Below are 288358 nucleotides of genomic sequence, written 5' to 3' on the forward strand. Positions count from 1 at the left end.
CTGGAAGACCGCCCCAAAGGGCTTCCTGCAGGGTCCTGGATTCACTGAGGTGTGAATCTTACCTGGGGTGGGGGAGGTGTGCCCTAACTCTTGGTCTAGGGATAAGTTGTGACTCGGTCTAACCATTGATAATGTAAGGAGTGGTGGAGGGGAAGAGGGTTCCTTAGGAAGGTTGTGGAGGAGAACGCTGCTGCTTCCCTTTGAACACAGTTGTGTGATGAGCAAGAGCCCGAGGAGGGGTTCAGGCCCACCTCCTCTGACATCACTGAGCTCCTGGGGCAACGCCAGCACTTGCTCACCTCCACACCTTAAGTTGTGTGAGAAGAATGAACTGTACCACAGTGAGTGGGTGTGCTGTTCCCTGCAGAGGAAATCACTGGATCCCACCCAGGTCAGGAAGCGCAGGGCAAGCCCCCAGGCATGCCGGCCTGCGAGAGAGTGCCTAGGTTATCAGCTGGGAAGGACCCTTGCGGCTGAGATAAGGATGCTGAAGAGTGGGTCTCTGGCATCCGAAGGCCTTGGTTGAGCCCTGACTATAAGCTTGACTTACAATGGGGATTGACAAAAAATCATATTTATTTAAGGTGTACAATTGGTGTTTTGATGTAAACACACCTGGTAACCAGTGCCACAAATTAACTTGTCCATCGCCTCATAGACCTACCGTGTGTGTTAAAACCAACTCAGATTAGGGGCGCCTGGGTGGCGCAGTCGGTTAAGCGTCCGACTTCAGCCAGGTCACGATCTCGCGGTCCGTGAGTTCGAGCCCCGCGTCAGGCTCTGGGCTGATGGCTCGGAGCCTGGAGCCTGTTTCCGATTCTGTGTCTCCCTCTCTCTCTGCCCCTCCCCCGTTCATGCTCTGTCTCTCTCTGTCCCAAAAAAAAAAAAAAAAAAAAAAAAAACGTTGAAAAAAAAACCAACTCAGATTTAATCTTACAGCAAATTTCAGGTATATGATACATTATCAACTGTAGTCGCCACATGTACAGTTGATTTCTATAACTTATTTTATAACTGAAAGTTAACTGAAGTTTGAAGAAAGTGAACCCTATGACCAATATTTCCCCCATTTCCCACATGTCCCAACCCCTGACAACCACCATTCTGTACTCTATTTCTCTAAGTTTCAACTTTTTAAAATTCCACAGACAAGTGATACCCTGCAGTATTTGTCTCCCCGCATCTAGCTTATTGGATTTAGCATCAGGTCCTCCCAAGTTCATCTGCATTGTCATACATGGCAGGATTTCCTTCTTTCGCATGCCTAAATAATAGTCTATTGCACATATATGCCACATTTTAATCTGTCAACGGGCATAGATGGTTTCAATACCTTGGCTATTGTGAATATTGCTGCAATGAACATGGAAGAGATATCTCTTCAAGATACTGATTTCATTGCCTTTGGATAGATACCCAGAAGTGGGATTACTGGATCATATGGTAGTTTTAATTTCAAGTCTTCGAGGGACTCCCCATGCTGTTTTTCTTGGTGGCTGCACCATTATGTATTCCCACCACCAGTGCACAGGGTTCTCTTTTCTCCACATCCTTGCCAACACTTGTTATCTATTGCCATTTTGATAATGGCTATCCTAACAGGTGTAAGATGATATTTCATTGTGGTTTTCATTTGCATTTCACTGATAATTAGTGATGTTGAGCACTCTTTAATGTAGTTGTTTGCCATTTGTATGTCTTCTTTGGAGAATGTCTGTTGAAGTCCTATGTCCATTTTCTTAAGAATTTTAATCCCAATATAATTAATGTACAGTATTAGTTTCAGGTGTACAATATAGTGATTCAACAATTCTATACATTAATCAGTGCTCATCAAGAAAAGTGTACTCTTGATCCCCTTCATCTAGTTTATCCCCCAACCCCCCCTACCCCCACCCAATCTACCTCCCTGTCAGTTCTCTATAGTTAGGAGTCTGGTTTTTTTGGTTTATCCACTCTTTCTCTATTCATCTATTTTATTTCTTAAATTCCACATATGAGTGAAATCAGACAGTATTTGTCTTTGTCTGATTTATTTCAGTTAGCATTATACCCTTTAGATCCATCTGGCAAGATTTTCATTATTTTATGGCTGAGTAACATTACATTGTGTGTGTGTGTATCACATCTTTTATCTATCAATGGACACTTGAGTTGCTTCCATATCTTACCTATTATAAATAATATTGCAATAAACAGGGGTGCATGTATCTTCAAATTAGTGTTTTTGTATTCTTTGTGTAGATACTCAGTAGTGGAATTACTGGATCATATGATAATTCTGTTTTTAACATTTTTTTAAAAAGATTTATTTTGGGAGAGCACAAGGTGGGGCAGGGGCAGAGAGAGGAAGACAGAGGATCCAAAGTGCGCTCTGCATTGAGAGGCTGACAGTGGAGAGCCTGACGTGGGGCTCAAACTCACGAGCTGCAAAATCATGACCTGAGCCAAAGTCAGATGTTCAACTAAGTCACCAGGTGTTATTTCTTGTGTTTTTTATTTTAGCCATTCTGACGGGTGTGAGGTGGTATCTCAGTGTGGTTTTGATTTGTATTTCCCTGATGATGAGTGATGTTGAGCATCTTTTCATGTGTCTGTTGGCCTTCTGTATGTACTCTGCACATTTTAAAATTAGATTATTTGTGGGGTTTGTTTGTTTGTTTTGGTGTTGAGTTGTATGAATTCTTTATATATTTTGGATAATAACCCCTTTTGGATCTATCATTTGCAAATATCTTCTCCCATTTAACAGATTATCTTTTTGATTTGTTGATGGTTTCCTTTTCTGTGCAGAAGTGTTTTATTTTGGTGTAGTCCCAATAGTTTATTATTGCTTTTGTTTTCCTTGCCTAGGAGACATATCCATAAATATATTGCTAAGGCTGTTGTTCAAGAGATTACTGTCTATGTTTTCTTTTAGGAGTTTTCACATCTCATGCCTATGTCTTTAATCCATTTTGAGTTTGTTTTTGTGTATGCTGTCAGAAAGTGGCCCAGTTTCATTATTTTGCATGTCGCCCTCCAGTTTTCCCAGCACTTTTTATTAAAAAGACTGTCTTTTCTCCATTGTATATTGTTGCCTCCTTTGTCTAGATTAATTGACCTTAAAAGTGTAGTTTTATTTCTGGGTTTTCTAGTCTGTTCCATTGGTTTGATTGTCCATTTTTGTACCAGTATCATACTGTTTTGATTACTGTTAGGCTAATGGTTTTTAATGTAAACAATATGAGAATTTATTGATTGGTATTCAGATTCTACATTGCATTCCCTTAAAAAAAAACTACCAGTTACTGTGTTTCAGTGTAGTATTAAAGTAGAATACCCAGGGGTGCCTGGGTGGCTCAGTCGGTTAAGTGTCCGACTTCAGCTCAGGTCACGATCTCATGGTTCGTGAGTTCGAGCCTGGCGTTGGGCTCTGTGCTGACAGCTCAGAGCCTGAAACCTGCTTTGGATTCTGTGTCTCCCTCTCTCTCTGCCCCACTCCCACCCATGTTCTGTCTGTCTCTCTCAAAAATAAACATTAAAAAAATTTTTTTTAATTAGAATATCCGTAATTATCTAAAAAACAAAACAAAATGGGCACCTAGGTGGCTCAGTTAGTTAAACCTCTGACTTTGGCTCAGGTTATGATCTCACAGTTCGTGGGTTTGAGCCCTGCATCTGGCTCTGCGCTGATGGTGTGGAGCCTGCTTGGGTTTCTCTCTCTCTGCCTTGTTCTCTGCCCCTCCCCAACTTGTGTTCTCTCTCTTTCTCTCTCTCTCTCTCTCTGTCTCTCGGGATAAACAAACTTGAAAAAAAAAGCCATTAAAAAACACTATTAAGAAAATCCCCTCATTCCAACTGCATACTGGTATGAGGCTAGATTTTTATCAACAAAAATAGTATTCTCACCACAGACTGGAGAAGTAGATATGAGAATGCACTTGTCTTCTACTAAGTCAGACATTGAAGAGTGTTTTGCAAATGTAAAGCAATGCCACTCTTTCCCTATTTTTTTTTTGTTTTGAAAAATATATTTTTTAAATATTTAAACATTTTCTCAGTCTTAACTTTTAATGTGTAAATATTGATAGGCTTAACCAATAAATGAAATTCTTTGGCATCTTCAATAATTTTAAGTATCTAAAGGAGTCCTGAAACCGAAAAATTTAGGGGCCACTGCTCTGGAGATTTCAATATACTCATGCAACTTATCACTGTCTGCCTTTAAAATAGGCTATGTTGCTTCATGGGCAATATAAGAACTTTATACAGTATATTTCCAGTTGTAACCTCCGTGCCTTTGTTGTCACATATGTTACTTCTCTATAGGGTAAAACCCCCGTGTTATACTATCTTCACTTTATACAGTTTAGGAATCCATAGACTAGGTGTGCCTCTCAGAGCTGTCTTTAAGAAAAAACTCATGGTTCCTGTGAGAAGTGCAGTTATATGAGAGCCTCTGGTTACAGAACATCCAGGACTTGCCTCAGCTTTAGAACTGAGGCCATGGTTCCTTAGGCAACCTGCAGCCAATGAACGAGCATGGTGGGCTGGCCAGGACTTGTCCATTCCAGCACAGTGTCTCGCTCCTATGGTGGGTTTTCTTTGCTGTGGAGCTCCCTGTTAGATTGACTACAATTTCAGCAGATCTTCCTGCCAAATCCTGCTCCTTCTCCCATTCCTTTCTCAGATGTTCAATTTACATTGTGGTCTGAAGGCTTCCCCTGCCAAATTCTGACCCCTCTTATCTTTCACGGACAACACCTTCAATAAACCTCTTGCATTCCTAATTCTATCTTGTCATTTGCTTTCTGGAATATCCAGCTGATACAATGGTATGTCGTTCAAAAAGATTTTACTGTCAGGTGTTCTATTTCTCCCTGCAGAATTGAGTTTCTCCCTGTATCATTTCTTTTTTACCCTGAAGGACTTCTTTTCACATTTTGTGTAGGTCTGATATACTAGAGACAAAATATTCCAGCCTTTGTTTGTCTAATAGTATCCTTATTTTGAAGAGTATTTTCACTGTATATGGAATTGTAAGCTGACAGTCTGTCTTTCATCTCTTTAAAGATGTAGTTCCATTGTCTTCTGGCTGTCATTGTTTCTGATGAGATGTCAGTCATTTTTCTTCTCATTCCTCTACATGCATTGTCTTTTTTTTTTTTTTTCCTGACTGCTTTCACGATTTTGTTATTTTTGGTTTTTAGCAGTTTGGCTAAAATATGACTGTGTGTGGATTTCTTTGCATTTATTTACTTGTGGCTCACAGATCATGCTGGATTTATGGGTGGATATATTTCACGAATTTTGTTACATTTTGGCCATCATATCTTCAAATATTTCATCTGTCCAGTTCTTTTTCTTGTACTGCAATAACACATAGGTTAGACTGATATTGTGTCAATTACTTCAGAGGCTTTACTCCATTTTTAAAGAAAACCTGTAGTGAAGAATAATTGACATGTAATGACATATTTAAAATGTACATAAAATTTGATAAAAGTATACATTAAAATTGGACATAAAATTCTAAATTTAGTAAGTTTTGACCTATTTATGCATACATAAAACTATCACTTCATCATCTCCACTTGTAAACTTGAATGGCTTCAAGTTTAGCCATTCTAGTAGGTGTGTGGTGGTATTTTATTGTGGTTTTCATTCCCTAATGACTAATGATGTTGAGCTTCTCTTCATGTGCCTATTTGCCATCCATACATCTTCTTTGGTAAAATTTCTGTTAAAACTTTCCCCCTTTTTAACAAGTGAGTCACTTGAGTCCTTATTATTGAGTTTTGAGTGTCCTTTCTATATTTGGATATGAGTTATTTTTCAGATACTTGGTTTACAAATATTGTTTTCTTTTTTTTATGTTTATTTTTATTTATTTTGAGTGAGACTGAGACAGTGTGAGTAGGGGAGGGACAGAGAGAAAGGGAGAGCAAGAATCCCAAGCAGGCTCAGCACTGCCAGTGTGGAGCCCAACATGGTGCTCAAACCCACAATACCATGATATCATGACGTGAACCCAAACCAAGAGTCAGATGCTTAACTGACTGAGCCACCCAGGTGCCCCAACAATACTTTTTTCCAGCCAGTGATTTCTTTTCCATTCTTCTTAACAGTGTCCTAGGGTGTCCACTATCATATCCAGGAAATTGACATTGGTACAACCCACCAACCTTTCCTAGATTTCACATTTTCCATGCCCTCATTTGCATTTGTGTGTGTGTGTGTTGTTTTATGTAATTTTCATCACATATGTAGATTCATGTGATTAGCACCACAGTCAAGAAACAAAACTGTTCCATCACAAGGATCACTGATGCTAATGTTTTATAGCCACAGCTACCTTCTTTCCTCCCCCTTCCTCATCCCTGGTAACCACTAATGAGATCTCTATTTCTATAATTTTAGCATTTCAAGAATGTTATGAAGTGGAATTATTTGTATGTAACCATTTGAGGTTGGCTTTTTTTCACAGCATAATTCCCTTGGACCCATCCAAGCTGTTGTACTCCTATTGATAAGTAACATTCACTCATTGAAGGACAGTGGGTTGTTCCTATTTTTTGGTCATTAGGACTAAACCTGCTGTGAACACTTGTACACATGTTTTTGTGTGAGTGTAAGTTTTTGTTTCTCTGTGATAAATGCCACAGAGCAATGTATGAGCAGTCCAGTTTTTCCACATCCTCACCAGCATTTGGTTTATCACTGCTTTTATTTTGCCCATTTTGATAAGTGTGTAGTGATATCTCATTGTTGTTTTAATTTGTATTTCCCTAATAGCTAGTGATATTGACCAACTTTTCATGTGTTTATTTGCCATCCATATATCTTTTTTAGTGAAATGTCTTTGCATATTTTTTGGACCTTTTTAAAAATTGGGTTGTTTGAGTTTTAAGATATTCTAGATGTAAATCTTTTGTTGGATTTGTGGTTTGAAGTTATTTTCTCCCAGTGGGTAGCTTGCCGTTTTATTCTCTTTTACAGAGTGGAAGTATTTTGATTGGGTTCAATTTATGAGTTTTTCTTTTTATGAATCATGCTTTTTGTGTCAATGCTAAGAATTGTAGGCCTAGACTTGCTAGTCTTAGGTCTCAAGGCCTTTCTCTCTCTCTGTTTTTGTTTTTGTTTTTGTTTTCGTTTTCGTTTTCGTTTTTTGGTAAAAGTTTTATGCATTACATTTAAGTCTGTGATTCATTTTTTTAAGCTGTTTGTTTATTTAATGTTTATTTTTGAGAGAGAGAATGTGAGCAGGGGAGGGTCAGAGAGACAGGGAGACACAGGATCTGAAGCAAGCTCCAGGCTCTGAATTGTCAGCACAGAGCCCGACACGTGGCTTGAACTCATGAACAGCGAGATCGTGACCTGAGCTGAAGTCAGACACTTTACTGACTGAGTCACCCAGGCACCCCTTAAATGTTTGTTTGTTTTTTTAGAGAGAGAGTGGGAGCAAGGGGAGGCTCAGAGAGACAGGGGGACAGAGGATCCAAAGCAGGAGCCATGCTGACATCAGAGAGCCCGATGTGGGGCTCAAACCCATGAACCACGAGATCATGAACTGAGCCAACGTCGGAAACTCAATGGCTGGGCCAGCTGGGCACCCCAAATCTGTGATCCATTTTGAGTTAGTTTTTGTATAAAGTGTGAGGGTTGCTCCAGCACCATTAGCCCAAAAGACTATTCTTCTTGCAATGCTTTTGCAACTTTGTCAGAAATCAGTTGAGCATTTTTGGGGTCTATTTTGGGATCTCTCTTGTGTTAATCTATGTATCTAACCTGCTGCCAGCATCACACTGTCTTGATGACTGTAACTACATAGTAAGCTCCCACTTCTGCTTAGCTATTGTTTTAGCTATTCTAGGCCCTATGCCTTTCCATTAAACTTTAGAATAAATTCACAGAACCTTGCTGGAGTTTTGATAGGAATTGCATTGAACCTAACAATCAATTTAGGTAAAATTAACATCTTTACTGTGTTCAGTTTTCCAATTTATTTAGGTGTTTTTTTAATTCTTTTTTTCTATCAGCATTTTCCAATTTTCATCGTACAGATCCTGTACATGTTATTTATTTACTCATTGAATTTAAACTCAAGTTAGTTAACTTATTGTGTAGTATTGGTTTCAGAAGTAGAATTTAGTGATTCATCACTTCCATATAACACCCAGTGCTCATCCCAACAAGTGCCTTCCTTAATGCCCATCACCCACTTAGCCCATCTTCCCCCTCACCTCACCTCCAGCAACCCTCAGTTTGTTCTCTGTAGTTAAGATTCTCTAATGGTTTGTTTTTATCTTATTTTTCCTTCCCTTCCCCTATGTGCATCTGTTTTGTTTCTTAAATTCCATATATGAGTGAAATCATTTGATATTTGTCTTTCTCTGACTTATTTCGCTTCGCATAATACACTCTAGTTCCATCTACATTGTTGGAAATGGCAAGATTTTATTCTTTTTGAATGATACATACCACAAATTCTTTATCCATTTGTCAGTCAGTGAACATTTGGGCTCTTTCCATAGTTTGGCTCTTGTTGATAGCGCTGCTGTAAACCGTGGGGTGCATGTGCCCCTTTGAATCAGCATTTTTGTATCCTTTGGATAAATACCTGGTAGTGTAGTTGCTGGGTCATAGGGTAATTATATTTTTAACTTTTTGAGGAACCTCAATACTGTTCTTCAGAGTGACTGCACCAGTTTGCATTCCCACCAACAGTGCAAAAGGGTTCCCCGTTCTCTGCATCCTTGCCAACATCTGTTGTTTCCTGAGTTGTTAATTTTAGCCATTCTGACAGGTGTGAGGTGGTATCTTATTGTGGTTTTGATTTGCATTTCCCTGATGATGAGGGACGTTGAGAATCTTTTCATATGTCTGTTAGCCATCTGGATGTTTTCTTTGGAAAAATGTCTATTCATGTCTTTTGCCCATTTCTTCACTGGATTATGTGGTTTTGGGGTGTTGAGTTTGATAAGTTCTTTAGAGATATTAGATACTAGCCCTTTATCTGATATGTCATTTGCAAATATCTTCTCCCATTCTGTTGGTTGCCTTTTAGTTTTGCTACTTGTTTCATTTGCTATGCAGAAGCTTTTTATCATCCCAATAGTCCATTTTTGGTTTTGTTTCCCTTGCCTCCAGGGACATGTCTAGTAAAAAAATGCTGCAGCTGAGGTTAAAGAGGTTTCTGCCTTCTCCTCTACTATTTTGATGGTTTCCTGTCTTACATTTAGGTCTTTCATCCATTTTAAATATATTTTTGTGCATGGTACTGGACAGTGGTCCAGTTTCATTATTCTGCATGTCGCTGTCCAGTTTTCCCAGTACGATTTGCTTAAGAGACAGTCTTTTTCTCCATTGGATATTCTTTTCTGTTTCATTGAAGATAAGTTGACCATACATTTGTGAGTCAACTTCTGGGTTCTCTGTTCTGCTCCATTGATCTGCATGTCTGCTTTTGTGCCAGTACCATATTGTCTTGATGACTAAAGCTTTGTAATACAGCTTGAAGTCTGGAATTGTGATGCCTCAGGTTTGGTTTTCTTTTTCAAATTACTTTGGCTATTCGGGGTCTTTTCTGGTTCCATACAAATTTGTTTTAGCTCTGTGAAGAATGCTGGTGTTATTTTGATAGGGATTGCATTGAATGTGTAGATTGCTTTGAGCATTACAAACATTTTAACAATATTTGTTCTTCCAATCCATAAGCATAGAATACTTTTCCATTTCTGTATTGTCTTCAATTTCTTTTGTAAGTTTTCCATAGTTTTCAGCATACAGATCTTTTACCTCTTTGGTTAGGTTTATTCCTAGGAATTTTATGATTTTTGGTGCAATTGTAAATGGAATTGATTTCTTGATTTCCTCTTTTTGCTGCTTCCTTATTGGTGCACAGAAATACAATAGATTTCTGTGTGTTTATTTTCTATCCTGCAACTTTGCCAAATTAATGTGTCAGTTCTAGCAGTTTTTTTGTTTGTTTTGTTTTGTTTTGTTTTGGTGGAGACTTTCGGGTTTTCCATGTAGAGTATCAGGTCATATGAGAAGAGTGATAGTTTGACTTCTTCTTTGCCAATTTGTGTGCCTTTATTTTTCTTGTGTCACTGCTGAGACTAGGACTTCCATTACTATGTTGAACAACAGTGGTGAGAGTGGACATCCTTGTCATGTTCCTGGCCTTAGGGGGAAAGCTTTTAGTTTTTCCCCATTGAGGATGATATTAACTGTGGGTCTTTCGTATATGGCCTCTATAATGTTGAGGTATGTTCCTTCTATACCTCCTTTCTTGAGGGTTTTTATCAAGAAAGGATGCTATATTTTGTCAAATGATTTTTCTGCCTCTATTGAGAGGATCGTGTGGTTCTTATACTTTCTTTTATTAATGTGATGTATAATGTTGATTGATTTGTGGATATTGAAGCACTCCTGCAACCCAGGAGTAAATTCCATACCTGGTCATGGTGAATAATTCTTTAATGTATTGTTGACTTTGATTTGTTAGTATCTTGTTGAGAATTTTTGCACCCATGTTCATCAGGGAAATCCATCTGTAATTCTCCTTTTTAGTGGGGTCTTTGGTTTTGGAATCAAGGTAATGCTGACCTCATAGAATGAGTTTGGAAGTTTTCCTTCCATGTCTGTTTTTCTGAGACAGTTTCAAAAGAATAGGTATTAATTCTTGTTTAAGCATCTGGTAGAATTTCTCTGGGAAGCCATCTAGCCCTGTACTGTCATTTGTTGGGAGATTTTTGTTTACCCATTCAACTTCTTTGCTGGTTATAGGTCTGTTCAAATTTTCCATTTCTTCCTGTTTCATTTTTGGTATTTTTTATGTTTTTAGAATTCATCCATTTCTTCCAGTTTGCCCAATTTGTTGGCATATAATTGCTCATAATATTCTCTTGTAATTCTTTGTATTTCTGTGGTGTTGTTTGTGATCTCTCCTCTTTCATTCGTGATTTGTTTTATTTGGGTCCTTCCTTTTTTCTTTTTGATAAGTCTGGCTAGGGGGTTATCAGTTTTGTTAATTCTTTTAGTGAACCAGCTCCTAGTTTCATTGATCTGTTCTGTTTCCTTGATTTTGATATCATTGCTTTCTGCTCCAATCTTTATTATTTCCCTTCTTCTGCTGGCTTTGGGCATTATTTGCTGTTTTTTTCCAGCTCCTTTAAGTGTAAGGTGAGGTTGTGTTTTTGAGACATTTCTTCCTTTTTAAATAGTTTATTTATTTGGGAAGAGAGAAAGGGAGAAAGAATCCCAAGCAGGCCCTGCCCTGCCAGTGCAGAGCCCAACGTGGGGCTTGAACCCATGAACCGCAAGATCATGACCTGAGCTGGAATCAAGTCCGATGCTTAACCAACTGAGCCACCCAGGCTCCCCACATTTCTTCTTCTTTAGGAAGGCCTGGATTGCCCAATCATTCCCTCTTATGATTGCCTTTGCTGCATCCCAGTGGTTTTGGACTGTCATGTTTTCATTTTCATTGGTTTCCATGTACTTTTTAATTTCCTCTTTAATTTCCCAGTCAACCTGTTCATTTTTTAGTAGGATGTTCTTTAACCTCCAAGTACTTATGGTCTTTACAAATTTTTTCTTGTGGTTGGTTTCAGGTTACATAGCATTGTGGTCTGAAAATATGCATGGTATGATCTCAATCTTTTTGTATTTTTTGAGGCCTGATATATGACCCAGTATGTGATCTATTCTGGAGAATGCCACATGTGCACTTGAAAAGAATGTGTATTCTGCTGCTTTAGCATGAAATATTCTGAATATATTTGTTAAGTCCATCCGGTCCAGTGTGTCCTTTAAAGCCATTGTTTCCTTGTTGATTTTCTGCTTACGTGATCTGTCCATCTCTGTAAGTGGGGTGTTAGAGTCCCCTACTATTATTTTATTATTATCAATGAGTTTATGTTTGTTATTAGTTGATTTATATATTTGAGGCATACATATTTATAATTGTTAGCTCTTCTTGATGGATAGACCCCTTAATTATGATACAGTGCCCTTCTTTCATCCCTTGTGACAGTCTTTGTTTTAAAATTTAGTTTGTCTGATACAAGTATGGCTACTCCAGCTTTCTTTTAATGTCCATTAGCATGATAGACGTTTCTCTCTCCCCTCCATGCACTTTCAACATGCAGCATGTCTTTAGGTCTAAAGTGAGTTTCCTGTAGACAGCACATGGTTGGATCTTAGTTTTTTTGTTTGTTTTTTAAATCCATTCTGGTACCCTCTGTTTTTGATTGGAACATTTAGTCCATTTACATTCAGAGTGATTTTTGAAAGATATGTATTTAGTGCCATTGTCTTCCCTGCAGAGTTGGTGTTTCTGGTGATGTTCTCTGATCCTTTCTAGTCTTTCTTGTGTTTGGTCTTTGTTTTGTTTTTTCTCCACTCAAAGAGTCCCCTTAAAATTTCTTACAGGGCTGGTTTGGTGGTCATGAGCTCCATTAGTTTTTGTTTGTCTGGGAAAGTCTTTATCTCTCCTTCTATTCTGAATGGCAGCCTTGCTGGATAAATAATTCTTGGCTGCATATTTTTCCCATTCAGCCCATTGAATATGTCCTGCCCCTCCCTCTGGCCTGCCAAGTTTCTCTGGGCAGATCTGCTGCAAACCTGATCTGTCTTCCCTTGTTGGTTAAGGACTTTTTCCCTTGCTTCTTTCATGATTCTTTCCTTGTCTGTGTATTTTGTGAATTTGATTATGATATACCTTGGTGATGGTCAGCTTTTGGTGAATTCAGTGGGAATTCTGTGCATCTTTGATTTTGATGTCTGAATCCTTCTCCAGATTAGGGAAGGTTTCACCTGTAATTTGCTCATATAGACCTTCTACCCCTTTTTGTCTCTCCTCATCTTCTGGAATGCCTATGATATGAATGTTATGCCTCTTTAATAGGTTTCTAGGTTCTCTAAGTCTTGTATCACGATCTTTTGCCTTTGTTTCCCTCTTTTTTTTTCTGCTTCATTATTTAACATGACTTTATCTTCTATATCACTGATTTGCTGCTCTGCTTTATCCATCCTCCCCATCATGGCATCTATTCCTCATTGTTTCTGGGTTATACCATTTTAAATTTTGGCCTGACTAGATTTTAGTTCTTTCATCTCTGCAGAAAGGGATTTTCTGGTGTCTTCTATGCTCTTTTCAACCCCAACTAGTATTCTTATAATTGTGGTTTTAAATTCTAGTTCAGATATCTTACTTGTATCTGTGTTGATTAAATCCTTGGCCATCATTTCTTCCTGTTCTTTCTTTTGGGGTGAATTCTTTCACCATGTCATTTTGGAGTAAGAAAAAAAATTAGTAAAATAAAATTAAAAATTAAAAAAATAAAAACAAAACCAAATAATCAAATAAAGAAGTAGATCCTAGGTGTGTTTTTGTCTGCTTGTTAAGAGAAGTGTGACAGAAAAGAGAAAAAAAATAAAAAAAATTTTTAAAGAAAAAAAGATTAAAACAAAAAAATTTTAAACAATAAAATAGAATAAAATAAAGAAAGAAAATACAACAAAAATTTGCTCTTTCTGTATCCAAGAAAGAAAAAGAAAGAAAAAACCTCAACATAAACAAAAACAGAAGCAAAGAAGATGAACAAACAAACAAAAAGAAACCGAAATGAAGCTAGACCCAGTTTCCCATAGATCTGAAACTTGGCAGCACACTGTGATCTGTAGACTAAGCCTGGGGGAAGGGATTTGTGCTGATCCTCTGGGGGAGGAGCCTGCTGCTCTGATTCTCAGGCTTACTTGCCCTACTGGAAATGTGCCTGGAGGGCGCAGGTTGGGTGGGGAGGGGGGGTGGTGGTGCTTGGTGTAATGACTCCATTCTCCACTTAGTGGTACTGCTTAGCTCTCTGGGGTTGATCAGTGCAGGTGTGCTAGTAGTGAAAATGGCTTTACCCTGCTCTCTAGTCTCTGGAGCAGGAATTTCATGCCCTCACAGACACACGATCAATCACCCCTCCTTTGTCTCAGGCTTCCGTCAACTCCCTGCCTCTATCCGGTCTGTGTCCAAGCTGCCCACCTGCTAGGCAGTGCCTCTCTCCAGGGTTTTATCTCAGATGGGGCTGTGTTTCAAAACCCCATACTTCAGAGAACCCTGCCGCTTGGACCTGCACTGAACTTCTGTGGGAGGGTCTCACTGAGCAATGGCTGGGTACTGACTTGTCCCAGAAAACATCCACACGACTGTGTAGGGGCAGAGGTTCAGAATTTAGGGCAAATCACAACACACAGCCAGCACCAGGGTTTGCTGTCTTCAGCTGACATCTTTGTTCCTGTATCAGTAAACATAGCAGCTCTCCAGCATCTTCCAGGACTTTACCCATGGAGAGGCCATAGGGCCTCTACCAATTGCACTCTAAGCAGGGAAACTGCTTCTCTCCAAGTGGCATAGGGGTGCCTCAGACCGTGCTGGCCACTGTTGGGGATTCACCCTACTTCCTCACCGGAGCAGCGCCTGGCACTGAGCTCCAAAACTGCAGATGCTGCGCTCTGCTGTTTAAAAAAAAAACTGATAGTATTGAAATCCTCTCCTTTTTCACTTACAATGGTTTTGGGGAATAGATTTATTGTCCAGTCTTCTGTGAGTGTTTTCACTCTTTCTCTCTCTCCTTCTTTCCAGCTACTTTCAGGGGGAGTGCTTTTCTTGCATGATCCCAACGCGCTTCATTATCTCCCCTTTTCTCTTTCTCTCTCTGAAATCAGCTTCCTACCCTTTACTGCTCTGTGGCTTTTTTCTCCCCTAATTCACCTCTCCACACTGCGTGCCTGCCAAGATCTCTCACTCAAATTATGCAGATTATTGCATTAATCCTCAGATCAATTTCCTAGGTGTTCAAAAGTGGTTCAATGTTGATGTAGCTGAGTTTCAGGGACAAGACAAGCTCAGGGTCCCCATACTATGCTGCCATCTTAACTGCCCCCCCCCCCCCGATCCTGTGAATGTTTAATTAGACTTATATCTAATTCAGTTTCTTTGGAAAAATTATAAATGGTATTGTGGTTTTAGTTTTGGTTTCCAAATGTTTGTTGTCAGTGTACAGAAATGCATTTCGGGGCACCTGGGTGGTTAAGCATCCAACTTCGGCTCAGGTCATGATCTTGTGGTTCTTGGGTTTGAGCCCCACGTTGGGCTCTGTACTGACAGCTCAGAGCCTGGAGCCTGCTTTAGATTCTGTGTCTCCCTCTGTCTCTACCCCTCCTCTTCTCATGTTCTGTCTCTCTCTCCCTCTCTAAAAAACAAACATTTTTAAAAATGCAGTTCATTTTGTATTTGATTTTGTATCCTATAACTGTGCTGAATTTCTGCTATAAGTTTTATAGTTTTGGGTTTTCTGATTAGGTCTATAATCTATTTTGAATTAATTTTTAATATGGTAGAAGGTATGGATTGAAGTTCCTTTTTTTGTTTTGCATATGGATATATAATTATTCCAGCTCTATTTGTTGAAAAGACTATCCTTTATCCACTGAATTGCCTTTGTATCTTTATCAAAATTCAGTTTTCTGTATATGTGTGGATCTATTTCTGGACTCTCAATTCTGCTCCATTTACTATCTGCCCATCTTGATGTCAATACCACACTGTCTTGATTACTGTGGCTTTTTGGTAAGTGTTGAAATTAGATTTTCTTAGTCTTGAGATTACCACTTTGTTCTGTGTTTTAAAAGTTGTTTAGACTCTTATAGGTTTTTGCATTTCCATATGAATTTTAGAATCAGCTTGTCAGTTCCTACAAAAATATCTTCTGGTATTTTGATTGGAGTTTTATTGAATCAGTAGGTCAATTTAGGGAGAATTAACATCTTTAAAAAAAATTTTTTTTAATGTTTATTTATTTTTGAGACAGAGAAAGACAGAGCGTGAACAGGGGAGGGTCAGAGAGAGGGAGACACAGAATCTGAAGCAGGCTGCAGGCTCCGAGCTGTCAGCACAGAGCCTGACGCGGGGCTGGAACTCACGGAGTGTGAGATCATGACCTGAGCTGAAGTCAGATGCTTAACTGACTGAGCCACCCAGGCGCCCTGAGAATTAACATCTTAATAACATTATGTCTTCCTATGCATGAACAGGGTATCTTTAAAATGTCTTTTAAAAGCAATGTTTTGTAGTTTTATATCTTACAAATATTTTGTCATATTTATCTGTCAGAATTTTATACTTTTGATGATATTGTAATTATTATAATAAAATCTTTAATTTCTGATCATTCTTCATAAAAAGGGTTCATTAGAAAACACACTTTTAAAAATATTTTTTGCAAGTTGCTAAACTTAGTAGTTTCATTGAAACTAATCATTGGATTTTCTACATAGATGGTCATGCCATTTGTGAACAAAGACATTTTTACTTTTTCCTTTCCATTTTGGATGCCTTTTATTTATTGTTTTACAGTTATTCCACTGGCCTCCAATTCAGTGTTGAATAGAAGTGGTGAGAGTGGACATTGTTTTCTTCTTTTTGTTATTAGAGCAAAAACCTTTCATTCAGTATGATATCAAGTATGGGTTCACAGGTTGAGACAGTTTCCTTCTGCTCATAGTTTGCTGAGAGCTTTTAAAATTACATATGGATTGGATTTTGTCAATTACTTTTTCTGTGTCTGTTTAAAATTTTTTCCTCTTTCAGCTTATTAATATGGGGTGTTACACAGACTTTCAAATGTTAAGTGAACTTTGCATTTCTAGGATAAACCCACTTGACTATGATGTATTATTATTCAATTAAAAAATCTCCTTAACTATTTTTTTTTCATTGTTTACTTTTTTATGTTTCAATTTGAATATTTTCTCTTGACTTGTCTTGAATTTATTGATTCTTTCCTCTGCTGTGTTGTGCTGGTAAGTCCATTGAAAGATTTTTTTCTTCTCTGATGTATCTCTTCTAGCATTTCCTTTTGGCTCTTTTTGAAGGGAAAAAAAGTAGTTTTCATCTGTGTGCTAGAATTTCCCATTGTTCATGTTGTCCTCTCTTTCCACTGGATTCCTTGAAATAGTTGTCATAGGTATTGTAGTTTCTGTCTTTCTGCCCCACTTCTGGAGCCTCCCTGGATCCAGAATCTTTCCCGTCTTGAAGCTGACCGCTGTAGACGCCACTGTCTCAGAGTCCCCTCCGCCCTCCTCCTGTCCCCCAGACTTCAGCAGACACTGCCTGCCCCCTCAGCCAGTTCTCTCGGCCCCCTGGCCCGTCCCCACTCTGCGGACCACCATAGCCCCATACCAGTGGAACACCCAGAGGTTCTGTGGAGTTCCTCTGTTTTGCTTTTTGTCCCCATTTTTTTTCCCAGCAGTCTATGAGTGTCTGTGCCTCAAGGGGGTCTCTTTCAGCTCTGTTGCTCTGCCCCCATCTTTCTGGAGAGTGTTCAGTGAAAGCCTGTGTGGTGGCTGTAGGCTCCCTTTATGTCTGGGGCTCCTGAAGATTCCAAACTGTCAAACCAGCCCCAGTTGGGCCTTCAGAAAGTCTTCCTACTCATGTCTGTGGCACCCTCCTCTTCTTCCTGCTGCTCTTGCAATGCTAAAATAACTGGGGTGCCTTTTCTTTCAAGAGGAGTCTGTCACTTTTCGTATTTTAGCTTAGCAGATTTCTTGGTGACCTCAGTTTTCTTATGGGCTAAACCATCATTTCAAAGAAAAAAATCCTATGATTTTAGGGGCACCTGGGTGGCTCAGTCAGTTAAGTGTCTGACTTCACCTCAGGTCATGATCTTGTGGTTTGTGAGTTCGAGCCCCACATCAGGCTCTGTGCTGACAGCTCAGAGCCTGGAGCCTGCTCCAGATTCTGTGTCTCCCTCTCTCTCTCTGTCCTTCACCTATTTGTGCTCTGTCACTCTCTCTCTCTAAAATAAACATTAAAAATTGTTTAAAAACGCATGATTTTGTAGGGTATCTGGCTTTTGTTGATCTTAAGGGTAGGAGAGATATTTCCCCGTGACTTGCTGTGTCCTAAGCAGGAGTGGAAGCTCCTAGTGTCTCCTGAGTCCCAGTCCCAGTTTATGAGGGGGCACTTCCACCCCATCATCCTGCCATCCTCCCCTTTTGCTGAGGTTGAGGCGGCCCCCGAGCCCTAACAGCAGCGGGCACCGTGGAATACTGTGCAGCTGCCTCTACCAGAAATGCCTCTGCTTGTCTTCTTGTAAAGCAGCGATGAAATTCCCTGCTCTGTCTGCTCATGAATCTGTTGGGAGATTCTTCTGGAATAATAGACGTGAATGAGCTCGATAAAATGTACAGTCTGCATACATGTCTTTGCTAATGATGAAGTGCTTTTTTTCTGCAGCTTCAGTATCTGTGGAGCCTAGGGCTTCTCTCCATCAGTACATCCACGCTTTGGTTCAGGGCTGCATTTCTCACTTGAAGCTTAGTATATGATAGGTGCCCTGATGTCACTTAGGCATCTGGGCTATTCTTTTTTTTTTTTTTTTATGGTTATTTATTTTGAGAAAGAGAGCATATGCATGCATGTGAGCAGGGGAGGGGCAGAGAGAAAAGAAGGGAGAGAATCCCAAGCACTGTCTGTGCACTATCAGCACAGAGCCCCACACAGGGCTTGAACTCACAAACTGTGAGATCACGACCTGAGCTGAAATCAGGAGTTGGACATTTAAATGACTGCTATTCTTATTACAGATGTGGCCTATGGATTCCTGCAACTAACTCTTAGCAGATATGTGGTGTTAGATAGTACAACACCCAAAAGCCTTGGTTTCTTTATTTTAAACCGGGGATAAAAATGGCATATAATCCCACAGAGTAATTGTAAGAATTAAGCATTATGTTTGTGATGTTTGCCTGTCACACTGGAAGTGACCTGCCCAGGGCCATGTGGATGGTTTGCATCAGGACTAGGCTGCAGCCCACGTCTGGGATGCCCAAGGCATCATTTGGAATCACTGAGTTCTGTGGTCTCTGAATAGCTTCCTGGGCTCTCTGCCTCACCTTTGTTACATATTCCAAAAAAGAATGCTCTTAAGGTCCCTCACCTGCACCCAAACCTTTGCTTGTTCTTCATCGCCAGGAGCTCTCTCAAGTTTAATTACTTCAGCATTCAAGTCTCCTGGCAGTCCCACACAAACTTACCTGTCAGGCATGCCTCATTGCTATGTTTAGCCCATGCACGCTCTGGCTGTGCCTTGAATGGTGGGCGAGCTGAGGACAGGCCGAGGGCTGCTACAAGTCGTGTGGCAGAGAACATCTCTAGGAGGAAAGTAATGGGAGCAGAGGCCAGGGGACAGGTAAGCAAGATGACGTGTATGGAAATCGGGAAGCAGGCTGCCTGGGGTGCACAGAAGATGTGTGCTGTGAGAGCGTCATCCACAGCTGGACCGTTTGGACCGTGTGTGCAGGTCTAGGATGCCTGGCTCTTGTTCGGCAGGTGAAGAGGAGTCCACCCATGTGGTTTGGGGGGAAAAGACATGGCCATCTGCGTCCCCTGCAGGGCATCTTTCTCCTGGTTTTGCTGCAACCGTCGCAGAGGTCACTCAGAGTAGATTCTAGATGCTCCCCTCCCTCTTTGTTCCCCTCATGGGCTCTGGGAGGCCGAGCCTCACCTGCCATCAGAAAGGTAATGTCTGCATACTCCCTGCTGAGACACCACAGCCTGAAGACCTGAGAAAGGCACAGATTGTGACCACAAGGTCTCAGCTTATCCTGCTTGTCCACACAGATCTCTGTATGCCTCAGTTTCCTCAACTGTGAATTGGGCTTACAGCACCTACTTTGGAAGGGTCCTATGTGGATTGAGTGAGATAATGTAAGAGAAGTGCACACATAGCACAGGGTACGGCATGAAGCCAGCCTCCAGTAAGGCCTTCTGCTCAGGCCTGGTCTCAGCCAGTCTTTCCTCCAGCATGTCCCACCCACAGACAGTGCGGTCTGAGGACACAAACCAGCTATTCTCCCCGCGTTCACTATGTGGGCATCACCTGAGAGGTAAGCCACGCTGTTTCTGCCACCAGGATCTCCCAGGCAACCCGGGAGCAGAGCAGAGCTGAGATGACTGGCGGCCCAGGTTTCTAGCTCACTCATGTCTGAGGAAGGTTCCTTCCCTGCTTGCAGCCTTGGTGGCCTTGGTGGGTTTGCTAGGAGCGATGTGATGCAGGGGAAGACACAGTCTGCATCTGATGACATCTTGTGACAGCTCTGCAAGTCACTGCTGGGGAACTTGGGCAGATCTCTCCACTTCTCTGATCCTATTTCTACCCTGAACTTGGGCTGATGAGAGAGGCCAGGGAGAGAATCCAGGAAAAGTGCTGCATATGGCTGGCCCTGCCAGCGCCTAGTGGGGCGGCCTTCTCCTGCACGGGCTCCCCATGAGACCAGACTGAGAGCAGGAGCCGGCAAGATGGTCAGAGTCCCCTTGTTGCTCCAGGGCCTTGCTGTGACCTGGAGCTCTGGGATGGGGAAGGAGTTCTGTGACATCCACGTGCCATGCAGCAGTCCGTCTTTGGTTCCGTGCAGATCCTGTTGGGCGGTCCTATAGAGGGTCTAGCACAGCACCGTCCGGTAGAAATGGAATGTGAATCACATATGTAAGTTCATATTTTCTGGTAGTCACATTAAAAAGAGTAAAAAGAAAAAAAGATGTAAATTTTAATGTATTTTATTTAAACTCATATCTAAAATATTATTTCAATATGTAACAAATGTAAAAAATATTAATGAAGTACTTTATGTTATTTTTTCATATTAAGTCTTCAAAAGCCCATGAGTATTTTACATGTAAAACAATCTTAATTAGGACTTGCTTGCCACATTTCAAGCACTCAATAACCATTACATGGCTAGTGGCTACCATATTGGATAGATTCAGCAGCTGAGACCTGGCCTCCTGAAACAGAGCCATGCTGCCATCTGGTGGTGACGCCATCACATAGCAGCCCAAGTACCCACCCTTGGCCAGGTTTTGTGCTGGCACCAAAGAAGAGAAAGTTACCTGCTTTCTGCTCTGGGGTGCCCTTAAACTAGTGTGAGAGAAAAGGGCAGAAAGAGCCAACGTGCAGAGGTACCCTGGGATTTTGAAAGACCCAGGATGATACTCAGCCAGAGATGTGCGAGGGCTCTAGAAACAAGGAGTCCTTTCACAGTTGTGGAGATGAAGGGGAATGGCCTGCTTGGAGCCACATGATAAATAAACAGCTGCCCTGAGGGAAGGAGACCTTTGACCAGGACACTAGCACCTCTCTCCTGGACCATGGAAATTGCTTAAAAAAAAAAAAAAAAAGAATACTGTTTCTTTTTAAACTAAGTAATGAATACATTCAGTGATTTAAAATCCAAAAAATACAAAAGCAAAGAAAGAGTTTCCCTCCCATCTGCTCCCCTAACTACCCTGTTTCCCCTTCAGTAGGCATCACAAACAATGGTGTGATAACCCCGTGTTCAAATTATTCCACATGTGCAAGTGTATCTGTAGAATGTTTCTGGAAATGGAATTACTGGGCCCAAGGATATGTGCATTTGTAATTTTAATACCTAAGGAGTAGCTTTTTTTATGTTTATTTTTGGGAGAGAGAAAGACAAAGAATACAAAGCAAGCCAGCAGCTGAGCTGTCAGCACAGAGCCCGATGCGGGGCTTGAACTCATGGACCATGAGATCATGACCTTGAACCCAAGTCGGACGCTTAACCAACTGAGCCACCCAGGTGCCCCAGGAATAGCTTTTTAAAAAGAAATAATCAATTTTATTTAGACATAATCTACATCCAATAAATTCATGATTTGGATTGTACAATTCGATGAGTTTTGAAGAATGTATACGGTTGTATAATCACAACTATAATCAGGGCACAAAACATTTCCATCTCCCCATAGAGTCCCTCATGGCCCTTTGCAGTAAATCCCCTCGCCACCACCTCCAGCCTCTGATCTATTACTGATCTATTTTCTGCCCTTATGATGTGGCCTTTTCCAGAATATCACACGAATGGAATGGTATAAAGTGTAACCTTTTCTGGCCGGATTCTTTCACTTAGCCTATGGATTGTATGATTCATCCATGTTCTTATGAATCATGTATCAAAACAGAACTCTTTCTTATTGTTCAGTTGTGTTCTATTCTGTGGGTACACGAAACTTTATCCACTGGATGCACATTTGGTTCATTTCTGGTTTGGGGCTAGTATGAACATTCAAGTATATGTCTTTAATCTTTCAGTTCTCCCAGGTAAATGCATAGGAGTGGAATTGCTGGGTCATGCGTTAAGTGAATATTTAACTTTGTATGAGGAACTGGCATACTTTTTTCTAATGTAACTGCAGCATTTTGCATCGCCACCAGCAAGCAGAGTTCCAGTTGCACCACACCCTTGCCAACACTTGGTACAGATAGTCTTTTTAATTTTAGCGATTCTAGTAGATATGTAGTGGTATCTCACCAAGGTTTAAATTAACATCTGACTGATGCTGCATGCTGCCCGTGTGTTGCTTTGCTATTTGTATACATTCTTAGCTGAAGTGCCTTTCAAATCTTCTGTCCATTTTTCAATGGAGCTGCTTATCTCATTGAGTACTAAGATATCATTGTATGTTCTTAGATACAGATCCTTTGTCAGAAACATGCTTTGCAAACATCTGTGGTCTGTGGTCTATTCATAATCTTATCAGTGTCTTTTGATGAACAAACTTTTTAAAAAATGTTTATTTTTGAGAGAGAGAGGGGCAGAGAGAGGACCTGAAGGAGGCTCTGTGTTGAGAGTGGAGAGCCTGATGCAGGGCTTGAACTCACAAACCGTGAGATCATGACTTGAGCCGAAGTCAGATGCTTACCCGACTGAACCACCCAGGTGTCCCGATGAACAAATGTTCTTAACTTTGATGAAATATGTCTCCAGTTTTCCTATCTGTTGTCCTTAGGCTGCTCCTGTTCTTGGCTTCTTCACTATGTGGCAAGAAAACCATTGTTCTGTTCTCACTGTCTAGGGTGGAATTCTCCAGCATTGCTTCTGGGCTGCAGCTGTTGTATGAGACCATGTCTTCCATTAACTGCTTCTTGTTCTAGTCCTCTGCTTTCAAAGAGTTGTCATCTTTTTTGGTCAAGGGATAGTATTATTTTTGTTTTCAGGTTTAGTATTAAAATTTTTAAAAATTGATAAAGTCATTGCCCAAAGACCATCAGGAACACACCTGGTAGTCAAAGTCACATTTGTTACTATGCAGAACGGGGAGAACAAAGACCATACGGAACTGTGTGGGGCATCTCAGAATGGGGCGGGGGGGGGGCTGCTAGAGTAAGTCTGGGGGCTGGAGTTGGCCATAAGATGACATTGGCAGGGATTAGTCCAAATTTATAAATTAGGGACTTTAATAAATAGTGGTCTATTTTTTAGAATGCACAAGTTTCTTCAGGTTCCTCTTGGGCTTCATCTGTGGTTCTATCCCAGAACGCATTTGGGTCTGTCAGAACAAACTGTTGTTACAAGAGTTGTACAGAGTTGCCAACAGACATCGTAGTTTTGGTTCAGTAGTTTCTTTTGTGAGTCATGGGACAGTTTATAAACTGTGCTTTTTTTCTTGATTTTTATCTATTATGTCACCCCTGTGGAGTTTTGATTACTGAAGTGCAGGGATCAGGAATATCAAATTAAGACAGCCTACCAAATAAGTGGTTAAGACCCAGAACTTGGCAGAGGCTATCAGGCTAAGTGGATGGCTATTTTGGAAACTATTCACACCTCTACTACCTGGATGATTCATACCATATACAATGCATTATAAGTAGATTAAGTGTCTAAATGAATTAGAAGAAAATATGGGAGAATATTTTTATAATATCAATAATATATTTTATAACATCAGTGTGAGGAAGGCATATCTAATAAAGACACTAAAGCTAGGACACAAAAGAAAACACTTATACAACAGAAGATTCGAAATCATAATATATAAATAAATTCAGCAACCCACTAAGAAAAAGGCAGCTTCTAGGGTGTGGTTAGCAAATGGCCTCAGCTTCTGACTCCTTCAGATTCACTTAAACTCTGGAGCTGAGGCCACACTTTTCTTGGGGTGGTCCCATCACTGACTCAGCAATGCCGTGGTCTGTGGGCCGGCCATCTCCACCCAGCCCGTGTTGTCCTGACAGCCCCTTGCCTGGTCCTGCTATTTTTCTTTCCTTTTCACAGGAAAAGTACTCCCTAATCAGCCCTTTTCTACCCATAATTCTATCTCAGTATCTGTTTCCTGGAGGACCTAATGGCACACAAGTTCAAAGAAAAATATGACAGGGGCACCTGGGTGGCTCAGTTGGTTAAGCATCCAACTTCGGCTCAGGCCATGATCTCGCAGTTCGTGAGTTCGAGCCCTGTGTTAGGCTCTGTGTTGACAGCTCAGAGCCTGGAGCCTGCTTCGGATTCTGTGTCTCCTTCTCTCTCTGCCCCAACCCCACTTGTGCTCTGTCTCTCAAATAAATGTTTAAAAAATTAAAGAAAAAAAACAGAAATAGGACAATTTATAAACAGGCAATTCACAGAAGTATAAACATGAGGAGATGTGATCAATACCATCATTGTATCTCAGTGATGAAATATAATTAAGGAAATGAAAACTTAGGGAGAATAAAGATAGAAAAAAAGTTTAAAGAAGTTGAATACTGTCTGTCTTGGCCAATGTGTATTGGAAATGTAAATGGTAAAATGTGTGGTAATATAAATTCCTGTAGCCATGTTGGAAAGCTGGTGTCCAAAATATTTAAAAATTACATAAAAACCATAGGACTCGAAAAACTTCACTTCTTGAAATGCATTTTACAGAACAGTTTTTACTGTGCAAAATGAGGCATATTCAAGAATATTCATTGTGACATGGTTTGTAATTGTTAAACAGTTCTGGAAAGAAACAAATGAAACTAACAATAGTATATACCTCTGAGGTAGTTTTGTAGAACCAATTGAAATTAGAGATCCTAGGGATGCCTGGGTGGCTCAGTTGGTTAAGCATCTGACTTCAGCTCAGGTCATGATCTCACAGTCCATGAGTTCGAGCCCTGTGTCGGGCTCTGTGCTGACAGCTCAGAGCTTAGAGCCTGCTTCAGATTCTGTGTCTTCCTCTCTCTCTGCCCCTTTCCTGCTTGTGCTCTCTTTTTCTTTCTCAAAAATAAATAAACATAAAAAAATTTTTTTAATAAAATAAAATTAGAGATCCTGTCATTGTTTGGCCAGCAATATACAGGTGAACTTTCAACAACATGGTTTTGGGCTGTGCAGGTCCACTTATACATGGAATATTTTCAATAAATATAGTACTTTAAATGTATTTTATCCTCCTTATTTTTCTTTCATATATATATATATGTAATTTTAGAGATGGAAAAAGGCAGAGAGAGAGAGAATCTGAGAGACTCTTAAGAAGGCTCCATGCTCAGTGTGGAGCCCAATGTAGAACTCAATGCCACGATTCTGGGATCATGACCTGAGCCTAAATCAAGAGTCAAGACACTCAACTAAGACACCCAGGCATTCCACTTCCTTATGATTTTCTTTTTTTTTTTTTAACGTTTATTTATTTTTGAGACAGAGAGAGACAGAGCATGAATGGGGGGAGGGTCAGAGAGAGAGGGAGACACAGAATCGGAAGCAGGCTCCAGACTCCGAGCTGTCAGCACAAGCCTGATGCGGGGCTCGAACTCGTGAACCACGAGATCATGACCTGAGCCGAAGTCGGACACTTAACCGACTGAGCCACCCAGGTGCCCCCCTTATGATTTTCTTAATAATATTTTCTTTTCTCTAACTTACTTTATTGTAAGAATATGGCATATGATCTTAGGGTCGTGGGATTGAGCCCCATGTTGGAGCCCAGCATGGAGCCTGCTTAAGATTCTCTCTCTTTCTGCCCTTCTCCTCGGCTTGTGTGTGCATGCTCTCTCCCTCTAAAATAAAAAATAAAAAATAAATTAAAAACATTTAAGAATACAGCATATGATACATATAACATACAAAATATGTGTTAACTATTTATGTTATTGGTAAGGCTTCTGGCCAACAGGCTATTAGTGGGTAAGTTTTTGGGGAGTAAAGTTATATGTGGAATTGTGAGTGTGTGAGGGGTCAGTGACTCTAGCGCTGGTATGGTTCAAGCACTGTACTGATTAAAAAAAAAAACAAGTTTTTTATTGTGGTAAAGATACATAACATAATACTTATCATTTTAACCATTTGTAAGTGTACAATTCGGTGGCACTAAATATATTCACCATGTTTTCAAGGTCCATCTATGTTGCAACACATATAAAAATTTCATTTCTTTTTATGGTTGAATATTCCATTGTGTGTATATAGCACATTTTGTTCATTCATTGAACTGTTGATGGACACTTGGCTATTGTGCATAATGCTTCTATGAACACCAGTGTACAGATAACTGTTCAAGTCCCTGGTCTCAACTCTCTGGATATATACCTAAGAATGGAATTGTTGTAGCATATGGTGGTTCTGTTTACTTTTTTGAGAAATAAAACTGTTTATCAAACTGTTTTTCACAGCAGCTGCACTATGTTACATTCCCACCAGCAATGCACAGGGGTACAAATGCACATATTTGCCAATGCTTGTTTTTAATTTTCTTGATTATAGCTTAGAAGGTGTGAAGTGGTATCTCATTGTGGTTTTGATTCGTATTTCCCTAATAGCTAATGACGTTGAGCATCTTTTCATGTGGTCATTAGCCATTTGTGTGTCTTCTTTGGAGATATGTCTATTCAAGTCCTTGCCTATTTTTGAACGGGGTTGTTTTCTTGTCACTAAGTTGTAGGAGTTCTTTATATTGTAGATCTAATCTCGTATCAGTTATATGATTTGCAAAAATTTTCTCCCATTCTGTGGATTGCCTTTTCACTCTTTTGATTTTCACAAAAATTTTTAATTATGATGAAGTCCAATTTTGTTATTGTTGTTGCTGGTGCTTTTGGGATCATACCCATGAAATTGTTGCTAAATCCAATGTCACATAGACTTTCCCCAACATTTTCTTCTAAAAGTTATATCGTTTTAGTTGTTATGTTTAGATCTTTGATCTATTTTTGAGGTAATATTTGTATGTGGTATAAGGTCAGGATCCAATTTTATTCTTTTGCATGTGGATATTTAATTTTGTCAGCACCATTTGGAAAAAATATCATTCTTTCTCCGTTGAAAAATGTTGGCACCCTTGGCAAAATCACCGCTGTCAAAAATCTTGTTTTCTTGCCTTTGTGTCCATGTTTTCTTTTAGCTCTTTGAGTATCTTCAAAACAATTTTTAAAAAGTATTTGGTAGTGAGTTTGATGTCTGTGTTTCTTCAGGGCCACTGGCTGTGGATTAATTTTTTCTCTCAAATGGGCATGTTTTTTTTTTTTTCATGTGCCTTGTAGTTTTTCATTGTTGTTGTTAAAAACTGGACATTTGAATCTTATAATGTGGCAACTCTGGAATCAGTCTCTCTTTCTTCCCTAGGGTTTGCTGCAAGAAAATCCTTTTCTTCTAGCCAAAGGACTGAGAAAAATATGGCTTGGGAAGATAGCAAAAAAAACTTTGACAGTATATACCTTACCGCAGCCAAACACCATTAGAACTACCACTATCCCCATGGAGTTAGTGGGCTGAGCATGAAGTTAATCTTACACCCACATTCCACTCTATGTAGCAAGAGGTGGCACTCGTATTTCCTTATCTCTCCTTTATTTTTGAAGGATAATTTTACAAGGTACAGAATTTTAGGTTGGTATTTTATTTCTATCAACACTCAATTCACTCTCTTCTTGCTTGCATGGTTTCTGAAGTCAGATGTAATTCTTGTCTTTGTTTCTATGTATACATGGTGCTTTCTTCCTCTGGCCTCTTTAAGGATTTTTTCTTCATCTTTGATTTTCTGTAACTTGAATTATAGTACCTCCTGATTCCACGAGGCAAAGGATAAAATATTAGCTCCTTACTTGGTCACACTGACACCACTGATAAGAATTTCAAAGCAGCAATCATAAAAATGCTTCACTAAGTAATTATAAATTCTCAAGACAGATGAAAAAATTTAGAAAATCTCAGTAGAAAAATACATAATCTTAAAAAAACAAAAAGAGTGGTGCCAAAGTGACTCAGTGGGTTAAGTGACTGACTCTTGATAATCAGCTCAGGTCATGATCTCATGGTTTGTGGGTTAGAACCCCATGTTGGGCTCTGCGCTGACAGCACAGAGAATGCTTGGGATTCTCTCTTCCTCTTTCTACCTCTCTCCTGCTTGTGCTTGATCACGTTCTCTCAAAATAAATAAATAAGCATTAAAAATTATTGGGGGCACCTGTGTGGCTCAGTCAGTTACGTGTCAGACTTCAGTTCAGGTCACGATCTCATGGTTTGTGAGTTTGAGACCTGTGTTGGGCTCTGTGCCGACAGCTCGGAGCCTGGAGCCTGCTTCATATTCTGTGTCTCCCTCTCTCTCTGCCCCTCTCCGGCTCTTGCTCTGTCTCTCTCTCTCTCTGTCTCTCTCAAAAACTAAAGAATAAACATTAAACTTTTTTTTTTAATTTTATTGAACTGAAATATAATAAATCAACAACCCATCGATGGGCAAAACAATAGATTGGATGTTAGAAGGAAGGATTAATGAAGTCAATGAGATAAATAGAAATTACACAATCTGAAAAACATAGAGAAAATAGAAATGAAGTGAGAATAGAAATGATAAAGAATGAATAGGACCTCAGTTCTGTGGGACAGTAACACAAAACCTTGGTGGTAAGCAATGAAAGCAACAAGCTAATTGTAGACCAGCTAGTTTACTAGAGAGAACCAGGGAAAGACAGCTAGGAAGAAACTTCCAGGGGTTAAAACAAACCTCAACTACTGGTCTCAAAAAATAACTCTTCCTGGGGCGCCTGGGTGGCTCAGTTGGTTAAGTGTCTGACTTTGACTCGGGTCACGATCTCACGGTTCACAGGCTCAAGCTCTGAGCTGTCAGCTCAGAGCCTGGAGCCTGCTTCAGATTCTGTCTCCCTCTCTCTCTGCCCCTCCCCCGCTCACACTCTGTCTCTCTCAAAAATAAATAATCATGAAAAAAACTCTTCCTGAATTTATTCTATCTGACTGTGGGGCAATTTTTGCCCCAGGAATTTGTTGTAAACAATAGAGTGATAAACCAGCAATTAGTGGAGCTTAACAGATGGGTGTAATATAAGGCAAGGGAAAGAATGTAACACGGAGATCAGGAAAGCCTTTCCTTTTCAGCAGTTACCTTGCTAAAACTTTTGTCACTCCAGGGTACCTGTGTGATTACCCCGTGCTGTACTGTCTGAGGAGTTACATCAGGGTCTTCAAACTTCAGAGGAAATAGAATCATCTATTCATTAAATTTGTCTAGCCCAAGCCACTAAACAAGTAAACAAGCAAATGATAACAAGCCATAGAGGGGGTAGGATAATCAACATTCAATTATTACACTATATTACCTAAAATGTTCAATTTTCAACAAAAAATTATAAAACTTGCAAAAAAATGTAGCTGTGATCCATACACAGAAAAAATAACAAGCAAAAGAAAGTGCCTGTGACAGAACCCAGATGTCAGATTTAGCAAAGACTTCAAAGCAGCTGTTTTAAATATGTTCAAAGAACTAAAGAAAAAACTATGCTTAGAGGAAACTATGATAACAATGCCCAGATAGGAAATACCAATAAAAAAGAAATTGTTAAAAATAACCGTATAGAAATTCTGGAGTTGAAAAGTGCAACAGGAAGAATGAAAATTATCACAAGAAATTATTCTAAAAAATTATAAAAATTATTACAAGAATGAAAATTATTACAGTAGATTTTAAATAACAAGACTAAGAAAACTTAGAAATATATTTATAGAGGTTATGCAATCTGAATAGTATAGAGAAAAAAGGATGAGGAAAAATTAACAAAACCTCAGAGAAATATTGAATGCCATTAAGTGCACCAACATATGCATAATAGGAGTACCAAAGAGGTGAAGGAGGAAGGAGCAGAAAATAATTAGAAGAAATAATGGCTGCAAAATTTTCCAAATTTGATGAAAACCATGTATTCACATATCCAAGAGGCTTAATGAACTCCTAGTAGGAGATCCATACCCAAGTATGTAATAGCAAAAATCTCGAATGACAAAGAGAAAAATTTGAAAGCATCAACCCTCCCAACTCATGACATGTAAGGGAACGTCAACAAGACTTAACTAGGTGACTTATCAGAAATATTGGAGGCCAGAACATATTGACACATTCAAAGTGATAACATTAAAGTGCTGAGACTTTGGAAGCCAGAACAAATTAACACATTCAAAGTGTCAATAGAAAAAAACTATGAAACAAGAATTCTATAACCAGAAAAATCATCTTTCAAATGAAGGGGAAATAAACACATTCCCAGAAGCGAATACATCCACAAGAAGAAACACATTCACAAGAACTGAATTCAGAACAGAGAGAATTCATTGCTAATATACCCAACTTACAAGAAATATTAAAGGAAGACTTTTAGGCTGATCACAGATGGTAATGTGAATCCACATGAAAAAGACAAAGAGCAACAGTAAAAGTAATTATGTAATTATAAAAGAGTATAAATTCACATTTCTTCTCCTATTAACTGATTATAAAAAAATATATTGTTGAATATATAACATATAGAAATGTAATATATTCAACAGCACAAAGGTAGTAGCTCAGAGCAAAGCTGTATTGGAGTAAGGAAATCATCCAATGGTAAGTTGAACCAAATTAAGAAAGCCAAAAATGGTGAATAGAAAGGCTAATACAACAATATTAACAATATTAACAATATTAATGTTATATACAATTTTAATATTAAAAACTCTAGAAATTTATATTTCCTTTCTTTTCTCAGCTTATATAATAGGCATAAAATTAGATGTAGTATGTTGGTTTTTAAACATATATAAAAGCAATATGGATAAGACTGATAGCATAAAAAACAGAATAGAGCTACATGGAAGTAACATTTCTGTATCTAATTGGAATTAAGTTAGTATAAATCTGAAGTAGATTCTAATAAGATGTATGTGGTAAGTCCTAGGGATACCACTAAGAAAGGAATTTTTAAAACATAGTAAGTCATTAAATATTATACTAGAAAATATTTAATGCAAAAGAAAATAGTAAAGGAGGAAAGAGGAATAAAAACCACATGAGTTATGTAGAAAATAAAATAGATGCATATGGAACAAAATAACTATGTTAAATGTGAATTGATTAAACATTCCAATCAAAAGGCATTGTCAGGCTGGATACAAAAGTAAGATCCAAAAATATGCTGTCTACAGAATACAGACCTCAGATTAAAAATACAAATATTTGGAAGCAAAAGAGTGGAAAAAGATATATCCTATTGAACAGCAACCATAGACACCTGGAGTGGCTACACTAATCTCAGACAAAATAGATTTTAAACATAAACTTTTAATAGATAAAAAGAGATATATGTTATAATGTCAGGAGGACCAATCCATCAGGAATTTATAATGATTATAAATATAGATGCATCTAGTATCAAAACTCAGGACACATGAAGCAAAAACTCACAGAACTGAAGTGAGAAATAGACAATTCAACAATACTAGTTAAAGAATTTAATATGCCACTTTTAATAATGGATATAACAACTAGTCAGAATATTGATAAGTAAATAGATGACTGAAACAAGATTATAAACCACATAGTCCTAACAGACATCTATAGAACACTCCAGACCCAACAATAGAATACACATTCTTCTCAAGAACTAGGATAAATGCACAAAGTCTTCAAACAAGCCCTAATAAATTTAAAGGATTAAATAATACAAAATATGTCTCTGATCACAATGGAGTAAAATTAGATATTAATAACAGACTGAGAGTTTGGAAATTCACAAATATGTAGAAATTAAACAGACTTTTAAATAACCAATAAGTCGGGGGGCGCCTGAGTGGCTCAGTTGATTAAATAACCAATAAGTCAGAAAAACCACAATGGGAGTTAGAAAGCACTGTACTTTGAGATGAATTAAAATAAGGCCGCAATACACCAAAACTTAAAAGATGCAGCTAAAGCAGTACTTAGATGAACATTGATAACTGTACACACCCATATTAAAACTGAAGAAAGAGGGGTGCCTGGGTGGCTCAGTCAGTTAAGCATCCCACTTGGGCTTAGGTCATGATCTCATGGTTTGTGAGTTCCAGCCCCGCGTGGGGCTCTGTGCTGATAGCTCAGAGCCTGGAGCCTGCTTCGGATTCTGTGTCGCTGTCTCTTTCTGCCCCTCCCCCACTCACATTCTGTCTCTATCAAAAATAAACATTAAAAAAAAACTGAAGAAAGATATTAAATTAATAAGCTTCCATTTTAAGACACTGGAAAAATAAGAGCAAATTAAATTCAAAACAAGCAGAAAGGAAATAATGAAAGGAGAGTGAAACTCAGTGAAATGGTAAATATTAATAATACAGCCGACAAGTTGGATGAAACCAAAAGTTGGATTAGCAGCTTAAACATTTCTTTCTCAGTTCTGGAGGGTGGGAAATCTAAGATCAAGGTGCAGGAAAATGTGGTGTCTGGTGAGGACCCACTTTCTCATTCATAGATAGCTGTCTTCTCACTGTGTCCTCACTGGGTAGAAGGGGTGAAGGAGTTCTCTGGAGTCTCTTTTACAAGGACACTATATCCAGTTCATGAGGGCTCCACTATCATGACCTAATGACTTCTTAATACAATCATATTGGTGATTAGATGTCAACATGTGACTTTGGGGGGATGGGAAAGAAAATAAAAACAAAACCCAAAAGTTGGATCTTTGAAAAGATTAACAAAATTGACAAATGGTTAGCTACATTGATCAAGGAAAAAATAGAGAATATTGAAATAACTAACATGAAGAGAGAGGGGATATTGCTACTGACCTTATGGAAATGAAAAATGATCATAAGGAACTACTATGAACAACTGTTTGCCAATAAATCATACAACTTAGATGAAGTCAACAAATTCTTAGAATGATACAAACTACTGAATCTGATTCAAGAAGAAAGAGAAAATGTGAATAAGCCTATAATAAGAAAGTATGTTGAATCTGTAATCAAAATACTGACCACAAAGGAAAAGTTGAGGCCCGGATGCCTTTGCTGATGATTTCTACCAATTTAAGGATGAATGCATAGCAATTCTTCATCAGCTCTTCCCCAAAATAAGAGGAGAAAACATTCTCAACTCATTCTACACCAACATTACCCTGATATGAAACCAAAGCCATCACAAGAAAAGAAAACTATGGGGGCGCCTGGATGGTTCAGAAGGTTAAGCATCCAACTCTTGGTTTTGGCTCAGGTCATGATCTCATGGTTTCATGGGTTCAAGCCCTGAATCGGGCTCTGTGCTTACAACATGGAGCCTGCTTGGGATTCTCTGTCTCCCTCTCTTTCAGCCCCTCCCTGATTTGTGCTCTCTCTCTCTCAAAATAAATAAATCTTAAAAAAAGAAAAGAAAACTATGGACCAATACCTCTTAGGAATATAGATGCAAATTCCTCAATAAAAACCCATCAAACTGAATCCAACAACACATAAAAAGTATTATGTACCTCATCCAGGTGGGATTTATTCTCAGAAAGGCATCAAAACTTTGATTTAATGTCTGAAAATTAATGAACATTGTATATCATATTAATAGAACAAAGGACAAAATTTACATGATCATTTTAATAGCCTTAGAAAAAGTATTTGACAGCACTTAACACACTTTCAATATAAAAACATTGAACAAATTTGAGGAGAAGGTAAATTTATCAACCTAGTAAAGGGCATATATGAAAAATCAACATCTAGTATCATACTAAATGTTCAGACACTGAATGTTTTTTCTTCCTATGATCAAGAACAGAACAAGGATGCTCTCTCTTGCCACTTTTATTCACATTTCCCTAATGATTTTAGCTAGGGGAATTAGGTTAAGAAAATGAAATGGAGAGCCTGGCCAACTCTTGATTTCGGCTGAGGTCATGATCCCAGGGTTGTGGGATTGAGCTCTGCGTTGGGCTCTGTGCTGACAGCATGGAGCCTGCTTGGGATTCTCTCTCTCTCCCTCTCTCTCTGCCCCTCCCCAACTCACATATGCATTCTCTCTCTCTCTCTCAAAAATAAATAAATAAACATAAAAAAGAATGAAATAAAAGAGGCCCATATAAGAAAGGAAAAAATAACACTTTCTCTATTTGTAGATGACCTTTGTATATAGAAAATTTTAAGGTATCTGTTAAAAAGTTAACTGATAAGTGAGTTCAGTAAGGTTAAGATAAAAGATCAAGATATAAAAATCAGTTTTATTTCCATAAATTTATAATTAGCAATCCAAAAATAAAACCAAGAAACAATTTCATTTTATAAGAGCATCAGAAGAATAAAATTCTTAGGAATAATTTAATGGAAGAAATGTAAACCTTATATGCTTAAAACAACAAAAATTGTTGAAATAAATTAGGGAAGATCTAAAGAGTTGGGACAACAATCCATATTCATGGATTGGAAGATTTATAGTAAGATGGCAGTCCTACTCAAATTTATCTACAGATTCAAAGCAACCTCTATTAAAATCCCAGCTGGCTCCTTTGCAGAGATTGATAAGCTGATCCTAAAATGCATATAGAAATTCAAGAAGCCTAGATTTCAAAAAAATCTTAAGAAGAACAAACTTGCAAGATTCACACTTCTCTATTTTAAAACTGACCGGAAAGCTACTGTATCAAGACAAGGTGTTACTGACATAAAGTAGACAGTAGATCAATGGGATAAAATTGGAAGTCCACAGATAAACCTGAATGTATGTGATTCACTGATTTCTGACAAACATCCAAGATAATTCAGTGGGGGTAACAATTCTTTTCAATAAATGGTGCCAAGAGAATTGGATGGCTACATGGAATAGAAAAAAATTGAACTTCCTCTTACACCATACCCAAAAATTAACTCACAATGGATTGAAGATGTACATATAGGAGTTAAAATTACAATACTCTTAGGATAAACATAGGCATAAATTTCTGTGACCTTAGATTAAGCAATGGTTTCTTATATATGACACCAAAGCATAAGCAACCAACAATAAAATAGATACATTGAACCTCACTCATTAAAATATTTTTGCTTTAAAGTACATCATCAGAAAGTGAAAAGACAATCCACAGGCTAAGAGAAAATTTCTGTATATCACATGTCTGGTAAAGGACTTTAAAGTATGTAAAGAATTCTTACAACTCAATAATAAAAAGATTGTCCAGTTAAAAAATGGGCAAGGATTTGAATAGATATTTCTCTAAAGAAGATATACAAATGTACAATAAGCACACAGATGCTCAGCATCATAAACTAGTAGTCAAATGTAAATCAAAACCACAATGAGATACCACTTCACACCCACTAGGATGTGATAATAAAAAAGACAATAATATTTATAGGTGATGATATGGAGACCTGCATATACTGCTGGTGGAAATGTGAAATGTGAAATGTGAAATGTTGCAGCCACTTTGGAAATGGGATTGATTTCCATCAGGTGTGAGGTGATATCTCATAATAGTTTTGATTTGCATTTCTCTGATGATGAGTGATGTTGAACATCTTTTCATGTGTCTGTTGGCCATCTGATGTCTTCTTTGGAGTAATGTCTGCTCATGTCTTCTGCCCATTTTTAAATTGGATTCTTTGTTTTTGGGGTTATTTGTATAAGTTCTTTCTATGTTTTGGATACTAATCCTTTGTCCGATATGTCACTTGCAAATGTCTTCTCCCATTCCATAGGTTGCCTTTTAGTTTTGTTGATTTTTTCCTTTGCTGTGCAGCTTTTTATTTTGATGTAGTCCCAATAGTTTATTTTTGCTTTTATTTCCCTTGCTTCAGGAGACATATCTAGAAAAATGTTGCTGCAGCTCACGTCAGAGACCTTACTGCCTGTGCTCTCTTCTAAGATTTTTATGGTTTCAGGTCTCACATTTAAGTGTTTAATCCATTTTGAAATTATCTTTGTGTATAATATAAGAAAGTGGCCCAGTTTCATTTTTTTGCACGTTACTATTCAGTTTCCCCAACACCATTTGTTGAAGAGACTGTCTTTTTACCATTGGATATTCTTTCCTGCTTTATCAGAGATTAATTGACCATATAGTTGTGGGTTTGTTTATGGGTTTTCTTTTCATTTCCATTTTATTTTACTTTATTTTATTTTTTATTTTAGGGAGGGAGAGTGAGAGCGTGAGTGGTGGAGAGGGGCAAAAGGAAAGAGAGAGAGAGAGAGAGAGAGAGAGAGAGAGAGAGAGAAAGAGAGAGAGAGAGAGAATCATAAGCAGGTTCCACACTCAGGAAGGAGCCTAACGCAGGGCTTGATCTCACGACCCTGGTATCATGACCTAAGCCGAACTCAAGAGTCAGATGCTCAATCGACTGAGTCACCCAGGCACCCCCATTTCTGGGTTTTCTATCCTGTTCCACTGATCTATGTGTCTATTTTTGTGCCAGTGCCATACTGTTTTGATTACTACACCTTGGCAATATAACTTGAAGTCTGGAATTGTGATACCTCTAGCTTTGTTTTTCTTTTTCAAATTTTCTGTAGCTATTTGGAGCCTTTTGTGGTTCCATATAAATTTTAGGGTTGTTTGTTCTAGTTCTGTGAAAAATGCTGCTGGTATTGTCAGTTTTGTTGATCCTTTCAAAGAATGATATATTGGTTTCATTGATGATCTCTATTTTTTTTTCTATTCTCTATTTCATTTATCTCTGCATTATTATTTCCTCCCTTCTGCTAGCTTGGGGTTTGGTTTGTTCTTTTCCAATTCCTTAAGTTGTAAGGTTAGATTGTTGATTTAAGATCTTTCTTGTTTTTTGATGGAAGCATTTATAGCTATAAATTTCTCCTTTAACAGGCTTTTGCTGTGTCCCATAAATTTTGGTATGTTGTATTTTTGTTTTTACTCATCTCTATTTTCTAATTTCCTTTGTGATATCTCTTTGATCCATTGGTTGTTTCAAAGTGTGTGGTTTTGTCTCTACAATTTTGTGAAGTTTTCTTTATGTTATTGATTTCTAATTTATCCTCTTGTGGTCAGAAAAGATACTTTGTGTGATATGTATCTTTTGAAATCTTTTGAGACTAAATTGTGGCCTAATATATGGCCTATCCTGAATGTTCCATGTGCATTTGAGAAGAATGTGTATACTATTGTTGGGTTGAGTATTCTGTATGTGTCTATTTGGTATACTGTGTTTTTTAAGTCCTCTATTTTCTTCTGTCTAGTTTTTGTGTCCATTATTATAAGTGGAGTATTGACAATTCTAATTATTATTGAAGAACTGTCCATATCTCCCTTCAATTCTGTCAGTTTTTGCTTCATATATTTTAATGGTCTATCAGTGGGTGTGTAAATGTTTATAATTATTATATCTTCTTATTGCATTGAAACTTTTATTAATATATAGTGTCCTTCTTTGTCTCTTGTAAACTTTTTAATTCAAAGTCTGTTTTGTCTGATATTAATATAGCCACTCCTTATTTCTTTTGGTTATTTTTTACATGAAATATCTTTTCCCAGCCTTTCACTTTCAACTTGTTTGTTGATCTCAGGTTAGTCTCTTATAGACAGCATATGTGGTTTTATCCATTTTGCCAATCTCTGGCTTTTGATATGAGAGTTTAATTTGTTTTATTCTGTCATTGTATTGTTTTCTATATGCCATATAGGTTTTTTTTTTGTTGTTGTTGTTGTTTCTCATTTCCTACATCCATGTCTTCTTTTGTGTTTAGTTGATTTATTTGTTGTGAACCATTTAAATTCCTTCTTAATTTCCTTTTGTGTATATTTTGCTATTCTATTTGTGGTTACCATGGGGATTACATTCAACATTCTTAAGTTATAACATTCTAATTTGAATATATGGCAATTTAACTTCAATAACACAGAAACTATGTTCCTTTACAACTCTGACCCCACCCCTTTCAGTTGTTGATGTCACAGAGTTACATCTTATACATCGTGTGTCTGAAAACCTAAACTACTAATTCCTTTAAGTGAATTAGTCTCCCAAATTATGTAGAAAACAAGATTTGGAGTTACAAACTAAAGTTATAATGGCAGCTTACATTAATAATCATTGTTTCTTTAATTGTATTAGTATCAAATCATGAAGAAAACAAAAAGTATAGTTATAAACCATTGTTACAATAATACTAGCTTATATAATTGTACATGTATTTACCTTTATGGAGACCTTTATTTCTCTATATAGCTTTGAGTTAGTCTAGTATCCTTTTGTTTCACCTTTCAGGACTCCCTTGAGTACTACTTGCAGGGCAGGTCTAATGTCATAAACTCCCTTAGCTTTTTTTATCCGGGAATGTCTTGATTTCTCCCTCAGGATGTAGAATTCTTGGTTGATAGGTTTTTTTTTTTCTTTTAGCACTCTGGATATATTGATCTACTATCTCCTGGCCTCCAAAGCTTCTGATGAGAAGTCTGCATATTTTCTTACTGAATATCCCTTGTATGTAATGATTCACTTCCCTTTTGCTGTTTTCAAGATTTATTCTTTGTCTTTTGAAAGTTTGATTATAATGTGTCACAGTGTAGGTCTCTTTGGGTTCATCTTATGTCGAGTCTGTGAAGCTTTTTAGATGTTCATATTCATGTCTTTATTCAAATTTGGGCAATTTTCAGCTTTTATTTTTTCAGATATTCTTTCTGTCCCTTTCTCTCTCTCCTCTTTCTTTCCTCTCCCACAATGCGAATGTTGGTACTTTTGGTGGTCTCCTATAGATCTCTTAGGTTTTGTTAAACTTTTTTCTTTATGCCCCTCAACCTTGATAATTTCCAATGTTCTGTCTTTAAGTTCACTGATTCTTTCTCCTTCCTGCTCAAATCTGTATTTGAATCCTTACAATAAAATTTTCATATCAGTTACTGTATTTTTAGCTCTAGAATTTCTTTCTTTAAATTTAGGTTTTCTATTTCTTTATTTCTATTTCTTTTTTATATTTCTTTATAATTCCATTTAGTTAACACCTTGTTTTCATGATTTTCTCCACAGCTTCTTTTAGTTCTTTGAGCATCTTTAAGGCCACTGTTTCAAATTCTTTGTCTACTATATCTTCCAGTAAGTCTTTTTCAGGGGCAGATTCTGTTATTTCTTTCTCCCTTTGAATGGGCCATACTTTCCTGTTTCTTTGTGTGTCTGTGATTTTCTGTTGAACACTAGACATTTGAATTTAATAATGTGGTAAATCTGGAAATTGAATCCCTCCCCTTCCCTAGGGTTTGCTGCTCTGTTATTGTTATTGGGTTTTTAAAATTTTTATAGCCTCTCCGTGCCAAAAGTCTACCTGAGGTATAAACCTAATGTCTTCTTATGTCTTTTCTGAGCTTTTCCTTGGGCATACACTGTCACTTTGCAATGTTCTCCATATATGCAGTTGTTTTTGAATGTCCTAGTCATTAATATCTCATTCCCAAGGGAGAAAAGCAAAAAATGAAGGAAAAATAATGAATTCTAGACTTTTAAATCTTCTGGAAGTCACTTGAGCCAGAGTGGGGAGGGGCTTGCAACAACAGGGGGTAGTGCAGCAACAATGGCTGCCCACCTCTTTGCACCTCTGAACTCAGAAGCAGCAATCAGAGCACAGAACTCCAATACTTGAGGGACAGAGTTCTTTTTGCCTACCTCAACTTTCACAAGCTCTGTGCAAGCTGCTACAAGAACACGAGTACAGCTTCCTGGTATGTGGGATATTTGTTACTGTGCTAAGAGCTGGAGTTGAATGAACGTGGCCACAATTTACTGTCCAATCTTCCCCTGGAACTTGTGATCCTTCAACAGACTCCAGAGTTCCAAATAATTACATTAGATAGATTCTTCCAGTGTAATTGTTTGGATGAGGAGACAGATTCCTGGTGCTTCCTACTTCACCATCTTCCCAGAATCGTCTAGGAATAGAATCTTAAGGATGAAATTTCTGAATTGCTTCTAGGGTTTCTAAAATTGGCTCTCTAACCTGATAAGACTTAAAGACACTAATTATTCTATTTCTGTTAATAAAGAGAGCCATGATGTGATTTGGCAATAGAGATATATAAAATATCATCATTGGATACTTCTTATTTTATTTTTTAAAATTCCAGTATAGTTGGGGCACCCATATCTCTTAACCAGTTGAGTATCTGACTCTTGATCTCAGCTCAGGTCTTGATCTCAGAGCTGTGAGTTCAAGTCCTGTGTTGGGCTCTGTGCTGTGTGTGAAGCCAACTTAAAAAAATAATAAATAAAAATAAAATTCCAGTATAGTTAACATACATTGTTATAGTAGTTTCAGGTCCACATTATGGTGATTCAACAATTGTATACATTACTCAGTGCTCTTCATGATACACGTACTCTTAGTCCCCTTCACTTAGTTCTCTTAATCCTCTTCACCCACCCCCTACCCACTTCTCCAGTAACCATTGGTTTGTTCTCTATAGTTAAGAGTCTGTTTTTTGGTTTCTTTCTTTCTTCATTTTGTTTCTTAAATTCCACATATGAATGAAACCACATCATTGTGTACTTCAAATAAAACACTTATAAGAACTAAGAATCTAAGTGGCAATGTATATATTTTCAAACACTTTTGTCAAACTAATGAGTATAATGAACTTTGCTGGTTGCTCCTAATATCACTGAACAAAGTGGAGAAAGAAACAGATGAGTTCAGGGATTTAAATTTCTGGCTCAAGTGCCAGATAAATGACCTGAAAGTGTCTATGTCTTTCCTGAAAGAGGCTCTTATCTCCTATCGCCACAGGATTAAGATTGCTGAAAACCAAACCCAGAATTGCATTTTGCAAGTGGATGACTTACAGCGCATTTTGAATTCCCAGCTTTGCAGGATGTCTCTTGATTAGGAAGAAATGAGATTCTGAAAGTTGGCACGGGGATGTGTGGAAAGACCTGGATGAATCTGGGGACATCGAGCACCTAAATTCTGATAAGCCTTGTTTGCCAGTAGTAGCAACCTCTTCACCCAGTCTGAGGAGACTAACTGTGTTGTCTCAGGAAACTGTTGATGGCCTCCCTTGAGGCAGTTGCCTTGCAAGACAATGCTGATTCCACCCCTTCAGAATCCACCCCTACCACCCTTCTCTGCTTCCAGACCTATGACTTTGGCTAGTTGATTGTGGTGTCCTTAGAAGTGAAGTAGATTGGAAGCCTACTACATTTTTACTTGGTCTGTATAAGGAGAAAAGTTCTAGGTCAAGAGAACAAAAGTTGTACCTGAATAATAAAGATAGGGAGTCACAGCCCCTGAGTAGATTACCAGACTTGAGTTAGATCCAGAAATTGTTGAATGAAGAATGGGTTCCCTTGAGGAAGGACACTGGTATACTGGTATACTGCTAAAATTTATTTTAGTTGTTTTCCCAGCTTTTCCCAAAGGAACCTATAGCCTCTACCAGGCTAACTCTGTACTGGGGAAAAGGGAATAATAATAATAGACTTTTTGGGGCTCTGAACTGACACCAATTCCAGGAGACTCAAATGTCACTGGTGTCCACCAGTTAAAATCAGGGATTTTGCATGTTACATGATAAATGGAGTTTTGGCTCATATTCCTCTCACACTGGGCCAAGTGGGTCCCCAAACCATCCTGTGGTTATTTCTCCAGTTCTAGAATGCATCATTAAAATAGACTCAGTAACTGAGGAATTCTCACATGGATTCCCTGACCTGTGGATTAAGAGCTACCATGGTGGGAAAGGCCAAGTGGAAGCCACTAGAACTGTCTCTACTTAGAAAAATAGTAAAGTAAAAGTAGAACTGAATTCCTGGAGGGATTTCTGAGATTAGTGCTACCATCAAGGACTGGGAAGATGCAGGGGTGGTGATTCACACCACATTTCCGGTCAGGTGGCAATACATTGTAGGAATGAGACAAGATTCTTTAGAAGGCTAAATATACTCTGAATCACCACTCAATATATGGTGCTGTTACTCCCGTAGCCAGGATTCACAGGTCCAGGAATCTAGGGATGGAATTGGGAGTGGCGTCACTCACAACTACCCCTAATAACCTGCTAACAATATTTTTGCCTCCTATACCCACAGTCTTATACTCTGCTGGCCTAGAAGTCTTAGTTCCAAAGGCAGGAATACTTCCACCAGGAGATACAACAATGATCTTATCAAACTGGGAATTAAGACTGCCATCTGGCCATTTTGGACTCCTCATGCCTCTGAATCAACAGGGAGAGAAAGGAGTTGCTATGCTGGCTGGGCTGATTGATTTGGACTACCCAGAGAAGCTAAACAACTCCACAGTAGAGGTAAGGAAGAGTATATATGGAACAGAGGAGATTCCTTAGGGTATCTTAGTATTGCCATTATCTGTGGTTAAAGTCAATGGAAAAGTACAACAATGCAATCTAGGCAGGTTGGCTACTGGCCCCAAAACTTCAGGAATGAAGGTTTGGGTCACCCCACCAGGTAAATAACCATGAGCAGCTGAGATATTAGCTGAGGGCTAAGAGAATATGGAATGGGCAGTGATAAAGGTAGTTATCAATATCAGCGGCAACCATGTGCTCAGTTACAGAAATGAGAACTGTAATTGGCATGAATGTTTCTTCCTTATTTTGTTATGAACATGTTTGTGGTTGTGGTTGTGTGTGTGTGTGTGTGTGTGTATGTGTACATAATACAGTATCTTTGTTTTTGTTGTTCTCTTATCCCCTTATCATGTAATGTAAGCTGCATTGACTTTATATTATAGTCTTTAAATATTGTTAATTTTACATTATAGTATTTAAGTTATGTGATATCAAAGGAGAACAGTAAACATCATTTAAGGTCTTTGCATTGTCTTTTGGAAAAAGGGTTAGTGTCTTCATTTGTATGCAGGATAATTACATGTTAGGGGGAAGTATGACCATATCATTCCATATTTATGCATGTCTGTGATATAAGTTTTCTAAATATTGTTATTTTGAAAGCTCAAAGCTGTTTTATTACTTCTCGGATCAGTGGCTACAGTGAAGCCCATGGAAAATAGGAAGAAAGTCAGTACTGGGTTCTTCCTGCACAACCTTCACTTCTTCCACTCCTTCCTATACCATAGTTGCCTTCACAATATGCTCTCCCTGTGTTCCTGCTGCCACCAAAATGTCCATTCTTCACTAGACCATAGTCATAAGGTTGCTAGTTGTAATATCCAAAGTCACTGTATTTTCCACTTCCATAATTTCTTCTACATAGTTGTCAAAACCACCTATGTAGCCCCCACCCCGGTTCCCACATCCAGGTCCTCCATCACTATATCTTCATTTTTGTCCCGCATAACCAGTACTGCCTCCAAAACTGCCACCGAAATCCTCTTCTATACCCATTATAGCTATCCCTAAAGCCATGTCTTCTTCCTTATCCGCAAGAACCTCCTCTAAACTTGCCTCCTGATCCATTGCCCCTGCATTAACCCTTCAAAGCAAAATACCTTTCTCTGCCATTCCTAGAACTTTTTACCTCCTGTGTTTCTTGTCTGCACAAAGCCCACTGATAGTATGGTATTTCTGCAGTACAATTTTATCCACAGGATCATGGTCATCAAAAGTAATAAAACCAATGCCTCTTTTCTTTCCAGTCTGCCTATCAGTAATGATCTCAAATGGTATAAAGCTTTCTATATTCCTTGCATAATCTCTAGGTTGATATTCTTTAGTATTGTCTTTAATTCCATCACAAGCAGCTTCTTCATAGTTACATGAGCTCCAGGTTTTCTGGATTTCTCTTGCTACAGCACATTTGGACTTAACCGCTGTCCCATCCTTTGAATGAGATCTTGCAGCCATGATAGCACCAATCTCTGCCATGTATGAAGAACTTACAAAACCCAATACTCTTGAGCTCTTGCTTGCAGGATTCCTTGTTACCTCACAGTCTGTAAATTTTCCCCATGGTTTGTAGTGGTTCCTCAAACTTTCTTCTGTGGTTTCAAAACTTAAGCCACCAGTAACGAAGTTCCAGAAATGTACCTTCTCTTTCTCCATAGCAGACTCAGTCACTTCCACTGAACTTCAGTCCAGTGAGATGAGAGAGATCTCTGTGTACGAGCATGAGCACATTTGTCCTGGTGCTGCTGTCTTGAGGCTTTCTCTTCGTGTCTCTGCTTTGTTATAATTCATGCAAAGCCCTTCCGTACCACCAGATGGAACAGAGTCGTTTGCAAAATCATTTATATTTCATCATGTTATGTCTCTGATTTCTCTTTTTACATTTCTTTTGTGAACCAACTTAACTTCCCGCAAATAACTATTTTCTCAACCACTTCAAACTGAATTGAAACTGTCTCACTTTTCCTCTCTCTTTCTCCATCTCCTTCCTAGTTCCCTTTAGTTCCATTCAGCTGACTCAGACCATCATCACACTGATTATTATAGTTTTGTATTAAAATGCTAATGATACAGAAAATTAAGCTCTATTGTTTGTCACCATTGTATTGAAAATATAGTCATCCAGATAATTGCTTTGTGGTGTTGAAAAGTATGCAAATGCTATTTGATTGGATCATATTAAGTGTACAGCTCACTTTATGGAGACCATGAATTCAGTCTTCTTTAAAATTTTATTTATAGGGGCGCCTGGGTGGCGCAGTCGGTTGAGCGTCCGACTTCAGCCAGGTCACGATCTCGCGGTCCGTGAGTTCGAGCCCCGCGTCAGGCTCTGGGCTGATGGCTCGGAGCCTGGAGCCTGTTTCCGATTCTGTGTCTCCCTCTCTCTCTGCCCCTCCCCCGTTCATGCTCTGTCTCTCTCTGTCCCAAAAATAAATAAATAAAAAAAAACGTTGAAAAAAAAATTAAAAAAAAAACTTTATTTATATAAGAATATGTGTGATTCTGAATACATAATTCATGTAAAAATGAAAGTGACTTCTAAGATTCCTAAGACATATGTTTTCTCCCCCAAATTTAATATAAGAATTATCTATCAAGCATTCAGGTCTAATTTTTGCCCCACTATTGAGACAAAACCTTTTGAGTACTTTATTCCAGGCCATGTGAATTATGAAGATTTTTCATTCTATCTGGTGGGAACAGGGGCGGTTTCTGGCCTATGTGAGCTCACAGTATTTCTTTCTAATCCCATCCAGTGGTTCCTTGCTCGGGGTTGCACACACATGTGTTGGTCAGCACTCAGCTGACACTTGAGAAGCATCCCCACTTGGGTTTCCCTTCTCTGGACTGTGACCTGAACTTTCTCTCCATCCAGAAAGTTCAAGGGCTCACCTGGTTTATTACTGACCTCCCAAGGTTCTCTGCTCTTCATTGTCTTATATCCAATGTCTTCAAACCTACTTTCCGGTATATTTTGTCCTTTAAAAGTTATTTTAGGCAGGAGGTTAAATCTGGTTCCTGTTACTTCATTTTGAGCAGAAGCTAATAGAAGTAACTTGAAAACACTTGTTAAATTCCTAGAAAAAGAGGTGTGTCTCTTTATAAAGACCTTGATGTTTCTGAGCTCTCTGTTCTATTACATCAAATCAGTGATTTTTTTATATTAGTCAAATAATTTTAGTTTTAATTACTATAGATTTAAGTGTTTTCACATTTACTTTGTAAAAATTAATAAAAGGAAATCTGGTTTAGCATTGAGTCAGGAGGACAGCAGGGAGAACTGTCACACCCTCCCGAATTACCACTCATGGTCAACTGCAGACCCAACAGGAAGAGGTGCACTTTGCAAGTAGACACTACTGTAGCTACTAATTTACTAACCCAGCAGGAGAAAGTAAGGTTTCTTCCTCCCTAGCAACTCCCCAGCCAATGAGAGACTGTCACAGTTCAGCCAATGAGAAGCCACTGCACTTTCAGCTCCATGTTTACACCAATGGACTTGTAGTTTACAACATCTCCTCCCAAATCCCCCTTTCCTCTATAAAAGAACTTTTCATTCTTTTAATTTCTGGGCTCGCCTACCATTTGCTGGAGCTTGCTTGTCCCAGATTGCAATCCTATGCTGTTCCCAAATAAACCCAGCTTTCGCTGGTTAAATAACTGGCTGTCTTATTCCTAAGGTTAACATTACTTGCTAATCAGAAGTGAGATCCAGCAAAGACCCTAAACCACTCCAAGACTAGGAAGCAAATGGGTGCTGGTCTCCTCAGAGCAAACCAGGCTCATTGGGTCCTGCTGGCTCTTTAGTTTGAGGGTAGATTTTCTCCTGGATTTTGAGCTCTTCTCTCTTTGTGTTCCAGCTCTCTAGGCTTTATTCAGGATCTGTTTTAAGGCTTTATTTTTTCTGAGAGTACTTATTTAGCCTTCAATCCAACTTCTTTTTGGAATTGCCTGTTCCTACTGGAACCATGCTAGCTTTGGTCTGATTCCTTCTGGACCCAGACTATTCCTGCTGAAATTGTGTTTTTTTCAGGATTTTTCTCTTTGCTGTAGAGAAAAATCTCTAAGAAATGGGATCCCCATCATCAAAATACTTTGAGAATACTCCCCCCAACACACACTGGTACTCCAGCTAGTTTTATGTTTAAAAAGACTATGGTCAGGGGTGCCTGGGTGGCTCAGTTGGTTGAGTGTGAACTCTTGATTTTGGCTCAGGTCATGATCCCAGGGTTGTGAGATCAAGCCCTGTGGTGGGCTTCATGCTGAGTGTGGAGCCTGTTTAAGATTCTCTGTCTCCCTCTCCCATTGTCCCTCCCCTGCTCATGTGCACACACACACTCTCTCTCTCTGTCTCTCTCTGTCTCTCTCTGTCTCTCTCTCACACACACACACACGACTATGGTCCTTCCTCATGTGCACTGATTTAACCAAAAGTAATTTATTTTATTTATTTCAGTGTAATCGACACACTCTATTATAATAGTTTCAGGTGTACAGCATAGTGATTTGAAAAGTTTATACATTATGCTATATTCCCCGTAAGTGTGGCTACTATCTGTCACCATACATCACTATCATATTATTGACTGTATTCCTTATGCTGGACCTTTTATTCCCATGATTTATTCATTCCCTAACTGGTAGCCTGTATGTCCCACTCCCCTTCACCCATTTTTCCTATGCCCTCACTCTCCTCTTCTCTGGCAACCATCCATTTCTTCTCTGTATTTAAAGTTCTGATTCTGCTTATTTGTTTATTCATTTTTTTTTAAGATCCACACAGTGAAATCATGTTATTTGTCTTTCTCAGTCTGACTTATTTCACTTAGCATGATACTCTTTAGGTTCATCCATGTTTTTATGAATGGCGTGATTTCATCTTTTTTAATGGTTGCATAATATTCCATTGTGTGTGTGTGTGTGTGTGTGTGTGTGTGTATACATACCACATCTTCCTCATCAATTTGTCTATTGATGGACACTTAGGTTGCTTCCATAACTTGGCTCTTATAAATAAATGCTGCCATAAACATAGGAGTGCATGTATCTTTTCACGTTAGTATTTTAGTTTTTGTTGGGTACTCAGTAGTAGAATTATCGGATCATATAGTATTTCTATTTTTAACTTTTACAGAACCTCTACTGTTTTCCACAGTGGCTATAAAAGTTTACATTCCCATCAACAGTGTATGAAGTTTCCTTTTTCTCCATATTCTTGTCAACACTTGTTTCTTATCTCTTTGATTTTAGACATTCTGACAGATGTGAGGTGATATCTCATTGCGGTGTTGATTGGCATTTTACTAATGATCAGTGATGTTGAGCATCTTTTCATGTGTCTCTTGGCCATACATATGTCTTCTTTGGAAAAATGTCTATTCAGAATTTCTGCTCATTTATTAAATTGGATTTTTTTTTTTTTGGTGTTCGGTTATATAAGCTCTCTGTATTTTGGATATTAACCCATTAGATGTATCATTTGCAAATACTTCTCTAATTCAATAGGTTGCCTTTTTGTTTTGTTGGTGGTTTACTTTGCTATGCAAACCCTTTTTATTTTGGTATAGTCCCAATAATTTATTTTGGTTTTTGTTTTCCTTCTCTCGGAATGCATAACTAGAAAAATGTCCCCTATGTTAGAGAAATTGCTGCCTCTGTTTTTTTCAGGATTTTTAGTGGTTTCAGGTCTCACATTTATGCCTTTAATTCATTTTGAGTTTATTTTTTGGCATGGTGGTCCAGTTTCATTCTTTTACATGTGGCTGTCCAGTTTTCTCAGTATTATTTATTTTTTAAAATTAAAAAAAAATTTAATGTTTATTTTTGAGAAAGAGAGAGAGAGGGAGAGAGAAAGAGAGGGGGAGGAGCAGAGAGAGAGGGAGACACAGAATCGGAAGCAGGCTCCAGGCTAACAGCTGTTAGCACAGAGCTAGACGCGGGGCCCAAACCCACGAACTGCGAGACCATTACCTGAGCTGAAGTTGGGTGCCCAACCAACTGAGCCATGCAGTTGCCCCTCAGTATTATTTATTAAAGAGAATATCTTTCCCCCCACTGTATACTCTTGCCTCCTTTGTTGTAGATTAATTGACTGTATAATAGTGGGCTTATTTCTGGGTGCTTTATTATGATCCATTGATCAATGTGTCTGCTTTTGTGCCAGTACCATACCGATTTGATTACTACAGCTTTGTAGTATATTTTGAAACCTGGAATTGTGATACCTCTAGCTTTGTTTTTCTTTCTCAAGATTGCTTTGGCTATTCTGGGTCTTTTGTGGATCCACACAAATTTTGGTATTATTTCTTCTAGTTTTGTGACAAATGCTATTGGTATTTTGATAGGGATTGCATTAAATCTGTAGATTGCTTTGAGTATTATGGACATTTTAACAATGTTTATTCCTCCAATTCATTCTTCCAATTCATTCTTCCAATTCATGAGCATGGAATATCTTTTCATTTGTGTCATCTTCAATTTCTTTCATCAATGTTTTATAGTTTTCAGAGTACAGGTCTTTCACCTCTTTAAGTTTATTCCTAGGTATTTTATTCTTTTTTGGTACAATTGTAAATGGGACTGTTTTCTTTATTTCTCTTTCTGCTACTTCATTATTAGGGAATAGAAATGCTACCAATTTCTGGGAATTAATTTTGTATCCTGCAACTTTACTGACTTATTCTAGTTTTTTGGTGGATTCTTTTACGATTTTCTATGTATACTATTATGTCATCTGCAAATAGTGACAGTTTAACTTCTTCTTTGCCAATATGAATGCCTATTATTTTTCTGGTCTGATTGCTGTGTCCAGGACTTTTGGTACTATGTTGAATAAAAGTGGCAAGAGTGGCCATCCTTGTCTCGTTCCTGACCTTAGAGGAAGAGCTCTCAGCTTTTTACCATTGTATATGATGCTAGCTGCAGGTTTTTCATATGTGGCCTTTATTAAGTTGTGGTATCTTCCCTCTAAACCCACTTTGTCGAGAATTTTTATCATGAATGGATGTTGTACTTTGTCAAATGCTTTTTCTGCATATATAGAGATGATCATATGATTTTAATCCTTTCTCTTGATTAGCAAATCACATTGATTTGTGAATAGTAAATATTTGTGACTATTCCTTGCATTCCTGAAAAAAATCCCACTTGATTATGGTGAATAGGTATTAACTCTTCTTTAAATGTTTGGGAGAATTCACCTGTGAACCCCTTTTACCAGTCAGGTGGTTTGACAAATCTGTGCTGTTTGGCCAGTTTTACAACATTTTCATGGTGAATACCATCCTCATTCCTCAGGGCTAGTTGAGCTGGACACAGGGTGGGTGGGGGGCCTCAGTCTCATGATCCTGGGATCATGACTTGAGCCGAGGCCAAGAGCTGGAAGCTCAACCAACTGAGCCACCCATGCACCCCCATGTTTTTTTTTTTTTAAAACTTCATGACCTTCTTTAACAAAGAAAAATGCCAGTACCTTTGGCATTTTTTAAGAAGTTCGTTTATTTCATACTGTTATTCAAATTAAGATTCACAGGGGTGAATCTTCAGGATGGAGGACAAGCACACATCCAGGTAACTGACTTTATTATTATTATTAAACGAAAATTACAAGGCTCTATAAATTAAGACGACCTTCTGCTCACCTAAACCACCCTTCTCTTGCACCTGAAAGTCGGTTTGATTTTGCTCACCTGACTTTTCACAATCTCTTCAAGAGCCCAACGAACGGACGGTAACCCAATCCCTTCAGTTGAGGCATCCCATGGAGCTCAGGGGCAAGTACCAGATGAGGTCGCCCTAGACCCCGCCCTGTCCGGGAGGGGGCGGCGCAGCGCGCTGTGGTGTGAGGCATTGTGGGTATTGAAGACCCTCTCCCAGGGCACTGTGGGTAGCGCAGTCCCGCGTCCCGGGGCACTGTGGGTAGCGCACCCCGGGGCACTGTGGGTAGTGCTGTCCTGCGCCCGCCGGCGTCGCTGGTGGCTGGTGACCGTCCTTGCGCGCTTGTGGTGAGTGATTCCGCCGCTGCCGCCGTTCCGGGGCACTTCGGTGGGGAGAGTCGGGCGGGAGCGGACGGGGTCGGTTCGCTGTCGCCGCGGGTTGCTGGAGGTTTGGGTTTCCCGGCGGGGTTGGGGCGGCCCACCTGGGAGGGGCTGTGGGCGGGAGTCTGGGGGAAGCGCCGTCAGGCGGGGCTGGGGGCCCAGCGTCCCGTCCTGGAGGAGCCGGGCTGGCCTGGGCGACTTGGGGCACACGGGCGGTGGGGCGGCGCTGCTCGGCGAAGCCGGCTCTGGTGATGCGGGTGCCGCTTGGCCACCCGCCCCCAGGTTTTGGAGGAAGATTGGCCTGGGGCAGATACCCAACCTCGCCTCGATGGTGGGGGCAGCCGGGGCGGAGACTCGGGTCAGCTGCCTCGGGACCGTGGGCTCCTCGGGGCGTTGGAAGGGCCCGGCGGGGTCAGACATCCCCGGGCTGCGTGGGGAGCCCTTGGGTCCCCTTCGGCGCTTTCCGCTTGTGTCAGCCCCCTCCTGGGGCCCTTCCAGGAGCATGGGGTGGTGCCATTGGAGTGGACCCTACCGGGCAGAGCACTTTCCCTACATCCCCTAGTCACCGGAGGTGGGAGAGGGAATGAATGGTGAGAACTCCGGCCTTAAACTTTCCTTTGTGAAAATGAAACTCGAGCGTACCCAGGAGTAGCCGTGAAGTTCTATGGGTTCATCAGTCTGATCCACCAGTTATCAACGAGAACCCTAGCTTTTCTCCCCCAGCCTGCAACCCCCAAGTGTACGTCTCTTTGGGCACTGTGTCTGCCCACGGGCCTATGCCAGGCTTGCTGTCGGAGCCCCCGACCCCCCTTCCTTGTAGGGAGAGTTCAAATCCAGACCTGCCCCTTTCTCACTGCCTCATCCTGGGCAAGGTACCGAACCTCCTGGAGTGGAGTGTGGAAAGAGTTAAAACCTGTGTCTGACCCATGCTAAGTGCTCCCCCCCCCCCCCCCCCCCCCCCCGGCACATAGAGGATTAATCTCCTGGGCGTCAGCATGCGTTCAGAGCAGGTTTGCTCCAAAACCCACACCCTGACTGTTCCTGGGGTTGTCCTGACCTTCCCTGCCTGCTTCCAGTACTTCAGTGGAGTGGAACCCAGTTGCATACTTGGAGGTTTCCAGCCTGCTCTCTGGGCCAGGAGAGACTCCTAAGGGGGGAACTACTTCTGGTGTGCCCAGGTGGGCCCTGAAGCAGTCTCCCCTCCCTACTCCCCCTCAATCCAGAGGGAACTAACTGCCTGTTAGGGAGGGGAGGACTCCTAGGGGCCCGGTAGCCTGTTGCGGATGGGCACCACCTCCTCCTGTACTTGTGGTGTGGGCTTTAGTGTGTGTGTAGTATGCCCTGTGGGGTCAGAGCTGCAGGTGGATTCCCAGGAAGCCAGGCTTGTTCTTGAAAGGACACATTCCTGCACAGGGTGTCCTCCCTGGGCACATCCTCTGCCTTCATTCAGGAGCTTTTCAGCATCTCCATACGTTCACTCTGCTGTATTCTCAGGGCCTTGTGGTGTTGCCAAAACAAAGATGGTGAGAGGTGCTGTTTTGAGAACAGTAGTCTTGTGTTGGCCATATTTTTATTTCCTCAGCCATCTTGCACCTTATGTGGTAGAATATTCATTTTGTAGAAAGGTAAATGGTACAGTAGAAGATTAAATAACTTTTACTACGGAGCTAGCTGTTCTTTAACTTTCAAAGTTAATGAAAATTTAAAAAGAGGTGCTCTATTTTTAGACTGTCTCATACATCTAATGCTAATTAAATTCATTTTCACAAAATTTTTTAATGTTTATTTTTGAGAGAGAGCACGAGCAGGGGAGGGGCAGAGAGAGAGAGAGAGAGAGAGAGAGAGAGAGAGAGAGAATCTGAAACAGGCTCCAGACTCTGAGCTGTCAGCACAGAGGCAGATGTGGAGCTTGAACCCACAAACCGTGAGATCATGACCTGAACCAAAGTTGGACACTTAACCAACTGAGCCACCAGGCTCCCCACACCCCCAAATTTTCTCCTGATCCTTGGTCTCAGCCCCTAATGACATGAACTTCTGTTGGTGACATTAATGACACTACCTTTAAAGTTTCTTCTACTTTTCTTAGTTTTGAGGGTGTGGAGGGAAATGGGATTATTAAATTTAAAATTTATTATGAAAATTTTACAAATACAAAGATAGCGAGAATTTTCAAAGAGCATCTGTGCATCGGCTTCAGCAATTGTCAACATTCTGCTCTTCCTCTCTTCCTTTTTGGTTTTCTCTGCTGAAGTATTTTGCAGCAAATCCCAGATATCATTTTACCAGTGAATACTTCAGTATGCATCTGTTAGGAATTAAAAAAATTTTTTATTAAATTTTATTGAAATATAATTACCGTACATTATTATATCAGTTGGTGTACAACATATTGACTTAATTCTGTACATTATTCAGTGCTTACCACAACAAATGTCACCATCTGTCACCATACAATGTTATACTCCTTCTCATCTCCATAACTTACTTATTTTATAACTGGAAGTTTTTCTTAATCCCCTTTATCGATTTTGCCTATACCTCCACCACCTCCCCTCTGACAACCACCATTTTGTTCTCTGTGAGTCTGTTTTTTACTGGTTCATGTGTTTTTGTTCTTTATCCATTTATCTATCAATAGGCACACATTGTTTCCGTATCTGGGCTATTTGAGATAATGCTGTAATAAACATAGGGGTGCATGTATCTTTTCAGATTAGCATTTTCATTTTCTTTGGGTAAATAATAGTGAAATTACTAGATCATATGGTATTCTATTTTTAAATTTCTGAGGAAACTCCATACTGTTGAACACAGTGGTTGTACCAATTTACATTCCTACCAACAGTGTGTGTGTAAGGGTTCTTTTTTCATCATATCCTTACCAACACTTGTTATTTGTCTTCTTAATAGACAAAAGTGAGGTGATATTTCATTGTAGTTTTGATTTGCACTTCTCTGATGATAGGTGATGTTGAGCATCTTTTCATGTGTCTGTTGGCCATCTGTATGTCTTCTTTGGAAAAATGTCATTCAGGTCCTTTGACAATTAAGAAAATTATTTTTTGTGGTACTGTAGAAGTTCTTTATGTATTTTGGATATTAAACACTTATTGGATATATCGTTTGCAAATATCTCCTCCCATTCAGTAGGTTGCCTTTTTGTTTTGCTGATGGTTTCCTTTACTGTGAAAACCCTTTTTATTTTGATGTAGTCTGAATAGTTTATTCTTGCTTTTGTTTTTCTTGACTGAGGAGACATATTTAGGAAAATGCTGTGATGGCTGATGTCAAAGAAGTTACTGCCTCTGTTTTCTTTTAGGAATTTTATGGTTTCAGTTCTCACATTTAGGTGAGAAACCCATTTTGAGGGGTTTCTCTCTTAAAAATTCCAGTATAGTTAACATACACTGTTGTATTAGTTCCAGGTGTACAATACAGTGATTCAACAATTGTATACATTACTCAGTACTCATCGGGATAAGTGTATTCTTAATCCCTTTCACCTGTTTCACCCATCCCCCCACCTACCTGTTCTCTGGTAACTATCACTTTGTTCTCTATAGTTAAAAGTCTTTTTTGGTCTCTTTTTTTCCTTTGTTTTGTTTCTTAAATTCCACATATGAATGAAACCATATGGTATTTGTCTTTTGCTGACTGGTTTGTTTCACTTAGCATTGTACCTTCTAGATCCATTCTTGTTGTAAATGACAAGATTTCATTCTTTTTTTTATGGCTGATTAATTCCACTATGTGTGCGTGTGCGCGCGTGTGTGTATCACATCTTCTTTATCCATCCATCAATAGACAATTAGGTTGCTTCCATATCTTTGCTCTTGTAAATAATGCTACAGCAAACATAGGGGTACATATATCTGTTTGTGTTACTGTTTTCATATTCTTTGGGTAAATACCCAGTAGTGAAATGACTTCATCATATGGTAGTTCTATTTTTAATTTTTTGAGGGACCTCCATACTGTTCCCACAGTGGCTGCACTTGTTTGCATTCCCATCAATAAAGCACAAAGTTTTCTTCTCTCCACATCCTTGCCAACACTTGTTGTTTCCTGTATTTTTTATTTTAGCCATTCTGACAGGTGTAAGGTGGCTTTTGATTTGCATTTCCCTGATGAGTGATATTGAGGATCGTTTCATGTGTCTGTTGGCCATCTGTCTTCTCTGGAGAAATGTTTATTCTTGTCTCTGCCCATTTGTCATTGGACTAGTTTTTGTTTTGTTTTTTGGTGTTGAGTTGTATTAGTTCTTTATATATTTTGTATTCTTTATATATTTTGGATACTAACCCCTTTATTGCATACGTACCTTGCCAGTATATATATTCCCATACAGTAGGTCTTTTAGTTTTTTTGATTATTTCCTTTGCTGTGCAGAAGCTTTTTATTTTGATGTAATTCCAATGGTTTATTTTTACTTTTGTTTTCCTTGCTTCAGGAGACATATCTAGAAAAATGTTGCTATGGCCAGTGTCAGAGCCAAGGCACAGCGTCAGGTTCACAGGTTAAAAACAGGCTTGGCATACTTTCTCTGACACTGTGCCTTGGCTCTCTTATCACTACCACTTGCATGATAAATGCCTTTCCATCCCTTAACTTTTAATCTGTGTGTGTCTGGCTCTTTTGGGCAGCATATAGATGGATCTTGGTTTTTTTTTGTTTGTTTGTTTCTTTTTAATCCATTCTGCCACCCTGTGTCTTCTGATTGTAGCATTTAGTCCATTTACATTCAAGATGATTATTGTTAGCTATGTACTTACTACCATTTTGTTACTTGTTTTATGATTTTTTTTGTAGTTCTTTTCTGTTCCTTTTTTCTCTTGGTCTCTTCTCACAGTTTGCTGGCTTTTTTTAGTGGTATATTTGGATTACTTCCTTTTTTTTTGCATATCTATTATTGGCTTTTGATTTGTGATTACCATTAGGTTTATAGATGACATCTTATGCATACAGCAGTTTATAATGAGTTGATGGCTGTAGGAGTTTGAACCCGTTCTTTATTCCTCTCCCATGTTTTAGTTATATGGTGTCATACTTTATATCCTTTTATTTTGTGAATCCCTTGACTGATTTTTATAGGTGTACTTAATTTTACTGCTTTTATGCTTCCTACTTTTCTTACTCCTAGTTCTGTCCTTTTCTTTCCACTCATGAAGTTTCCTTTAACATTTCTTACAGGGTTGGTTTAGTGGTCATGAATTTCTTTAACCTTTTGTTTGTCTGGGAAGCTATTTATCCTTTCATTCTGAATGATAGCCTTGCCAGATTCTTAAAAAAAATTTTTTTTTTACATTTATTTATTTTTGATAGAGAGAGACAGAGCACAAGTGGGGGAGGGGCAGAGAGAGAAGGAGACAGAGAATCCAAAGCAGGCTCCAGGCTCCGAGCTGTCAGCACAGAGCCCGATGCGGGGCTCGAACCCACAAACTGCGAGATAGTGACCTGAGCCAAAGTCAGACGCTTAACCAACTTAGCCACCCAGGTGCCCCTAGCCTTGCCAGATTCTTAGTTGCAGGTTTTTTCCTTTTAGCACTTTGAATATATCATGCCACTTCCTCTGGCTTGCAAAGCTTCTTCTGAAAAATCAGCTGATAGCCTTATGGGGTTTTGTTGTGGGTAACTTTTTTCTCTTGATGCTTTTAAAATTCTCTTATCAGTATTTTCTGCCGTTTTAATAACTATGTGTCTTGAATTTATTTTGTGGGGGACTCTCTGTGTCTCTTGGATCTGGAATTCTGTTCCTTTCCCCAAATATGGGAAATTTTTAGCCATTATTTTTTCAAATAAATTTTCTGTTCCCTTTTCTCTCTTTTCTTCTTTTTGGATCCCTATAATGCATATATTATTACTCTCGATGGTGTTGCTGAGTTTTTTGTTTTCATTTATTATTATTTTTTCTCCTGTTCAGCTTGATTGCTTTCCATTACTTTTGTCCTCCAGGTCACTGATCCGTTCTTCTGCTTCCTCTAGTCTAGGGCTTATTCTCTCTAGTGTATTTTTAATTTCAGTTAAGTTCATCTCTGATTGGTTCTTTTATGTTTTCTATCTCTTTGTCGAGGGTCTCACTGAAGTTCTCCAATCTTTTCTCAAGTCCAGTGAGTATTTGAATTTTTATAAAACTTACTTTAGATTCTCTATCAGGCATATTACTTATCATTGTTTCATTTAGCTCTCTTGCTGTGATTTTGTCCTGTTCTTTCATTTGGGACATACTCCTCTCTTCATTTTGTCTAAGTCTCTGTGCATTTTCTCTGTGTTAGGAAAGTCAGCTACATACAACTCCTGGTCTTGAAAGTCATGGCCTTATGAAGAATAGGTTCTGTTGTACCCTGCTGTGCACATTTATTAGAGAGAGAGAGAGCATGCGTGTGCACAAGAGGGGAAGGGGGAGAGAGAGAGAGAGAGAGAGAGAGAGAGAGAGAGAGAGAGAGAGAGAGAATATCCCAAGAAGGCTCCATGCTGTCAGCACAGAGTCCGACTTGGGGCTTGATCCCATTACCATGAGATCATTACCTGAGCCAAAATCAAGAGTCAGATGCTTAACTGACTGATATCTCTCCATTTATTTAGATATTCTTTGATTTTTTTAAGAAGTTTTATAATTTTTCTCACACAGATTTTATGCAAATTTGTTTTAGATTTATACCTAAGTATTTCGTTTTTCTGGGTGTTAATATAAGTGTTGTGGTGTTTTTAATTTAAAATTCCATTTGTTCGTGGCTGGTATATAGGCAAATAGTTGATTTTTTCATATTACTAACCTTGTATCCTGCAGCCTCAATATAATCACTTCTTAGTGCCAGAAATTTCTTGACTTTTTGGTATTTTCTATATAGTCAATCAGGTCATCTGCAGACAAAGATAGTATTGTTTTTTCCTTTTCAATCTGTGTACCGTTATTTCTTTTTTTTGTCTTCTTAGGTTAGGTAGGACTTCCAATGTGATGTTCATAGGAGAGATGAGAGGGGACATCCTTGCCTTGTTCCTGTTCTTCAGGGACAGCATCTGTTTTCTCAGCACTAAGCAGTACTGTGATTGGTGGCTTTTCCACCCTTTCTTTAAGCACGACCACAGTTATTTGCAGAGGCTGTCAGCACAGCCTGTTTTTAACCTGTGAACCTGACAAAATTAATGTCACTCCTTTACTGTTCTCCGACATTCAGTGTTCATATTTCCTGGACTGCTCAAAACTGCCAAAACAGTGTCCATGTGTTGCATTTGGTTGCTGTGTATCTAAAGTCTTTTTTTTATTTCTACAAGAGCTCTCTTTCTTTTTATGCTGTTAACTTGTTGAAAGCTTCACATTTTAAAAAGATTAAACATATGTTAATTCACTCTTCAGTACTTCAGCACCACTTAATAACAATTTATTTTCCCCATGTGCAGAATATCATGATCACAGCTAACCATGTTCATGATAATTAACACCATCTGACACCCACTTCCTCTTGAAGTGTCCTTTGTAATCCCCAAAATGCTTTCCAGTTCATCTGTGCAAAATAGGACCTAGTCAAAGCATATAAGGACATCTGAAGAATGGTTATCCTGTAAATATCTTTGCCTAAGGAAAGGTTTCCCTCTCCTATTTCTTCATGATGTTGTCGTGCTGAAGACCTGGGCCATTTGCTGACTGCCTCTTAAATTTCAAGTCTCATTTCAAATCTTGGGAACTCAATCTTGGATATAGAAATGAGGGGGGCAACCAGATAATGGTGTCCACCCTGCTTCACATTCCCCTCAGATTCTGTGGAGACTTGTAACACTCTTTCTGTTTGGATTTCCTAGGACTTGTCCTTTAGCTTTAGGGCAGATATGGATGGAGAGTTTCTGTTTTCCCCATGGTAGGTCACTTTGGCTCTCAACGTGAGTGCTCTCCTGTGGGTATTCTGAGGCCCTTTCCTGCTTAATAGAAACCCCACAGTGATAAAAGTCTCACCTAGCTGTAGGAGGCTGGAGGCTTCCATTCCCAACTGGAGATTGGGGCTGAGCCTGCTGCTGGCCTAGTTCTGGGGGGCCTTTTTAACAGGACACTGGTTAAGAATAGGCTGTTCTGATGCCCTCTGCAACCTGCCTTATCTCCCCTGAACTGGGAGGCTAATAGAAGGGTACTCCTCCCAAGCGCCCCCTCACTTTCTTCTCTTTCCCCAGCTCTACCTCTGCAACTTGACTCTTCTCTAGAAAGAGCACTCAGCTGACCAGGAATATGGCCCCAGGGCCCCTGACAACCAGGGATGAGGTGAGTCCTGAAATTTCTTCCTAGCTCTTGCAGGATGGACTCCTTGCCTTTCCTTGTCCTTGGAGCTCCCCTGGTGGTGTTAGGTCATATTTAGCCCCGATTTTGGAGATGTGGCCCATCTTAACCTGGAGCCCTTTCTCAGACTCTGCTCCATTCATGACTCAGGCATTCACCAAGCAGTAAAGTGTGACTATAATTAGTACAATTAACATACAAATATAGGACATTCATGCTTATGTGCCCAGTGATTCCGAAGGCCTGAAAAATTGAAGGAAGGCTTTCAGGAGAAAGCTCTTTTCAGAGTTGCCTGAGCTGCCTCTGATGGACTTGGCAAGTTGAAGAACTGAGAGAAAGTCTTCCAGTGGGAGTGTGACAGCAAGTCTAGTACACGTCAGAGACTGGGTGACTGGGCAGGCCGTCCCTCACTGTTTGGAAAGCTTGGAGCAGCCAGTGGCCTTTGGTCATCAGTTTTCTGTGTGTAGAGGTGAGGATGCAGACCTGCTGTCTGCTTGGGACTCACGGATACATTTAGTTTGGCCAGCCCCATGCTTTATATTTAAATGAGTTTTCCACACCTAAAAATTGGAAGATTATATCTGAAGGTCTGGATTGCCAACCTCTTTGAGAAAAGATTGCTTACCACTCTCCAGAGTCCACCCTTTTGGTGGATGACAAGTAGCTGAAGCCAAACAGTGTCTCCACCCCCGCCCATGGCTGAAGAGTCTGCCTCACTCACTTTCCCTGCTCTGAGCCAGATTCAGCCAGAATCTACAAAGGTAGGCTGAGGAGTGGGGGCTTGAACCTGGAGCAAGCTGGATTTTGAAGGAGTTTGCCATGTTGAAATCAAGGATTTGGAAATAAGCGGTATAGTTGATCCCTGAACAACATGGACTTGAACTATGTGGGTCCACTTATATGTGGAATTTTTTCAGTAAATACACGACAGTGCTATAAACATTTATTCTTCCTTAAGAATTTCTTTTTTTAAACAAATTTCTTAATACTTTCTTTAGTTTATTGTGTGAATATAGTATATAGTATACATAACATATAAAATAGGTGTTCATTGACTGTTTATGTTGCCAGTAAGGCTTCTGGTTAATCATAGGCTATTGAGTTTTTGGGGAGTCAAAAGTTATACGCAGGTTTCTGACTGTATGGTGGGTTGGCACCCCTATCCCCCTGTGTTGTTCAACTGTTAACTGTAACCGAGTGAATATATGTCCTTTCGGACAGATTTTCTCATCCTTAAGACTAGGCAGCATGTGAACTTGACATAATTGGATAAAGTTAACATTTACTAACCACCTAAATAGATACCAGGTAAGACACTTTTGTGCTTATTATATCAATTACACAAAATAGTGTCATTCAGTTTTTCAGTGCCTGTCATATCAAGTGTAGAATTTCTTTGCAGAAAATCTCAACTTGATCTTAATACTGGGCTCATGTAGTGGACATTTGCCTGTTAATGTACAAATTAAAAATGACTGACATCATCAGAACCATTGAGAACTGTGTGTCTTTCCTTTGTCAAATCTTGTATACCTTTAAGAGAACATGTTTATGTAGTGCATGCAGTTCAGAGTGTTCCTTAAGGTAAGAGAGAAAACTTTTTTATATTTTACTTTACCATTTATGGTGTTAATAGAGAAGCATTCTTGGCCAAAATGGGACATGGCACTGGCTTGTTTCATAAAGGGACCATAATTTTAACTTACTTTGAAAGAATGAAAGAACAAAGGGGTTTAAGTTTGTTATTTGAGGCATAGAAATTACGTATTTTAGGATTCGTTAAATTACATTTCCAGATACTTAGGTATGTGGCTGATCTGAATTATACAGAATATTCTGATCTATGTTCTAATTGAATATATTGTTGACTACATACACACACGATATTTATGCATGTCTAAAGGGTTTGGCTTAATAGGAGAAATTGTAATATGCTTTAGGATTGTGGCATAGATTGGGGCTGGCCCTAAAGGCTCTTAGCTAGTATGAAATTAGCACTATTTTACTGAATCTTAAAATTTGTTTTGAATGTCTGCTGTGTGAAGGAGTCTTTGGTCAACAAATAGTGATACCTATAGCACAGCCTCCATTCTTTTTTTGTGTGTGTGTTTGTTTATTTTTGAGAGAGAGCACACGTGTGCACATGGAGCATGGGAAAGAGAGGGGGACAGAGGATCTGAAGTGGGCTTTGCGCTGACAAACTGTGAGGTCGTGACCTGAGCCAAAGTCAGATGCTTAACTGACTAAGCCACCAGGTGCCCCACAGCCTCCATTCTTATAAGACTCCCATCTAATTTAGGGGTTTACCTATCATTGGAATTAAACTTTTTTTTTTTTTTTGAAGACAAACTGCACTTTTATTCTTTCAGTGGTGAAAACCTAAATGAGAAAATTCCTCCTGACCATTAAATCTCTAATAAAACAATGCACAATAGACCTCTTCCCACAAGATAGCACATCACTATACAATGCAGAATGGCAGTGCTTTTCCTCATAATCCCTACTGTGCTACATATAAATTAGGATTTATATGATAAAAGCAAGGTATTAATTCTATACATAATATTTTTAAGAAATTATAAATTAGTCATCATTCTTCAAATGGAATTAAACATTTAAAAGTTTCTTTCTACTGAGGTATAATTCACATCTGATAAATTTTGCCATTTTAAAGTGTATAGTTCAGTAGTGCAACCCTTACTACTATCTAATTCCATAATATTTTCATAACCCCCAAAGAAATCGCACACCCATTAGGAGTCACTCTTCTCCCCTTCCCTGACCTCTGGCAAGTGCTAATCTATTTTCTATCTCTATAGATTTGATTATTCTGGTTATTTCATATAAATGGAATCATATAATATGTAGTCTTTGTATCTGTTCTCTTTCACTTAGCATATTTTCAGGGTTCATCCATGTCGTAGCCCGAGTCAGTAATATTTCATTCCTCTTCAGGGTCAGATAACATTCTATTGTATGGATATATGACATTTTGTTTTTTATTCATCAGTTGATAGACATGTCCTGTCACTGGAACTTAATATCTTTGGTCTGTGGACATTTTTGATAGATTTTAATGATAAAATTGTATTAAAACTAGTGACTACCCCAGTGTCAGATCTTTAAAGATGAAGAAACCACTTACATTCACATTCAAATCTATGACTCGTTACAGGTTAAAAACATTCAGATTTTCACCATCCCATCCCACTATTTCTCAGTCATTGCAAATTTAACTTGTTCTTAATGTCTGAGAACCTGTTTCTGTGGGTAATTTTGTTCATGAAATGAATTTTAGGATTACAGTCAGTTATTCTCAACGCAAATGACCAAGTAAGATGACACGAGTATTTTAAGTTTTATGAGCTACAACTCTGTAAAAGAGTGTCTGTGTTCTTTTTTTGTTGGCTTTCAAAACCATCTGCAGGATACTGGAACACCTCTGCTTTCTATTCTACCACTAGCTACCTTTTCCCCCTGCCAGGTGCTTCTCACCCACACCATGGGCGTTTTCCCTCTCTTCCTCTTCTCATGATATCTGTGTTCCTTACTTTCCTAGGAACATGCTTCATTTTAGATTCTCAGCCCTCTACTCTTTTCTTGATTATTCTGAATCTTACCCATCTTTCAAATTTTAATTTTTTAGAGATATAATTCACAGCCTAGAATTCATCCTGTGGATGAAATAATCAGATAGACTTCAAAGTCTCTATTTTAACTATGCTCAGTGTGGAAAAGGAAAATGTAGTAATATCAGTAAAATCCACTTCATGACAAAGGGAAAGAAGACCATTTCAGAATGATAATAAAAGAGTAGCTTCAGGAAGACATGACAATTATATATGTATGTGTCTAATAACAAAGCTTTAAAATACTTGACAATTAAAGGGAGAAAAAGGCAATTATACCTTTAAAAAGAGATTTAACCCCTCTGAGCAACTGATAGGACAACTAGGTGAAAAGTCAGTAAAGACAGGATTTAAAGAAAACTAGCAAATTCATCATCTTGATCAAAAATGATAGAACACCCTACCCTACAACTGCAGAATATACTTTTTCAAGTACATTTGGTATGCTCAGCAAGACAGACTTAGTGAATTTGAAGGGATTTAAAGAATACAGTGTATATTCTGTAACTCCAGTTGAATTATATTAGAGACTCGTAAGATATCTAAGTAAATCTCAAATATTTAGAAACTGAACGACACATTCTTCACTAATCCTTACATCAAAGGAGAAACTGCAAAATTAAGAGAATATTTCAAACAGAATGATAGAAATAGATCATTAAATCTGTGGGAGGCCAATCTGGGTGGCTCTGCCCCAGCAGCACTCTGGCAGTGCCCTCTACCACCCCTGGGATAGGATCTCTGTGCTAGCCTCAACCCTGGCATCCTGGATATCGCCAGAGGGATCAAGAGAGGACAGCCTATTGCTTTATTGGGCTTCCATGTTCTCCCTCCGTCTGACTTTCTGCTTCTTCATGTTGAAGCTTAGGGTCTGTGACTGATGGTGAGGTTATAAGGGTCAGCACCGAGGATGAAAGGGGGGTTAGCAGTTGGAAAGTGACTAGAGCCAACACCTGCTTGCTTTCTCAGACATGGACAGAGGTAACTGTGTGGCCACAGTGCTAGATTGCCAGTTTGGCTGATGAGCCCCTTTGGATCTGCGTTTCTTAGGTCTTAGACACTTTGGCCAGAAGGCAGGGCATCCTTTGCCTAATGCAAATGAGAACTTCAGGACAGAAACTTCACAGGCTCTGCCTTCAGTGGACTCATGTTCAAGTAGGAGAAGATTCATGTACACAACCTAAATCAAAACAGGCAGCTGTACAATAAAGACGGAGACACACAATCTTGTTTTGTGAAAGAAGAAATCTCAGATGATGGTTTCTTCTTGGCATTGAGGAACGGTCCTCAGGAACCTGGTGTGGAGACAGCTTGTGACACTGGCTCAGGTTAGATTTCTGCAAGTCTCTCCCCGAGGGACTCTTGTGTTCCTGGCAAGCACCTATATTCCACAAGAGAAATTCCACGTGAGCAAGAGCCCGGGGAGGTGATGAGCGTGTAAACAATGTCAGTCTAAATGCAGACCTTCCTACAGAGTGAGACTTCAGAAAGAAGAACTCACAGTGTCTCATTGTGGCAGAAGCTTCCTACTCAATTTTGAGCTTAGGCAGCATGAGGAAATCTATTCTGGAGAGAAACCTTTTGTGTGTGACAGTAAGTTCTTCATTCAAAGTTCAAAACTTAGGATCAGAGGATTCACACTGGAGAGAAATTTTACAAGTGTACCAAATGTTTAAAAAGCTTCAGTCAGAATTCGAATCTTCAGTGTTAGAAATTTCATACTGGAGAGGAACCCTATGGATGCGACAAATGTAGGAAAAGAAAGGATTCAAATCCATCTTAAATCTCTTTCCGAATCAGTGCACCCCCCTGAGAAACCCTGGAAATTCTGGAAGGGTGAGGAAGCCTTTAGTTAGAGCTCATGCCTTGTTCTCACAGACTCCTAGGGGGAAGCCTATGAGTGTATGGAGCGTGGAGGTACTTTATCTGTAGCTCACATCTGGCCCAACAACAAAGAATACTTCAGAGAGAAGCCCAACAGATGTGATAAATGTGGGAGGGGTTTCCACAATTTGGCCAGTGTCACAGAACTTGAAGCATGGGGAAAAAGCCGTAACAATGCAGCATCTGTGGGGAGCGCTTCAGCCTGAGTTTTCACTGTCTTCACGACAGAATCCACACGGGTGGGAAGCCCTGCGGATGTGATAAATGTGTCAAAGTGCAAACCTTATTCAGCATCAGAAAGTTTACACTGGAAAGAAACCCCACGCATTAGTCTGCTAGGGCTGCCATAAAAGAATACCACACAGTAGGTGGCTTAAGCAACAGAAATCTTATTTTCTCACAGTTCTGTAGGCTGTAAAGTCCAAGATCAAGGTGCTGGCCAGTTTAGTTCCTAGTGAGGACTTTTCCTCGTTTGTAGATGGCTGCTTTTTTCACTGTTTGCCCACATGGTAGAGACAGAGAGCTGGAGTATCTCTTCCTCTTATGAGGTACCATTCCTGTTTGATCAGGGCCCCACCCTTAACCTTTGTTACTTCCTTACAAACACTGATATTGGAGTCAGTGCTTCAGTATATGAAAATTCAGTATATAATTCAGGCTATAACATTCCACCCCTGGAGCCCCCCCCCCCCCCGAATTCAATGTCCTTCTCACATGAAAATGAATTATTTTTAAAATTTATCTGAAGGGGTGGGAGGGAGACGGGGGCGGGAGAGAATCTTAAGCAGGCTTCATGCTCAGTGTGGAGTCCAATGTGGGGCTTGATTGGGATCATGACCTGAGCTGAAATCAAGAGTTGGGCACTGAACCGACTGAGCCATCCAGGTGCCCCAGAAATACATTATTTCTTGCTAGCAGCCTCCAAAGCCTTAACTTACCCAGCATCAGATTTAAAGTCCAAAGTTTCATCTAAATGTCATCTAAGTCAGATATAGATCAGGCATGAATCTAGGTATCATTCATCCTACAGCAACATCTCTCTTCTTGTGAGCTTGTGAAACTAGATAAGTTATATACTTCCAAAATAAAATGGTAGACAGACATAGGATGCAAACTCCCATTCCAAAATGGAGAAATGTGATGGGTCCCACCAAGTCTAAAACCTACCAAGGGAGAATGTATTAAATCTTAATGTTGATGAATAATCCTCCGTGGTTTGATGTTCTACCCTCCAGACCCACTGGGTTGAGTGTCCCTTTAGGTCAGATGGGTGACCCCCACCTCTGTGGCTTTCTGAGAAGGCCCTGCCAAACTGAGGAGTGGTGGGCATCCTTGCCCCTGGGCCTGCTGTGGGATTGGCAGCTCTGACAACCTCTGAATTGCCTTCAGGGTCGTTCTTTCCCCTTTTTGAAAGATAACGTGTGTCTGCAGCCTTCCTCATTCTGTCTTGTTTCCTCTGTTTAATCCCAGCTGGCAGTGTTTCTGCTGGTATAATTCCATCTCAATTCCTGGCTTCTAGGTGGCTGATGAAATTCATGGTTTACATCGATACTAATCTCTGTATCAAATTATTTTTCAGACACACCTTCAGTGTTCTCTTCAGAACAAGTTTTCTCTCCCCTTCCCTCTCTCTCCTTTTTGCAATGTGGATAAATGGAATTTTCCACATCTTCAGCTTGGGTTCCTTTTTGCTTAACAATTTTTTTCTTCAGCTCATCTTATGTCTCTTACATTTTACTGTAAGCAGTCAGGAGAAACCAAGTCATTTCTTCAACACTTGGCTCTGAAATCTCTTCAGCTAAAATATCCAGTCTCATTAATCACAAGGTCTACCTTATACAAAACACTAGAACATAGTTCAGTGAAGTTCTTTATTGCCTTATAACAAAAATCATATTTCCTATGGTTTCCAGTAACCTGTACCTCATTTCCATCTGAGACATCAGAATGGCCTTTAATGTCTATATTTTTGCCAGTATTATTTTCATGATTATTTGTGTATTCTCTAAAACGGAAGTGTTCTCTCCAGCTCTTTTCTTTCTGAGCTCTCATCAGAATCACCTTTAACTCCTGTTATTTCTATTAGCAGTCCCTTCGTGTCAATCTTGTGTTCTTTTACTATGTGGCTCAACAGTCTTCCAGCCTCTATCACACTGTTCCAAAGCTGCTTCCACAGTTTTAGGTATGTGTTAACAGCGGCTCCTTGCTCTCAATACCAAAATCTGTATTGGTTTGAGAAGTGTGCCTTAACAAGTACTATAAACTGGGTGGCTTAAATAACAAATTTATTATCCACAGTTTTTGAGGCTGGGAAGTCTAAAATCAAGGTGCTGGCTGATTCGGTTCCTTGTGAGGTCTCTCTTCCTGGCTTGCAGACGGCTGTCTTCTTGCTGTGTGTTCACATGGAGACACAGAGAGACAGGGAGCTGCGGTCTCTTACGTGCCAGCCCGACTGTACCAGAGTCCTACCTTGATGACTTCACGTAACCTGACTTCCTTGGAGGCTCTTGTCTCCATTAGGGGTTAAGGCTTCAACATATCAATTTTACAAGGACATAGTTCACTCCATAGCACCCGATAAATGTCATGAATGTGGAAAAGCCTTTAGTAAAAATTTATGACTTAACAGTAGTCCATAAGTGAAAATACAGAGGGGTGAAGAGAACCCTGTAAATACAGTCAATGTGACTGTCTGGATTTGTTCAATGTCACAATTGATAGGGGGAGAAAGCCCACAGCTACAAGTGACGTGGAGGAAGCTTTTATGTGCTAAGCCCACACAGGGCTTAATTCCACGGGACAGTGTTGACGCCAGCAAGTGTAAGGGAGATTCTGAGGAAACTCAGTGATTGTATATAGGATGGTGAGAATCACGTAAGCAGTCTCTGTTCCAGTTTGTTGAAACTACTCTTCTGAGCCATCTACTAGGATATGGAAAGTGCCCTTCGAAACAGATCTCCTCCTTGAAAGTGACTTTAAAAAATTTTATTGATGTGCAATTCACAGAACATAAAATTAACAATTTAAAAATGTTCAGGGGTGCCTGGGTGGCTCGGTTGAGCATCTGACTGTTAATTTTGGTTTGGGTCATGATCCCGGGGTTGTGGGATCAAGCCCTATGTCAGGCTCCATACTGGGCATGGAGGCTGCTTGGGATTCTCCCCCCACCTCACCTTTTCTCTCTCCCTCTGCTTCTCTCCCCTATTTACATGTGCACTCTCTAGAAAATAATAAAAAAATTTCGTTAAATGTACAATTCAGTGGCATTTAGGACATTCACAGTGTTGTGCAACCAAGGAGTCATTAAGCAATTACTCTTCCTTTGCTCCTCCCCAGATACTGACAACCACTAACCTGCTTTGTGTTTCTATGGATTTAACTGTTGTGGATACTTTGTATAAATGGGATCATACAGTTAGAAACACTGTGACATCAACATGTCAGAGTAAGGAAAGTAGGAGGTTCTGTGCCTGCCCCAAAGCAACTAATGAGCTGCTAAAATCTGCCAGAATTAACTTTTGTCGAACTTTGGAACCTAGTCAAAAGTGGAAAATTTGGTGAAGCAGCTCTTAATTTATGGCAGGAGAGTGCTACAGCATTTTAAACTACCTGCACTGTTTAAATATACACAAAAAGCTAAAGGAAACCATGAACACTGAACTAAAAGAACTAGGTGAACAATGTTTGAACAGATAGAGAAATTATAAAAAGCCATACAGAACTTTTGGAGCTGCAAAGTACAAAAACTGAAGTGAAAAATTTGTTAGGGGGTTTAACAGCTTACTTAAATAGGCAAAATAGAGACCCTGACTTGCAAATAGTTCAACTGAGATTATGTCCAAGGAGCAGAAAGAAAATAATGAAAAATGCACAGAACTTGAGAGACCTGTGAGACACCAACAGATGTACTTGCATACGCTTGCAGAGGGAAAGGACAGGGAAAGTTTTCAGGAACCATGTCCAGAAATTCCCCAAATTTGATTAAAAAAAAAATCCATAAATATATACATCCAAGAAGCTTAGTAAACTCCAAGCACGATAAACTCCAAAAAATCCATACCCAGACACATTATAGTCAAATTCTCAAAACCCATACACACAGAATTTTGAAAGCAGCAAGAAGTTATTTGTTACCTACAAGGGATCCTCAATAAGATCTGATTTCTCATCAGAAACCATGGAGACCACCAGTAAGTGGGATGACATATTTAAGGTCTTGGAAGAAAGACTGTCAGCTAAGATTTTTAAAAAAATTTTTTTAACATTTATTCATTATTGAGAGACAGAGAGCGAATGGGGGAGGGTCAGAGAGGGAGGGAGACACAGAATCCGAAGCAGGCTCCAGGCTCCAAGCTGTCAGCACAGAGCCCGACGCGGGGCTCGAACCCATGAACCGTGAGATCGTGACCTGAGCTGAAGTTGGACGCTTAACTGACTGAGCCACCCAGGCGTCCCAGCTAAGATTTCTATATCCAGCAAAATATCCTTCAAGAATGAGGGAGAAATTAGGAGGTTTGCAGACTTAAAAAAACGAAAACAAAAAACAAAACCTGAGAGAGCTCATTAACAGTAGACCTGCTCTACAAAAAATGCTTCAGGGGGCACCTGGGTGGCTCAGCCAGTTGAGCGTCCAACTTTGGCTCAGGTCATGATCTCACAGCTTGTGGGTTCAAGCCCCGCATCAGGCTCTGCTGACAGCTCAGAACCTGGAGCCTGCTTCGGATTCTGTGCCTCTTCTCTCTCTGACCCTAACCCACTAGCCTTCTGTATTTGTCTCTCTCAAAAATAAACAAATATTAAAAAAAAATAAAAACAAAAAATGCTTCAGGCTGAAATGAAAGGACACGGCAGTAGTTCTAAACCATAAGAAAGAAAAGTGAACGCTAGAAAAGGTAACGTCATAGGCAAATGTAAAAGGCACTATTGCAGGCGCCTGGGTGGGTCAGTGAGTTAATAAGTATCCAACCTTTGGCTCAAGTCATGATCTCACAGTTCATGAATTTGAGCCCTGCATCAGGTTCTCTGCTGTCAGTGTGGAGCCTGCTTCAGATCCTTTGTCCCCCTCTTTCTGCCCCTCCCCGCTTGTGCACACACTCTCTCTAAAAAATAAACATTAAAAAAGCCAATATTGTACTTTTTATTGGTTTATAACTTCTGCTTTTCCTGTATGATTTAAGGCAAACAGACAAGAAAATTATAAATCTATGTCAATGGTTATAGTGTATAACAATGCAATCTGTGACAATTACAAAAGTAGGAGAGGGATTAAAAAGTATAGAAACAGACTATATACTACTGAAACTAAGTGGATTTTTACAAGTTTACTATGTTAATTTTAATCCACAAGGTAAACACTAAGAAAATACTAAAAGAAAAACTGAAAAGAGAAGAAAGAAATAAAAGTGTGACACTACAAAAAAAATCAGTAAATATAAAAAAAGGCAAGAATGGAGGAACAAAAGACACAGACAACAAACAACTAAATGGTATAAGTAAGTACTTTTCAGTATTCATATTAAACACAAATGGAATAAACTTCCCAATTAAAAGGTCCAGATTAGTAGACTGGATTAAGAAACCAAGATCTATGTATATGCTTCCTACAAGAGAGTTACTATAAAGAATGAGGTTGAAAGTAAAAGGATGGAAAAAAAATATTGCAAAAGATTTTGTATTCCATACAAAAAAAAAAAAAGGCTGTATTATGAGACAAACTAGATTTTAAATCAAAAGAAGGTTAATGAAAACAGACTCCTGGATCAATGGAATAGAGAGCCCAGAAATAAACCCATGCATATACAGTCAATCTGTGATAAAGGAGGCAAGATTATACAGTGTGAAAAAGTCTCTTCAGTAAATAGTGTTGAAAACACTGGGCAGCTACATGCGTAGAAATGAAACTGGACTGCTATCTTACACTATATACAAAAACCAAGTCAAAATGAATTAAGGACTTGAATGTAAGACCCAAAACCATAAAACATAAAAAAGGAAATGTGAGCAGTAAGCTTTTTGACATTGGTTTTCGCAATATTTTTTTGAACCATTCTCCTCAGGCAAGGGCAGCAACAGCTAAAATTAAAAGATGGGATTATGACAAACTGAAAAGCTTCTGCACAGCAAAGGAAACCATCAACAAAATGAAAAAGCAATCTACTGAATGGGAGAAGATATTTACAAATCCTACATCCTAGAAGTGGTTAATAACCAAAAAATATAAAGAGTGTACACACCTTAGTACTCAAAAAACAAACGGGTGCCTGGGTGGCTCAGTTGGTTGAGTGTCTGACTCTTGATTTTGGCTCAGGTCATGATTCCAGGATTGAGCCCTGCATCAGGCTCCATGCTAAGTGTGGAGCCTGCTTAAGATTCTCGGTCTCTCTCCTTCTGTCCCTCTCCCTTGCTTGCGTGCTCGCTCTCAAAACAAACAAAAAAACAAAACAAAACAAAACAACCCAGGAAACAAAAAACAAACAGCCTGATTCAAAATGGGCAGAGGACTTGAATAGACATTTTTTTAAAGAAGACATACCGATGGTCAATAGACATCTGGAAACATGTTCAGCATCTGTAATCATCATGGAAATGCAAATCAAAACCATAGGGAGATACTACCTCACACCAGTCTAACTGGCTTTTATCAAAAAGACAATAACAAATGTTGGTAAGGATGTGGAGAAAAGGGAACCCTCATGCACTGTTGGTGGGAATAAAGACTGCAGCCACTGTGGAAAACAGTATGGAAACTCCTCAGAAATGTAAAAATAGAACTACTGTATGATCCATGAATTCCACTTCTAGGTATTTATCCATATAAAACAAAAACACCCATTCAAAGGGATATATGCATTACCATTATTTATAAAAGCTAAGATACAGAAGCAACTTAAGTGCCCAGCAACAGATGAGTGGATAAAGAAGTTGTTTACGCACACATTCGGGAATATCACTTAGCCATAAAAGAAGAATGAGCTTGCTGTCTGTGGCAACATGAATGGACCTAGAGGTATTATGCCAAGTGAAATAAGTTAGAGAAAGACTAATACGGTACAATTTCACTTATATGTGGAGTCTAAAAAATACACCAGAATGGAAACAGGCTCACAGATAGACAAAACTATTGGTCACCAGAGTGGGGAGGGATTGAGAGTAGGCCAAAAAGGAGAAGGGGATTAAGAAGTTTCTAATTATAAATAATTCATGAGGATACAATGTATAGCAGAGGGAAACACTATGATATACACCAGAAACTAACGGGAAATTGTATGTCAATTATACTTCAATTTAAAAAGAAAGTTACAAAAGATTAAGAAGGATATCATATGTTGATAAAAGGTTCACTATGAAGAGAGGATATAACAATTATATAACTACCTAATAGTACAGTCCCAAAATATACGGAGTAAAAATGGGCAGAATTGAAGAGAAAACTAGTTCTACAATAATGGGTGTAGTTCAGTAACCAACTTTCTATAACAGAGCAGCCAGACAGGAGATCAAAGGCAATATACAACTTGAACTGCACTAATACACACACACACACACACACACACACACACACACACACACACACACCATCTATCCAACAACAGCAAAATGTATATTTAACTTAATTGTACCTGAAAGGATAGGTCATTAGGCCACAAGGTAAGTAAGTCTTAATGAATTTGAAATTACTGAAATCATGCAAAGTAACTTCTGATCACAGTGGAATGAAACTAGAAATGAACAGCAGAAAGAACTCTGGAAAATTCACAGATATGTGGAAATTGAATAGCACACTCAAACCTTTGTATCAAAGAAGAAAAATCACAAGAGAAAGTAGAAAATACACTGAGACAATGGAAGTGAAAACTTGACATACTAAAACTTAAGGAATGCAGAAAAAGCAATGCATAGAAGGAATTTTATAGCTGTAGATGCATCATGTAAACAGTAGATCTCAAATCTGCAACCTAATTATACAATTTAAGAAGAGCAGACTAAACCCAAACTAGAAGAAGGAAGCAAATAATAAAAGAGGAAAGATGAGATAAAATAGAGCACAGAAAAAATGATAGAGAAAGCAACAAAACTTAAAGCTGAAAAAGATAAAATTTTTATCCTGAAAAAGATAAAATTGACAAACCTTTATCTAGACTAACCAAACCCCCCAAGTTACTAAAATCAGAAATGAAATTGGAGACATTACTGTTAATTTTTTTAAGAAGTGTTACAAGTAAATACTTATACAAGGGAATAGCTGTATGCCAATAAATTGGCTACCCAAGGTGAAATGGATACCTTTCTAGAAATGCACCATCTATCCAAACCTCAGGAGAGAATAGAAATTCTGAAAAGACCTAGAAATAGTGAAGATATTAAATCAATAATAATAAAAAACCTCCCAACAGAGAAAAGCTCACAACCAAGTAAAGATGGCTTTACTCGTTAACTCTACCAAACATATAAAGAATTAACAAAATGTTTCTCCAATTATTCCAAAATATTGAAGAGGACACTTCCTAACTCATTCTATGAGGACAACATTACTCTGATACCAGAAGTCTTAGACAAAGACACTATGAGAAAAGAAAACTACAGGCTAATATCTCTTATGAGCAATTGCAAAAATCCTTGCCAAAATATGCACAAAACTAATTCAGCAGCGTATTAAAAGTATTGTACCTCTGGGGCGCCTGGGTGGCTCAGTCGGTTGGGTGTCTGACTTCGGCTGGTCTGTGAGTTCGAGCCCTGCATCGGGCTCTGTGCTGACAGCTCAGAGCCTGGAGCCTGTTTCAGACTCTGTGTCTCCCTCCCTCTGACCCTCCCCTGTTCATGCCTGTCTCTCCCTGTCTCAAAAATAAATAAAACGTTAAAAAAAATTTTAATAAAAAAAAAGTATTGTACCTCTTGAGCAAGTGAGGTTTACTCCCAGAATGCAAGAATGTTTCAACCTGTTAAAATCAACTCTGTAGGGGCGCCTGGGTGGCTCAGTCGGTTGAGCGTCCGACTTCAGCTTAGGTCATGATCTCACAGTCCGTGAGTTCGAGCCCCGCGTTGGGCTCTGTGCTGACAGCTCAGAGCCTGGAGCCTGCTTCGGATTCTGTGTCTCCTTCTCTCTCTGACCCTCCCTCGTTCGTGCTCTGTCTCTGTCTCGAAAATAAGTAAACATTAAAAAAATTAAAAAAAAATCAATTCTGTAATACATCACATTAAGAGAATGTATGATAAAAGCCACATGATCTCAACTGAGGCACAAAAAGCGAATGACAAAACTGAACATACTTTCACAAAAAAAAAACATTCAGTAAACTAGGAATAGAAGGGAGCTTCCTCAACATGATTAAGGCCACATATGAAAAATTCACACTGACATCATATTTAGTGACGAAAGACTGAATGCCTTTTTTTCTGAAGAACATGAATGAGATAAGGATGCCAGCTTTTGCCACTTCTGTTCAACACAGTACTGACAGTTCTAGCCTGAATGATTACACAGAAAAAAGAAAAGGAATTGTAAAAGAAGTAAAATGATACCTTCACTGGAGCCACCTCTCTCATATCCATAAAACATTAGAATCCATACACGTGAAAAAAATGTCAGAGCTAATAAATGAATTTAGCAAAGTTGCAGGATACAAAATCAACATGCAAAAAGTCAGTTTTATTTCCATATGCTTTCAATGAACTATCCGAACAGGAAGTATATATTTTTTAAGTTCCAATAAAATAAAATTCCAAAGAATACATTCTAATAAAATTCCAATTTATAGCAGAATCCAAAAGAATAAAGTACTCGGCAATAAATTTAACCAAGGAGGCAAAAGACTTGTTCACTGACACCCAAAGAATATGGCTGAAATTAAAGAAAACCAAAGTATATGAAAAGACTTCCCATACTTATGGACTGGGAGACTTAATATTGCTAAGATGACAGTACTACCCAAAGTGATCTATAGATTCAAAGCAATCTCCCTCAAAATTCCATTTGTGTGTGTGGTTATTTTTACAGAAATAGAAAAAACTATCCTAAAATTCATTTGGAACATCACAAGACCCTTGAGTCTTGCAAAACAAAAAGTATGGAGGAACCACACTGTCTGATTTCAGTACTCCGTACCAAGCTACAAACAGTGGCAAAATCGGTTTGCTACTGACATAAGGATAAACATATAGATCAATGGAACAGAACTAAGCCTGAGGAAAAACCCTCACATATATGGTCAATTGATTTTTGACAAGGGCACCAAGTCCATACAGTTGGAAAAGGACAGTCTGTACAAATGGTGCTTGGACAACTGGATACCTATGCTAAAAGAACACAAGATAAATGAAAAATTAGAAAGTCTCTGAAGAAGTAGATATAATGAATACATATGTGGAGATTTCAGAACTGAAAAATACATACCTGAAAGAAAATGGTTAGTAGATGGCTTACTAGCACATTAGAGGTAACAAATCACTGAACTGGAACACAGAACAATAGAAATTATACTGGGAAAAAAGTTATGAAGAGAGCCTCTAAAACTGTGGGAGTATAACAAAATACCATTTGTGTCACTGTAGTTCTGCAAGTAGTAAAGGTAGGCAGTATTAGAAGAGCTAATGGCTTAAAACTTCCCAAATTTGGCAAGAGATGGAAACCTAAAGATTCAAAGAGCTTGAATGTATGTCAAACATGATAAGCCCACTGAAATCCATGTCAAATCACATTACAGTTTATCTCCATAACCTAAAAATGAAGGAAACATCTTGAAAGTGGCCAATGAAAAACAACACATTTTCTTATAGGGAAAACTATTGGAATGGTAGTGGATGTCTTACCAGAAACCACAGAGGTTAGATGGAAGGGGTGTGATGTTCTTCAGGTGCTGAAAGAAACTGTCAACCCCAAATCCTGTACCAAATGACAATATCTTTCAGGAATTGAAGGGAAACGCAGGACATTCTCAAATGGAGGGAAACTGAGGATTTGTCCCTAGGAGAGTGGATAGAGGCAATTTTATAAGCAAAAAGGAAACAATAAAAGAGGGAACCTTGGAACATCTGTGTGCAGTAAGGAGTTAACATAATAGGCCTGAGACTGCTATTGTTAGGAAATCCTGCTTGCAAGATTATCCTTTGGCTGGCATTGGGATCTTGCATTTCTAGAGGGTTGGCACCATTCCCAGAACTGATAAGAATGGCTCACTGTGCCTAAAACTATGCAAACTGTAGGGTTATGTTGAATGTGCCTGTGTGACTAGCCCCCACTAAAAAAGCTGGGCACTGAGCCTTTAATGAGCTTCCTCATTAGATAACGTTTAACACATGTTGTCACAGCCATTGGTGGAGGATTTAAGTGGGTCGTGTGTGACTCCACTGGGAGAGGATTTTTGGAAGCTTGTTCCTGGTTTCCTTTGCACTTTGTCTCTTGTATGGTTTCCCTTTGCTGATTTTGCTTTGTATCCCTTTGTTATAATCATAGCCAAGTGTGCAACCATGTGAGTCTTGTGAGTCCTAGTGAACATCAAACCTGGGGGTGGTCTTGGGAACCCCTGACACAATCAGGAAGAAAGAAAACACAGGAAAAATATGGGTAAATATAGTAGGCACTCCTCTTACACATGAATTTTCTGAACTAATTTTGATGGTTGAAGCAAAAATTATTACACATTCTGCTATGATTCTAAATATATAGAGAGGAAACACTTAAAATTACAGTAAGGGCAAAAGGATGTAATGGGAGATAAAGCTTCTATACTTCATTCAAACTCGCAAAATGAAGATACCAGTAGACTGATTAGTTATGCATATGTAATGGAGCTCCCAGAGTAACCACTAAAAATGCTATATACAAAGAGATACACAGAAAGCGCTGGATATTTCAAAATAGAATTCTAAAAAGGAAAAAGAAAAAGGTCCAAATAACCCAAAAGAAGTCAGTAAAAAGAAAACCAAGCAAAAAGAACAAACAAAATGGTCTAAATACACCAACCAAAAGAGAGAAATTGGCATAACAGAGTAAGAAAAAAAGAAGCCACAGTAAACCCAATGTGCTGCCTAAATGAAACTTCAAATATTATAGCTTAGGCAAGTTAAAAGGATAAAAAGAAACATGCAAACATTAATCAAAGGAAAGGAGTGGCTATACTAAATCAATAAGGTAGGCTTCTGAGCAAGGAAAGTTACCAGACACAGAGGGTGATCAATTACAGGAAGACAGTGATCCTGAATATGTGTATCTCACATACAGTTTCACAACATGTGAAGAGGAAACCCAAAGAAATAGACAAATCAACAAGTGGAGACGTCAACACCTTTCTCTCAATGGTGGAAAATCTAAACCCCAAATCAGGAAGAGCTTGTCAACACCATCAACCAATAGAATCTAATCTTTACAGAACATTTCACCCCCAAATAGCAGAATACATATTCTTTTCAAATGCTCACAAAAACATATACCAAGATAAGCATATCCTGGGCCATAAAACATAAGAAATTTGTTTACCTTAACAAATGGAAAGAATTGATACCACACAAGGTATGTTCTCTGACCATAATGGAATCAAACATGAAGTCAGTAAGAGAAAGTTGACAGAAAAGTCTCTAAACACTTAGAAAATATTTAAACTACACACTTCTAAGTAATCCATGCATCAAAAATGAAGTTTTAAGGGGAAATAAAACATTCTCCATGAAAAGAGCATGGAGAGGAAGATACAATGTATCAAAGTATGTGGCGTACAACTAAAGCAGTCCTGAGAGGAAAACCTGTAGCAGTGGATGTGTATGTTACAAAAGAGGAAAAGTCTCTAATCAATAAGCTTCTATCTCAGGAACCTAGAAAAATAAAAGCTAAATAAACTCAAGAAACACATAGAAGGAAATAATAGTGATAAAGGCAGAAATCAGTGAAATTGAAAAAAACAGAGAAAGAGCTGTTCTTTTGAAAATAATAACATTGAAACAACCTCTAGCAAGACTAAGAAAAACAAGAGTAGACACAAATTACTACATCAAGAATGAAAAGAGGGTATCTCTACATACTCTGAAGCCATCAAAAGAATACCAGCCTACAAATTTCACAACTTACATGAAATGAACTACTTCCTTGAAAAACACAAACTACTGAAAATTTCCCAATATGGAATAATTTGAACAGCTCTATAACTATTACGGAAGTTCAATTTGCAATCTAAAAATTCCTACAAATGAAATGTATAGGCCCACATGTTTTCACTGTGGAATTCTGCCAAATCTTTAAAGACTTAGTGCCAGTGCTGCATGATTTCTTCCAGAAAATAGAAGAGGAAGAAACAAACCCTTCCCAATTCACTCTGTGAAGCAGGTATGTTAATACCAAAATAATTACACACTATTACCAAGTACAATTTACTTTAGGCATGCAAGACTAGTTCCATATTTGAAACTTAGTGTAATCCACCATTTTAACAGACTAAAAAAGAAAAACCACATGATTATATCAGTTGATGCAGTAAAATCAATTATTTGTCAGAATTCAATAACCACTGTGGGGAAAAAAAAATCTTAGAACAAAAGGAATGCAGGGGAACTCCTCTACTTGAGTAGGAACATCTACAAAAATATCTATATCTAACATTCTTTATTGCTTATATATATATATAAACATACATGTCTACTGCTGTATATATATTTATTTGTAATAATATATAACTATATATATAAAACAATTTACTGTTTTAACCATTTCACAAATTTATTTTAGAGACGGGGGCAGAGGGAGAAAGAAAGAGAGCATTAAGCAGGCTCCACGCTCAGTGTGGAGCCCAACATGGGCTTTTATCCCATGACCCTGGGATCATGACCTGAGCCGAAATCAAGAGTCAGACACTCAACCAAGCCATCCAGGTGCCTCTTAACCATTTTTAAATGCACGGTTCAGTGGTGTTAAGTACATGCACACTGTTGTGAAACCATTCCCATTCTCCATCTCCAGCACTGTTTCATCTTCCCAAGCTAAAACTGTGTCCATTAAACATGGACTCCTTCCTCATTCCCCACTCCTCCCAGCTCTTGGTAACCTCTGTTTTACTTTATGGACTTGCCCATTCTCGGTTACCTGCTGTAAGTGGAATCAAACACTTTTTGTCCTTCTTAGACTGGCATATTTCACTTAACGTTTTCAACGCTAATCCTTGGTGTTGAATGTATCAGAATTTCCTTTGTTTCTAAGGCTCAACATATGCCATTGTATGCATACACCACATTTTATGTTGATGGCCATTTGAGCTATTGTGAATAATGCCATTATGTTAGGGACTTTGCTGTACAAGTATATAGGGGTAGATAGCTAGGAGTGGAGTTGCTGAATCACAGAGTCAGTGGTATGTTTAACATTTTGAGGAACTGCTGGACTCTTCCACAAAAACCACACCATTTTACATTTCCCATCAGAAATGCATAAATGTCTCCACACTGCCAGAACTTGTTCTCTCCCTTTTCTTTGGTAGTAGCCATCATAGAGGGTATGGCGTGGCATCTTATCTTAACGCTGTGCGACATAATGCTTTTCTCCTCATGTTAAGAATAAGGCAAAGATGTCTGCTCTCACCACTCTCATTGTGCTACAAGTTCTGCAATAAAGCAAGAGGAAACAGATCATTGACTGCTCTCCAGGTAGCTGTTTCCTTCGAAAGCCAGGCTGGGCCCATAATGAAGCAACTATGTCTAAGGGACCTGCAGGTGGCATTGGTCTTGGCACCACCTACTCTTGTGTGGGTGCCTTCTAGCACAGGGAAGTGGAAATAATTGCCAATGATCAGGGAAACTGAGCCACCCCAAGTTATGTAGCCTTTACTGACACTGAACGATTGATCGGTGATGCTGCAAAGAATCAAGTTGCAACGAACCCCACCAACACAGTTTTTGATGCCAAACGCCTGATTGGGCGTGGATTCGACGATGCTGTTGTCCAATCTGATATGAAGCACTGGCCCCTCATGGTGGTGAATGATGCTGGCAGGCCCAAGGTCCAAGTAGAATACAAGGGAGAGACCAAAAGTTTCTATCCAGAGGAGGTGTCTTCTATGGTTTTGACAAAGATAAAGGAAATCACAGAGGCTTACCTTGGGAAGACTGTTACCAATGCTGTAGTCACAGTACCTGCCTATTTTAACAATGCTCAGCATCAGGCTACCAAAGATGCTGGAACTATTGCTGGTCTTAATGTACTTTGAATCATCAAAGTACAGCAGCCAACTGCTGCTGCTATTGCTTATGGCTTAGAGAAAAAGGTTGGAGCCGAAAGGAATGTGCTGATCTTTGACTTGGGAGGTGGCACTTTTGATGTGTCAATCCTCACTATTGAAGATGGGATCTTTGAGGTCAAATCTACTGCTGGAGACACCCACTTAGGTGGAGAAGACTTTGACAACCGAATGGTAAACCATTTTATTGCAGAGTTCAAGCGCAAATATAAGAAGGACATCAGTGAGAACAAGAAGGCAGTCCGTTGCCTCTGTACCTCTTGCAAGCATGCCAAGCATACACTTTCTTCCAGCACCTAGGCCAGTATTGAGATTGGTTCTCTATATGAAGGAATCAACTTCTATACCTCTATTACTCGTGCCTGGTTTGAAGAATTAAAATACTGACCTGTTCTGTGGCACCCTGGGCCCTGTAGAGAAAGCTCTTCAGGATGCCAAGCTAGACAAGTCTCAGATCCACGATATTGTCTTGGTGGGTGGTTCTACACGTATCCCCAAGATTCAGAAACTTCTACAAGACTTTTTCAATGGGAAGGAACTGAATAAGAGCATCAACCCTGATGAAGCTGTCGCTTATGGTGCAGCTGTCCAGGTAGCCATCCTTCCTGGAGACAAATCTGAAAATGTTCAAGATTTGCTGCTGTTGGAGGTCACTCCCCTTTCTCTTGGCATTGAAACTGCTGGTGGAGTCATGACTTTTCTCATCAAGCACAATTCTACCATTCCTACTAAACAGACCCAAACCTTCACTACCTACTCTGACAACCAGCCTGGTGTGCTCATTCGGGTTTATGAAGGTGAGCGTGCCATGACCAAGGATAACAACCTACTTGGCAAGTTTGAACTCACAGGCATACGTCCTGCCCCCCATGGCGTTCCTCAGATTGAGGTTACCTTTGATATTGATGCTAATGGCATTCTCAATGTCTCTGCTGTGGATAAGAGTACAGGAAAAGAGAATAAGATCACCATCACAAACAACAAAGGTCGCTTGAGCAAGGAAGACATTGAGCTCATGGTCCAGGAAGCTGAGAAGTACAAAGCAGAAGATGAGAAGCAGCGAGACAAAGTGTCCTCCAAGAATTCACTTGAATCGTACGCATTCAACATGAAAGCAACTGTTGAAGATGAAAAGAGTAAAATCAATAATGAGGACAAACAGAAGATTCTGGATAAGTGTAATGAAATCATCAACTGGCTGGATAAGAACCAGACTGCAGAAAAGGAAGAATTTGAACATCAGCAGAAAGAGCTGGAGAAGGTCTGCAATCCCATCATTACAAAGCTGTACCAGAGTGCAGGAGGCATGCCTGAAGGAATGCCTGGAGGCTTCCCTGGTGGTGGGGCTCCCCCCTCTGGTGGTGCCTCCTCTGGGCCCACCATTGAAGAGGTTGATTAAGCCAACCTGAGAATAGGTTTAGCATTGTTTCACACAAAATATTTGAAGGACCCAAATTTGTAGCAAATTCCATGGCAGTGAAGTTGAGCTGCCATAGTTAATAAACTGGGCATTCTTGATACTTGAATATGGAATATGTGCACAAGGAAAGGAAATACAACATTACACTTTATAAGCATTGTATTGTTAAGTAGAAAATACAATGTCTTAAAACTGTATTTAAAATTGGCACCAAAAAAATAGAGGAAATAAAATGCATATAGATTATAGATTATAAAGGAAGAAATAATTCTGTCCCTATATGCAGATGCCATGCTTGTCTATGTAGAAAATCTAAAGGAATCTAGGAGGAAAAAAAATCCTAGAACTAAGTGAGTTCAGCCAGGCTGTAGGATTTAAGATAAAGATAGAAACAATTGTATTTTTGTATCCTAGCAATGAACATAGTGTCACTGAAATTAAAAATACCATTAAAATCACTTAAAGAGATTCTAAGGTGTCAATCTAACAAAACATATGGATTTGTATGCTGAAAATCACAAAATGCTGATGGAAGAAATCAGAAGACAATAAATGGAGAGACATACCACATTTGTGGATTTGAACAGTCAACAGAGTAAAAAGAAGAATAAGGTGATCTACCTGATTTCAAGACCTACTATATAGCAGCTTCATAGACGTAAGATCAAGAGAAGAAAAGAGAGGACCCCCTAACTAGACCCATGAGCAATGTGAGAAGGGGATTAATAGTCTTGAACACACGGCACTAGATTTTGGGTTAAAAGCAGGGGCTTTGAATCTCACCTGGGGCCCCACACCAGCCTTTCTTCCTACCTTGGCCGTAGTTAGTGGCTTAGCTTAGGTTGACTAGTGCATGTGGTTTGCTTCTGGGTGAGCAGGAATGTGTTTGTGTTACAGGCATTAATGGCCTTCAGGGATGTGGCTGTGGCCTTCACCCAGAAGGAGTGGAGGCTACTGAGTCCTGCTCAGAGGACCCTGTATCGGGATGTAATGCTGGAGAACTACAGCCACTTGGTGTCGCTGGGTAAGGATGTCTTGTCTCAGGTCTCAGACTGCCTGTGAACATCTTAAGATTTTATGTAGTAGCCATGATACTTTTGGCTCAAAAAGAAAACCAATATTTTCCCTATATCCCTAGAGAGTGTTTGGATTCTGTAGAGCTGAAATAGTGAAGGTGTGTGTGTGGCGGGGTGGGGGTGAAGCTATGTGACACTGAATTGCCAGGACTCTTCCAAGGTTGGGCCCTTCCTCCAAAGTGATCTTGCCTCAAATTTGGGAATACTGGTATTCAGTTAACCACAGGGGAGACTTTAGATCCGGGACTCCCCCTCCCCTTAGTCATCCTTTCTCAGCACTCAGAGAGCCTTTGCGCACTGCCACTGCGCCCCCCCCCCCCCCCCCCCCCCCCCCGCTTTCTGGGTTATTGCATTCCCCTGCTGACTCTGAGTTCTGCCATAGCCTCTTAAACCACTAACCCAGGGTCACCTTGGTTTCTTTCCCTGTGAGTAGGAATTGCCTTTTCCAAACCCAAACTCATCACCCAGCTGGAGCAAGGGGATGAGCCCTGGAAAGAGGAGAGCGAATGTCTTCTGGACCTTTGTCCAGGTGAGTGGGAAGCAGTGGGCCGGAGAGGAGACCAGGCAGTGAGGTGCTTAGCAGATGAGGAAGGAGTGCTTATGAACTCCTGGGGAGGGCTCTTCTTTGGGCCCCCCTTCCATGATATCCTGCTTACCCAGAGAGGGCTTCCCTGGCCGTCCTCCCCTCCCCTACGCAGGCTCATTCTGTTCATGTGGTGTCTCTTTTCCAGCACCTTTTCCAGTTCTAGGATCTCCTTGTTCTTGGGCTTTTGTTGGTTGGCCTGATATTCTGCATAGCACTTGCCTTCTGAGACTAAGTCTGCTGTCTCTGGGAGACACTATCTAGTTTTTGTTCATAACATGTGAATTTCTTAGTGCATTGGTTTTACTCCATAAATTCCCATAAGCTTGCTTCTTTTATGATGGATTATTTAAGATTACAACAGGGTGTGTAGAATTATATGAGTGCCTGTGTGCCTTCCCTGCAGCCTAAGAAATAGATGTTAGAACACCAGTTAACAGCCCCCACACCTTCCCTGTTGTGTCCTGCTCTTCCACCCCAGCCAAGAATCCAGTTTGTGCATTAGCATTCTCATGTGCCCTTTTTTCTTTTTCCCCATTCATTGGGTCCTTCAAGCATATAGTGTTGTTTTGCATGTTTGTAAATTCAGCACATAGTATTGTGCTGTACCCATCCTTCTGGAACATGCTTTTTCACTGACTTTGTGTGAGTATCCTGTTAAAACACATTACCAGTTCCCTTCTTTTGGACACTTATTTCCAATTTTGGCTATTAAATAATGCTATCTACATATTCCTGTTACTTCCATAGAAACGGGCAAGAATTTTTCCAGCCTAGAGTTTCTTGTCCCACATCCTCACCAATACTGGGTATTGTCAGATTTCTTCCCTTTGCAGTGAATCTCAGAGGTTCTTGTCCCACACATCCTCACCAATACCAAGTATTGTCAGACTTCTTCCCTTTGCGGTGAATCTCAGAGGAGCTTTGCTTTTCAGGGAGCATGAGTATCTCTTCCTCTGTTGTTTGGTCATTTACGTCTTCTATGATTTGTCTGTTCATGGGGTTTCCCTCCTTTTCATTTGGGCTGTTTCTGTTATTGATTTGTAGAAATTCCATATAAATTCTGAGAACATGTAGGTCTTTAATCCAGTGGGAATTAATTTTATGTGAATGACTGGAGGTAAGAATAAATTTTTTCCTGATTTATTTTTTTTATTCTTTTGTTTTCAACATTCCTGGCATTTTGTTTCTAAATACAACCATATATCTGGACTTGTACTTTATAGCAAAATCAGTGCTTTTGTCTTTTTTTTTTTTTTAAGAGAAACTATTATATAAGCTATAATAATGGTATAATATAAAATGTATTATGGTATATTATGGTATAACAGTTTAGGGATAAATAATTTAATATAAAAAACTACACGTATTTAAAGTGTAAAATTTGGCTACCGCTATGGAATCACTGCTACAATCCAAATACCAAGCATAACTGTCACCTCAAAGTTTCCTTGTGCCTCATTATAGTCCCTATCTCCTATCCTTTCGTCTTTCCCTCCTCCGCAGACTCAGGTACCCACTGCTCTGCTTTCTATCATAGATTTGCTCACATTTTCCAGAATTAATGTAAGTTAAATATATAGAATGTATACCAGATTCTTTCACTCAACATTATTTTTAATTTCATCCATAATGCTGTTTGTATCATAGTTCATTTCTTTTTACTGCTGGATAGTATTCCATTACATAGATAGCACAATTCATTTAACCATTCACCTACTGAAAGACATTTGAGTAGTCTCCAGTTTTGATTAATACAAGTAAAATCAGCATGGATGTTCATGACAAGTCTTTTATTTCTCTTGGATAAATACCCGGAACTGGGAATGGCTGGGTTATAGGATATAGTGTATATTTAACTTTTTACAGAATTCAAAAGCTGTTTTCCAAAGTGGCTATGCTATTCACATTCCCACCAGCAAGGTATGAGGGTTCCAGATGCTCCACATCTTTGCCAAAACTTGGCAAAGAAATAAAAAGTTTCTTATTTTTGTGAGAAAGAGGGAGAGAGTGAGCACATGCGAAGGGGGGGAGAAGGGCAGAGGGAGAGAGAATCTTAAGCAGGCTCCATGCTCAGTGTGGATGCAGGGCTCGATCCCACCACCCTGGGATCATGATCTGAGCTGAAATCAAAAGTCGGACACTCAACCTACTGAGCCACCCAACCGACTGAGCCACTCAGACACCCTGGTATTGTTTTCATTTTAGACATTTGCATAGCTGTGTAGTGGCATCTGGTTTTGCCTGACAGTTTCCTAATGGCTGATGATGTTTTCATATGCTTATTTGCCATCCGTACACCTTTGGTAAAATGTCTCTGAATCTTTTGCCCATTAAAAAAAATTGTTTTCTTATATTTTTGTTACTGAGTTCTGAAAGTTCTTCATATATTCTGTATAGAAGGTCATTGTCAGATGTTTGATTTACAAATATTTTCCCTATGGCTTCCTTTTCTTTTCTTTATTTTGAGAGAGAGAGAGTGTGCAAGGGGAGGGGGAGAGAGAATCCCAAGCAGGTTCTATGCTGTCAGCACAGAGCTGGACATGGGGCTGAATCTCATGAACTGTGAGCTCATGACCTGAGCTGAAATCAAGAGTTGGACGCTTAACCGACTGAACCACCCAGGTGCCCCACCTTTTCAATCTTTTAATAGTCTTTCAAAGAGAAATTCCTAATTTTGATGAAGTCCAAGTTTTTGTCTCACGAATTTCACTTTTGGTAGTGTGTTTAAGAAATATTTGCCTGACTTAAGGTGAAAGAGATTTTCATATTTTTTTTCCTTTTAGAAGTGTTACAATTTTTATTTTATATTCAGCTCTATAATCTATTGTGAATAAATTTTTATACTTGGTACCACCTCTGGATTTAAGTACATTTGTTTTTGCATACAAATACCTAAATTTTCCAGCACCATTTATTGAAAAGGCAACCTGTTGTTTATTGAATTGCCTATTTACCTTTGTGGTAAATGAATTGACCAAATGTGTACAGGTCTATATTTGGATTCTATTTTTTTTTTTTTTTCACTCCTTTTTCTACCTTGATGCCAATACCACACGGTCTTGATTACTGTAGCCTTATAAGTTTGGAGTTCAGACAGTATAAATCTCCAACGTTTTTTCCTTTTTCAAGTTGTTTTAATTATTCTAGGTTCTTTGAATTTCCATATGGATTTAGAATAGCAATTTTCACACACACACACACACCCTACTTGGGATTCTGATTTGGAATGAATTAAATCTACCTCATTTTGGAGAGAATTTACATGGAAATAACACTGTATCACCCAATATGTGAACACGGTATATCCATTTTTATGGGAGTTCTTTTAATTTTTGTCAGCCTTGTTTTATAATTTTTAGTACAGAGGTCTTATGCATTTCTACTCAGATTTATCCCTCTATATTTCATATTTTTTATACTATTGAAGCTATTTTCACATTGTTTTCAATTGTTGAAGGTACAGAGAAACACAATTAACTTATGGATAATCATCTTGTATCTGGTAAACTTGCATACTTTTTAGTTCTAGTAGCTTTTGTCAAATTCTATAGGATTTTCTAATAGATGATTATGTTATTTGTGAATAAGTATAGTTTTACTTCTTTACATTCAGTATGTCTTTATTTTTCTTGCCACATTGCACAGGCGAGAACATCCAGTGCAATGATCAATTTAAATGGTGAGAGTGGACATCCTTTCCTTGTTCCTGATCTTATGGGGGAATGCTTTCTCCTAAGTTTAAGTTTTATAGCTGCCCTTTATGAGCACAACAAACTTCTGTTCCTTCTTTGCTAAAAGTTTTTATTGGGAATAGATGTTGGATTTTGTTAAATGTTTTCTGGGCATGTTTTGAGGTGATCATTTATGATCTATTTTTTTTTAGTCTTTTGTAAAGTTTTTATTTTAATTTTAGTTAACATACAGTGTTACATTAGTTTCAGGTGTACAATAGAGTGATTCAAAACAATTCCATGTGTCATTCTTGACAAGTGCAGTCCTTTTTTCTTTTTATGTTTCAAGTTTAAATTCTAGTTAGTTAACATATAGGGTAATATTGGTTTCAGGAGAATTTAGTGATACATCACTTATATCTAATACACAGTGCTCATTACAAGTGCCCTCAATATCCATCACCCATTTAGCCCATCTCCCACCTACCTCCCCTCTGGTAACTCTCAGTTTGTTTCCTAAAGTTAATAGTCTCTGATGGTTTGCCTTCCTCTTTTTTTTTTTTCTTCCTTCCCCTATGTTCATCTGTTTTGTGTATTAAATTCCACATATGAGGTGAATGGAGTTTTTTTTTTTTTTCCCCTTGTTAAATCAGGCTTGTATTTTTGTTAACATAATGCACTGACCTTATTCAGGTTTCACCAGTTTTACCTTCACTCTTTTGTATGTGTGGGTGTATGTTTGTTTAGATCTATGAAATTTTATCCCATGTACATTCCTGTAACTGCCAGTATATCCAAAGATACAGAATAGTTCCATCACAGGGATCCCTTGTGCTGCTCTTTCATAGCCACAGCCAACTCTCTCCCTCCTCGCCTGTCCTGTCTGGCAACTACTAATCTGTTCTCTTTCTCTATGAATTTTCATTTCAAGAGTGTTATATAAAAGAAATCATATAGTATGTTAACATTTTGGGATGGCCTTTTTTCATTCAGCATAATTCTCTTGTGATCCATCCAAACTGTAGCATGTACCAATACTTCATTCCTTTTATTGCTGACTAGTATTCCATAGTATGAATGTACCACAGTTTGTTAAACCATTCACCCACTGAAGGATATTCCAGTTGTTTACAGTTTGGGGCTTTTATAGATGAAGGTGCTTTCAGCATTTCGATACGGGTTTTTGTGGGAACCTAAGGCCTTATTTCTGGGATAAATGCTGAAGAGTGCAGGTGCTGAGTCATATAGTAAATAAATGTTTAGTTTTGTAAAAAAGAGCCATAGCCATGTCTAGAATGGTTACACCATTTTATCTTCCCACTAGCAACGTCTGCATGATTGTTTCTCCACATTCTTGCCAGTATCTGGTATTAGCCCTATTTTTTATTTTGGCCATTCTGACAGATTTCTAGCAATATCTCCTTGGTTAGTAAGAGTGAGGGGTTTAGTGCAAGCAGTTCCTCTCATGGAGAGCTGGGCATATCTGAGTCTGTGCACTGTATAAAGGATTTAGTTTCCTTGGAAAAGAGACTGGTGTTCTCCCTATGGGTAAAGAGCTTATGAAGCCTCTGGTTATGGATGGCTATTGCTGTCATTTTGCAAGGTCTTTGTGGCATGTCCTTGCATCTCTGTTCATTCTTCCCAGACGATCTCTATCCAAAAGTGGTTGGCAGGTGTGTGTGTGTGTAAGATCTGATCTGACCACTGAATGGACCTGGCAAAGATGGTCTAACAAGTGAGGGGAAAGAGACAATCTCTTCCTAGGTTGGCTCATGTGAGTAGTTGGCAGGCAGGGGCCCACGGACTTTAGGTCTAGGGTGTCCAGCTAAGCATCTTCAGACACTGCATTTTAAGAGGGTAATCCCTGGTAGTTCTTCTCAGCTAAGCAGAGTCATGTAAGGTGGTTGACCACAGGAGCAATGGGTAGATGTGTATCATTACCTAGTGTATTTCTTTTCAGGTAGAATTTACTTACAGGAAATGCAAATTCTTAAGTTTGCTAGAGTTCAAACAATGTGTCTATCTCTACAATCCAAACTTTATCAAAATACAGATTACTAGCATTCCAGATAGTTCCTTATGGCCCATTCCAGTAAACTCCCACCCTAACCCTCAGAGGTACCTCTGGTCTTGATTTTATTTCATCATGGATTAATTTTGCCCACTATACAATTTTGCATGAGTGGAATGATACGTATTCTTTTGTGTAGGCTTCTTCACCCAGTACAAAGTTTTTGAACTTCATCCATGTTGTTGCATACATTAGTAACCTGTTCCTTTTTAATGCTGCGTGACTTCCCATCATGTGAATATACAACTATTTATCCTTTCTCCTTGGCAGACACCTTGATGGTTTCTAGTCCTTAGTTATTGTGAAAAAGCTGTTATTAGTAATCTTATGCTAGGTTTTTTGTTTTGGTAAGCCTATGTTTTCATTTCCTTTGGATAAAGACCTAGAGTAACGCCAGGTGTATTAGTTTCCTAGGGTTGCTGTAACAATTTACCACAAACTGAAAGGCTAAAACAAAAGAAATCTATTCTCACAGTTCAGAAGTTAGAAGTCCAAAATCAACCTGCTGGCAGGGTTGGTTCTTTTTGGAGGTTTGGAGGGAGAATCTGTTCCTCACCTCTCCTGGCTTCTGGTGGTTGCTGGCAATCATTCCTTGGCTTGTTGCTTTGTCAGTCCAATCCATGCCTTGTGACCACACAGCCTTCCTTCTATGCATCTCTGTATCTAAGTCTCTCTCCTTGTAAGGACACCAGTCATTGGATTAAGGCTCACCCTAATTTGGTATGACCCATCTTAACTTGATCACATCTGCAAAAACCTGATTTCAAAAGAAGTCCTATAGGTAGAAATGAATTTTGGTGGGATACCATTCAGTTTGATACACTGAGTCACAGGGTACAGTATATGCAATATTATGAGAAATGACTATTTTCCAAACTGGCTGTACCATATTTCACTTCCATGAACACACAAGGAGAGAGTGACATTTGTCTCACAACTTCCCCCACAGTTTTCACCTTATCTGTGATGGATATGTAGTGGTTTCTCATGGGATCTTTAATTTCCATTTCCCTGATGGTTAAGTGTTGAGCACTTTCTTTGTGCTTTATTGTATATCTTACTTTGTGAAGTATTTATTAAATCTTCTTCCAGTTTATTGCATTTTAAAATTGTTGAGTTCTATGAATTATTAATCCTGGATACCAATTTGTCATATGTACATTTTGCAAACATTTTCTTAGTCTGAAACCTTTCTGTTCATTTTTTAAAGTTACTTTTGATAAGCAGATGTTTAATTTTGAGGAAGTCTAATTTTTCTCCTTTAAAATTTTTATTGTCATGAAGATAATTTATATTTTCTAAATGCTATATAGTTTTAGCTTTTAAGTCCATGATCCACCTTGAAGTAACTTTTGTATATGGTGTCAGGCAGGAATCAAGATTTTACTCTTTCATATGGATACCCAGTGGCTCTAGCATCAACTGCTGAAAAGACTTGCCTTCCCCTCACTGAATTGCTTTGTTGAAAATCCAATGGCTAAGTATGGGTCTGTTTTACACTTTCAGTTCTATTTCTTCAATAGAATAGCCCTATCCTTAAACAAACCACACTGTATTACTGTAGGACCATCAGAAGTCTTGAAGCCAGGTAGTGGAAGTACTCTCCCTCTCTCTGTAAGTCAGGTAGAAGTTTTTCTTTTATTTTAGAGAGAGTGAGATTCCAAGCAGGGTCCATGCTCAACCCCCTCCTCCCCCACCCCCCAACATGGGGCTTGATCCCATGACCCTGGGCCAAAATCCAAGCCAAAATCAAGAGTCAGATGCTCAACCAATGGAGCCACCCAGGTACCCCTAATTTTTCTTTTTAAAGACTGCTTTGGGCAGTGTAGGTCCTCTGCATTTCCACTTAAATTTTAAGATCAGTTTCTCATAAAATTTGGGGTCTTTTGTGGTTCCATATAAATTTTAGGATTGTTGCTGTTGGTATTTGATAGGTATTGCATTAAGTGTGTAGATTGCTTTGGGTAGTGTAGACATTTTGACAGTATTTGTTCTTCCAATCTGTGAGCATGGAATGTTTTTTTCATTTCCTTATGTTGTCTTTAATTTCTTATATTAGTTTTATAGTTTATAAATAGTTTTTTATAGTTTTTTATATTTATAGTTTTTTATAGTGTTTTATAAATATAGTTTATAGAATTTTATAATATAAAATTCTTATATTAGCTTTATAGTTTTCAGGCACCTCTCAAGTTTATTCCTAGGTATTTTACTCCTTTTGGTGCAATTGTAAATAGGATGGTTTTCTTAATTTCTCTTTCTGCTGTTTCATTATTGGTGTATAGAAATGCAACAGATTTCTGCACATTGCTTTTGTATCCTGCAACTTCACTGAATTCCTTTATCAGTTCTAGTAGCTTTTTGGTGGAGTCCTTAGGGTTTTCTATGTATACTCTCCTGTCACCTATGTTATTAGACAACATACAGAAAAGGAATTCAAATTGGTAAGTAGTAAAAGCTTTATTTCTTCCTTACCAATTTGAATTCCTTTTCTGTATGTTGTCTAATTACTGTGGCTAGTACTTCCAATGTTTTGTTGAATAAAAGTGGTGAGAGTGGACACCCTTGTCTTGTTCCTGACCTTAGGGGGAAAACAGTTTTTACCCCATTAAGGATGATGTTTACTGTTGGTTTTTTATATATGGCCTTTATTATGTTATATTCCCTCTAAACCTACTTTGTTGAGGGTTTTTATTATGGATGGATGCTTTACTTTTACAGATGATTTTTCTGTGTCTACTGAAATATGATTTTTATACTTTCTCTTATTGATGTGATGTATCAAATTGATTGATTTGCAAATATTGAATCACCTGTGAATCCTGGGAATAAATCACTTGATCTTGGTGAATGATTTTTTTAATGTATTGTTGGATTCTCTTTGCTAGTACTTTGTGAAGGATTTTTGCATCTATGTTCATCAGAGATATTGGCCTGTAGTTCTTTGGTGGTGTCTTTATCTGGTTTTGCTATCGGGTATACTGGCCTCCCAAAATGAATTCGAGAATAGGTTAACTCTTTAAGTGTTTGGTAGAATTTGCCTGTGAAGCCATCTGGTCCTGGACTTCTGTTTGTTGGAAGTTTTTGATTATTGATTTCAGTCTCCTTCCTGATAATTGGTCTCTTCAGATTTTCTATTTCTTCCTGCTTCAGTTTTGGTAGGTTATATGTTTCTAGGAATTTATCTGTTTCTTCTAGGTTGTCTAACTTGTTGGCATGTAGTTTTTCATAACATTCTCTTAGTTTGTATTATTGTTGGTTACTATTTCTCCAACTTGTGATTTTGGTTTTTTTTTTTTTTTTTTTTTTTTTGATGAGTTTGACTAGAACCTTTTCAGTTTTCTTGATGTTTTCAAAGAACCAGCTCCTGGTTTCACTGTTCTATTTTTTTAGTTTCTTTATCATTTATTTCTGCTCTAATTTTTATTCTTTCCTTCCCTCTGCTGGTTTTGGGTTTTTGTTGTTCTTTTTTTAGCTCCTTCAGGTGTAAGATTAGGTTGTTTGAGATTTTTCTTGCTTCTTGATGTATTATAAACTTCCCTCTTAGAACAACTCTTGCTGCATTCCTAAAGTTTTTGGACCATTGTGTTTTCACTTTCATTTGTTTCCATGTACTCTTTCTTTGATTTATTCTTTGATTTCTTGGTTGACCCACTTATTGTTTAGTAGCATAGTATTTAACCCTCATGTATTTGTGGTCTTTCCAGATTTTTTCTTATGGTTGATTTTTAGTTTCATAGGGTTGTGGTTGAGAAAAATGCATGGTATGACATCAATCTTTTTAAATTTGTTGATACTTGTTTTGTGGCATAATATGTGATCTATTTTGGAGAACATTCTATGTGCACTTGAAAAGAATGTGTATTCTATCTTGTTTTAGGGTAGAATGTTCTAAACATATGTTAAATCCATCTGTTCCCATGTGTCATTCAAAGCCACTGTTTTCCTTGTTGCTTTTCTTTGTTTGATCTGTCCATTGATGTAAGTGGGATGTTAAAGTCCCCTACTGTTATTGTATTACTATAACATAGTTCCTTTATGTTTGTTATTAACTGTTTTACATAGTTGGGTGTTGCCATATTGGGTGCATAACTATTTACAATTGCTAGATCTTGTTGGATTGTCCCTTTTATTATTATATAGTGTACTTGTCTCTTTTTACAGACTTTGTTTTATAGTCTATTTTGTCTGATATAAGTATTGCTACCCCAAGCTTTCTTTTGACATCCATTTGCATGATATTCTCTATCCCTTCACTTTGAATCTTCATGTGTCTCCAGGTCTGAAATGAGCCTTTTGTAGGCAGCATATAGATGGGTTTTTTTTTTGTTTTTTTTTTAATGTATCCTGTCACCCTTCTGTCATTCTTTTGATTGGAGCATTTATTCCATTTACATTGAAAGTAATTATTGATAGTTATGTATTGCCATTTTGTTACTTGTTTTGCGGTTATATTTGTAGTTTTCTGATTCTTTTGTGGTTTGTTGGTTTTCTTTAGTGATATATTTAGATTTTTTATGTTTTGCTTATCTATTACTTTTTTTTTTTGTGGTTACCATTCAGTTTATATCTAACATTTTCTGCATCTGTAGCAGTCTATGTTAAGCTGAGGGCTGCTCAATGTTAAACTCATTCTTTACTCCTTCCCTCCATGTTTTAGATATATGGTGTCCCATTTTATATCCTTTTATGAATGTCTTGACTGATTTTTTACAGAAATACTTATTCTTACTATTTTTGTGTTTACTTTTCACACTCTCACTTATCAACTTTCCACTGAAAGAATTCCCTTTAACATTTCTTGCAGGTCTGGTTTAGTGGTCACAAACTCCTATAGTTTTTGTCTGGGAAATTCTTGTTCCTCTTCTTCTATTCTGAATGATGGCCTTGGTGGATAGAGTATTCTTGGCTGCAGATACTTCCCTTTTAGCATTTTGAGTACATCATGCCAACCCCTTCTGGCCAACAAGTTTCTGCTAAAAAATCTAACAGCCTTATGGAGTTTCCCCATGTACCTGTCCTCTTTTGTCTTGCAATATCTAAATTCTTTACCACTGTTTCTTGCCGTTTTTTTTTTTTTTTTTTTTTAATTTTTTTTTAATGTTTATTTATTTTTAAGACAGAGAGAGGGGCGCCTGGGTGGCTCGGTCGGTTAAGCGTCCGACTTCAGCTCAGGTCATGATCTCACGGTCCGAGGGTTCGAGCCCCGCGTCGGGCTCTGTGCTGACAGCTCAGAGCCTGGAGCCTGTTTCGGATTCTGTGTCTCCCTCTCTCTGTGACCCTTCCCTGTTCATGCTCTCTCTCTGTCTCAAAAATAAATAAAAACGTTAAAAAAAAAAAAAATTAAAAAAAAAAAAAAAAAAAAGACAGAGAGAGACAGAGCATGAATGGGGGAGGGGCAGAGAGAGAGGGAGACACAGAATCGGAAGCAGGCTCCAGGCTCTGAGCCATCAGCCCAGAGCCTGACGCGGGGCTCGAACTCACGAACCGTGAGATCGTGACCTGAGCTGAAGTTGGACGCTCAACCGACTGAGCCACCCAGGCGTCCCTGTTTCTTGCCGTTTTAATTGCTATGTGTCTTGGTGCAGACCTCCTTGGGTTGATTTTGTTGAGGGATCTCTGTGCCTCCTGAATCTGGATTTGTTTCCCTCCCGAATTAGGAAATTTTCATCTATTATTTCTTCATATACATTTTCTATCCCCCCCCCCCTTCTTCTGGGATCCCTATAATGTGAATGTTACTATGCTTGATGGTGTCACTGACTTCCCTAACTCTATCCTCATTATGGAGTATTTGTCTCTCTTTTGCTCAGCTTGATTGCTTTTCATTACTCTATCCTCCAGGTCGCTGATACATTCCTTTCCTTCCTGTTGCCTATTCCATCTGTTGTATTTCTGGTTTCATTTATGGAGTTCTTCATCTCTGTTATTTTTTATCTCTGTGTTAAGAATCTCACTGATGTCCTCCATTCTTTGCTCAAGTCCAGTGAGTATCATTATGGTCATTAATTTAAATTCTCTTAGCTCTCCTACTGTGTTTTTATCATGGTCTTTCATTTGGGACATATTCCTCTGTCTCATCTTGTCTGTTTCTATGTGTTAGGAAAGTCTGCAATGTCTCTTGCTCTTGAAAGCAGTGGTTCTATGAAGAAGAGGTCCTGTAGTGTCCCCTGTTCACCAGGACCTGGCGCTTCAGGGGTGTCTCCTATGTGTGTTGCTTGCATCCTACTATTGTGTCTGAGTAGCTTTTCTTTTCAGTCCAGACTTCACTCATTCTGCCTGTTATGGGCTGTGCCTGCTCTGTGGTGTTAGGGAGACTGAATCAGGCTGGCTCTGAAAGTGGAGTGACCATACGAGGGCTAAAGAGTGGGATGGCAGTATTAGCAAAATTTGCATTGAGCCACTAGTCCTAGGCTATAGATGCCATAAAGCACGGTGGTGGCTAGGAGCGTGGTGCACATTGGCAGTGGCGAGGGGTAACGCAAGCAGCTGAGGTGGCAACAACGGGCACGTGGCAGTTGACGTGTGATAGACGGTCATGGCATGTATGATGTTAACAAAATTTGCATTGAGCCATGTGTCCTAGGCTGATCCCCCAAAGCAAGGCAACAGCCAGGGGTGCAGAGCACAGGAGTGGCTGTGACCTGGGGTTCTGCAGGAACTGGGCAGGGCATGTACACTACATTAGCAAAATTTGCACTGAGCTGCTAATCCTAAACCAGATCCCCCAAAGAAATGCAGGCCAGAGGGGCATGGCACACAGGGTATTAAAAGAATTTGTGATAAGCCCAGGGCCAAGGCCAGCAGGATGAGCAAGTCCTCAGGAGAATACATGGACATGGCACACTGCTAGCAAGTGTCCGTGCAGCCCCACTTCCCACAGGTGGCCCTGTGTTTATGCTGGGGGAGTGGGGGAACGAAAATGTCACCTGCCAGTTCCTTTGTTCCCAGAGAAGTCTCCTCAGCACACTCCAAAATCAGCATAAACAGATCTCCCTCCTGTTGTGCAAGCTGTCGTTTCTGTGTTGACTCTCCTTGGGCTGCACTTTAGGGGCAGGCCCTGGTTATCACTCACCCAGTGCTGAAGTGGTTGACTTTTAAAGCTCTAGCTCCAAATCCCACTGGGTATACAAACTCACAGAATTCAGCTCCTCTGGTTTTCAGGGCAGGATGCTATGGGGATTTCCTTTTTCTGTGTGGGCTTCCCATCCCCGTGACCACAGCTCCTCACTGCTCCTTCTTTCCTCCTTTTGGGCAGCTCCTGACGACCGTTTCTGTCCTTCATAATCTCTCAGATGTGGCTGCTCTCTGTTTAGTTGTGGAGTCTGTTCTGCCAGATCACTCTCCAGTTTACTGATGTGGATGTGAGTGACACCTAGTTGTAAACATGGGATGGGGTGAGCTGAGGTCCTCCTACTCCGCCATCTTGCGCTCCCTGCCCCCATGAGTCACATTGTTTCTTAGTGGAAGCATATATACATTTGTGGATTAACGTTTGCATTAGCATTGATTATGTCTTGCAAGTGAACTGTATTGGTGGAAATGTGTAACTCTAATGGCAGCAGTTTATAGGGCTGGGCTGGTGTTTAGAGCTGCTTCATCATGTGTATCTTCTGTGTTGTAGTAAGATATGCAATAATGTGTCAGCAAAGGATGGAAAGTAGGTCTGTAAAGGAAGTCTTGGTTGTGAGAACATCAGAGCAATGACTGCTGGGCAGGTACGACCAACCTTTCACAAGGTGCCTGTAGTGATTCTGACCAACATTTTCTCTCCGGCAGAACCAGGAACAGAATTCCAGCCATGTGTCCATTCCTGCCCGGTGGCCTTTTCCAGTCCACAGTTCCTTCAACAGTACGTGCTGTGCGGTCACCTTCCTCAGATCTTCCCAAGCTCATATGCAGGAAGCCCCATCTCAACGGAAGCTCCAAGCTGCTCAAGTGAACAAGGAGAGGAGGAAGAGATAGAAAGGAGACTTGAGCTGAGTGGGGTTTCCCGGGTGCTCTTCAGATCCTCTCAGGGTCGGCCAGCAGACCGGGTAGAAGGCAAAAGAGCTGGGGGAGTGGACCAGGGGATGTGTCCTGAAGAAGCAGACCTTTCAGCATCTGGAGCAGCCATGTGTGGGAAATACAGACTGGGACTTGGTCCCAAATCCAGTCTCTTAAGCCTCCAGAAACATCACGTATGTCCTGAATGTGGCAGAGGCTTCTGCCAGAGGTCAGACCTCACCAAGCACCAAAGGACACACTCGGGAGAAAAGCCTTACAGCTGTAGGGAGTGCGGGCGAGGCTTTGGCCGCAAGTCCTCCCTCACCATCCACCAGAGGAAACACTCAGGGGAGAAGCCTTATGTGTGTCGGGAGTGTGGCCGCCACTTCAGGTACACGTCCTCACTTACCAACCACAAGAGGATACACTCTGGGGAGAGGCCCTTCGAATGTCAGGAATGTGGGCGGGGCTTTCGCCAAAAGATCGCCCTGATCCTGCACCAGAGGACACACTTGGAGGAGAAGCCCTTTGTGTGTCCCGAGTGTGGGAGAGGCTTCTGCCAGAAGGCATCGCTCCTCCAACACCGAAGCTCACATTCCAGTGAAAGACCCTTCTTGTGCCTTGAGTGTGGGCGTGGTTTCAGGCAGCAGGCACTGCTCCTCAGTCACCAAGTCACACACTCAGGGGAGAAGCCTTATATCTGTGCTGAATGTGGGCATGGCTTTCGCCAGAAGGTCACCCTTGTCAGACACCAGAGGACACACACGGGGGAGAAGCCTTACCTGTGCCCTGAGTGTGGCCGCGGCTTTAGCCAGAAGGTCTCCCTCATGGGACACCAGAGGACACATACAGGGGAGAGGCCTTACCTGTGCCCTGAGTGTGGGCGTGGCTTTGGCCAGAAGGTCACCCTCATCAGACACCAGAGGACACATACAGGGGAGAAGCCTTACCTGTGCCCGGAGTGTGGACGTACCTTTGGCTTCAAGTCGCTGCTCACCAGACACCAGAGGACACACTCAGGGGAGGCGACTGATGTGTACAGAGTGTGTGAGCAAGGACTGGGCCAGAAGTCTCACTTCACCTCTGACCAGAGGACACACTCAGGGGAGAAGCCGTGCGTGTGCAGTGAGTGTGGGCGTGGCTTCGGCTTCAGGTCGGCCCTCATCAGACACCAGCGCACCCACTCAGGAGAGAAGCCGTATGTGTGCAGGGAGTGTGGCCGAGGCTTCAGCCAGAAGTCTCACCTCCACAGACATAGGAGGACCAAGTCTGGCCATCGCCTCCCACCTCAAGAGCTGCTCTCCTGACCTTTCCTTTCCTCACGGTTGTGAAGATAGCAGAAAGCACTAGGAAATGTTCCACTTTCTTCAAATGCAGTGGAGGGAAAAAAAATGTGTTTTCAATGATTGTAAGATCATTAATTTATGGTTTATTTTCTGTACTAGCAATGGTTTTGATTTGCTAAAGCTGCCATTAAAAAAACGCCACAAACTTGATGGCTGAAGAACAGTTTTCACACAGTTCTTGGGACTGAAGTCCAGGATCGATGTGTGTACTTGGGTTTCTACTGAAGCCTCTCTCCTCAGCTGGCAGATGCCTGCATTCTTACTGTGTCCTCACATGGCCTTTGTGCATGCTCTTTCCTGGTGTCTGCCCCTCTTCTAAGGATACCAGACTTACTAGGTTAGAGCCCATCTATGACCAAATAAGGTTGCATTGGGGGGTTCTGGCTTCAATGTATGAATTTGGAGTAATTCAGTCCATAATACTCAGTCCTCCAAACCCCCAAAATTCATGTTCTCACATCCATAGAATAATTTTTTTTTTAACGTTTATTCATTTTTGAGACAGAGAGAGACAGAGCATGAATGGGGGAAGGTCAGAGAGAGAGGGAGACACAGAATCTGAAACAGGCTGCAGGCTCTGAGCTGTCAGCACAGAGCCCTATGCGGGGCTCAAACTCACAGACCGCGAGATCATGACCTGAGCCGACGTCAGACGCCCAACCCACTGAGCCACCCAGGCGCCCCTCACATCCATATTCTTAAAAGCTCCCAAAGTGCTGACCCATTCCAGCACTGACTCTATCCAAAATCTCATGTAAATCAAGTGTGGGTGAGGTTAGGGGTATATTTCATTTTGAGGCAAAGTTCCTCTCCAGCTGTGAATCTGTGAACCAGACAAGTTACCACAGATGTAGAATTTGCATTCCTTTCCACAGGGGGAAAGAAGAAAAAATTGGTGGGTCCCAAGCACATCTTACGACCTAGCAAGCAAATTCTGTTACGTTTTATGGCTTGAGAAAAATCTCTGGTTGGATGCTCTGCCCTCTGGTCCTGCTGTTGTAGCAGCATGCAGCCCCTGTGAGACCATGGAGGCATTCACCCTCTGAGCCCACTGTGGGGATGGCAGACCTGATATGTTTCACCATGAGGGTCACTGTTTCCTCCTCTTGGTGGATAACACCACAGAGGTCCGACACCTGACCTTCACTGTGTCCCATCTACATATGCTTAGTTGAGCCACACAGTTTCCACTGAGGGTTGACTGGTTCCAAACTAATCTCCATCAAATGACTGTCCAGCAACACCACTGGTATTTTCTCCAGAACATGCTTTCTCATTTTGCAATATGGACAGGCTGAGAATTCTCTAAATCTTCGAGTTCTGGCTTCTTTTTGCCGAACACTTCCTTCGATTCACCTCCCTTGTCACATTTTTCTATGAGAAGAAACAGGTTACACCTTCCATCACTTTGCTAGGAATTTGTCACTTCTGTTACTTAAGATTTCTACCCTGCACCAAACACTGGGACACAACTTGGCCATATTCTTTGCTGCCATATATATGTAAATAACAAGGAATGCCTTTCCTTCAGTTTCCAGTAATGTTCCACATTTATGTCTGAGGCTGGGGCAGAATCACTTCTAATGCCCCTATTCCTACCATAGTCTCTTTCAGGCAACCCCAGCTTTCTCTACCAAGCACCTCAAAGCTCTTCTACCCCCTACCCATCACCCAGCTCTAAAAACACCTCCATAGTTTTTCACATATACTAGGATAGCACACCACTCTCAGTACCAAAACTGTATTCTTTTGTCAGGGCTACCGTAACAAAACCAGAGACAGGAAGTCCAAGATCACCCTGACCTACTGAAGCCTCACCTCCTGGCTGGCAGATGGTGTGTTCTCCTCACATGGTATTTCCCTTCCCTGTACGTGTGCCAGAAAGCAAGTAAGCTCTGGTATTTCTTACTCTTATAAGGATGCCAGGCCTAGCAGATGAGGACTTCATCCTTACATCATTTAACTTTCATTACTTCCTTAGGTCCTGTACCCAAACACTGTCACATTCAGTTCATAGCACTCTGCTCTCTGGACTCCCCCAAATTCCTACCTGGCCCTCAACCCCTGCCATTAATGGTCATGACCTTCCCTTTCCCATGAGTGTGAAGCCAGCAGGAAGCAATGGGCAGTGCTGCACTTTCCTCAAGTGGAATGCAAGAAGCATACTGGTCCTTTCAATGGCTGAGGAGAGAGGGGAGCTGGACATGGCTGCTTTCTAAGCCTTCCTCCACACCTGGAGACCCATCTCCCTTACCGACAGACACCATGGGGATCCTGACATATTAGCAGCTCAACCTGTGAAGCTTTTTCTTCTTTGGGGCCAGAGCATCCCTTCTATCTGGACACCAAGTAGCCTGTTTTAGGGAAACTCCTTCCACACTCTAATACCAGCAGTGAAAAGTGGGAGGAATAGTGATATCAAATATGTCAAGTAGACCTAAATAGCATTGCAAGAACTCTGAAAGCGACACTGTCATTGGATCAAACAGAGCCCACAAAAGTAGGCTGCAATTGGGGAGGTACCCTTTAAAGCAGGGTGACTGCCTGCCTGGTCACCCTGTTTAAATGAAAGGTTTAGAGAGGACCCGGAGTTTCTTAACAGCTAAATGTACAGAGTGCAATAAAGTTACTCATAATTCTAAGAACCAGGAAAACACAACTTAAATGAGAAAAGACAATCAAATGACACCAACACTGAGATAAGCATGACAATGGAACTGTCTGACAGGGAGATCAAAGCAGCCATCATAGAAATGCTTCAAGCAATCACAAGTTCTCTTGAAACAAATGAAAAAAGTACAGTATCTCAGCAACAACAAAAAATAGAAGTTACACCAAAGTTGAAGGGGAAATTGTTAAATTAAAAACTAGACAACGGGCGCCTGGGTGGCTCAGTCGGTTAAGCGTCCGACTTCAGCTCAGGTCATGATCTTGCGGTCCGTGAGTTCGAGCCCCGCGTCGGGCTCTGTGCTGACCGCTCAGAGTCTGGAGCCTGTTTCAGATTCTGTGTCTCCCTCTCTCTCTGACCCTCCCCCATTCACGCTCTGTCTCTCTCTGTTTCAAAAATAAATAAACGTTAAAAAAAATTTAAAAAAAAACTAGACAACAAATGTAAAAACTATTTGGACGGGCTTAAGGGTAGAGTTATGGCAGAAAATGGAATTGGGGAGAATTTGAGGGCAGATCAATTGAATTCAGCACATCTGAACAATGGAGAAAAAAGACTGAGAAAAAGAGCCAGAATCTTTGGGAGAAAAACAAAAAAAGCTAACGTGTCATCAATGTCCTAGAAAGTAAGAAAAGAAGTGGAATTGAGAAAATATTTGAAGAAATATTTTTAAGAAATGCCCAGAAATATTCCATATTTGGCAAGAAACATAAATATACAGTCAAGAAGCCAAATGAATACTAAATAAAACAAATCCTAAGAAATCTACACTAAGACATCATAATTAAAATTTTGAAATCTAAAGGAAAAAAAAAATCTTGAAAGCAACCCCAGAGAAATGACTTACTACCCATAGGGGGACAAAATGAGAGCAGATTTCTCAGGAAATCACGGAGGTCACAGGAAGGTGGCACAACATTTTTCTTCGAAGTCCTAAAAGAAGACTGTTGACTGCAGAGTGAATATCTACCAAAACTATCCTTCAAAAATGAAGGTAGAATTAAGCACATTCCCAGGGAAAGAAAACTAAGAATTTGCTGCTAGCGGACCTGACCTTGAAAAATGGCTAAAAGGAAATTCTTCAAATAGAGAAAATGATAAAAGAAACACTGGCACATCAGGAAGGAAGAAAAAATCATGGAAAGAGCACAAATAGAACTATATAAATTGGCATCCTTCCACCCACAGGTTTTTAAAATCAAATGTGATAAGTTGTAATATCACTTGATACTCTAGACAATGACTTAAAAGTGGGGACAGTAATAAAGGGGCCTAAACAAAAGTAACATTTTCACACTTCACTCCAAGTGATAATATACTGATAGACTGTGATAAGGCACATATGTGTATTGTAATACCCACAGGAACCACTTAGAAAATTATACAAAGAGATACACTAAAAAACATGAGGAATGGATCTAAATGGAATCTTAAACAAATAACCCACAGAAAAGCAATAAAAGAGATACAGAAAAATGAGATCTAGAGAAAACAAATTTTAATTCAGTAATAAAATGGCCAACTTAAGCCCTAACATAGCAGCAATTACTTTATTATCTAAACATTGGTTCTAATTACGCTAATCAAAAGACAAAGATTGTGAAGGCGGATTCAAAAGAAAAAACAAAACAAAACCACGCAACCATGAATTTTAAAAGGCATTAAGTTCCCATATTAATATCAAATATAATAGACTTCATAGGAAAGAAACTGACTAGAGACAAAGAGGGATGTTATATAGTAATAAAGGAATCAATCCACCAGGAAGATATAACAATCCTAAATGTGAATGAACCAAATAACAAAATGCATGAAGCAAAAACTGATAGAGCTGAAACAGAAACTGAGAAAATTCATCATTATCATTGAGGACTTCAACACTGCTCTCTCAGGAGCTGAGGACTACAGAACAAATATCAGCAAGGATGCAGTAAACCTGAACACCATAATCAAGAACTAGGATCTGACATATAGATCATTCCATCCAAAAACAACAGAATGTTTTTCAAACACCATTCACCAAGACAGTCCATACATATCCTGACTCATAAAACACACCTAAACAAATTTAAAATAATTGAAATCATAAGGAGTATATTTTTCTTTTGTTTTTAGTTTTTTTTTAAATTTATTATTTATTTTGAGAGAGACACAGTGTGAGTGGGAGAGGGGCAGAGAAAGAGGGAGACAGAGATCCCGAGCAGGCTCCATATTGTCAGCATGGAGCCCAATGTAGGGCTCAAACTCACAAAACCATGAGATCATGACCTGAGCCGAAACCAAAAGTCAGATGCTTAAATGACTGACTGACCTGCCCAGGCTCCCCATAAGGAGTATATTCTTTAGCTACAATGGAGTCAAACTAGACATCAATAACAGAGACAAAAGGAAAACTTACAAAGACTCTGAAATTTAACAACATAGTACTAAACCATGGTCAAACAGGAAGATGTTTCATAGGAAATAATTAACAAATATACTGCACTGAATGAAAATGAAATACAACAAAGCAAATTGTGGGATGCAGCTAACACCGTGAGAAGAAAAATGATAGCACTAAATGTTCACATTATACATACAAAAATGATTCAAATCAGTGACAGAACTTTATACTAAAGAGCTTAAAAAGTGGAGCAAAGTAAACCCAAAGAAAGCAGATGGACAGAAATAATAAAAACAAAAATCAGTGTAGTTCACATAGAAGAATGGAGGGAACAAAATGCTGGTTCTCCAAAAAGTAAAATAAACTTGACTAACCTTTTGTACGAATGACAAAAATTAGAGCATAAATACAAATCATCGAAGTTAGGAATAAAGTAGGATATCTGTTACTACAGATCCTATAGCCATCAAAAGGGTAACAAGGGAGTGCTATGAACAATTTTTACTACGGTCATGAACTATGTATCTTTGAAGTGGACAAATTCCTCAAAAAACACATCTGAAAACTCTAAATCAAATAGATAGAATCTAAGTATTTACATAACCACTAAGAAAACTAGATTCATAGTATCATTCTTTTTATACGTGGTTGGGTTCTATTTGCTAATGTTTTTGAGGATTTTTGCATTCATCTTCATGAGATATTGGTCTGTCGTTTTATCTTTATTTTTTTTTTTAATTTTTTTTTTAATGTTTATTTATTTTTGAGACAGAGAGAGACAGAGCATGAATGGGGGAGGGCCAGAGAGAGGGAGACACAGAGCTGCCAGCACAAAGCCTGACGCGGGGCTCGAACTCACGGACCGCGAGATCATGACCTGAGCCGAAGTCGGACGCTTAACCGACTGAGTCACCCAGGGGCCCCGGTCTATCGTTTTATACTTTAACATTGTCTGCGTTGGGTATCAGGGTAGAACTGGCCTCATGAAATTAAGTTAGGAAATATTCCTTCCTCTTTTCTGGAAGAGATTGCACAGCATTGGTATTCATCCATCCATCCAATCCAAATGCTGGGTAAAATACTCCAATGAAACCATCTAGGCCTGGTTTCTTTTTCAGGAACTTTTAAGATCTACAACTGCTCTTGTGCTGAGTAACTTTTCAGACCAATAAGCACTTCAGTAATTGTAAATAAACTCAAAACTTTACAAAGGAGAAAAAAAACAATGTGTAGGGCCCCATAAGCACCACATTTCTAATAAAAGTCCACTGGCCTTTAGCTATATCAACCAGGGCAGAGCTGAAGGCCACAAGGGAAGTTTGTGCAGTGGTGTGTTTTGGAGGTTCAGAACAGAGAACGTGGATCTTCCCAATTCCAAGCAACTGTGGTGCTGCTTCTATTCCATTTGGGAACCAAAAAAGTCCAATCACCTTTTTTAAAATGGTGGAAAGATGGGCAACAATTTTTTCTTCTATTAAATCCCCCAAATCTTTTGGAGTCTCTGAAGGCCTGGCCTATGGTTGGCCCAGCTGAGCACAAAATGGAGGGTCTTTTGTAGGAAGATTCTGGTTTCCTTTGCAAGCCACTATTTATTCACTCTTGGGTCTCCTGATGGGATAGGGTTTGCAATCAGCACTGCCCCCTCTCTGGGTCCCTGGCTCCATTCCAGAAGGAATCAGACTGAAGTGTGCTGAGAACTCTCAGAAGAAATGGTCCAGATAGAGAAAAGGTGGCACAAACGGTCACAGGACTCCAGGATATTGGAGGCCAAGCACACGACTCACATTTATTCTGTCCACGGGACAATTATTTGTCACCCTTGAAACTGGTCATAATAACATCTACCATTTAGGTTTTTTGTTTAAGAAATAATTGAGGCAACATGTAGAATGTTCAAGGTATGGAGGGAAATCAACAAATATTAGAAACCTCCCACTGCTAACTTTAGCTCTTCTATAACAAATTGTAAAGTAAAAACTTTAGGGGTTTTTCCCCTTTCATAAAACATCAGGTTCCCTGGAATAGGACACACTGTGCTAACGTATATACCCACTCCCCAACACAGAAATTCTAGAAAATCATACAGTTTTGATACAAAACTTATGTTGAAAAATGGAAATCATCAAATAAAACATGAACAAAAATCCAAAATCAAAACATTGGAGCTGACCTTACAACATTTTCTTAGACCAAAATACGATAAAATTACAAATAATAAAAAACCTCTTAGAAAACAAAATTCTATTAATTAACACATCAGAAATGAAATCATAGTGTAAATCTAATAATGTTTGTAACTGAATAACACTAAACCCAATATATATCATAGAGAACTAAAATGTTAAAGGGATATCAATAGCCAAGATGACATCATTAGACATTAATATTAGGAGGAAATGAGGATTTCCCTCAGAAAGTCAGAAAAATAACAGGTAAATGCTCAAGGAAAAAGAACATAGAAAACATGAAAGATAATAGTAGAAACTAAATGAAACAGAAAACAAAAAAAACTTCAGTGTATTAGGATGCTCCAGAGTAACGGAACCAATAGATTTATGTATGTTTTTTAAGGAATTGGCTCATATGATTCACGGGTAGCTGTTCTGAATCTGTAGGACAAGCCAGGAGGCTGAAAACCTAGTGAGAGTTATGCTTGGGGGCAGAAATGAACAACAACAACAGAAACAGAGATAGACTCAGATATAGAAAACAAACTCATGATTCCCAGAGGGGAACACAGGCAAACAAACAAAAATGATGCTTAGGACATAACTTACCTGGGAAACCTTGGTTTTTGCTGTTATGGCCTTGAAATCACTGGATGAGGCTCAGCCACACTTTCAAAGAGTAATCTCTACTTAAAGTCAACTGATGGTAGATGTTAATTACCATCCACAAAACGCCTTCACACAAATACCTAGATTTGTGTTTGATTAAATAACTAGGTACTACAGTGTAGCCAAGTTAACACATAGAACTATCTATCACAGCCCACCCCTTGTCAACTCAACACCTATATACATCTCCTTAAACCATACTTAATCTCCAAATAAAAACAACAACAAAGTCATACTTCTGCCTAACATGATACAACTCCTTTGCAGGGAAGTGGTAGTTCCTTTTTGGTTATATGGAGTTCACTGGTCATGTGGCTGAATCTGGTATTTACACCTACCTTATTCCCCTACCCATTCCGTATTTTCTTTGCCAAATGAAGTGACCCAAACTTTCATTTTTGAATGGGCCATTAGTTCTAGCTGAATTATAATTTTCCATGGACTTTAATCACAGGATGAATGACATCTTTATGTCTTGAATCACACCTTTATGTCTTAGGGTATCTCCTCTGTTCTGGACCCTTTCTTCCTTAACTCTATTGTGTAGTAGCAGCCCAATTTCTCCTTAATAATCAGGATCAATCACCCCACCCAGTATGGTGTCCTCCTTTTTTGCCTATTGAGAGGCATGAGGATCTGAAAGTAGCAATTTCCAGGTCAGTAGAATTACTGCTGTCTCCTAGTAGAAGCAAAATTTTTGACAGATCTCTATGGCTAATAGTGAGCAGAACTACTTTCACTTCCACCCCTTGATTCCTGGACCAGTGAATCCTGGCTGTGGGAGAAACATCACTACATACTGAAGGCAGATTTACAGCATATATATATAGCTTCTGGGAGTACACTGTACTGACCCTGCAAAGTACTGCCATCTAGCCTGGCACTATAAATGAGTTTTTAAGAGGCCAATTAATTGTTCTATCAAGGCAACTGCTTCAGGATGGTGGGGAAATGGTAAGACCAGTGAATTCCATGTGTTAGCCCATTCACTCTTCATTTGCTGTGAAGTGAGTTCCCTGACCAGAAGCAATGCTGTATGGAATACCATGATGGTAGATAAAACATTTTGTAAATCCACAGATGATAGTTTTGGCAAAAGCAGTGCATGCAGGGAATGCAAAACCATATCTAATAGACTAAGTGTCTATTCCACTAGGAACAAAGCACTGATCCTTCCATGATGGGAGACAAACTGTACAGTGTTCTGGTTTCCACAGGGCTATGTTATTGTTTTGTTTGAGTAATTCTATGGACTGTCAAGGAACTGAAACCTACTTCTCATGAATAAGGCACTATGCCTAGTCTTTATGATAAGGAAGGTTGTTTGACAGGACAAGAGTGGAGAGGAGACCTTGCCAGTATACTATATGAGGTCCTGATGGCTTCAAATGTCAAGGCAGCACAGAATGTTGAATTTAATAAAAAAAACTTATGGCCCCAATTTCCCCAAATCTAGGGAAGGAAATGGACATCCATTTCCAGGAAACTTAACAGACTCAAGTAAGAGGAATCCAAAGAAGTCCACAGCAAGAAGCATTATAATCCAATTGTCAAAAGCCAAAACCAAAGAATTTCAAAAGCAACAAGAAGAAAGCAACCTTTCACGTACAGGACCTCCCATAAAATTTGAGATTTCTCAGTAGAAACCTTGCAGTCCAGAAGGTAGTGGGACAATATAGTCAAAGCACTAAAAGAAAAAAACTGCCAACTAAGAACACTGTATGTAGCAAAATTATCCTTTATTTTATTTTTTTTAACATTTTTACTTATTATTGAGAGATAAAGACAGAGCATGAGCAGGGGAGAGGCGGGGAGAGGCAGAGAGAGGAGGAGACACCGAATCAGAAGCAGGCTCCAGGCTCAGAGCTGTCAGCACAGAGCGCAACACAGGGCTCAAGCTCACAAACTGCGAGATCATGACCTGAGCTGAAGTCGGACGCTCAACCGACTGAGCCACCCAGGCGCCCCGCAAAACTATCCTTTAAAAGCAAAGGAGAGATCAGGATTTTCCCAGATAAACAGAAGCTGAAGTTGTTCATCACCACTAGCCTTCCTTACAAGATATGCTAAAGGGAATTCTTTAAGGTGAAATGAAAGCATGCTAAACAGCAACAGGAGAGCAAATAAAAGTATTGTACTCACTGGTCAAGGTAAATATGTAGAAAAATATGGACTACTGAAATACTGTAATAATGATGAGAAAATCACTTATTCTAGTATATGTCTAGTAATAGACATATAAAATATATAAATATGTTAAGAGATTCACAATATAAAAGGTGTAAACTTTGATGTCAATAACACTGTGTAGGAAGAGAAGGAAATGTATACAGATTTTGCATACAACTGAAGTTCTGTTATCAGCTTAAAGAAAAGGAATCAAAGCATGTTGACTACAAAAAGTGAAACACAAAGGAAGACAGCAAGAGAGGAAAAGAGGGACAAAGGAGTTACAAGACAGAAAAACAATTAGCAAAACAGCAATCCTAAGTTCTTCCTAACCAATAATTAACTAAAACGTAAATGGATTTGAAGTCTCAAGTCAAAAGAGCAGCTGAATGGATAAGACAAAACACAAGACCCAATTACATGCTGTCTACAATAAATTCACTTTAGATTTAAGAGGCACACTCAGGCTCAAAGTGAAGAGATGGAAAAAGTATTCCATGATGAAGGCAACCAAAAGATAAGCAGGGTAGGAATACTTAAATCAGACAAAATAGAATTTAAGTCAAAAACTGTCACAAATGACAAAAAAGGACATTGTATAACCGTAAATGAATCAATTCTCCAGGAACATATAACCAATTATAAACCTAAGTTCACCTAACATCAGAGTACATAAATGCACAAAACAATTATGATGTAACAGAAGGGAGACAACAGCAACACAGCAATAGTAAGGGACTTCAATACTCTCAACAATGGATAGAACATCTAGACAGAAAACAGCTTGCAAGTGCGAGTGAAAACACTCCAATAAATCACTTGATCTTAGCCAAAAAGCTGAGAAACACTAAGACTCCAATAAATCAAATAGGAATGAAAGAGTAGACATTAAAACAGATTCCACAGAAATAAAAAGGATTATAAGGGACTATTATGAACAATTATATGCCAATATGCCAAGAAACTGGATAACCTAGAAGGAACAGATAAATTCCTAGAAACATACAACCTACAAACACTAAATAAAAAACAGGAAATGTCAGCAGACCTATAACCAATAAAGAGATTGAATTAGTAATCAAAATCATCTCAACAAAGAAAACCCCAGGACCAGATGGCTTCATAGATGAATTCTACCAAACAACTGAAGAAGAATTAACAACAGTCCTTTTCAAGCTCTTTTAGGCCATTTGCGCTGCTATAACAAAATAGCACTGACTGAGTCACTTATAAATGAAGGAAATTTATTGCTCAAGGTTCTAGAGGCTGAACATCTGAGATCATGGTGTCAGCATAGTTGAATGAGGGCCCTCTCTCTGGTTCAAAGCTAGTTCCTTTTCATCGTGTTCTCACATTGAAGGAGCTACAGGTATGTCTGGAGTCTTTTTTTCTCTAAAGGCACTAATCCCATTCATGATGGCTCTGCCCTCAGAACCCAAGCATCTTAAGGCCCCACCTACTAATTCCATCAGATTGGCCATTAAGTTTTCAATATGTGAATGGGGTGTGGCAGGGAACACATGTAGACCATAGCAAACTCCTGCAAAATATTACACGCAGGGAAGTCTTCCAAACTAATTTTATGAGGCTAGCATGACATTGATATCAAAAGTAGACAAAGACGCAAGAAAAAAATTTACAGGCCAATACCCCTAATGTATACAGATATAAAAAAAACCTCAATGAAACACCAGCAAGCTGCACATTAAATGGTTGTTGAAAGGACTATATGCCATGACTAAGTGGAGTTTATCCCAGGGATGCAAGGATAGTTCAACATATATAAATCAATCAGTGTGATACACACACCACATTAACAGAATGAAAGAACAAAAAAACATACAATTGTCTCAACAGATGCAGAAAAAGGATTTTAAAAAATTCAACATCCTTCCATGACAAGAACTGTCAACAAGACAGAAATAGAAGAAAATTAATTCAATATAATAAAGGCCATATATGAAAAGCCCACAGCTAACCATACTCAGTGGTGAAAAACTAAAAACTTTGTAATCTTTAAGATCAGGAAGAAGGCAAAATGCCCACTCTTGCCACTTTTATTCAACATGATTCTGGAAGTCTCAGCCAGGTAAATTAAAATAAAAAGCACCCAAATCAGGAAGAAGTGAAATTATCTGTTTGTAGAGTCCACAAACTCTTAGAAACAATAAAGTTGAAGGACACAAAATCAACATACAAAAATCAATTATGTTTCCATACACTAACAATGAAATATAGGAAAGGAAAATTAAGAAAAGAATCCCATTTACAACAGCATCAAAAAGAACAAAAAAGTACTTAAGGTTAAATTTAACCAGAGGTGAAAGCTTTATAAACTAGAAAGTATAAAAAATCTAATGAAAGGAATTAAAGACAACTGATACATGGAAATACATGCTGTTTTCATGGACAACAGGACTTAATATTGTTAAGATGTCCACACTAGCCAGGGCAATTTACAGATTCAATGCAACCTTACCAAAATACGAACATTTTTTTTTTTTTTTTTTTACAGAAGTAAAACATATGATCCTAAAATTCATATGGAACCCCAAAGGACCCCAAAGGGCGAACACAATCTTTAGAAAAATAAAGCACAAGACATCAAAATCCCTGATTTCAAAATATATTACAATGCTACAGCAATTAAAACATATAGTACTGGCTAAAAGACAGACATAGGCCAATGTAACAGAATAGAGAACCCAGAAAGAAACCCATGCATATACAATAAACAGATCTTTAACAAAGGTGCCAAGAACATACAATTGGAAAGGCATAGTCTCCTTAATAAATGGTGTTGGAAAAACTGTATATTCATGTACAAAAGAACAAAGTTGAACCCTTATTTTACACATACACAAAAATCAACTGTAAATGGACTAAAGACTTGAAAAACATTAAGATCTGAAACTGTAAAACTACTAGAAGAAAACACAAGGAAAGTTTCATAACATCAGTCTTGGCAGTGAGTTCTTGAATATGAAACCTAAAGCAGAGTAACAAAAGCAAAAATAGACAAATGTGATTACATCAAAATAAAAAAAGATTCTGCACAGCAAAAGAAACAACATAATGAAAAGGCAAACTGACAAACTGGGAGAAAATATTTGCAAATAGTCATCTGGTAAGGGATTAATATCCAAAATATAGAAGAAACTACCACAACTCTCAATAGCAAAAAGTCAAATACCCCAATTTAGAAACACTCAAAGGATTTTAATAGATATTTCTCCAAAGAAGACATACAAATGGCTAAGGTATATGAAACTGTGGTGCAACATCACTAATCAACAGGAAACTGCAAATCAAAACCACAATAGGATCATTTCGTCCCTGTTAGGATGGCCATTATTTTTTAAAAAGTTCAAAGACAAGTCTTGACTTGAATGTGGACAAACTGGAACACCTGTGCACCGTTGGTGAAAATGTAAGGTGGTTCTGCCAATACAGAAAACAGCATGGAAGCTGCTCAAAAAATTAAAAATGGAACTATCATATGATCCAGCAATCCTACTTGCACGTATTTATCCAAAAGAATTAAAATCAAGACAGCAAAGTGATATTTGCACTTCTATGTTCATTGCAGCATTATTCACAACAGCCTAAATGTGGAAGCAATCTAAACATCCATTGATGAATAAATGAAGAAAAAGTACATATACAATGGAATACCATTCAGCTTAAAAAATAAGCAAATCCTGCTATATGCAAAAATATGACAAAATAAGTCAGTTACAGGACAAATACTTTACAATTCTACTTACATGAAGTACATAAACCAGTCAGGCTTACAGATGAAGGAAGTAGAATGTTCTTTGATTGAGTCTGGAGGTAGGAAGATATATATAGACATATTGTTACTGCTCAACAAGCATAATGTTTTAGTTATGCAAGATGAAAAAGTCCTAAAAATATGTACAAATTGTACTTTTAGTTAAGAATATTGTACTGTATACTTAGAAATATATTAACTGGATAGTTTATATCATGTGCCCTTACCACAATTTAAACTAAAGTTAAAGGATCCCAATTCAGTGGCTACAGTTCCCACTGAAATTTCTGACCTACAGAGAAGAATGACCATGATGCTCTCCAAGGATTCTTGGGACGTGCTCACAGATATCTTTCTTAACAGCTGTAGTGAAAGTTGGGCCCTCTGGTCCCTCCTGGGGTGAGACCATGATAAATCCTGACATCCTCCCTAAACAGTCTCCCTAAATCTATGAATACTTTACAGTATATCGAGAAAGCTCTGGCATTTCAACCTCATTTAGCACAGGCCACATTTTGTTCCATGTTGCAGCCAACCAACCAACCAACCAAATTGTTAGAGCCCTGTCTATCCATTCAATAACTGAGTTTAAAATCTCTTAGTGGGCCTTTACCAATACATTAGGCCTGATACAATGTTATGTTCCTTCTACCATTATCCTACACCATTAACAAAATTTCCAACATACTCCTAACCTTATGTCTGTATATACTGAAACACCCATACAGTTTTTTGGAGTGTAGTATCCCCCTCCTCCGAGTCACATTTTTGACCTCACCCTGTGGCCTGCTGAAACTGAAGTCTAATTCAAGTCTATAAACAAGGACAGTGGTGGGGGTGAATTGTGAAAAAAATCAGCAGTATCTTGTGAGATAACTTCCTTAGAGAAAGACATTACAGTTTATTCATGCAAAGCAGGATTAATCTCAGATGGTGACAGAATGGCTATTTCTACTAGCAGAAAAGAGTCAGTGTAATGTAGGGGTTCAATGCCTCTAGCTTCATCAGAATCTTTCTGTATGTTTTCACTCCAATTTTCAGGGATCCATTCCTCCTCAATAAATGTCCACATTTTAACAGAACACACCATACAAAGTGAGAAACTCACCCTGCACAGTAATTCAGAATGAGACTCTGGGTTTTGTTTTCAGAAATGTCAGCTCTTTGGCTACAGGAGATAAATATTTCTTTTAGGGCAGAGACAGATAATTTCAGGTCACTTATGTGTAGTTCTAACTGGGAATTTAAAGCTTTGACTTCATGGTTTTATTTCCTTCCCTTTCTCCAGCACCAGAGCAACCAATAAATTTCATTTTATTTTCCAGTTTAACAAAAGGTCAATCTGAACTGGTTTCTGGGGTTCTGGAATTGATAACCTAACACGAATGGACTCAACTATTCTGTTTTTAGTCATTTTAAAAAGGCACAAACAGGGCACCTGTGGAGCTCAGTCGGCTGAGTGTCCAACTCGGTTTTGGCTTCAGTTGTGATCCCAGGGTTATGGGATCAAGCCCCATGTTGGGCTCTGCACTGACCATGCAGCCTGCTTGGGATTTTCTCTCCCAGTCTCTCTGCCCCTCCCCTGCTCATGCTATAAATACATAAATGAACAAATGAATGAAAAGGCACTAGCAGTCTGTGGCATGATGTGGAAATACGTATATTCAAAATATCACCACTGGATATTCTTAGTGAAATACTTATAGAAAGCAAAATTCAGGGTGACCAGGTGTTCAATACACTTTTGTCAAAGGTTTGAATCTTAAATGTTGTCTGAAAATTTAAAAAATACAAATTTTAGAAAGCATTCAGAAAACAACAGTATGAAGTTCTAGGCCTTGTATCCCCATGCAAACATCAAGTTACTAAAGGACACAGTAAAAACAGCTTTGTGGGAGCCCTAGAAACGATTCAGAGATGTGCAGCAATCAAGTGAACCAAATGAACACCCATGTATCTCTCAACAGTAAACAAAATGTGGTATATACACAGTGGAATATTATTCATCCTTAAAAGAGGAGGAAATTTTGCCATTTGTGGCAACATGGATGAAACTGGAGGACATTATGATAAACGAAATATGCCAGTCACACAGGAATACTGTGTGATTCCACTTACATAAGATATTTAACTAAAATAGTTAAATTCAGAGAAACAGACCATACAATAGTGGAAATAAAGTTTTTGTTACAATACATGAATAAGCTCTACAGATTTCCTACACAACATGATGTATACAGTTAACAGTATGTATTATGAACTTCAAAAAATTTTAGAGGCTAGATCTCATGTTAAGTGTTCTTAACACCAGACACACAAGTATACTTTAGGGGCTATTGTATAGGGCTATTACTTTGACTCAAGTGATGATACCATGTTTGCAGGTCCAAATGAATCAAACTGTATATGTAAAGCTAATATTTTTTAATGGAAAGGAGTGACATAAGCAAGATGGCAAACAAGGAATCTCCAGGCCCTTGTTCTCACAGAAAACATCAAGTAGATAATGACTGAGTAAAACAGCTTTGTGGGAGCTCCAGCGATCAGTCAATGATCTGAAGCAACCAAGTGAACACCCATTCAAGAGAGAGCCACACTCAAGAGGACAGGAAATTTCACATTATTTTTGTTCACTCTTGTCCTAGCTCATTCCGGTGAGATATGGTGCAGTAGGGTGATGCCAACCAATACTGTTTCACCCTTGGCAGAAAAGAGTGCTGCTTGACTGCAATGTTTGACTTGTCAGAGGCTGTCTGAGACGCTAATTTGTGTCTCACATGACTTGGAGCTGAGATAGAAATGACATGATATTTTAGCAGATTAGTGGCTGTGAAAGCAGTGATGGGTGCCATGGCACGTGAAAACTTTATGATAACTTAAGATTTGCACACACCTGGAGGTCAGAGATTAGTGATAGATACAACATCTAGGGCTCAAGAAGCCAGCAGAGATTCTTACGGAAATTAAGACTTTTAGAACCAGCTGTGAATGCAGAATAATTGAGAAGGAAAGAATATACACAGGCTGAGGGAAGACACATCCTCGGAAGGAACCTGAGAAGAACTCAAGTCTTTACGCTAGATGATAGTGAAGGTTTTCCTCTGTATATGTATCTATCTAGTCTGTAAAAACTAGGTGAGGTGGCTGGTTTTCAAATATCCAGGTTTTGACAGTGCTCACAAAACATAGAAAGAAAGAAGAAAATGAAGCCCAAATAAACACAATAAATCTCATTCCTAAAGAAATACAGGCTTTGGACTGACTAGAGGAACACTTTAAAACAACTACCTTAAATATGCTCAAGGAACAGGAGAACACAAAGAATGAACTAAAGAAAACCAGTAAGATAATATATGAGGAAATGTGAATATCAACAAAAAGACTTTATGAAAAAGAACTAACCAGAAGCCTAGAACTAAAAATTGTAACTCAACTGAAAATTTCATAAAAGGGGTTAAAACACAGATTTGAACAGGCAGAGGAAAGCATCAACAAACTTGAAGACAGTGATGTGAAGTGATCAATTCTCAGAGTAAAAAGGAAAAAAGAATAGAGAAATGTAAACAGAATCTAAGGGAATTATGGTTATCCATCTTACAAACTAATATATGTATTACGTGAGTCCAGAAAGAATAAAAAGAGTGAGAGAAAGAGCCAGAGAGCTTATCTGACAAAAACAAAAACTTCCCTAGTTTTGTAAATACATGGATATAAAAATACAAGTTAAACAAAGCCCAAATAAGATAAAGTCAAAGAGACCCACGTTGAGACACATTATGGTCAAACTGATATTTCACCTTAAGAAAGTAGAATAAACTAAACTCAAAACTAGTATATGACAATAATAAACACAGATAAAGAATATGCACAGATACAAAGAACAGAAAAGCAGACAATGAAACCAAGAGTTGCCTTTTTCAAAAAATCAACAGGTATATATCACCAAGATGGTGACATAAGAAGCTCCTGAATCTTCTATAGATGAACTGAATATACAACTACACAAAGGTTAATTCCTTCAAAGAGAAACCCATAAATTAGTTGAGTAACTCCTACATACTAGGTGACAAAGAAAATACCCACATCAAATTGGATAGGAAAGGCTGTGACACACACTCTTACCATAACCCTACCTTGGCCTATTGCTTTTTAATCAGTAGGGAACCCCCAACTCCTATTTCTCCCTGAGGAGACAAGGGTTTAGACCACACGTCTAGTGCCCCAACTTTTGAGAATGCCACCTGAGGGACATAGATCTATCTAAATTACCTAGCACTGAGAGCCGGTGGGTCTTGGATTCACAAGTTCCACTGAAGTATAGCAAACAGGGAAGCAGCTGTTGCCAGGTACATGAACACTCCCCCTAGCTATCCCTTTGGGCTCAGCACACAAAGAGCAGACAAAAATCTCTATCTCCCAAGTTTTCACTGAGAAGACTGCCCTGCATACATTCCTAGTTGCTGCCTGAATATTCAGCTTCTAATCAGCTTGAACAGACACTCAGATCAATGGAACAGAAGACAGAACCCAGAAATGGACCCACAAACATATGGACAACCAATCTTTGACAAAGCAGGAAAGAATATCCATGGAATAAAGACAGTCCCTTCAGCAAGTGGTGCTGAGAAAACTGGACAGTGACATGCAGAAAAATGAACCTGGACATCTTTCTTACACTATACACAAAAATAAACTCAAAATGGATGGAAGACCTAAATGTAAGACAGGAAGCCATCAAAATCCTTGAGGAGAAAGCAGTCAAAAATCTCTTTGACCTTGGCCGCAGCAACTTCTTACTCAACACGTCTCTGGAGGCAAGGGAAACAAAAGCAAAAATGTACTGGGACCTCATCAAAATAAAAAGCTTCTGCACAGCAAAGGAAATGATTAGCAAAACTAAAAGGCAACCAACAGAATGGGAGAAGATATTTGCAAACGACATATCAGATAAAGGGTTATATCCAAAATCTATAAAGAACTTATCAAACTCAACACCCAAAAAACAAATAATCCAGTGAAGAAATGGGCAGAAGACATGAACACACACTTCTCCAAAGAAGACATCCAGATGGCCAACCGATACATGAAAAAATGCTCAGCATCACTCATCATCAGGGAAATACAAATCAAAACCACAATGAGATACCACCTCTCACACCTGTCAGAATGGCTAACATTAACAACTCAAGCAACAACAGATGTTGACAAGGATGCAAAGAAAGAGGATCTCTTTTCCACTGCTGGTGGGAATGCAAACTGGTGTACCCACTCTGGAAAACAGTATGGAGGTTCCTCAAAAAATTAATAATAGAACTACCCTACGACCCAGCAATTGAACTACTTGGTATTTATCCAACAGGTACAGGTATGCTGTTTTGAAGGGGCACCTGCACCCCCATGTTCATAGCAGCACTATCAACAAAAGCCAAAGTATGGAAAGAGCCCAATGTCCAACAATGGATGAATGGATAAAGAAGACTTGGTGTATATATATATATATATAATGGAGTATCATTCAGCAATCAAAAAGAATGAAATCTTGCCATTCGCAACTATGTGGACATAGCTAGACGGTATTGTGCTAAGCGAAATTACTCAGAGAAAGACAAATATCATATGACTTCACTCATATGAGGACTTTAAGATACAAAACAGATGAACATAAGGGAAGGGCAGCAAAAATAATATAAAAACAGGGAGGGGGACAAAAACATAAGAGACTCTTAAATATGGAGAACAGTTACTGGAGGGGGTGTGGGAGGGGATGGGATAAATGCATTAGGGGCATTAAGGAATCTACTCCTGAAATCATTGTTGCACTATATGCTAACTGACGTGGATGTAAATTAAAAAAATAAATTTCTTCCGACCTCTTTGTCATCATCTTTTTAAAAAATTTTTATTTATTTTTATTTTTTTAATGTTTATTTATCTTAGAGAGAGAGAGAGAGACAGAGTGTGAGTGAGGGAGGGGTAGAGAGAGAGGGAGACACAGAATCTGAGGTAGGCTCTAAGCTCTGTGCTGTCAGCACAGAGCCCAACGCGGGGCTCGAACTCATGAACTGTGATATCATGACCTGAGCCAAAGTCAGACGCTTAACAGACTGAGCCACCCAGGCACCCCCATCATCCTTTCTTGATAAAAAGCCTCAAGAATGTAGGGATAGAAAGAACATACCTTAAGATCATAAAAGCCACATATGAAAGGCCCACAGCTAAGATCATCCTCAATGCGGAAAAACTGAGAGCCTTCCCCCTAAAATCAGGAACACAACAGGGACGGCCACTCCCACCACTGTTGTCAGTATCATACTGAAAGTCCTAGTCTCGGCAATCAAACAAAAATAAATAAAAGTCATCCAAACTGGCAAGGAGTAAGTCAAACTCTCGCTCTTCTCAGATGACGTGACACTATGGAAAACCCAAAAGATTCCACCAAAAAACTGGTAGAAATGATATGTGAATTCGGCAAAGTCACAAAATACAAAATCAACATACAGAAAGCAGTTGTATTTCTATACATCAACAATGAAGCAATAGAAAGAGAAATTGAGGAATCAATCCCATCTACAATTGCACCAAAACCCATAAGATACCTAGGAGTAAACCTAATCAAAGAGGTAAAAGGTCTGTATACTGAAAACTATAGTAAGCTTATGAAAGAAACTGAAGACACAAAGAAATGGAAAAACATTCCATACTCATGGAATGGAAGAACAAATACTGTTAAAATGTCGATACTATCCAAAGCAATCTACACATTCGGCACAACCCCTATCAAAATACCACCAGCATTCTTCACAGAGCTAGAACAGTCCTAAAACTTGTATGGAACCAGAAAAGACCCCAAATAGCCAAAGTTATGTTGAAAATGAAAACCAAAGCTGGAGGCATCACAATTCCAGACTTCTAGCTGTATTACAAATCTATAATCATCAAGACAGTATGGTATGGACACAAAAACAAACACATAGATCAATGGAACAGAACAGAAAACCCAGAAATGGACCCACAGACATATGGCCAACTAATCCTCAACAAAGCAAGAAAGAAGATCCAATGGGAAAAAGACAGGCTCTTCAACAAATGGTGCTGGGAAAACGGGACAGCAACATGCAGACAACTGAAACTGGAGCACTTTCTTACACTATACACAAAGATAAATTCAAAATGGATGAAAAACCTAAATGTGAGACCGGAAACAATCAAAATCCTATAGGAGAAAATAGACAGCATCCTCTTCGATTATGGCCGCAGGAAATTCTTACTAGACATGTCTCCAGAGGCAAGGGAAGCAAAAGCAAAAATGAACAATTGGGACCTCATCAAGATAAAAGGCTTCTGCACAGCAAACAATCAACAAAACTAAAAGGCAGCTATGGAATGGGAGAAGATATATGCAAATCACATCTCAGATAAAGGGTTAGTTTTCAAAATTTGGAAAGAATTTATAAAGAACTCAACACCCAAAAAACAAATAATGCAGTGAAGAAATGGGCAGGAGACACGAACACTTTTCCAAAGAAGACATCCAGATTGCTAACAGACACATGAAAACATGCTCAACATCACTCATAATTGGGGAAATACAAATCAAAACCACAATGAGATACCACCACACACCTGTCAGATGGCTAAAATGAACAACTCAGGAAACCACCGATATTGGTGAGGACACAGAAAAAGGGGAACACTATTCCCTGTTGGTAAGAATGCAAACCGGTGCAGCCACTCCGGAAAACAGTATGGAGGTTTCTCAAAAAATTAAAAATAGAACTATCCTACAATCCAGAAATTGCAGTATTAGGTATTTACCCAAAGGGTACAAAAATGCTGATTCAAAGGGGCACATGCACCCCCAATGTTTATAACAGCACTATCAACAATAGCCAAATTATGGGAAGAGCCCCAATGTCTATCAACTGATGAATGGATAAGGAAGATGTGGTGTATATGTACGTATACATACATACCTACATACATATACATACACATACATACATATATACACACAATGGAATACTACTTGGCAATCAAAGAGAATGAAGCCTTCCATTTCCAATAATGTGGATGGAACTAGAGTGTATTATGCTAAGCAAAATAAGTCAGGCAGAGAAAGACAAATATCTATGATTTCACTCCTAGGTGGACTTTGAGAAACACAACAGATGAACATAAGGGAAGGGAAGGAAAAATAAGATAAAAACGGGGCGGCGGGGGGGAGACAAACCATAAGAGACTCTAAGTACAGGGAACAGACTGAGGGTTGTTGAAGGGGAGGTGGAGGATGAGCTAAATGGGCGATGGGTATTAAGGAAGGCACTTGTTTGTGATGATCACTGGGTGTCATACCTAAGTGAGGAATCACTGGATTCTATTCCTGACACCAAGCCTACATTGTATGCCAATACTTGAATTTAAATAAATAAAAGAGAAAAAGAAAAAAAAACAGGAATCTGAAGAGTGCCTGGGGCACACAGTGGGGAGGTTATGTGCTCATTTTAGAGCACATCTCAGAGAGGCAGCATTCATGGAACATTCTGGGAACAAAGGAACTGGCCAGAGCCATTTCCCTCCCCTACCCCTTAGCAAAAAGCACAGGGCAAACTGTAGGAACCAGTGCAGTATCAGCACTCACAACCTAACTTGTTTACACCAAGTCCCACCCCCACACCCTCTGATAGAACCACTCTTCCCAGTCAACAGCCTCATCCCCAGCTTGGCAGGCCCCTCCTCATGGAGACCTGCCCAAACCCCTGCTCACATGTATCTCCCAATCAGGAGGTTTGCAGAGTCTTGTTCCCATGGCAGTGGCAACAGGTCTCATTCCACAAGCAGACCAGGGAGCACCCAGTTAAAACTCGCCACATTCAAGCCAGGAACCAAACACTGCCCACAGCAGGCAAAGAGAGCTCTGCAAGTAACTGGCCCAAAGAATAAAGCAGCCCGTACTCAATAGCATAGCGCAAACAGCATACCTTAGAGCCACTCCCGGAAGCACCAGGTCCTGGGGAACAGGTGACACTATACTGCAGGGCACTACAGCACCTCTTCTTCAATAGGCCATTACCCTCAAGCACAGGAGACTCAGCTGACTTGCCTAACAAACAGAAACAGGCACAGGGACATAAGCAAAATGAGGAGACAGAGGAATTTATCCCAAATGAAGCAACAGGACAAGGCCTCAGCTGAAGACCTAAGCAACACAAATATAAATAACATGCCTGATGGGAGTATTTAAAGCAGTGATCATAAGGATACTCACTGGGCTTGAGAAAAGAGTGGAAGACATGAGTGAGACCCTTAACACAGAGATAAGGAGTACCATAGAGATAAATTGTTCAATAAACAAATGAGAAACACACTTAATAGAATGAATGGCAGGCTGGAAGAAGCAGGGGAACATAATGACCTAGAAGACAGAGTGACAAAAAGTAATCAAACTGAACAAAAGGGAGAAAAAAAGAATTATGCAAAACAAGAAGGCACTCAGGGAACTCAGTGACTCCATCAAGCATAGTAATATTCACATTATAGGCATCCTAGAAGAAAGTAAGGGGACAGAAAATGTATTTGAAGAAATAAAGCTGAAAACTTCCCTAATCTGGGAAAGGAAACATATCCAGATGCAGGAGGCACAAGGAACCCCCAACAAAATCAAGAGAAGCAGATTCGCTCCAAGATATATAATTGTCAAAATATAGTGATAAAAAGAGATATTTTAAAAACAGCAAGACAAAAGTAGACAGTAACAAACAAGAGAACCCTCATAAGGCTATTAGGGCATTTTTCAACAGAAACTTTCCAAGTAAGAAGGGAGTTGCATGATATACTCAACGTGTGAATGGGAAAAAATTGTAGCCAAGAATACTCTATCTAGTAAGGCTATCATTCAGAACAGAAGGAAAGATAGAGTTTCCCAGCCAAACAAAAACTAAAGGAGTTCATGACCACTAAACCAGCCCTTCAAGAAATATTAAAGGGAACTCTGAGTAGAAAGCAAACAACAAAAATGACAGTGTGGAGTCAGGAAAACACAAAGGAAGTAAAAATAAGTATTTCTGTAAAAAAATTAGTCAAGACATTAAAAAAAATTTTAATGCTTATTTATTTTTAAGAGAGAGAAAGAGAGAACGAGAGGGACAGGGGCAGAGAGAGACGGAGTCACAGAATCTGAAGGAGAGAGAGAGAGAAAGAAAGAGAGACAGAACGAGTGGGGTAGGGGCAGAGAGAGGAGTCACAGAATTCGAAGAAGGCTCCAGGCTCCAAACCGCCAGCTCAGAGCCCAATGCAGGGTTCGAACTCATGAGCTGCGAGATCATGACCTGAGCCGAAGTCAGATGCCCAATCGACTAAGCCACCCAAGAGTCCCTAAAAAATCAGTCAGCGCATTTTAACAATATTTTTCTTCCAATCCATGAGCACAGAATGTCTTTGCATTTTTTGTGTCATCTTCAATTTATTTCATCAGTGTTTTATAGTTTTCACAGTACAGGTGAAAGTACAGGTCTTTCACCTCTTTGGTAAGATTTACTCCTAGGTATCTTACTAGTTTGGCTACAACTGTAAATGGGACTGTTTTCTTAATTTCTCTTTCTGATGCTTCCTTGTTGGTCGTTGCAAGGAGTATGGCCGGAGTCGCAAAAGATGAGTCTGCAAACAAAGTGCAGTTAAGTGAAGGTCCTCATACTCAAGTCGGAATGAGGCCCTGACTCCACAATGAAGCTTCTTTTCATTAGGATAATCGATAAAGACTATGTGCAAAAAGTCAGCTAAGCAAGTGTGTTAATCATTCTAATGGTTTAGTTTTTCAAGGGTGAATTTCGAGTTAGTTGGTTTCTATAACACGAGGAAGTGTCAGGTGTGAAGGAGGATCTGGCCCTGACAATGTTAATGGCTTTAGGCGTTCCTTACTAGTCGCAGCCGTGGTCAGCTGTGTAAACATGTCCTAAGGCCTTGCACCTTCTCCAGCCCTTCCCTTCTGAAGTCTTTTCCTTTGATGCTTCTCTCCTGCATCTCCCACAGTTGGTGTATAGACATGCAACAGATTTTTGCACGTTTATTTTGTATCCTGCAAATTTACTGAATTCATTTATCAGCTGTAGCAGTTTTTCAGTGGAGTCTTTAGGATTTTCTGTATGCAGCATCATGGCATCTGCAAATACTGTGAAAATGTCCATACTACTCAAAGCAATCTATACGTTTAATGCAGTCCCTATCAAAATACTAACAGCATTTTTTACGGGACTAGAACAAACAGTCCTAAAATTTGTATCGAACCACAAAAGACCCTGAACAGTCAAATCAATCTTGAAAAATAAAAGCAAAGCTGGAGGGCATTGCCAATCTGGACTTTAAGTTCTATCAAAAAGCTACAGTAATCAAAACAGTATGGTACTGGCATAAAAAGAGACACATAAACCCAGAAATAAACCCACAACTATACGGTCGATTAATCTTTGACAAAGCAAGAAGGAACATCCAATAGGAAAACACAGTCTCTTCAACAAACAGTGTTGGGAAAACTGGGCTCAACATGCAAAAGAACGTAACTGGACCATCTTCTTACACCATACATAAAAATGATTTCAAAATGGATTAAAGACCTAAATGTGAGACCTGAAACCTTAAAAATCCTAGAAGAGAATACAGGCAGTATTTTCTTTGACACAGGCCATAGCAGCTTCTTTCTAGATATACCTCTTGAGGAAAGGGAAATAAAAGCAAAAGTAAACTACTGGAACTATATCAAAATGAAAATCTTCAGCACAGTGAAGGAAAAAAACCAACAAAACTAAAAGACAACCTTTAGAAGATATTTGCCTTTCGGCCAGAACCGCCATCTTCCAGTAATTCGCCAAAATGACCAACACAAAGGGAAAGAGGAGAGGTACTCGCTGTATGTTCTCTAGGCCTTTTAGAAAACATGGAGGTGTTCCTTTGGCAACATACATGCGAATCTACAAGAAAGGTGATATTGTGGACATCAAGGGAATGGGCACTGTTCAAAAAGGAATGCCCCACAAATGTTACCATGGCAAAACTGGAAGAGTCTACAATGTTACCCAGCATGCTGTTGGCACTGTTGTAAACAAACAAGTTAAGGGCAAGATTCTTGCTAAGAGAATTAATGTACGTATCGAGCACATTAAGCACTCAAAGAGCCGAGACAGCTTCCTGAAGTGTGTGAAGGAAAATGATCAGAAAAAGAAGGAAGCCCAGGAGAAAGGTACTTGGGTTCAACTGAAGCGCCAGCCTGCCCCACCCACAGAAGCACACTTTGTGAGAGCCAATGGAAAGGAGCCTGAGCTGTTGGAACCCATTCCCTATGAATTTATGGTGTGATAAATGTAAAAAAAATAAAAGACGTCAAGACTGTAAAAATGTTTCTTTTAATTGAGTAGCAGCATGGTATTGTCTTCCCCAAAGAAGTATTTAAAGCAAACTTTACATCCGAATTCACTGGGGGATGGCTTTATTCAAATTTTGTGGGTTTTGAGGCACCTGGATGACTCAGTTAAGCATCCGACTTTGGGTCAGGTCATGATCTTGCAGTCCATGAGTTTGAGCCCCGCGTCAGGCTCTGTGCTGACAGCTCAGAGCCCGGATCCTGCTTTGGATTCTGTGTCTCCCTCTCTCTCTGCCCTCCCCTGCTTGTGCTGTCTCAAAAATAAATGTTAAAATATGAAAAAAAAAAAAAAAGAAGATATTTGCAAATGACATATCCAATACAGGATTAGCATCCAACACATATAAAGAATTTATAAAACTCAACACCCAAAAAGCAAATAACCCACGATACCACCTCACACCTGTCAGAACGGCTAAAATTAACTCAGGAAACAACAGATGTTGGTGAGGATGCAGAAAGAGGAGAACACTTTTGCACTGTTGATGGGAAAGCAAACTGCAAAACAGTATGGAGGCTCCTCAAAAAATTAAAAACAGAACTACCCTACAACCCAGCAATTGCACTGCTAAGTATTTATCCAAAGGATACAAAAATGCTGATTCAAAGGGGCACACGCACCCCAATGTTTATAGCTGCATTATCAACAACAGCCAAATTATGGAAAGAGCCCAAATGTCCACTGACTGCTGGATATGGAAGATGCGCATATATACATACACACAATGGAGTATTAGTCAGCGATGAAAAAGAATGAAATCTTGACACCTGCAACAACGCTAATGGAACTAGAGTGTATCTGGTAAGTCAATGTCAGGCAGAGAAAGACAATTATCATATGATTTCACTCCTATGTGGAATTTCAGAAACATAACAGATCAACATAGGGGAAGGGAAGGAACAATAGAGGGAGGCAAACCATAGCAGAGAACTGGGGGTTAACAGAGGGGAGCTGGGGGGCAATGGACTAAATGGGTGATGGGCATTAAGAAGGGTACTTGTTGGGATGAGCACTGGGTGTCATATGTAAGTGATAAATCATACTGGGTTCTACTCCTGAAACCAATACTTCACGGTATGTTAACTAACTTGAATTTAAATAAGTTTAATATTTAAAAAATGGGCCCAAAACATGAACAGACATTTCTCCAAAGAAATCCAAATAGCCAACATGAAAAGATGCTCATCATCACTCATCATCAGGGAAATGAAAATGAAAATTACAATATCATCTCACACCTGTCAGAATGGCTAAAATCAACAACACAAGAAACAGGTGTTGGCAAGAATGTGGAGAAAAAATGGACCCATGTAGTTCAAATTCGTGAAGTTCAAGGATGACATGTATACACTACTTACAAGATATTCATTTATATTCAAACCTATATAGACTCAGAGTTAAGGGATGGAAAAGGATACAATACCCCACTCAAATAGTAACCAAAACAAACTAGGAGTTTTTATACAAAAAAAAAAAAACACCAAAAAACAACCAGGAGTTTTATACAAAATAGATTTTAAGTCAAAAACTTTCTGTAGACCATAAAAGGTCTGTATATGACGATTAAAGAGTCCATTTAACAGGAAGATATAACAACCATATGTACACCCGATATCCAAGCACCTAAACATATAAAGTAAATGCTGACGTATTATATTGCACTATAATGATGTTAGGGGACTTTAAAAACTCACTTATAATAACATAGAATATCCAGACAGAAAATCAGTAAAGAAACAGTTGACTTGAACAATATTATAGATCAAATGGACCTTATAGACATACACAGAACTCATATTCCATCCAACAGCAGCAAAGATTCATTTCTAGTACACAAGCAACGCTTTCCAGGATAAATAATACGTTAAGCCACAAACAGATCTTAAATTAAGAAGATCAAAATTATTCAAAGGATCTTTTCTGACCACAAGGGAATGAAACTAGAAATCACTAGCAGCAAAAACAAACAAACGAACAAAACAAATTCACTAATGTAGAAACTAAACAGCCCACTCTTGAACAACCATTTGCTCAAAGAGGAAATCAGAAGGGAATTGAAAAAGTGTATCAAGACAAACTCAAAGAAACACAGCACACCCAAACTCACAGGATGCAGCAAAGGCAGTAAGTACTAAGATGGAAGTTTATAGTCAGAAATACCTCTATCAAAAAAATAAAATAAAAAGGACCTCAAATAAACAGCCTACCTTTACACCTCAAGGACCTAAGGAAAAAAAGAAAAACATAATCCTCAAGTTGGCAGAAGGAAGGAAATAATATAGATTAAAACAGAACTATATCAAGTAAAGAACAGAAAAAACAGCAGAAAAAGTTTTAAAAACTAAGTGGTGATTCTTGAAAAGATAAATTCAACACACCCTTAACTACATTAATTAAGTAAAGAGGACTTGAATCAAGAAAATCAGAAGGGAAAGAGGATGCAATAAAAAGTGATGCCTCGGGGCGCCTGGGTGACTTGGTCGGTTAAGCGTCCGACTTCGGCTCAGGTCATGATCTCATGGTCCGTGGGTTCGAGCCCCGTGTCGGGCTCTGTGCCGACAGCTCAGAGCCTGGAGCCTGTTTCAGATTCTGTGTCTCCCTCTCTCTCTGCCCCTCCCCTGTTCATACTCTGTCTCTCTCTGTCTCAAAAATAAATAAACGTTAAAAAAAGTGATGCCTCAAGTCCTAAGAGGAAAATACACTACAATTCAGGCCTATCTCAAGAAACAAGAAAAATCCCAAATACAGTATCTAACAGCACACCTAAACAAACTAGAAGCAGAACAACAAAGAAACCCCAAGGCCAGCAGAATAAGAGAAAAAATAAAGATCAGAGCAGAAATAAAAAATATAGAATCCAAAAAAATATTGTTTCAATGCCCATACTGCCTAAAGTGCCCTATCGATTTCATGCAATCCGTATTAAAATTCCAATGGAATCTTTACAGAAATAGAAAAACAATCCAAAAATTTATAGGGAACCACAGATCCTGAAGAGCCAAAACAACTTTGAACAAGAGCAAAGCCTGAGGCATCACATTTCCTGATTTCAAAATATATTACAAAGCTACAATAATCAAAATAATACAGTACTGCCAAATAGACCTGCAGGTAAATGGACCCAAGAGCCCAGAAATAAATCCATCTATAGTGTGATCTTCAAGAAGGATTCCAAGAACTCACAAAGTGGGGAAAGGGTAGTCTCTAATAAATGGTGATGGGAAAACATGCTTAAGAGTGAAACTGGTCCCTTATTCAACTTCCATCACAAAAATCAACTCCAAATGGATAAAAAAGACTTAAGACCTGAAACTACTAGATAAAAACAGAGATTCCGCTGCTGGGATCTACTTTGTGTCTTCAAAGCCTGGCATCCGGATGCATTGATCAGGGTTATGTTTAGTTTGCTGGGAGGGGTTAACAAGTATGACCGATACTCTGGCACATACAAGGTGCTTCATCATGATTGCCCACCTCTGAACATCAACTTCATCACCTGCAAAAGTGAAACAATTAATGTTTCCACCTAGTGGGGTTTTTATGGATTTGGAATACATGCATGTGAAAGTACTCCACACAGTGCCCTGCACACACTAGAAACTCAAGTGATGCAGTGATGATGCAAATTTGCATTTTCAGTGGAGCCTGATAAACACAGCTGGGCACTCAGTTTGGCTCTGCTCTTTCTTCAACAGTTTAGGACACCAAGAGTTTTGGCTGTCAATATTTGGATAACGGGAAACATGTTGCATTCTAAAAAGGTCACCGTTTATAATTTTACAGCCAGTCTATTGAAGTTCTATGCCATGCCTGCTCCAGTGGGAGCCACCCAAGGGAGGAAACAGGTTTCTCTCTCAGGAACGGTCTGGGTCTACTTTACTCCTAGCAGAGTCCATCCAATAGGTCAGTCCTGCCAGCACATTCTGGAGAGGGCTGGTCATGTCTGACTTCCTGGAGGGCAAGTCCTGACCTACCAGCCACCCCACTGAGGACAGGACTCCTGGGGGACTCAGCCCCATTCTGCATCCAGCCACCAGCAGAAGTGATATTTCCAGTCCAATCCAGGTGAAAATGAGAAGACTGCTGACAATTCCAGGGGAATGGCTGCCCTAGAGAAGAGACAGGATGACGGCAAGTCACAGAAGGTCAGAACAAACAAGGGTCAGTACACATGGGGGAGACTTACAGCCACCAACACAGCCCCATATCCCACTCCCAGGCCAACAGACACTCCACCCAGTCACAGTCATCTGTGCCACCATCAAACAGGCCCACAGAGCTCCACACATCCTCAAACACACAAACCCTCTACCTATCAGATGCCTGGTTGTGTACCCAGAACCCTCATGCCCCAAATATACATAAACCCTCAGCCCCAATAAAATTACAGCTATGGCCTTCAATAAAATAATGCACTCCCAGGGAACCTGGGTGGCTCAGTCAGTTAAGCCTCCGACTTCGGCTCAGGTCATGATCCTGCAGTCCATGGGATCAAGCCCTGTGTCGGACTCTTTGTTGACAACTCAGAGCCTGGAGGCTGCTCAGATTCTGTGTCTCCCTCTCTGTCTGTCCCTCTCCCGCTCACACTCTGCCTCTGTCTCTCTCAAAACAAACATACATTTAAAAATTTTTAACTAAAAAAATGCACTTCCAACCATCCCCGTATCCCCAAAAAATCCACTCAACCTCATAAAACCCCCAATGCAATGCACACAAACCCTCCAACAATAACTGAATACATTAAAACCAAACTCACATACTCCTTAATGTTAGACACAATCCTCTAATCCCACATATACCACACACAGTCCCCTAGAGCTGTGAACATCCACATAGGCATGCCTTCAAAGCTCAAATACATAAATACCCTCAGACAGACACAGACAGGGTTTCCTACCTTCTCCTAAATGGTCACTCCCCCCCAAAAACAATGACCTTACCACGCTGATACAAACGTACACCCATCTCCCTCTTGAGAACCTATAAATACCATGTCTACACCCCTCAATTCTGCACACACCACTCAAAACACCCCACTACACTAACAACCCCAATCTCCCAAATCCCTCCACTCCCTAAATTCTTACCCTGACAGGATGCATGAATACAGGTATAACACTGATATTGCAAACACACACAAAACCAACACATGAAGCATTAAAATGCATAACTCTACCTCTTCTGAAACGCACATACACATATTCACCATAGTCTCAAAATGCACACAACCAGCCACACCATCCAGGCATACCACACGCACCCACACCCACCCACACACCATTCCACACCACCTGTATACACACAGCTCTCCTTGCCCCCCCAAATCACACATATACAATCCCTACACATCCTTAAAATTACCCCAAACTATCTCATACCCCCATATACCCACAAGTTATTCTACAACCTTCTTTGTCCTGGTTCACATTGCTTCTCCCCAGCCTCCTTCCAAACACAAAACACACACACATACAACAGTCCCCCCAACCGCTGTCCCAACCCGAGGCCTCCAGAAAAAAAAAAGTACTGAATATATAGAACCAACCCCTTAAACCTCTCAAAATACACAGGAACCCTTCAAAATTCCTCAAACACACTATGGACCCCTTACAAATAGAAACATACACATACGCGACCTTTCGTGTCCCAAGTGCACATGCACCCAGACACATACATAAGCAACCCCCAATCCTCAAATGTATATATTAGATTAGTATGATTTCACCCATATGTGGTTTTAAGATGCAAAACAGATGAACATATGGGAGGGGGGGAAATACACAGGGAGGCAAACCATAAGAGACTCTTAAAGACAGAGAACCAAACTGAGGGTTGACGGGGGTGGGGTAAATGGGCGGTGAGTATTAAGGAGGGCACTTTGGATGAGCCCTGGGTGTTAGACATAAGGGATGAATCACTGAATTCTCCTCCTGAAACCAAGATTGCACTGCATGTTAACTAGCCAGAATTTAAGTAAGTTTTTAAAGAAAAAGATGACTCACTAAACACTGAATTCACACACACAACTCAGCCTGTACTATACACACTCAACACACCACACAAACTTCCTGCAAGCACCCTGAATATTCACAGGAATTCACACAACCCCAGCGCACGCACACCCTCACGTCACTGGCACACACGCGTGCAGAGCTCCAGTCTCACAATGAGAAAACCGCCCTCGTGAGGTGCTGCCCGCGTGACTACAGCAGGACAGCCTGCTCACACCCAGTCTGGACATTTCGATTAGGGCCTGAGCTTAGAATTCCCACCCCAAGCTCCCACTCTGCTTTTCCTAGGGCACCTTGGAAAGTAACCCTCCAGAGCTGAGCCCGTGAAAAGCGAGCAACCTCCACCCCAACCACCTGGCAGTACTAGGTGCTTGCTACCCTGCACTCTACGTCTGCTGGCTGTGGCCCAAGATGGACAACTGCCCTTCCCCTGGCTCACTGCACGCCTGTTACAGGGACCTGGAAGTAAATCTTGTGACTCTCCTTCCTTTGAGGGAGGCGGGTGTGCTGAAACTGTGCGTTCGATCAAACCACCCTGTGCTTTTCACTTCCCCACGGTGTTGCTCAGGTGCCGAGGGAGCTCCCTGCTGAGGCCGCGTGGGTATGACCGGCTGAAGGAGGTCTTAATCCAAGACTGGTTCTTAATACCATCTACCAGCTCGGGACCCCCAACAATGCTCAGCACAACATACAAGGGCCATCCAACGCCCCCCCCCCCCACCCAGACACAAGCGCAAACCTACACACTCCCCAACTTCACACACAAAAACTCCATGCTCGTACAAACATTCACAATATTCACAACACCGATGCACACTTACACAGTTTCCACCACCTGAAGACACCCACACACTCAGAATCTATATACAGAAACTGCGATGGGGAGGAGTTGGTGACAACGGCAAGTATCACCTGCCCCTCTTTCCAGGGAAGGCCCGGTGTCCCCCGCTGGCAAGGGTGCCTTCGGGAGGCAGTGTCGACTCCCGGCTCCTTCAGGGACTGCCGAGCTACACACAGTGGCCTCACCACGGGGCATCCCCTTTCCAGGAAGGCATGTGTCCCACGGGTTGATGGCGGCCTGGCCGGTTTCCTCCAACTGAGGACAGACAGCTCTGAAAGAGAGTTCAGTGGGGGAAGCACAGGCTGTGCTGGAGTCTGGGGGAGAGATCGATGGGTCCAATCCTGCTTTCTGCTTCTTCCCTCACAGGTGCTGTTTAGTAAACATCCTGTTCCCTAAACTCTGTGTTCAGGTCTGTTTTCCGAAGAATCCAAGCTACTACAAGTATTTACCAAGCACGGTAAAGACTCCTCTTCTGGCTCTTACTTTCCAGTGGAGAAAACAGATACTAAACACAGAGCTGCATCACGGACACACACACACATGCACAGCATTAGCCAATGTCCAGTCAGCACTTTGACCAAAAACTCTGATCTCTGCACATGGAAGGAGGAGAGGCTACAAGCACCGATATACAACTTATTAAAAACCGGTCACTGTTTCTAATTTTGTTTCTGGGGCGCTCCCAAGGAAGAGGCCTTGAGCTTCCTTAAACGCTGCATTTCTAACCAGGGTGCACCATGGACACGTTTGTTGTTTAAAGCGTGAGTGAGCCTCGGGAAGGAGCTGGACCGCTGACCTCCAAGCTAACATTCTCTCAGGGTCCCTAACCAGGAGCAGCCACAGGAGCAGGGTCTGGCGGAGGGATGAGGGTGGCGGACTTCATCCCCTGACTTGCTCCCTCCTCCTCTCCCGGCGGAGTCAAAGCCTGCCTCCAGCCCCGTCCTGATTCCCATCCTCTCCCTGCTCTGTTCCGAGTCCCACTGACCCCGTTCTGCTTTTCCCAGTCCCTGCAGGCTGTAAGCCCTTGGACGCGCAGCTCCTACAGCAGACATCAGAGCAGCCTCCTTTCTGCAGCCACCTTTTGGGTGTCCTCAGACCCACTCCTGTGTTGCTGCAGGGCTCCTGAGCCCCCAAAGCCCAGTGTGGGTGAGAGCGTTCAGCTCCTTTATCCCCACCAACTGCTGCGAAGTACAAGGGGTGGGAGCTCCTAATGGCCTGGCCAAAGGGGCCGCTCCGTGCGGAACAGAGGATCCCTTCTGCCCAGGGAGAGATGGGGGAACGCAGGGTACGTGCCGTAACGTACACTCCAAAACACCAGTGGCCCCGGAACAACCAGCTGTGATCGGCCTCAGCCATTCCAGACGTTTCCATCCATTCCACGTGAGTGGGGCGTTTTCAGTGCTGGTTTGGGATATCGAGACACTCCTGTTCTTCTCCCCTAAAGCTCAGGGTCTACATCTTCCCATATCAAAAACAAAACAAATTAAAGGAACCCAAGAACGTCTACCTTGCATGTGTTACATCATGTTCTTTTTAGAACATAAACTGTTTTAAAACACAAAAAACTGGCAAAGGTCCATTTTGCCGACAAAACACATTGCAATTAACATACCGTACTGTCCCTTTATTGGGGATAGGTTACAAAGGAGGCAGTGAGAGCCCTAAGAATCCGCTAGTGCTAAGAGAGGTGGTATTGGGGCATTCAAGAAGGTGACGTCGGCACCTTTTGCTGGAGGGAGATCCACCATGAGGGAGAAGAGGCCAGTGGGAGACTCCCCATAAGGAAGGCCCAGAAAGGCTTGGGTGGGTCCCAGGGAGGGGGAGGCAGGAGGCAGCTGTGTATGTGGTCAGCTGGTGGCCATATTGACTGAACCCTCTGGTGGGTCTGCAGGTCCATGTGGACGGAGAGAAAGAGCATCAGGTCATCCCATCAGAGAAACATGAAGCTGAGATAAGCTTCCCAGGACTAGGAGCACCCTGAACCTTCGAAAAGAAAAGAGAGCATACCCTACAGGGTTCTGGAACATCACAGCCATACCTACCCAGAGCAGAACATCCCAGTCTCCCCGGGTCTCAGCCCCCAGCCCTTCTGCAGGGACAAAGCCTCCCAACTCCAGGCCTGTCAGTTCACTGACCCCCCCCCCCACCCCGCCCCCAGAGGTCCTGCCGAGCACCGAGGACTCAGGCTTCCACTGAGATGAGCTGGTTGAGAACTAGCGACATGGCTGACCAGCATGATCGCCCAAATCCCCCACCACCTGGGGCAGCTGCTCTCGCAGACACATGTTTCTACAGACCGTCACCACCTGCAACCCACGTGGAGGGTGTCCTTGCCTAGCAGCCATGCCCCAGAAGAGACAGCAGTGCCCGTAGCTGCCCGGCTGACCTGCGGGGGTTGCCCGCCAGAGCAGACCTTCCGACCTTCCGCCCTCCCGTCCAGGAATCCCCATCACACCAACAACACACTGGTGAAGGTTCTGCACGACAGCCATCGATGCCCACCAGGCCATCCCACTTGGGACCCAGATGCCAGGACCGCAGGTGCTGAAGGAGTCTCCACCCACCTAACAGACACCCCCAACCTATCTGCACATCACCAATGTTTACAGGGATGCTTTGGCCCTAACCAGTGGGCCAACCTCATTAGGAGTGACGCAACGGTTCAGAATGACCAGGCTCGGTGCACACACACAAGGGCCCACAGCTCCGGAAGCGACACTCACAATTCACAGAGTCAACCCCCCCCCCCCAACACCCAACGATGCCTGAATATGCTTGCTTCGCTCATCCATCCATCCATCCATCCATCCACCCACACAGACCGGTGGTGTGCTCGTAAATGCTCAGGAAAATGCTCCCGGAGAAAGGAGGGACAGGCTTCATTTGTGGCTTTTACCTAGCATTCGCAGCTTGACTGCTTCAAGCGACCCGCCTGCTGACACTCAACACGGAACTAGGAACAGATGCGCACCACTCACCATCCCGAGTCGGCACAGGTCACTTCCAGCACACCCCAACGCTTCGCACAAGCCCACATCACGAGGGCACGTCAACCCCCGCCCCCACCCCCGACGCCATGAAAGAGTCACGGACTTGCCCTCTACACACCAACACACACACACAGCTCCACTACCCAAAGAAATACCCTTGGAATGCTCCTGAAACCTTCACACCTTGCGAACAACTTGGATAATTCCTGCAGCTGGTGACGGATAGATACACAGCTGCCGACAATCAGGAAAAGAACCTGAACCCTAAACCACGTGGTCCTGCGACACTGGCCGAGTAACACGCAGCACGCCACACACCGAAGCTCACACGCGCAGGCGCCGTCCACACCCTGCCCCTACGCACGCGCGCCTAATCCTTCCAAATCCGCCGCGACTCGCACCGGACCCCGAGTCACAGGGGGAAACAGTCGCACGTTCCCCACAGTACCCACAGCTAACCGCCAACTGCCCGAGGAGCTGGGCACTCAGCGTCCACACACGACTCTCCGCCCACGCTCACACTCGGCCTCGGCCCCTCCCTCACAAACGCCCTACCGCAGGGCGGTAGAGACCGCACTACCCCACACGTGCGAACACACGTGCCACACTCCCGGCGGACAAGCTCCCGCGGCCCCACCTGTGCTCCGCTCGCCTGGCGGCCCCGCGCCCTCGGAGGGGAACCCCGACGGCCCCTCGCCACCCGCCCACCGCACCCTCCAGGCCCCCGAAGCCCGACCGCCGGGACGCACATCCAGACGCGCGGCCGCCCGGGGCCCCGCTGCCGACGCCGACACGCCCAAGAACCCCCCTCAGAACCGCCGGGTCGAGACGCCGGGGCGCAGACCCCAGACCCGCCGCCCGGGATCAATTTGCCGAGGCCGACACGCCCAAGAACCCGCCTCAGAACCGCCGGGTCGAGATGCCACGGGAAGACCCCAGACCCGCCGCTGCTGCTCGGGACCAAGTTGCCGACGCCGACACGCCCAAGAACCCGCCTCAGAACCGCCGGGTCGAGATGCCACGGGAAGACCCCAGACCCGCCGCTGCTGCTCGGGACCAAGTTGCCGACGCCGACACGCCCAAGAACCCGCCTCAGAACCGCCGGGTCGAGACGCCGGGGCGCAGACCCCAGACCCGCTGCTGCTGCTCGGGACCCCGCTGCCGACGCCGACACGCCCAAGAACCCGCCTCAGAACCACTGGGTCGAGACGCCGGGGCGCAGACCCCAGACCCGCCGCCCGGGACCAATTTACCGAGGCCGACACGCCCAAGAACCCGCCTCAGAACCGCCGGGTCGAGATGCCAGGGGAAGACCCCAGACGTACAGCCGTCCGGGACCCCGCTGCCGACGCCGACTCCCAGAACCGGTCTCAGCCCCGCACGGTCCACACCCGCACACCGCCCGAAACACTCGCGCGCCGGCTCACTGTCGCGGCGGCGGTCGCCGAGCGTCCACGCGGCCGGTTGCTACGTGACACGCGCGCACACAAGCTAAGGCCTTAACACGGCGACCGCAGCTACGCCTAAGCGACTAACAGCGCGCGACCCTGGCCTCGACTTGACGTCACGGTGGCACGAGGCCGCCAGGCAGGGCACCGCCTCCAGCCGGCAGGGCCGTTGAGCCCCGCCCCCACGTACGCGCGCGCGCTCCCCGGCACGCCCCCTCAACGGACGCGGCGGGCACCGGGGGGCGGGTCCAGAGCGCTGCAGCCCCGGCCCCCTGGGCGTGCGCGGGCGGGCAAAGGACACGCAGGGACGCGCCTGGAGGTCCCTGCGGGGTAGGACACCAGGGGACCCTCTCGCGCTGGGAAGCCACTCGGGCGGCTCGAGCTCAGACGGGACGGACTCTTTATGGCCGTCCAGCCGTGGAGCCGGCGCCTGTGAAGCCAGCACTGGCGATTGTAACACCGCACACGTGCGCTCCGCGCCCTCTGACGCGGCCTTCCCACCGAGTCAGGGACCAGGTGCACCTGCAGCCCCACGGCCTCCGGTGGGGCCACGGCCGCCCTCGGCCCGGACCGCCCGTCCCTCTTCTCGTCCCCGCCTTTCCACAAGTGCTGTGCCCCTTGGACGCCCGAGCCCGAAGGTTCCATGAAGGAACAGATCAGACGGAGAAAGCAGACCTGGGGAACACTCCAAGGGCCCCCTCCCTCCCCGCCTCCTTTCCCAGAGTTTCCCGAACGCACTGCCTGTGCCGGGTTAGGTTCCTTAGTGTAGCTGCTGATACACGGGCTGCTCAGTACGTGGGATGCACGGACGTCTCCTTAGAGGCTTGTGCTCTGCCTTTGATCCTGCTGGACAGATGCAGTCACACAGCTGGGCTGGGAACGATTTGCCCTCCCCTCCCTCCTTTTCAAAACAGCGAAGAATTTCAACTGATTTTTTGAAAAAGACTCAACTTCTTGACCAGATTTTGTAGTATTCTTGGGAGAAGCTGCAACCTCCACAACCTCTTCGTGGCCAGTTGCCACCTTCGTGCTATTTCTCAGCCACAGCAGAACGATGAAACCTCGCACGGCACACCCCCAAGTGCACGGGCTGCAGACTCCAAGAGACACAAGCATGATATCCCCCACTCTGCTAACGTCCTTGCTTGTGTGGAAGGCCACCCCTCTTCTGAGGCCTGTGATCCGTGTCCAGAGATGGGTTTGTCTCAGAAGTTAATGCAGGAACGGCCAGAGATCAGGGTCTAAAGGAATGCTCTTACTCCCTCCTAGGACCAGTCTTCCCAAGTTACATTTGGGCTAATTTGATGCCATCTACGTCTGGACGCTAGATTTCGAAGTGTTCGAAAATGATTGCAGAATTGGGACCAGAGAATTTTTCTGCAGTGTAATCTTTTATCAGTGGCCCTGAGAAGGGTCACTCAAGTCCTACCTCTGAGCCATGAGTGAAAATCTTAGCAATAACTGGTTGACTGAGTGGACAAAGGGAGCAAACAAGAAGGAGCCTGCTTTCACGAGTGCCTGAGTACATGTTGCCTCAAAACTCTCTAAAACAAAGCTGTTGCTTGAAACCCATTTCAGCCTTCCCCTGATAAAAGCTCAAGTCTTGAGAAATGTCTCCAAGTTGTTCACTTTTTCAATGCCCAGCAGGGATGTTTGCAATAAAGTTCACTATGATTTGCTTGAATGGCTCTCAGCTCATCTCCCCAGCTCACGTCCAGGAAGCGTGCTCAGAGCAGCTGCCAGAGAGAACACAAAGATGGGTACCAGTGGAGAGTCCCTTCCACACTGCAAGTGGGAGAAGCCTGGGGAATGCCCTGAAGGGCTGCACCGTGGAGCTCACCTGCTTTGGGTGGCTGGTCCTACACTCCAGAAGTGCTAATATAAATAATCCCTGGGCCCTGTCAGGGTGGGAGTTGGGAGAAAACTTAGAAACTGTGTGGAGATTGGAGAGGAATTGGGAAATGACTCTCCTACATGACCATAGTACGGAGCAGGGGTAGGGGGAGGAACTCCAGGTCCTGAACTCAAAGTCCAGTGCCTTTCCGCATCAGGGTGTCCACTGTTCAGTTTCCACACAGTGGTGGCCTTTGGAGTCAACTTTTCCTCAAGGGGGCAAGGAATTGTTTCAGTGCCTTAACCAGGAGTCTTTTTCAGTGTATGTTCAGTGTGGAGCCATCCTTCTAAACCTCCCTTTCCTTCCCCAACACCCTGCCATCCTAGGAGCTGCACTGCTGTGATAGCAGGAGTGAAGCAGGTCTCCCAAGAGATTGGTGACAACCACTGAGGTTCTTAACCCTCGTCACCCTTGGCCAATTTCCTAACAGTCCTCTCTTCTGACAACACAAAAGTCCAATGCTCTTTCATATCATTTTGAACCTTCCCAGTAAACTGGTGTTGATGTGCAATTTGAAAAGAAGAATCAAACAAGACTTTAAAGAGGTGCTCCCATGATTCTCATGCAGATGGGGCCACATGCACTGATGAGCATGGATTCCAAAGAACAAGGGTCTCTCATGCAGACAGGAAATACACAACCCCGTGCGCAGGGCTTCCAGGCTAGCAATGGCCAATTAGGACTTAGAGGAAGCTGGTTGTGTGAATGGGGGTTGGACGTCAGGGATAGATTACAGGTGCACATCCATTTCATGGGGATTGATTTTAACCCCTAGGAAAACCAGGACTGTAGGATGTTAGGGAGGGGAAGGTTTCCTAACCCTTACTTCTGTCCTTAGTCCCATTAATTCCAGATACTCAATTCTGTATATTTGGCGCCTCCAAATTCCATATCACCCAAAGAGCCTATAGACACTGTGTGTGTGTGTGTGTGTGTGTACACATGCGTGCGCAGGCAAATGATTTTGTGGGTGAGCCAAGATAGCACTCTTTTTTTTTTTTCAAAGTAGCACTCTTGAGTCTCCTAATCCAAGTTCTCTTTCTCACAGGGTGACTAATATTAGCTGAATATATTACACTGTTTGGGTAGAGATGCCATCTAAAGTACAGAACCCCAGCTAAATGCAAAATTCAAATCAACTGGGAACAAATTTCCATTAAAAGCTATATCCAAAATATTGCATGGGACACAATTATTCTAAAAGCTGATCCCTATTATCTGAAATTCTAACTCACCTGAGCATCCATTATTTCATATGCTAAATCCAGCCACCCTATTCTACAGGGTCCTTGAAATGTAAAGGACTGTAGAACTACATGTTCCCAGAATCCAGTCTCCAGAAATAAGGACAGGAGCCACAGTATCAGCATAAAGTCAATCACTGGGCACACTCACACATATTTTGGAATATGTGTCAACTTTTAGCCAGAGAAAAAAATACAAGCATTTTTTGAAAATGAAAATAGCTGACATGTACTCTTAGTTGCATAATCCGTCTCTCTGAAGATTTGAACGTCACAGATAACACTGGTTTCCTGCGAGAAAGGGGCTTGGTGCCCAGGAGTAAGAGGTGGGAGGAAGAGTCATCACTGCATATTCCTTTATGTCCTTTGACATTGAACCACACAAAGCTATTGATTCTTTGAGATATTCCACTAAAAGAAGGAGAAATGTTAACAGTCAATGTTGAATGACAGCACAGGATGCTGGGAAACAAAAAGTAGTGATTTCTGGTCCTGCATGTGTAGGCTGCACGACCTTTGTCTGATAGGCTGGGGCTTTCCAGCAGAGGAGAGCATTAGTAAGGCTCATCCTGCTTGAGGCTGAGCAGCCTCCAGCGCCGGAGGGCGGCGAGGACAGAAGGACCCATGTGCAAGCACGCACGCAGGATCTGCTGAGACCATGCTAATTTGGAAGCTGAGTTCCATGTGGCCTTCAGGACCCATGTGTTCATCAGAATACATGTTCTGAATCTTGTTCAGAAAGTCCGGCCTCGGTTGAAGTGAGTCAAGAGCCAGGTGGGAAGCAGAGTGGGTTGAGGGACGCAAACTCAGCCGATGGATGAAAAGGGAAGCAAAGGACCACCGAGTAACACCTCGGTGCTCGGAATCTGAGCAACTTGTATAAATTGCCTCAAAAGGCACACAGCAATTGTGTTGCCCCTGTGTCATTTGAGAGGGACTTGTGGTCCTTGCCTACCTGCCAGAGCCCTCAGGGAATGTCTCCCCACCCCCACCCAGGGCCCTGGCCCTCGGCCCCTCCCCCGCTGCAGAATGTCAGGAGCCCTACATTCTGTCCCTGTTTACATTCAAACTTTTCCCTCCTTAATTGGATCTTGAGCATCTGCTGGAGCAGGTCGCTGTCTGGGACCTGGACTCGACGTTTCTCATTGTGGTGGCTGCAGGGTAGCAGTGGTCCCTGCCCGAGCCTGCGGGGATGGCTTCAGAAGGAGGTAAGCCTGTGGGTTGGGCAGGTGTGTCTGCGTGCCTGCCATCCCTCAAATCCGTGGGATTCAAATGTGACACTTGGACAGGGGCACATGGGGGCGGGGGTGGGTGTTGAGTAGGGAAAGAGGGTGGGGGCCAAGGACAGCTCATCTGGGAGGCTGGGAGCCCGTGGAAACCTGCAAGGACCCTGGGGAGGAGGCCGGGTCGAGACCTCGTAGGGGAAACGCCCTGGGTGTGGAGAACGGATGGAGGCAGGCACACTGCGTGTCTCTGAGTCACACACCACTTTGACAGTTTGTAGGAGAGGTGGCACCGTGTCATGGTGGTGGCACAGGCAGGGTCCCAGGGAAAGGACAGCCGGGTGTGGTATTCCTCAGACACCTGGACCTCCCCCACCATAGCCTCCAAGGGACTTGACTGCAGATTCTGGGTCTCCATAGTGCCTGATAGGGATGTGGGGGGAGATGGTCTGAGCCAGGACGTGGTTCAGTGGCGCGGTCTTATGGCCAGTGTCCTCCCCGGGAGCGGGGCTGGAAGTTCCTCTAACACCCCCGGCCCAGGACTTCCACTCCTTCCAGCCCAGAGCTGACTTCTCCCCAGCCCAGGTGACCCTTTTCGTAGATTCAGCAGGGACAGGGCATCCGGTGGCCTCAACCAAGGTAGGCCTTGGGTTCCTCAGCTGTTCTGGGTCCCTCTTCCTCTTGAGGACGTGCGGTCCTTCCACCTGCTTCATCTTGTCCAGTGTTTCCTGGCCAACCCTCAGCCCTGGGAGCCACCTTTGAGGTGAAGAGTCTGCTTGTATTCCTCGTCCCTGTGCCGTGGATGGGGAACAGAGTGTAGTGTGGTTGGGTGTCCCAAGCAGCATCTGTGAAAGCTGAGTCCTCCTTACAGGGGGTAGGAGGGGAGCCTGGACGGGAGGACCATCTTCTCTGGTTGTATCACATGTCGTGGGACACCTGTTGATCAGTTAGATGTGCAGGTGTGTCCCTTGTCCTCCCGAACGAGGACCTGCATGGGTTCTTCATGAACAGGCACAGGATCCAGCCCCTTTTCCTTCTGGCACTGGGCTCATGCTGGGCTCCTCGTGTGTCTTCACTTTCACTGTTGGAGCTGGAAGGGGAAGACCACAGAAGCCTGCATTCCCACAACCAGTCCCACGTGACCCAGCTCCAGAGTCCCCCCACCCCAACAGCCCCGCTGCCCCCTCTGCATTGCCCTTTGCTAATCTTCTGTAGCCACCGTGGCTGCGAGTGACAGGAACCAGGGAACGTGATGCCCGCCTCACACTCTCCCAGGATCCGAGCTGCTGAGCGGTGGCAGAACCTGGCCCGTGATGCGTGTGGGATGTGGGGGTTCCTAAGACAGGGTTACGTGGGGGCTTGGAGGCCGCGTTTATAGGGAGAAAGATATTACAAGCGTTTGTTTTCTTATGTTAGGACGGGAAGAAAGGGAGGGAATTATACTGTCGGGCATTGGGGGTCTGAGCAGGAGAGGGGCTCAAATGGTTTAGACGCTGCCCGTTCACAAAGGCCCTTCAGGTGACTCGGACGTACCTGGGAGCAGAACCCAAGCTGCCTGGGAGCCGGCCGAGGGCATTTCCCACAGGGCAGATGTCCACCCAGCCCCTCGTCCAGGAGGACAGCCCGTGAGGATGGAGGGTGGTGTCTGGGGTCCTGGGGAGGTTCCCAGAGTCAGTGCTGGCCAAGGCTGCCTCTTCCAGGCAGGCAGGCTGTCTTGTTGAGAAGGGCGGGGACAGTAATTGTCGTCTGGAGGCCAGAGCATGGAAGTCACTCCAGGACACTTGCAAACCGCACCTTTTCCTGTAAGTGTCCCTCCCGTGTTGCGATTCCCCACCCCCCTCCCTAGTGAGCACAGGGGCCCAGGATCCTGCGTCCTGGCTGCGATTCTCCGACTCGATCCGGCCCTTCCCTTCTGTCCACAGCATCTCCAGTGCTGGGACCGCATGTGGCCATGGACCCAGAGGCCTCCGTGTCTTCTTTGACGGCACAGCCGTTTCCTCCACCTGCTGCTGGCGCCTCGCACTGGTCACCCCGGGGGCAGCACTCGCCGCCCCACGTGACCCCGCCATTCACGCCTTGCAGCCCCGTGGTGCTGCCCACTTTCTGCAGGACACCGCTGGTGGCAGGAGATGCCGTCCATGGCCCAGCTGGGACCCGGGCCTGTAACGTCATCGTCCAGGTCAGGTCAGAGTGGGGGCCCGCAGATGCCCCCCAGACTCAGACCGTCGTCCTCACCCAGGCCCCTGTTCACTGGAGTCCTCCCGGGGCCCTCTGTGGGGGTGCTGCGTGTCCCACACCCCTGTTCCTGGCAACGTCGGCAGCGGAGAGCAGCGTGTCCGCCCCAGCCGTCGGGGGCACCTGGGCCGGCAAGGGAGGCTCCACCCCAGGCCTTCGGCCTCAGGCTCCCCCCCTGGCTGTCCGGCTGGCCCCCATGGTGCCCCCAGTGACCGCAGGGCCGCAGCCCCCCGCAGCTGCCAGGGAGGGCAGCCTGGCCAGTGGCCCCGCCAAGGCCTCGCCCGCGGACTCCTGTAGCCCCAAGAGTGTGTACGAGAACTTCAGGCGCTGGCAGTGCTTCAAGGTCCTGGCCCGCAGGCACCTCCCGCAGAGCCCCGACGCCGAAGCCCTCTCCTGCTTTCTCATGTGAGCGCCTTCTGCCCCCCGCTGCCCTCAGCCAGGATCCTGGGGTGTGCCCAGGGCGGGGGCCTCAGGGTGAGGAGAGGAGGGTGTGAGCCAGTGCCGCTCTGGGAAGGCAGTGCGGCGCGGGTCCTCTGGGGTCCCCCCCCCGGACATGGGGTGACGGCACTTCCAGCAGGGGACCGGGGGACCGGCTCACTGCCTGGCACGGCACGCTCAGTATCGTCAGTATGGAACGCAGGGTCCGGGGGCAAAGAGCTCCCTGATCCAGGTGCGGGTGGGTGGTCAGCCTGGAGCCCAGGGCCCGGGGCTGCCCAGTGTGAGGCAGTGACAGTGTTCGCCTGGAGGGGGCTGGTTTGCATGGCCAGACACCGCCTGTCACCTGCCAGCACTGAGTCACGCTGGGCGGGGGACACGTGCTGCACAGGGCGGGAGTGGGGCAGGGTGGGGGCCACCAGGCCGCAGCCACCGCCTGACCCCGAGGGCTTGCAGCCCGGTGCTTCGGTCCCTGGCCCGCCTGAAGCCCACCATGACGCTGGAGGAGGGAGTGTGGCGGGCCGTGCAGGAGTGGCAGTGCAGAAGCAACTTTGACCGGGTCATCTACTACGAGATGGCAGGAAAGTGAGTCAGGGTCCCAGCCCCAGCTGGTGGGCGTGAGGCCGGGCTGAGCACAGGGTCCTCCTCACCTACCTGCCCAGGCTTCAACCCCAACCTGATCGACACCCACCCCTGCCTCCATGTGAAGGTCTCAGGATGGGGGCTGAACCTGCAACCCCAGGGGAGGTGGGACCCCCGCTGTGGCTGGGCCGGGCCGGATCGGCCAGCCTGCTGCCTCCTGGGGGGCCAGGACCATGGCTGCCGCTGCCGGGCACTGCCTCTTCCGGTCCCCCCACGGCCTCCGCCTTTGCTGGGCTCCACGGCCGGGCCCCTCCTCAGTGTGGCCTGGGTCTCCTCACCCCCAGGTTCATGGAGTTTGAGGCAGAGGAGGAGATACAGATTCAGAAGCTGCAGTGGGTGAAGGTGGCCCAGGGCCCATCTGCTCCAGCCCCACCCAAGCCTGGAACCCAGGGGTCCCCAGCCCTGGAGGGGGGCCGGCAGCCAGGTACAGCACCCGCATTCCCAAGGGAGCTGGCGGCCGAAGGCAGTGGGGCCTAGGGAAGGCCGCTGTCCCCAGTCCTGTCTCTCCTCCTTCACGTGGGCCTTGGTCTTTCAACCAAACCAGCCGCAGAGAGCCTGGGGTCGTAGCTGCCCTTTGTCACCGTGAGATATTGACCTGGCCAAGTTGGTGACTACTCTCCCACCTCCCTGTCAAGGGACCCAACGAAACTGCCTGGAAAGCGGGCTGCGGGGGGAGACCCTTGGAGAATCGGTGGGTCCTCTGTTGCTCACAGGAGACACTATTAGGTGCTCCTCCCCTCGGCTCCCCCGTCCCAGGGTGCCTGTGGCTTCAGGTGGCCCCGACCCAGCCCCACCGACATCAGTGTCCCCCAAACCCTGCCCTCTCCACAAGCAAGCTGGAGCCCCTCTCACCTCCTCCCTCGTTCCCTCTCTGCCTCAGCCTGCATTCCCAGGAAGGCCGGCTCCAGGGCCCAGCCACCCTGCCCGCAGCCACACAGACCCCCGCAGCCCAAGGCACCCAAGGAGATCCCCCCTGAGGCTGTGAGAGAGTACGTGGACATCATGGAGGGGCTGCTGGGGCCTGCCTGCTCAGCCCCGGGGGCGCTAGCGGGTGAATGGGAACAGGACGGAGAGGAGCCACAGCAGGACGAGGACGCCATCTACCTGGACCTGGGTCTTCTCAGCTACATTGACAAGCTGTGTTCCCAGGAAGACTTCATCACCAAGGTGGGCTGGCCCACAGCCTGGCGTCTGGAAGATCCCAGGCATTGCCACTCCGACACCCGGAGTGGGGCTGTGCCTAGGCCTTTGGGATCAAGCTCTGTTCCTCGTTCCTGAGCTGTGTGTGCAGGCACGTGTGTGTGCACGTGTGTGTACTTGCGTGCATGTGCTTATGAGCATGTGTGTACTTGCGTGCATGTACGTACATGCAAGGGTTTGTATGTGTGTGTATTTGAATGAATGTGCTTATGTGCATGTGCGTGTGGGTACTTGCGTGCATGCATGTGTGTATACTTGTGTGCATATGCGTCCATTTATGTGTGTGCATGGGCGTGTACTTGAGTGCATGTACATACATGCAAGTGTTTGTGTGTGTACTTGTGTGAACGTGCTTACGTGCATGTGTGTGTGCCTGCGTGTAGGGTGCATGTGTGTGTGCTCTTGTGTGCATGTACATACATGTATGTGAGTGCATGTGCGTGTACTTGTGTGAATGTGCTTACGTGCACGTGTGTGTGCCTGCATGTAGTGTGCGTGTGTGTACTTGTGTGCATGAACGTACATGCAAGGGTTTGTTTGTATGTGTACTTGAGTGAATGTGCTTAGGTGCATGTGTATCTGCCTGTGTGTGTGTGCATGTGTGTACTTGTGTGCATGTACGTACATGCAAGGGTTTGTTTGTATGTGTACTTGTGTGAATGTGCTTATGTGCATGTGTGTGCCTGCGTGTAGTGTGCTTGCGGGTACTTGTGTGTATGCATATGTGTATACTTGTGTGTTTGTGCGTCTATGTATGTGTGTGCATGTGCGTGTACTTGAGTGTGTGTACATACATGCAAGTGTTTGTATGTGTGTGTACTTGAGTGAACGTGCTTACATACATGTGTGTGTGCCTGTGTGTGTGTGCATGTGTGTACTTGGGTGCATGAACGTACATGCAAGGGTTTGTATGTCTGTGTACTTGTGTGACTGTGGTTACGTGCATGTAAGTGTGCCTGCGTGTAGGGTGCACCTGTGTGTACGTGTGTGCGTGTGCGTCCATGCATGTGTTTGTGCCTATGTGTAGTGTGCCTGTGTGGGTACTTGTGTACATGAATGTGTGTGTACTTGTGTGTGTGTGCACATGTGCAGGTGTGGGTGAGCCTGTGTGGGTGTCTGTGTGTGGCCTGTGTGTATGTGTACGTGCATGTCTGTGTGTGCATGCATATGTTTGTGAGGATATGTTGGTGTCTACCATTTGAATGCTTCTGTGTCTCTGTGTGGGCACATATGTGTTGGGGGGGTGTGTGCATATGCGTTTGTGTGTCTTTTTTATGTGTGTATGTATGTATGTATAGGCTTTCTCTCTGTGTATGCGTGTGTGAAATTGTGTTGTCTGCATGTGTGCCTGTGTGTGCATGTGTGTGCGTGCGTGTGCGCCTGTCTGCGTGTGCGTGCAGCCAGTGACCATGATGGTTCAAACATCCTGCCTTGTGCAGAAGGCGGGGTGGGGCTTCACGTTACCACTTTCCCTCCGGGTCCTCCTTGGCTCACAGGTGCCCCCTGCCAAGGTGCCCACAGCCTGTTCCTTCTGTCCCAGGTGGAGGCAGTCCTTCACCCGCGATTCCTGGCAGAACTGCTTTCTTCAGAACCACAGCTGGATCTTTTGGCCCTCGCTGAGCAATTGGAGCAGGAGGAAGGACTCTCCCTTGCAGAGGTGAGCAGGGCAAAGAGAGACGCAGGAGAGGACCTGAGCCAGGGGAGGGAGGGGACCCAGGTGAGCCAGGGGAAGGGGGGGCACTCAGTACAGAGGCACACGTGACGCGGTCCCCCGCTCCCCTGCCTAGGAGGCATGGCACTGGGGAGGCGAGCTCCAGGGCAGGTACTGAGCAGAGAATGGCATCTACAGGATGGGGAGCCTGGGGAGGGAGGGAGGGACTCAGGGGGATATCAGGAGAGCCAGGGCCTCACGGGCCACCCGTCCCCTCCTCCCACCCCCCCCCCTCCGCCCCCCATGCCACCGTCCCACCTCCCCTCTCACACTCCCGTGCTGGCCAGTCACCGTCACCTCCCTCCTCCCAGCTGGTAGAGAAGAGACTGGTGGCCTTGGCGGTGGAGGACGGTGTGCCCACAACCCCGAGTCACTGTGCAGCGACACTGGACTCCGGGCCCGAGGGTGAGGCCAGGGCCCGGCCAGGGGTCAGCCGTGAGGCCTGCCCAGCAGAGAGCGAGTGCCAGGACCTCCGGAGGCATAGCCGGGCACACGCGCACCCGTGCAGACCCAGATCCTTTGCCGCGTCTCCAGGACAACAGGAGCTGCCTGCCCTCCGGGCTGGCGGGCTCTCCTCTCCTCCCCAGGGGCCAGGGCGCACCCCTCCTCGGCCGGACCCCAGGGATGCCCCCGTGTTCAGAGAGGCCCCCCCTGCTAGGGAGCCTGGCAGGCCAGCAGATGGGTCCAGTGAGGACGAGGAGGAGCTGCCCAGCCTGGCCTTCCTCCTGGCCTCTCGGCACAGCCTGCTGCCCTGGGGGCTCTCCCAGTGTCCTGCTCCTGCCCCGGGCCTCCCCAGCCCTGGAGGGCGCGGGCCGCGGGGAGCTCCCCAGGCCCCCGCTGCTCAGAGAATAGGCCGCGGCCCAGCCGCTCCCCCAGCTGCCAAGTCCAGAAAGCGGGCTCTGTGTGCGGGTCTGGCCGCTGCCGGCAAGACGCCCCTCGCAGGGGCCAGCCTCAGGGGCTCGGTGCGGGCCTTGGCCGTGGGGCTGCTTCGGCCCTCTCTGCCTCCAAAGAGAAGGTGTGGCTCCTTTGTCCCAGGGAGGAGGAAAAAGCAGCACTGCAGCCCGTAGGGAGCCCTGGGCCCACCCTTCAGTGCTGATCCTGGCTGGGGGGAGAGGGGGAGGGCACGACTGCGGGCGGGGTGGCAGCAGCCCCCAGGGGCGCTGCGTGTACGTGGGAATAAAGATGGTTTTGCTGGGAAATGCGTCTGGGCCGCTGCATGGAGATGCCCTGGCCGGAGGGAAGGGGTCTGAGAGGGGCCTCCAGGGGCTTGCGGTCACCATGTGCGTCCCTGAACATCCAGGGATGGGCGCCCTCTGCACCACAACCATCTTCCAGAGTGCAGTCTGCAGTCAGCCCTGTCTTCTCCGGGAGCTGCCCTCTGCCTCCCTGCGGCGTCCAGCCATGGGGCTGAGCTGGGGCGGGGAGGGGGGGGTTTGGGGGGAGGCTACATCCTCCTTGGCTCCTCCAAGGCTCCCTGTGTGGGCCTGAGGGAGGGCAGAAGGCCTGGCCTCAGGGGACAGGCTCTGGGGCTCTGGCCTCCTGGTATGAGGAGCATCTTCGAGTCCCAGTGGGACCGTTGAAATATGAGGGATGGGGGGGTCCTCTTCATCCCCGTGAGGATGGACTCGGGGAAAGCACGAGGCGGGACTCGGGGGCCACCAGCCGGGGTGTGCGTGTGCTGTCCCAGGCGGCACCTCCCGGTCAGCTCACTGGGCCTCCACAGGGAGCCTGGAGGGAGCCAGGCTTCACCGTTTTCTGAGGACCGTGGGCTCCGGGAGGCCAGGGGATGAGGGCAGTCACGGGCGCCAGGGCGGCTGCCACACAGCGTTGGCTCCAGAGTCCTCCTCCTGCTCCCCTAAGAAGAAACCCCTCAAAGTAGCCATGGAGTCGTGGGGAACTCCCTCGCATCCAGGTGCACGCCTGTCCCCACTGATGACGGTGTCATGTCTTCTGATGGCACCCGGGCAGTCGGGCTCCCTGCGGCCCCCCTGTCCTGGCTGCACGTTTGTTCTTCATTCCGAGCTGCGGGGTGTCCTACAGGTCACTGTGCGCTGGGCGGGAAGGGGGAGAGCAGGCTGGTTTGGGGAATCCTGGCCAGGGTGCCCCCATGCTCCCCAAACGCTGATCTTGGGGAGGCCTGCCCGCACCCATGCCTCCATCGGTCATCAGCCATCACTGGGCACGGGTGTCTTAGGGGGCTCCGGCAGAGAAAGATGGTGTCCGTGGCCAGTGGTTAGGACAGACAGTGCTGAGCCATCCCCGGAACCCCTACAAGCATTTGCTCTGGAGATTCTGGGCCGGGAATCAGAGGGCTCGGAAAGTCCCCACTTGTGGTCCCCACGACCTACTTGACGGGACCCTTCCTCCAGATGAGCTGGCACGAGTCCCCACAGCCTCGCAGGTCTCCTGGGAGGCCCTGGACGTGACTCACGGAGTCTGAGGGCCCGTCCGTCTGGGATGCCTGCGTGCCAGCCTGGGCTCTCTCTCGGTGCTCATTTTAGCAAAATATCTTGCGATTAAGCTGGGCTGTGTGAGGGTTCATTTTCCCTACTTCACCGCAGTCTCTGAAGGCCAGTCTCCACCCTCCTCCCATAGTCTGTCCTTTGGAACGTCCTTTGTCGTGGTTCGTTCCGAAGATCATGCTTCAGGGCCGTGTATTGTGTGAATTCGTACAAAGTGCATGGACATTAAAAGATGTTTTCCAACCACAAACTAAAGAGGCATCCCCAATTGTAAGGCTCCTAATTTATTTACTCGGGGGGTGGTCATTGTTAATTGCTCTTCCTGCACAGTCTGTTAATGAAACTGGCCAGATGCTGATGTTCTCATCCTTCATAATGTAGAGAAGGAGAGCCCCCAAGGCACTAGTCACACAATGGTATGTCACTGTCACCAGCCTGATGTCATCAGAACCAGGACATCAGATCATCAGAACAGGTCTGTGCTGGACACAGACCATACCCTAGGTGATGCTAGGAGATTCCTCTGGGATTCTAAACGAGCCGACAAGGGTCCATAGATCCCAGATGGCCTGCATTCACACTACCTGCTTATTTTCCATTTTAGAAAAAGGGGTAATTTCAGTAGGAATGTTTCAAGCTTATAGAAAAAATGAAAAAAATGCAATAGAAACCACAATAGACAACACCTAGATATAGGCAACGTTAGCATTTTGACAAATTTCTCTAGCCTAATTATAAAATAAAAACTGTTTTTAGACATTCACATGAAATACAATTCACTCATTTGAAGTGTACAGTTTTATGGCTTTCAGCTTGTTTATAGAATTTGTAACCGTTACCACAATAAATTATAGAACGTTTCATCAGCCCCAAAAGAAATCCTGTACCCTCTCGCCGTCCCCCTGTCTTCCCATGTGGACATCAGGCCTAAGCACCCATTCATTCCTTTGTCTCTATACATTCCCACATTCTGCACTTCTGTATGAATGGGATTATATGATAATCCTTTTATGTCTGCTTTCTTTTACGTAGAATAAGGTTTCCATGTTTCACTCGTGTTTGCACATTTTCAATAATATCCCATTGTGTGGATGTACTACTGTCTGTTAAATCCATGGATTAGTTGCCAAACATTTGGGTTGTTTCTACTTTTGGCTAATACGAATAATTCTGTGAACTTTTGTGTGGATGCATGTTTCGTTTCTCATGGCTATATATCTAAAAGTGGAACGGCTGGATTGTTTGAAATCTCTATATTCAACCTTTTCAGAAACTGTTGGACTGTTTCCAAAGTGCCTGCACCATTTTGTATGTTTGCACTAGCAGTGTATTAGGATTCTACGTTCTCTCCACATTCTAGCCAATGCTTCCTACCATCTAGTTTGTTTGTTTTTTGTTTTTGTTTTTGTTTGTTTTTGCTAATGGTCATTCTTGTGGTTCTGAAGTGGGCTTTCAGTGTCGTTTTGGATTGCATTTCCCTGATGTTGAGCATCTTATGTGCTTACTGGCCATTTCTGTAACTTCTTTGGAGTGATATATATTTATCCTTTGCCCATTCTTCATTGGTTTATTTGTCCTTTATTATTGAGTTGTAAGAGTTCTTTATATATTCTAGATAAAATCTTTTATTCAGAGATGATTTGCAAAAATATTCTCCCATTCTGCAGGCTGTTTATTAGTTTGTCAATAGAGTTCTTTGCAGTAAAAAGGTATTTAATTTTGATGAAGTCCAATGTATGTATTTTTTCTTCTGTTGTTTGTGCCATTTTGCCAGACCTAAAAATATGTTGACTGACCCTATGTTGTGAATATTTATGCCTCTGTTTTCTACCTTTTTAAAATCATTTAACCATTTGAAGTATACAGTTCAGTAGTGTTAAGTATATTCACATTGCTGTGCAAGAGATCTCTAGAATGTTTTCATCTTCTAGTTCTGAAACTCTGTACACATTAAACACTAGTCCTCCCTCCCCCTTCCCCAGACTTGGGCAACCCACCTTTCCACTTTCTCTTTCTATGATTTTGACTACTTTAGATACTTCATATGAGTGATTAGGGAATCATACAATATTTTTTCTTTTGTGACAGGTTTATTTTAATCAGCATAATGTTCAAGAGGAAAAAGAATCTCTTGTGGTTTGTTTACCTCTCTCCTTGATTCGCCTCTTTTCCCATATGTTCATCTCTTTTCTTTCTTAAGTTCCACATATAAATGAAATAATATGGTATTGTCTTTCTCTGATTGACTTATTTTGCTCAGCATAATACATTCTAGCTCCATCCACGTTGCTGCAAATGGCAAGATTTCATTCTTTTCATGGCTGAGTAATATTCCATTGTATATTTATACTACATCTTCTTTATCCATTCATCAGTTGATGGACATTTGGGCTCTCTCCACAGCTTGGTTATTGTTGATAATGCTGATATAAATATTATGGTGTATATACCCCTTCAAATCTGCATTTCTGTACCCTTAGTTAAATACCTAGTAGTATAATTGCTGTATCATAAGGTAGTTCTATTTTTAGTTTTGAGGAACGTCCATACTGTTCTCCAGAGTGGCTGTACCAGTTTGCATTCCCACCAACAGTGCAACAGGGTTCATCTTTCTCCACCTCCTCACCAACATCTGTTGTTTCTTGCGTTGTTAATTTTAGCCATTCTAACAGATGTTAGGTGGTATCTCATTGTGGTTTTGATTTGTATTTCTCTGATGATGAGTGATGTTGAGCATCTTTTCATGTGTCTGTTGGCCATCTGGATGTCTTCTTTGGAAAAGTGTCTATTCATGTCTTCTGCCCATTTCTAAACTCAGTTGTTTGTTTTTTGGGTGTTGAGTTTGACAAGTTCTTTATAGATTTTGGATACTAACCCTTTATAGATATGTTGCTTGAAAATATCTTCTCCAATTCCGTAGACTATCTTTTGTTTCCTTTGCTGTGCAGAAGGTTTTTATCTTGATGAAGTCCCAATAGTTCATGTTGGCTTTTGTTTGCCTTGACGCTGGAGACGTGTCTAGGAAGAAGTTGCTGCAGCTGAGATCAAAGAGGTTGCTGCCTATGTTGTCTTCTAGGATTTTGATTGTTTCCTGTCTCACATTTAGGTCTTTCATCAATTTTGAATTAATTTTTGTGTATGGCATAAGAAAGTGGTCCAGTTTCATTCTTCTGCATGTTGCTGTCCAGTTCTCCTAGCACCATTTTCTAAAGAGACTGTCTTTTTTTCATTGGATACTCTTTCCTACTTTGTTGAAGATTAGTTGGCCATATATTTGTGGGACCATATCTGGGTTCTCTATTTTATTCCATTGATCTATGTGTCTGCTTTTGTGCCAATACCATACTGTCTTGAGGATTATAGCTTTGTAATACAGCTTAAAGTCCAGAATTGTGCTGCGTCCAGCTTTGGTTTTCATTTTCAACATTACTTTGGCTATTTGAGGTCTTTTGACCTCAAATGTCTTTGACATTTTAACAACATTTGTTCTTCCAATTCATGAGAATGGTACATTTGTCCATTTCTTTGTGTCTTCTTCAATTACTTTCATAAGCTTTCTATAGTTTTGCAGAGTATAGAACTTTTACCTCTTTGGTTAGGCTTATCTCCACGTATCTTATAGGTTTTGGTGCAATTGTAAATGAATTTGATTTGCTAGTATCTTGTTGAGAATTTTTACATTCAGTTTCATCAGGGATATTGGCCCGTAATTCTCCTTTTTAGTGAGGTCTTTGTCTGGTCTTGGAATCAAGGTAATACTGGCTTCATAGAATGAGTTGGAAGTTTTCCTTCCACTTCAATTTCTTGGAACAGTTTGAGAAGAATATGTATTAACTCTTTACATGTCTGGTAGAATTCCCCTGGGAAGCCATCTGGCCCAGAACTCTTGTTTGTTGGGAGATTTCTAATTACTGTTTCAGTTTCTTTGCTGACTATGGGTCTGTTCAAATTTTCTATTTCTTCAGTCTTGGTAGTGTGTGAGCTTCTAGGAATTTGTGCACTTCTTTCAGATTACCCAGTTTATTGGCATATAATTTTTCATAGTATTATCTTATCACTATTTGTATTTGTGATGTTGTTTGTGATATTTCCTCTTTCATTTGTTATTTTATCTATTTGGGTCCTTCTATTTTCTTTTTGATAAGTCTGGCTAGGGGTTTATCAATTTTGTTAATTCTTTCAAAGAACCAGTTCTTTGCTTTGTTGATCTGTTCTACTATTTTTCTTTGTTTCCCTATAATTTATTTCTGCTCTAATCTTTATTATTTCCCTTCTTCTGCTGGCCTTAGGCCTTATTTGCTGCTCCTTTAGGTGTAACATTACCTTGTGTGTTTGGGATCTTTCTTGCTTCTTGAGATAGGCCTGAGTTTCTATATACTTTTCTCTTTGGACTGCCTTTGCTGAATCCCAAAGAGTCTAAACTGTTGTGTTTTCATTTTCATTAGCTTCCATGTATTTTTAAATTTTTTATTGAATATCCTGATTAACTCATTCATTCTTTAGTAAGATGTTCTTTAACCTCCATGTATTTGAGGGCTTTCCAAATTTTTTCTTGTGGTTGACATCAAATTTCATAGCATTGTGATTCAAAAATATGTATGGTATTTTTTAATACATTTTTTTATACTCGTTGAGGACTGATTTGTGACCCAGTATGTTCCATGTGCACTCAAAAAGAATGTTTATTCTTCTGCTTTAGATGAAATATTCTGAATATATCTGTTAGCTCCATCCAGTCCAGTGTGTTATTCAAAGCCATTGTGTTTTTTTGTTGATTTTCTGCTTAGATGATCTGTCCATTGCTTTAAGTGAGGTGTTAAATCCCCAATTATTATTGTATTATTATCAGTGAGTTTATTTATGTTTGTCATTAGTTGATTTATATATTTCTGTTCTTTCAAGCTGGGGGCATAAATATTTACAACTCTTAGATCTTCTTGATGGATAGACCCCTTAATTATGCTACAATGCCTCTCTTCATCTCTTGTTACAGTCTTTGTTTTAATGTTTAGTTTATCTGGTGCACCTGGGTTGCTCAGTTCGTTAAGTGTCCAACTGATTTCGGCTCAGGTCATGATCTGATGTTTGTGGGATTGAGCCCCATGTCAGGCTCTGCATTGACAGTGTGGAGTCTGCCTGAGATTCTCTATCTCCCTCTCTCTCTGCCCCTCCCCCAGTCTCTCTCTCTCTCTCTCTCTCTTCCTCTCTCTCAAAACAAACAAATAAATAAATAAATAAATAAACATTTAAAGAAAAAAGTCTATTATGTCTGATATAGGTATGGCTTATATCTTTTGACATCCATTAGCATGATGGATTCTCCATCCCCTCACTTTCAATCTGCAGGTGTCTTTAGGTCTAAAACAAGTTTCTTGTAGGCAGCATATATATGAATCTTGTCTTGTTATCCATTCTAATACCTAATCTCTTTTGATCGGAGCATTTAGTTCATTTACATTCAGACTGATTATTGAAAGATATGAATTTAGTTTAATTGTGTTGCTTGTAGAGTTGGTATTTATGGTTATGTTCTCTGGTCCTTTCTAGTTTTTGTTGCTTTTGTTCTTTGTTTGCTTTCACTTTTTTCTCCACTCAAAGAATCCCCCTTAAAATTTCTTCCAGGGCTGGTTTAGTGTTCATGAACTCCTTTAGTTTTTATTTGTCTGGGAAACTCTATCTCTCCTTCTATCCTGAATGACAGCCTTGCTGGGTAAATAATTCTTGGCTGCATATTTTTCCCATTCAGCACTTTGAATATATCCTGCCACTTCTTTCTGGCCTGCCAAGTTTCTGTGGATAGGTCTGCTGCAAACCTGATCTGTCTTCCCTTGTAGGTTAAGGACTTTTTTTCCCTTGCTGTTTTCAGGATTCTTTCCTTGTCTGTGTATTTTGTGAATTTGACTATGATAGGCCTTGGTGATGGTCAGTTTTTGTTGAATTTAGTGGGAGTTCTCTGTATTCTTGGATTTTGATGTCTGTGTCCTTCCCCAGATTAGGAAAGTATTCACCTATAACTTGCTCACATAAACCTCTGTCCCCTTTTCTCTTTCTTCTTCTTCTGGGACTCGTATGATGTGAATGTTATTCCTGTTTACTAAGTTGCTGAGTTCTCTACGTCTTGTATTGTGATCTTTGGCCTTTGTTTCCCTCTTCTTTCAGCTTCATGAGTTTACATGATTTGTCTTCTGTATCACTGATTCACTGCTCTACTTTGTCCTTCCTTGCTGTCATGGCCTCCATTGGAGATTGCATCTCAGCTATAGCATATTTACTTCAGCCTGACTAGATTTTAGTTCTTTTATCTCTGCAGAAAGGGATTTTATGGCATAGTCTATGCTTTTTTTTCAACCCCAGCTAGTATTCTTATAATTACGGTTTTAAATTCTAGTTCAGACATCTTATTTATATCAGTTTTGATTAAATCCCTGGTCATGAGTTCTATTGCCTGTTCTTTCTTTTCAGGCGAGTTCCTCCATCTTGTCATTTTGTCCAGAAAAAAGCAAAGAAAGAAAAGAAACGACTACACAAACAAAAAACCAAGAACTAAGCAGAAACTAAAACAAACAATAAAACTAGATCCTGGGTGTGTTTTGGTGTGCTTGATAAAAGATCAAAGGATCTAGATCCAAAAATAAAATAAAACAAAACAAAATAAAGTAAAATACAATGAAATAAAACAATAAAATAAAAATTACAAAAAGAATATATATAAGTGTATATATAAAAATAAAAAATAATAATAGTAAAAAGTAAAAAAAGAATTGATAAAAATAGGCAAATAAATGAAAAACATTATAAGAAATAAAGAATAAAAGTAAGAAAGGAAGTTAGATCCTATTTCCCCTAGAGCTGAAGTTTTGCAACATTATGATCATAGACTTGATGATAGTGCACTGGTCTTCTGAGGGAGGGGCCTACTGCACTGATTCTCAGGCTAGCTTGACTGAGTGGAAATGCGCTTCTGGGGATTTGGAGGGCAAGGACTTTAAAGGGACTGGGTTAGTTAGACAAGATGTGCCCCTACTGTTCTGTAATCCACAAAAAGGATTTCAATTTCTCCAGAATTGAAAGTTACAAAGAACATCAAGAAATAATAGTTTACATGGCTGACACAGTCATATAATCAGGGAAGTAACCACTGTGTTCAGGGTGTACAGAGGAGATGCCTCATCCCAGGGGCAGCATGGCTGCGGCCTGATTGAGAGACAGGCAGATTCTGGGCAAACTTCTGTACATAATATTGACCAAGGCAAACTTGGCCAGTGATGCCAGCAAAAGGCCATCACAGTGAAGGCAGTAACTATCCACCTTCACTATCCCCAACCAGGAATGAAAGCATTGGTTGAAGAAACAGACTTGACAGTCAATGAGACTCTGGGTCTCCCTGGGCTGAGTTCTTCCTACAAAATGTCACGTTTCTCCAAGAGCAGGGCAAGGAGTCAGCATTTTCCAAGTCACAGACTGCATATCCTGACAACAACTTTTACCAACATGCTGCTCAAGTGGCTCTGTTTGAAGGGGGTTGTTAAGCGGTGGGCCAGGATCGATGTGTTCCAGGAAGGGTTGGGGCCCTCTTGCCTGTAGGTGACATTCCAGTCGGGCAGGAGCAATTCTACAGTAACTCAGTGGGAAGCTGGGTAGTGTCCCTGGCACTGCCATCATTCCTCAGAAGGCAGGAACACAAAGGGACACAGGCAGAGGACAGCCTCATTGAGAGCACAGACCTGGCACATGCTGTCCCTTCACCTCCACTGCCCAGGCAGCCACTGAAGGTGCCAGCTTCCTGCTTTCATAGAAACTCCTGGCAGCACACAACGGCTGAGGCCTTCTCCAGCATGGACTTTCCACAATTGGATAAAAAGAGGATGGTCCACAGAAGTCACTAAAAGTCTTGTTTTAGGGAAAACCTGCTTAACTTTTGTGAGATGTGCTTCCTGGTTAATTGGGGTTAGGATGTCCTTTCTGTTATGAAATGACATTGATGATATTTGAAAAATAAAAGATTGGCAACCTCATGAGAAGCTGTGCCTTTATCTGGATGGGGATAGTCGGGGGCCATGATGAATATGTTGACTGTTGACATGGCAAGAACACAGGGTTAACCTGTCCAAGACGCTTCCCTGCAGACTGGCCTTCCTTAAAGTTTCATGGACACTGCCCATAGCCAAGCCCACAGGATCAAAGCTGGTAAGCGCTGCCTGGTGGCTCAGCCTGAGCGTCACAGCTGCAACCACAAGTTCAGAATCAGACACTGACCAGCAAGGAAGAGGCTGCTGCCTCCTCCCCCTGAGCACTTGCTAGATGGGAGGGGCTGGGCCTGGGTCCTGGGTATCAGGTGCTAGTTCTAGTCCCTACACACACAGGAGCCTCTCCTGGATCCTGGATCCTGGATCCCTTAGGATCCCCGTGTGCTGGCCCAGAGAGCAAGTGCAACAGGGGCTCACAAACTCCCACTATTCCCCTAATAAACGCGACTCCAGCAGTCTGAGATTTATATTTCAGGGCATTCCCTATGATTACTCTAACAAGTACCAAAGACTGAGAACTACTATGCAAAATTAATGTTTGAAAAGTTCACTCCAATGATATTTGAAGAATCCATATAAAGTAACTAAAATAAAAACAATTGCATTTTACTCTACTGGGTCCAAACTATAAGCTTTAAATAACATAAAAATGACAATGAGAAGAAGAAAGTCTCCAAATATTTGAAAATTAGGATGCACACTGCTCAGTAATTCACGGTTAAGACAAAGACCTTAAGGAAATTTTTTAAATACACAGAACTAAATGAAAATGCAAATACAACATATAAAATGTGGTAGGATCCAGGGGCACCTGCGTAGCTCAGTAGGTTAAGTGTCTGACTTTTGATTTTGGCCCAGGTCATGATCTCACATTTCTTGAGATCCAGCCCTGATGATAGAACAGAGCCCACTTGAGATTCTCTCTCTCCCTCTCTCTTTACCCCTCCCCCACTAGCACCCTCTCTCTCTGCCCATCCCCCACTGGCTTGTGCACGTGTGCACACTCTCCCCCTGCCTCTCTCACAAAATAAATAACCTTTTTAAAAAATGTGGTAGAATCCAGATAAAACATTGCTAAGAGAGAAACAAATGGCACTAAACGCTCATACTAGAAAAGAAGGAAGGTCTCAAAAATCTAAGCTTCCACCGAAAGAAACCAGACAAAAATAGAAAATAAAGCCAATACACGAAGAAGAAAGGAAATAATACACTATGACTAAATGGTGTTTTTTCTAGGAATGCAAGCCTGGTTTAATATTTAAACCATCAATGTAATCTACCATATTAAGAATCTAAAGAAGAAAACCCACATGGTCACACCAGTTAATCCAGAAAAAGCATTTGACAAAAATCAAGACACATTCATGTTAGAAACTCTCAGAAAACTTGGAATAGAAGGGCATTCCCTCAACCTAGCTACAAAAACTCTACAGATAACATCATAGTTAATGGTGAAAGAATGGATGTTTTTCCTTTAAACTCAAAAACAAGACCAGAATGCTCATTCATCTCTCCGTTTCAACTTAGTACTGTGGGTACTAGCCAGTGAAGTATGGCAAGAAAAAGAAATAAAGACAAACAGATTAGAAAGAAAGAAATATTACTATCCATATTCGTAGATGACATCACTCGTTACATAGAAAATCCAAAGAGGGAGGAGCCAAGATGGCAGAACAGCATGGAAGTTTTTTTGCGTCTCCCATCCATGAAATACAGCCAGATCAACACTAAACCATCCTGCACACCTAGAAAACTGATTTGAGGATTAACACAACAATCTGCACAACCTGAACCACAGAATTCAGCAGGTACATGGCACGGAGAGGTGAACTGGGGGAGAGAGAAGCCACAGAGGGCAGGAAGCTGTTTTTCCTTGCAGAGAGGATGGAGATGGGGGAGAGTATGGGAAAAGCAACCCCCCAAAAAAATAGCTGGAGAGAAAGTGGAAAAGTATAAACAGCTGTAGGAACTGAACTAAAAAGGGAGACAGGAAGAAAGGAGAGGGTTGAAATTCCATTGAGACTCTATAAACAGGAGGAGCACAGAGTCTGAAACACCACAGCTCGATACCTGGTGGTGCTCTGGTGAGAAGGGCGAATCCCCAGGAGCAGAGTGAAGTCCGGGGGTCTTCGGGCCAGATGAGGAGAGGTGGTTCCCCTGCCGGGAGGACACCTGGTAGAGGCTGTGTGGCTCCCCCAAAGACAAGGCCCCAGTGGACCCGGGAGAACAACCACATTTGCTGGTGCTGCAACAAGGTCATTAAGGGTGAAGCCTGGTGCCAGATGTGTGTTGTGATTTTCCATAATCCCTGAAACGCTGCTGCTACGCGATTGTGTAAACTTTTTCTGGGGCGGGCTGGCACCCAGCCACAGTCTCTAGTCATCAGCAACAGCACGGACCCTCGAACGTTCCTGGGTACAGCTGGCACCTGGCCATTGCTTGGTAAGACCCTCTCACAGAGGGTCAGAACGGGTGAAAGCCGCAGTCCCTCAGAAATGAGGGGTCGGAAAACACAGCCGCATCTGAGATAAAACACAGGAGGGAGGTGCCGCCTCCGCAGGGAATATTTTTCCATGTTTTTGTGTCTTGTTCAATTTCTTTCATAAGCTTTCTATAATTTTCAGTGTATAGATTTTTCACCTCTTTGATTAGATTTATTCCTAGGTATTTTATGGTTTTTGGTGCAATTGTAATGGGATCAATTCCTTGATTTCTTTTTCTGTTGCCTCATTGTTGGTGTTTAGGAATGCAACCGATTTCCGTGCATTGATTTTATATCCTGCAACTTTGCTGAATTCATGGTGTTGCATCCACATGACTCCTGAAACAGAATGCTACGGGCACCAGTGACAGTCACAACAAAGTTTATTGCAATGAGAGGCAAGGCAAACCAACCGATTGGGACTGACACTCTTGACCAGAGTGCAGTCTCGAACCGAGGTACAGAGTTTTTATAGCCAACCACATCATCTTATTATCACCTGGGAACAGAACAAAGGAATAGTTCCCAGGTGGAAACAGTTCAAACAGGCCCTTGCCCCAATCCAATCAAGCGCTAATCCATCCCTTGATTGATAGGATAAGGCTGTTATCCCTTAACCTATAGTGTTAAAACAAAGCTGTTATTTCTTAAGGCTACAGGTTAGCCCTACCCTTACAATGGATCAGTTCTAGCGTTTTTTGGTGGAATCTTCAGGGTTTTCCATATAGAGTATCATGTCATCTGCGAAGAGTGAAAGTTTGACCTCTTCCTGGCTGATTTGGATGTCTTTTATTTCTTTGTGTTGTCTGATTGCAGAGGCTAAGACTTCCAATACTATGTTGAATAACAGTGGCAAGAGTGGACATCCCTGTCTTGTTCCTGACCTTAGGGGGAAAGCTCTCAGTTTTTCCCCATTGAGAATGATATTAGTGTTGGGTCATTCATACATAGCTTTTATAATCTCGAGGTATGATCCTTCTATCCCTACTTTCTTAAGGATTTTTACCAAGAAAGGATGCTGTATTTGTCAAATGCTTTCTCTGTGGCTATTGAGAGGATCATATGGTTCTTGTCCTTTCTTTTATTGATGTGATGAGTCACACTGATTTTGCAGATATTGAACCAGCCCTGCATCCCAGATATAAATCTTGCTTGGTTGTGAATAATTTTTTAATGTATTGTTGGATCTGGTTGGCTAATATCTTGTTGAGGATTTTTGCATCCATGTTCTTCAGGGAAGAACCTTTGACCTTGGCCATAGCAACTTCTTACTCAACTCATCTCCAGAGGCAAGGGAAACAAAAGCAAAAATGAACTATTGGGATCACGTCAAAATAAAAAGCTTCTACACAGCACAGCTGGCTGTCCAAGCTGGCCACACTCAGGCAAGCCAGGATGCTGAGGTTTGCCCTGTGACCTCAATTCTCTGCTGGGTCTAAGAAAAGCTGTTGATTTTTAATTTGTTCAATTTTTTTTTGTGTTTTGTGGATGGGAGTAATGGCTTCCAAGCTCCTTGTACTCCAGACTGGAAACAGAAAGCCTCTAATTGATTCTTGTTAGTTTGTTTTCAGTTCTGTAGCTTGTCTGGGGTTGACTTGGCAATGACAGCTGGCAGCCCGTGCCAGTGCCCCATCTAGCAGGGCAAGGAGTCCCTGATGGCAGACCTTCCTAGTCCCGCTCTCCACTGACAGCCCCAGTGCCCCTCCAGGCCCTGCTCCCAGACTCACCGGCCCCTTGGCTTGGCCCCTTTCCTCCACCTCTCCCTTAGTCTGCCTACTCAGGAGTGGGTATCTGGAACTCACTCTCGGGACAAGTGGAGTAAGCCTTTCCCTGATGTCTGAGGGGAGGGCAGGCAGGGTAACGGTCATCTACTTGCAGCCTGTTGGAGCCAGAATAACAAGGGGCTCCAGCTCTTGGGGAGAGAGATGTAGGTTCGAGCCCTTGTTCCACTGCTTACGGCCTGTGCCATCTCTACATCTGCTGCAGAACCCTACAGGGCTTCATTTCATCTTTAGAAGGAAGCTAAAGCAGGCTAGCACTGAGCACTGAGCTGGTTGCAAGTGATGGGGAAACTGGTTGGGTTGCAGCTGAAAGCTGGTTGTTCTGTCATGTGGGTGAGGTATGTGTGGGATGCCTCCATCAGAGGTCTGAGAACCTCGGGAGGGGCAGGGAATCCCCTAGCTGCAGCAGCAGGCAGGCTCCAGAGCACAGCCAGCTGTGGCTGCCATGCTTGCAGGATAGTTTAGGACCAGAAGAGCAGCTGACGCTCCAGCTCAGCTGCCTGAGCTGCCCTGAGCTTGTGAGAGTGTGCGTCAACCGCGTGCCATCTCAGTAACTCACTGGCATCCAGGGGCCTGAGCAGCCCTGCCCGGGGCCCCATAAGTGAATCTACCACCAAGGGAAGGCATCCTCTTTCCCCTTCCATAGACAGCTGAGCTGCTGGCGGGCACATGGCCAGGCATAGGGCACTGCACTAGTGGGGCTCCAGCCAGAGGGATGGCCTGGGCAGGGATGTGAGCCCTGGGAAGACACTTTAAAGTTTATTATTTACTTAGAGGGGGAGAGAAAGAGGGGGAGAGAGAGAGAGAGAAGGAGAGAGAATCCCAAGCAGGCTTCATGCTGTCAGTGCAGAGCCCAACGCGGGGCTTGATCCCATGAACCATGAGATCATGACCTGAGCCGAAATCAAGATTCAGATGCTCATCCGACTGAGCCTCCCAGGTGCCCCAGAAGACACTTTCCTGAAGCCTCCAAAGATCATCCTGGAAGGGGCCTCCTGCATCAGTGAGAACCCAGGGTTAATAGGCATGTGAGTCCACTTGTGCCCACCTGCCAACAAGGATCCAGGATATTTAAGCAATGCCAGAATTGGAAAGAATTTGCACTGAACCCTCCAAATGCCACTTGGTCTGTACTGGACATGCACCAGATAGGAGCTTTCCCACCTTATTGTGGGTCTGGGGGCTGGAGTGGGTGCACTGTGCGGCTGGGGCTATGCTGGCTGCACAAGGGCCTTTGTCAGGCACACTGCCAGGAAGGATGCCCTAGAACATTGCTTCAAGGCATATTGCCAGGCCACTATGTCCTGGGTCAGCTAAGCATAAAAGGTGACACCAGGATCCAGCTGCTGAAGGTGTGTGGACACCTCAGGCAGACTGGCTTGTGGGAAGCAGGGAGCAGTTTCAATGGACTTGGGCCCCTTCAGACTGGGGAGAGTGGGGCTGTGAGGACAGGTGAGGAAGGTGCTGGCAGTCAGCTCTAGGAACAGAGGTCTGAAGACTGCCGGCCTGAACTTTGACTCTCAGCCTGGCATCCAGCCTCCTCTGCTTCTGACTCACTCTCATAGACCCTCCATGTCTGAGAGCCCTCTATACTGGTGGCCACAGTATGGCCTGGGTCATGCACCCCAGTCCAACTCAGTGCAGAGTCATCCTGCACTCTGGGAACTTTTGTCCACCTCCATGGGGAGTCTGTCCTCCCTCCTCCAAACCTCTTGAATGGTGTTTCTCTACTTTGGGGAAACTCTTGTTCCCTTGCAGTGTAGACATCTAGTGAAATGTCTTACTTCAAATTTGGGTTGAATTGTGTTCCCCCAAATTTATATATTGGAGACCTAACTCCCAGTGCCTCAGAATCTGGCTGCATTTGGAGATAAGATCTTTACAGAGGTGATTAACATGAGGCCACTAGGTTGGCCCTAATCCCAAATGACCAGTGTCCCTGTGAAGAAGAGGAGATCAGGACACAGACACACACAGAGTGATGACCCCATGAGAACACTGGGGGAAGACAGCATCTACATGGCAGGAGAGAGGCCTCAGGGGAAACCAACCCTGCCCACACCTGGATCTTGGACTTGCAGCCTCCAGGACTGGGAGATGATAAATTCCTGCTGTTGAAGCTGCGTGGGCTCTGATGTTTGTTATGCAGCCTGTGCTGACCGACACACTTCCTCTGAAGGCCTGCATGGTCCCTGAGGCAGGAGCAGGGTCTGAGTGGAGACGGTCTGCTCTCTTCCCAGCTGGCAGCCCTGGCTCCCTCCTGGGACAGTCTCCCTGATGAGTCCCTTTTCCTTGCACAGGGAGCCAGCTGACTTACCTCAAGGGAAGGAGGGGCAATGGGGTCCCAAGACAGGAGTGAGATGAGTCTTTTACTTGTTTTTGTTTTGTTTTGTTTCAGGCTTGGCTTGGGGGATGGCAGCTGATGGACAGGAGAGTCCAGGAGAAGGAACCACTGAGAGCCAGTGGGGCTGGGGAAGGGGAGGTGTGGAAGGTTCCAGCAAGCAGACTGGGGCCTGAGGCAGAGAGCAGGACAGAGGGGCTCGGAGGGTCACCACAGGGCCTGCTGCGGGCCCCTGAGCACGAACAGCAGCAGGAACCAGGTCTGGGGAGACATGAGGGTTGTGCTGTGCCCGGACGAGCCAGCCGTCCGCCAAGGCTGATCTGGAAACTGCGTCTGAGGAGCAGACGTGGGATCAGGGGGAGGTGTGAGCCTCTGGATCTTGTCGATCCAGTCGGTGAAGCAGTCAACCCTGGTGAAGACGCTGGGGTAGACAGGGTGCCGGCAGTCCAAGCCCCAGCTGGCCAGCCCCACCAGAACCCACGCACTGAGGAGGTTGCAGACGAGGGGCCCCCCGGAATCGCCCTAGGAAAGAGAGGGGAGTTAGTGCAGGTGACCGAGCAGGGTCTAAGAACACTAGGTGGCAGGGGTGCCCCTGGGTCTATGAAAGTCCAGACCAGCATCGAGCTATGGACACATCAAGGTGACACGGGCGGGCCCTGGAAATGCACTTCAGGGTGCTCCCAACTGACCCTGAGGACAATCACAGATCTAAATCCGTCATCACGTGGACTCTGCCCTCTGCCCCTGCACCCCAGGAAGGGCGGGTGGCCCAGAGGAACAAACAGAGCCCAGATCAGGGGAGGCAGACCCAGCAGGAGAACGAAGGCCAACACTTGTTACCACAGACCAGACACCGCACTGAATTCCCTACAGAAGCCTTATGAAGGGGAGGCTGGTAGCACCCCCCACTTCATGAGTGAGGAAATTGGCTGTGGTCACAGCACCGGTAAGTGACAGACAGAGACCAGAGCAGGTCCACCTGCCCCACAATCTGAGTCCTGAGCCATTCTGCAGTGTCCCCCGCTCCCTAGAGCTGTTTCCTGTGCCCACACTGGACCAGATGGAATGTCATGGACAGGCTATGGTGGCTGGAAGGCTACCAGGTGTCCAGCTCCGTGATGTCCTCAGCCTGGGGGTCCCCAGAGGGGGAGTGGGGTCAAGGGCACCATGGATGTCCAGCAGGCAGGCCGACAAAGGGCATCGGCTCTAAACTCCACAGGAGAAGGCAGGTGGGGGGCAAGGCTGGAAGGGAGATCTTTGGTGACAACCGTGTGGGGACTCAGGGGCTGAGACCTGTGAGGAGGTTGGGTCAGAAAGTCCATACCATCATCTGTGGCCTGGGAACCAAGAAACCAGACCTACGTCCTACCAGGAGGTGGATGGCTGAGCTTCCTGCTGTGACTCAGCAGCTCCCCGGACAATAATGAGAGCAACTGCCAGTGAGGCCTCCCCATGGCAGGCCCACCTCATGCCTCCTGCCCATGTTTCCTCGGGCTGCCATCACACATGACCACAGCGGACACTTACCCTCAAAGTTCTGGAGTCAGAGTCTGAGAACAGGTGTTTCTGTGCCTTTCCCTAGATCTTTTAGCAACGCCAGGACTTGGGATTTAGGGTCCCTCCAAATCCAGAATGGTCTCATCTTGAGACTCTAATCACATCTGCAAAGACCCTACACAGTTCCCAGTAAGGTTACATTCTAAGGTTCCAAATAGACGTGAATTTGGGGGACAGCACTCAGACCACTATAGCATCCTTTCAACAACCCCATGGAGGAGGCCTCAGAATCCCATGCAGGCTCAAAGGTGCCACCCGAGGTCCCAGGGCAGGGACACATGGCAGAGCCGTGTCTCTGACTCCAGACCCTCCCCTCCCCCAATCCTCGGTGCCTTCCATGCAGGAGGCAGGTGCACAGACATCAGCTCTTAAGGCTGGGGCCTGACAGTGTGCTTGGAGGCTGGGTGGGCTTGGAGTCAGGATGCTGGCAGAGCAGGCGTGGGCTGCCTTATGTAGGGCTGGTCACATTCCCTCTCTGGGCCTGCTTGCCCACCTGCAGGATGGGGCATCGCAGAGAGTGGAAAGAAATCTTCACAATCCATTGGGTTGTGCCCCATGGCAGACACACACCCAGAAAATACAAAATTATAAGGAGCTCCTGAAATAAAAAGACAGACAGCCCAACAGAAAAGTGCCGGGGGTAAAACCAGAAGGGAAACTCTACTGAAGAAGGTATCTGGCGACAACAAATACGGGACAGTTTATTTAACTTAATCCGTCATCTGGAAAACACAAATTAAATCACAGTAAGATACCACGATGCACACACACCAAAAGGAGCAAAGACAGAGAGCGCTAAGTATTGGCAAGAATATAAACTCATCCGCTGCTCAAAGTGGTGGGGCAGGGGCACCACATCCCCTAACTTCTGCCAAAGCTGGGTGTGCACACAATCCAACGATTCTACTCGTGGGCTGCTGTGAATAGAAAGAGGATATAAAGCGGATGAGACACTTGGAAGTGAATGGAGTGGAAAACCCGAAAGCTCCCAAAATACTCCTTGACAGTGGACCCAACAACAGGACTGAATGCGCACGACGGCACGCGCCCTACGCGCAGACAGGGCAGAGGAAACGCACACACGGAGCACCGAGACGCCGGCTGCCAGCTGCAAATGAGCCCCACGGAGGGAGGGTTCAGAAGCCATCGTAAGGTGTTAGAGGTGGCGGCTGGGGCCCCCTCGGGTGTTAGAGTGGGCTGGGCCGTGGGGAGTCGGTCACATGTGTCAGGATAGGAAGATTCACCTGCTGCTCTTGGCAATCATATATGCCTCTGTGTGCGTGTTACACTGGAGGGAAAAGCTTGAAATGTGCTAACAACAGATGCTGTTTGGAGGTCCTGCCAGCAGATGCCCTCATGTGGCTTAGGAAGGGGTGAGCCAGGGGACACTGCTGGGGACGGGGAGCCAGGAAGGCCCACAGGTCTCCACAGAGCAGAAGCAACACAGGCCCACTGGGGAAACTGAGGCAAACAGGCAAGGGAAGAACAGAAACTCACGTGGCAGGTGGCCTTTCCTGTCGAGAAATCACCAGCACACAGCATCTCCTCCTGCACTGAGTAGGTCTTGCTGTTGCTAAGTTTTCGTCTGTATAAGATGTTACAGAACTTGTTCTCAATGAGGCTCACCTTACCCTCCTGGAGATGGAAGGGCGAGTGCAGATGTTCTGTGTGAATAGGAAGGGGGCCTGTGGCGTGCGCCGTGGGGAAGCCCCGGCCACCACGAAACACGCGGGTTGCTCAACACAGATGGGCCTCGAACACGGCTGCGGTCTTCCATCCGTCCCTAACAGGCTCCTCTCCTACTTCCTGAACAGTTCACACGCTCATCCATTCCCTCTACCTCACTCACTCCACAAAGAAAGAAGGCAAATCCCACCAGCACAGCCATTCTCAGGGCCTTGGCCACCACTGACCCACCCACCTACGCTGTCACACACCATGTCCGCCCGTCTGTCACTGCCCTTCCTCCCATCCTTCCATCCACTGATTCCCCCCATCCGCCTACCCACCCCGCCTCTCATGCTTGTCTCCATCCCTCCGTCAATACCCACCAGCCACCAGCCACTCCTCTCCCAGCCACGCCGCCCCACACAGCCACCAGCACTCACCCCTCCATTCGTCTGTCCTCATGCTGGGCTTACTGTAGACGCCACTGACACAGGGGGCATTGTTGTTGGGGACACAGGGCGAGTGAGGAACATGGACGGGATTGTGGGGACACAGGGCAAGTGAGGAACGTGGGTGGGATTGTTCGAGAAGTGATAAGCAGTGTGAAGGAAACAAAACAGGAGGAGGAACCCCTCTCAGCTCACGTGGGCAAGCGGAACTCCGCAGAGGAGGGGCCGAGTCATCGATGTAAAGACAGGGTGGCCCCCTGCACGCAAACACCAGTGGGCAGAGAGGCAGGTGGAGAAGCCGGCCCTGGGGTGAGGACGGCAGGAAGGAGGCTGGTGGCTGACTTGGGGTGTGCAGGGGATGTAGGGAGGGCTGGGGCCAAGGTCTGGAGCATCTGACCGCCAAGGCAGGGACTCTGGACTTGTTCTAACAGTCCAAACAGCTGTGAGAGCACGCAGGGAGCTGAGCAGGGAAGTGGCACAATTCACGATTTAAAGTGAGCAGACAGCTGTGTGGGCACTAAACAGGACACATAGGGTGGGAGCTGGGAGACCAGTCTGGAGGCACAGGCAAGACGCGATGGTCTGTCAGACCAGGGAGGCAATAGCGGAGCACGTGCCAGGTGCCTGGGGTGGGGGTGGGGGGGATGTTAAAACAAGTGAGACATGGTCCTCGCCCTCAAGGAAGAACCAGCCTCTGTGCCTGCGTGTGGGTGCACGTGCGTGAGAGACAGAGAGAGACACAGAGACAGAGAGAGAGTGCTGGGGGCCAGGTTGCCCTATGGTTGGGACAGTCCCTCAGACTTAAGGAACTCTAAAGCTTTAGAATCGCACACTTTTCAGAACTAGAACGAAAACGGTCCAGTCCTCTAGAAATGAGGCACAGAGGCGCAAGGTCCCGTGCCCGCCTGCCAGGGGGGGCCCCTAGGGCTGAACCTGGCCTCCCGTCTTCCCTCCCTCTCTCACCCCCGCCCCTCCCCGCCTCTCCCACACGCCCTCACGGTCCTCGCTGAGCATCCCCCAGCCGGTTATCCAACAGGACAAGTTGCTGGACAGCTGCATGCCGGGGCTCGGGAGGCAGGCGGGGGCGATGTAGGAGGTGAAGTTCACAGGCACGTTCAGCTGCAGCATGGTTATGTCACTCCCGAAGGGGTGAAGCTTCTCAAAGTCTGGGTGCACGATGATCCGGCTCACAGACATCTCCCGGGTGTGCTGGCCGTGCTGGTATAGCCGTGTGCTTCCCAACAGAACCTGGTAGTCTGCTGGGGCTTGGGATTTGCTGGCAGGGAGCAGCTCATCGTCACTGTCTCCGAGCCCGGGGTCAGCTCCCTCTCCCTGCCCCTCATCTCCCTGCCCCTGCCTGCACGAGACTCCTCTTCCCAACCATCTTGGGGCTGTCTGATCTGCTGTCCCCGACCTGAGACGTGTGGCTTCCCTGTCACATCTTGAATTGGAAGCGTGGGGACTCCTTGTGCTCAGGGCTCCTTGGTGGGGCCTCGCATCAAGGCCTTCCACCTTATACAGAGGAACCCTGGCTCAAGCCTAGCTCTGGCCTGACCCTTCCCAAAGCTCCCCACGGCCCAACTTTGGCCCCACATCTTTCCTGCCCCTTCTTCCTGTAAACACCTTCCTGCCTGAGGGCTGTGTGCACACCTGTTCATAAGTATCCACAAAAGATGTGTTAAATGAGTGGATGAGTGCAGGAAAAGGAGCCTTGTCCCCGGAACATGAGTGATGAAACATCCGGCCCTGCCAGCCCTGCCAGACTTTCTGGTGGAAAGTCCTACCCCCGCTCGGTGCCCAAACCCGTCCCTTCTGGCTCCACCCATGCCAGCTGGCACCTCTCCTGACCTCCCTTCTTGTCCATGGGGCCCTCCCGTCTCACCCACGCTGGACTGACACCCCCCGCCATGGCACAGAGGGGCTATGGAACAGGGTAGGTGCTGACAGGGCTCTGGGCCCTTAAAGCCAGTCAGTGCCCGAACTCTAGCTCCCTGGCCTGGGCTGTGATGCCCAGCTGCACCCTTGAGACCCCTTCTCATCTATTCAGAAGCTGAGTGCCGAGCCAGGCACCCTCCAAGGTCGAGGAGCCCACCTCCCACCCAGGCAGCCTGGCATATGGGTGCCGGCAGCCACGCCTCCTCCTGGGCACACAGTTCTGCAAAAATGATAAGAAAAATCAGCCGGCTGCTGGCTGTGTGTGTAGTCCCGGGTCCCTGCCTACAGTCTGTCACTGAGGAGTGTGGGGACACGGAGGACAAGCCCTGATCTGAGGAGGCAGAGCGCCTGCCCACACCGCGTGGCAGCCAGGACAGACACTGCCAATCTGTGCTGGGGGACAGGCACAGGGGCTGAGGACAGAGGGGGTGAGTGGGGAGCACATGCAGGTGGAGGGGACACCGGTCAAAGGCAGGAATGACGCGTGTCTGGAGGCTACACGCTGCTCCAGAGCAAAGCCCAGCGCATTGGACGCCCATCACCCCTTTTCTCCTCTTCCCCTTGCATCCCGCTGCCCCACTGGCCCCTCTGCTGGCACCCAGGAGGGGGGACTCACTTGAGAAAGCAGTGGGCAGTAGACACCAGCCAGAGGGAGTCGATGAGGACAGCTCCGCAGATGTGTGTGTGCTGGTACAGCAGGCTGGCCTGCCAAGGCCACTGGCCGGCCAGCACATCCTGGCCACCATAGATCTTCCCCGTCACCTTGGGCCTCCCGCACACTGTGGAGACACACCCTGCCCTGTCTACGATAGAGACACCGGTGACCCCAAGTGACGCTACCACAGAGGCCTTCCTCCGCTTCACAGATGCAAAAACCAAGGCCAAGGGTCAAGGGGCCTGGCCAAAATGCCAGGGCCGCCCGGAACCCTGCCTTCATCAGCTGCTGTCGAGGACAGTAGAGCCGAGCACAGGCCGGCAAGCCCTGTGGTCAGGATGAGGGCCCAGGGGTCTGGTGAGGCCAGGCAAGGAGGACCAAGAGAGGCCACAGCAGCATCCCCAGGGAGACAGATGTCCCTGAATGCACCTGCGGGGGGCTGGGCCAGTGTTCCCTTCAACTGGCAGCCTCCGCCTCCTCGCCCACTCTGCAAATGGAACAACTGAAGGTCTCAGGGGTTCCTAACCCGACCTGCTGGCCGTGATGCTTCCAGGGGGCTTCCTGTGTGCCCTCCACCTCACCCCGCCTCTCAGGGAGGGAGGTTCACGGCAGGAAGGAGTCTGTGGTGCTGGGTGACCCCGGGAGGGCCACTCCCCTGACTCAGGACGCTGTTTCTTAAGGAAGAGGGAGCAGTCTAGTGACGAACGCCCCGGTTCTGGGGTTCACACCGGGGGAGGGCCAGGGGTGTGCCTCACTCAGCAGTCCTCCCCTTCCCAGCCCCCATCCCAGGGTCAGGCCCTGCCACCCGCCCGGCTCCAGGTGGGTCCACAGTGGGCCCTGCGAGGGGGCGGAGAGAAGAAAAGGCCGTGGCCGCGCCCCAGCCCCTCCCGGGGCCGGAGCCCCCCCTCCGCCCACACGCCTCAGTCCAACGCACCTGCTTCTAGCGCCAACCGCTGCGCGCCACCCGCCTGCCGCCCGGGCTCCTCAGTCGCTGCCTCCACTGGAGCTGGAGCAGGGACGCGGGAGACCACTGGCCAAGATCCTCGTATGCCCGTGGCTAGCAGCAGCAGCAGCAGCAGCCGGAGCAGGGCCGCCAGCCAGCCTCGCCCACGGGGGGTCGGCCCCTCCTCTCCCATGACCCGGGACGCTGACCCCAGCCTGACCCGACCTGACCCCCACCCCTGACCCCAGGCCAGCCAATCCCTGGCCGCTCCTATCCCAGGCCCTGCCCTGCCCCTGTCCGCCCCCCCCCCCCCCCCCCACCTCCTAATCCTGGGCCCTAATCCTGCCCAGACCCTACCCCACTGAGCCCTGACTCAGGCCTGGACTCCTCCCCACAACTGGTCCTGACCCCACCCCTCTTGGCCTCCTGCCCAGCTGGTCCCAGGAGGGCGGGACCTCAGTGCAATCAAGGGCTCCTATGAATCCAAGAGAAAAGACAGTAGACACCACATAGAAAATAGCAACTGTGGGGCGCCTGGGTGGCGCAGTCGGTTAAGCGTCCGACTTCAGCCAGGTCACGATCTCGCGGTCCGTGAGTTCGAGCCCCGCGTCGGGCTCTGGGCTGATGGCTCGGAGCCTGGAGCCTGTTTCCGATTCTGTGTCTCCCTCTCTCTCTGTCCCTCCCCCGTTCATGCTCTGTCTCTCTCTGTCCCACAAATAAATAAAAAAACGTTGAAAAAAAAAATTAAAAAAAGAAAATAGCAACTGTATGAGAAAGCAATTCATGGGAGAGGGAATTTAAAGTATCTGTAGGCAAGAAAACATGCTTCATTTAACTGGTTAACTAGAAAAGGGAGTTGAAACATTACAGTGTGTCATTTTCAATCATCAAATTGCAAACATTTTCTGGGATGGATAAAGACCCATACACCTTGGTTAATCAGTGATTTCTCCACAGTGTGAGGAAAACATCCAAATTTCAGACACGCTTATTATTGTCTACTCCAGGATGGAGTGTCCTGCATTTGTTGGTATTGGGAGTAAGATCCTATCGGCTCACACTTACTTTCTGTGTGCACAGGGAAATTATTTTATTCACCACTGAGTCTAGGGGCAAGAGAGGAGGGGGATTAGAGCTGCACACCGTAGACCCTGAAATTCAGTTTAATAGCTACTATTGTTATTTAATGAAAACAGAAGCCAAGGGGCACCCAGCTTTACTTACTGGCTAAGAAATTATACTTGAATAAATTTTAAAAAGTCACCTTTTGGGTTCTTACCCAAACTACACCACAGTTTACCTAAGCTGGTGTTAGGAAGAATGTGTATTTCATATAGAGACTAGAAGAATAATTCATGAATTTTATAAAAGGGAATATAGGATTGATGGAGAAGGTGAGGTGATGATGAAGACCATATTAAATGAGTTAAGATCGGAGTGTCTGTGGAATATACAGTTGGATTCGTTCAATAGGCATTTGGAAGTACCAATTTAGGATTTGGGGAAGTGCCTTGGGGTTGGAGATAGAGAGTACTGTGAGGTTTGAGGTGATAGTTGAGTCTACGGGAGAGGATAAAATCATTGAAAAAAACACATAGAACAAAATCAGAGACCAAAACACAGAAAAGAGCCAAAAAAGAAAAAGGAGCCAGTAAGAGACTGAGGACTGCATAGGGTGAATTAAAAAAAAATTTTTTTTAATGTTTATTAATTTTTGAGTGAGAGAGAGAGAGAGAACAGGGGAGGAGCAGAGAGAGAGGGAGACAGAATCAGAAGCAGGTTCCAGGCTCTGAGCTGTCAGCACAGAGCCCGACGCGGGGCTCGAACTCACAAGCCACAAGATCATGACCTGAGCTGAAGTTGGACGCTTAACCGACTGAGCCACCCAGGTACCCTGCACAGGGTGAATTTAAACCATAGAAACACTAAATTACATAACTACAAGATTTCTTAATCACGTTTTAAACAGCTTTATGGGGACATAGTTTATATACCATAAATTTCATACATTACAAGGGACAATTGAATGATTTTCAGTCAACTTTGAGAATTGTGAAGCAATCACCAGATTTGCAGCTAATGTTCTCTCATTGCTGGCTCTAGATAGCCACCTGTGGGCTTTTTGTCCCTCTAAATTTATGTTTTCTGGACATATCATATAAATGGAATCACATACTATATTGTCTTTCAATCTGGCTTTTTCGCTTAGTGTGATAGCACTCCCACCGGCCTTCGCAGGGAGCTGGCCTCGAGCTCAGGTGCTCCTGTTGGCTGACCTGAGTCCTTGGTCTGCAGTAGAACTAACCTACTTGTCTTGGGTTTGCAGACCACTGGCCTTGAGGATGAAGGACGATAAGGCCTGACCACACTCGAAAACACCTGCCAAGGATGCCAGCAGGTCCATCCAAGGTCACGGCGACACAGAAGTCACTGCCTGGGCACCCCTTCTCCTGCATGCAGACCCCTTCCCATTCCCCACACCTTCCCCTCGAAAACCCTCCCACTTCACCTGGACGGGGAAGATGGCCTTCAAGACATTAGTCCATCCTCTTCCCAGGTTGCCAGCTTCCTGAGTAAAGAAACCTCTCTTTTCCCACCATCACTCCTCTCTCAAGTGTTGATTTTTGAGCAGAGAGCAGCAGAGCCTGAGGTCAGAACCGGTTCTGTCCAGTAACATTAGCACATTGGTTTTGGAGTTCATCCATGCTGTGGTACATATTGGTATTCTGTTCCTTTTCCTTCCGTGGGATGGTTGTACCACATTTTGATTATCCATTTACCAGTTGATGGACATTTGGATCGTCTGCAGTTTGGGGCAGTTACAAATAACACTGCTATGAATATTCATGTTCTGGTCTTCGTGTGGACATCTGTTTTCATTTTTGGGGGGTGGATTCCTAGGACAAGAATGAAAGTGCTGGGTCATACCTAAGTTTAGCTTTCAGATTTTTTAAGCTGACAAACTGCTTCCCAAAGAGTCTGTACCATTTTACATTCTTGCCATGGTGGAGGAAGCTTACACTTTATTCTACATGCTTGCCAACACGTGTCTTTTTTTTATTATAGTCATCCTAATGGTGTGAAGTCCTGACTTACTGTGGCTTCAATCCACTTTTCCCTAATGACTAATGATGTTGAATGTGTTTTCATGTGCTCCATTGCCACTCTTGTATTTTCTTTAGTAAAAATGTCCATTCAAATCTTTTTCCTGTTTCAAAAAATATTTGTCTTTTTACCAAGTTGTATCTATGTTCTTTACCAGATGTGTAATGTGTAAATATTTTCTCCAAGTCTCCGGCTTGTCTTTCATTCTTTCAACAGTGGCGTTTGAAGAGAAAAATATTTTAATTTTGATGACTTCTAAGAAGTTCAGGTTTTTTTGTATGGATCATGCTTTCGGTGTCATACTTAAGAGATCATGAAAGTTTTGTACCGTTTTCCTTGAGAAACTTTAAGGGTTGGTTCTTACGTTTGGATCAATTTTTAGTTCATTGTTGTCTAGTGTGATGTAAGTTTTTTGTTTGTTTGATTTTTGGATTTTCATGTGGCTATCCATCTGTCCCAGCACCATTTCTTAGTTTAAAAAAAAGAAAAAGATGATCCTTTCCCCACTGAATTGTCTTGGAGCCTTTGTCGAAAATCAATTCATAGTAAAAAATAAAATTTTATTTCTGGACTTTCAATGCTGTGCCATTGTCGTAGATGCATACTCTCATGCCAGAATTCCACTGTCTAGATTAACATGCATTATAGCAAATTTTGAACTAAGTAGTGCAAGTTTTCCAGCTTTATTATTTTTCCAAACTATTTAGGCTGTTTTAGGCCCTTAGCATTTCCATATAAATTATAGAATCACCTGGTCAATTTCTACCCCCCAAAAAGTCTGCTGGGATTTCCACAGGGACTGCATTAAATTTATAAGTGAATTTCTTGATAATATGAAATCTCCATCAATTGTTTAAAAATACTTTTAGGGGCGCCTGGGTGGCTCAGTCGGTTAAGCGGCCGACTTCGGCTCAGGTCATGATCTCGCGGTCCGTGAGTTCGAGCCCTGCGTCGAGCTCTGTGCTGACAGCTCAGAGCCTGGAGCCTGTTTCAGATTCTGTGTCTCCCTCTCTCTGACCCTCCCCCATTCATGCTCTGTCTCTCTCTGTCTCAAAAATAAATAAATGTTAAAAAAAATTTTTAAAAATACTTTTAAAACTTCAATTAATACCTGACATTATATTACACATATATTTTTATCTCTACCTCCTTACCAAGGAAAGTCCACAGACAATATGTGCTTTTTGTTTTTGTCACTTTGTATTTATTTTAAGCATTGTATCTTCAACACCTAGAAAAATGTTTGGCATACGGTAGGGCTTACTTAATATTTTTGAAAGTCTGAACAAAAAGATAAAACTTTAAAAAAAAATGAGTAGTCAGCATCATAAGGTAATTTAATTGACAAAGGGGATTACCAACATGTGTTAAAAAGTTTGAAATGTGTGGATAGATTTAAATAAACTACAGTCACCTAGGAATATGAAGAAGTATTCTGAAGAGTTCTACAATGCCCCCATACAATGAGTACTACTCAGCAATGAAAAGGAAGGAGTTACAGAAAATTAGAATAGCATGGATAAATTTCAAATGCATTAGGTTTAATGAAAGAAGCCAGGCTCAAAGGTCATATGCTGTAGATCGCATTTACATACATGGAAAAGAAGCCACAGGGAGAAAAACTATCAGTTGTTACCAGGGGCTGAGGGTGAAAAAGGGAAAGACTGTGAAGGAGGGAGGGTTAAGATAGAGGAGGAGTAGGGAGACCCAAGCTTGTCGGGTCCCTCAAACACAGCTACATAGTTATCAAATCATCCTGAACATCCCAGAAATCAATGGGAGGTCTGAGAGAACAAAAACTGTAAGACTACAAGTAGAAAAGCGACCACCTTCTGGAAGGTAGGAGGAGGAGAGAGTTGACTTGGGAGAGACATAGCTGCAGATACAGCAGAGGGGGAGGGGCTGCATTCAGAGGCTACTGCTAAGTAGTATAAGCAGCAGAACTTTTTGAAGTCTGCTACCGTGAGGTATGATCCTGGCCTAAAAGTGCTCAGGTGCCAGGGCGGAATCCCAGGAATGACAACGTGGTCTGAGGGTCTCCTGGCTCACAAGAAGAACAGGTGACACCAATGTGCCGCACTGTTCCCAGGCATAGGAGTCAGACGCGGGTACCAGCTTTCTGCTCTGTTTTGACATAAGCTCAGAACTGCTGTGCAGTTGTGCAACTGCTTTCCTAAGCCGGGCAGCAAAAGCATGGCAAGACCCTCCCCCAGAGGAGCAGTGCTCGTCCATGCCACAGGAATCCCAAAAATGTGGAGTTTTGAAACTCAGTGTTGCACCTGAGATAAAAAAGCTTGAACACAAGCTGGGTGAACTTGGGGTTTTGATGGAAACCGGGGACACAAGAGGGGCGATTGATTGCTCTTCTTTGAGGGTTCCCTGAAGAGTGGGGGGTGCAAACTTTCATCTCGGGGCTAGAAGGTGGGCACAGTGATGTTCATCCCACCCATCAGTGAAAAGCGCCTTCAGGGAGCAAGACAGTGCCACCTAGTGGAGGCAAGATCCACTTACACCAAGCCCTGCCCCCTGCACCCCAGATGAGGATTTCCACTCAAACAAGCCAGCCTGAGAACCAGCACAGCAGGCCTCTTCCCCAGAAGACCAGCGCAAATAACTCCCTGCACCAAGTCCATGATCATAGCACTGCAAATCTTCAGCTCTAGTGGAAATAAGATCTAACTTCCGTTTTACTTTTATTCTTTTATTCTTTTTTTATTTTTATTTATTTTCTTATTTTTCAATTACTTTATAGACTTTTTATTATTATGACTTTCATTATTTATTCATATATGTTTTATTTTTTTAATATTTTAATTAACTTTGTGGTTTCCTTACTTGTATTTTACTTTATTTTACTTTATTTTATTTTATTTTTGGATCTAGATTATTTTAACAAGCAGACCAAAACATACCCACAATCTAGTTTTGTTCATTTGCTTGTTTTTTCTTTGTTCTTTGTGGGTTTTTGTGGGTTTTTTTCTTCATTTTTCTTTTCTTCTTTTCTATCCTGAACAAAATGACAAGACAGTGAATTCACACCAAAAGAAAGAACAAGAGGTAGAACTCATGGTGAGGTATTTAATCAACACACATAAGTTAGATGTCTGAACTAGAATTTAAAACAATTGTAAGGATACTAGCTGGGCTTGAAAAAAGAACATGGAAGATACAAGACAGTCCCTTTCTCCAGAAATAAAATAACTAAAATCTAGTCAGGCCAAAATTAAAAATGCTATAACCGATATGGAAACCTGAATGGATGCCATGATGAGGCTGGACAAAGCAGAGGAGCAAATTAGTAATATGGAAGATAAAATTGTGGAAAATAATGAAGCTGAAAAGAAGAGGGAAACAAAGGTCATGGATCACAAAGGCAAACTTAGGGAACTCAGCAACTCTTTAAAACATAATAATTTTCGGGGCGCCTGGGTGGCGCAGTCGGTTAAGCGTCCGACTTCAGCCAGGTCACGATCTCGCGGTCCGTGAGTTCGAGCCCCGCGTCAGGCTCTGGGCTGATGGCTCAGAGCCTGGAGCCTGTTTCCGATTCTGTGTCTCCCTCTCTCTCTGACCCTCCCCCGTTCATGCTCTGTCTCTCTCTGTCCCAAAAATAAATAAAAAACGTTGAAAAAAAAAATTAATAAAAAAAAAAATAAATAAATAAAACATAATAATTTTCATATCATAGGGGTCCCAGAAGAGAGGGAAAAGGGGCAGAAGTTTATTTGAACAGCTGAAGACTTCCCTAATCTGGGGAAGGACACAGACATCAAGATCCAAGAGGCACAGAGAACTCCCATTAAATTCAATAAAAGCCAACCATCACCAAGGCATATTATAGTCAAATTCACAAAATACACAGACAAAAAAAGAATCCTAAAAACAGCAAGAGAAAAAAATCTTTAACCTACAAGGGAAGACAGATCAGTTTCATAGCAGATCTGTCCACATAAACTTGGAAGGCCAGAAAGGAGTGGCAGGATACCGTCAACATACTGAATGGGAAAAATATGCCGCCAAGAATCCTTTATCCAGCAAGGCTGTCATTCAGAATAGAAGGAGAGATAGTTTCCCAGAAAAACAAAAACTAAAGGAATGTATGACCACTTAGTAAGCCCTGAAAGAGATTTAAAGGGGGACTCTGAGTGGAGAAAAAAAAAACAAAACAAAAGTAACAAAGACTAGAAAGGACCAGAGAACATCACCAGAAACACCAAATCTATGGCAACACAATGGCACTAAATTCATACCAATAACCACTTTGAATGTAAATGGACTAAATGCTCCAATCAAAAGGCAGAAGATATCAAAATGGATAAAAAACCAGATCCATCTATATGCTGCCTACAAGAGACTCAGTTTAGACCTAAAGACACCTGCAGATTGAAAGTGAGGGGATGGAGAACCAACTATCAGTTAATGGAAATCAAAAGAAAGCTGAAGTGCCATACATATATCAGACAAACTAGATTTTAAACCAAAGACTATCACCAGTGATGAAGAAGGGCATTATATCATAATTAAGGGATCTATCCATCATGAAGATCTAAAAATTATAAAGATTTATTCTCCCAACTTGGGATATATATCAATTACTAACAAACATAAAGAAACACATTTATAATAATGCAGTAATAGTAGGGGACTTTAACATTCCACTTACAGCAACGGGCAGATCATCTAAGAAGAAAATCAACAAGGAAACAATGACTTTGGATGACACACTGGACCAGATGGACTTAACAGATATATTCAGAACATTTCATCCTAAAGCAATAGAATACACATTCTTTTTGAATGCACATGGAGCATTCTCCAGAATAGATCACGTACTGGGTCACAAATCAGCCCTCAATAAGTATAAAAAGATTGAGATCATACCATGCATATTTTCAGATCACTACACTACACTTCAACTAACTTGAAGTTAACCACAAGAAGAGTTTGGAAAACCCTCAAACACAGGGAAGTTAAAAAACATCCTACTAAAGAATGAATGAGTTAACCAGGAAATTAAAGAAGAAGTAAAAAATACATGGAAGCAAATGCCAATGAAAACACAACAGCCTAAAACCTTTGGGATGCAGCAAAGGCAGTCCTTAGAAGAATGTACATTGCAATTTAGGTCTATCTCAAGAAGCAAGGAAGGTCACTAATATACAACCTAACCTTACATCTAAAGGAGCTAGAAAATAAACAGCAAATAAAACCTAAAGCCAGCAGAAGAAGGATAATAATAAAGATTAGATCAGAAATAAACAATATAGAAACGAAAACATTAGAATAGATCATTGAAACTAAGAGCTAATTCTTTGAAAGAATAAACAACATTAATAAACTCTTAGCCAGACTTATCAAAAGAGAGAGAGAGAGAGAGAGAGAGAGAGAGAGAGAGAGAAAGGACCCAAATAGATAAAATCATGAATGAAAGAGGAGAGATCACAACCAACATTGCAGAAACACAATTAGAAGAGAATACTGTGAAAAATTACATGCCAAAAAAACTGGGCAATCTGGAAGAAATGGACAAATTTCTAGAAACTAACAAATTACCAAAACAGAAACAGGAAGAAATAAAACATTTAAACAGACCCATAACCAGCAAAGAAATTGAATCAGTTATCAAAAATCTTCCAACAAGTAAGAGTCCTGAGCCACATGGCTGCCCAGGGGAATTTTACCAGACATTTAAAGCAGAGTTAATACCTATTCTTCTCAAATTGTTTCAAAAAATAGAAAAGGAAGGAAAGCTTCCAAATTCATTCTATGAAGCCAGCATTGCCTTAATTCCAAAACCAAAGACCCCACTGGAAAGGAGAATTATAGGCCAATATCTTTGATGAACTTGGGTGCAAAAATCCTCAACAAGATACTAGCAAATTGAATTCAACCGTACATTAAAAGAATTATTGACCATGATCAAGTGGGATTTCTTTCCGGGCTGCAGGGATGGTTCAATATTCACAAATCAATCAACGTGACACCACATTGATAAAACAAAGGATAAGAACCATATGATCCTGTCAATAGATGCAGAAAAAGCATTTGTCAAAATACATCATCCATTCTTAATAAAAATCCTCAAGAAAGTCAGGATAGAAGGAACATACCTTAACATCATAAAAGCCATATATGATAGGCCCACAGCTAATATCATCTTCAGTAGGAAAGAAATGAGCGCTTTCCCCCTAAGATCAGGAACTCAACAGGGAGGTCCACTCTCACCACTGTTTTTCACCAAAGTGTTGGAAGTCCTAGCTTCAGCAATCAGATAACACAAAGAAATAAAAGGCATCCAAATTGGCAAATAAGTTGTCAAACTTTCACTCTTTGCAGATGAGATGATACTGTACATGGAAAACCTAAAAGACTCCACCAAAAAACTTCTAGAGCTGATACATTAATTCAGCAGTCACAGGATATAAAATCAATGTACAGAAATCAGTTGCATTTCTATATACCAATAATGAAGCAATAGAAACAGATATCAAGGAATCAATCCCATTTTCAATTGCACCAAAACCCATAAAATACCTAGGAATAAACCTAACCAAAGAAGTAAAAGATCTATATGCTGAAATCTATAGAAATCTTATGAAAGAAATTGAAGAAGACAGAAAGAAATGGAAAAACATTCCATGCTCATGGATTAGAAGAACAAATATTGTCAAAATGTCAATATTACCTAAAGCAACCGACACATTCAATGCAATCCCTATCAAAATAACACAAGCATTCCTCAAAGAGCTAGAACAAACAATCCTAAAATTTGTATGGAACCACAAAAGACCTCAAATAGCCAAAACAATGTTGAAGAAGAAAACCAAAGTTGGAGGCATCACTATCCTGGACTTTAAGCTGTATTACAAAGCTGTAATCATTGAGACAGTATGGTGTTGGCACAAAAACAGACACATAGATCAATGGAACAGAATGGAGAACCCAGAATGGAACCACAAATATATGGCCAACTAATATTCGACAAAGCAGGAAAGAGTACCCAGTGGAAAAAAGACAGTCTCAGAAAAAAGGAGGAGGAGGAGGAGAGGGGAGAAGGAGAAGAAGAAAAGAAGAGGAAAAAGACAATCTAGTAAATGGTGCTGGGAGAACTGGACAGCAACATGCTGAAGAATGAAACTGGACCACTTTCTTACACCATACACAAAAATAAATTTGAAATGATGACCTACATATGAGACAGAAAACCATCAAAATCCTATAGGAGAAAACAGGTAGCAACTTCTTTGACCTAGGCTGCAGCAACTTCATATTCAACATGTCTCTGAAGGCAAGGGAAACAAAAGCAAAAATGAACTATTGAGACCTCATCAAGATAAAAAGCTTCTGCACAGCAAAGGAAACAATCAACTAAACTAAAAGGCAACCGACAGAATGGGAGAAGATATTTGCAAATGACATCTGATAAAGAGTATCCAAAATCTATAAAGAATTTACCAAACTCAACACCCAAAAAACAAATAATCCAGAGAAGAAATGGGTGGAAGACATGAATAGACACTTTTCCAAAGAAGACATCCAGATAGCCAACAGACACATGAAAGGATGCTCAAAATCACACATAATCAGGAAAATACACATCAAAACCACAATGAGATACCACCTCACACCAGTCGGAATGGCTAAAATTAACAACTCAGGAAACAACAGATGTTGGCAAGGACACAAAGAAAGGAGAACACTTTCGCACTGTTGGTGGGAATGCAAAGTGGTGCAGCCACTCTGGAAAACAGTATGGAGGTTCCTAAAAAAATAAAAAATGGAATTACCCTATGACCCAGCAACTGCATTAATAGGTATTTACTCAAAGGATAAAAAGGTGCTGATTCAAAGGGGCACATGCACCCCAACGTTTATAGCAGTGCTATTGACAGTAGCAACTTATGGGAAGAGCCCAAATGTTCATCAACTGATGAATAGATAAAGAAGATGTGGTATATTGTGGTGTGTATATAAATATATATATATATACACACACACACGCACACACACACACTCACACATACACACACACACACACACACACACACACACTGAAATACTATAGGACTATGAAAAAGAATGAAATTTTGCCGTTTGTAATAACATGGATGGAACTGCAGGGTAATATGCTAAGCAAAATAAATCAGTCAGAGAAAGATACATGATTTCACTCATGCGGAATTTGAGAAAATCAACATATTAACATAGGGGAAGAGAAGGAAAAATAAGATAAAAACAGAGAGGGAGGTAAACCATAAGAGACTCTTAAATACAGAGAGCAAAATGAGGATTGCTGTCAGGGGTGAAGTGGGGGATATGTTAAATGGATGACAAGCATTAAGGAGAGCACTTTTTGGAATGAGCACTGAATGTTATATGTAAGAGATAAATCACTGGGTTCTACTCCTGAAGCCAAGACTAGACTGTATGTTAAATAACTTGAGAATAAAAAAAGAATTAAAAAAATGAATTATAAAAATATGGGGAAAAAGAAACAAAACAGGTGAACATATGGGAAGGCAGGGGAGTAGAAGAGAGAGGGAAACAAACTATGAAAGACTCTTAACAATAGAGAAAAGACTGAGGGTTGATGAAGAAAGGTGAGTGGAGAGATGGTCTAAATGGGTGATGGGTATTAAGGAGGGCACTTGTGATGAGCCCTGGGTGTTGTTTGTAGGTGATGAATCAGAGTTCCACTCCCGAAGCCGATATTGAACTGTATGTTGGCTAACTAAAATTTAAATTAAAAAAATAAAAACATTAAATGAAAAAATAAGACTATGAAGGGGCACAGGGGAATTTTTTGGGGTTATGTAACAATCTATATTTTGATTGTGGTGATGATTACATAGCTATATGTGAATTATACATCAATAAACCTGACATTAAAAAAAAAAGAAATCCTTCAATCCATGAGTGAGATATGTTTCTCCATTTAACTAGATCTTTAATTTCTCTCAGCAATGTTTTATAGTTTTCAATGTACAGATCTTGTACTTCTTTATTAAACTTATATCTATTTTCTATGCTATTGTGAATGAAATTATTTTAGTTTATTTTCATCTTTCTATTGCTAGTATACAGAAATATCATGGACTTTTGTAAGAAATATTGCTTCTTAGGATCTTCAAGTTATTTATTAACTATAGTCTCTTGTTTTGGCAAGTTCATTAGAATTTTCTACATAGAGGTTCATGACTTCTGCAAATAAAAGTTTTACTTATTCCATTCAAAGTTGGATTACTTTAATTTCTCATTTCTTTCCTTCTTCCTCTTAGGGATCATATTTATAAGGGCCTTGTTTTTTAAATTTTGTAATATGGTCTTTCAATGTCTATCTTTATTATTTTTTTTTTTTTAAATATTTTTTTCAACGTTTTTTATTTATTTTTGGGACAGAGAGAGACAGAGCATGAACGGGGGAGGGGCAGAGAGAGAGGGAGACACAGAATCGGAAACAGGCTCCAGGCTCCGAGCCATCAGCCCAGAGCCTGACGCGGGGCTCGAACTCACGGACCGCGAGATCGTGACCTGGTTGAAGTCGGACGCTTAACCGACTGCGCCACCCAGGCGCCCCAACAATGTCTATCTTTAAATTAGAGTGCTTGGTCTATTTGTACTTAATGTGACTATTGATGTGGTTTGAATTACATTTTCCAGTTTGCTACTTGTTTTCTGTGTTTCTCTTATCTTTCCCCCACTTTTACTTCTCTACTTCTATCTTTTCCACTAACATTTTTTATTGTACCATCTAATTCCTCTGTTAATTCTATACCTATATTTTTAGTGACTTTCATAGTGGTTGCTACATTTGTTGGGGTTCTCCAGAGAAACAGAGCTAATACGAATCAGGAGAGCAAGAAAGAGGGAGTGGCAGAGATTGTTTACCTATGAGGGATTGGCTCACATGATTGTGAAGGCTCAGATGATCTGCCATCTGCACACTGGCCCCAGGAAAGCCAGTGGTGTGATCCCCGTCTGAGTTCAGAGCATGAGAAAGGTTTGGTGTTGCTGGCATGAAAATGGTGGGGCTACACGGCAAGGGATGCACTGGCCTAATGAAGCTGAGAATGGCCCTCAACGACACTGGGAAGAAACCAGGGCCTCAGACCTTCTGCTGCATGGAACTGAATTGTGCCAGGAGCAAGGACAAGCTTGCGAGTGGATTTTCTACCCAGAGCTTCCCAATGAGAAAGCAGCCCAGTGAACATCTCCACTTCAGCCTCATGGGACCCTGGGCAGAGAACTCTTCTCAAATCTCCTGTACCTTAAACATTCCTGTGACTTCTCCCAGTTCTCTGCTCCCCCACACGTGCCTGCAACTCCCTCCACATCCCTCGTGTGACCGTACACATCGCAACACCTCCAGACAGTCCTGGTGCTCCTTCAGGCCCTCATGCACCCTGATGCTGCTGGTGCTTCTCTGAACCCACCATCCACCCAATGATGCTGGTGTTCCCTGGGTCTTACCACTCCTCCTTGAGACAACTGTTTGCTTCTAGGCTGCCATGCACTCCAAATCTCTGGGAATCCTCCCATGTCCTCTGTGCCTCCAGAAACTGCTATGACTCCTTTCAAGCCTCTGGTGCCCCCCAACACCTCTTTGGTTACTTCCAAGATCTCTGTGCTCCTAGATACCCCTGTGACTCTCTTCGAGTGCCCTGTGACCTGGGTTACAACCACAGTGGCCCATGTCTCCTGTGACTAGAGACACTCTTGCCACCACTTCCAGGTCAAATGCACCCCCCAGACTCCCTAGACTCCACCCAAGTCCCCTGCATCCCCAGACCGCAGTTTCTTTAAAAAAAAAATAAGCATACACTTACCAAATCCTCAGCATCACCCTGCTGGGCATTTATCCCAGAGAAATGAAAAGCATGTCTATGCAAAACCCTGTACGTGAATGTTCACAGTGGCTTTAGTTGTAAGAACCCCGAATTGGAAACAACCCAGATGATCTCCAATCAGTAAATAGCCATACAATTTGTGGTACAGCTATACTAGTAAATGCTACTCTCTGATAAAAAGGAGCAAATTGATGTGTGCAAGTCGAATGGATCTCAAGGGGATTTTTCTGAGTGAAAAGTCATTGATATAACATTTTGCTTATATAACATACATATGATTCCTTTTATACAACATTCTTAAGAAGAGAAGGTTGTCAAGATGGAAAACATGTTTGCGGTTGCCAGGGGTTATGGAGGACCCCAGGGAGGGAGGAGAGGCTGGCGGGTCTGTGAAGAGTAGCATTAGGTACGACCCCGGTGATACATCTTCTTCACTGTGGTGTTTATACGAGTCCATGTCATAAAATTTCATATCGTGATGAATCAGTGACTTCTGCTCCTGAAGCCAATATTGCACTGTATGTTAACTAATGAAAATTTAAATTAAAAAAAGAAGAAGAATCGCTTTAAAAAAATTATACACAAACATACAAATGAGTACATATAAAACTGTTGAAATCGAAGTGGATTCTGAGGGTGGCACCAATATATCAATTTGTTTATTCATCTTATTCATGGGGTCTTTTTCAGAACAAAAGTCTGTAATCTTGATGATTACAATTTATCAGTTTTTAATTTTATAGATCACGTTTTTGGTGTCATGGCTAAGAAACCTTTGCTTCACCCTAAATCATAAAGATCTTCTCCTATGTTTTTGTCGATTTATAGTTTTACGTTTTACATTATGTAGAGAGGTATTTACATTACGTACAGATGTGTTTACATTATGTACAGATGTATCATCCATTTTGAGTTCATTTTTATATATAAAGTGTGAAGTTTAGGTGGAGGTTTTGGGGGGGGGGGTTGTTTTTTGTTTTTTTGGCCTGTGGGCATTCAATTGTTTCAACACAATTCGTTAAAACAACTATCCTCGGGGCACCTGGTGGCTGAGTCAGTTAAGCATCTGACTCTTGCTTTTGGATCAGGCCGTGATCTCGGGTTCGGGAGTTCGAGGCCCACATGGGGCTCCGTGCTGACACTGCAGAGCCTGCCTCAGATTCTCTGTTTCCCTCCCCCACTCATATACTTGCTAAACAAACAAACAAACAAACAAATAAAACAACTATCCTACATTCATAGAAGTGCTTTTGCTCTTTTGTCAAGATGAGCTTACTATTTTTATGTTTCTTTGTATGCCTGTGGCTTTTTTGTTGGAAATTGGTTATCATTGGTAACTCTGGAAATAAGAATCTTCCTGTTCCCCATGGTTTGTTGGGTTTTTACTTATTTTTGAAGTCTGTAGTAGTGTGTTCATTTTGATGCTTCCATTTTTTTAAAGTTTATTTATTTATTTTGAAAGAGGGGGGGAGGGGCAGAGAGAGCGTGAGAATCGCGACCAGGCTCCGCACTCTCAGTACAGAGCCTGATGCGGGGCTAGAACTCATGAACTGTGAGATGATGACCTGGGCCGAAGTCAAGAGTCAGATGCTTAATGACTGAGTCACCCAGGCACACCTCCAGTTATTATTATTTTTTTTTTTTTTGCAAAGACGATTACTTGTCGAGTTTAAACACTGAAGTCTTTGTTTCTTTAGTCTGTGTTTAGCTTATGTTTTGAAAGATTTCTTTGAATCTCCAGAGCTGACACAAATAAACAAACAAAAATAACAAATAATGAGAGAGAACAGCTACCTCCCCCAGGCATGCTGGCTCTGTGCTGGAGTCCTTGTCCCCCCTCCCCCTTTGCTAGGCTTGCTCTGGGCTAGGAGTCAGCCTGGGGTGGAAGCTTGAGGTCTTCTCAGGACTTTTCTGAGCATTCTTGCCTGTCCTGCACATGGCTTTTTAAACTCCCCTGTATACAGGCTGCTTTAGAAAATCCTCATTTCCCAAAGTCTTACTTTAGCTTATCTCCTGAGCTTTAAACGGTCAATTGCGTGTCCCCAGCCTGAATCTCCTAGCTCAGGCGTCTGTAGGTTCAGAGGTGCCCTGTAGGTTCAGGAGCAGCACCTGCCTTTTCCCACCTGTGTCCAACCTGTACAAACCACACACAAACATCTCCCTCCAGGCCTTCAGGAGGCCCCCAGGCAGATTGGAATGAGGGAACACAGTTATCTGCAAGGAAGGTCTGCTCTGCTCCCCACAATGGAGGAGGGGAACAGGGGACCAGCCCTGCCCCTGCACAGGACTAAGACCATGGCCCTGCTGGGAGGTATGGGACAAGGGCGGGTAAAATGCCACAAGACCTTCTTACCTTTTTGAAGATGTTTTTTTCTTGATTGGGCATATGCTGGTCACTGGAAGCCTTTGGCTATTTTCTGGAGCTCCTATAAAGTTGGTTTAGAGGTTTCTGAGAGTTTGTGTGTGTGTGTGTGTGTGTGTGTGTGTGTGTGTGTGTGTGTGTTCTTCTTTTCTTTCTTTCTTTCTTTCTTTTTTTTTTTTTTTTAATTTTCTGTGCAGAAACAAGAGCTTGGACCATCCTAGTCTGTCCATCATTTTGCTGCTGTCACTCTTCCTTTAACTTCGATGTAAATTTTAGAATAAGTTTGTCTATTTTGACCAAAGAAAAGCCTTATGGGGAACTGACAGGAATTCCATTTTAAGCCTGTCTATCAATTTTACAAGAATTGACGATCTACTACCTTGACTCTTTCAGTTCATGAAAGCAGTATGTTCTTGTGCTTACGTGGGCTTGTTTGTTTTCATCAGTTCTGTAAGGTTCATTGTGCAGGTTCTTTACATTTTTTAAAAGACTTACACCAAACATCTCATTTCTGAGAGAATGATTGTATATGTTCTAGACATTCATTTCCAATTGTTCGTTGCTAGACTATGGTAATATGATCGATGTTGCATATTACACTGATCTTGTATTCTGAGATTTCGCTAAAGAAATCTATTATAATTAATTATGAGTTTCTTGTAGAGTCCTTGGAATTTTCATCATCACATAATGACATCAGCACATAATGACAGATATATTTCTACTTCTCCAAACCGTATGCCTCTATTTCCACTTCTAGCTTTACTATACTAACTAGGACCTGCAATATTAAGTTGAAAAAGGAGAGATGAGAGCAGATATTCTGGTCTTATTGCTGAACTGAGGGGAAAAACTTTATCTTCATTTTTATCTATATATAACTTAAAGCTTAAACTTTGGACACATTAGAGTATAATGCAGTTATGTTTGTTTACTTTATGACTGTTCTCCAAATACCAAAATTCTTTTAATGTCAGTTTTATCTAGAGGTTGTCAGTATCTTGCACACGCAGAGCAACCAATAGCGAATGCCCTGAAAAAATGACTCCAGGCCTACAAGACGTACTTATCAGAAGTACACAGAGACTACAATAGTGGTATATCCATTGCTTTCTGGGACAGCACAAGGGATCCAGCAAAGCCAACATCGAGGTAAAAATAGGGGGGGAAGGATGGTGTGTGATCTGAATCACCCTCTCGGTACTGATAACACCACTGTGCTCCCAGTGGCATAGGTTGGTCTGTATAGATGGTTTTGAGGATCCACTTCAGCACAATTTGCAAGAGAAAAATCTGCATTTGGCTGTTTTCATATGAACAGATTGTAAAGGGCAGGAGCACTTTACCAATTGTTCTATTTGTATATTTTTAGGAGCCTTACAACCTAGAAACACCTTACGGATACCTCTGTAGATTGTGTGTGGGGTTGGAAAACATCTTTTAATATCCATGCACTTTGTACGAATTCACACAATACACGGCCCTGAAGCATGATCTTCGGAACGAACCACGACAAAGGACATTCCAAAGGATAGACTGTGGGAGGAGGGTGGAGACTGGCCTTCAGAGACTGCGGTGAAGTAGGGAAAATGAACCCTCACACAGCCCAGCTTAATCTCAAGATATTTTGCTAAAATGAGCACCGAGAGAGAGCCCAGGCTGGCACGCAGGCATCCCAGACGGACGGGCCCTCAGACTCCGTGAGTCACGTCCAGGGCCTCCCAGGAGACCTGCGAGGCTGTGGGGACTCGTGCCAGCTCATCTGGAGGAAAGGTCCCGTCAAGTAGGTCGTGGGGACCCCAAGTGGGGACTTTCCGAGCCCTCTGATTCCCGGCCCAGAATCTCCAGAGCAAATGCTTGTAGGGGTTCCGGGGATGGCTCAGCACTGTCTGTCCTAACAACTGGCCACGGACACCATCTTTCTCTGCCGGAGCCCCCTAAGACACCCGTGCCCAGTGATGACTGATGACCGATGGAGGCATGGGTGCGGGCAGGCCTCCCCAAGATCAGCGTTTGGGGAGCATGGGGGCACCCTGGCCAGGATTCCCCAAACCAGCCTGCTCTCCCCCTTCCCGCCCAGCGCACAGTGACCTGTAGGACACCCCGCAGCTCGGAATGAAGAACAAACGTGCAGCCAGGACAGGGGGGCCACAGGGAGCCCGACTGCCCGGGTGCCATCAGAAGACATGACACCGTCATCAGTGGGGACAGGCGTGCACCTGGATGCGAGGGAGTTCCCCACGACTCCATGGCTACTTTGAGGGGTTTCTTCTTAGGGGAGCAGGAGGAGGACTCTGGAGCCAACGCTGTGTGGCAGCCGCCCTGGCGCCCGTGACTGCCCTCATCCCCTGGCCTCCCGGAGCCCACGGTCCTCAGAAAACGGTGAAGCCTGGCTCCCTCCAGGCTCCCTGTGGAGGCCCAGTGAGCTGACCGGGAGGTGCCGCCTGGGACAGCACACGCACACCCCGGCTGGTGGCCCCCGAGTCCCGCCTCGTGCTTTCCCCGAGTCCATCCTCACGGGGATGAAGAGGACCCCCCCATCCCTCATATTTCAACGGTCCCACTGGGACTCGAAGATGCTCCTCATACCAGGAGGCCAGAGCCCCAGAGCCTGTCCCCTGAGGCCAGGCCTTCTGCCCTCCCTCAGGCCCACACAGGGAGCCTTGGAGGAGCCAAGGAGGATGTAGCCCCCCCTCCCCAAGCCCCTCCTCCCCGCCCCAGCTCAGCCCCATGGCTGGACGCTGCAGGGAGGCAGAGGGCAGCTCCCGGAGAAGACAGGGCTGACTGCAGACTGCACTCTGGAAGATGGTTGTGGTGCAGAGGGCGCCCATCCCTGGATGTTCAGGGACACACATGGTGACCGCAAGCCCCTGGAGGCCCCTCCCAGACCCCTTCCCTCCGGCCAGGGCATCTCCATGCAGCGGCCCAGACGCATTTCCCAGCAAAACCATCTTTATTCCCACGTACACGCAGCGCCCCTGGGGGCTGCTGCCACCCCGCCCGCAGTCGTGCCCTCCCCCTCTCCCCCCAGCCAGGATCAGCACTGAAGGGTGGGCCCAGGGCTCCCTACGGGCTGCAGTGCTGCTTTTTCCTCCTCCCTGGGACAAAGGAGCCACACCTTCTCTTTGGAGGCAGAGAGGGCCGAAGCAGCCCCACGGCCAAGGCCCGCACCGAGCCCCTGAGGCTGGCCCCTGCGAGGGGCGTCTTGCCGGCAGCGGCCAGACCCGCACACAGAGCCCGCTTTCTGGACTTGGCAGCTGGGGGAGCGGCTGGGCCGCGGCCTATTCTCTGAGCAGCGGGGGCCTGGGGAGCTCCCCGCGGCCCGCGCCCTCCAGGGCTGGGGAGGCCCGGGGCAGGAGCAGGACACTGGGAGAGCCCCCAGGGCAGCAGGCTGTGCCGAGAGGCCAGGAGGAAGGCCAGGCTGGGCAGCTCCTCCTCGTCCTCACTGGACCCATCTGCTGGCCCGCCAGGCTCCCTAGCAGGGGGCGCCTCTCTGAACACGGGGGCATCCCTGGGGTCCGGCCGAGGAGGGGTGCGCCCTGGCCCCTGGGGAGGAGAGGAGAGCCCGCCAGCCCGGAGGGCAGGCAGCTCCTGTTGTCCTGGAGACGCGGCAAAGGATCTGGGTCTGCACGGGTGCGCGTGTGCCCGGCTGTGCCTCCGGAGGTCCTGGCACTCACTCTCTGCTGGGCAGGCCTCACGGCTGACCCCTGGCCGGGCCCTGGCCTCACCCTCGGGCCCGGAGCCCAGTGTCGCTGCACAGTGACTCGGGGTTGTGGGCACACCGTCCTCCACCGCCAAGGCCACCAGTCTCTTCTCTACCAGCTGGGAGGAGGGAGGTGACAGTGACTGGCCAGCACGGGAGTGTGAGAGGGGAGGTGGGACGGTGGCATGGGGGGCGGAGGGGGGGGTGGGAGGAGGGGACGGGTGGCCCGTGAGGCCCTGGCTCTCCTGATATCCCCCTGAGTCCCTCCCTCCCTCCCCAGGCTCCCCATCCTGTAGATGCCATTCTCTGCTCAGTACCTGCCCTGGAGCTCACCTCCCCAGTGCCATGCCTCCTAGGCAGGGGAGCGGGGGACCGCGTCACGTGTGCCTCTGTACTGAGTGCCCCCCCTTCCCCTGGCTCACCTGGGTCCCCTCCCTCCCCTGGCTCAGGTCCTCTCCTGCGTCTCTCTTTGCCCTGCTCACCTCTGCAAGGGAGAGTCCTTCCTCCTGCTCCAATTGCTCAGCGAGGGCCAAAAGATCCAGCTGTGGTTCTGAAGAAAGCAGTTCTGCCAGGAATCGCGGGTGAAGGACTGCCTCCACCTGGGACAGAAGGAACAGGCTGTGGGCACCTTGGCAGGGGGCACCTGTGAGCCAAGGAGGACCCGGAGGGAAAGTGGTAACGTGAAGCCCCACCCCGCCTTCTGCACAAGGCAGGATGTTTGAACCATCAGGGTCACTGGCTGCACGCACACGCAGACAGGCGCACACGCATACACACACATGCATACACAGGCACACATGCAGACAACACAATTTCACACAGGCATACACAGAGAGACAAACCCTATACATACATACATACATATATACATACGCACATACAAAAGCCACACAAATGCATATGAACACACACCCCCAACACATATGTGCCCACACAGAGACAGAAGCATTCAAATGGTAGACCCCACATATCCTCACAAACATATGCCTGCACACACAGACATGCACGTACACATACACACAGGCCACACACAGACACCCACACAGGCTCACCCACACCTGCACAGGTGCACACACATGCAAGTACACACACACTCATGTACACAAGTACCCACAGAGGCACACTACACATAAGCACAAACACGTGCATGGACGCACACACACACACAAGTACACACAGGTGCACCCTACACACAGGCACACTTACATGCACATAAGCACATTCACACAAGTACACAGACATACAAACCCTTGCATGTACGTTCATGCACCCAAGTACACACATGCAAACACACACAGGCACACACACATGCATGTAAGCACGTTCACTCAAGTACACACACATACAAACACTTGCATGTATGTACACGCACTCAAGTACACACACATGCACACACATACATGGACGCACAAACACACAAGTATACACATATGCATACACACAAGTACCCACAAGCACACTACACGCAGGCACACACATGCACATAAGCACATTCACACAAGTACACATACAAACAAACCCTTGCATGTACGTCCATGCACCCAAGTACACACATGCACACACACACAGGCAGATACACATGCACCTAAGCACATTCACTCAAGTACACATACAAACAAACCCTTGCATGTACGTTCATGCACACAAGTACACACACGCACACTACATGCAGGCACACACACGTGCACGTAAGCACATTCACACAAGTACACGCACATGCACTCACATACATGTATGTACATGCACACAAGAGCACACACACATGCACCCTACATGCAGGCACACACACATGCACGTAAGCACGTTCACACAAGTACACACACAAACACTTGCATGTATGTACATGCACTCAAGTACACGCCCATGCACACACATAAATGGACGCATATGCACACAAGTATACACACATGCATGCACGCAAGTACCCACACGCACATGCACATAAGCACATTCATTCAAATACACACACATACAAACCCTTGCATGTACGTACATGCATGCAAGTACACACATGCTCATAAGCACATGCACGCAAGTACACACACGTGCACACACACGTGCCTGCACACACAGCTCAGGAACGAGGAACAGAGCTTGATCCCAAAGGCCTAGGCACAGCCCCACTCCGGGTGTCGGAGTGGCAATGCCTGGGATCTTCCAGACGCCAGGCTGTGGGCCAGCCAACCTTGGTGATGAAGTCTTCCTGGGAACACAGCTTGTCAATGTAGCTGAGAAGACCCGGGTCCAGGTAGATGGCGTCCTCGTCCTGCTGTGGCTCCTCTCCGTCCTGTTCCCATTCACCCGCTAGCGCCCCCGGGGCTGAGCAGGCAGGCCCCAGCAGCCCCTCCATGATGTCCACGTACTCTCTCACAGCCTCAGGGGGGATCTCCTTGGGTGCCTTGGGCTGCGGGGGTCTGTGTGGCTGCGGGCAGGGTGGCTGGGCCCTGGAGCCGGCCTTCCTGGGAATGCAGGCTGAGGCAGAGCGGGAACAAGGGAGGAGGTGAGAGGGGCTCCAGCTTGCTTGTGGAGAGGGCAGGGTTTGGGGGACACTGATGTCGGTGGGGGCTGGGTCGGGGCCACCTGAAGCCACAGGCACCCTGGGACAGGGGAGCCGAGGGGAGGAGCACCTAATAGTGTCTCCTGTGAGCAACAGAGGACCCACCGATTCTCCAAGGGTCTCCCCCCGCAGCCCGCTTTCCAGGCAGAGTTTCGTTGGGTCCCTTGACAGGGAGGTGGGAGAGTAGTCACCAACTTGGCCAGGTCAATATCTCACGGTGACAAAGGGCAGCTACGACCCCAGGCTCTCTGCGGCTGGTTTGGTTGAAAGACCAAGGCCCACGTGAAGGAGGAGACAGGACGTGGGGACGGCGGCCTTCCCTAGGCCCCACTGCCTTCGGCCGCCAGCTCCCTTGGGAATGCGGGTGCTGTACCTGGCTGCCGGCCCCCCTCCAGGGCTGGGGACCCCTGGGTTCCAGGCTTGGGTGGGGCTGGAGCAGATGGGCCCTGGGCCACCTTCACCCACTGCAGCTTCTGAATCTGTATCTCCTCCTCTGCCTCAAACTCCATGAACCTGGGGGTGAGGAGACCCAGGCCACACTGAGGAGGGGCCCGGCCGTGGAGCCCAGCAAAGGCGGAGGCCGTGGGGGGACCGGAAGAGGCAGTGCCCGGCAGCGGCAGCCATGGTCCTGGCCCCCCAGGAGGCAGCAGGCTGGCCGATCCGGCCCGGCCCAGCCACAGCGGGGGTCCCACCTCCCCCGGGGTGGCAGGTTCAGCCCCCATCCTGAGACCTTCACATGGAGGCAGGGGTGGGTGTCGATCAGGTTGGGGTTGAAGCCTGGGCAGGTAGGTGAGGAGGACCCTGTGCTCAGCCCGGCCTCACGCCCACCAGCTGGGGCTGGGACCCTGACTCACTTTCCTGCCATCTCGTAGTAGATGACCCGGTCAAAGTTGCTTCTGCACTGCCACTCCTGCACGGCCCGCCACACTCCCTCCTCCAGCGTCATGGTGGGCTTCAGGCGGGCCAGGGACCGAAGCACCGGGCTGCAAGCCCTCGGGGTCAGGCGGTGGCTGCGGCCTGGTGGCCCCCACCCTGCCCCACTCCCGCCCTGTGCAGCACGTGTCCCCCGCCCAGCGTGACTCAGTGCTGGCAGGTGACAGGCGGTGTCTGGCCGTGCAAACCAGCCCCCTCCAGGCGAACACTGTCACTGCCTCACACTGGGCAGCCCCGGGCCCTGGGCTCCAGGCTGACCACCCACCCGCACCTGGATCAGGGAGCTCTTTGCCCCCGGACCCTGCGTTCCATACTGACGATACTGAGCGTGCCGTGCCAGGCAGTGATCCGGTCCCCCGGTCCCCTGCGGGAAGTGCCGTCACCCCGTGTCCGGGGGGGGGACCCCAGAGGACCCACGCCGCACTGCCTTCCCAGAGCGGCACTGGCTCACACCCTCCTCTCCTCACCCTGAGGCCCCCGCCCTGGGCACACCCCAGGATCCTGGCTGAGGGCAGCGGGGGGGCAGAAGGCGCTCACATGAGAAAGCAGGAGAGGGCTTCGGCGTCGGGGCTCTGCGGGAGGTGCCTGCGGGCCAGGACCTTGAAGCACTGCCAGCGCCTGAAGTTCTCGTACACACTCTTGGGGCTACAGGAGTCCGCGGGCGAGGCCTTGGCGGGGCCGCTGGCCAGGCTGCCCTCCCTGGCAGCTGCGGGGGGCTGCGGCCCTGCGGTCACCGGGGGCACCATGGGGGCCAGCCGGACAGCCAGGGGGGGAGCCTGAGGCCGAAGGCCTGGGGTGGAGCCTCCCTTGCCGGCCCAGGTGCCCCCGACGGCTGGGGCGGACACGCTGCTCTCCGCTGCCGACGTTGCCAGGAACAGGGGTGTGGGACACGCAGCACCCCCACAGAGGGCCCCGGGAGGACTCCAGCGAACGGGGGCCTGGGTGAGGACGACGGTCTGAGTCTGGGGGGCCTCTGCGGGCCCCCACTCTGACCTGACCTGGACGATGACGTTACAGGCCCGGGTCCCAGCTGGGCCATGGACGGCATCTCCTGCCACCAGCGGTGTCCTGCAGAAAGTGGGCAGCACCACGGGGCTGCCAGGCGTGAATGGCGGGGTCACGTGGGGCGGCGAGCGCTGCCCCCGGGGTGACCAGTGCGAGGCGCCAGCAGCAGGTGGGGGAAACGGCTGTGCCGTCAAAGAAGACACGGAGGCCTCCGGGTCCATGGCCACATGCGGTCCCAGCACTGGAGATGCTGTGGACAGAAGGGAAGGGCCGGATCGAGTCGGAGAATCGCAGCCAGGACGCAGGATCCTGGGCCCCTGTGCTCACTAGGGAGGGGGGTGGGGAATCGCAACGCGGGAGGGACACTTACAGGAAAAGGTGCGGTTTGCAAGTGTCCTGGAGTGACTTCCATGCTCTGGCCTCCAGACGACAATTACTGTCCCCGCCCTTCTCAACAAGACAGCCTGCCTGCCTGGAAGAGGCAGCCTTGGCCAGCACTGACTCTGGGAACCTCCCCAGGACCCCAGACACCACCCTCCATCCTCACGGGCTGTCCTCCTGGACGAGGGGCTGGGTGGACATCTGCCCTGTGGGAAATGCCCTCGGCCGGCTCCCAGGCAGCTTGGGTTCTGCTCCCAGGTACGTCCGAGTCACCTGAAGGGCCTTTGTGAACGGGCAGCGTCTAAACCATTTGAGCCCCTCTCCTGCTCAGACCCCCAATGCCCGACAGTATAATTCCCTCCCTTTCTTCCCGTCCTAACATAAGAAAACAAACGCTTGTAATATCTTTCTCCCTATAAACGCGGCCTCCAAGCCCCCACGTAACCCTGTCTTAGGAACCCCCACATCCCACACGCATCACGGGCCAGGTTCTGCCACCGCTCAGCAGCTCGGATCCTGGGAGAGTGTGAGGCGGGCATCATGTTCCCTGGTTCCTGTCACTCGCAGCCACGGTGGCTACAGAAGATTAGCAAAGGGCAATGCAGAGGGGGCAGCGGGGCTGTTGGGGTGGGGGGACTCTGGAGCTGGGTCACGTGGGACTGGTTGTGGGAATGCAGGCTTCTGTGGTCTTCCCCTTCCAGCTCCAACAGTGAAAGTGAAGACACACGAGGAGCCCAGCATGAGCCCAGTGCCAGAAGGAAAAGGGGCTGGATCCTGTGCCTGTTCATGAAGAACCCATGCAGGTCCTCGTTCGGGAGGACAAGGGACACACCTGCACATCTAACTGATCAACAGGTGTCCCACGACATGTGATACAACCAGAGAAGATGGTCCTCCCGTCCAGGCTCCCCTCCTACCCCCTGTAAGGAGGACTCAGCTTTCACAGATGCTGCTTGGGACACCCAACCACACTACACTCTGTTCCCCATCCACGGCACAGGGACGAGGAATACAAGCAGACTCTTCACCTCAAAGGTGGCTCCCAGGGCTGAGGGTTGGCCAGGAAACACTGGACAAGATGAAGCAGGTGGAAGGACCGCACGTCCTCAAGAGGAAGAGGGACCCAGAACAGCTGAGGAACCCAAGGCCTACCTTGGTTGAGGCCACCGGATGCCCTGTCCCTGCTGAATCTACGAAAAGGGTCACCTGGGCTGGGGAGAAGTCAGCTCTGGGCTGGAAGGAGTGGAAGTCCTGGGCCAGGGGTGTTAGAGGAACTTCCAGCCCCGCTCCCGGGGAGGACACTGGCCATAAGACCGCCCCACTGAACCACGTCCTGGCTCAGACCATCTCCCCCACATCCCTATCAGGCACTATGGAGACCCAGAATCTGCAGTCAAGTCCCTTGGAGGGTATGGTGGGGAGGTCCAGGTGTCTGAGGAATACCACACCCGGCTGTCCTTTCCCTGGGACCCTGCCTGTGCCACCACCACGACACGGTGCCACCTCTCCTACAAACTGTCAAAGTGGTGTGTGACTCAGAGACACGCAGTGTGCCTGCCTCCATCCATTCTCCACACCCAGGGCGTTTCCCCTACGAGGTCTCGACCCGGCCTCCTCCCCAGGGTCCTTGCAGGTTTCCACGGGCTCCCAGCCTCCCAGATGAGCTGTCCTTGGCCCCCACCCTCTTTCCCTACTCAACACCCACCCCCGCCCCCATGTGCCCCTGTCCAAGTGTCACATTTGAATCCCACGGATTTGAGGGATGGCAGGCACGCAGACACACCTGCCCAACCCACAGGCTTACCTCCTTCTGAAGCCATCCCCGCAGGCTCGGGCAGGGACCACTGCTACCCTGCAGCCACCACAATGAGAAACGTCGAGCCCAGGTCCCAGACAGCGACCTGCTCCAGCAGATGCTCAAGATCCAATTAAGGAGGGAAAAGTTTGAATGTAAACAGGGACAGAATGTAGGGCTCCTGACATTCTGCAGCGGGGGAGGGGCCGAGGGCCAGGGCCCTGGGTGGGGGTGGGGAGACATTCCCTGAGGGCTCTGGCAGGTAGGCAAGGACCACAAGTCCCTCTCAAATGACACAGGGGCAACACAATTGCTGTGTGCCTTTTGAGGCAATTTATACAAGTTGCTCAGATTCCGAGCACCGAGGTGTTACTCGGTGGTCCTTTGCTTCCCTTTTCATCCATCGGCCGAGTTTGCGTCCCTCAACCCACTCTGCTTCCCACCTGGCTCTTGACTCACTTCAGCCGAGGCCGGACTTTCTGAACAAGATTCAGAACATGTATTCTGATGAACACATGGCTCCTGAAGGCCACATGGAACTGAGGTTCCAAATTAGCATGGTCTCAGCAGATCCTGCGTGCGTGCTTGCACATGGGTCCTTCTGTCCTCGCCGCCCTCCGGCGCTGGAAGCTGCTCAGCCTCAAGCAGGACGAGCCTTACTAATGCTCTCCTCTGCTGGAAAGCCCCAGCCTATCAGACAAAGGTCGTGCAGCCTACACATGCAGGACCAGAAATCACTACTTTTTGTCTCCCAGCATCCTGTGCTGTCATTCAACATTGACTGTTAACATTTCTCCTTCTTTTAGTGGAATATCTCAAAGAATCAATAGCTTTGTGTGGTTCAATGTCAAAGGACATAAAGGAATATGCAGTGATGACTCTTCCTCCCACCTCTTACTCCTGGGCACCAAGCCCCTTTCTCGCAGGAAACCAGTGTTATCTGTGACGTTCAAAGCTTCAGAGAGACGGATTATGCAACTAAAAGTACATGTGAGCTATTTTCATTTTCAAAAAATGCTTGTATTTTTTTCTCTGGCTAAAAGTTGACACATATTCCAAAATATGTGTGAGTGTGCCCAGTGATTGACTTTATGCTGATACTGTGGCTCCTGTCCTTATTTCTGGAGACTGGATTCTGGGAACATGTAGTTCTACAGTCCTTTACATTTCAAGGACCCTGTAGAATAGGGTGGCTGGATTTAGCATATGAAATAATGGATGCTCAGGTGAGTTAGAATTTCAGATAATAGGGATCAGCTTTTAGAATAATTGTGTCCCGTGCAATATTTTGGATATAGCTTTTAATGGAAATTTGTTCCCAGTTGATTTGAATTTTGCATTTAGCTGGGGTTCTGTACTTTAGATGGCATCTCTACCCAAACAGTGTAATATATTCAGCTAATATTAGTCACCCTGTGAGAAAGAGAACTTGGAGTAGGAGACTCAAGAGTGCTACTTTGAAAAAAAAAAAAAAGAGTGCTATCTTGGCTCACCCACAAAATCATTTGCCTGCGCATGCACGTGCACACACACACACACACACACACACACACACACAGTGTCTATAGGCTCTTTGGGTGATATGGAATTTGGAGGCGCCAAATATACAGAATTGAGTATCTGGAATTAATGGGACTAAGGACAGAAGTAAGGGTTAGGAAACCTTCCCCTCCCTAACATCCTACAGTCCTGGTTTTCCTAGGGGTTAAAATCAATCCCCATGAAATGGATGTGCACCTGTAATCTATCCCTGACGTCCAACCCCCATTCACACAACCAGCTTCCTCTAAGTTCTGATTGGCCAATGCTAGCCTGGAAGCCCTGCGCACGGGGTTGTGTATTTCCTGTCTGCATGAGAGACCCTTGTTCTTTGGAATCCATGCTCATCAGTGCATGTGGCCCCATCTGCACGAGAATCATGGGAGCACCTCTTTAAAGTCTTGTTTGATTCTTCTTTTCATATTGCACATCAACATCAGTTTACTGGGAAGGTTCAAAATGATATGAAAGAGCATTGGACTTTTGTGTTGTCAGAAGAGAGGACTGTTAGGAAATTGGCCAAGGGTGACGAGGGTTAAGAACCTCAGTGGTTGTCACCAATCTCTTGGGAGACCTGCTTCACTCCTGCTATCACAGCAGTGCAGCTCCTAGGATGGCAGGGTGTTGGGGAAGGAAAGGGAGGTTTAGAGGGATGGCTCCACACTGAACATACACTGAAAAAGACTCCTGGTTAAGGCACTGAAACAATTCCTTGCCCCCTTGAGGAAAAGTTGACTCCAAAGGCCACCACTGTGTGGAAACTGAACAGTGGACACCCTGATGCGGAAAGGCACTGGACTTTGAGTTCAGGACCTGGAGTTCCTCCCCTCCCCCTGCTCCGTACTATAGTCATGTAAGAGAGTCATTTCCCAATTCCTCTCCAATCTCCACACAGTTTCTAAGTTTTCTCCCAACTCCCACCCTGACAGGGCCCAGGGATTATTTATATTAGCACTTCTGGAGTGTAGGACCAGCCACCCAAAGCAGGTGAGCTCCACGGTGCAGCCCTTCAGGGCATTCCCCAGGCTTCTCCCACTTGCAGTGTGGAAGGGACTCTCCACTGGTACCCATCTTTGTGTTCTCTCTGGCAGCTGCTCTGAGCACGCTTCCTGGACGTGAGCTGGGGAGATGAGCTGAGAGCCATTCAAGCAAATCATAGTGAACTTTATTGCAAACATCCCTGCTGGGCATTGAAAAAGTGAACAACTTGCAGGCATTTCTCAAGACTTGAGCTTTTATCAGGGGAAGGCTGAAATGGGTTTCAAGCAACAGCTTTGTTTTAGAGAGTTTTGAGGCAACATGTACTCAGGCACTCGTGAAAGCAGGCTCCTTCTTGTTTGCTCCCTTTGTCCACTCAGTCAACCAGTTATTGCTAAGATTTTCACTCATGGCTCAGAGGTAGGACTTGAGTGACCCTTCTCAGGGCCACTGATAAAAGATTACACTGCAGAAAAATTCTCTGGTCCCAATTCTGCAATCATTTTCGAACACTTCGAAATCTAGCGTCCAGAAGCAGATGGCATCAAATTAGCCCAAATGTAACTTGGGAAGACTGGTCCTAGGAGGGAGTAAGAGCATTCCTTTAGACCCTGATCTCTGGCCGTTCCTGCATTAACTTCTGAGACAAACCCATCTCTGGACACGGATCACAGGCCTCAGAAGAGGGGTGGCCTTCCACACAAGCAAGGACGTTAGCAGAGTGGGGGATATCATGCTTGTGTCTCTTGGAGTCTGCAGCCCGTGGACTTGGGGGTGTGCCGTGCGAGGTTTCATCGTTCTGCTGTGGCTGAGAAATAGCACGAAGGTGGCAACTGGCCACGAAGAGGTTGTGGAGGTTGCAGCTTCTCCCAAGAATACTACAAAATCTGGTCAAGAAGTTGAGTCTTTTTCAAAAAATCAGTTGAAATTCTTCGCTGTTTTGAAAAGGAGGGAGGGGAGGACAAATCGTTCCCAGCCCAGCTGTGTGACTGCATCTGTCCAGCAGGATCAAAGGCAGAGCACAAGCCTCTAAGGAGACGTCCGTGCATCCCACGTACTGAGCAGCCCGTGTATCAGCAGCTACACTAAGGAACCTAACCTGGCACAGGCAGTGCGTTCGGGAAACTCTGGGAAAGGAGGCGGGGAGGGAGGGGGCCCTTGGAGTGTTCCCCAGGTCTGCATTCTCCGCCTGATCTGTTCCTTCATGGAACCTTCGGGCTCGGGCGTCCAAGGGGCACAGCACTTGTGGAAAGGCGGGGACGAGAAGAGGGACGGGCGGTCCGGGCCGAGGGCGGCCGTGGCCCCACCGGAGGCCGTGGGGCTGCAGGTGCACCTGGTCCCTGACTCGGTGGGAAGGCCGCGTCAGAGGGCGCGGAGCGCACGTGTGCGGCGTTACAATCGCCAGTGCTGGCTTCACAGGCGCCGGCTCCAAGGCTGGACGGCCATAAAGAGTCCGTCCCGTCTGAGCTCGAGCCGCCCGAGTGGCTTCCCAGCGCGAGAGGGTCCCCTGCTGTCCTACCCCGCAGGGACCTCCAGGCGCGTCCCTGCGTGTCCTTTGCCCGCCCGCGCACGCCCAGGGGGGCGGGGCTGCAGCGCTCTGGACCCGCCCCCCCCCCGTGCCCGCCGCGTCCGTTGAGGGGGCGTGCCGGGGAGCGCGCGCGCGTACGTGGGGGCGGGGCTCAACGGCCCTGCCGGCTGGAGGCGGTGCCCTGCCTGGCGGCCTCGTGCCACCGTGACGTCAAGTCGAGGCCAGGGTCGCGCGCTGTTAGTCGCTCAGGCGTAGCTGCGGTCGCCGTGTTAAGGCCTTAGCTTGTGTGCGCGCGTGTCACGTAGCAACCGGCCGCGTGGACGCTCGGCGACCGCCGCCGCGACGGTGAGCTCACGCGCGAGTGTTTCGGGCGGTGTGCGGGTGTGGACCGTGCGGGGCTGAGACCGGTTCTGGGAGTCGGCGTCGGCAGCGGGGTCCCGGGCGGCTGTACGTCTGGGGTCTTCCCCTGGCATCTCGACCCGGCGGTTCTGAGGCGGGTTCTTGGGCGTGTCGGCCTCGGTAAATTGGTCCCGGGCGGCGGGTCTGGGGTCTGCGCCCCGGCGTCTCGACCCAGTGGTTCTGAGGCGGGTTCTTGGGCGTGTCGGCGTCGGCAGCGGGGTCCCGAGCAGCAGCAGCGGGTCTGGGGTCTGCGCCCCGGCGTCTCGACCCGGCGGTTCTGAGGCGGGTTCTTGGGAGTCGGCGTCGGCAGTGTGGTCCCGGGCGGCTGTACGTCTGGGGTCTTCGCCTCGGCGTCCCGACCCGGCGGTACTGAAGCGGGTTCTTGGGCGTGTCGGCCTCGGCAAATTGGTCCCGAGCAGCAGCGGCGGGTCTGGGGTCTTCTCCCCGGCCCCTCGACCTGGTGGTTCTGAAGCGGGTTCTTGGGCGTTTCAGCGTCGGCACCGGGGTCCCGGGCTGCGGCGGGTCTGGGGTCTGCGCCCCGGCGTCTGGACCCGGCGGTTCTGAGGCGGGTTCTTGGGCGTGTCGGCGTCGGCAGCGGGGCCCCGGGCGGCCGCGCGTCTGGATGTGCGTCCCGGCGGTCGGGCTTCGGGGGCCTGGAGGGTGCGGTGGGCGGGTGGCGAGGGGCCGTCGGGGTTCCCCTCCGAGGGCGCGGGGCCGCCAGGCGAGCGGAGCACAGGTGGGGCCGCGGGAGCTTGTCCGCCGGGAGTGTGGCACGTGTGTTCGCACGTGTGGGGTAGTGCGGTCTCTACCGCCCTGCGGTAGGGCGTTTGTGAGGGAGGGGCCGAGGCCGAGTGTGAGCGTGGGCGGAGAGTCGCGTGTGGACGCTGAGTGCCCAGCTCCTCGGGCAGTTGGCGGTTAGCTGTGGGTACTGTGGGGAACGTGCGACTGTTTCCCCCTGTGACTCGGGGTCCGGTGCGAGTCGCGGCGGATTTGGAAGGATTAGGCGCGCGTGCGTAGGGGCAGGGTGTGGACGGCGCCTGCGCGTGTGAGCTTCGGTGTGTGGCGTGCTGCGTGTTACTCGGCCAGTGTCGCAGGACCACGTGGTTTAGGGTTCAGGTTCTTTTCCTGATTGTCGGCAGCTGTGTATCTATCCGTCACCAGCTGCAGGAATTATCCAAGTTGTTCGCAAGGTGTGAAGGTTTCAGGAGCATTCCAAGGGTATTTCTTTGGGTAGTGGAGCTGTGTGTGTGTGTTGGTGTGTAGAGGGCAAGTCCGTGACTCTTTCATGGCGTCGGGGGTGGGGGCGGGGGTTGACGTGCCCTCGTGATGTGGGCTTGTGCGAAGCGTTGGGGTGTGCTGGAAGTGACCTGTGCCGACTCGGGATGGTGAGTGGTGCGCATCTGTTCCTAGTTCCGTGTTGAGTGTCAGCAGGCGGGTCGCTTGAAGCAGTCAAGCTGCGAATGCTAGGTAAAAGCCACAAATGAAGCCTGTCCCTCCTTTCTCCGGGAGCATTTTCCTGAGCATTTACGAGCACACCACCGGTCTGTGTGGGTGGATGGATGGATGGATGGATGGATGAGCGAAGCAAGCATATTCAGGCATCGTTGGGTGTTGGGGGGGGGGGGGGTTGACTCTGTGAATTGTGAGTGTCGCTTCCGGAGCTGTGGGCCCTTGTGTGTGTGCACCGAGCCTGGTCATTCTGAACCGTTGCGTCACTCCTAATGAGGTTGGCCCACTGGTTAGGGCCAAAGCATCCCTGTAAACATTGGTGATGTGCAGATAGGTTGGGGGTGTCTGTTAGGTGGGTGGAGACTCCTTCAGCACCTGCGGTCCTGGCATCTGGGTCCCAAGTGGGATGGCCTGGTGGGCATCGATGGCTGTCGTGCAGAACCTTCACCAGTGTGTTGTTGGTGTGATGGGGATTCCTGGACGGGAGGGCGGAAGGTCGGAAGATCTGCTCTGGCGGGCAACCCCCGCAGGTCAGCCGGGCAGCTACGGGCACTGCTGTCTCTTCTGGGGCATGGCTGCTAGGCAAGGACACCCTCCACGTGGGTTGCAGGTGGTGACGGTCTGTAGAAACATGTGTCTGCGAGAGCAGCTGCCCCAGGTGGTGGGGGATTTGGGCGATCATGCTGGTCAGCCATGTCGCTAGTTCTCAACCAGCTCATCTCAGTGGAAGCCTGAGTCCTCGGTGCTCGGCAGGACCTCTGGGGGCGGGGTGGGGGGGGTCAGTGAACTGACAGGCCTGGAGTTGGGAGGCTTTGTCCCTGCAGAAGGGCTGGGGGCTGAGACCCGGGGAGACTGGGATGTTCTGCTCTGGGTAGGTATGGCTGTGATGTTCCAGAACCCTGTAGGGTATGCTCTCTTTTCTTTTCGAAGGTTCAGGGTGCTCCTAGTCCTGGGAAGCTTATCTCAGCTTCATGTTTCTCTGATGGGATGACCTGATGCTCTTTCTCTCCGTCCACATGGACCTGCAGACCCACCAGAGGGTTCAGTCAATATGGCCACCAGCTGACCACATACACAGCTGCCTCCTGCCTCCCCCTCCCTGGGACCCACCCAAGCCTTTCTGGGCCTTCCTTATGGGGAGTCTCCCACTGGCCTCTTCTCCCTCATGGTGGATCTCCCTCCAGCAAAAGGTGCCGACGTCACCTTCTTGAATGCCCCAATACCACCTCTCTTAGCACTAGCGGATTCCTAGGGCTCTCACTGCCTCCTTTGTAACCTATCCCCAATAAAGGGACAGTACGGTATGTTAATTGCATTGTTTTTTGTTGGCAAAACGGACCTTTGCCTGTTTTTTGTATTTTAAAACATTTTATGTTCTAAAAAGAACATGATGTAACCCATGCAAGGTAGACGTTCTTGGGTTCCTTTAATTTGTTTTGTTTTTGATATGGGAAGATGTAGACCCTGAGCTTTAGGGGAGAAGAACAGGAGTGTCTCGATATCCCAAACCAGCACTGAAAACGCCCCACTCACGTGGAATGGATGGAAACGTCTGGAATGGCTGAGGCCGATCACAGCTGGTTGTTCTGGGGCCACTGGTGTTTTGGAGTGTACGTTACGGCACGTACCCTGCGTTCCCCCATCTCTCCCTGGGCAGAAGGGATCCTCTGTTCTGCACGGAGCGGCCCCTTTGGCCAGGCCATTAGGAGCTCCCACCCCTTGCACTTCGCAGCAGTTGGTGGGGATAAAGGAGCTGAACGCTCTCACCCACACTGGGCTTTGGGGGCTCAGGAGCCCTGCAGCAACACAGGAGTGGGTCTGAGGACACCCAAAAGGTGGATGCAGAAAGGAGGCTGCTCTGATGTCTGCTGTAGGAGCTGCGCGTCCAAGGGCTTACAGCCTGCAGGGACTGGGAAAAGCAGAACGGGGTCAGTGGGACTAGGAACAGAGCAGGGAGAGGATGGGAATCAGGACGGGGCTGGAGGCAGGCTTTGACTCCGCCGGGAGAGGAGGAGGGAGCAAGTCAGGGAATGAAGTCCGCCACCCTCATCCCTCCGCCAGACCCTGCTCCTGTGGCTGCTCCTGGTTAGGGACCCTGAGAGAATGTTAGCTTGGAGGTCAGCGGTCCAGCTCCTTCCCGAGGCTCACTCACGCTTTAAACAACAAACGTGTCCATGGTGCACCCTGGTTAGAAATGCAGCGTTTAAGGAAGCTCAAGGCCTCTTCCTTGGGAGCGCCCCAGAAACAAAATTAGAAACAGTGACCGGTTTTTAATAAGTTGTATATCGGTGCTTGTAGCCTCTCCTCCTTCCATGTGCAGAGATCAGAGTTTTTGGTCAAAGTGCTGACTGGACATTGGCTGATGCTGTGCATGTGTGTGTGTGTGTGTATGTGTGTGTGTCCGTGATGCAGCTCTGTGTTTACTATCTGTTTTCTCCACTGGAAAGTAAGAGCCAGAAGAGGAGTCTTTACCGTGCTTGGTAAATACTTGTAGTAGCTTGGATTCTTCCGAAAACAGACCTGAACACGGAGTTCAGGGAACAGGATGTTTACTAAACAGCACCTGTGAGGGAAGAAGCAGAAAGCAGGATTGGACCCATCGATCTCTCCCCCAGACTCCAGCACAGCCTGTGCTTCCCCCACTGAACTCTCTTTCAGAGCTGTCTGTCCTCAGTTGGAGGAAACCGGCCAGGCCGCCATCAACCCGTGGGACACATGCCTTCCTGGAAAGGGGATGCCCCGTGGTGAGGCCACTGTGTGTAGCTCGGCAGTCCCTGAAGGAGCCGGGAGTCGACACTGCCTCCCGAAGGCACCCTTGCCAGCGGGGGACACCGGGCCTTCCCTGGAAAGAGGGGCAGGTGATACTTGCCGTTGTCACCAACTCCTCCCCATCGCAGTTTCTGTATATAGATTCTGAGTGTGTGGGTGTCTTCAGGTGGTGGAAACTGTGTAAGTGTGCATCGGTGTTGTGAATATTGTGAATGTTTGTACGAGCATGGAGTTTTTGTGTGTGAAGTTGGGGAGTGTGTAGGTTTGCGCTTGTGTCTGGGGGGGGGCGTTGGATGGCCCTTGTATGTTGTGCTGAGCATTGTTGGGGGTCCCGAGCTGGTAGATCGTATTAAGAACCAGTCTTGGATTAAGACCTCCTTCAGCCGGTCATACCCACGCGGCCTCAGCAGGGAGCTCCCTCGGCACCTGAGCAACACCGTGGGGAAGTGAAAAGCACAGGGTGGTTTGATCGAACGCACAGTTTCAGCACACCCGCCTCCCTCAAAGGAAGGAGAGTCACAAGATTTACTTCCAGGTCCCTGTAACAGGCGTGCAGTGAGCCAGGGGAAGGGCAGTTGTCCATCTTGGGCCACAGCCAGCAGACGTAGAGTGCAGGGTAGCAAGCACCTAGTACTGCCAGTTGGTTGGGGTGGAGGTTGCTCGCTTTTCACGGGCTCAGCTCTGGAGGGTTACTTTCCAAGGTGCCCTAGGAAAAGCAGAGTGGGAGCTTGGGGTGGGAATTCTAAGCTCAGGCCCTTATCGAAATGTCCAGACTGGGTGTGAGCAGGCTGTCCTGCTGTAGTCACGCGGGCAGCACCTCACGAGGGCGGTTTTCTCATTGTGAGACTGGAGCTCTGCACGCGTGTGTGCCAGTGACGTGAGGGTGTGTGTGCGCTGGGGTTGTGTGAATTCCTGTGAATATTCAGGGTGCTTGCAGGAAGTTTGTGTGGTGTGTTGAGTGTGTATAGTACAGGCTGAGTTGTGTGTGTGAATTCAGTGTTTAGTGAGTCATCCTTTTCTTTAAAAACTTACTTAAATTCTGGCTAGTTAACATGCAGTGCAATCTTGGTTTCAGGAGTAGAATTCAGTGATTCATCCCTTGTGTCTAACACCCAGGGCTCATCCAAAGTGCCCTCCTTAATACTCACCGCCCATTTACCCCACCCCCGTCAACCCTCAGTTTGGTTCTCTGTCTTTAAGAGTCTCTTATGGTTTGCCTCCCTGTGTATTTCCCCCCCTCCCATATGTTCATCTGTTTTGCATCTTAAAACCACATATGGGTGAAATCATACTAATCTAATATATACATTTGAGGATTGGGGGTTGCTTATGTATGTGTCTGGGTGCATGTGCACTTGGGACACGAAAGGTCGCGTATGTGTATGTTTCTATTTGTAAGGGGTCCATAGTGTGTTTGAGGAATTTTGAAGGGTTCCTGTGTATTTTGAGAGGTTTAAGGGGTTGGTTCTATATATTCAGTACTTTTTTTTTTCTGGAGGCCTCGGGTTGGGACAGCGGTTGGGGGGACTGTTGTATGTGTGTGTGTTTTGTGTTTGGAAGGAGGCTGGGGAGAAGCAATGTGAACCAGGACAAAGAAGGTTGTAGAATAACTTGTGGGTATATGGGGGTATGAGATAGTTTGGGGTAATTTTAAGGATGTGTAGGGATTGTATATGTGTGATTTGGGGGGGCAAGGAGAGCTGTGTGTATACAGGTGGTGTGGAATGGTGTGTGGGTGGGTGTGGGTGCGTGTGGTATGCCTGGATGGTGTGGCTGGTTGTGTGCATTTTGAGACTATGGTGAATATGTGTATGTGCGTTTCAGAAGAGGTAGAGTTATGCATTTTAATGCTTCATGTGTTGGTTTTGTGTGTGTTTGCAATATCAGTGTTATACCTGTATTCATGCATCCTGTCAGGGTAAGAATTTAGGGAGTGGAGGGATTTGGGAGATTGGGGTTGTTAGTGTAATGGGGTGTTTTGAGTGGTGTGTGCAGAATTGAGGGGTGTAGACATGGTATTTATAGGTTCTCAAGAGGGAGATGGGTGTACGTTTGTATCAGCGTGGTAAGGTCATTGTTTTTGGGGGGGAGTGACCATTTAGGAGAAGGTAGGAAACCCTGTCTGTGTCTGTCTGAGGGTATTTATGTATTTGAGCTTTGAAGGCATGCCTATGTGGATGTTCACAGCTCTAGGGGACTGTGTGTGGTATATGTGGGATTAGAGGATTGTGTCTAACATTAAGGAGTATGTGAGTTTGGTTTTAATGTATTCAGTTATTGTTGGAGGGTTTGTGTGCATTGCATTGGGGGTTTTATGAGGTTGAGTGGATTTTTTGGGGATATGGGGATGGTTGGAAGTGCATTTTTTTAGTTAAAAATTTTTAAATGTATGTTTGTTTTGAGAGAGACAGAGGCAGAGTGTGAGCGGGAGAGGGACAGACAGAGAGGGAGACACAGAATCTGAGCAGCCTCCAGGCTCTGAGTTGTCAACAAAGAGTCCGACACAGGGCTTGATCCCATGGACTGCAGGATCATGACCTGAGCCGAAGTCGGAGGCTTAACTGACTGAGCCACCCAGGTTCCCTGGGAGTGCATTATTTTATTGAAGGCCATAGCTGTAATTTTATTGGGGCTGAGGGTTTATGTATATTTGGGGCATGAGGGTTCTGGGTACACAACCAGGCATCTGATAGGTAGAGGGTTTGTGTGTTTGAGGATGTGTGGAGCTCTGTGGGCCTGTTTGATGGTGGCACAGATGACTGTGACTGGGTGGAGTGTCTGTTGGCCTGGGAGTGGGATATGGGGCTGTGTTGGTGGCTGTAAGTCTCCCCCATGTGTACTGACCCTTGTTTGTTCTGACCTTCTGTGACTTGCCGTCATCCTGTCTCTTCTCTAGGGCAGCCATTCCCCTGGAATTGTCAGCAGTCTTCTCATTTTCACCTGGATTGGACTGGAAATATCACTTCTGCTGGTGGCTGGATGCAGAATGGGGCTGAGTCCCCCAGGAGTCCTGTCCTCAGTGGGGTGGCTGGTAGGTCAGGACTTGCCCTCCAGGAAGTCAGACATGACCAGCCCTCTCCAGAATGTGCTGGCAGGACTGACCTATTGGATGGACTCTGCTAGGAGTAAAGTAGACCCAGACCGTTCCTGAGAGAGAAACCTGTTTCCTCCCTTGGGTGGCTCCCACTGGAGCAGGCATGGCAACTTCAATAGACTGGCTTTAAATTATAAACGGTGACCTTTTTAGAATGCAACATGTTTCCCGTTATCCAAATATTGACAGCCAAAACTCTTGGTGTCCTAAACTGTTGAAGAAAGAGCAGAGCCAAACTGAGTGCCCAGCTGTGTTTATCAGGCTCCACTGAAAATGCAAATTTGCATCATCACTGCATCACTTGAGTTTCTAGTGTGTGCAGGGCACTGTGTGGAGTACTTTCACATGCATGTATTCCAAATCCATAAAAACCCCACTAGGTGGAAACATTAATTGTTTCACTTTTGCAGGTGATGAAGTTGATGTTCAGAGGTGGGCAATCATGATGAAGCACCTTGTATGTGCCAGAGTGTCGGTCATACTTGTTAACCCCTCCCAACAACTAAACATAACCCTGATCAATGCATCCGGATGCCAGGCTTTGAAGACACAAAGTAGATCCCAGCAGCGGAATCTCTGTTTTTATCTAGTAGTTTCAGGTCTTAAGTCTTTTTTATCCATTTGGAGTTGATTTTTGTGATGGAAGTTGAATAAGGGACCAGTTTCACTCTTAAGCATGTTTTCCCATCACCATTTATTAGAGACTACCCTTTCCCCACTTTGTGAGTTCTTGGAATCCTTCTTGAAGATCACACTATAGATGGATTTATTTCTGGGCTCTTGGGTCCATTTACCTGTATGTCTATATGGCAGTACTGTATTATTTTGATTATTGTAGCTTTGTAATATATTTTGAAATCAGGAAATGTGATGCCTCAGGCTTTGCTCTTGTTCAAAGTTGTTTTGGCTCTTCAGGATCTGTGGTTCCCTATAAATTTTTGGATTGTTTTTCTATTTCTGTAAAGATTCCATTGGAATTTTAATACGGATTGCATGAAATCGATAGGGCACTTTAGGCCGTATGGGCATTGAAACAATATTTTTTTGGATTCTATATTTTTTATTTCTGCTCTGATCTTTATTTTTTCTCTTATTCTGCTGGCCTTGGGGTTTCTTTGTTGTTCTGCTTCTAGTTTGTTTAGGTGTGCTGTTAGATACTGTATTTGGGATTTTTCTTGTTTCTTGAGATAGGCCTGAATTGTAGTGTATTTTCCTCTTAGGACTTGAGGCATCACTTTTTTTAACGTTTATTTATTTTTGAGACAGAGAGAGACAGAGTATGAACAGGGGAGGGGCAGAGAGAGAGGGAGACACAGAATCTGAAACAGGCTCCAGGCTCTGAGCTGTCGGCACAGAGCCCGACACGGGGCTCGAACCCACGGACCATGAGATCATGACCTGAGCCGAAGTCGGACGCTTAACCGACCAAGTCACCCAGGCGCCCCGAGGCATCACTTTTTATTGCATCCTCTTTCCCTTCTGATTTTCTTGATTCAAGTCCTCTTTACTTAATTAATGTAGTTAAGGGTGTGTTGAATTTATCTTTTCAAGAATCACCACTTAGTTTTTAAAACTTTTTCTGCTGTTTTTTCTGTTCTTTACTTGATATAGTTCTGTTTTAATCTGTATTATTTCCTTCCTTCTGCCAACTTGAGGATTATGTTTTTCTTTTTTTCCTTAGGTCCTTGAGGTGTAAAGGTAGGCTGTTTATTTGAGGTCCTTTTTATTTTATTTTTTTGATAGAGGTATTTCTGACTATAAACTTCCATCTTAGTACTTACTGCCTTTGCTGCATCCTGTGAGTTTGGGTGTGCTGTGTTTCTTTGAGTTTGTCTTGATACACTTTTTCAATTCCCTTCTGATTTCCTCTTTGAGCAAATGGTTGTTCAAGAGTGGGCTGTTTAGTTTCTACATTAGTGAATTTGTTTTGTTCGTTTGTTTGTTTTTGCTGCTAGTGATTTCTAGTTTCATTCCCTTGTGGTCAGAAAAGATCCTTTGAATAATTTTGATCTTCTTAATTTAAGATCTGTTTGTGGCTTAACGTATTATTTATCCTGGAAAGCGTTGCTTGTGTACTAGAAATGAATCTTTGCTGCTGTTGGATGGAATATGAGTTCTGTGTATGTCTATAAGGTCCATTTGATCTATAATATTGTTCAAGTCAACTGTTTCTTTACTGATTTTCTGTCTGGATATTCTATGTTATTATAAGTGAGTTTTTAAAGTCCCCTAACATCATTATAGTGCAATATAATACGTCAGCATTTACTTTATATGTTTAGGTGCTTGGATATCGGGTGTACATATGGTTGTTATATCTTCCTGTTAAATGGACTCTTTAATCGTCATATACAGACCTTTTATGGTCTACAGAAAGTTTTTGACTTAAAATCTATTTTGTATAAAACTCCTGGTTGTTTTTTGGTGTTTTTTTTTTTTGTATAAAAACTCCTAGTTTGTTTTGGTTACTATTTGAGTGGGGTATTGTATCCTTTTCCATCCCTTAACTCTGAGTCTATATAGGTTTGAATATAAATGAATATCTTGTAAGTAGTGTATACATGTCATCCTTGAACTTCACGAATTTGAACTACATGGGTCCATTTTTTCTCCACATTCTTGCCAACACCTGTTTCTTGTGTTGTTGATTTTAGCCATTCTGACAGGTGTGAGATGATATTGTAATTTTCATTTTCATTTCCTTGATGATGAGTGATGATGAGCATCTTTTCATGTTGGCTATTTGGATTTCTTTGGAGAAATGTCTGTTCATGTTTTGGGCCCATTTTTTAAATATTAAACTTATTTAAATTCAAGTTAGTTAACATACCGTGAAGTATTGGTTTCAGGAGTAGAACCCAGTATGATTTATCACTTACATATGACACCCAGTGCTCATCCCAACAAGTACCCTTCTTAATGCCCATCACCCATTTAGTCCATTGCCCCCCAGCTCCCCTCTGTTAACCCCCAGTTCTCTGCTATGGTTTGCCTCCCTCTATTGTTCCTTCCCTTCCCCTATGTTGATCTGTTATGTTTCTGAAATTCCACATAGGAGTGAAATCATATGATAATTGTCTTTCTCTGCCTGACATTGACTTACCAGATACACTCTAGTTCCATTAGCGTTGTTGCAGGTGTCAAGATTTCATTCTTTTTCATCGCTGACTAATACTCCATTGTGTGTATGTATATATGCGCATCTTCCATATCCAGCAGTCAGTGGACATTTGGGCTCTTTCCATAATTTGGCTGTTGTTGATAATGCAGCTATAAACATTGGGGTGCGTGTGCCCCTTTGAATCAGCATTTTTGTATCCTTTGGATAAATACTTAGCAGTGCAATTGCTGGGTTGTAGGGTAGTTCTGTTTTTAATTTTTTGAGGAGCCTCCATACTGTTTTGCAGTTTGCTTTCCCATCAACAGTGCAAAAGTGTTCTCCTCTTTCTGCATCCTCACCAACATCTGTTGTTTCCTGAGTTAATTTTAGCCGTTCTGACAGGTGTGAGGTGGTATCGTGGGTTATTTGCTTTTTGGGTGTTGAGTTTTATAAATTCTTTATATGTGTTGGATGCTAATCCTGTATTGGATATGTCATTTGCAAATATCTTCTTTTTTTTTTTTTTTCATATTTTAACATTTATTTTTGAGACAGCACAAGCAGGGGAGGGCAGAGAGAGAGGGAGACACAGAATCCAAAGCAGGATCCGGGCTCTGAGCTGTCAGCACAGAGCCTGACGCGGGGCTCAAACTCATGGACTGCAAGATCATGACCTGACCCAAAGTCGGATGCTTAACTGAGTCATCCAGGTGCCTCAAAACCCACAAAATTTGAATAAAGCCATCCCCCAGTGAATTCGGATGTAAAGTTTGCTTTAAATACTTCTTTGGGGAAGACAATACCATGCTGCTACTCAATTAAAAGAAACATTTTTACAGTCTTGACGTCTTTTATTTTTTTTACATTTATCACACCATAAATTCATAGGGAATGGGTTCCAACAGCTCAGGCTCCTTTCCATTGGCTCTCACAAAGTGTGCTTCTGTGGGTGGGGCAGGCTGGCGCTTCAGTTGAACCCAAGTACCTTTCTCCTGGGCTTCCTTCTTTTTCTGATCATTTTCCTTCACACACTTCAGGAAGCTGTCTCGGCTCTTTGAGTGCTTAATGTGCTCGATACGTACATTAATTCTCTTAGCAAGAATCTTGCCCTTAACTTGTTTGTTTACAACAGTGCCAACAGCATGCTGGGTAACATTGTAGACTCTTCCAGTTTTGCCATGGTAACATTTGTGGGGCATTCCTTTTTGAACAGTGCCCATTCCCTTGATGTCCACAATATCACCTTTCTTGTAGATTCGCATGTATGTTGCCAAAGGAACACCTCCATGTTTTCTAAAAGGCCTAGAGAACATACAGCGAGTACCTCTCCTCTTTCCCTTTGTGTTGGTCATTTTGGCGAATTACTGGAAGATGGCGGTTCTGGCCGAAAGGCAAATATCTTCTAAAGGTTGTCTTTTAGTTTTGTTGGTTTTTTTCCTTCACTGTGCTGAAGATTTTCATTTTGATATAGTTCCAGTAGTTTACTTTTGCTTTTATTTCCCTTTCCTCAAGAGGTATATCTAGAAAGAAGCTGCTATGGCCTGTGTCAAAGAAAATACTGCCTGTATTCTCTTCTAGGATTTTTAAGGTTTCAGGTCTCACATTTAGGTCTTTAATCCATTTTGAAATCATTTTTATGTATGGTGTAAGAAGATGGTCCAGTTACGTTCTTTTGCATGTTGAGCCCAGTTTTCCCAACACTGTTTGTTGAAGAGACTGTGTTTTCCTATTGGATGTTCCTTCTTGCTTTGTCAAAGATTAATCGACCGTATAGTTGTGGGTTTATTTCTGGGTTTATGTGTCTCTTTTTATGCCAGTACCATACTGTTTTGATTACTGTAGCTTTTTGATAGAACTTAAAGTCCAGATTGGCAATGCCCTCCAGCTTTGCTTTTATTTTTCAAGATTGATTTGACTGTTCAGGGTCTTTTGTGGTTCGATACAAATTTTAGGACTGTTTGTTCTAGTCCCGTAAAAAATGCTATTAGTATTTTGATAGGGACTGCATTAAACGTATAGATTGCTTTGAGTAGTATGGACATTTTCACAGTATTTGCAGATGCCATGATGCTGCATACAGAAAATCCTAAAGACTCCACTGAAAAACTGCTACAGCTGATAAATGAATTCAGTAAATTTGCAGGATACAAAATAAACGTGCAAAAATCTGTTGCATGTCTATACACCAACTGTGGGAGATGCAGGAGAGAAGCATCAAAGGAAAAGACTTCAGAAGGGAAGGGCTGGAGAAGGTGCAAGGCCTTAGGACATGTTTACACAGCTGACCACGGCTGCGACTAGTAAGGAACGCCTAAAGCCATTAACATTGTCAGGGCCAGATCCTCCTTCACACCTGACACTTCCTCGTGTTATAGAAACCAACTAACTCGAAATTCACCCTTGAAAAACTAAACCATTAGAATGATTAACACACTTGCTTAGCTGACTTTTTGCACATAGTCTTTATCGATTATCCTAATGAAAAGAAGCTTCATTGTGGAGTCAGGGCCTCATTCCGACTTGAGTATGAGGACCTTCACTTAACTGCACTTTGTTTGCAGACTCATCTTTTGCGACTCCGGCCATACTCCTTGCAACGACCAACAAGGAAGCATCAGAAAGAGAAATTAAGAAAACAGTCCCATTTACAGTTGTAGCCAAACTAGTAAGATACCTAGGAGTAAATCTTACCAAAGAGGTGAAAGACCTGTACTTTCACCTGTACTGTGAAAACTATAAAACACTGATGAAATAAATTGAAGATGACACAAAAAATGCAAAGACATTCTGTGCTCATGGATTGGAAGAAAAATATTGTTAAAATGCGCTGACTGATTTTTTAGGGACTCTTGGGTGGCTTAGTCGATTGGGCATCTGACTTCGGCTCAGGTCATGATCTCGCAGCTCATGAGTTCGAACCCTGCATTGGGCTCTGAGCTGGCGGTTTGGAGCCTGGAGCCTTCTTCGAATTCTGTGACTCCTCTCTCTGCCCCTACCCCACTCGTTCTGTCTCTCTTTCTTTCTCTCTCTCTCCTTCAGATTCTGTGACTCCGTCTCTCTCTGCCCCTGTCCCTCTCGTTCTCTCTTTCTCTCTCTTAAAAATAAATAAGCATTAAAATTTTTTTTAATGTCTTGACTAATTTTTTTACAGAAATACTTATTTTTACTTCCTTTGTGTTTTCCTGACTCCACACTGTCATTTTTGTTGTTTGCTTTCTACTCAGAGTTCCCTTTAATATTTCTTGAAGGGCTGGTTTAGTGGTCATGAACTCCTTTAGTTTTTGTTTGGCTGGGAAACTCTATCTTTCCTTCTGTTCTGAATGATAGCCTTACTAGATAGAGTATTCTTGGCTACAATTTTTTCCCATTCACACGTTGAGTATATCATGCAACTCCCTTCTTACTTGGAAAGTTTCTGTTGAAAAATGCCCTAATAGCCTTATGAGGGTTCTCTTGTTTGTTACTGTCTACTTTTGTCTTGCTGTTTTTAAAATATCTCTTTTTATCACTATATTTTGACAATTATATATCTTGGAGCGAATCTGCTTCTCTTGATTTTGTTGGGGGTTCCTTGTGCCTCCTGCATCTGGATATGTTTCCTTTCCCAGATTAGGGAAGTTTTCAGCTTTATTTCTTCAAATACATTTTCTGTCCCCTTACTTTCTTCTAGGATGCCTATAATGTGAATATTACTATGCTTGATGGAGTCACTGAGTTCCCTGAGTGCCTTCTTGTTTTGCATAATTCTTTTTTTCTCCCTTTTGTTCAGTTTGATTACTTTTTGTCACTCTGTCTTCTAGGTCATTATGTTCCCCTGCTTCTTCCAGCCTGCCATTCATTCTATTAAGTGTGTTTCTCATTTGTTTATTGAACAATTTATCTCTATGGTACTCCTTATCTCTGTGTTAAGGGTCTCACTCATGTCTTCCACTCTTTTCTCAAGCCCAGTGAGTATCCTTATGATCACTGCTTTAAATACTCCCATCAGGCATGTTATTTATATTTGTGTTGCTTAGGTCTTCAGCTGAGGCCTTGTCCTGTTGCTTCATTTGGGATAAATTCCTCTGTCTCCTCATTTTGCTTATGTCCCTGTGCCTGTTTCTGTTTGTTAGGCAAGTCAGCTGAGTCTCCTGTGCTTGAGGGTAATGGCCTATTGAAGAAGAGGTGCTGTAGTGCCCTGCAGTATAGTGTCACCTGTTCCCCAGGACCTGGTGCTTCCGGGAGTGGCTCTAAGGTATGCTGTTTGCGCTATGCTATTGAGTACGGGCTGCTTTATTCTTTGGGCCAGTTACTTGCAGAGCTCTCTTTGCCTGCTGTGGGCAGTGTTTGGTTCCTGGCTTGAATGTGGCGAGTTTTAACTGGGTGCTCCCTGGTCTGCTTGTGGAATGAGACCTGTTGCCACTGCCATGGGAACAAGACTCTGCAAACCTCCTGATTGGGAGATACATGTGAGCAGGGGTTTGGGCAGGTCTCCATGAGGAGGGGCCTGCCAAGCTGGGGATGAGGCTGTTGACTGGGAAGAGTGGTTCTATCAGAGGGTGTGGGGGTGGGACTTGGTGTAAACAAGTTAGGTTGTGAGTGCTGATACTGCACTGGTTCCTACAGTTTGCCCTGTGCTTTTGCTAAGGGGTAGGGGAGGGAAATGGCTCTGGCCAGTTCCTTTGTTCCCAGAATGTTCCATGAATGCTGCCTCTCTGAGATGTGCTCTAAAATGAGCACATAACCTCCCCACTGTGTGCCCCAGGCACTCTTCAGATTCCTGTTTTTTTTTCTTTTTCTCTTTTATTTATTTAAATTCAAGTATTGGCATACAATGTAGGCTTGGTGTCAGGAATAGAATCCAGTGATTCCTCACTTAGGTATGACACCCAGTGATCATCACAAACAAGTGCCTTCCTTAATACCCATCGCCCATTTAGCTCATCCTCCACCTCCCCTTCAACAACCCTCAGTCTGTTCCCTGTACTTAGAGTCTCTTATGGTTTGTCTCCCCACCGCCGCCCCGTTTTTATCTTATTTTTCCTTCCCTTCCCTTATGTTCATCTGTTGTGTTTCTCAAAGTCCACCTAGGAGTGAAATCATAGATATTTGTCTTTCTCTGCCTGACTTATTTTGCTTAGCATAATACACTCTAGTTCCATCCACATTATTGGAAATGGAAGGCTTCATTCTCTTTGATTGCCAAGTAGTATTCCATTGTGTGTATATATGTATGTATGTGTATGTATATGTATGTAGGTATGTATGTATACGTACATATACACCACATCTTCCTTATCCATTCATCAGTTGATAGACATTGGGGCTCTTCCCATAATTTGGCTATTGTTGATAGTGCTGTTATAAACGTTGGGGGTGCATGTGCCCCTTTGAATCAGCATTTTTGTACCCTTTGGGTAAATACCTAATACTGCAATTTCTGGATTGTAGGATAGTTCTATTTTTAATTTTTTGAGAAACCTCCATACTGTTTTCCGGAGTGGCTGCACCGGTTTGCATTCTTACCAACAGGGAATAGTGTTCCCCTTTTTCTGTGTCCTCACCAATATCGGTGGTTTCCTGAGTTGTTCATTTTAGCCATCTGACAGGTGTGTGGTGGTATCTCATTGTGGTTTTGATTTGTATTTCCCCAATTATGAGTGATGTTGAGCATGTTTTCATGTGTCTGTTAGCAATCTGGATGTCTTCTTTGGAAAAGTGTTCGTGTCTCCTGCCCATTTCTTCACTGCATTATTTGTTTTTTGGGTGTTGAGTTCTTTATAAATTCTTTCTAAATTTTGAAAACTAACCCTTTATCTGAGATGTGATTTGCATATATCTTCTCCCATTCCATAGCTGCCTTTTAGTTTTGTTGATTGTTTGCTGTGCAGAAGCCTTTTATCTTGATGAGGTCCCAATTGTTCATTTTTGCTTTTGCTTCCCTTGCCTCTGGAGACATGTCTAGTAAGAATTTCCTGCGGCCATAATCGAAGAGGATGCTGTCTATTTTCTCCTATAGGATTTTGATTGTTTCCGGTCTCACATTTAGGTTTTTCATCCATTTTGAATTTATCTTTGTGTATAGTGTAAGAAAGTGCTCCAGTTTCAGTTGTCTGCATGTTGCTGTCCCGTTTTCCCAGCACCATTTGTTGAAGAGACTGTCTTTTTCCCATTGGATCTTCTTTCTTGCTTTGTTGAGGATTAGTTGGCCATATGTCTGTGGGTCCATTTCTGGGTTTTCTGTTCTGTTCCATTGATCTATGTGTTTGTTTTTGTGTCCATACCATACTGTCTTGATGATTATAGATTTGTAATACAGCTAAAAGTCTGGAATTGTGATGCCTCCAGCTTTGGTTTTCATTTTCAACATAACTTTGGCTATTTGGGGTCTTTTCTGGTTCCATACAAGTTTTAGGACTGTTCTAGCTCTGTGAAGAATGCTGGTGGTATTTTGATAGGGGTTGTGCCGAATGTGTAGATTGCTTTGGATAGTATCGACATTTTAACAGTATTTGTTCTTCCATTCCATGAGTATGGAATGTTTTTCCATTTCTTTGTGTCTTCAGTTTCTTTCATAAGCTTACTATAGTTTTCAGTATACAGACCTTTTACCTCTTTGATTAGGTTTACTCCTAGGTATCTTATGGGTTTTGGTGCAATTGTAGATGGGATTGATTCCTCAATTTCTCTTTCTATTGCTTCATTGTTGATGTATAGAAATACAACTGCTTTCTGTATGTTGATTTTGTATTTTGTGACTTTGCCGAATTCACATATCATTTCTACCAGTTTTTTGGTGGAATCTTTTGGGTTTTCCATAGTGTCACGTCATCTGAGAAGAGCGAGAGTTTGACTTACTCCTTGCCAGTTTGGATGACTTTTATTTATTTTTGTTTGATTGCCGAGACTAGGACTTTCAGTATGATACTGACAACAGTGGTGGGAGTGGCCGTCCCTGTTGTGTTCCTGATTTTAGGGGGAAGGCTCTCAGTTTTTCCGCATTGAGGATGATCTTAGCTGTGGGCCTTTCATATGTGGCTTTTATGATCTTAAGGTATGTTCTTTCTATCCCTACATTCTTGAGGCTTTTTATCAAGAAAGGATGATGGGGGTGCCTGGGTGGCTCAGTCTGTTAAGCGTCTGACTTTGGCTCAGGTCATGATATCACAGTTCATGAGTTCGAGCCCCGCGTTGGGCTCTGTGCTGACAGCACAGAGCTTAGAGCCTACCTCAGATTCTGTGTCTCCCTCTCTCTCTACCCCTCCCTCACTCACACTCTGTCTCTCTCTCTCTCTCTAAGATAAATAAACATTAAAAAAATAAAAATAAATAAAAATTTTTTAAAAAGATGATGACAAAGAGGTCGGAAGAAATTTATTTTTTTAATTTACATCCACGTCAGTTAGCATATAGTGCAACAATGATTTCAGGAGTAGATTCCTTAATGCCCCTAATGCATTTATCCCATCCCCTCCCACACCCCCTCCAGTAACTGTTCTCCATATTTAAGAGTCTCTTATGTTTTTGTCCCCCTCCCTGTTTTTATATTATTTTTGCTGCCCTTCCCTTATGTTCATCTGTTTTGTATCTTAAAGTCCTCATATGAGTGAAGTCATATGATATTTGTCTTTCTCTGAGTAATTTCGCTTAGCACAATACCGTCTAGCTATGTCCACATAGTTGCGAATGGCAAGATTTCATTCTTTTTGATTGCTGAATGATACTCCATTATATATATATATATATACACCAAGTCTTCTTTATCCATTCATCCATTGTTGGACATTGGGCTCTTTCCATACTTTGGCTTTTGTTGATAGTGCTGCTATGAACATGGGGGTGCAGGTGCCCCTTCAAAACAGCATACCTGTACCTGTTGGATAAATACCAAGTAGTTCAATTGCTGGGTCGTAGGGTAGTTCTATTATTAATTTTTTGAGGAACCTCCATACTGTTTTCCAGAGTGGGTACACCAGTTTGCATTCCCACCAGCAGTGGAAAAGAGATCCTCTTTCTTTGCATCCTTGTCAACATCTGTTGTTGCTTGAGTTGTTAATGTTAGCCATTCTGACAGGTGTGAGAGGTGGTATCTCATTGTGGTTTTGATTTGTATTTCCCTGATGATGAGTGATGCTGAGCATTTTTTCATGTATCGGTTGGCCATCTGGATGTCTTCTTTGGAGAAGTGTGTGTTCATGTCTTCTGCCCATTTCTTCACTGGATTATTTGTTTTTTGGGTGTTGAGTTTGATAAGTTCTTTATAGATTTTGGATATAACCCTTTATCTGATATGTCGTTTGCAAATATCTTCTCCCATTCTGTTGGTTGCCTTTTAGTTTTGCTGATCATTTCCTTTGCTGTGCAGAAGCTTTTTATTTTGATGAGGTCCCAGTACATTTTTGCTTTTGTTTCCCTTGCCTCCAGAGACGTGTTGAGTAAGAAGTTGCTGCGGCCAAGGTCAAAGAGATTTTTGACTGCTTTCTCCTCAAGGATTTTGATGGCTTCCTGTCTTACATTTAGGTCTTCCATCCATTTTGAGTTTATTTTTGTGTATAGTGTAAGAAAGATGTCCAGGTTCATTTTTCTGCATGTCACTGTCCAGTTTTCTCAGCACCACTTGCTGAAGAGACTGTCTTTATTCCATTGGATATTCTTTCCTGCTTTGTCAAAGATTGGTTGGCCATATGTTTGTGGGTCCATTTCTGGGTTCTGTCTTCTGTTCCATTGATCTGAGTGTCTGTTCTTGTGCCAGTACCATACTGCCTTGGTGATTACAGCTTTGTAATACAGCATGAAGTCCGTTTATCGTAATTGTCTTGAACTCTCTGTTGGGTAAGTCACTTATCTCCCATTTCATTAAGTCAGTTTCTAGAGATTTATCTCATTCCTTTGTTTGGAACATATTCCCATTTCTTCACTTGACTGTCAGTGTGTGTTTTGCCTCACAGTCTTGAGTGATTGGCCTTGTTCGGGAGAAGCTCATCAGTCATCCTGGCCTGAGCTCCTCTGGTCTCTTAAACCTTTGTGATTGTTCCAGTTCCTGTCTTTGTTCTTGGTGGCTCCCTATGGTTGAGGGTATGCCAAGAGTCTTCAATTTCCCAAAGGCATGGGAAATGGCCACTTGCCTGTTCAGGTTCCCAGTAAACTATTAGTTGCCTAGAGAGTTTTGAGGCGAAATGTACTCAGGCACTCGTGAAAGCAGGCTCCTTCTTGTTTGCTCCCTTTGTCCAGTCAGTCAACCAATTATTGCTAAGATTCTCACTCATGGCTCAGAGGTAGGACTTGAGTGACCCTTCTCAGGGCCACTGATAAAAGATTACACTGCAGAAAAATTCTCTGGTCCCAATTCTGCAATCATTTTCGAACACTTCGAAATCTAGAGTCCAGAGTCTAGATGGCATCAAATTAGCCCAAATGTAACTTGGGAAGACTGGTCCTAGGAGGGAGTAAGAGCATTCCTTTAGACCCTGATCTCTGGCCGTTCCTGCATTAACTTCTGAGACAAACCCATCTCTGGACACGGATCACAGGCCTCAGAAGAGGGGTGGCCTTCCACACAAGCAAGGACGTTAGCAGAGTGGGGGATATCATGCTTGTGTCTCTTGGAGTCTGCAGCCCGTGGACTTGGGGGTGTGCCGTGCGAGGTTTCATCGTTCTGCTGTGGCTGAGAAATAGCACGAAGGTGGCAACTGGCCACAAAGGGGTTGTGGAGGTTGCAGCTTCTCCCAAGAATACTACAAAATCTGGTCAAGAAGTTGAGTCTTTTTCAAAAAATCAGTTGAAATTCTTCGCTGTTTTGAAAAGGAGGGAGGGGAGGGCAAATCGTTCCCAGCCCAGCTGTGTGACTGCATCTGTCCAGCAGGATCAAAGGCAGAGCACAAGCCTCTAAGGAGACGTCCGTGCATCCCACGTACTGAGCAGCCCGTGTATCAGCAGCTACACTAAGGAACCTAACCCGGCACAGGCAGTGCGTTCGGGAAACTCTGGGAAAGGAGGCGGGGAGGGAGGGGGCCCTTGGAGTGTTCCCCAGGTCTGCATTCTCCGCCTGATCTGTTCCTTCATGGAACCTTCGGGCTCGGGCGTCCAAGGGGCACAGCACTTGTGGAAAGGCGGGGACGAGAAGAGGGACGGGCGGTCCTGGCTGAGGGCGGCCGTGGCCCCACCGGAGGCCGTGGGGCTGCAGGTGCACCTGGTCCCTGACTCGGTGGGAAGGCCGCGTCAGAGGGCGCGGAGCGCACGTGTGCGGTGTTACAATCGCCAGTGCTGGCTTCACAGGCGCCGGCTCCACGGCTGGACGGCCATAAAGAGTCCGTCCCGTCTGAGCTCGAGCCGCCCGGGTAGCTTGCCAGCGCGAGAGGGTCCCTTGGTCCTCTCCTGCAGAGATCTCCAGGTTGGTTCCAGCATATCCCCCGTCCTCCTGCAGGCACACGCCCAGGGGGGCGGGGCTGCAGTCCTGCTGGTTGTAGGTGTGGGCGGGGCCCAACGGCCCTCCCTGCTGTGGGCGGTGCCGTGGGAGGTGGCCTTGTGCTACATGTAGTGACTTAAACTCTAGGTTAAAGTTTCGCGGGGTGTTAGTTGCTCAGGCGAGGCCGTGGTCATCAGTGTTAACACCGTTGCTTGTGTTCGTGCGACTTGTGTGGTAGCCGGAAGTAAGTACGCTCGGCGACCACCGCCGCGATGGTGAGCTGATGTGCGAGTTTATCTGGGCGGTTTGCGGTGTGCGGGTGTGGACCGTACGGGGCTGCGGCCGGTTCTTGGGAGTCAGTGGCGGCAGGGTCCGGCGGCCGTGGGTCTGGGGTCGGGTGTGTGGAATGGGCGGGTGGCGAGCAGACGTCGTGGTTGGCGTCTGAGGGTGCAGCTCCGCGAGGGAAGCGGAGCGCAGGTGGCACTGATGCGGGAGCGAAGGAAAAACCAACATCAGTAGGTAAGATTCCGTTTAGTAGGTGGAATTTACAAGGAAGAGTATTGTTTTCTGTTTAATCGTAAATTATTTGCGCATCCATGGTATCATGGAAGTGAAATACGTGTGTGTATATTCATGAAATACGTGTGTGTGTATTTGGGTCCGGTGCAGCTGGTTCGGATTCTGAAGCCATTGCCAGCACACGCTGCTGCCTGTTCCTTTGGGATTTAAGGTGGTTTATGCTTGTGTTCTGTGGGAGTGAGGAGACTGTGTGGGTGAGTTTGTAGTGCAGAGTGTATGTATATGTGTTCGTGGGTTGTTGAGATTCAGTGTTTATCTGAGGATAAGTTTTGTGTTTGGTTGGAGATTGGGATGTTGTCGGTGGTTGTATCTGGAAATGTGGTGTGGTGTATGTGTGTTTGTGGGTCTCCTACAGATTGTAGGATTTCATGGGCAGTGGTGGCTTTGTACCTGTCATATTAAAGAGTCTCTTGGAAATATGTTTACATGGATTCTTAGTTGAGGTTTGTCTTTTTATAGAGTTGATGGGAATGTGACTAGTATATCCGCATCTGTGTGTTGGTGATGTGTATGTGGATGTTTGGGGTTAAGTGGGAGACACGAGTGTGTTTCTTCAGGGTGGGGTTAAGTTTATTTAGCGGGTTTGAGTTGTAATTCAGATGTAGTCCAGGTGTTTGGGTTATGTGTTTGTAATTTAGGACTTGGGATTGTTTGTGTATGTATGTTATTCCCCTGAATGTTGGCAGTTTGTAGTGTCAGGTTTGGAAGGGTTAGCTGCTTGTGCCTACTGGCAATATTGGGGAGAGTGTGTTTATTACTTTTGGTGTAGGGTCTCTGCATATTTTCTATGAAAATAAGTAAAGAGCTCTCAGGCACTACCAGTCACTCCCATATGTAGACCCAGTAGGGAAAAGCATACCTGACTACTCCAGCAGTAGAAGATTTTCTCCTTGCCCAACAACAGCCCAGCCAATGGAAAACTGCCACCACATCAAACTCTTGATCTTCTCCAACGAACTTTGATTCAAAACCACTCCTCCCAACTTACTCCTTTTATAAAAACAAGCATCTCTTTTTGTTCTCTAGGCTTGCCTATGGTTTGCCATAGTTTGTGTGTTCCAAATTGCATTTCCTCTGCTATTCCTGAATAAAGTAATTTTGCTGGTAAAATGGCTGGCTATTTTTAAGGTTGACATTTTGAAAAGTGGATGGGTCCTTTGTGCGCTCAGGACATGCTGTATTGTTACATGTGTTTCTTTTGTGATTTCCAGGAGTTGTGAGCACATATCTGGGGGGTGAGGACAGTATGTGACTATTTCATAGGTATAACTGGCGGTGTGTCAGATATGTGCAGATGAATGGATTGTATGGTGTGGGCTTAATCTGTATTCTGGAAGATGGTGGAGTTATTGAGTATATGAGAGTCTGATTATGTGTATGTGGGTTATGTGAAGCTTTATGTGTATTGGGAGGTATAAGGTGGTTTGTTTTCACATTTGTAGTGTGCTGGGTAATTTGGGATATATTTGGGGCTTGTGAGAAATGTGTGTTGTCTTTGTATTCAAGGAGCATGGCAGATTGGATGAATATTTTTTATGGTGAGTGTTTGCATTTTTCATTAGGGGCTTATTAGTATGTATCTGGGAATATTTTTGTATTGACAGAGTAATGGAGTTATGTGTTTATACAGGGGAGTTGGAGAATTGTATTTGTATGTACTGAGGGTGCATAATATGGCTTTGTGAGTACTTAGGAATGTGGAAATTTGAGATCTTTCATTGGGGACTTCAAAGGGTTTTATGTGTATTTATATATGATGTGCCAGAGGTGTTTCCTTGTTGTAGGAGTGTATACTAGTTTGTATGTACATTTACCAGCACACATGTGAATTTTGTAAGTTTATTCATAGGGTTTGGGGTTGTCTGGAATAGTCAAAGTTACCTCCTTTGGAGAATGCTAGGGTTTTTGTACATTTTGGGGATTGTTTGGGAAGTGTGGTGGTAATGTTGTATTCTGGAAATGTGAAGATGATGCATAGCGTTTTGGGTGATGTATTTAGAGATTTGGAGTGTGTGTGTGTGGGTGTGTGTTTTGTGTTCACGTGTGGAAGTATGAATGTAGAGTGCAATGATTGTTGGTGTTTTGTGTGTATCTGTGAGGGTTCTATGTATATTTATATTCATGGCTAGTTTGTGAGTATGTGTGTTCATGGGTTCAGGGATTCGCTTGTGTCACTTCTGGAATGTAATGGTTGCAGAATTTGGCTAGTTGGCTTATATGCATGGTTTCAGCATTTATGGGGTAGTCTTCTATGGATTTGGTAAATTAGGGTTTTTTTTGTGGCTGTGTGTGTATTTGGGTTCATGGTAGCTTATGGGGTGTGTATTCTACAAGATGTGGGAGGTTCAGTGTATATATTTTGAAACAGTCTGAGTAGGTTGTGTTTGTGTTCCGGAATGGTAGAGTATGTGCATTTTAGAGCTGTGATATTATGGGAATATTTTGGGGTGGTTCATGAAACAACTGGGTACTTGGTAGTTTTTGAGAGCCTATGTGTCTTTTCAGGGTATTCACCGTAAACTTTTGGGTAGCGTGTTCATTGTTCATGTTTGTATTTGGGCACCAGTTGTGTGTGTGGATATACTTGTAGGTGTGGCATGTGAGTATTTGAGGTGAATCAGGTTTTGTCTGTAAAAATCTGGTTAGTAAGAGGTGGTTTGTAGTACATTCAGGGTGCAGGTAGAAATTGTATGTATGTATTTAGGTATATGAAAGGTTGTATATTTTGGAGATATGCAACATTTTTATTTTGTATATTTGGGTAAAAGTTTAGGGTATTACTTGGGATACAAGTGAATTATGTGCACATGTTTTTGCGAATGAGGAAAGGGTGCACTGGAACTGGCTTGTACTAGCTTGGAATAGTTAATGGTGCATATTTCTTCCCAGTTCTGTGACATCAGGTGGAATTAGTCATGCTGAGAATATGAACACCAGGCAAATTGTTAAATGCCACAGATTAACGCTTTACCACCTACCCCTAAAGATCATTTTATTAAACATTTACCAGAATTTAACCACTGATGTATGGGGGTGTGGTGCGTGTGAAGCAAGAGAGAGAGAGCATGAGTGTGAAGCAAGAGCAAGAGAGAGAGAGAGCATGGGGGAGAGGGGCAAATGGGGGGAGAGGGGCAAATGGAGGGAGAGGGGCAAATGGAGGGAGAGAGGGAGAGGGAGAGGGAGAGGGAGAGGAGAGAGAGAGAGAGAGAGAGAGAGAGAGAGAGAGAGAGAGAGAGAATATCCCAAGCAGGCTCCATGCCTGGCATCATGACTTGAGCTGAAATCAGAGTCGGTTATGGTTAGACTTAGCTTTTAGGGATTAGGGTTAGGGTTAGGGTATGTGTCTTGTATTTTGCCGCTCAGACCTCTCCAGATGGTTAGGGTTGGGTTTAGGATTAGGGTGTGTGCATGCAGTACAGAAACCTCTCCAGAGAATAAAATCCCAGACTTCTGCTGGAGTGAGAATAGACACAGTAGAAATCTAGGGTAGTTCTATTTTTAATTGTTTAAGGAACCTCCCTACTGTCTTCCACAGTGGCTATACCAGTTTGCTTTCCCTCCAACAGTGCATGAAGGTTCCTTTATCTCCACAACTTTACCAACACTTGTGTTTTTGATTTTAGCCATTCTGACAGGTTTGAGTTGATAATTCATTGTGGTTTTGATTTGTATTTGATAATGAGTGATGTTGAGCACATTTTCATGTGTCAGCCATCTGTATGACTTTGGAGAAATGTCTGTTCATGTCTTTTGCCCATTTTTAAATTGGATTATTTGTATTTTTGGTGTTGGGTTTGTATGTTATCAGAGATGCCATTTGTAGATTGTCTTTTATTTTTGTTTCCTTTGCTATGTTGAAGATTTTTATTTTGATATACTCCTAATAGTTAATTTTCTTTTGTTTCCTTTGCCTCAGGAGATATATCTAGAAAGAAGTTGTTACAGCCAATATCAGAGACATTACTACCTATGATATTCTCTAGGATTTTTATGGTTTCAGGTCTCACATTTAGGTTTTTAGTCCATTTTGAGATTATTCTGTGCATGTTGTAAGAAAATGGTCTGGTTTCATTCTTTTACATGTAGCTGTCCAATTTTCCAAACACCATTTATTGAAGATCTTTTCATAGTTTAAATCTGAAAATCTATACCTATTAACTTTCCATTCTCCTCTCTACCCCACACCTGGCAACCATTATTTTTTCTCTTTGTGAATTTGACTACTCTATATACATCATATAAATGGAATCTTAAAGTATTTGTCTGTATTTTTGTGAGTGGCTTATTGAATTTAGCCTAAGGTCCTCAAGTTTTATCCATGTTGTAATACATTAGAGAATTTCATTGCTTTTAAATGCTAAATAACATTTTGTTTTATGTATATAGCACATTTGCCTATGTGTTTATTGGTTGGACAATTGGGTTACATCCCACATAATGTGACTAATTCTGCTCTGAACGTGAATGTATAAATATCTCTTGAAAACCTTGCTTTCGTTTCTTTTGGGTGTATTCCCAGAAATGCAGTTGCTGGGTCCTATCATACTTTTATTTTTAATTTATTGAGGAACCTTCTTACTGTTTTCCACAGTGACCATATCATTTTATATTCCCAATAGTGCAAAAGGGTTCCAATTTCTCCAAATCCTTGCCAAATCCTCTCATTTTTTTGCAGTAGCCATCCTGATAGGTGTAAAGTAGTATCTCATTGGAGTTTTGATCAGCATTTCCCTAATGATAAGTGATGTTGAGCATCTTTTCACATGCTTATTGGTCATTTGTTTATCTTTTTTAGAGAAATTCTATTCAAGTTGTTTGCCCATTGTTGAATCAGTTTTGTTTTGTTTTCTATCAGGTTTTAGGAAATTTCTACATATTCTGGATAGTGATTCCTTATCAGATGCATGATTTACATGTTTTCTCCCATTCTATATGTTGTGTTTTTATTTTGTGGATAGTGCCTCTTGATGTCAAAATGTTTAAATTTTCTTAGTGTCCCAAGTTCGTCTATTTTTTGTTGTTCCCTATGCCTTTGGTTATCCTATCCAAAAAATCACTGCCAAAGCCAGTGTCATGAAGCTTTAGTCATATGTTTTCTTCTAAGAGCTTTATTATTTTAGGTCTTACATTTGAGCTCTTTATCCATTTTGAGTTAATTTTAGTATATTGTGTTAGGTAAGGGTCCAGCTTCATTATTTTGCATGTGAATATCCAGTTTTGTTGAAAAGGCTGTCCTTTCTCCATTGAATAGTCTGGGCACTCTTGTCAAAAATCATTTGACTTCATATGCAAGGGTTTACTTCTGGGCTCTATATTTGATTCCATTGGTCCATATTGTGGTTTCTTTATGCCAATACCACACTGTTTTGACTCCTGTAGCTTTGTAGTAGATTTTGAAATCAGGAAGTGTGAGTTTTGTTCTTAAGATTGTTTTGGCTATTCAGGGTCTCTTGAGATTCCATATGAATTTTAGGATAGGTTTTCCTATTTCAGAAAAGATATCATTGATACTTTGGTAGGTATTGCATTGAATCTGTAGATTACTTTGGGTAATATTGACATTTTAACAACACTTAATCTTCTAATCCATGAGCATGGGATGTGTTTCTATTTATATCTTCTTAATTTCTTTCAGCAACATCTTGGAATTTTCATTAGCTTTCATTGTCTCCTTGATTAAGTCAATCCCTAAGTATTCTTTTCTGGTGCTATTGTAAATGGACTTGTTTTTGTAATTTCCTTTTCAGATTGTTCATTTTTGCATGTAGAAATGCAACTGGTTTTTGTGTGTTGACTCTATATCCTGATACATTGCTGAATTCATTTATTCTAACGATTTTTGTGGTATCTTTCTTTAAGGTTTTCTACATATGATATGTTCTCTGCAAACAGAGATAATTTTATTTCTTTTTATTGCCTGATTTCTCTGGCTAGGACTTCCAGTGCCATGTTGAATAGAAGTTGTGAAAAGCATCTTTGCGTTGTTTCTGATCTTAAAGGAAAAGTTTTCAGTCTCTCACATTTGAGGATTATGTTTGCTTTGGGTTTTTCCTTTATGGCTTTTATTATGTAGAGATAATTTCCTTCTATTCCTATCTTGTTAAGTGTTTATATCATGAAAAAGTGTTGAATTTGGTAAAATGTGTTTCCTGCATCAATTCAGATGATCATGTGGGTTTCTTCATTCTGTTAATGTGGTGTGTTGATTGAATTTTCTATGTTGAACCATCCTTGCATTACAGGAATAAATCCCACTTAGTCATGCTGTATAATCCTTTCAATATGCTGTTGAATTCTGTTTGCTATTATGTTGAGATTATTAAGTGTTTATGAAAGATATTAGTCTCAGTTTTCTTCTGGTGGCTTTTCTAGCTTTGGTATCAGGGTTATGTTGACCTCACAGAATGAGTTAGGAAGTATTCCCTCCTCTTCAATTATTTGGAAAAGTTTGAGAAGGATTGATTATTCTTTAAATGTCTAGTGAAATTCACAATTGAAGCCATCAGGTCCAGGGTTTCCTTTGTTGGCTATTTTTTTTTTTAATTTTTTTTTTTTTTTCAACGTTTTTTTTTTAAATTTATTTTTGGGACAGAGAGAGACAGAGCATGAACGGGGGAGGGGCAGAGAGAGAGGGAGACACAGAATCGGAAACAGGATCCAGGCTCCGAGCCATCAGCCCAGAGCCTGACGCGGGGCTCGAACTCACGGACCGCGAGATCGTGACCTGGCTGAAGTCGGACGCTTAACCGACTGCGCCACCCAGGCGCCCCTGTTGGCTATTTTTTTATTAGTAATTAAATATCCTTACTAGTTATAGATCTATTCAGATTGTTTCTTCATGATTTTGTTTTGATATGTCTTGTGTTTCTAAGAATTTGTGCATTTCACATGACTTATCCAAATTTTTTGTGTACAATTGTTCCTTTTATTCTCTTACAATCCTTTTTATTTCTGTAAGGTCGGTATTATTGTCCCCACTTTCATTTCTGAATATTATTTCTGATTATTTGAGTGTTCTCTTTTTTTCTTAGTCCACCTAGCTAAATGTTTGTCAATTTTGTTGATTTTTTCAAAGAACTAGTTTTCAGTTTCATTGATTATTTTTTTTATTCTCTATTTCATTTATCTCTTTTCTTTATCATTTCCTTCCTTCTGATAGCTTGGGTTTAGTTTGTTCTTTTTTTTAATGTTTGTTTATGTACTTAGGAGGGGTAGAGAGTGAGGGAGAGAGAGAATCCCAAGCAGGCTGTGCGCTGTGAGCACAGAGTCCAACGTGGGGCTTGAATTCATGAACCGTAAGATCATGACTTTAGCCAAAACCAAGAGTCAGATGCTTAATCGACTGAGCCATCTTGGCACCCCTCTTTTCTTTTTCTAGTTCCTTAAGTTGTAAATTTAGGTTGTTGGTTTGAGATCTCTTTTGTTTTTTAATGTGTTCATAGTTAGAGATTTACCCCTTAAGCACTGTTTTCATTGTATGCCGTAAGTTTTGGTGTGTTGTATCTTCATTCATTTTCAATCACAGCTAAGTATTATCTAATTTCTCTTGTGATTTCTTCTTTATCCACGGGTTGTTGAAAACTAATTTACACAATTTTGTGAAGTTTTAATTTTTTATGTTACTGATTTCTGTCTTCATCCCACTGTGGTTAGAGTAGATACATTGTATGATGTCTGTTTCTTTAAATCTCAAGACTTAATTTTGTTCCTAACATAGGGCCTATCCTAGAATATGCCCCGTGAACACTTGAGGAAAAATGTGTATGCATTTGTTGTTGGGTAGAGTGCTCTGTATATGTTAGAGTCAGTTGGTTTATTATGTTGTTTAAGTCTTCTGATTCCTTATGTTCCATCTGGTGGTTTCATGCATTATTGTGAGAGGGATGTTGATGTCTCCAACTATTATTGTAGGACTATTTCTCCCTTCAGTTCTGTCAGTTTTTGCTTCATATACTCTGATGGTCTCTTACTAGGTGCATAGATGTTTACAATTGTTTTATTTTGCTGTGTTGAACTGTTTATTAATGTATTATGTTCTTCACTATCTCTTGTAACTGTGTATTTAAACTCTATTTTGTCTGAGAAATAACAAGTGCTGGTAAGGATGCGGAGAAGAGAGAACCGTTATGCACTGTTAGTAGGATTGTAAATTCGTGAAGCCACTGTGGAAAGCAGTACGGAGGTGGCACACTCCCACTCTCACCACCACTCAGCTGCTGGCAGGTGGCATGGGGATAATGTGAACATGTCTTGTAACTCACCTACAGGAAAGTTGCAAGGATCCCACCTGGGAAACGTGATCATACTTTGTAAACATTTAAAAGTGGCAAGAGAGAAATCTTATAAAATAATACAGCAGGCCTAACTATCATAAAAATATAGGCCTGTACATCCATGAGACCCAAGAAAGGTTCATTAGATCAGCTAGACTTTATGAAGTGGAACGTGCATTTCTAACTGCAGCTCCCTAAATATCACTTAAAATTTCACAGATTTGTATATCTGGCCTACATTTTTGTTTGGGTCTTAGATACCTGATAATACAAATATCAAGGCAATAAAAAAATTAGTTTTCTTGTTTCATGTTCTGTAGAATAATTATAAGTGTTCTGAAAATTATACATATTTAAAACTTGAAGACAATTTTGGACAAAGAAAATAATCAGTTTTGGTTTTTCCACTTATCTGCCAATTGAGTAGTTTTAGAGAATAGAGAATTGTAACATTGTATGAATAGCCTCAGCATAAACAGAATGCCATTTTAATGTAAAAATCCTCTCTCATAACTGATGGACCAGAGAGTCTTTCAGATCCAAGAGGTCTTAGGACTTCTGGCAGAGCTATGCCTTGGGTGCCTTAATTATCTCAGTCACTCCTGAGACTGACAGTGCAGTGATGCCCTGCCATATCATTCATGTATTCAAGTCCAAACCCCAGAGTGACCCAGCTGAGCATAGGCATGTGGTAGGTTTTTCTAACATTCATTTTTATTTTTATAAACAAAATCTTTTAGAATGACTTATAACTTTAGGTGTGTAGGATTTTTCTTTTGTTTTTCTTTCATTTTTACCTGTCTGTCCCCAATTGTCCCCCCCACCCCCGCTTTTTCTTTCTTTGGGTGTTCACCTATTAGCTCCTGAGTGGCCCCTGCTCTGAGTGCTAACCACCCTTTCTCAGGCATTGCAGTCAGCGTCAGGTGGGCTGGGGTCAGCATCCAGGAGAACAGTGATGGCAACATCCTGATTCTGCAACAGTGCTTTTGAGGGGGTTTTGAGCAGACTCATAGTATGCTAATGGGCTCTGGCATTTAGGAGTGCCCAGACACATTGACCAGGAGATTTGTGATCTTAAGTCAGCTGAGAAACGTTCTCAGGTATCTTGAGGGGATGAGAATGAAGTGCTCCTTCCCCTTGACAGAGATTCTGTCCTGGGAAGATTCTACTCAGGCTTTTATGAACTTTTCCAACCAGCTTCTTCTGAGTTCTCTGCACTGTTCAGTTTTAGCAAGAGTCCTGCTAAGTCAGTTCAGCTGGAGTCCCCACCCTTGGTATCTGGTTAGATTCCTCATCCTCCACCATCCCCCAGGTGGTGTCTGATCACCCTGGCCTGCCTCCAGCAAGAATCGTGTGAGGTCTGTTTAGCCCTGGTCAAGGACAGGCTGGGATCATACACACACTTCTGATGTTCCTTCTTACCAGACCTTATGGCGACTTCTGAAACTTTGTATGAACTCCCCCCATTCTCCAAAAGCTGGACTTTGACCTCTATCATAGCAGCTTTGACTGACAGAGGGCTTGGTGGTCAGGCTGCAGGGACTGTGGAATGTGGGATGAGTAGGGGTAGGGTGAGCACAAGCAGACACAGAAGGGTTTAGTGGTCAGAAGAGATGCAGGACCATGCACAGGCCAGAGAGGCACTGGGACATGCTGGGGGTACAGTACCCATTCACTGTTGGCGGTAGTAAAACCTGTATAGTTTAGGTCCTGCTTAATGAACACACATTACAAGGGAGATATTACTGGGTTTGAGGAGCCTGTGAGGACTACAGAAAATGCCAGCTCGACACAAGTGACAGCACACAGTTGTTAAAGCATTAGCCATCCTCTCCCTTCAACTTGCACGGAACAGCTTCTAAAGCACACGTTCGCTCTGTAAGCACTTTCACGCCTCTCTTCTAGTCCAAGACAGTCCTGCAGGAATGCATGTCCTAGGATGGCCTGCCTCCTCCACCCTCAGTGGAGTGGAGGGGGTGGCTTCCAGTGAAGGAATGATGCTGCTGTCTGCCCATGTGTTACATGGGTGCACGCGTGTTTCTGTGCATGCACACCTGAGGGATTGAGGGGTGGAAGAGTGCAGTATGTCTGTTTGGTTGTGACTGCATGAAGGCACAAGGGACTCTGTATAAATGCTTGTCTCCAGCATGTCACAGACCTAAGGACATGCACGTTTCATCACCTGTAAGTCTGGACCTGTGTTGTCCAGTACGATAACCACAAGTCACATGGGGCTATTTGAATTTAAGTTTAATTAAAATTAAAATTTAAAATTTAGTTCCTCGGTCACACCAGCCACATTTCAAAGTGTTCAATCCATATATGGTAGTGGCTGCTGTATTGGACAGCACAGATATAGAACATTTTCATTATTACAGAAACTTCTACAGGACAGCCCTGCCCTAGACTGTGTGTTTGTGCACCCATGTGTTTTTACGTGTCCTAGTTCATGAATGTATGCATTGGTTCATGTGCTGCTTGCATCTGTGTACCCAGAAGTGCCTTCTTGAGTTCACATCTCTGTGTATGCTGCTGGCTCTGCAGATGGGATAATGGCTGCAGGGAGTCACGTAGGGTTAGAGGTCCATTTTGGACAGAGTTCAACTCTCTGAGCTTCAGTTTCCTCACATGTAAAATAGCAACAGTAATCCTTTCCTGATGCTGGGTTGTTGTAAATGATGCTGTGCTGATCATTATCATCCTTATTTCAGATAGAGAAGACATCTTAGAGATATATTCCAAAATACAATGTGAGTGATTGCTGTGTATGACACCCTTATAATGATTTTTCCTGAACATCTCTAGTGGCAAATATGTCATTAATGGTCACCTCCAGATGCTGGGAGAGTTGCTCATTATCCTGAGCTGTAATCGTCCATCTCTACCAGCTAACACTAGTTTTCCTGTCAGCATACATGCAGTTTTTATGATAGTCCTTGAGTTATTGGAAAGCAGTGTCTTGTCCAAATCTTCTCCACCAAAAGATCACTTCTACGCTTCTTGCCAATCTGATAATCTCTTCTGGTATGTCATGTTTGTAAAGATCCCTTTGCTCCTTGCTTCCAAAAGTGTGGGCCCATCAGATTCCCTTAAAGTGTGGTCTGATTGGGCTATCAGTATTTGTACTCATTAGTAGTTAGTTGATAATACAAACAAGTTTTGCTAAACCTTTTGATGATTTCCAAAGGCTACAGTTGAAAGTTGAAAATTAGTAAAGTTCTCTTGTTAGAATAAAAACGTGCTTTCCTGTTAATTAGAAGTATTCCACATTGCTCAGTTTTCCTGCCCGTTATTAAAGAGGACTAGAACAAATATATGTGTATCTGCTCTTAATGAGACTAAAAGGAATAAAGTAATATCATCAAAGATTTTGTTTATAGCAGCTCTATCAACAATAGCCAAATTATGGAAATAGCCCAAATGTCCATCAACTGATGAATGGATAAAGAAGATGTGGTTTATGTATACAATGGAATACTACTTGGCACTGAAAAAAGAATGAAATCTTATAATTTGCAACAACGTGGATGGAACTGGAGGATATTATGCTAAGTGAAATAAGTCAGAGAAAGACAGATACCATATGACTTCACTCATGTGGAATCTAAGAAACTTAAAGGGAGGGTGGGTTAAATGGACAATGGCATTAAGGAGGACACTTTTCGGGTTGAGCATTGGGTGTCATATGTGAGAGATGAATCCTGGGTTCTACTCCTGATGCCAGGTATGCTGTATGTTAGCTAACTTTAAAATAAATTAATAAAGTCCTAGATAAAATCTAAAAACAGAGCCATAAAACCTGTTATCTGTCCTTTCCAGAAGGAATTTTGAGTTCAGGAATAAATGGAGCCCAAACCATGTTGGGGAGAGTTACAGAGTCTTTAAGTCATCTTTGAAGACCAGAGTTTCTAATGGTCCACTCTCCACAAGAATTCATACTGATTTATAGAACTGTAGATTAATCTGATTCATAGAACTATGAATTTGTACTGATTCATAGAACCATGAATCCACATGGGCTCCTAGAACCATGTCCTACTGATACCTTCAATGCCACTCCAGCAGCAGAGTACGTTATAGCCTTCCTCCTTTGCTTTGTTTGTAGTTTCTTTTTTTAATGTTTGTTTGTTTGTTTGTTTGTTTATTATTTATTTATTTATTTATTTATTTTGACAGTGCAAGCACATGTGTGGGGAGAGGCAGAGAGAGAGAGAGAATCCCAAGCAGGCTCTGCACTGTTAGCACAGAGCCCAACACGGGGTTTGATCTCATGAACAGCGAGATCATGACCTGAGCTGAAATGGAGAGTCAGACACTTAACTGACAAAAGATATACCCAAGTGCTCCTCTCTCTGTTCCTTCAACCCTATTTCCATTTCCTCGTCTTAACCCCTTGTCCCTTCCCAGCTCTATCATCTCATTCGTTTTTAGTTTGTATTTTCTTTACGGTTTTTTTTTGCACATGTGATAGATAACATGTATATTTTCTTGTTTCCTGTTCCTCCTTCTATGAAAAGTAGATACTTCATGAGGAAGTTTTTGCCTTTTAAGTCTAATCCAATACCTAGACAAATGAGAGAATCTAAACATTTAGCACCTTCGGGGGAACACATAAGGAATGAAGCTTCTAAAACTAATCTGAATTATGGACTCTACTTTCTATTTTTCTCTATCTGTAAACATTCTTGTCCTGCATATGGGTGCCCAAAGGCACTTACCATTCAACCTACGTGTAACCACAAAACAGCAGTAGCCATCCTGATGCCACTCTGGTGTGTTGAAACACTCATCTCTGTTTCTAAACTAAGAGTGTATGTAAACTTAGAAACTTCCTCTGATAGGCAGACACAAAAGTTCAGGTTAAGCAGATGGATCTCTGATGCCACTCATCCCCAAGATTCTGTGACTCTTGTTCCCATGGTGTCATGGTTCTAATATTCCAAACTGTAGGAGACTCATTTTACTGAGACATTTACAGGAAGCCTCACTCTCCTGTCTTGACCTTCCTCTGCCAAAGTTTCACAATGGGTGGAATGGGCTACCCAGTAAAGAAGAGCACCTTGAAAATAGGAGATCCCATGTACCTGAGGAAGGCCCTTGTGAACAACCTTGGAGAGGAGAAGAGGACTAGACTCCACATTCAGAAACTCCAAAAGGCTTTAAATATCCGGTTCAGGGAGATTGATAAAGAAAAAGCAGCCCTGAGGAAGTTTTTGGGAAAGCTTCACAAGACAACTGGCTATTTTCCTTGACTGCCCTTCTGGTGACCAGTGCCACTATAGGTGAAGACCTTATGGAAAAGGCTCAATACGAAACACATCTGTGTCCCATGTTATCTCTGTGTGACCCAAGAAAGCAGTACAAGGAACCACTGAGACAAGGTGGAGAAAAAAGACTATACAGTGGAAGATCCAAGTGGAATGTCTATAAGGGAGTCAACAGATATCACCTACAAAAAAGAGAATAAGGCCTTCTTGTTTCTAGATGATCCTACAATTCCCATAACTTTACAACTGGAAGTGGTAACATGCAGTGCATATGCTGTTTCCATTCAAACTTTCCTTGAGACAAGAATAAAGCTTAGCTATTGTAGAGATCTTTCTTATATTGATCGTGGAATGCATCATATATTTGCCTTTTGTTCTTTTCTCATTGATACAACTGTTAATTATTTTCCTGTAGTTTAATAGCATGAATAAAAGTTGAGGCAAAAATTAGGAAAAGCATAAAATCTTGAATCTATAAAAGAACTTGATTCAAATTTCTTTGCCATGTATTGTGTGATTCTGGACTTAGAAACTCCTTTCTCTCATTCAAGATGGAAATAACACCTCCATTAAAAGATTGCTTTAAGGGTTAAATAAGATACTGTATATACAGGGCATATTGCAGACACCCTCAACATAGTAATAGCTAGTATTGTAATTGATTCTGTTTTAATTATTCCTGTGTAATAGAGCTCTGGTTTTATTCCTAGTTCTTTTACTAACATCCTAGGTTTCTAGGCAAGTCTGTTTCCATCCTCAGGCCTTCGGTTTTGCAAGGTTGTAATGTGAGAACTGGACTGGACCATCTCCAAAGCCTCTTCCACCTGTCAGCTACTTAACACAGCACTACTTCAGAAGGTGTCTACAGCACAGAGAAAGGATCCAGCAATCAGAATGCATACCTACGTGACTTTAGAGGCTTGGATACATTTTCTATTCATCCATGACTTACCAATCACATGTTTTAAATTTTTTTTCAATGTTTATCTTTTTTTTTTTTTTTAAGAGAGAGAGACAGAGACAGAGCATGAGCAGAGGAGGGACAGAGAGAGAGGGAGACACAGAATCCAAAGCAGGCTCCAGGCGCCAAGCTGTCAGCACAGAGCCTGATGCAGGGCTCGAACTCATGAACTGGGAGATCATGACCTGAGCCGAAGTTGGACTCTTAACCAACTGAGCCACCCAGGTGCCCCTCACACGTTTAAAGGTAAATGTTATTCAAGTATGTATATTCTTAGCAGCCTCTTGTGATGTATTTTCTGGGTGACTGCAGAGCAAATGCAACCTACTTCTTGAAAGCCTTTGGGATTGAGTTGCATGTCTTTATTACCTGTTTAGCCTCTGCAGTCAAACAGACATGGATTCTGCCAGATATTGCTATTTGATACCAGGTAAATTAGCTAACACTTGAATACCCTCTGTGTACCTTAAGTTGTCTCGGTTTTCAACTGTACAATGGGAATAACCATAGTTCAGTTGGAGGATAGTTGTGATGTCTTCCTGTGATACTGTATATATAGATAGATGTTAGCACAACGTCTAACGCATCGTAGGCTTTCAATACATGGAATTTCTAGGAATAGGCAACAACTGGAGCTTCTGAGCTAAGAAATGGCATTATGGACTGTATCATTACTCTTGAAGCTCAGATAAGATGACCTGCTTAGCTAGATCACAGGCACACGCAACAGAAATGTGTATATGTGTATTCAAAAAAGATGAGAAAGATCTAAAGGTAGAATGTAGTGAGTTTGAGGATTCCAAGGCTGATCAAGGAAAAGACATGACCACAGACAGCAGTAGCACACAGTAAGCTTTATTAGGGTGGTGCTTTCATAGGTTACATGAGGGGCAGAGTCCCTCACAGAAAACCTTCCAGAGGCCGTGGCTCAGGACTACCGCCCAGAAGGGGGAACAAGGCAAAGGAACTCCTGGGAAAGAGGGGTATTGGACGGGGGCTTAGGTGTCTAGGCAGTGTTCTTCAGCAACAAGATGGGAGCTGCATTGGTTTGCTTGGGCTGCTGTAGCAAGGTGCCACAAATTAAATGGCTTACACACAAATTTATTCTCATTTCTGGAGGCTGGAGATCTGGGGTCAAGGTATCGGCAGTGAAAGTTTTTCTGGAGGTCTCTCCTTGGCTTGCAGGTGACTATCTTCTAGGGAGTCCTCACAGGGTCGTCCACGTGTGTGTCTGTGTCGTGATCTCCTCTTCTTATAAGGACACAGGTCGGATTAGGGCCCACCCTGATGACTTTATTTTACTTTAATTAGTTCTTAAGGATCCTATCTGCTAATAAAATCCCATTCTGTGGTACTGGGGGTTAAGATGACAGCATATGAATTTGGGTACATTCGTATGTTCTGAAGAGCAGCCGCATAGTAGGGTCTTTCATGGCCCCAAGGTTTGCTTTATCTGTAGCTAGCAGATGTTAGGTGCGGTTTCACAAGGTATGCAAAGCAGGTGGGCTCTAAATGGGCTTATTTGGACTATATTTAAAGCATAAATGTAAAAATTTGAGTTTGATAATAGTATGTTATCAACTGGAGGTCTCAGCCTGCTGTGAAGAAATAAACAGCATAGGAGCCAATATATGGGGCGTCTTTGGTTCACTTAACACTCCATCTGTCGGCTCCGTGTTCGTTTTACAATTGAAATTGTGTGTTATTTTATAATGCCCAAGTTTGGAGCCAGTGACAAAGCATTCTAAGGACCCCCTATCCTACAAAAGCAAGATTTCAAAGCCCATTTACAGCCAGCTGCAGGGAAAGCCCAGAGAATAGATCAGAAATGAAGAGTTTGACTTGTTTGATCTGTTTAGTCAGTAGAGTGACATTCTGGTCCCATTGATACATGTCCCTGGCTATCTGTAAAGCTTGATGAATATTACCAACCCACATACAGCAAGATGTGTGAGCAAGTGCACGATCCCACCCCTCTTTAATAGCTTGTAAGAAATCTAAGTCTTTGCAGTTGTGTAACACTATGGTCCTAAAGTACATGGACATTCAGCCAAGAGTTCCTGTCCCTGGGCCATTTAGTTTCTGTGGATAATTCCTTGGACACAGCTGTTTGTTTCTTTTACCTGTTGTGAGGTGCCCTGCATGCCTGGTGTCCTCAGAATTGGTGCCCAGAATTGGTGATTCTAGAGTGGTTAGCACCAGGGGACTGGTGGGAGAACTCATTTGTGGCATTGGAGAATTTTGGCTGGCATGGTTTGTAAACACAAGTACTTGGGGTTCCCTTGCTGAGTAAAAATCTAATGGGATTTTAAGCGATATCCAAGTACAGAAAGTACTTTGCAGTGTTGGATGGGGGAAAGCTTATGATGGGGAGGCTGTTTGACTCTTTTAGGTCCACCAGACTCCCTCTGCTCCCTGTATGCTATATGTTCCTGAGAGGGGTGAGTTTGTGTGGCTCAGTGAGATTCCAAGTGGTGTGAATAGGAGCATATAATTATGGTCTAATGGTCATGGATGTTAACTTCACACTCAGCACCCGGGTCAACTAAATGGGTTTTGTGCTTAGCCCACCATTGCCCACACATTTCTGTGGCTAGCCTCACGCAGATTCACTGGATTTCAATGCTCTCGTTGAGGGGAGTAGGTTCACGTCGATGAGTGAAGTTTAAAGGAGACTTTGGCAATGGGAGAGCTATTATTCTTATGTGCACCAAAATCAAGTTGTCAGAATGAAGTCCAGCATGCGAGTAGGTCTGTTTAGGTATATATTGCTGTGGCTAAGGCTATACACAGGTTTGGTTTGGTGAGCGGTTGTATATTCCTTTTCGCTCAGATTATTGTGCCTTAGGGATTGAGCTTCCCCCTGATTGTCAGGAGTAAGGGGCATCAGTGTGCTTCCATGAGTGTGGAATGAGTTTCACAGGTGCTCTTGGTGGTTTGAAAAAAGGTTACTTTAGCTGTGTACCAAATTAGAGCCTCATCATGGGGTACTCACACATGGGATCCTCACAGGTGGGCCAAGTTATTTCAAAAATAGACATCAGTTGTATACACATTCATCCCATTTTTGCCCATTTATGAGAATGTTGCTGTGTTTCACTGTAGGACCACATGCTCCACTTGTCTCTATCTAGGGCAGATGTTTGTACAGCTTTTGTAGCTTCAGGGGTGGTACCTTGGGAAGTGGTGGTGTGATCACACCAAGAAATTTCCTCCCAGCTTATCTTCCTTGCTGTTTTTTCATTATTGTTTCTATCTTCTGTAAGGTGGGATATGTACGGTTTTTATATTTGAGATATAATTGACATGTAACATTAGCTTTACGTAAACAGCATAATGATTTAATATATGTATATATTGTAAAATGATTACCAAAATAAGTTTAGTTAACATCCATCATCTCACAGGTACGATTTTATTCTTTTTTCTTGAGATGAGAATTTTTATTTTATTTTTTTTTTAACATTTTTTATTTATTTTTGGGACAGAGAGAGACAGAGCATGAACGGGGGAGGGGCAGAGAGAGAGGGAGACACAGAATCGGAAACAGGCTCCAGGCTCCGAGCCATCAGCCCAGAGCCTGACGCGGGGCTCGAACTCACAGACCGCGAGATCGTGACCTGGCTGAAGTCGGACGCTTAACCGACTGCGCCACCCAGGCGCCCCGAGATGAGAATTTTTAAGATCTACTTTCTTAGTAACTTTCAAATGTACACTATTGTTACCTGTAGTCACCATGCCACACATTACGTTCCCAGAACTTATGTATCTTATAACTGGAAGTTTGTGCCTTAAAAAAATAATTCTAACATAGTTAACATACAGTGTTATATTAGTTTCAGGTGTACAATACAGTGGTTCAACAATTCCATGTGTTACTCAGTGCTCATTAAGATATGTGTACTCTTTTTTTTAAATTTTTTTTTTTTAACGTTTATTTATTTTTGAGACAGAGACAGAGCATGAACGGGGGAGGGTCAGAGAGAGGGAGACACAGAATCTGAAACAGGCTCCAGGCTCTGGGCTGTCAGCACAGAGCCCGACGCGGGGCTCGAACTCACGGACCGCGAGATCGTGACCTGAGCCGAAGTCGGACGCTTAACCGACTGAGCCACCCAGGCGCCCCAAGATATGTGTACTCTTAATCCCCCTTCACCTAACTCACCCATCCCTCCACCCACCTCCCCTATAGTAACTATCTGTTCTCTATAGTTAAGAGTCTGTTCCATGTTGTCACAAATACCTGAACTTTCTTCTTTTTATGGGTGCATAATATTCCATTATATGTATATGTATGCATGTATCTATATATATCTGACAACATAGTTATCCATTTATATAACAATGGATCCTTAGGTTGTTTCCATATCTTGACTGTTGTAAATAGTGCTGTAATGAACGTGGTAGTGCTTATATCTATTTGAGATAGTGAGTTCATTTCCTTCAGATAAATAACAAGAAATGGGATTGCTGAATTATATGGTAGTTATATTTCTAATTTTTTGAGCAATCTCCATACTGTTTTCCATAGTGACTGCACCAATGTACATTCCCATCAAGAGGATGCAAGCATACCCTTTGCCACCACTTACTTAGTCTTCCTGGTAATAGCCATTCTAACTGCTGTGAGGTGATGTCTCATTATAGTTTTGATCTACAATTCCTGCTGATTAATGATGTTGAGCTTCTTTTCATGTATCTGTTGGCCATCTGTATGTCTTCTTTGGAAACATGTCTATTCAGATCCTCTGCCCATTTTTCCATTGGATTGTTTGGTTTTGCTATTGAGTTATATGAGTTTTTATAAACTTTGGATGTTAGCCCCTCATCACATATATGATTTGCAAATATCTTCTCTCATTCTGTAGTTGCCTTTTCATCTTCTTGATGATTTCCTTTACTGTTCATAAGCTTTTTAGTTTTATGCAGTTCCATTTGGTTATTTTTGCTTTTGTTGTCTTTGTTTTTGGTTCAAATCCAAAAAAGCATCACAAAGATAGATGTCAGGGAGCTTACACCCTATGTTTTCTTGTAGGACTTTTTAGGATTTCAGGTCTTATATTCATATCTTTAATCCATTTTAAGTTAATTTTTGTGTATGGAATAGTTATCCAGTTTTCCCAAAACCATTTATTGAAGAGAGTGTCCTTTCCCTGTTGAATATTCTTGGTTCTCTTGTCATAAATTAATTGACAATATGTGCATGAGTTTATTTCTGGGCCCTTTGTTCTGCTCCATTGATCTATGTGTCTGTTTTTATGCCAATACCATACTGTTTTAATTACTACAGCTTTGTAAGATCATTTGAAATCATTTGTTGTTCTTTCTCAAAATTGCTTTGGTTATTTGGGGTATTTTGTGGTTCCATACAAATTTTAGGATTGTTCTGTTTCTGTGAAAAGGCCATTGGAATTTTGATATAGGTGGCACTTAATCTGTAGATTGCTTGTAGTGTGAATATTTAAACATAGTAATTCTTAGCTAGGAGCATGGAATTTCTTTCAATTTATTTGTGTCTTTAGTTTCTTTAAAAAAATTTTTTAAATTGTTTTTAATGTTTATTTTTGAGAGAGAGAGAGAGAGAACGAACGAAGGGGGTAGGGGCAGAGAGAGAGGGAGACACAGAATCCGAAGCAGGCTCCAGGCTCTGAACTGTCAGCACAAAGCCCAATGCCAGACTCAAACTCACAAACCATAAGATCATGACCTGAACCAACTGAGCCACCCGGGTGCCCCTTAAAAATTTTTATTATGTTTATTTTTGAGAGGTAGAGAGAACATTAGTGGGGGAGGGTCAGAGAGAGAGGGAGACAGAATCCAAAGCAGGCTCCAGGCTCTGAGCTGTCAGCACAGAGCCTGACGTGGAGCTTGAACTCATGAATCATGAGATCATGACCTGAGCTGAAGTCGGACACTCAACCAACTGAGCCACCTGGGTGCCCCTTAAACATTTTTATTATATTTATTTTTGAGGGAGAGAGAACATTAGTGGGGGAGGGTCAGAGAGAGAGGAAGACAGAATCCAAAGCAGGCTCCAGGCTCTGAGCCGTCAGCACAGAGCCCGATGTGGGGCTTGAACTCATGAATTGTGAGATCATGACCTGAGCTGAAGTCGGTGCTTAGCCAGCTGAGCCACCCAGGTGCCCCTAATTTAATTTTAAATTCCAATATAGTTAACATACAGTGTTATGTTAGCTTCAGGTGTTCCATATATCACCCTGTGCTTATCAGACAAGTGCATTCCTTAATCCCCATCACCTCTTTCTCCCATACCCTCACCCACCTCCCCTCTGGTAACCATCAGCTTGTTCTCTATAGTTAAGAGTCTCTTTCTTGGTTTTTCTGTTCATTTTTGTTTGTTTGTTTCTTAAATCATATGGTGTTTCTCTTTCTCTTATTTCGCTTAGGATTATGCTCTCTAGCTCCATTCATGTTGTTGTAAATGGCAAAATTTTGTTCTTTTTAATAGATGAATAATAATCCAGTGTGTGTGTGTGTGTGTGTGTGTGTGTGTGTGTGTGTGTGTGTGTGTGTGTACCACATCTTCTTTATCCATTTATCTATTGATGGATGGTAGGGGTGCTTCCATACTTTGGATATTGTAAATAATGCTGCTATAAACATAGGGGTGCATGTATCCCTTTGAATTGGTGTGTGTGTGTGTGTGTGTTGGTAAATACCCAGTAGTGCAATTATTGGATTGTAGAGTAGTGTTATTTTTATGTTTTTGAGGAACCTCCCTACTGTTTTCCACAGTGGCTGCACCAGTTTGCATTCCCACCCACAATCCAAAAGGTTCCTTTTTTTCTACATCCTTGCCAACACTTGATCCCTTCTTATGTTGTTGATTTTAGGCATTCTGGAAAGTGTGAGATGATATCTTATTGTAGTTTTTATATGCATTTTTCTGGTAATGAGTGATGTTGAGCATCGTTTTATGTGTCTGTTGGCCATATGGGTGTCCTCTGGGGAAATGTCTGTTCATGTCTTCTGCCCATTTTTTAAATTGGGTTACTTATTTTTTGAATGTTGAGTTATATCAGTTCTTTATATATTTTGGATACTAACCCTTTATCAGATATGTTATTTGCAAATGTCTTCTCCTATTCAGTAGGTTGCCTTTTCAGTCTTGTTGATTATTTCTTTCACTGTGATAGAAAGAAGCTTTTTATTTTGATGTAGCCATAGTAGTTTATTTTTGCTTTTGTTTCCCTTGCTTCAGGAGAAATATCTAGAAAGAAATTGTTATGACTGATGTCAAGGAAGTTCCTGCCTGTGTTCTCCTCTATGACTTTGATGGTTTCCTGTCTTGCATTTAGATCTTTCATGCATTTTGAATTTATTTTTGTGTATGGTGTAAGAAAGTGGTCCAGTTTCATTTTGCATGTTGCTGTCCAGTTTTCCCAACACCATTTGTTAGATATTCTTTCCTGCTTTGGCCATATATTTGTAGGTCCATTTCTGGGTTCTCTATTCTATTCCATTGATCTATGTGTCTCTTTCTGTGCCAGTACCATACTGTTTTGATTACTACAGTTTTATAATATAATTTGAAGTCTGGAATTGTGATGCCTCCAGCTTTTCTTTTCTTTTTCAAAGTTGCTTTGGCTATTCGGGATCTTTTGTGGTTCCATACAAATTTTAGGATTGTTCTAGCTCTGTGAAAAATGCTATTGGTATTTTGATAGGCATTGCATTAAATCTGTAGATGGATTTGAGTAGTATAGATATACTAACAGTATTTGTTTTTCTAATCCGTGAGCATGGAATGTCTTTCCATTTCTTTGTGTCATCTTCAGTTTGTTCATCAGTTTTTGACAGTGTTCAGAGTACAGATTTTTCACCTCCTTGGTTAATTTTATTCCTAATTTTATTATTTTCTGAGCAGTTGTAAATGGAATTTTCTTAATCTCTCTTTCTTCTAGTTCATTTTTCATGTATAGAAATGCAACAGACTTCTGTACATTGAATTTATATCCTGTGACATTCTGGAGTTTATCACTTTTAGTAGTTTTTTTTTTGGTGGAGTTTTTAGGGTTTTATCTGTAGTATTATATCATCTGCAAATAGTTAAAAGATTTACTCCTTTACCAGTTTGGATACCTTTTTTTTCTTATATGATTGCAGTAGCTAGGACTTCCAGTACTATGTTGAATAATAGAGTGGACATGTTGTCTTGTTCCTGACCTTAGGAGGAAAGCTTTCAGTTTTCCCCAAATGAATATAATGTTTGTTGTGGGGTCTTCATATATGGCCTTTATTAGGTCAAGGTATGTTCCCTCTCTCCCTACTTTGTTGAGGATTCTATCATGAATGGATGGTGTACTTTTCAAATGCTTTTTCTGTGTCTATTGAAACGATCATATGGTTCTGTTTTAATGTGTATCACTTGATTTGTGAATATTGAACCACCCCCACAGCCTAGGAGGAATAAATCCCATTTGATAGTGGTGATGATTTTTTAAATGTATTGAATTCGATTTCCCAATATTTTATTGAGAATTTTTGCATCCATGTTCATCAGGGATGTTGACTCAGTTTTCTTTTTTAGTGGAGTCTTTATCTGGTTTTGGTATCACAGGGTAATGCTGGCCTCAGAAAATTAATTTGAAAGTCTTCCTTCCTTTTTTATTTTTTGGAATAGTTTGAGAAGAATAGGTATTAACTCTTTAAATGTTTGGTAGAATTTGCCTGTTGAAGCCATCTGATCTTGGACTTTTGTTTGTTGGGAGTTATTTGTTGATTACTGATTAAATTTCTGAGCTGCTTATTGGTCTGTTCAAGTTTTCTATTTTGTCATGTTTAAATTTTGGTTAATATATATGTTTCCAGAGATTTACGCATTTTTTCCAAGTTGTCAAATTTGTTGGCATATAGTTTTTCATATTTTCTTATAGTTTGTATTTCTGTGGTGGTGTTTGTTATCTCTCCTCTTTTACTGGTGATTTGGTTTGGGTCCTTTTTCTTTCTTCCTTCCTGCCTTCCTTCCTTCCTTTTTGATGAGTCTGGATAGAGGTTATCAACTTTGTTGATCTTTTCAAAGAATCAACTGGTTTTCTTGATCTATTGATGTTTATTTTTGTTTCTATATTATGCATATATACATATACATGCATTCTGTTTCTATATACGTACATACATATATATATGCTCGAATCTTTATTATTTCCTTCCTTCTGTTGGTTTTCGGTTTTGCTTGTTGCTCTTTTTTCTAGCTCCTTTAGGTGTAAAGTTAGGTTTTTTTGAGATTTTTCTTCTTGAGGTAGGTAGGTTTTCATTTTCATTTGTTTCCATGTACTTTTTTATTTCTTTGATTTCTTGGTTGACCCACTTATTGTTTAGTAGCATGTTATTTAACCTCCATGATTTGCATTCTTCCCAGATTTTTTCTTGTGGTTGATTTCTAATTTCATAGTGTTGTAGTCAGAAAAGATGCATGGTATGACTTCGATCTTTTTTAATTTGTTGAGACTTGTTTTGTGACCTAACAAGTGATTTATTCTGGAGAAAGTTCCATGTGCACTTGAAAACAATGCATATTCTGTTTTAGAATGCAATGTTCTGAATATATCTGTTACATCCATCTGCTCCAGTGTGTCATTCAAAGCCACCGTTTCCTTATTTATTTTCTGTTTAGATAACCTGTCCATTGATGTAAGTGGGACATTAATGTTCTCTATTATTATTGTATTATTGTCAGATACTTCCTTTATATTTATTATTAGCTGCTTTTATTTGGGTGCTTCCATGTTGGGTACATGTATTTTTATACTTGCTGTATCTCATTGTTTGTCCCCTTTATTTTTATATAGTGTGTTTCTTTTTACAGTCATTATTTTAAAATCTATTTTGTCTGATATCAGTTTTGCCGCCCTTGCTTTCTTTTGACATCCATTTCTGTGGTAAATGTTTCTCTATCCCCTTACTTTACTTTCTAATTTTTTTAAATATTTGTTTATTTTTGAGGGGGGGTGGACGAGGAGCAGAGAGAGGAGGAGACACAGAATCTGAAGCAGGCTCCAGGCTCTGAGCTGTCAGCACAGAGCCTGATGCAGGACTTGAACTCACAAACCATGAGATCACGGTTTGAGCCAAAGTCAGATGCTTAACTGACTGAGCCTCCTTGGCTCCCCATTTCCATCCTCTCACTCTCAACCTGCACGTGTCTTTAGGTCTGATATGATTTTCTTGTAGGCAGCATATAGATGGATCTTGGTTTTTATTTTTTTTTTAATCCATTCTGTCAATCTATGTATTTTTTTTTCAGTCTGTGAAAAAAAAAACCTGGAACTTTATTTACATTCAAAGTAGTTATTGATAATTATGCACTTATTACTATTTTGTTACTGGCCCTGTGGGTTTTGTAATTTTTCTCTGATACTTTCAATCTTTCATGGTTTGCAGGTTTTCTTTAGTGAAGGATTTCTTACTCTTATATTTTGCGTATCTTTTTATTTATGATTACCATTAGATGTATATATAACATCTGCATGTAGCAGTTTATATTAAACTGATGGTTGCTTAATTTTGAACTCATTCTTTATTCCCCACCACTATTCAGATATTCAGTATCATATTTTATGTCTTTATTTTGTGCTTTTCTTGACTGATTTTTACAGATATAATTTATTTATTTTGCTTTTGTGCTTCCTACTTTTCTTACTCATGGTTTTTGTTTTACACTCAGAGTCCCCCTTAAAATTTCTTGTAGGGCTAGTTTGGTGGTCACAAATTCTTTTAAATTTTTGTCTTGGAAACTTTGGATCTCTCCTATTCTGAATGATATAGCCTTGCTAGATATAATATTCTTGGCTGGAGATTTTTCCCTTTCAGCACTTGGAATAAATACATCATGCCACTCCCTTCTGCCTTACAGAGTTTCTGTTGAAAAATCACCTGATAGCCTTTTGGGGTTTCCTTTGTATGTAATCTTTGTCTCTTGCAACCTTTACATTTCTGTGTCTATCAGTATTTTTTGCTATTTTAATTACCAGGTGTCTTGGTGTAGACCTCCTTGGGTTGATTTTTGTTGGAGGCTTTCAGTGTCTCCTGGATCCTGATTGGTTTCCTTCCCCAAATTCTGGAAGTTTTCAGCTATTATTTCTTCAAGTGCATTTTCTGCCTCCTTCCTCTCTTTTCTTGTTCTGGGATCCCTATAATGCAGCTGTTATTACTCTTTATAGTATTTCTGAGTTCCCTAACTCTCATTTGTTATTATTTTTCACTCTTCTGTTCTCCTCCAGATCACTCCTGTCTCCTCCTGTCTCCTCCAGATCACTCATTACTTATTACTTATTCCTGTCTCCTCCAGATCACTCAACCAATTCTTCTGCTTCCTTTGGTCTATTTATTTTCTTTACTGTATTTTAAATTTCAGTTTTTCATCTCTGATAGGTTCTTTATGTTTTCAGTCTATTAAGAGTCTCACTGAGGTCCTGTACTCTTTTTTTCAAATCCAGTGAATACCTTTATGATCATTACTTTAAATTCTCTAGCGGGCATATTACTTATGACCATTTTGTTTAGCTCTCTTGCTGTGATTTTGTCTTGTTCTTTCTTTGGGACATATTCCTCTGTATCCTCATTTTGTCTACTTCTCTGTGTCTGTTTCTATGTATTAGAAAGGTCAGCTATATCTCCCACTCTTGAAAGTTGTGGCCTTATGAAGAATAGGCTCTGTTGGATCTTCCTGTGCAAAGTCTCCCACTCACCAGAGACTGGTGCTTCAGGGGTGTCTATATGTGTTGTGTGAGCCCTCTTGTTATGGCTGAGCCACTTTTGTCTTCAGTCATCAGTGGCTTTCTTTGTCACGGGCAGGGTTTGGTCCCTGTTGTTGTTAGTGGGCCAGTGTTGGGCCACTGTGAGCTTGAGTTGAGTCAGACCAGGTATTTGCCAGAGATACAGTAGCACCAAACTTCAGGGTGATTTCTCTGTGTTGTCCCCTGAGAAGCTTTTGTTGGTGGGCCTGGCCATTCCCACAGATGTCTGACCCTAGTGCACAGCTGGGTTCACATTTGGACTGTTGTGTGTGGTCATCTTCCCCCTCTACCCTGGACAGGAGTCACTTTGGAGTGGTGCTGCCTCCTGTCAAGGCTGCTTGCACACTGCCAGGTTTGTGGCACCACTTTGCATGGGCTTGGGCCTAGGGTATATTGGAGGGCTGGGTCCACAAGAGAACACAGGGTGTGGGTGCTGTTAACACGCTAGGCCAAAAGTGTTTGCACTACACTGGTTCCCAGAGGGGGTCCGTGTGTCAAGGCTTGGGGGGGCAGGGGAGGGAAATGGCATCTGGCAGCTTCTTTGTTCCTGGAGAAGCCCCCCAGAGATCCCTGCCCCTCCAGCACACACATGAGATTAGTAAACAAGTGTCCCTCCTGTACACCCCTAATGGTTTTCAAATTGCTCCTTCTATGCTGTATCACCATGGTGACATTTTTTCTGTCTCTTTAAGGGCAGGGACTCATTTTCCTATTGCCCATCAGATAGCCACTCTTCGAGAGTGGAGCCCACTGATTTTTAAACTTCCAGTGTTAAGCCCCACAAATTATACAAACTCAAAATATTAGGCTCCTCTGGTTTTCACAGCCAAATATTACACAGACTCGTCTTATGCAGGTCCCCCCATGCCTGGGGTGCTTGGTGTGAGAGTCTGTTTCTCTTCCCTCTTCATGTATAAGGTGTTCCTCCCTACTAGGGATAGTCCCATGGGTCTATTTAACTCTGGACTCTGTTTCTACCCTTCCAACCCTCTTTGATGTGGCTTCTTCTCTACATTTAGCTTTAGGGAGTCTGTTCTGCCAGTCTGCCAGGTGTTCTCTAGGTGTATCCATGGGATAAGGTGATCCTAGTATCCTCCTACTCTACCATTTTCCCCAGAAGTCAGCCATTTTTAATTTATTTTTGTGTATAGTGTAAGAAAGTGATCCAATTTTACTCTTCTGCATCAGCTGATTTTCTCAGCACCATGTACTGAGGAGAGTGCCTGTTAACCGTTGTGTGTTTTTGCCTCCTTTGTTGGAGATTAATTGACCATATAAACTTGTTATTTCTGTTCTGTATATTTTACTGAAGTATATGTCTCTTTGTGTGCCAGTACCACACTGTTTTTGATTACTACAGATTTGTAGTATCTCTTGAAATCTGGTATTGTGATACCTTCTTTGTTCTTTCTCAAGATTGCTTTGGCTGTTTGGGGTCTTTTGTGTCTCTGTATAAATTTTAGGCTTATTTTCTAGTTCTAAAAAAACACCATTTGTATTTTGATAGGAAGTACATTCAATCTGAAGATTGCTTTGGGTAGTATGCACATTTTAACAATATTAATTTTCCCAGTCCTTGAGCGTGGTATATCTTTCCATTTGTTTATATTCAGTTTCTTTCATCAGTGTCCTGTAGAGTGTAGGTCTTTCACCTCCTTGGTTAAATTTATTCTAGGGAATTTCATTCTTCTTGGTGCATTTACAAATGGCAGTTTTAATTTCTTTCTCCTACACTATTCATAGCATATAGGAACACAAAATTTCTGTATATTAACTATGTATCCTGCAACATTAATGAGTTTGTTAGTGCTAATAATGTTTGTGGAGCCTTTCAAGTTGTAGTATCATGTCATATGCAAATACTGACAATTTAACTTCTTCTTTACCAATTCAGATGCCATTTCCTTCTTTTTCTTGTCTGATTGCTATAGCTAGAACTTCTAGTAATGTATTGAGTAAAAGTGGTAAGTAGACACTTTATCTTATTCCTGATCTTAGAGAAAAAGCTTTCAGTTTTTCACTATTGAGTCTGATGTTAGCTGTGGGATTTTTGTATATGGGCTTTATTATGTTGTGATATGCTCCCTCTGAATGCACTTTGTTGAGAGTTATTAGCATGAACCAGTGTTGTATTTTGTCAAATGCTCTTTCTCCCATCTATTGAGATGACTGTACGGTTTTTATCCTTCCTCTTGTTAATGTGATGTATTGCACGGATTGATTTGTGAATATTGAACTATCTTTGCATTCCTGGAATACATTCCACTTGATTATGGTGAACGATCCTTTTCTGTAGTGTTGAATTTGGGTTGCTAATATTTTGCTGACATTGAGCCTTAATTGTTAATTGCTGTGGGCATACTGGTGGGAAGAACTGGCTGTAATGATCTCCTCTGGATGCTGAAGGTGCATTGTGGACAGGTTTTACTCCATACACTAGTGGCTGAGAGGTCCAGTGCAGCTGCTGCAGGCTCACTGGTGGGAAGAGTTTCTCCCTGTGCTTCTGAGAGGACTGGCTGCATCCACCATAAGCTTGCTCTTGGGCATGACCAGCGCTTAGTCTGGTTGTCTGCAGTTACCTGCTATGACACCAGGGGCAACAAAAGGCAGGGCTGGCTCACTGCACACCCAGGTAAGAGCCCTACCTGCAGGAGCTACAGCCATGTTAGTGTATGGGGTTAGCTACCTACATACTCAGGGCAAGAGTTGTTTTGCAGGGGTGTTGGTACCAGTGGGGTTGCCTGCTGGATGTGGCAGGATAGTAACTGCTTTGGAGGGGCATGTGCTGGGATGAGTTGGGTGGGGTTGGTCATCAGAGGAACACATGGGCAGGGCATGTGGTGCTAGCAATGTAGATGGAGAATGTTAGAACTAGCTCCTACAAGGTCCAGTTATCTAGGCTGGGGAAGGGTAAGAAAAATGGTACCTGCCAATACTTTTGTTCCTGGAGAAGTCTGGAGATCCCTTCCCTTCTACCCCATGTACTTGAGGCACTTTTGAAACTGCTGCTTCTGTGGTTGTCTTGGCATAGTTGTTTAGCATGCTGGCTAAACATGGTGGAAGCTAGATTTCCTGTAGTTTTCAGACACTTTTAGAGTTAAGCCAGACTGATTTTCAAAACTAGACATATGAGGACTCATCTTCCCAGTTCATGTCCTAAGGGTAGTGGTGCCCATTGTGGGATCTGATTCCCTCACTCCAAGCTTGTGATGTCCCTTTTGTTGCAGTCATTCACCCTGGGGACCTGGTTCCCAACCACTTCTCTGCCCCTCCTGCCATTTCTGATGTCGCCTTCCCTCTGTGAGTCGCTGTGGAAGATCTGTCAGTTTTCAGGTCATTTTCAGAGTGAAATACAATACATCTTTGTTGTTCCCTCGGTGTGTCCGTGGGATGAAGTAAGCTCAGGACCTTACTACTCTGCCATTTCCCTTTCTCCCCCACTTTTTAATGTTTTTAATCAAATCTGAGAAGTTTGCAATCACTATTTCTTCAAATGCTGTTTCTGCCTCTTTATATCTGTCCTGTCCTTCTGTATATCTATTTATGTACATTTTGGCATGCTTGATGGCATTCCACAGGTAGCTCAGGCTATGTTCTTGTTAGTTTTTTTTTTTTTCAATCAGTTTCTCAAACTGAATAATCTCAGTTGACATATCTTCAAATTTTTTGATTCTTCTGCCAGCTTAAGCTTATTATTGAACTTCTGCATAGAATTTTTCACTTCAGTTATATTTTTAAAATCTAGAATTTACATTCTTTTTCATAATTTCTCTTTATTGATCCTGTATATTTGTTAGGACACTATTCTCCTGGTTTCCTTAAATTCTTGTTCCATGTTCTGTGTTATAAAAGCCTAATAAACGATGAGTGAGTGCTCCAACACAGAGCCAATCTGTAAAAGACTGAAGAAGTATTTTTTTCCTCTTTTATTCCTTCCTTCATTTCCTTTCCCTCCTCCTTTCCTTTTGTGTTTGCCCCTCCTTCCTTCGTTCCTCCTTTCCTTTGCTTCCTTCCTTAGGAATTCAACTGACCATACATTAAAGAAACAGAGACTTTAGAGACTATCCCACAAATGGAAACTTTACTCAAGTCACTAAACAAACTACTACAACCAACACTAAGTAACAAAAGCAAACTTTAAAGAGGGGGAAGAATCTGGGGTCCAGAGTTACCAAATTATAGTATTTAAAACATACAGTTCTCAACAAGAAAAATGACAAAGCATGCAAAGGAACAAGAAAATATGGCTCACAAAGAGGAAAAATTAAGAGAAACTGAGCTCCAGAAGCACAGAAATTGAGCTTGCTATACAAAAACTTTAAATCAGCTATCTTTAATATGCTCAAAAGAGCTAAACAAAACCAGGAAAAAGTTTCTCAACATAAAGGATTATATAAAGAAATTATAACATTCTAGAACTGAAAAATACAATAACAAATGAAAAATTCGCTAGAGTTTTTAAAGATGATTTGAACAGAAGAGTCAATAAACTTGGTAAGACAACTGAAATGATCAAGTCTGAGGAGCAGAAAGAAAAAAGAAAAGTGAACAGAGAAGAGACCTGTAGAATACCATCAAGAATACAAACATATGGGGGTGCCTTGGTGGCCAGTTAAGTGGCCGATTCTTGATTTTGGCCTAGTTCATGACCTCGTGGTTCATGGGATCAAGCCCTAGTTTGGGCTCCACGCCAACAGCATGGAGCCTACTTGGGATTTTCTCTCTCCCCCTCTCAAAGTTTAAAATAAAATATAAAATAAACTTTAAAAAAAGGAATATAAACATATGCATCATAGGACTCCCAGAAATAAGAGCAAGAAAGGGGCAGGAAGAATCTATGAATAAATCATGGCCAAAACTTACCCAAAGTGATAAAAAAAAAAATCATGCATCTTTAAATCTAAAAAGCTCAGTTAACTCCCAAGTGTGTAAACCTCAGGGTCCTGCACCAAAACATAAAGCATCAAAAGCTAAAAGCAAAAAGAATATTGAAAGCAGTCAGAGTAACATCATATAAAAGGGATCTTCAATAAAATTAAGCCATTTTCTCAGAAGATTGCTTTAGCAAGAGGTAGGATGATAATATATTTAATAATTGCTGAAAGAAAAAAAAACCTGTCAACAAATAATTTTGTATCTGGTGAAACTGTCTCAAAAGTAAAGGAAAAATTAAGGCATCACAAGATAAACAAAAACTAAGGGAGAGTGTGGCTGTTGGATATGCCCTGTAAGAAATGTTTAGGGGCACCTGTGTGGCTCCATTGGTTAAGTATCTGACTCTTGATTTTGGCTCAGGTCATGATCTCAAAGTTCATGGAGTTGAGCCCTGCATCAGCTGGGGTAGCACTGAGCAGAGCCTTCTTAGGATTCTCTCTCCCACTGTGCCCCTCTTCCACTCAAACCCTCTCTCCCTCAAAATAAATTCTTAAGGGTGTCCTTCAGGTTTACACGAAAGGACACTAGACAGTAACTCAAAGCCATATGAAGAAATAACACTGATAAAGATAACTACACAGATAAATAAAAAATCACTATAATCAGAAGGAAGCTAAGATGGCAGCATAACAGGAGGACCCTAGGCTTGCCTCATCCCTCAAACACAGCTAGATAACTATCAAATCATTTTGACTACTCAACAAATCAACCTGAGTTGGATAGAACAAACTTCACAACTAAAGGGAGAGAAGAGGCCGCTTTGAGGAAGACAGGAAATGCAGAGACATGGTTTGGGGAAGAAATGGATCATGGTGCTGCAGAGAGGAGGGAGCTCTGGTCACAGAGAAAGGCGAGAGAGAGTAGAGAGCACAAGGATAAGCACAAGGAGAGCACTTCCCCTAAAGCCATTGGCTGGGAAAATGACAAGGGCTGATTTTCATGAGTTTTTGCAAGCAGCAGGGCTCAAAGATTAGAGTATCAGAGTTTCCCTAGCTTGGCTGGGATAGAACCCTGAGGACATTGCCTTACTCAAGAGACAGAGGCAGGTAAACACCTCCAGGGCACACTGTGCAATCTAAGGAACACCTAAGTGGCAGAGGGAGAGCCTGTTCATTCTCTTCAGAGCACAGCTATGAGAGGTAGCATTACCTCTCTGGGGACAAAAGAACTGGTGGGTGCCATTTCCCTACCCTGGCCCTCAGCATAGGTGCACAGACACCTGCTGAGGGCAGCCAACCCAGACACTTGCTCTGCTCCATATTGCATGCCACTGTGCTCTGGCACAGTTGCCCTTCTGGGTCAAACCTGCATCAGTCCCAGCATGGTGAGACCCTTTACCAGAGGATCAGTATAGATACCCACCATACTAGGTCCTGGAAATCTGGAATTTTAAAAGTCAGCTAGCCTGGCTGGGATAGAGCCCACGGTGCACTGAGCTGCTCCAGGAAGGCAAGCAGCCCAGAGACTGAAATTAGGGATCTGAAAAATGTACAAGGGGAATTTATTAATTCCTCTGAAACTGCCTCCCTGAGAGCAGCCAGCATGTACTCCTCTCTCCAGAGAGAAGCTGGCTGGTGCCATTTCCCTCCCACATCCCTAAGCATAAACCAACTTCAGCAAAGAGCACAGCACCAATACTGGCTGCCTGACCTGCTTACACCAAGTCCCACCCCCCTGCACTCTTCTGGTACTTTCTCAGGCAAGTGTGCCTAAAGAACAGTGTAGCAGACCCCTCCCCCAGAATACCAGCACACACCCCTGTACATGTTTACAGACCATAGTTCTTCAAAGCTTCAATTCTAGTGTAAGTAGCATCAGGTCTCTCTTAACGAGCAGAGCAGAGCACACCTAGTTAAAACTTGCCACACTCTGGCCAAGGTCCAAATACTGCCCACTTCAGGTAAGAAGAAACTCTGTGGGCAACTTACCTGAGGGATACAGCACCAAAACACAGCAGCAGAGTGTATGCAGGACACTTCCTGGAGCACGAGGCTCTGGGCATTTTATGACCTCTTCTTTGTAAAGCCATTACTCTCAGAAGCTGGAAATTAACAGGCTTTCTTAACACAGAAGAAGACAGACCTAGACAAAATGCCAAGATGGGGGAATTCATCCCAAAAGAAAGAACAACAAAAGGTCACAGCCAGGCATCTAATAAAAACAAATAAAAGTAATATGGCTGATCCAGAATTTAAGGCAACAATCATAAGGATACTAGCTGGGCTTGAGAAACCATAGAACACAGCAGAGAGACCCTTACACTTGAGAAACCATAGAACACATCAGAGAGACCCTTACCAGAGCGATAAAAGACCTAAAAATAAATCAGGCCAAAATGAAAAGTGCAATAAGAGTTTTGAAACTGACTGCATGTAATGATCACCAGAATGGAACAAGAGTAAGAACACACATACAGGCAAGAGGTCTGAACCAGAATTTAGAGTCAAGATAATAATACTATCTGGAGTTGAAAAAAGATTAGAATCCCTTTCTGCAGAGATAAGTAAAAGCTAGTCAGGATGAAATAAAAAATGCTACAACTGAGCTGCAATCTTGAAGGATGCCATGGCAGCAAGGATGGATGAAGCAAGAGCAGTGAATCAGCGATATAGAGGACAAACTTACAGAGAATAATGAAGCAGAAAAAAAAGGCAAAAGAGTATGGTGTAAGAATTAGAGAACTCAGTGACTCATTAAAAAGGAATAACATCAGAATCATAGGGGTCCCAGAAGATGGAGAGAGAGAGAAAGGAGTAGAAGTTTTATGTGAACAAATCATACTGGAAAACTTTCCTAACCTGGGGAATGACACAGATATCAAAATCCAAGAAACACAGAGAACTCCCATTAGATTCAACAAAAGCTGACCATCAACAAGGCATATCATAGTCAAATTCACAAAATACTCAGGCAAGGAAAGAGTCATGAAAGCAGCAGGGGAAAAAAAAGTCCTTAACCTACAAGAGAAGACAGATCAGGTTTGCAGCAGAACTATCCACAGAAACTTGGCAGACCAGAAAGGAGTAGCAGGATACATTCAATGTGGTGAATTGGAAAAATATGCAGCCAAGAATTCTTTATACAGCAAGGCTGTCATTCAAAATAGAAGGAGAGATTAAAAGTCTCCCAAACAAAAATTAAACGAGTTTGTGACCACTAAACCAGCCCTGCAGGAAATTTTAAGGTGTACTGAGGGGAGAAAAGTCGAAAACAAACAAAACACTAAAAAGACAAAAAGGAACAAAGAATAGCAAGGACCAGAGACCACCAGAAACTCCAACTCTACAAGAAACATAATGGCACTAAATTCGTATCTTCCAGTACTCTAAATGTGAATGGAGTAAATGTACCAATCAAAAGATATATGGTAACAGAATGGATAAGAAAACAACATTCATCTATATGCTGTTTATAAGAAACCCATTTTAGACCTGAAGACACCTTTAGATGGAAAGTAAAGGGATGGGGAACCATCTATCATGCTAATGGTTGCCAAAAGAAAGCCAGAGTAGCCATATTTATATCAGACAGTCTAGATTTTAAAATACAGACTGTAACCAGAGATGAAGAAGGGCATTATATCATAATTAAGGGGGTCTATCCACCAAGAAGTTTTAACAGTTGTAAACATTTATGCTCCAAATGTGGAAGCATTCAAATATATAAATCAATCACAAACATAAACTCATTGATAATAATACCATGATAGTAGGGGACTTCAACACCCCACTTACAGCAATGGACAGATCATCTAAACAGAAAATCATCAAGGAAACAATGGCTTTGAATGACACACTGGACCGTATGGACTTAATATATATACAGAACATTTCATTCTAAAGCAGCGGAGTACACGTTCTTCTCCAGTGCACATGGAACATTCTCCAGAATAGATCACACACTGGAACACAAATCATCCCTCAACAGGTACATAAAAGATCATGATCATACCACATATTTTCAGACCACAATGCTATCAAACTCAAACCACAAGAAAAACTTTGGAAAGATAAATACTTGGAGATTAAAGAGCATCCTGCTAAAGAATGAATGGGCTAACCAAGAAGTTAAAGAGGAAATTAAAAAGTACATAGAAGCCAATGAAAATGATAATACCACAACCCAAAACCTCTGGGAAACAGCAAAGGTGGTCATAAGAGGGAAGTAAATAGCAATCCAGGCCTTCCTAAAGAAGGAAGAAAGATCTCAGATATACAGTCTAACCTTACACCTTAAAGAGCTGGAAAAAGAACAGTAAATAAAACCCAAATCAGCAGAAGACAGGAAATAATAAATATTAGAGCAGAAATCAGTGTTCTGGAAACAAAAAGCAAAACCACAAACAGCAACAACAAAAGAACAGTAGACCAGATGAATGAAACCAGGAGCTGGTTCTTTGAAAGAATTAACAAAACTGATAAACCCCCTAGACCGTTTGATCAAAAAGAAAAAGGAAAGAACCAAAATAAATAAAATCAAGAATGAAGGAGGAGAGATCACAACCACACAGCAGAAATACAATAATAGAATATTATGAGCAACTGTACACCAATAAAATGGGCAATCTGGAAGAAATGGGAAATTCCTAGAAACATATAAACTACTGAAACTGAAACAGGAAGAAATAGAAAATTTGAACAGGCCCATAACCAGTAAAGAAATTAGTAATAAAAAATCTCCCCAAAACAAGAGTCCAGGGCTGGATGGATTTCCAGGGGAATTCTACCAAACATTTAAAGAGAAGTTAACAGCTGTTCTTTTGAAGCTGTTCCAAAAAATAGAAATGGAAAGAAAACTTCCAAACTCATTGTATGAAGCCAGCATTACCTTGATTCCAAAACCAAAGACCCCACCAAAAAAGAGAACTACAGACCAATTACCCTGATGAACATGGATGCAAGAATCCTCAACAAGACACTAGCCTGCTGGATCCAACCATACATTAAAAGAATTCTTCACCATGACCAAGTGGGACTTACACCTGAGATGCAGGGCTGGTTCAATATCTGCAAAACAATCAATGTGATACATCATATCAGTAAAAGAAAGGACAAGAACTACATCATCCTCTCAATAGATTCAGAGAAAACATTTGACAAATACAGCATCCTTTCTTGGTAAAAACGCTTTAGAAAGTAGGGATAGAAGGATCATACCTCGAGATCATAAAAGCTATGTATGAAAGACCCACCACTAATATCCTCAATGGGGAAAAACTGAGAGCTTTCCCCCTGAGGTCAGGAACACGACAGGGATCTCCACTCTCACCACTGTTATTCATCATAGTATTGGAAGTTTTAGCCTCAGCAGTCAGGAAGCACTAAGGAAAAAAGGCATACAAATAGGCCAGGAGGAAGTCAAACTTTCACTCTCTGCAGACGACCTGATACTCTATATGGAAAACCCAAATGATTCCACCAAAAAACTGCAGGAACTGATCCATGAATTCAGCAAAGTTGCAGGATATAAAATCAATGCACAGAAAATTGTTGCATTCCTATACACCAATGATGAAGCAACAGAAAAAGAAATCGAGGAATTGATCCCATTTACAATTGAACCAAAACCCATAAAATATCTAGGAATAAATCTAACTAAAGAGGTGAAAAACCTATATACTGAAAACTATAGAAAACTTATGAAATAAATTGAAGATAAACAGAAAAGAAAACTATTTGATGCTCCTGGATTGGAAGAGCAAATATTGTTAAATGTCGATACTACCAAAACCAATCTACATATTCAATGCAATCCCTACCAAAATAACACCAGCATTCTTCACAGAGCTAGAATAAACAATCCTAAAATTTGTATGGAATCAGAAAAGACCTTGAGTAGCCAAAGCAATCTTGAAGAAGAAAACCAAAGCTGGAGGCATCACAATCCCATACTTCAAGATGTATTACAAAGCTGTAGTCATCAAGACAGTATGGCACTAGCACAAAAACAGACAGATCAATGGAACAGAATAGAGAACCCAGAAATAGACTCACAAACGTATGGCCGACTAATCTTTGACAAAGCAGGAAAGAATATCCAATGGAATAAAGACAGTATCTTCAGCAAATGGTGCTGGGGAAACGGGACAGCGACATGCAGCAAAATGAACCTCCACCACATTCTTACATCAAAGACAATAAACTCAAAATGGATGAAAGACCTCAATGTAAGACAGGAAGCCATCAAAATCCTAGAGGAGAAAGCAGGCAAAAACCTTTTTGACCTTGGCCGCAGCAACTTCTTACTCAACATGTCTCCAGAGGCAAGGGAATTAAAAGCAAAAATGAACTATTGGGACCTCATCAAAATAAAAAGCTTCTGCACAGTGAAAGAAACAATCAGTAAAACTAAAAGGCAACTGATGGAATGGAAGAAGATATTTGCAAATGGGTTAGTATCCAAAATCTATAAAGAATTTATCAAACTCAAACACCCAAAAAACAAATAATCCAATGAAGAAATGGGGAAAATACATGAGTGGATACTTCTCCAAAGAAGACATCCAGATGGCCAACTGATACATGAAAAAATGCTCAACATCACTCATCATCAGTGAAATACAAATCAAAACCACAATGAGATACCACCTCACATCTGTAAGAATGGCTAACATTAACAACTCAGGCAACAACAGATGTTGGCAAGCATGCAGAGAAAGAGGATCTCTTTTGCACTGCTGATGGGAATGCAAACTGGTGCAGCCACTCTGGAAAATAGTATGGTGGTTCCTCAAAGTTTAAAAATAGAACTGCCCTACTACCCAGCAATTGCACTACTAGGTATTTATCCAGTGGATATAGGTGTGCTGTTTTGAAGGGGCACATGCACCCCAATGTTTATAGCAGTGCTATTGACAATAGCCAAAGTATGGAAAGAGCCCAAACTTCCATCAACGGATGAATGGATAAAGAAGATGTGGTACATATACACAATGGAGTATTACTCGGCAATCAAAAAGAATGAAATCTTGCCATTTGCAACTACGTGGATGAAACTAGAGGGTATTATGCTAAGCAAAATTAGAGAAAGACAAATACCACATGAATTCACTCATGAGGAATTTAAGATACAAAACAGATGACTATAAGGGAAGGGAAGCAAAAATAATATAAAAACATGGAGGGGACAAAACATAAGAGACTCTTAAATATACAGAAAAAACAGAGGGTTGCTGGAGGAGTTGTGGGAGGGGGGGCTAAATGGGTAAGGGGAGTTAAGGAATACACTCCTGAAATAATTGTTGCACTGTATGCTAACTTGGATGCAAATTAAAAATAATTAAAAACAAAAACTCACAAACCTGAGATCATAACCTGAGCCAATGTTGGATGCTCTACTGACTGAGCCACCCAGGTACCCTTGAATAAAAATATTTTAAATCTTTTATTTTTTGAGAGTTCACACAAGCAGAGGAGAGAGGCAGAGGGAGAGAGAATATTAAGCAGGTTTCACACTCAGTGTGGAGCCCGACATGGGGATTGATCCCACAAACCTGGGATCATGATCTGAGCCAAAATCAAGAGTCGGATGCTTGGGGTGCCTAGGTGGCTCAGTTGGTTGAGCATCTGACTTTGTCTCTGGTCATCATCTCACGGTTCATGAGTTCAGACCCCACATCAGGCTCGCTGAACTGAAGCTGCTGTCTGTGCAGAGCCCACTTCATGTTCCTCTCTCTGTGCCCCTCCCCTGCTTGCATGTGTTCTCTCTCAAAAATACAGAATTTAAGGGGCGCCTGGGTGGCGCAGTCGGTTGGGCGTCCAACTTCAGCTCGGGTCGTGATCTCACAGTTCTTGGGTTTGAGCCCCACGTCGGGCTCTGTGCTGACAGCTCAGAGCCTGGAGCCTGCTTCAGATTCTGTGTCTCCCTCTCTCTCTGCCCCTCCTCCACTCACTTCTCTCTCTTCTTTCTCTCTTTCTCACTTCTCTCTTTCTTCTTTCTCTCTAAAAATAAACATCAAAAAAAAATTTTTAATACAGAATTTAAAAAAATTCAAATTAAAAAAAAATATAGGTCATTAATACTAAATGAAAAAACATGGAGAAAACTTGACTCACATGATGAAATAAAGAGCATCAGCAAGTATTAACTACAGAGAGGTAAATATAAAAGACACTACAAATGTATTTGTTGTTTTTAACCTACTTGATTTAAAAGAACTGCATAAAGCACCAATCTGTGTTGTTGGCACAAAATATACAAGAGATTTTGTGTGACGTAACAGCACAAAGGAAGGCACAACAACAAAAACCGTATATGAACAAGTATTTTGGATACTATTAAAAGAATTTGGTGTTAATGCAAGCTAGGTTGTTATATTATTAGTAATTCCCTGGGAAACCAAAAAGAAAACAACTAAGAGATGTAGAGTGAAATAAATGACAAGATTGTGGGGAATAAGCTTAGGAATTCCCTGAGCCTGCACTGATGGGTTAACAAGGTATAAAGAATTACAAAGCCATAGGATGCTCACATCCACGCTTGGGAAACAAGAGTGCCCCCAGAATGGTGGGGGGGGGGGGGCAAAGGCCCCCAATACAAAGGTATATGAGGTAAACAAGATTAGGTATTCAGGACAAAAGTGCCCCCCCCAATTTAGTACTGTAGTAGAAAGCTACTTTCACAGGAAGGAAGGACCAAATTAGGCAAACAAGTAAATAGGGCTATAGACCACTGCACTGTAGATGAAACTGTCCAGAGCAGAGCTGATTAGCAAAAGAAAAGGTGCATTGTTAACCCTGAGGTTACTTGCTCTGTCTTATCCGCTAGGCTGGCTAAGATAAACAGATAGGGCACCTCCTGTCTGCTGTTAACAACCATCTGCCCAGAGCCAGGATTTTGTTTCATATTTTTTTTAACGTTTATTTATTTTATTTTTATTTTTTATTGTATTTTTAACAGAGAGCATGAACAGGGGAGGGGCAGAGAGAGAGGGAGACACAGAATCTGAAACAGGCTCCAGGCTCTGAGCTGTCAGCACAGAGCCTGACGCGGGGCTTGAACTCACGGACCGTGAGATCATGACCTGAGCTGAAGCTGGACACTTAACCGACTGAGCCACCCAGGCGCCCCATGTTTCATATTGACCCAAACCCCAAGCACCGTATATCTTCAAAACCCCCTTTCCCTCATGCCCATGAGTTCATGTTCACCGATTCATTGTCTCTTTGTGCACTCCTATCACGTTTGTAAGCCTTCTGATCTTAATAAATACGGGGTAAGGACCCTTATTTGGGGCTCTTGTCTTTTCCCAGACATTAGCCATCTCTCACTTTTAATCCTGCATCTGCTGTCTTGCTGGCCAAGAGAGAACTTTAGACTTTAGAGTCTACAACAGATGGTGACCCTGAGGTGAAAGAAGGAAAGGGGTACTATGGACCAACGTGGGCAAGGAGCCAACATGGCCAAGAGGTGGTGCGACATGAGGACTGCATGATGCTACAGAACAATTAAGGGGCTCCAAGAAAACAATCGCACCGGATACAGTCTCTATCTGACGAGGTAAGGGATAAAGTGGAACTATATTAGGATTTGCTGCCACAGGATGTTTTGAGAGCTCTACCATGGGAGGCTCCCTAGCCCCTAAACAAAAGTGCTATATTCGAATTCATCAGTCCCTAGGAGACACAGCATGGACTACTCTAAATTATAAGGCTCTCCTTAGATTATTGCTGACTGTCCAACAAAATTGCCCTTGGTCCCCAGAACAAGGAACTTAAGATCTTGAAGTATGGGAACAAATAAAGAAAACACTGAAGGCCTGGCATTCTGAAAAGGCTAATGTCCCCCCTGAGGTAATCCTCACCTGGTCCATCATCCACACTGCTTTTCTCCCCTTGAGCTTGGACAATGTATATGAAGACACAGAGTTATCTAAAAGGGAGGAAAAACCTCCGTCCCCCTATAATCAGGCTGTGCCTCTGGTGCCTGTACAGCCAAAAGATACACCTCCTCCCCCAAAAGGGTGGGGCGATATCGAGCCTCTAAAAACCTCACCAGCCGGCTCTGATAAAGTCCTTAGCCCAATGAAAAAGTACATTTAAAAAGCCCATGAGGCCAGTAAATTCCAGCTGTTTCCCATTATCAGGAAAAATGGGCACTACATCCATGAAGGCCTGCTCTTTCCAATAGTAAAAGAATTGCAAAAATCAGTTCAGCTGTATGACCATCACAGCCCTTTTACAATTGGCATTTTAGAAAATATTTGTGGTGCTTATTCCATGTGTGTCTGGGACTGGGGCTCTCCTATGGACATCATTCTGACCCTAGCCCGGTATGCTATCTGTGCCCCAGAGTTTCATGTGCTTGCATGACTCGTGCTATGCAGAACTTTGCTGCTGTTGTTCTGGGGTCTTTTTAACAACTGTCTGGCACAGGGCAATATTCCCATCCAAGGCAGCAAGCCCAGCTTCCTATCATTGTCAGTAAAACAGTCCACTAAAATAGTGCAGTGTATTTTACACAGGTTATCCCCAATATAGGAGACTCTAACTCTCTTACTGTTTCTCCCTATACATGCTAGTTACTTTTAACTACATGTGAGGGCTTCTCCCTCATTCATTTCCTGGATTAATGAGTATGATGACTAGAGCTAATTGTCTCTGGCTAGTCTATCTCTGGATAGAGATTTTAAGGAATATTCCCAAGCAGCTGCCGAAACTCCTTTTGTTTCGGGGAACTTCCCTGTCTTTTCTGGCCTGACATAGACTGCCTAATTCCACTAGTGGAAAACAAAACAAATAATACAAAACAAAACAAAAATTGGTATCTGCTCACCTATCTGAGCTGACAGGCTTTAGGACCACGTGAACTCTTTTCTCTGCCCTCTGTGCCTTTGTCTGCCTTCAGGCCTCTTGGAGGCACCTCACTTTTTCTGCCTTCCCTTCCCATTCCTCCTGTTTCTGCATTACCTTGGGTGCAGCCTTCAAATCTGGCTCTTCAGTGTCTCATGTAGCATCAGCTCCTCCTCCCCACACTGTCAAAAAGGAAAAAACACCCCCTTAAACTTCAGATTTCCTCACTGGTTCCACAGGAAAAAAATTAACAATGGTAAACTTTTAAGGGGACACAGATGAAATGTTAAGATAGGCATATCTTTTAAATTATAGATCCTTATTCTATTAAGGTCTATTAAAGGTCAAATAAGCTCATGTTATCTCTGTTCCAATTTGTTAACATAAAGGATGACTTAATGGTTAACTTTTTTTTGCCTTTTTGCTGTTTTCGTGGGTAATTGTTAAGATAGCTTTCAGGGTCTTTGGTAACCTAAGACTTGAACGTTTTGCTTAAATGATAAATTAAGTTCTTCAGACATTTAGGCCTCTTCTAAATCAAATGGAATGTTGAAGTATTTTGTACTTAACATAGGTTTATGTTTCTGACTTAAGTCAAAAAAAAAAAACAAAAAAACAAAAAAACTAAGAATATTTAAATCCATTAAAGGGGTGCCTGGGTGGCTCAGTCGGTTGGGCGGCCAACTTCGGCTCAGGTCATGATCTCAGAGTTAGTGAGTTCGAGCCCCATGTTGGACTCTGTGCTGACAGCTCGGAGCCTGGAGCCTGCTTCAGATTCTGTGTCTCCCTCTCTCTCTGCCCCTCCGCCATTCACGCTCTGTCTCTCTCTGCCTTTCAAAAATGAATAAATGCTAAAAAAAAAAAAAAAAAAAAAAAGATAAATCCATTAAAAAAACATGCTTTATGCTTAATGGATTCATAAGTCTACCACCTAAAGAATTTTCTCATATAACAGACAATTCACAGTTGGTTACTACTTAGTTTTCACTGGAGATTGAAGTTTCTAAGAATTAAAATTTATCAATAAATGTAGTTAAAACTGATAAAAATAAGAAAAGCAACTCTGTATGTAGAAAAGTAGATATGAAAAAAAGACATAAGAAATGGAAATATAATTTTGTTGAAGGTAAAAGAAAGTAATTTTGTCCTAAATAAGACTGGTTATTTGAAAAGAAATGCCTTGGGACAAAATCTAAATGCAAAAAAAGTTGTAGAAGTTTCGTGAAGAAAAATCTTTAAAAAGAAATTTTACATGTGCTCAGAACAGACTAAGGTTAAAATAAATGCATTTTAAAAACACACAGGGTTAAGATTAAGATTCCCCCTCCTTTGATCCAAAGTCTGGGAAAATGATGGCAATACTCTTGGTGCCAGCCTCCAAATCCTCCACATTTGTGTTGTTCCTGTTTAGCAGAGGAATGGATGCCTCTACCGTATGAAGAATGGATAATATATGAAGGGCTTTTACTAAGATACGTGGAAGCCATTTTACTAAACATAGCCCATTGTATGCCACAAATGGGTATCCACATGGCTGAAACATATTTATATGGGCATTGCTAAAAAAGGCAGGGGAACAGACCCTGACTTTGGTCATTTAGCCCCCTCCCCCAATGGCCGATGGATGATCAATATATAAGTTACTGCTGAGCCAAAATAAAATTAGTGCATCCTACGACAACCACAGAAAGATATATTTTTGTTAATGGTAATAAATAAGTAAATAAATAATTTTAACAAAAAAGGGTAAAACAACAGGACAACACACCCTTTTAAGTTGTTTTACTTAAGCCTTGGTTGGAATTACCCATTCCTTATAATCCACAGGTGAAACAGTTGTAAAATAAGCATATATTACTCTCAAAAACATGTTAAAAAAAAAAACAAAAAGGGGGAGATACCCCTGGTTGTCTGCATTACAACCTCAGCTCCTTCTTAATCATACTATGATTACTCTTAGCTTTTTAAATCTTAATCCTCAAGGACTAACTGTAGCTGAGTGACATTCTTCAAAATAATATAAACCCTGTCACCCTAAGGTGCTATGCAAAACCCCTGAAAGGGGCCCACACGAACTGGGCTCACTCAACTTCTCACCTGGGGTCGAGGATATACTCGTGTTCTTTCAGATTCCGGACCTCTGTGGATCCCCTCTCGGGGTAAGGTGAAGCCTTACCATGGCATGGTGGAGACCCGTAGGATATCTTCCAATGAATCAAGACTTCCTGAGAATGACTGAGTGAGCGGCCACCGCCCCTCTTTTTCAAGATGGAGGAAGCCTCTTCACGGACTCCTCATCCTGAAGCCAGTCCACAAATGCAAGTCTTTGCCCCTCATATAACATGGGGAAGCCTTAAATGCCTGTCTAACCAGGCCGGCATCCTCTTATAACACAGTGATATTATATATATACCCCTGATTCACATTTGATGGCCATGATTTCTGTCGTTAACAAAAATTCGATTTGTGTAACCCTGATTCTTCTCCTTGCCCTCATTTGTCCAGGCCAAGGTCAATATTCATATTGGGCTCATCTCCTTAAGCCATCTATATTTGATACCTTAACACTCCTAGCCTGAGATATTCCTATTAGCAATAATGACAGAGTTCATGGAAGGAGCCAGTCTTAACCCGCCCTTCCAAACGGAACAAAAACATTAGCTTTATATGCCAAGACCGCAGTGATGGCTTACTTCAGCGCCTCCTATGTGTGTTACTAAGTTCAGCAATTTATCTGCTTGTCTTAAAAATCAACTGGCTTTTGCATGTACAGCCCAAACCCTCTACAAGGCCAATTTTACTTTTTTTCTCAGCCATAAGCTTCGATATACTTAAAAAAAAAAAAAAGGCATATCTCACATTCCTGTTACAGCTTGCTCTAGTCTCAAATATTCAGACAACCCCTGGAATAATATTCCTTGGACAACCTGTAATGGAGAGACTGAGCATAACCTTCACTGGGGTAATTGGACTATTATTGACAGGGGTCCTAGAGGACATCTTGAAACAAAATATTCAAAAAAGACCATATCCTTTGACCAGTTTAGTAGGGAGAGTATTTTTTGGAAAGATGGAGGTTTGTCTGGACCTATAATTTCTGCACATAAAGGGAAATTAAAAGGACGTTGTCTTGTTAACCTTTGGAAGCTAGGTCTTCCCTTCTTCATTCGTACCATTAGCCACGGTGAAATTTATGTAAATCAGCATACTAACCTAACTTGGGCCTCCCTGCACAACAATCAATTTGCATGGACCACTAGTTGTGTCCCTTCTCCCTATGTTTTCTTTGCTACGTCCACTTTACAGATCCAACAACTAGGAAGTAATTATCATATCTCTACCTCCCAGAGTTGGTTTATATCCTGCGTAAGTACTGATAACGTCACCCAATTAAATATCTCCTCCTTCTTAGTAGTTAGCATGTCTCAGCCTGGGTTCCTGTTAATAGCTCTAGAACACTATATACATCTATCAGGAGTTAGGTGCGCTTTCCAAGACTGTTTAACACTGGCATTCTGCTGTAAGGCAAAAAAGATTTGCTGGCCTGCTGATCATGGGCATCCTAGCAGCAGTAGGTGTTATCGCCTCTGCCACTGTAGCTGGAGTCAGCCTGCATCATACTATCCAGTTAGCCCATGTCCTTAATAAATATGGTCAACACTACCAAAGAATTTATAAGCCAGACTTCCATTGATAAACATGTTTCAGCCTGCCTCGAAGCTCTTGAGGCTGCAGTGGAATTTATTGGAAAGCAACAGGAAGGCTTGTTCCTCCACTCTAAACTGCCCTGTGACCCTAACTACCAGCATATCTGCATGACTGGCATTCCTTATAATCACCCCTAGGCTTGGGATGCTGTCCAGGCACACCTTCGCAGTGTCTTTTCTTCCTAACTCTCTGACAATACAGAAAATTTAGATATGACATTGTGCCAACAGCTACAATATGTAGAAGATCAGCTTAAAAATGGGCTGATTCCTGGGAAATGTGGCACAATGTAAATCCTTTCTCACAGCTAGCACCCATCTCAAATTCTGGATAACTCTGGAAAGTGGAATGCTTTTACCGTGTCTCTTTTTATGTCTTTGCAGAATCACCCTCCAAGCCATCCAAAAGCAAAAGAAGGACCAGGAGCTTGTCATGATGGTCCTCAAACACAAAACTAAAAGAACCAAGAAAAACAAAAAGGGGGCACTGTGGAGAATAAGCTTAGGAATTCCCTGAGTCTGCACTGATGGGTTAACAAGGCATAAAGAATTACAAAGCCATAGGATGCTCACATCCACGCTTGGGAAACAGGATTGCCCCCAGAATAGAGGAGGGGGCGCAAAGGCCCCCAGTACAAAGGTATATGAGGTAAGCAAGCTTAGGTATTCAGGGCAAAAGTGCCCCCCAATTTAGTACTATAGCAGAAAGCTGCTTTCACAGGAAGGACGGACCAAACTAGGCAAACAGGTAAATAGGGCTGTAGACCACTGCACTGCAGATGAAACTGCGGAGCAGAGCTGATTAGCAAAAGAAAAGGTGCATTGTTAACCCTGAGGTTACTTGCTCTGTCTTATCCCCTAGGCTGGCTAAGATAAACAGACACGGCACCTCCTGTCTGCTGTTAACAACCATCTGCCTGGTGCCAGGATTGTTTTATATTGACCCAAACCCCAACCGTATATCCTCAAAACCCCCTTTCCCTCATGCCCATGAGTTCATGTTTACCAATTCATTGTCTCTTTGTGCACTCCCATCACATTTGTAAGCCTTCTGATTTTAATAAATATGGGGTAAGGACCCTTACTTGGGGGTCTTGTCTTTTCCCAGACATTAGCCGTCTCTCGCTTTTAATCCTGCATCTGCTCTCTTGCTGGCCAAGAGAGAACTTTAGACTTAGAGTCTATAGCATGAGATAATTAAAATATGTATTTCAAAATGCTTAAAAGATAGATAAAAAGGCAATAGAATGTGGAGGAAACACAGAAATATGGCAGAAATCCTATGTTGTGAGTAGTTACAATTATTGTAAGTGGACTAAAACATCAGTCTAAGGCTGTTTTCTGCCAAATGTGAAATAGAATCATAAAATCAAAAAATCATTGGTTTACATTATAACAGCTGGTATGGAGATTAAAACAAAAGTAGTAAAAATGTAAAATCAATTAACATCTACAAAAACTAGTCAAAGGATACATTAAAAAGATATAAAACATACACATAAAACAGGGAGTAAAACTTCAGTGCTTTTAAAATGTATTTAAGCTTAAGTGATCATCAACTTAATCTAGACTGCTAATCATATAGGATATATATGAACCCCATGGTAACCACAAATCTAAATCTATACTAGATGCCCAATAAAGACAAATCCAAGCATAATGCTAAAAGCAGGAAAGCAGAAGAAAGGAACAGAGAACTACAACACACACACACACAATTCCGATGGCAGTAAGTACATACCTATCAATAATTAAATGGAAATGGATTACATGCCACATGCTCCAATCAAGACTTAAAGTGACTAGGGGCGCCTGGGTGGCTCAGTGGGTTAAGTGGCCGACTTCAGCTCAGGTCATGATCTCACGGTCCGTGAGTTCGAGCCCCGCGTCGGGCTCTGTGCTGACAGCTCAGAGCCTGGAGCCTGTTTCGGATTCTGTGTCTCCCTCTCTCTGACCCTCCCCTGTTCATGCTCTGCCTCTCTCTGTCTCAAAAATAAATGTTAAAAAAAAAAAAAAAGACTTACAGTGACTAAATGGATAGAAAAGACTCATCTACATGCTACCTAAAAGAGAGTCACTACAGACGTAAAGACACATACCGAAAGCAAAAGGATGGAAAAAAGATTCCATGGAAGTGGGGGAAAAACCCATGGTAGCAATGCTTATTTATCAGACAAGGTAGACTTTATAACAAAGATGGTAGCAAGAAACAGAGAAGGGAATTAACCACGTAATGATAGAGGTCAAACTAAATGATACAACAATTATAAATACTTATTCACCCAAAATAGGAGCATCTAAATACATAAAATACTAACAGAGAAATTGACAGTAAAATAATAGTAGGAAAATTTAACACGAATGGATAGATCAGACAGAAAATAAGGAAACAGTGGCCACAAGTTACATATTAGAACAGAGGGGCTTAACAGATAATACATATACACATTCCATCCCCCCAAAACAAAATATACATTCAAGTGCATATGAAACCTTATCCAGGATAGATCATGTTAAGCCTCAAAACAAGTCTCAAATTTAAGGTTAGCATTGTATCAGGAAGCATCTTTTCAGACCGCAATGATATGAAACCAATTCAATCATAAGGAAAAAAAAATAGGAAAAACACAAACACATGGAGTATAAACAACATGCTACCAAACAACTAATGGGTCAGTGAAGAAATCAAAGAGCAAATTTCAATATACATGGAAACACTTGAAAATCAAAACACGATGGTCCAAAATCTTTGGCACATAGCAAAAGTAGTTATAAGAGGAAAGTTTAGAGTGATACAGGCCTACCTCAAGAAACAAAAATCTTGGGAGGCTAGGAAGGCAGAACAGCATGGAAGTTCTCTGCCTCTCTTGTCTCTGAAATACAACTAGGTCAGCACCAAACCATTGTGCACACCTATAAAATTGGTCTGAGGATTATCTGCATAACTTGACAGGTACATGGAACAGAGGTGAAGTGGAGGAGAAAGAAGCCACAGAGGGTAGGGACGTGTTTTTGCAGAGAGAGGACAGAGAAAAGGGGTAGAGTACAGGAAAAGCATTCCCAGGGAAAGTAGGTGGAGAGAAAGAGTGGAAACACCCACAAGTGAACAAGAAAGGGAGATAGGAGAGGGTTTCAATACCATTAGGACTCTATAAACAGGGGAAGGCAGAGTCAGAAATTCTGCAGCTCAATACCTGGCGGTGCTCTGGTGGGAAGGATGAATCCTCCAGGAGCAGGCAGCGAGGTCTGAGGGGTCCACAAGCCACATGGGGAGCAGTTCCCGTGCTAGAAGGGCATTTTGTAGAGGCTGTATGGCCTCTCCCATAGGCAGAGGTCCCAGAGGACCCAGAGGATGCAGAATTGAATACAAGAGAAGCTAATGTCTGGGAGGAGATAAGAGCCCCAAACAGGGGTTTCACCCCCATATTTATTGATCTCTCAAGATCTTACTGCGTGAATGTGAAGAAAACAGATAGTAATCATTAACCTGTGTAAGAAGCAGAACAGCAAAGAAACCTAAAGGCCAGAGAAGGAGAGAAATAATAAAGATTAGAGCAGAAATAAAGAATATAGAATTAAAAAAACCAGTAGAACACATCAATGAAACCAAGAGCTCAGTTTTTTAAAAAAATAAAATTGATGACCCCCTAACCAAACTTCTCAAAAAAAAAAAAAAAAAAAAAAGAAAGAGGAACCAAATAGATAAAATGATGAATGAAATTGGACATATCACAATGAACCCGTGAGAAATACAAACAATTATCAGAGAATACTATGAAAAATTATATGCCAACCAACTGGACAACTTGGAAGAAATGGAAAAATTCCTAGACACTCACACACTACCAAAACTCAAATGGGAAGAAATAGAAAATTTGAACAGACCATTGCCAGTGAAGAAATTAAATCAGTTCTCAAAAATCTCCCAACAAATAAGAGTCCAGGACCAGATGGCTTCCCTGGGGAATTCTACCAGACATTTACTGCAGAGTTAATACCTATCCTTCTCAAGCTGTTCCAAAAAATAGAAATGGAAGGAAAGCTTCTGGATTCTATGAAGCCAGCGTTACTTTAATTCCCAAACCAGACAGAGACAGCACTAAAAAGGAGAATTGCAGGCCAATATCCCTGATGAACATGGATGTGAAAATTCCCAGTGACATACTAGCAAATCGAATTCAACAGCATATAAAAAGAATTACTAACCATGATCAAGTGAGATTCATTCCTGGGCTGCAGAGCTGGTTCAACATTTGCAAATCAATCAGTGTGATATATCACGTTAATAGAAGAAAGGATAAGAAACATATGAACCTGTCAATAGATGCAGAAAAATCATTTGATAAAATACAGCATCATTTCTTAATAAAAGCCCTCAAGAAAGTCAGTATAGAAGGAACATACCTTAACATCAAAAAAGCCATATATGAAAAGTCCACAGCTATTATCTCCTCAATGGAGAAAAACTAAGAGCTTTCCTCCTGAGATCAGGAACACAACCGGCATGTCCACTCTCACCAGTGTTGTTTAACATAGCGTTAGAAGTCCTAGCATTAGAATTCAGACAACAAAATGAAATCAAAGGTATCAAAATCGACAAAGAAGTCAAACTTTAACTTTTCGCAGATGACAAAATACATGGAAAACCTGACTCCACCAAAAAGCTGCTAGAACTGATCCATGAATTCAGCAAAACCCTAGGATACAAAATCAATGTACAGATACCGGTTGTGTTTCTATGCACCCATAATGAAGCAACAGAAAGAGAAAGCAAACCTAACCAGCCAAATAATAATAAACCTAACGAAAGATGTAAAAGATCTGTATGCTGAAAACTATAGAAAACTTGCGAGAAAATTGAAGAAGACACAAAGAAATGGAAAAACATTCCATGCTCATGGATTGGAAGAACAAATATTGTTAAAATGTCAATACTAACCAAAGCACTCTACACATTCACTGCAATGCCAATTGCACCAGCTATCTTCTCAAAGCTAGAACAAACAATCTTAAAATTTGTATGGAAACACAAAAGACCCCAAATAGCCAGAGTAATATTGAAAGAGAAAACCAAAGTGGGAGGCATCACAATCCCAGACTAGCCTCTACTACAAACTGTAATCATCAAGATAGTATGATATTGGCACAAAAACAGACACATAGACCAATGGAATAGAATAGAGAACCAAGAATTGGACCCACAAATGTCTGGCCAACTAATCTTTCACAAAGCAGGAAAGAGTATCCATTGGAAAATAGACAGTCTCTTTAGCAAATGGTGCTGGGAGAACTGGATAGCAACATACAGAATAATGATACTGGACCACTTTCTTACACGTACACAAAAACTCAAAATGGATGAAAGACCTAAATGTGAGCCAGGAAGCCATCAAAACCCCAGGAAACAACCTCTTTGACCTCAGCCACAGCAATTTCTTGCTTGACACATCTCCAAAGGCAAGGGAATTAAAAGCAAAAATGAACTATTGGGACATCATCAAGACAAAAACCTTCTGCACAGCAAAGGAAACAATCAACAAAACTAAAAGGCAACTGACAGAATGGGAAAAGATACTTGCAAATGACATCAAAATCTATAGAGAACTTACCAAATTCAACACCTGAAAAACAAATAATGCAGTGAAGAAATGGGCAGAAGACATGAATAGACACTTTTCCAAAGAAGACATCCAGATGGCCACGAAAAGATGCTCAACATCACATCATCAGGGAAATACAAATCAAAACCAGCATGAGATACCACCTCATATCTGTCAGAATGGCTAAAATTAACAACTCAGGAATGAACAGATGCGAGGATGTGGAGAAATGGGAACTGTCTTGCACTGTTGGTGGGAATGCAAACTGGTGCAGCCACTCTGGAAACAGTATGGAGGTTCTTCAAAAATTAACAATAGAATTATCCTATGACCCAGCAATAGCACTACTAGGAATTTATTCAAAGGATGCGGGAGTGCTGATTCATAGGGGCACATGTACTCCATTGTTTATAGCAGCACTATCAACAATAATCAAAGTATGGAAAGAGCCCAAATGTCCATCAACTGAAGAATGGCTAAGAAGATGTGATTTATGTGTACAACGGAATACTACTTGACAATGAGAAAGAATGCAGTCTTGCCATTAGCAACAACATGGATGGAACTGGAGGGTATTATGGTAAGTGAAATAAGTCAGAGAGACATATCATATATTTTCACTCATATATGGAATTTGAGAAACTTAACAGAAGACCATGGGGGAAGGGAAAGGGGAAAATAGTTTCAAACAGAGAGGGAAGTAAACCATAGGAGACTCTTAAATACAGAGAACACCCAAAGCTATCTACACATTCAATGCAATCCCAATCAAAATTGCACCAGCATTCTTCTCGAAACTAGAACAAGCAATCCTAAAATTCATATGGAACCACAAAAGGCCCCGAATAGCCAAAGTAATTTTGAAGAAGAAGACCAAAGCAGGAGGCATCACAATCCCAGACTTTAGCCTCTACTACAAAGCTGTAATCATCAAGACAGCATGGTATTGGCATAAAAACAGACACATAGACCAATGGAATAGAATAGAAACCCCAGAACTAGACCCACAAACGTATGGCCAACTCATCTTTGACAAAGCAGGAAAGAACATCCAATGGAAAAAAGACAGTCTCTTTAACAAATGGTGCTGGGAGAACTGGACAGCAACATGCAGAAGAATGAAACTAGACCACTTTCTCACACCATTCACAAAAATAAACTCAAAATGGATAAAGGACCTGAATGTGAGACAGGAAACCATCAAAACCCTAGAGGAGAAAGCAGGAAAAGACCTCTCTGACCTCAGCCGTAGCAATCTCTTACTCGACACATCCCCAAAGGCATGGGAATTAAAAGCAAAAATGAATTACTGAGACCTTATGAAGATAAAAAGCTTCTGCACAGCAAAGGAAACAACCAACAAAACTAAAAGGCAACCAACGGAATGGGAAAAGATATTTGCAAGTGACATATTGGGCAAAGGGCTAGTATCCAAAATCTATAACGAGCTCACCAAACTCCACACCCGATAAACAAATAACCCAGTGAAGAAATGGGCAGAAAACATGAGTAGACACTTCTCTAAAGAAGACATCCGGATGGCCAACAGGCACATGAAGAGATGTTCAACGTCGCTCCTTATCAGGGACCACACTCAGATATCACCTCACGCCAGTCAGAGTGGCCAAAATGAACAAATCAGGAGACTATAGATGCTGGAGAGGATGTGGAGAAATGGGAACCCTCTTGCATTGTTGGTGGGAATGCAAATTGGTGCAGCCGCTCTGGAAAGCAGTGTGGAGGTTCCTCAGAAAATTAAAAATAGACCTACCCTATGACCCAGCAATAGCACTGCTAGGAATTTACCCAAGGGATACAGGAGTACTGATGCATAGGGGCACTTGTACCCCAATGTTTATAGCAGCACTCTCAACAATAGCCAAATTATGGAAAGAGCCTAAATGTCCATCAACTGATGAATGGATAAAGAAATTGTGGTTTATATACACAATGGAATACTACGTGGCAATGAGAAAGAATGAAATATGGCCTTTTGTAGCAACGTGGATGGAACTGGAGAGTGTGATGCTAAGTGAAATAACCATACAGAGAAAGACAGATACCATATGGTTTCACTCTTATGTGGATCCTGAGAAACTTAACAGAAACCCATGGGGGAGGGGAAGGAAAAAAAAAAAAAAAAGGTTAGAGTGGGAGAGAGCCAAAGCATAAGAGACTGTTAAAAACTGAGAACAAACTGAGGGTTGATGGGGGGTGGGAGGGAGGGAAGGGTGGGGGATGGGTATTGAGGAGGGCACCTTTTGGAATGAGCACTGGGTGTTGTATGGAAACCAACTTGACAATAAATTTCATATATATATAAAAAAATAAATACAGAGAACAAACTGAGGGTTGATGGGGGGGGGGCAAGGGAGAGGGGAAAATGGGTGATGGACATTGAGGAGGGCACTTGTTGAGATGGGCACTGGTTGTTGTATGTAAACAATGAATCATGGGAATCTACTCCTGAAGCTGAGAGCATACACTATATGTTAGGTAACTTGACAATAAATTGTATTAAAAAAAAAAAAAAAGTATTGCCCTGGAGGTGCTGATTAATTGTAAAATTTTTTAAAAATTCTAAAAATATTAGAAATGGATATGTTTGTTGTAATGTCCAAACAGTACCTTCTCCCTTAGAAACTTAAGAAAAGCATTAGAATTAGCAAATCAGCATGATTTGAAAATAATATTTGAAGTCAGTGTAACATTGAGATCAGTGTAATAATAATTAGAAAATATGATAGGAAAATTATCCCATTTGCCACAACACTGGCAACTATGATACCTTGGAATAATCTAAAATGAAAAAACTTTATGAAGAAAAAACACAGCTTTTCTAAAGGAATAAAGAATAGAGAGATAACCCATGTTCATGATAGAAGAATTACTACTTTTAAGAGGCCATATATTGAAAGCAATACTGATAAAATTGCTACCGTTTAAAAAATAGAATGTAAAAAGATGATTATCTGGCTTATATGCATCTGTACAAGTACAAGAGTAGTCAAGACAATCTTGCAGAAACAAAAAGGCAGAGGAAGGGGTAGACCTGCCCTGTGAATTATGAAGACAAAGTTAAATTTTATCATTGAGACCAGCAGCATCAGTGCATGAATAGACAATAGAGGATCAAGAAACAGACCTATGTATATTTTGAAATTTGGTATACAATAGGTGACATTTCAAATCATAATGGAGAAATGATGCTTCAGTAAGTGATCTTGGAAGGACCGGCTATCCACATGGAATGAAGCAGATTCTTTCCTCATACTGTGCACAAAAATAAGTTTTTTATGTGTGAAGGATCTAAACTTTTTTTTAAGTTATAGGGAAAAAATTAGAAAAGAGTAGGCTTTTAAAGCAGGATTAAATAATACAAAAGCAAAACTTACAGCAAAATAGTCTATATAAAGATTTAAATCTTTTGTACAAGTGACACCATAACCAAAATTAAGACATGCTGTTGACAGCAACCCCTAAATTGAGCAAAGAGGAAACAATTTGCAGAAGAAACCAAATCCTAAAGTACAGGATAAAGTGCTCAAAATCATTAGTAATCACAACAAAATAAAACAATAATGACCTATCGCTTTGCACTATTAGGCTGGCCAAAAAAAAAAAAAAAAAACCAAGCAAGCTAGCTGGATGATGCCGAGGATTTGCAGATGCATAGGGACACAGGACACGATGATGGAGGCTGCCTCTATCTGGCTCACATCTGAACGTCTTTGGCCAATCCAAGGTTATGTGTTCCCAGTAGTGCGGGTTCCGTGTAACAGTGTTTCTTTAGCAAATGGTGATGGGAGAATTGCAGTGTTATGTACAATAGCCAAGATATGTTAAACAACCTACATCAATAGATGAATGGATAAAAAAGATGTGGTGTATATATACACATTGCTATATAAAGAATGAGACTCTGCCATTTGTGACAATATGGACGGACCTAGAGAGTATTGTGTTAAGTGAACTAAGTCAGAGAAAGACAAGAACCTTACCATTTCACTTAAAATTTGACTTTTTACCAAGTCTATAGTCATAGAGTGCTGCAAAGCATCAGTTTTAGGGGAAACAGTATCTAGCTTCCTTTGGGTTTGTTTTTATGTCTCTGGATTTTTTTTTTCCTGGATACAGAAAGAGCGATTTTTTATTTTCTTTGTTTAATTTTACTTTATCTTTTTCTTCCTTTTTCTATCAAGCAGACTAAAACCTAGAATCTAGCTTCCTTTATTTATTTATGTTTTTAGCTTTTTAAATTTTATTTTTTTTTTGTCTCCAAAACGACAAAACAGAGGAATTCATCCCAGAAGAAAGAATAGGAAGGAATCATGGCCAGGGATTTAATCATTACAGATACAAGTAAGTTGTCTGAAGTAGTATTTAAAACAATTACAAGGATTCTAGTGGGCTTCAAAAAAGCATAGAAGAACCTAGAGAATCCTTTCCTGTACAAATAAAAGCAAAGTCTAGTCAGGCACAAATTATAAATGTATAACTGAGCTGCAAACCTGAATGGGTGCCACAACAGTGAGGATGGATGAAGCAGAGGAACAATTAGTGATATGGAAGATAAAATTATGGAAAATAAACTGAAAATAAGGAGGAAACAAACGGCATCATGAAGGTAGACTTAGGAAACTCAGCAACTTATTAAAGTGGAATAACATTTGATCATAAGAGTCCCAGAGGATGAAGAGAGAGAAACAGGGGCAGAAGGTTTATTTGAACAAACCGTACCTAAAAACTTCCCTAATCTGGGGAAAGATAGACATCAAAATCCGAAAAGCACAGAGATGTCCCATTAAATTTAAGAAAAGCTGGTCATCACCAAGGCATATCAGTCAAATTCACAAAATACACAGACAAGGAAAGAACCCTAAACGCAGCAAAGGAAAAAAGTCCTTAATCTAAAAGGGAAGAGAAGATTCACAGATCTGTCCACAGAAACTTAGCATGTCTGAAGGGAGGGGCAGGATATATTCAACATTCTAAATGGGAAAAATACACAGCCAGAATACTTTATCCAGCAAGGCTGTCATTCCTAAGAGGAGAGATAAGAGTTTCTCTGACAAAAACTAAAAGAATTTAGTGAGCACTAAACCAGCTCTTCAAGAAATAGTAAGGGGGACTCTTAGAGTGGGACAAAAAAAAAAAAAACCCCTAAAAGCAACAAAAACTAGAAGGGAACAGAGAACATCACCAGAAATACCAACTTTAGACATAACACAATGGCACTAAAGTCGTATCTTTCAGTAATCACTCTGAATGTAACTGGACTAAATGTTCCAACCAAAATACACAGGATATCAGATTAAAAAAAACACAAGACCCTGGGAATGCAAGCTGGTACAGCCACTCTGGAAAACAGTATGGAGTTTCCTCAAAAAACTAAAAGTAGAACTGCCCTATGACCCAGCAATTGCACTACTAGGCATTTATCCACGGGATACAGGTGTGCTGTTTCGAAGGGACACTGCACCCCCATGTTTATAGCAGCACTGTCAACAATAGCCAAAGTATGGAAGGAGCCCAAATGTCCATTGATGGATGAATGGATAAAGAAGATGTGCTATACACACACACACACACACAATGGAGTATTACCCAGCAATCAAAAAGAATAAAATCTTGCCATTTGCAACTACATGGATGGGACTGGAGGGTATTATGCTACGTGAAATTAGAGAAAGACAAATATCATATGACTTCACTCATATGAGGACTGTAAGGGAAAACATGAACGTTAGGGAAGGAAAACAAAAATAATATAAAAACGGAGGGGGACAAAACAGAAGAGACTCATTAATATGGAGAACAAACAGGGTTTACTGGAGGGGTTGTGGGAGGGGGGATGGGTAAATGGGTAAGGGGCACTAAGGAATCTACTGAAATCATTGTTGCACTATATGCTAATTTGGATGTAAATTTTAAAAAAAATTTAAAAAAACCCACAAGACCCATCTATATGCTGCATGTAAGAGACTCATTTAAAATTTTTTTTTAATGTTTATTTATTTTTGAGACAGAGACAGAGCAGGAACGGGGGAGGGTCAGAGAGAGAGGGAGACACAGAATAGGAAGCAGACTGCAGGCTCTGAGCTGTCAGCACAGAGCCCGACACGGGGCTCGAACTCACGGACTGTGAGATCATGACCTGAGCCAAAGTCAGACGCTTAACCGACTGAGCCACACAGGCACCCCCAGGAGACTCATTTTAGAACTAAAGACATCAGCAGATTGAAAGTGAGGGGATGCAGAACCAGATTTCATGCTAATGGATGCCAAAGAAAGAGTAGCTATACTTATTATATTAGATAAACTAGGTTTTAAAAGAAAGACTATAAGGGTGCTTGGGTGTCTCAGTTGGTTAAGCATCCGATTTGGGCTCAGGTCATGATCTCGCTGTTCATGGGTTCGAGCTTTGCATCGGGCTCTGTGCTGACAGCTCAAGGCCAGGAGCCTGCTTCAGATTCTGTGTCTCCCTCTCTCTCTGCCCCTCCCCACTCACACTTTGTGTCTCTCTCTCAAGAGTGAATAAGTGTTAAAAAAAATTTAGAAACAAAGGCTATAACAAGAGATTAAGAAGGGCATTATATATCATACTTAAGGTCTCTGTCCATCAACAAGATCTACCAATTATAAATATTTATACCCCCAACATGAAAGCACTCAAATATATAAATCATTACTAACAAAGAAAATCATTGATAATAATATGAGGGGAATTTAACACCCCCTTACAAATTAAATAAGCAGAAAATCCACAAGGAAACAATGGTTTTGAATGACACTGGACCTAATGGACTTAACAGATATATTCAGAACATTCCATCCTCAATCAGCAAAATACACTCTTTTTGAGTGCACATGATCTCCAGAATAAATTATATACAGGGTCACAAATCAGGCCTCAACATCTACAAAAAGATTGAGATCATAGCATGCATATATTTGGATCACAACACTATGAGAATTGAAGTAAACCACAAGAAAAAAATTTGGAAAGATCACAAATACATGGAGGTTAAAAACAACTTACTAAAGAACCAATCAGTTAACCAGGAAATTAAGAAAAAGTACATGGAAGCCAATGAAAATGAAAACACAACAGTTGAGACTTTGGGGAGGCAGAAAAGACAGTCCTAGGAGGGAAGTATATTGAAATACAGGCCTATCTCAAGAAGCAAGAAAGTTCTCAAAAACACAATCTGCCCTTACACCTAAAGGAGCTAGAAAAGGAACAGCAAATAAAGCGTAAAGCCAGCAGAAGGGAAATAATAAAGACTGGAACAGAAATAAACAATGCAGAAACAGACAAGAATAGATCAATGAAACTGGGAACTGGTTCTTGAAAGAATTAATAAAATTGATAAACTCTTAACCAGACTTATCAAAAAGAAAAATGACTCAAAAATCACAAATGAAAGAGGAGAGATCAAAACCAACACTTCAGAAATACAATTACAAGAATATCAGGAAAAACTATATGCCCACAAAAAGGGCAACCTGGAGGACATGGATAAATTTCTAGAAACAAACTACCAAAACTGAAAGAGGAAGAAATAGAAAATTTGAATAGACCATAAGCAGCAAAGAAATTGAAACAGTAATCAAAAATCAAATTTTTGTTTGTTGGGACAAACAATCTAGGGACAGATGGCTTCCTAGGGGAATACTACCAGACATTTAAATTTTTTCTTTTTAACATTTATTTATTTTTGAGAGACAGAGTGTGAGTGGGGAGGGGCAGATAGAAGGAGACACAGAATCTGAAGCAGGCTCCAGACTCTGAGCTGTCAGCACAGAGCCCAACGCAGGACTCAATTCCATGGACCATGAGATCATGACCTGAGCCAAAGTCAGACGCCCAACCAACTGAGCCACCCAGGTGCCCTTCAATTTAAAAAAGAGTTAATACCTATCCTCAAACTTTTCCAAAAAATAGAAATGAAAACTTCCAAACTCATTGTACGAGGCCAGCATTACCTTGATTCCAAAAGCAAATACCCCACTGAAAAGGAGAATTACAGGCCAATATCCCTGATATACACAGATGCAAAAGTTGTCAACAAGTGCAAAACGACTCCAACAGTACATTAAAAGAATGATTCACCAAAATCAAGTGGGATTTATTCCTGGGCTGCAAGGGTGATTTGCAAATCATTGTGATACATCACCCTACTAAAAGAACGAATAAGAATTATATGATCCTCTCAATGGAAGCAGAAAAAGTATTTGACAGAATACAGGATCCATTCTTATTAAAACCCTCAACAAAGTAGGAATAGATAGAACATACCTCAACATCAAAAAGGCTATATACAAAAGACCCACAGCTAATATCCTCAATGGGGAAAAACAAAGCCTTTCCCCTATGGTCAGAAACAAGACACAGATGTCTACTCTCACCATTACTATTTAACATAGCACTAGAAATACTAGCCTTAGCAGACAACAAAAGAAATAAAAGGCATCTAAATCAGCAAAGAAGAAGTCAAACCTTCACTATGTGCATATGACATGATATTTTATAAAACCCAAAAGACTCCACCAAAAAATTGCTACAACTAATACATGAATTTAGCAAAGTCGCAGGATATAAAATCAATGTACAGAAATCTCGTGCATTTCTATAAATCAGTAATGAAGCAATAGAAAAAAAATCAAGGAATAGATCCCATTTATAACTGCACCAAAAGCAATTAGATACCTAGGAATAAACCCAACCAAAAGGAAAAAATCTGTACTCTGAAAACTTATAGAAGATGACACAAAGAAATGGAAAAGCATTCTATGCTCATGGATTGGAAGAACAAACATTGTCAAAATGTCTGTTCTACCCAAAATAACCTACACACTTAATGCAATTCCTACCAAAATACCACCAGCGTTTTTCACAGAGCTAGAATAAACAACCCTAAAACTTTTATGGTACCATGAAGGATCCTGAATAGCCAAAGCAATCCTGAAAAAAACAAAACAAAACTGGAAGCATCATGATTCTGGATTTCAAGCTATACTACAAAGTTGTAGTCATCAAGACAGCATGGTACTGGCACAAAAACAGATAGATCAACGGAACAGCATAGAAAATCCAGAAATGGACCCACAACTATATGGTCAACTCATCTTTGACAAAGCAAGAAAGAGTATCCAATGGAAAAAAGTCTCTTCCACAAATGATGCTAGGAAAACTGGACAGCAACATGCAGAAGAATGAAACTAGGCCACTTTCTTACACCATACACAAAAATAAATTCAAAATGGATGAAAGGCCTAAATGTGAGACAGGAAACCATCAAAATCCTGGAAGACAACACAGGCAGTAACCTCTTTGACTTTGGCCAGAGCAATGTCTTAGTAGACACGTCTCCAGAGGCAGGGGAAGCAAAAGCAAACATGAACTATTTGGACCTCATCAATATGAAAAACTTCTTAACAGTGAAGGGAACAATCAACAAAACTAAAAGGCAGCCTACAGAATGGGAGAAGATACTTTCAAATTATGTATCTGATAAAATCTGTGGGGAACTTATCAAACTCAACACCCCAAAAATAAGTAATCCAGTTAAGAAATAGGCAACAGACGTGAACAGACATTTCTCCGAAGAAGACATACAAATGGCTGGCATGAAAAAATGCTCATCACTCATCATCAGGGAAATACACATCAAAACCACAATGAGATAACACCTCAAACCTGTCAGAATGGCAAAAATGAACAACTCATTAAACAATAGATATTGGCAAGGATGTGGAAAAAGGAAACTCTCTTACACTTTTGATGGTAATGCAAACTGGTGCAGCCACTCTGGAGAATATGGAGGTTCCTCAAAAAATTAAAAATAGAGCTACCCTACAACCCAGCAATTGCATTACTAAGTATTTACCGAATGATAGAAAAATAAAGATTTGAAGGGACACATACACCTCGATGTTTATAGCAGCATTATCAACAATAGCCAGGGGAGCATGGGTGGCTGAGTCAGTTAAGTGTCCAACTTTGGCTCAAGTCATGATCTCATGGTTTGTGGGTTTGAGCCCTGTGTCAGGCTCTGTGCTGACAGCTCAGAGCCTGGAGCCTTCTTTGGATTCTGTGTCTCCATCCCTCTCTCCTCCCCTCCCCCACTTGTGCTCTCTCTCTCAAAAATAAATAAATAAATAAATAAATAAATAAATAAACAAACAAACATTTAAAAATAGCCATACTATGGAGAAAGCCCAAATGTCCATCGACTGATTAATGAATAAAGATGTGGTGTATATTTACAATGGAATATTACTCAGCCATCAAAAAGAATGAAATCTTGTCATTTGCGGTGATGGGGATGGAACTAGAGTGTATTATGCAAAGCAAAGTAAGTCAGGCAGAAAAAGACAAATATATGATTTCACCCATGTGGAATTCGAGAAACAAAACAGATGAACACTGTTGAAGGGAAGGAAAAATAAGATAAAAACAGAGAAGGAGAGAAACCATAACAGACTCTTAACTATAGAGAACAAACTGAGGGTTGCTAGAGGAGAGGTGGGTGGGGGGATGGGCTAAATGAGTGATGGGCACTAAGGAGAGCACTTGTGATGAGCACTGAGTGTTATATGTAAGTGATGAATCACTAACTTATGAATCTACTTCTGAATTCAGTACTACACTATATGTGAACTAAGTGAATTTAAGTAATATGTTGGAAGAAAAAAAGAGAATGTTAGTCAGAAAAAAAAGAATATACTAAAAGGATACTTCACCATGATCAAGTAGGATGTATTCTGGGAATGCAAGGATGATAGTGATTTGCCCCTCAATCAACATGATACACTACATCAATAAAACAAAGGAAAAGTATATATAATCTCAATAAATGCAGAAAAAGAATTTGACAAAATTCAACATCCATGATAATGACAAAGTGGGCTTAAGGGAACATAACATATTAAGGCCATATATGAAAAACCCATTGGGGTGCTTGGGTGGCTTAGTCGGTTGAGTGTCTGACTTTGGCTCAGGTCATGGTCTCATGGATCATGAGTTCAAGCCTCATATCAGGCTCACTGCCATAAGCACCAAAGCTGTTGGCACAGAGCCTCCTTCGGATCCTCTGCCCCTCTCTCTGCCTCTCCCTTACTTGAGCTCTCTCCAAATAAATCAACATTAAAAAAAAACATAGCTAACACCATATGTACTCTGTAAAAACAGAGGTTTTCTTTAGGATCAGGAAGAAGACAAAGATGTCCACTCTTGCCACTTTTAGTCAACATAGTACTGGACATCTTACACTCAGAAATCAGACAAGAAAAAGAAATAAGACACATTATTATTGATAAAGAAGATGTTAAAATATCATTATTTGCATACATCATGATGCTATACACAGAAAACCCTAAACATTCCACAAAAAAACTTCTAGAATAAATACATCCAGTAAACTTGCAGGATGCAAAATTAATATCCAGAAATATGTACACTAATAACAAATCAGAAAGAAAAATTTCTAAAAATCCATTTACATTTGTACCAAAAAGAATACCTAGGAATAAATTTGACCAAAGAATTAAAAGACTTGTATTCTGAAAAATACAACATATATATATGAAATAAATTGAAGCTGACACAAAGAAATGGAAAGATATTCCATGCTCAAAGATTGGAAGAATTAATATTGTTGAAATTCCACGCTATCCAAAGCAATATACAGATTCAATGCAATCCCTATCAAACTACCAATAGTATTTTTTTCTCAGAACTAGAAATAATCCTAAAATTTGCATGGAAGCACAAAAGACCCTGAATAACCAAAGCAATCTTAATTAAAAACAAAGCTGGAGGTATCACAGCCCCAGGTTTCAAGATATACTACAGAACTGTAGTAATCAAAGCTGTATGGTATTGGCATAAAAACAAAAATGTAGATCAATGGAACAGAATAAAGATCCCAGACATAAACCCACACTTATATGGTCAATTAATCTATCACAAAAGAGGCAAGAATATACAATGGGGAAAAGACAGTCTCTTTTACAAATGGTTCGGGAATCTGGACAGCTACATGCAAAAGAATTAAACAATTTGCTAACCTCATACACAAAAATAAACTTAAAATGGATTAAAAACCTAAATGTGAGACCTGAAACCATAAAAGTCCTAGAGGAGAACATAGTAATTTCTCAGACATTGGCTATAGTTAGTGAGATAAACAAAAGCAAAAATGAACTATTGGGACTACATCAAAATAAAAAGCTTTTGCATAGTGAGGGAAGCCAACAAAATAAAAAGACAACCTTGGAATTGGGGAAGACATCTGCAAATGATATATCTGATAAGGGTTAGTATCCAGAATACAACTCATTATCAAACTCATCATCATCAACATCATCATCATCAACATCACCATCATATGATTCAAAATGGGTAGAGGACCTGAAATAGCTATTTCTCCAACAGGCTCATGAAAATATGCTCAACATCACTCATCATCAAGGAAATGCAAATCAAAACCACAATGAGATATCTCACACCTGTCAGAATGGCTCGTGTCAAAAGACAAAAAATAACAAATGTTGGCAAGGATGTGGAGAAAAGGGAATCTTAGTGCACTGTCAGAATGTAATTTGATACAGCCATTGTGTAAAATAGCACTGATATTCCTCAAAAAATTAAAAATAGAAATACCATATAATCCAATAATCCCACTACTTGGCACTTACCTAAAGAAAATGAAAACATCGGGGCGCCTGGGTGGCTCAGTCGGTTAAATGACCAACTTCGGCTCAGGTCATGATTTCACAGTTTGTGAGTTCGAGCCCCGAGGTGGGCTCTGCGCTGACAGCTTGGAGCCTGGAGCCTGGAGCCTGTTTCGGATTCTGTGTCTCCCTCTGTCTCTGCCCCTCCCCTGCTCACGCTGTCTCTCTTTCCTTCAAAAATAAATAAACATTTAAAAAATTTAAAAAAGAAAATGAAAACATTAATTTGAAAGGATATATGCACCCTTATGCTTACTACAGCATTATTTACAATAGACAAAATATGGTTACAATCTAATGTCCATCAATAGACAAATAGATAAACTGATAAAGATGATTGTGTGTGCATGAGTGTATGCGTGTATTTCACCTCAGTTTTTAAAGGAAAGTGAAATAACACTGAAATATATCAATCCTAAGTTAAGACGGTGGAGAAGTAGTGGGACCAGAATTTTCCTGATCCCTCAAACACAGCTGTTTTGAGGCCAGATCACTTGGAATATCCAGGAAAGTGATGTGTGGAGCAGCATAAGGATCTCCACAGTTGAAGGGAGATAGCTTGGCAGGATAGAGGTGTATGTATGTGAATTGGGGGAGATGATATGGCATAGCCACAGAGGGAAGGAACCGTTTCTGTGAAGAGACAGAAGAGAAAGAGAGGGGTTGTGAAAGTGCAGCATCGAGCTAGCACAAGAAGAAAACCTCTCTGGACCACATACTGGGGAACGAGAAGTACAGAGATTGCCAGTTCTTTTTTGTAAACAGCCTTGGGAGCTGAAACTTGGAGGTTTTGGAAGTGGGCAACTTTGTCTGGAGCAGAGCCATGGCATGCACTCCCGGGGAAGAGGGAGCTGGCCCCAGAGTGCATAGCGTGGTGTAGCAATCTCCAGGACACACTTGGAGAGAACAGTCCTCTTCCCAGAGTACTTTGGGAAGAGAAGTTATTGCCTCCCCAAGGACAAAAGACCCTGCAGGTGCCAGCCAAAAGCATTTCATCAGCACAGTGTAAAGGTTCTACTCCGGAAGACAGGAGCAGATCCATGTGGTGCTGGGTCTATTAAGACATCTGGTATTGAATCCTAGTCAAGCACCAAAAGGAAATCTCAGGAGAACTGTAGCATGGGGCAAGCTGACCGCCCTCACTATTCTGTGAAGGCTTCCTGAACAACGTGGGTTGAGAGTCCCAGTCCAGGGAGGAGAGATTGGAGTGATGGTCATTTTTCCTCCCATCACCAACACAGTGGGCCTTCAGAGAGCAGCACAGCGGCCCCCAGTGAAGGTGGGACCCATTTATATCAAACCCCACCCCTCCATGCCAGGCAAGTGCTTATTTACTAGAGCAAGACTGACTGACCCAAGGCAGCTGGCTTCTCCTGACCAGCACAACCACCAATCCCCAGGCACCAACAGACAATTTTTTTTCTCTTTTCTTTCTTTCTTCCCTTTTCTTTTTTTTCTTTTAATCAGGCTCATAGTTTCTGATTTTTTTGTTATATATATATACATGTAATTTTTTTTTGATCAGGCTTTTTACTTCTATTCACGTTCAATCTTTTTTCTTCTGCTTTTATTCTTCTTTTTCTTTCCTTTTAATTAGCCTTACAGTTTTTTGATTCTCTGGTTTTCTTTTCTCCCATTCCTTTTTCTCTTTTTATGGGATCAGGCTTCCCATCCCCCCCCCCACCTTTTTTTTTCTAGGGTTACTTCAACAAATCAAAGCACACCTAGATAAAGGTCCAAACACTCCACCATTGCAAGCAAGGAGGAACTCTGCAGAAGACTGCAGTGCGATTGAGCAGCCAAATGCAAAAGCAGAGTGCATGCAACATACAACAGAAACAATTT

At 42.7% G+C, this 288358-nt stretch overlaps 6 protein-coding genes, 3 long non-coding RNA genes and 1 pseudogene across 20 annotated transcripts; 6 read left to right on the forward strand and 4 right to left on the reverse strand.

The window, feature by feature from the left end:
• Positions 1–42117: 42117 nt before the first annotated feature.
• On the forward strand, positions 42118–97710 carry ZNF169 (zinc finger protein 169). Of its 11 annotated transcripts, none has more exons than XM_053907703.1 (6): positions 50340–50380; positions 56487–56523; positions 58577–58664; positions 81722–81848; positions 82334–82429; positions 96008–97710. In XM_053907703.1, the coding sequence occupies exons 3-6, from the start codon at positions 58632–58634 to the stop codon at positions 97519–97521; spliced, it is 1770 nt and encodes a 589-aa protein (XP_053763678.1). In that variant the 5' UTR covers positions 50340–50380; positions 56487–56523; positions 58577–58631; the 3' UTR covers positions 97522–97710. The 11 variants fall into 11 exon arrangements, with proteins under 11 accessions (XP_053763679.1, XP_019289854.2, XP_019289858.2 ...); XM_053907706.1 differs by lacking the exon at positions 56487–56523 and adding an exon at positions 69540–69684 and having other exon boundaries at positions 50363–50380; XM_053907708.1 differs by lacking the exons at positions 50340–50380; positions 56487–56523 and adding exons at positions 59901–59987; positions 69540–69684.
• On the reverse strand, positions 52524–122270 carry LOC109257902 (uncharacterized). 2 transcript variants are annotated; one of them, XR_002076133.2, is made up of 2 exons: positions 120371–122270; positions 52524–52721 (listed from the first exon to the last, which is right to left on the reverse strand). It is a non-coding gene; the product is annotated as an uncharacterized LOC109257902 (long non-coding RNA). The 2 variants fall into 2 exon arrangements; XR_008424100.1 differs by lacking the exon at positions 120371–122270 and adding an exon at positions 66489–66989.
• LOC109257898 (heat shock cognate 71 kDa protein-like) lies at positions 78847–81033 on the forward strand (annotated as a pseudogene).
• Positions 122271–123204: 934 nt separating the features above from the next.
• LOC128778540 (60S ribosomal protein L21-like) lies at positions 123205–124033 on the forward strand. Its single transcript, XM_053907711.1, has one exon. The coding sequence runs from the start codon at positions 123255–123257 to the stop codon at positions 123735–123737; it is 483 nt and encodes a 160-aa protein (XP_053763686.1). The 5' UTR covers positions 123205–123254; the 3' UTR covers positions 123738–124033.
• An 11395-nt stretch (positions 124034–135428) lies between these two features.
• On the forward strand, positions 135429–136776 carry LOC109261857 (uncharacterized). The gene is made up of 2 exons (XR_002077546.2): positions 135429–135608; positions 136037–136776. It is a non-coding gene; the product is annotated as an uncharacterized LOC109261857 (long non-coding RNA).
• A 2317-nt stretch (positions 136777–139093) lies between these two features.
• LOC109257916 (NUT family member 2G-like) lies at positions 139094–146845 on the forward strand. The gene is made up of 7 exons (XM_053908623.1): positions 139094–139438; positions 141376–142093; positions 142580–142708; positions 143050–143189; positions 143646–143932; positions 145506–145622; positions 145988–146845. The coding sequence occupies exons 1-7, from the start codon at positions 139423–139425 to the stop codon at positions 146741–146743; spliced, it is 2163 nt and encodes a 720-aa protein (XP_053764598.1). The 5' UTR covers positions 139094–139422; the 3' UTR covers positions 146744–146845.
• Positions 146846–162784: 15939 nt separating this feature from the next.
• LOC109257877 (putative serine protease 47) lies at positions 162785–170211 on the reverse strand. The gene is made up of 5 exons (XM_019434275.2): positions 169968–170211; positions 168995–169157; positions 167442–167719; positions 165824–165990; positions 162785–163291 (listed from the first exon to the last, which is right to left on the reverse strand). The coding sequence occupies exons 1-5, from the start codon at positions 170167–170169 to the stop codon at positions 162977–162979; spliced, it is 1125 nt and encodes a 374-aa protein (XP_019289820.2). The 5' UTR covers positions 170170–170211; the 3' UTR covers positions 162785–162976.
• A 19040-nt stretch (positions 170212–189251) lies between these two features.
• Positions 189252–196848, reverse strand: LOC109257876 (NUT family member 2G-like). Its single transcript, XM_053908624.1, has 7 exons — positions 196671–196848; positions 194018–194735; positions 193402–193530; positions 192921–193060; positions 192176–192462; positions 190473–190589; positions 189252–190109 (listed from the first exon to the last, which is right to left on the reverse strand). The coding sequence occupies exons 1-7, from the start codon at positions 196684–196686 to the stop codon at positions 189354–189356; spliced, it is 2163 nt and encodes a 720-aa protein (XP_053764599.1). The 5' UTR covers positions 196687–196848; the 3' UTR covers positions 189252–189353.
• A 15242-nt stretch (positions 196849–212090) lies between these two features.
• Positions 212091–212928, reverse strand: LOC109257901 (60S ribosomal protein L21-like). The gene has a single exon (XM_053907712.1). The coding sequence runs from the start codon at positions 212867–212869 to the stop codon at positions 212387–212389; it is 483 nt and encodes a 160-aa protein (XP_053763687.1). The 5' UTR covers positions 212870–212928; the 3' UTR covers positions 212091–212386.
• Positions 212929–262578: 49650 nt separating this feature from the next.
• Positions 262579–269281, forward strand: LOC109275559 (uncharacterized). The gene is made up of 3 exons (XR_008424101.1): positions 262579–263173; positions 266595–267831; positions 268557–269281. It is a non-coding gene; the product is annotated as an uncharacterized LOC109275559 (long non-coding RNA).
• Positions 269282–288358: the final 19077 nt, after the last annotated feature.

The sequence above is a fragment of the Panthera pardus genome, unplaced genomic scaffold, assembly GCF_024362965.1.
Source record: "Panthera pardus isolate Hobbes unplaced genomic scaffold, ASM2436296v1 HiC_scaffold_20, whole genome shotgun sequence".
Lineage (NCBI taxonomy): Eukaryota > Metazoa > Chordata > Mammalia > Carnivora > Felidae > Panthera > Panthera pardus.

Excerpts from the sequence above, each read along its gene's own strand:
- LOC109257876 (XM_053908624.1), bottom strand. Across the intron at positions 193,531-194,017 it reads GCCCTCTCCTGCTTTCTCAT|CCCGGTGCTTCGGTCCCTGG; the intron begins GTGAGCGCCTTC and ends GAGGGCTTGCAG. Across the intron at positions 190,110-190,472 it reads AAGGACTCTCCCTTGCAGAG|CTGGTAGAGAAGAGACTGGT; the intron begins GTGAGCAGGGCA and ends CCCTCCTCCCAG.
- ZNF169 (XM_053907704.1), top strand. The coding sequence starts at position 58,632 with ATGGCCCCAGGGCCCCTGACAACCAGGGATGAG. Across the intron at positions 58,665-81,721 it reads CCCTGACAACCAGGGATGAG|GCATTAATGGCCTTCAGGGA; the intron begins GTGAGTCCTGAA and ends TTTGTGTTACAG. Across the intron at positions 82,430-96,007 it reads TCTTCTGGACCTTTGTCCAG|AACCAGGAACAGAATTCCAG; the intron begins GTGAGTGGGAAG and ends TCTCTCCGGCAG.
- LOC109257877 (XM_019434275.2), bottom strand. The coding sequence starts at position 170,169 with ATGGGAGAGGAGGGGCCGACCCCCCGTGGGCGAGGCTGGCTGGCGGCC. Across the intron at positions 169,158-169,967 it reads GCGGTTGGCGCTAGAAGCAG|TGTGCGGGAGGCCCAAGGTG; the intron begins GTGCGTTGGACT and ends GTGTCTCCACAG. Across the intron at positions 163,292-165,823 it reads CAGGAAAGGCCACCTGCCAC|GGCGATTCCGGGGGGCCCCT; the intron begins GTGAGTTTCTGT and ends TCTCTTTCCTAG.
- LOC109257901 (XM_053907712.1), bottom strand. The coding sequence starts at position 212,869 with ATGACCAACACAAAGGGAAAGAGGAGAGGTACTCGCTGTATGTTCTCT.
- LOC128778540 (XM_053907711.1), top strand. The coding sequence starts at position 123,255 with ATGACCAACACAAAGGGAAAGAGGAGAGGTACTCGCTGTATGTTCTCT.
- LOC109257916 (XM_053908623.1), top strand. Across the intron at positions 143,933-145,505 it reads AGGAAGACTTCATCACCAAG|GTGGAGGCAGTCCTTCACCC; the intron begins GTGGGCTGGCCC and ends CTTCTGTCCCAG. Across the intron at positions 145,623-145,987 it reads AAGGACTCTCCCTTGCAGAG|CTGGTAGAGAAGAGACTGGT; the intron begins GTGAGCAGGGCA and ends CCCTCCTCCCAG.